We start from the raw sequence: 288,358 nt of genomic DNA, 5'->3' as shown, positions 1-288,358 counted from the left end.
TGTGGTAAGAATACTTCACCCTAGATCTATTCTCTTAACAGAGTTTTAAGTACACAATATGGTGTTGTTAACTATAGGCACGATGCGTGACAAATCTCTAGAACTCATTCATTTTGTACAACTGAAACTTTATGCCCACTGAAAAGCTACTTCCCATTTCCCCATCCCCTCCAGGGACATAACTTTTGGAGGGCACCTTTCAACCCACTACAGTACAGTTTAATCAATTTGTGGTGTTTGTCATGGAGTCATAATGATGGATTTTATGTAATTGTTGATACCCTCTTTTAAAATGAATGCCTTGGTTAGGACTGTGGTCATTGGCTGGGCAAATTTTGCTCTGTTTGAAATTAACTTAATTTCATGGAATCTATACCTTGATTGTATTAATTGACTATCCCATGAGACGAGTACTTTGGTAGGCAAGTTCTCTAGGAAAAAAATTACTCATACAGCCTAAGAGTGTTAATTTTGGCTCTCCCTCACCGGCAAGGTAACAAGTCAACATCTTTACAGTAACCAGAGTGTGGGACCATTCATAGAGTACACAGATTCTCATAGTGGGAGGGTGAAATTACATGTAGAGAAAAATACAAAAGTATAATTTTTCCACACTCTCATTTGCATTTGTAGCAAGGGAAGATGATTTTCCCCCATCCCTTACCCCCACCACACCACATCAACACACATACACAGACACACATACTTTGACTAAATATCCAAAGTGATTTCAAGCAACTTACAATGTATAGATTTAGTAAGCAACAATTATGAACAATGAAATTATTTCCTTCATTTCTTTTAGTACATTCCAGACTTTGTTTTTAATCTTTAATTATTGCTCCCTTAAGAAAAGTGACCCCACCTTTCCTTTACATAATGTGCCTTTCCTCAGTAAATATAAGGGAATCTTGCCATACAAGTCTATTGCTTTTCCCTTCATTGGTCTTTCTTAAACCAAGCAACATGAATTCTAATTATTTTATCCACTAAGAAATGAGAAATTTAAATCAATGGCTTTAAGCATAGGACTACATGAGGCTTTTAGATCATTAGATGAAACTAAATGCAATACTTCAATAACTGAGTTTACAGATACTGCCAGAATTTTACTGCTATTATTTCTATTAGCTTTTGCTGTGTTTAAAAAATAATGCTACCAGGGAGTTTGGTGAAGTATAGATGACCCTTAGTGTACCTCATTCAGTGTTAAATATCCAGTTTTCTCTGGAGCTTCTTGTGTGGTCACCTATAATTGCTATTCAAAGACCCACAGGACAAGCTTCCAGGTCCAAAATGTACTCATTCTACAATTTGACCCTTCAAGGTGCTATAAAAACATAAATACATTTCTTTAGAGAAACTCTCTGCTGCAGCACGGTCCCTTGAAACCGTCCAATTTGCTCTGTGATTCCTGCTGAGATATGCATTACATCATGGTCTATTTTCAGCTTGTTACATTAATCAAAACCTATCCCATTTATTAAACAGCTTCCTGCAGCTCAGGCATTTGCAATGCAGAGTGCCAGCAAGCAGCTGCCAGACACCGTGAAGGAAAGAGGTGGGCTAGGTTGGAGTAATGTACAAATTGAATTTCAAGTGACTGAGCAGCCTCTTTATCTCTTGGTGACACAACCAGGGGCTGTAGCAGTGTTCTTAAAGGAAATGAAACCCAGAGCCGTGGTTCCCTCATGGGGTGGTTACCATGGCCCTGCCCAGCAGTCTTTCCGGAACTGCTGATGAGTGTGACCTTTGCAAAAATGCACAAAGCCTTGATTTCTGCATGGTTAACCTTTACAAGCCAGAACCCCTCTGTGAAACCTACCCACACCAGAGGGAAGCTTCAGAATCAAAACAGACACATACACATTTTATGAAAGAGCAACTACAAATACGCACATGCACACACATATTCTCAGAGGATGAAGACATTGAACCCATATTCATTTATTCTCTCAACTGTGTTTTTTCAAGCATTTACATTTGTCTTTCTCTGGAGCAAGAAAGTGCCAGTACTCGGTTCAGTGTCAACCGTGTACTTAAACTCATTTGCTACACTTCAGAATGGCCTTGATCGGAATTGGTAGTGGGAATGGAAATTACATATTTTCAGGGTTTGCTAAGCGTCACGGAGACCATTTGCTCACCGTTAAATAATGACCAAGTGTGCATGGTGAGAAGAAGGACTAGGTATTAAATTAATAGCCTCGATTTCCACCACTAATCAAACCAGGAAAACCATTTTGATTTGATAGTGTATCTCAAACGTGCTCTTTATTCCAAATGTATTGAATAGTCCCTGTAAGGGCAGGAAGCTCAAGCATTATGAGGGTGACTATAGCAATATTCTTCACCTGTTATAATGACAAATTAAACTTTTTTCCTATGGCTTCTTCCTGTTTTTAATAGCATTCTGTTTTTAAGTAAATCTAATTTTTCTCATTATTAATATATTGATTCACATAGCATTCATTGTTTAAAAAGCTGTTTATACAAGTTAACCTAGTCCTTTTTTAATATCTAGTTCTAGTAATATAGTAGTATCTTTTATATACTACTCTCATATGCTTTGCCTAGCAAGTCTGTGATGTAATTAGAACAGGTTGTTATTCTTATTGATGAAAAAACTAAAGTCCAAAGAGATTAAAGAGCATGTCAAAGGTCAACACAGCAAATCACTAGTAACCCTGGAAGGCTAGCCTCTCTTTTCTGTGATTTCTATAAATAATGAGGGATATGGCAATAGGGATATGCGGAAACCAGTGACTTCAAAAGACATTTTGATTCACCTTTATAGAGTCTCAATCTACAGCTTCCTGTTTACCATACTCGCTTAAAAATCCTTGTCAAAGTGCAGGAAACCCCTGATCTGCAAATACCCAGCTTAGAAATGATCCAGCCATGCAGACACCTGCCTCCTGGCTGTCTTTTTACTGTCAACTGATCAACTGTGGGGAAATGATGTGGGCGGAGGGTGGTGGACAAACTTCAAGAGATACGGTTTAGAAACCAGCGGAGAAAAAAGTGGGAGAGGGGTTCACCGCAGAAGAATAAAGAAAGAGCAGCTAACCTCTAAATACATTCACTTTTTCATTCGTTCAGTCATCCACATGGGGTTAGGCGGTAAAATTGCCACAAGACAGTGAAATTTACAAACCCCTTTTTAGTTCTTGTGCTTGAGGCACTGCACTAAGTGCTGGGAATACAGATCCAAGGTCTGTCTACAAATAACTCTTAAGAGAAGACGGGTTATGAAGAATTGTATGAGGAAAGTACAAGGCAAATTAGAACACTGCGTTAGGAAGGTTTATTTCTGGTTGAGGCAACCAGGGAAGGTTTTGTGTTCAATGATGGGTCCATGATGGATGAGCTGGGTTCTGTCAAACTTCTGGTTTTCAGAAGTCAGGCTAATGTATTATGACCCACTTGATTCCAATTTTAGGCCCAGAAGGTTTTTGTGGGGCATTCTAGGATTCTAGTCACTTTTATAAAAGGTGGTAAATACACAAAGCAATGGACATAGTGAATAACAAATTTATACTAGTATTGAGAGGTGAAGCCAGCTGGGCTTCTGGGACAGGTGGGGACTTGGAGAACTTTTCTATCTAGCTAAAGGATTGTAAACATACCAATCAGCACTCTGTGTCTAGCTAAAGGTTTACAAACGCACCAATCAGCACTCTGTCAAAATGGACCAATCAGCACTCTGTAAAATGGATCAATCAGCAGGATGTGGGTGGAGCCGAATAAAGAAATAAAAGCAGGCCACCCAAGCCAGCAGCGGCAACCTGCTGGGGTAGCCTTCAAGGGTGTGGAAGGTTTGTTCTGTCACTGTTTGCAATAAATCTCGATGCTGCTGACTCTTTGGGTCCACACCGCCTTTATGAGCTGTAATACCACGAAGGTCTGCAGCTTTACTCCTGAAGCCAGCGAGACCACAAACCCACTGGGAGGAACGAACAACTCCTGACGCGCAGCCTTCAAGAGCTGTAACACTCACTGCGAAGGTCTGCGGCTTCACTCCTGAAGTCAGCGAGACCGAGAACCCACCAATTCCGGAAGCAGTATGTCTATAGCCCTGTGGTATACCAAGTTTATGTTGTCACTAATTTTTACAGAATAGATGTTATAGTATCATTTTATAGATGAGGAAACTGAAGTTCAGGAAGACTAAGTCACTAACCTTCACTAGTAAGTGGGAAACTGATGGAGTGATCTTCAAGCAAGCAAAGTGCCAAACAAATGATGCTCAGACAAATCATAATGTGCATAGATCACCCCACCCTGCTCGTTATTTATTTTATTTTATTTGAGACGGAGTCTCGCTCTGTCACCCAGGCTGGAGTGCAGTGGTACAATCTCGGCTCACTGCAACCTCCCCCGTGCTGCCCTGATTCGAGCAATTCTCCTGCCAGTAACCTCACGAGTAGCTGGGATTATAGGTATGCACCACCAAGCCTAGCTAGTTTTCGTATTTTTAGTAGAGAGGGGGTTTTGCCATGTTGGCCAGACTGGTCTCGAACTCGTGACCTCAAGTGATACGCCCGCCTCAGCCTCCCAAAGCGCCAGAATTACAGGCGTGAGCCATTTCCCCTGGCCAACCCTACTGGTTATTTAGGTAGGCACAGTGTGTAGAATCTTCCAGCAGAGGAATATTTTGAGAAGGCGAGTTACTGTCTGTATTTGACCCCTTTTAGAAGCTTTCCTATGTAATGCAAACCTTTACAAAATACATTTTCTTTTCGATAAGATGACATCCTTTTTATTTTGGCTAAGTGTGTTTATCCTTTTCTCTGTTTAATGGAAGCAGCTGTCCCAATTACAGGATTTAGCGTAAGTTAAAAATAAGAAGGAAAAGGGTTTACGTAAAAGTGAGGACTGATCCTCCCTGAATGAGAGGTAATTGTTCTAGGGAAAAGTAAGCGATTCTTACTCTTTTTGCTTTGCCTGCCAACTCTGGCCTGTGTCTTCAGAGGCACCTAAGTCTTCAGTGTATTAGTTGTTCAGACTTTTGACTCCAAAAGGAGATTGCTTTTTAAAGACTGACCCGTTGCTTTGGCTATGCTGCCTCAAATGTGGGTCTCTAAGAAATCAGTATGAGCAACTTTCTTTGCGCCTTCAAAGTAAAGTCAAATGCTTGCTCCTCAGCAGGAAAGTGACTTTAATTAATTCTGGACGACCTTTCCATTGAAAAGCAAAACACTGCCCCAAGGCTTTTTAGAAAGGTTAGGTTGTACCTTTTCCCTGTTATTGTTATGAGGCAGATATTAGTGTTCCTCACACATGTCTTTCCCTCCTGCGTTGTTGTGGATGAGTGCACTTCTTAATAAAGGAAAAACAAAACAAGCAAGTCAAAACCCCTGTTTGGAGTCAATTAACTTCTTGATTCTAACAAGAACTAAACTGGAGTATAAAATCTTCCATCACAATAAAATATGACTAAAGACCTCATCAATACTCATTTAGCAAATGCTTTGGACTGAACCATCTTTTTCTAATACTTAGGAATTCCATTATTTCTTATTTCAGTGAACATGTTAGAAAAAATTAAGTGAAATGGGATTAGGTTTGCCATTTGTCATTTACTCAGAGTAGAATTCCCGTCTGACATGTGGGCACTCATACCAGGGGCTTAATGCTTTTAGTAATTATAAGGATCATGTAGAGTATGTTGATTGGTGGGGAAAAAAATCTTTATTAACTGCTCAGAAATAGTTAATTCTTCATTAGTCAGAGTACTGCACTAGAGGCTGCTGCCTGTGAACCGTGGATTAGAGTTTATGATAGTAATAACCTCCTTGAAAAAACATTTGTTACTATACTTAATGACCAGATTTTAGTGCATTAACCTTCCTTGGGAGGTCAACTAACAAAATGGATGTTAACTGCTTGTAACAACCAATTCCTCTGAAATTAATATTTAGATGCCTTTGGTGTCAAAAAACCTTCCTTCCATACCAGGGCATTAAAAACACTTCTAAATTATTAATAGCAGGCAGAATTCAATGCCTGAAAGATTTCCATTCCAATGCTCTTTATCCTCAGCCTCTTCCCATTTTCTCCAACAAAGTTCTCTTATGCAGGAACAAGGAAGGCATTCAGGAAAATTAGGTCTCAAAAATGCATGTGGGTCAACAATGCACTGCAGTTTTGAAAAGGTCACTTTTTAAGTTCAACAGAAATAAACATAATAGGAGTGTGAAGGCAGCCCTGAGAGCACACTGAGAACCTGACAGGGACAAACTCCCTGCCAGGCCTCGGGCTGCACTGCCACAGCCCTATCACCACCTGTCAGGAACTCCTTAACGACATTTTTGCATCCCTTCTGCAACTGACCTCCTGGCTTGGCTCTCCAGCCCCTCCCCCTCCCTTTAAATTGGAAACAAACCACACTTATGTCAAAACGGCTTCTGAACTAGTTCCTTCCTGAGCAGTCCCAGAATATAAAACGTGTTCTGAAAAGCTGTACCATTCCCTGGAGAAACTTTATGATTTGGTTACTGCAGCAGGGCGCGTTGCTCCTTGGCCGCAGTAGCCTTGAGTCCATGCCAGACAATGAAGCAATGCTATTATTAGCCTTTCCATTCAATGGCGACAAAACAGTCCATGTTTCTATTTTCAGACTGTTCTCTTCTGGTGCAATAGATTTGCAGAAACCTAAGCCTCAGGGCTAGCGCTGGACAAATAGGGCAAAGTAGGCACCTGAAGCCAAAACACGCACAGTGGCACAAATGTGAAAATGTTTTAATGGTGGTATTTTTGGGCAGAGGCAAAATACAGAGAGCTGGCCAAAGTCCTGTCTGCTGAAACCTCTGCTGGTTTTTACAGAGAGTTACTGCTGGGATTGGGATAGAATACCTAGGATCTCTACCATGAAGCTGCCCAGTTTAATAATTTTCCCAAATTGCAACTGTGTAGTAACATTTGTGACTCAGTCATTTAAACTGGCCTGTTGGCCGGGCATGGTGGCTCATGCCTGTAAGCCCAGCACTTTGGGAGGCCTAGGCGGGCAGATCTCCGAGCTCAGGAGTTCGAGACCACCCTGAGCAACATGGTGAAACCCGTCTCTATCAAAAAATACAAAAATGGCCGGGCGCGGTGGCTCAAGCCTGTAATCCCAGCACTTTGGGAGGCCGAGACAGGCGGATCACGAGGTCAGGAGATCAAGACCATCCTGGCTAATACGGTGAAACCCCGTCTCTACTAAAAATTACGAAAAACTAGCCGGGCAAGGTGGCGGGCGCCTGTAGTCCCAGCTACTCGGGAGGCTGAGGCAGGAGAATGGCGTAAACCTGGGAGGCAGAGCTTGCAGTGAGCTGAGATCCGGCCACTGCACTCCAGCCTGGGCGACAGAGCGAGACTCCGTCTCAAAAAAAAAAAAAAAATACAAAAATTAGCCAGGCTTGGTGGCGGGCACATGTAGTCCCAGTTACTATGAAGGCTGAGGTGGGAGGATCTCTTGAGCCTGGGGAGGCTACAGTAAGATGTGAACACGCATTCTAGCCTAGGCAACAGAGGGAGACCCTGTCGTAAAAATAAATAAATTAATAAACTAGCTTGTGTGCTGGCACAGAAAGATAGACCAACATTGCACAGAGTTGTGACTTGGATGATAAAGGTGACAAAGTAAAATGCCTGTAAGAAAGGGTGATTACCTCATGACACGATCAGTTACAGGCCCACCAGGATGTTTCCAGAAGAGTCGGGCAACTTGTAGGCATTCTTGATTATTACTTTCTGATGGATTACTTTTGTAGTATTGGAAATTTCGTGTATGTAGAGGTCCATAACATTTTTGGCCTGTTTCTATTTGTAAATACGATTTGCAATCTGACCATTCAAGCTGTGCAAATTCTGTATGATAATGATTTTAATTTAATGCCCAGATTCTTCATTGCTTTGGGAATACTGTACTTGCTAATTGAAAGGTCATTACACCATTACATATATATTATTCCTCTTTCCTATTGTAGCTGATTTTCTCCTTGTTTGTATTGTCTTAGAAAAGAAACATTCGCAAGCAGGAAGTAAGCACTTACTTCTTTTAACTTATGACAGATTTTGTAGATTTAATTGTTAAAATTTCAGATAATGGTAAAGTTTGGTGTTTTATTTTTGCGTTTAAAAATAAAAAGACAATTAGGCTAAATTTATAAAAGGAAAAAATGTGATCATATCTTGGTTTCTCAAATCTCTTTTGCTAGAAATTATTTTTAACAGAGACATTAGGAGAAAGAGCTCTTCCCAAATATAAAACTAAAATATGAACTGTTGACATTTCCTCCACCTCCTCCACCCCCATTTTCTACGGAAATATCATTTATAGGCTGCTAGAAGCCAGCTTTTAGTCACAGTGTTTTCAATAGTAGGAGTGATTAAAATACACTTATTGCCTTGGTCTGCTTTATCTCTAAACTGATAAGATTTCTGAAAGCTATTTAACTGTCATGTGAATCATTAACTTCATTACGTTTACGGAGAATTTGTTATCTCCCCTGCGTCTTGGGGACATGGATCCTTCATCAGCAACCTGGATGGTGCTGAGTGTGATGCAGGTAATGTACCTGCACAATTTATTCGTGTCCGGTAGAGTTTTAAATCAGGATGTTGACTGTAGTGTTGTTCACTTAATGAACTTCCATGCACTGCTTCCTGAAAACCCTTTTATGGTTTCTGTTGGCTCCATATGGCATTCTGATGAGCTTACACTTCTCCTTAAGTGCTTCTGTATCAGAAAACAAGAGCAAAGCTGAAACAAAGTGAGTCATCTGGTTTTGTCTTTGCTTTCACTGCATGAGATAATGTGGAGGTGTTAATTACACGACTTCACTGAGTCTTGACTAATAACAGTGTGCAAACAAATGTATGTCAGGCTCAGCCACAGAAAAGCTTCTACTAATAAGGTAAAACTAGCAATTAGAGCTGACAATGAAGTAATACTTTCCGTTGAATATTCATTAATGACGTTCTTGTTTGGGAGAGGGGAGGCTTCTGATTGTTCAGATGGAAACCTAGAATAGGAGCTCTGGTCATTCCTTTTAAATGAATTAAATACCATGTGGTGAGCCAGCATACTGGATTAATTCCCTTTTGTACTAATGCACTGACCCTTTGCTTCAAAGGCAGTGCCTGGATGGCCGCTAAGATTCTTCAATCTGTGACCTTGGCTTAGTAGGGACAAACCGAATTCCCAGAAAGAGAAAAATGATAGTGACCATAGAACATCACTAACAACGTGCTGGAAATACTACATGTTTTATTGAAATTCTTCACTGCAGCTCCTAGGGTTGTAATAATAAAAAGTGGGTTCACCTCACCTAACCTAACTCATATCACTTAGTCTACTTTTCTCTTTCCACTCCCCTCCCTTTCCTTTCCTTCTCTTCCCTTTCCCCTTCCATTCCCTTCTCTTTTTTTTCTTTCAGGAAGCAGTTTGACATACATGGTATAATATGAAATACATTTGGTCTATGTCCCTGGTTTCTGTCTAGAGCTCCTAAACCCCCTGGCATTTCCTGAGTGATAGGAGTATCTTTCGTTGTTCATAATAAGTCCCTTTGATAATTCCTGAGTTTATGCTAATGATTACTTAGGGTAGGGCCCCTAGATAGCCTCAGGATGGGGCCAGATACCAGAAAGACCAGGTGATTAGAGGATTAGGGGTTTGGAACTTTCAGCCCCACTCATGTATCTGTGTATCTCTGGGAAGGAGAGGGCTTGAGGTCACGTTCTATAAAAACTCTTGAACAGCACGATTTGATGAACTTCCAGGTTGCTAAACATGTGGAGGTATTCGTGGAAGCTCCATGCCACTTCCCCCATACCTCGCCCTATGTATCTCTTCATCTGGCATTTCATCTGTACCCATTATGATAGTGTTTATAATAAGCCAGCAAATATAAGTGTTTCCCTGAGTTCTGTGAGCCATGCTAGCAAATTAATTGAACCCAAGCAAGGGGTTGTGGCTATAGCCAGTTGGTCAGAAGTATGAGTGGCCTGGACTGCTGATTGGCATCTGAAGTTGGGGGCAGTCTTGTGGGACTGATCCCTTAACCTGTGGGATGTGACATTGTCTCCAGTTAGATAGTGTCAGAATTGACTTGAATTATAGAACGTCCAGTTGGTGTCCAGTGGAGAACTGCTTGGTGTGGGGAAAAATCCTCACATATCCAGTCACAGAAGAGTTCTGTGTTGAGTGTGTTAAAGTGTGCCCCCAGCTGACAGACAAAATGGACTCCCTATGGCTAACTAAGGTGCTCAAAATTAAAACAGAATCAAGTGGCCATTGCTGGATGAGGGTCACATACTCTGTGTTCTTAGAAAGATGTTGTGAAAGTGCCATAGGACCTCCTTTTCTGCAATCAAAACAAACCAGTTACTGTTGTCCTGTATTCCATGCCAAGATAAACTGTGGCTGGAATTCTCCCCACCCCAACACCCCATAGCTAGAAATATCTGACAGAGACTTCTCATTTGGGGCTTGGAAACCACATCATCAGGGCTTGACTCTTTTGACCAATCAGACCTGAACAAGTTTGAATCCTTCATTTGCATAAATTGAGAACCAGGGTGAGAACTTTCGCTGTCTAAGCTGGACCTTCCCTTTGATCTTTGGAGAGCACAATCTCACTTGTACTGAAGGCTGTGCCTCCCCAGTCTGCAGGATATTGTTACAGAAGATACAGCTCTCTCTTTTCCTCCAAAGATCTCATGATCCTTTGTTAACAAGTGTGAGGTTAGAGTAGGGAAAAATGGTTTGTGTTTTTTCTTTTACAATGTTTCTTTGAGCACACGAGAGCCTCTGCTTTCACACCAAAAAGAAGCCTTCCAGAAACGGAAACGTTAGGTATCTGTGGCTCTTTCATATGTGACATTATTTCCGAAACGTGATGACAAACAAGTTATACTATCTGAATAATGTATATCATTTTAGCATGTCAGTGAAGATGCCAAATGAGAGATTCTCCTCATAAAAACATTTCATTTAGGTGGTCTTTAATCGTTCTGTATGTATGTGGCGAAATATAAAGGGAATGTATTTTTTGGATGGGACCAATACAAAATCTTCCATCAGAATAAATCCTTAAAATGTCCGAATTTTAGAATGGCTCATGACCTATGTGAAATAAAACAATCTTCCGTTTCACTCTCTTGACAGCCAAAATCCTGATGTGGTGGAAGTGGCCCTGTGCCCAGATTAAAAAGCCACAGTCTCAGACTTCTTTGTAGTTAGAGATGGGCACATAACACACATCTGGCCAATGGTATGTAAGAGGAAGTTACTTAGAGCTACTTGAAATAGAACAGAAGTAGCTCTAGGTGCACATTTTGCTCTTGTGTGTTCTCCTGTAGTCACTGGAACCAACTGGCAATGGATCATGAGAGAAAGGTGAAGAGAATCGTCAAGTTAGCAGTGACAGTCCTCTGGGCTGTCTTTATGTAAGCCGCCCACCCCCTACTCCAACACATACACACACACATTGCTCAAGCCACTAATTTTCAGGTCTCTGTTTTGCACAGCCAAATGTAATTTCTAACTGAAAAAGAATATGGTATCACAACTGATCAGAATTGCGGGAAGAGGTTTTCAAGTAATAGAATATAAAATGTCTCATTTCTGTAATGGAAGAGGTGGAATAGTGAAGGCAGTTATCGCAGGCAGGCAGGTAAAAGCAGGTGATTGTATTAAATGGGGCAAAACATGGTCGTAGACTCTAGGAAAACAGTGCACTGGCTCACACACAGAATGCTGGCATTTGCTGGACTTTCTTGTTGCTTTTAATAAGACCCTCAGACAGAGACTACCTTATTCAAGAGACACACAGAATACAAAACAGATATGGAATAAAATATACTACTGAGATAGGTACTTTTGCTCAAGTCCTGCAATCTAAGTTGTTTGAGAATTCCGAAAGTTGGAGCCTTTTATTTGCTGGGATATATGTTTGACCATTGGAAAAGAAACCCAAAATACCATGTGTAGGAAAATAGAAGCTTAGTTCTCTCTTAGTAATAGTCTAGTTATAAGCAGGTCAGGCCTGGTATATGGCTTCATGTTGGCTTTCTGTCTTACTGCTTCTCAGTCTCCAAAGTATTGTCCTTCTCTCAAAGATCCCAGATGGCTCTAAACCATAGGAAGGGAAAGAGGGAAAGAAAGGGCACATCTTTCCCTCTATAGGCATAATCTCAAAGTTGCACACATTATTTCTGCAGACATCTCTTTAGACAGAATTTAGTAATAGGATCATCCATCACTATAAAGTTTTTTATTGGGGCTCCTATATTCTCAGCTAAAAATCACAAATTCTATTTCTGTGAAAGATGGGAAGAACTGAAATTGCCTCCTTTGGTGTTGAAAAGCCAACAGTTCTTTACACCAAATGGAAACTGAAACAGGAAGAATTCCCTTGTCCCCCTCGCTTCCTCAGTGCCCCACTGCTCAAACCTGTACGGGAGCATAGAGATGGGCAAGGTGTGGGGCTCCAACCCCACGCCAGTGTCTAGGGCTGGATTTTTACAGCTCAAGCCCCATTGGGCGTGTGTTACACGGTGTTATTTTAGTTTAGCTGTCTGTAGGCGGCTGTGTTAGCTCAATTAGACCCCTGTCTTATAGTAAGGACAGAGGGCTTTCTGTATCCCGGGGTTCTTGCCTTGGTGTACCTGAAGAATCAGATCATGTGGGCTTGGAGAATGACTGCAAGGTTTTATTGAGTGGAAGTAGCTCTCAGCAGATGAGGGAACCAGAGGGAAATGGTTTTCCCCTGGAGTCGGCCACTCAGCAGCCTGGGCTCTCTGACTGTCCTGGCCAATCTCTGCGTCATTCTGCCAGTCAGTGGCCTGCCCACATGCCGTTGCCTGTTGGTGCATTTCTCTAGACATCCAGCCACCCGCGTGTTGCTCTGCTGATGTGCTCCTCTCGACATCCAACCACCTGTGTGTCTGCATTCTAGGGTCTTGGTGGTATTTACAGGCATTTCCAGGGAATTGCAACATTTGGGCAGGAAAACAAAAATGCCTGTCCTCATCTTGATCCGTGGGTACAGGCCTGGGGTTGGAGCCCTAGCCATGGACCATGCCCTCCTCTACCCAGCACTTCCCTTCCCCCATTCTGTATCATTTAAAGGGACCACACCCTTCCCTTCCCAGCACTTCCCTTCCGTATCAAAATCATAATAAGTTTAGGACTATATCATGCTTTCTTTTTCTGTTCTAAAACAAACAAACAAACAAACAAACAAACGGTCTTAAAAAGCTCTATGTACTGTTGTTGTTCCTTTTGGCTTTATATTCAAAAATTAAAATGAAACTTTAACAAGATCACAATACGTGATATTTGTATTTTGTGTTTCCGTTTGGGGGAAAAAAGTGATGGTGTTGGAATGTTCTTTGGCAATTCCAATGAAGAAAAACCTCACCTAAAACATCTTTCGAAGAAATCAAGAACAGTGGAAATGTCTCAAGGTTTAGATGTAATTAGCATCTAAAATTGTTGTTCCTTGAGCACAAACTGAGCTGAGACCTTGCTGTCTGAGACATTTCATTTTGTCTTGAATGAGGTGCATTAATAATTCTCTACTCAATGAGTGAAAATTACGTTTGTCAAACAGCATAATTGCTCTTAAATAAATATAATTCATAGGTAATTGTTAAAGAATAATTTACTCTTACTGGACTAGATGTTAATTATATTCCTTGACTTGTAGAAGCACCCTATTAAATAGTGGAAAAACCTTTCTAAAATCTACATTTTGAGGAAAATAGGTAATATCCATTTTAGAAACCACACATTGGACAAATCAGTTGATTCAAACATTATGTAAGCAAATATGTTTCTACAAGTATGTCCACTGAGGCATTATTTACAGTTCCAAAAACTTTCAAGCAACTTAAATATCCATCAAAAGAGGAATGGTTCAATCAATATTGTATAGTTATCTAAAAAAAGAAAAAAATGCAATGTAACCCTCAAAAGAAAACAGATCTACAGAGTAGAACTGAAGGAGATAGAAACACAAAAAACCCTTAAAAAAATCATTGAATCCAGGAGCTGGTTTTTTGAAAAGATTAACGAAATAGATAGACTGCAAGCCAGACTGATGAAGAAGAGAGAGAAGAATCAAATAGACAAAATAAAAAATGATAAAGGGGATATCGTCACTGAGCCCACAGAAATACAAACTACCGTCAGAGAATACTATAAACACCCCTACGCAAATAAACTAGAAAATTTAGAAGAAATGGATAAATTCCTGGACACATACACCCTCCCAAGCCTAAACCAGGAAGAAGTTGAATCCCTGAATAGGCGAGTAACAATTTATGAAATTGAAGCAGTAGTTAATAGCCAACCAACCAGAAAAAGCCCAGGACCAAACGGATTCACAGCCAAATTCTACCAGAGGTAAAAAGAGGAGCTGGTACTATTCCTTCTGAAACTATTCCAAACAATAGAAAAAGAGGGACGCCTCCCTAACTCATTTTATGAGGCCAGCATCATCCTGATATGAAAACCTGGCAGAGACACAACAAAACAAGAACATTTCAGGCCAATATCCCTGATGAACATCGATGCAAAAATCCTCAATGAAATACTGGCAAACCAAATGCAGCAGCACATCAAAAAACTTATCCACCACGATCAAGTCAGCTTCATCTCTGTGATGCAAGGCTGGTTCAACATACGCAAGTCAATAAACGTAATCCATCACGTAAACAGAACCAATGACAAAAACCACGATTGTCTCAATAGATGCAGAAAAGACTTTTGATAAAATTCAACATCCCTTCATGCTAAAAACTGTCAGTAAACTAGGTATTGATGGAACATATTTCAAAATAATAAGAGCTATTTATGGCAAACCAACAGCCAATATCATACTGAATGGGCAGAAGCTGGAAGCATTCCCTTTGAAAACTGGCACAAGACAGGGATGCCCTCTCCCATCACTCCTATTCAACATAGTATTGGAAGTTCTGGCCAGGGCAATCAGGCAAGAAAAAGAAATAAAGCGTGTTCAAATAGGAAGAGGGGCAACCACATTGTCCCTGTTTGCAGAGGACATGATTGTATGTTTAGAAAACCCCATTGTCTCAGCCCAAAATACCCTTAAACTGTTAAGCAACTTCAGCAAAGTCTCAGGATACAAAATCAGTGTACAAAAATCACAAGCATTCCTATATACCAATAATAGAGAGCCAAATCATGAGTGAACTCCCATTCACAATTGCTACAAAAACAATAAAATACCTAAGAATACAACTTACAAGGGATGTGAAGGACCTCTTCAAGAAGAACTACAAACCACTGCTCAAGGAAATAAGAGAGGACACAAACAAATGGAAAAACATTCCATGCTCATAGATAGGAAGAATCAATTTTGTGAAAATAGCCATACTGCCCAAAGTAATTTACAGATTCAGTGCTATTCCCATCACGCTACCATTGACTTTTTTCACAGAATTAGAAAAAAATACTTTAAATTTCATATGGAACCAAAAAAGAGCCAGTAGAGCCAAGACAATCCTAAGCAAAAAGATCAAAGCTGGAGGCATCATGCTACCTGACTTCAAGCTATACTACAAGGCTACAGTAAGCAAAATAGCTTTGTACTGGTACCAAAACAGACATAATAGACCAATAGAACAGAACAGAGACCTCAGAAATAACACCACACATCTATAACCATCTCATCTTTGACAAACCTGACAAAAACAAGCAATGGAGAAAGGATTCCCTATTTAACAAATGGTATTGGGAAAACTGGCTAGCCATATGCAGAAAACTGAAACTGACCCCTTGCTTACACCTTATACAAAAACTAACTCAAGATGGATTAAAGACTTAAACGTAAGACCCACAACTGTAAAAAACCCTAAATGAAAACCTAGGAAATACCATTCAGGACATAGGCATGGACAAGGACTTCATGACTAAAACACCAAAAGCAATGGCAACAAAAGCCAGAATTGACAAATGGGGTCTAATTAAACTAAAGAACTTCTGCACAGCAAAAGAAACTATCATCAGAGTGAACAGGCAACCTACAAAATGGGAAAATTTTTTTGCAATCTGTCCGTCTGACAAAGGGCTAATATGCAGAATCCACAAAGAACTTAAACAAATTTACAAGAAAAAAACAACCCCATCAAAAACTGGATGAAGGATATGAACAGACACTTCTCAAAAGAAGACATGCGGCCAACGAACATGAAAAAGTCTCATCATCACTGGTCATTAGAGAAATACAAATCAAAACCACAGTGAGATACCATCTCATGCCAGTTAGAATGGCGATCATTAAAAAGTCAGGAAACAGATGCTGGCGAGATGTGGAGAAATACGAATGCTTTTACACTGTTGGTGAGAGTGTAAATTAGTTCAACCATTGTAAAGGACAGTGTGATAATTTCTCAAGGATCTAGAACCAGAAATACCATTTGACCCAGTAATCCCATTACTGGGGTTTATACCCAAAGGATTATAAATCATTCTACTCTAAAGACACATGCACACATATGTTTATTGCAGCACTGTTCACAATAGGAGAGACTTGGAACCAACCCTAATGCCCACAAATGATAGACTGGATAAAGACAACGTGACAGATATACACCATGGAATACTATGCAGCCATAAAAAAGGATGAGTTCATGTCCTTTACAGGGACATGGATGAAGCTGGAAACCATCATTCTCAGCAAACTAACACAGGAACAGAAAGCAAAACACCACATGTTCTCACTCATAAGTGGGAGCTGAACAATGAGAATGCATGGACACAGGGAGGGGAATATCACACACTGGGGCCTGTTGGTGGGTAGGGGGCTAGAGGAGGGATAGCATTAGGTAAGAGAAATACCTAATGTAGATGACGGGTTGATGGGTGCAGCAAACCTTCATGGCACATGTATACCTATGTAACAAACCAGCACATTCTGCACATGTATCCCAGCACTTAAAGTATAATTAAAAAAAAAAGAAAACAGATCTATATGGAAAGATCTCCAAGATATAACTTTGTTTTAAAAAATTATAAAACAGTATGTATAGTTTAAGTTCCTTTGTGTAAAATAAAACAGAAATCATAGACATAATTGCATGCAATTAGATGTATATGATATATGGAAGTTTCTGGAAAGATAAAGCAATAGTCTCCAACTTACAATGGTTTGATAGCAATTGCCAGATGATTTTGCCCAATCATAGGCTAATGTAAGTGTTCTAAGCACATTTTGAGGTAGGTTAGGCTCAGCTATGATGTTTGATAGGTTTGGTGCATTAAATACATTTTTAGGTCAGACACGGTGGCTCATGCCTGTAATCTAGGCACTTTGGGAGGCCGAGGCAGGTGAATCATTTGAGGCCAGAAGTGACACCAGCCTGGCCAGTATGGCGAAACCCCGTCTGTACTAAAAAATACAAAGTTAGCCGGGCGTGGTGGTGCACACCTGTAATTCCCAGCTACTCAGGAGGCTGAGGCAGGAGAATCACTTGAACCTGGGAGGCGAATGTTGCAGAGAGCCAAGATCACACCGCTGCACTCTGGCCTGGGCCACAGAGTGAGACTCCATCTCAAAAAAAAAAAAAAAAAAAAGCATTATTGAGTATGATATTTTCAGTTTACGATGGGCTTATCAGGATGTACCCTTATCATGAGTCAAGGAGCATCTATATAAGAAACTATTAATAATGCTTACAAGTAGATAGTGGGATTGATTGTACTGGTATGAAGAATGAAAGACTCTTCTTACCTTTTACTTTATGACCTTATGTACTCATTAGACTTTTAATCTTTTTTTTTTTGAGACGGAGTCTCACCCTGTCACTCAGGCTGGGTGCAGTGGCGTGATCTTGGCTCACTGCAGCCTCTGCCTCCTGGGTTCAAACGATTCTCACACTTCAGCCTCCTGAGTAGCTGGGACTACAGGTGCCGGCCACCATGCTCGGCTAATTTTTGTATTTTTAGTAGAAATGGGGTTTCACCATGTTGGCCAGGCTGGTCTCAGACCCCTGACCTCAAGTGATCCGCCTGCCTCGCCCTCCCAAAGTGGTGGGATTACAACTGTGAGCCACCCACCATGCCCGACCTAGACTTTTAATCTTAAATTTGCTCTAGTTTTCAATAGAAAAAAATTAATGAAAATCTATAAATACTACTGTGTTCCAATGTATACTGTCTTTAAATACTGTTATTGTGCATGGAGTAAATAGCATAAGGAATTACTGAAGTAGGGGCTACTTTGAATACTGCTTCTTTTTGCTTTTTATTGACTAAGAGTCTGCTGTAGGACAAAACACTGTATTTGCATGTGTGCTTAGATAACATTATGACTTGAGACTGATTTGTTTAATTGATACTGTTGCCCTGGAAGCACAGCCATTGCAAAAGGGCACCATACTATCTCTTAGTGAAACACTTAACATCTCACTCATTATTTTCCTTTCTTCTAAATTTTACTTGCAGAAAGAATTTGGGCTTAGTGAAATGTGTCCCACTCAGCAGTTTTGGAACACACGGAGAAAAACAAGAAGTGCTCTTTCTCTTAAGCCAAATCTAACACTATTCCTTATAATGGTGCAGCCTTGGCCGGAACCTGCCAAAGAAGAAATCTTTGGTAATTCCCTTATCTGTAAGGTGAAGAGCATATTAAGGGACCTGATATTCATTTTGACAACCCGGAAACTTATTTTCAAAAAATTCTCATTTTATCAAAGGAGAAGTACCCAACAACCAGAGTTCAAATTTGAAATGAGTAGGTGGTAAATACCATTTCTGCTAATTTTATGAAAGGAAGTATATTCTTATGAGAGCATGTGGCTGGAATTTGAAGAAGCATGAATTTGAATCTGCTGTATAAAAATCGAGAAGGCCCAACTTAGCCTCTGTGTGCTTCAGAGCCTCATAGGACCCAAGAGAGAAGTGTTTATTTCACGAGAGGTTACATAATAGCCACACTTCTCATTCTAGTAAAAAAAACAAAAAACAAAAAACAGTTACTGGCATCTACCATGTTGTAGGCCTACGGGAAGAAGGGAAAAGACAGAAAATCTACTGTCTGACATTTTATAATCTAGCAGTGGGGGAGACAACACTTTTGCTGTGGAAATGATTCATAATGAAAAAGTTTTATGTCCATAGACTACCACATTATTCGTTAGAGTCCTTCAAAAATTGAGAGCTGGTTGTGTTATATAAAGACCCTCCATGCTAATGTGCTCAAATGTTTTTAAAAATCTAATCTGCAAACAGAAGAGCAAGAATTGCTGAATAATAATGGCATTTATCATAGATGAAAAACCCACTCTGAGTTTCTTACTTTACAGATATCTTCTCTAAACTTCATAGGGACCCTGCACAAATGGACATTATTATTTTCATTTTGCAGAGGAAGAAACTGAGGCTGTATAAAGTTAGTGACTGAGTCAGGAATCAAACCTGTGTCTGCCAGACCCCAAGCACAAGTCCTTTGAACCTCTAAGCTGTAAGGCTTTGTAATCCTGATGAAGGGAAATGGAAATGGGGAGGGGGTGAGGAAGATCTTCAAATTCTTTTTTTTTTTTTTCCTTTGCAACACTTTAAAAAGAGACAGGACAAAAGAAGAATGCATGTTCTATATGCACATTTCTTTGCAGCCCTCTGACGAAGTACCTCAAAAGCTAAGCTCCCATCAGTCCTGGAGAGATAGGATCGGCAGAGCATAGTGGCAGAATGAATGGTTTAAAAGGAACAGCAGCGACCAAAGAACTTTTTATGCAGAGAAACCCCAAATCTGGGGCAAATCCCTCCTGCTCATTTTATCTCACACAAGGTAGGTAGTGCTGCCTGTCAAGGTAATGCATTACTACACTATTTGGAAAAACTACAGCTCTAATTAGATGAGCAAATAAATGTTCATTTCAATTTATTAATATAGCTGTAGGCCTTGTTACAATTTATCTCCCAGTTTTGAGACCAATCCATCTCGAGCTGGGAATCATTGTGGTGAAGTAACGGGTTTTAATAATGGATACAGGCGGTGAATTATTCAGGCAGAAGGGAGCAAGCCTTGATGCCTTCACTCACTTCTTTAATTAACTGTGAGATGCTGACGAGTCTGGGCTTTCTCGAGGCTTTCTAAGTTTATCTGCTTCAGAACTGTGAATTTTTCTTGGGCCATGGATATGTTGTGCTTTCAGGTGTATGCATAGCCGAGAAGAAGTGACACCAGCTATCATATTCTCATTTTGTCTTATATTCTGAATTCTGTGTCTGCTTAAATATTATTGTCCTGCAGCTTCTTGAGCAACGAACATTTTTCTTGACAAAATCAGCATCTTTGCTCTACTGCACTTCTGGATAGGACTTCAACCATGAAAATCCAAAATATTTCAGTTCTCATGTAAGTTTGGGAACTACTCAATAAACCACAAAACCCAGTTCGAGTCACTTCAGTCCATTTAGCTTGGTTTAAAGCCATTTATTTTCATGGCTTAGAAATAAATGAGCTGCTAGAAAAGAATTTTTAGTCTCCATTTGGCATAGCATCAAACAAACAAAACTAAAACTCTTACCAAAGGCAGGTTCCATTATTCGTGGAGCTTTGCAGTTTGCCCAAGTGGTTTCTGTAAACACAACTTTTCAGGGCTTGTCACTAAACAAATGACAGAATATGACTGTGTCTGGTGAATTTTCTCCTTTGCCTAACACAGATCTTCTAAGTAGAAAGTGCATCTAGCTCACGGTCTTTGCTCCAGTGTTAATCAATGGTTTTTGCTCTGAACACATTAATAACATGCTTAGATAATTGATTCCCCTTAGATAATTGATTCCCCTTAATCTGGACAATCTACTTTGCTATTACCTGTGACCATGAAAGTTAAAAGAAAAGTGCACATAAGCTGTTCTGCAGCAATTTATTTATACTGTGACAAGAGAGTTCCTCTTTCAGCTTTGTCACATCAGACAGAAAGTAAGAATCTGGGGGAGGTCTGAGCTCACCACTTCTTGGTAGCAATTGAATCACTTTTTTCTATAAATCAAAACTCAAATCAAAAGTCATGTTAAAAGCTCTGTGAAGTAAACAATGATGTATATGAATTAGCAGCACAACCATAGTCAATACAAATCAAAGTGGCTTTATGAAGGTATTGATGTTTTCAGCTCTTCCTAAGGTTGAATACATTTAAGCACTTATTCCCCAGGGCACTGTTGATCCAAATGAATGTATTCACTTTGAAACCAGACCATAGTTGCAGCTAGAGACAAAACTGCATACACTGACCCAGCTGCGGCCGGAGTGCTCACAGTAAACTGAAATTACATGAATGACACCCAGGGAAAGACACTTGTATTATAGAGAGGCTATATGTCTATTTGGTTTTCTGATGTATTAATTTTTCAAAGTTTGGAATCTCTTCAAATACAATGTAAATTCATTTTCTAAGAATTTGGCCCAGTGGCACTCGTCTGGATGTGATAACCTGTTTTTTCTGTATCAGGATTTAACTTCCACTACTCTTGTAGGTGACTGATTCTGTATCTTCAAGTTGTATTCATACATCCTGTGACTGGATATTGATGAATTCAGTAGGTGCCACAGGCATATCTTGCTTGTCTGAAAGGAAAGTTAATGTTATACTAAGATGCCACCATTAAAAAAGATAATGAAAGCATTCTGTTAGGATTTACTAGATTAGCTAAAGCAAGCAAAACATCAGATTGTAACTAGATGACTACAGGGAAAAACATAGGATGTGTATTTCCATAAAATATCCCGTATCATTTGACATATTCAAAGTAAAGATAAGCCATGTATTTTGGCCTTTATGTCGTTCACAGAAGAGTTCTTTGCATACTGGATATACGTTGGAATTCATCTTCCTTTTCTTCTTAGTATGTTAGAATATCTGTGTCTTCAAAAGGGTCAGCCTCAAATGAGTCAGCCAAAAGCGCTTACATGCAGACCAGTACTTATTAGAAAGAACTGAGAAATGAAACATAAACTGATAAGTGGGTGCAAGTCATTCATCTTTTTAAAGCCCATAAAAAGAGAATTGTAAATTAAAATGTCTACAATAGGTTCAACACCTCTCTCTCAGCCCCTCCCTTCCCTTTGTCATGCTACAGCATTCGAGTGTGGGAATGTTTCTCTGAAACGTGTAAATCACACATTTAGTTATGCCATACCCAGGAGCACCATACCGGGAGGAACAGGGGGAGGAAGGCCAAGGAAATTAAATACGAGTCCAGCAGTTTGTTAATGAAACATTTACACAAGCAGTTTATATGGTTGTAATAAAAAAGGGGGGCCTCTTTCATCGCACCCTTTCATTACTTAGCACAGTCTTTAAGAGGATTAATGTGGAAGGGGGAAAAGAATGTGCTTATCAGTTGAGTCTCAGGATTGGTAATGCTGAGTTCTTAATAGATTGCCTCTGGATTTAGGATTACTGTGGTGCAAATTCTTCCAGGCTTTCAATAGAATAGAAAGCAGTTTGTTTTCCCCCCTTCAACGAGAAGGGCTATTGACTTGGTGATGAAATGACCTAGGACTCAGAGTTTATTCAAACCACTGCCTCCTGTTTCTGTCACTTCAGGGAGATTTATTTATTTGTTTGGGCTACTGGTAGCCAATGCATCAAAATATGCACTAATTCCACCACTAGTGTGATTAAGAAGCAGCTAACAATGCAAGTTTAACAGCAACCAACTGACTTTTATGATGCTCCTATTAAGGATCTAGTTTTCAAAAGGAAATAGCAGAGAAGACAGATCTATTTTTTGGATGCAGTGAATTCCCTGCACCTCATTTTCTGACAGGTTTCCTAACAGCTCAGATAAACTGCATATTTTGGAGGACACTGAAGTGAATAAGTGGCCCTTTTATTTTTCTGGGGAGTTAGAGGCAGCTTTTGTTGGCAATCTTGTGAAAGAGTGCAGTACTGATGGATCATGCTGCTTGAGGTCCTGTGACTTCACACTATTTTTAGCACAAGGAAGATGTTAGTTGTAACAGTGTACAATGGGCTAATCAGCCATAATAGAACTCACACTGTTTTTCACTTCACATTGCACTTATTATGTGCCTTGAATGTAAACAGCTCTTTGCTTCTGACAAAGATGGCAGTTTGCCATGGTGGGATTCAGCCTTCTCTAAAGCTCAGCAAACATTGAATAGAGCAAGCCAGAAGACTGAAAAAGCAATTGTTTGAATTTATGTCACTTGCAGCCTTAGACAAAATTATTTTTGTTACTTCCATCCTTTCCTTCCTACCTCCCTCAAATTAGCAAGCATTCACATATGTCAGTTATCAGCATATGAAAAATTATTTCCATTATTTCTCCACCCACATTTAGAGAATCAGTAAATCACATTTTGTATAAAGTCTTGAAAAATGACATCCCTGTACATTTTATACCCATTGTGAAATATTTGGAACTTAATGTAATAATATAAAGCTTGATCATATAAATAGATTGAAGTTGCTTTAAAGCATGATAAAAGATACTCTTTAAAATGACACCCAACACCCAAAAGAAGTTTATTGTTTTGTACCATCTGTATGTACCATTAGCAGATTCAATAGTTTGCTCTCAAAACAGATTTAGAGCAATTTACTATAAAGCAAATTGTTGTTGGCTAGGCTTCCTGCATTGTTATCCTATGATTTTTCCAGGCACAGGGGCTCATTTAAAAGTTTTTTGAAATTTTATCACAGTAATACATGCACATGATAAAAACAACCAAATAGTATAAGAAAGTACTTTATAAAGAAATATACCTCCCTCCACACTCAGGCCTATTACTAGCAGCAAAGACCTTTTTTATTTTTTAGTTTTTCTTCTGGAGATTATATCCTAACCCTAAATAATAGGCTTATAATAGTATTTCTTAAACATTTATAAAAACTATTATTATTTATTTTTCTTTTAGAGATGGGGTCTTGCTCTGTTGCCCAGGCTGGAGTACAGTGGCGGGATCATAGCTCACTGCAGACTCGAATTCCAGGGCTCAAGTGATTCTCCTGTCTCAGCTTCCCAGCCTCCTGAGTAGCTATGACTATAGGCATGTGCCACTGTGCCTAGCTAATTTTTATTGTTATTTTTGTAGAGTCAAGGTCTTGTTTTGTTGCCCAGGGTGGCTTTAAACCCCTAGCTTCAAACAATACTCTCACCTTGACCTTGCAAAGTGCTGAGATTACAAGTGTGAGCCACTGCACCTGGTCTTACAATAGTATCTCTTGATTGATTCATTCATTGATTCAACAGATATTCACTGAGTGACTACTATTTGCCACATACTGTTCTAAAACTGAGATACAGCAGTAAAGGAAACAGACAAAATCCCTGCCCTCTGAAGCTTAACATTCCACTGGAATGGAAATGAGGAGAGGCAGATAATAAAAATTAATGAATAATTTATATCACATATCAAAAAGTGAAAAGTGGTATAGAATAAAAGAAATGAGAAAGGTGGGCAAAGAGAGTACTGAAGATAGGGAGTGGTTTGAAGTTTGAAATACAGAGGTTAGGGATGGCCTAACTAAGAGTGTGATATTTCAGCAAAGACACAAAGAAGTAATAGAGTAACCCATGAGAACATCTCAAAAGAGAGAGGCCAGGGTGAAGTGCAAAGGCCCTGAGGCAGGAGCATGGCTGGTTGCCTTAAGGAAGAGTGAGGAGATCAACTTGGCTGATGTGGAATGAGCAAAGGAAAGTGCAGTATGAGATGGGACTTGTGAAGTGATGGGAGGAGGAGGTCCATGGGAATGTAGGAAGGATTTGAACAGAAAATTAATTCAATCCTATTTAAATTTTTACTTTCTTGAGGAAAGGATGTGTGAGTGGAAGAAGGAAATTATTTTGGAGTCTCTGTGGTGATCCAAGTGAGATGAGGAAACTCCCAACAGGCTGATGCCTCGGAGGAGGTTGGAAGTAGTCAGATTCTGGGTACACAGTGAGGCTTACTTGATTTTCTGATAGATTGCATTTATAGAATATGAGAGAAACAAGATTTAGCTTTAGCTGCTGTAAGAATGGAGTGGCCCTTAACGGAGATAAGATAGACTGCCAGTTGAATGGGATTTGGAAGGAAGATTTAGTTATGGATATGTTGAGTTTGAGATGCCTTTAGACATCAAAGTGGTGATAACAAATAGATAAGTGGCTATGAGGGACTGGAGTTCTGGGAAGAGATACAGACCTTGTATTTATATTTTTGGTCATTAGCATATACATGGTATTTAAGGTCACATGCTTAGGTAAGCTCACTAGGGAATGAAGCTAAAAGAAGTCCAAGGACTTATCCTTGGGACACTCTCACTTTAGAAGATTGGATAGGAAACTTGCAAAAGGAACTGAAAAGAAGTGAGGTCAGAGGCTACTGGAAGAAAGAGTTACAAAAGTAGGATAATAAATGCATATCAATTTTACATGACCCATGGTGATATTCTCATGTTAGAGAAAGAGTTATGAAGACAATGGTGATCCTGCAGCAAAGTAGAAGAGAGCACTTGAATTATAGAATAATGAAACATTAGAAGCATTTCCTTTAGAATTTAGAGTCGGTATGTTAGAAGTGTCTGGAATAAAGGAAAATATGTATTAAATAGCAGTGCTATATACTAGTAATAATCACTTTTTTTTTTTTTGACACCGAGTTTTTATGAAACCGAGTTTTTATGAAACTCGGTGTCAACAGAAACTTTATATACCAATGAATAGCTCTAACAAAAAACATGATGCATGTGTATGAATACTTACAATAGTATTCTGAGAGGTGTAAAAATGTAAAAGATTTCATGCAGATACATAGTTGTTCATGGACAGTTGGACTGGGTATTGCAAACATGTTTATTTTTTTCTTGAATATATGAGTTTATCATAGTTCAGAACAGAATTCTGATGGGCAAATTTTTGGTACATTAATGATCATAGCAGCACTATTTTTAACAGTCAACAATTAGAAACAATCAAATGTCCATAAATGAGTAAATAAATTGTATATTCATTCAATGAAATAATATACAGCAATGAGGATGATTGAACTACAACCACAGCATCAATATAGGTGTATCTCACAAACATAATAATGAACAAAGAAGGCAGACACTAAAGAGTATATACTTTGTGATTCCACTCATATAAAGTTCCAAAACAGATACAAATGATCTATGATGCCTGGAAGGGGTGCAAGGGAGTCTTTTGTTCTGGTAATGCTTCTTTTCTTTTCTTTTTTCTTTAGAAAGGGATTCTCGCTCTGTTGCCCAGGCTGGAGTGCCGTGGCGCAATCTCAGCTCACTGCAGTCTCTGCCTCCCAGGCTCAAGCGGTTCTCCTGCCTCAGCCTCCGAAGTAGCTGGGATTACAGGTGCCCATCACCACAGCCAGCAAATTTTTGTATTTTTAGTAGAGATGTGGTTTCACTTTCACCAGTTGGCCAGGCTGGTCTCGAACTCCTGACCTCAGGTGATCCGCCTGCCTTGGACTTATTTCTTGATTTGAGTGCTGGTTGTGTGTATTCATTTTCCAAAAATTCTTAGCAATTACATGTATGGGTCAGGCGTGGTGACTCACACCTATAATCCTAGCACTTTGTGAGGCTGAGGTGGGCAGATAATGAGCTCAGGAGATCGAGACCTTCCTGGCTAACACAGTGAAACCCCGTCTCTACAAAAAATACAAAAAATTAGCTGGGTGTGGTGGCATGATCCCGTAATCCCAGCTACTCGGGAGGCTGAGGCAGGAGAATCACTGAAACCCGAGAGGCAGAGGTTGCAGTGAGCCAGGGTCGCGCCTGGGTGACACTTCAGCCTGGGTGACATAGTGAGACTCCATCTCAAAAAAAAAAAAAAGAAAAGAAAAAAAAGAAATTACATGTATAATTTGTGCCCTTTTCTATATGAATGTTTTATAAAAATTTAGTTTAAAAAGATCAGTTGTTTTTTAAAAATGTGGGCATACTAATTTAACCATTCATCTGCAACCTAGACAGTAAAAAATTAGCTTAGAGACTATTCTAAAAGAAAAGTAATGAAAACTGGCTGTATCATATATAAAATACATAAGAAAGCAGGAATGAGTGAAGTGCCCTGGCAATAGCTGGGAATCAGTGGATAGAATATAACATATGATAGAGATGAAAGGATAACTCAGTGGGGGACAAGAATGAATGATCAATAAGTGATGTTGTATTTTCAAATTCTCCATGCAGCTAGGTACACCCATGTGATCATATTTTGGCTAATGAGATGTCAACAAAATTGATATATGCCACTTCCAAGTCTTGCTCAATTACACAATTAGGGTTGTGTACCTTCCAGCCTCACTCCACTGTCCTTTTAGTTTGGAGAAAATGAGATTTAGAACAATTGCCCAAGACCCAGAGATGGGAGCTGCTTGTCAAGGATGGCCGAACCACCTTGTCAGGCCCACACTGTTAAGAGAGGTGATCTTTTAGCCTAAACAAGCCCTCACTCAAGGAGAGGGGATTACATAGAGGCATGAAGGTCTGAAGGTAGAGATATTAGAGGTTGCCTACCACAGGGGAAAAATCAATTTAGATCCTCGCTTAACACTGCACCAAAATAATTTGCAGAATGAGGAAGGCATTAAAATGTAAAAACTCAAGTTACTCCTAAAAATAGATGAAAGTATATGTGTGTGGGTTTTTTGTTTTCGTTTTTGTTGTAAATCAGATTGGAAAGAATGTTCTAAGCTTAAAACAATGGAAGCTCTCTCTCACAGGCTGGGTTCTGCAGGAGGCAGACACTGCAGTTGTCCTAGAATGTGAAAGGCTTATTGGTGAGTCATGCCTGTGAAGGGAAAAAGGGAGGAAGCAGGAATGGGCAGGGAAAGGTGAACCTGAAAAAAGTTGAGTAGTCCCATGGGGAGCTCTAGAACAAAGATTTTCTGTTAGAGGAGTCCCAGGTTGGGCGGCATAGCTGAGCCTTGAACCAGTTTCTTGCTCCATGAGTGGCTAAGGGCTGCCCTGAGTATTAGAGCAGTGTCTGTTTGAAAGCTGAGGAGAACCCTGATGAACTCATAGCTGGAGGTTGTCTGCTATCCACACCTTTTACCTGGGCTCCAGGCCTATTTTTGAGGGTGTATCTGAGCAAAATGTTTCTGTCCCTGCCACAGTCTACCCCCTGCACTCTGTGAATCCACCTTTCTGTATACACATCGGGAGTAGCTCCTGTGGGGACTCTTATAGGCTCCCTCCCTGAGGAGAAACTGAGAAGTGAGAAGTCAGTGGGAAGAACTGCGCCCCCATCACTGCAGCTGCTCTTCAGGATGCAACCAGCGCTCATCCTCTCTCTCCTCCATTATCCATTCTAAAAGCCCTGCCCCTCACTTACCACCTCTGCTGGTCTTGGTGACTTATCTGAGGTGGGACTCTTAACTCTCGTCTGAAGGTTCGGAGCCCTGATAACTGAAGTCTTTAGGCTGGGCGTCAGTGATCAAGTGATCCTCTTGCCTCAGCCTTTCAAAGCACTGGGATTACAGCACCTGCCTATTCAGACAAGAAAGTATCAAGAGGCACCTCAGTGGGTTACCTGCATTCCATACATTGGGTAACAGCAGCTGGACCTCCTCCAGATGATGACAGATGACAAGTAGCTGACTCTCTTTTTGCCTGTTGTTTCCTGGACAAAAGGAGCCCTGAGTGACTTGATGGCAGTCATAGCTATTAGCTCAGTGGGATCTTGATTCTCCTGGTAAGAGTGTGCCTCATTTGGGATCAGGTCCTCTAACTGTCTGGAGCTCAGAGTTGTGGGGACAAGAAGTAAAGATTTTTACAGATGGTCGCTGGTGGTAATGGTAAGCAGAGCCATTCCTGCTTCCACCTCTTGGCTTCCCTAAGTATTCTTCTGGCGGTGGACACAGCATTATATACCTGTCTCTGATTCAATGCGTATACCCTGAAGGATGGCAGTTCATTCACACAGAGTGCGGCCTCGGATCTGGCACTTCAGTAGGCCACTCTGATGCTTGCAGGTTGGCACCTTCTGGGTGGTGATTCAACCTGTGGATGCTGTGGGCATGGGCTCACGCCTTCACCTCTTCTGTGGTAAGATGGGTTCCCTGGTTAGATGTTCTTTGTGTGGGATTTATTGTGGATTAAGCATTCCATAACCCTTGAATAGCAGTGCTGGCTGAGGCCGTGTGGTAGGAAATGGCAAATCCATATTCAGAATAGGTTTCTGTTCTTGTGAGAACACACTGCTGGTTGGCCCCTCTGGGATGGAATGGGTCTACTGTAGTCAGCTTGCCACCAGATCATCCATTCATCGGTTCAAGGAATAATGCCGTATTTTTAGGTTCAGCACTGGTTTCTGTTGTTGGCGAATTGAACATTCAGAGGTGGCAGTAGCTACAGAGGCCTTGATGAGTAGGAGTCCACGCTGATGGGAACATGCAGGGCCTCCCTCTCTGCCACCACTTCATTTATGTGCCCATTGTTCTATCCCTGGGGTGCCTGCACAAAAGATGGCTGTCATCAACTGGCTGAGTCATTTTTCTTTCTTTCTTTTAGAGACAGGGTCTCACTGTGTTGCCCAGGCTGCAGTAAAGTGACGTAATTATGGCTCACCGCAGCCTCCAACTCCTGGACTCAAGTAATCCTCCCACCTCAGCCTTCTGAGTAGTTGGGACTACAGGTGCTCACCACCATGCCCAGCAAATTTGTTAATTTTTTTTTTTTTTTTTAGATGAAGTATCGCTCTTGTCCCCCAGACTGGAGTGCAATGGTACGATCTCGGCTCACAGCAATCTCCGCCTTCTGAGTTCAAGTGATTCTCCTGCCTCGCCCCACCACTGCCCCCCGACTGCCCCAGTAGTTGGGATTACAGGTGTCTGCCACCACACCCGGCTACTTTTTGTTTTTTTAGTAGAGACGAGGTTTCACCATGTTGGCCAGGCTGGTCTAGAACTCCTGACCTCAGGTGATCCACCTGCCTCGGCCTCCCGAAGTGCTGGGATTACAGGTGTGAGCCACTGCGCTTGGCCTGTTAATGTTTTTATAGAGACAGGGTCTTGCTATGTTTCCCAGGCTGGTCTTGAACTCTTAGCCTCAAGAGATCCTCCTTCCTCAGCCTCCCAAAGAGCTGGGATTATAGGCATGAGCCACTATTCCTGGCTCTTGTTTTTCGTGGTTGGTTAGTGCCTCTTCTATAGTGGGTGCTCTCTGGTAGGCACTGATCTTGACACTCTGTATTCACATTGTGTGCATCTGCAGGCTCCTAGCCTAAATCTCCTTGTCCATGACCTTTCCATCTTTTTTCTTCTAGGTGTCTGACCAGCCAGCCATCCTATTCCTTCTTGTTTAATTTTTCTACCTTAAGCTCCTCGTGTGGGACCACCATATGGCCATAGGTGTGAATTGACAGAGGAGTGCTGGTACATTGGTCGAGGGTGTTGGGAATCTGGCTACTCACCCATACAGTTTGCTCGTGCCCTCATGACTTGCTCGTGCTTGGTCCTGGATGTATCATATCCATCTTATGATGGAATACTGTCATAATGTCAGTATTCCATCATAAGATGGATATGATACGTCCAGGACTTATTTATGACTTGGTGGGTCCAAGAGGGCCCAGCTCATTATGCGATACACGGTCACTTAGTGTTTTATGGTCAAGCATTTTTGTCTCTACCAGGACCCAGTAGCATGCTAGGAAGTGTTTTTTAATAAGTATTTTTTTTTCTTTTTTTTTTTTTAGCAGCAGATAACATGGGCTTGCTCCAGAACCCCAGGGACCTGAATTGTGATTCTACCATTGAGACTTGCTGTAAACTCTGCACTACATCATTTTCCATCACTGACACTGCCATTACCTAGGTCTGCCAGGTTGTAAGGCCCAAGTAACAGGGATACTGCATCACATCCTGGAACTGCTGTGTAGTCTTCTCTGACTTTGGGTCCCACTTAAAGCTAGAAGTCTTCTATGCTACTTAGCATATAGGTCAGAACAGTATTTCTAGGTGCTGTTGAAACCAATGATCAGTCAGACATCGTCAATGTAACGGATCAATCTGATGTTCTGTGGGATGTCCAAACCGTTCGTATCTCTTCAGGCTGTATTATGAGAGAGGGTAGAGGAGACAGTATAGTTCTGGGCAGTAATGTATAATGTTGTCCTTTCCATGAAAATGTAAACTGTTTTTAATCCTCTCTCTTCATTGGGATAGAAAGTAATGAATTCCTGGCTGGGTGTGGTGGCTCACGCCCGTAATCCCAGAACTTTGGGAGGCCAAGGCGGGCGGATCACCTGAGGCTGGAAGTTCGAGACCAGCCTGGCCAACATGGTGAAAGCCCGTCTCTATGAAAAATTAAAGAAAAAAATTAGCTGGGGGTGGTGGTGCACGTGTGTAATCCCAGCCACTTGGGAGGCTGAGGCATGAGAATCACTTGAACCCCGGGGCTGAATGTTGCAGTGAGCTGAGGTTGTGCCACTGCACTCCAGACTGGGTGACAGAGTGAAACTCTGTCTCAAAAAAAAAAAAAAAAAAAAAAAAAGAAAGTAATGCATTACTTATATCAATGACCATGTACGACACATGAGGCTATGTTAATATCCTTTAGTTGGCTGGGCGCGGTGACTCATACCTGTAATCCCAGCACTTTGAGAGGTCGAGGCGGGCAGATCATGAGGTCAGGAGATCGAGACCATCCTAGCTAACACGGTGAAACCCCATCTCTACTAAAAATACAAAAAATTAGCCAGGCGTGGTGGCGAGTGCCTGTAGTCCCAGCTACTTGGGAGGCTGAGGCAGGAGAATGGCATGAACCCAGGAGGCGGAGCTTGCAATGAGCCGAGATTGCGCCACTGCAATCTGCAATCCAGCTTGGGTGACAGAGCGAGGCTCTGTCTCAAGAAAAAAAAAAATCCTTTAGCAATGATACCACACATGGTAGTGACTGGACAACAGCTTGGTTGATCTTACTGAAGGTCTCAGTCATTCTCCAGAACCAATTTACTTTGTGCAGGAACTGGACTGGTGAATTAAATAGAGATGTGATAGGTACCACCATCTCTGGATCCTTTAGTCCTTTAAAAATGACACTAAGGGCTGGGCACAGTGGCTCACACCTGTAATCCCAGCAGTTTGGGAGGCTGAGGTGGGCAGATCACCTGAGGTCAGACGTTCAAGACCAGCCTGGTCAACATGGTGAACTCCCATCTCTACTAAAAATATAAAAATTAGTGGGCACCTGTAATTCCAGCTACTCGGGAGGCTGAGGCAGGAGAATTGCTTGAGCCTGCGAGGCAGCAGTTACAGTGAACCAAGATGGCGCAATGGCACTCCAGCCTGGGCAAAAAGAGTGAAACTCCATTGCAAAACAAAAAACAAAACAAAACTAAACTAAAACACTAGACTTTGGTACTCCTCATTTTCTTACTGGGGATGCAGTAATGTTTTTGATTTGCTGTCCTGACTGGACGGTGGTGGTGGATTATTTCATAGCCTCCAATTTGGCTTTCCACACTGTGATAACTGTTACTCCTATAAGCCAATGTCTCAATATACGTGGTTTTCTAATTGCCAAGTGTGTTAAATCTAATTATACATTCAGGGACTGGGGAATTGACCACCAGCTGGGTTTGTAAACCTAGAGGACATATTACTACTCTGTGCCTTGAAATTTCTTTATTCTTGTTTCTTTTTTTTTTAATAGGGTCTTTGTCACCCAGGCTGGAATGCAGTGGTGTGATCACTGCTTACTGCAGCCTCGACCTTTCCAACTCAAGCGATCCTCCCATCTCAGCCTCCCAAGTAGCTGGGACTACAGGTACATGGCACCATGCCCAGCTAATTTTTTTTTTCTTTTTTTTTTTTTTTAAGAAATGTGTTGCCCAGGCTGGTTTCAAACTTTTAGGCTCAAGCGATCTTTCAACTTCGGTTTCCCAAAGTGCTAGGGTTACAGGCATGAGTCACTGTGCCTGGCCTTATTATTTCCTGATTCCTATATGACCCCACTCTAAGAAGAGGGGCCATAATGACACTCCATGTCTCCGAGTTTCAGTGACCACTTGGACTCTTTAATACCCCTTAAACGGTCTGGTCATTCTTACCATATTGTATATTCACTTGAATAAATGGCCATAGATGCCTTTAGAGAAGAACTTGGAGTGTCAGTACTCTGTATGTTTGTCTCAGCGTTGGCAGGGATTTCCCCCTGGGGACCCAGCCACTTCTTTGGTTAATAGATTCCAGGTCTGGAATTGCTCAGGTTCAGGAACTGGGCAAATGATCATGACATTTTTATTGGAGCAATTGCATTCAAGCTCCAGTGCTGGGTAAAAAAAAATTAAAAATGCCCATTAGAGGGGTCCTGTGTTTGGTGTAGATGGGTAGGCCCTTAAACAACTGCCTGGCTCAGTCATTGGTTGAGGACCACCCCCAAAATAATGTGCCCTCAGCTCAAAAGCTAAGGCAAAACCTGAAGGAACTAATAACTAGAGGCCATCAGCTAAACACGCTCCTACTCACTAGACAGCAGTTCTTTCTGGAACGGCAATCTGAGCAGGTCACCTCAATGTCTGTCACACAGTCACAAACAAAAATATGCAAAAAAATTTTTTTCACAAAAAGTAAAATCCTCAAAACTCAACAATTTAAAACAAAAGCTATTAAAAATAATATGAAGGGTTAACTTCCTAACTAACTTCATAAAGGATTAACACCCTAACATCATAGCATCATTCTTTAGGAAAAATCTATAGTACATGAACTTTATATGATATATTTAACAAATAGTTAAAGCTGAACACTTAAGATTCCAATAAATACTTAGAACAATTACTAAAACAGAATAAATACGATTAACCAATGGACATGAAAAAATACCTAGTCTCACAAGTAGTCAAATGAATGCACATTAAAACAAATACATTTGAAGGACCTATCTAACTTCTAAGTTTTTTTTTTTTTTTTAAGACAGAGTCTCGCTCTGTTGCCGAGGCTGGAGTGCAGTGGCATGATCTCTGCTTACTGTAACCTCCGCCTCCTGGGTTCACGCCATTCTCCTGCCTCAGCCTGCCGAGTAGCTGGGACTACAGGCGCCCACCGCCATGCCCGGCTAATTTTTTATATTTTTAGTAGAGATGGGGTTTCACCATGTTAGGCAGGATGGTCTCGATCTCCTGACCTTGTGATCCGCCTGCCTTGGCCTCCCAAAGTGCTGGGATTACAGGCGTGAGCCACCGTGCCTGGCCCAAACTTCTAAATTTTTAAAGTTAACAATTAGTTTTGGCTGGCAAACGTTAAGTTAGAGGTATCTCACACATGCTTAGCAGGAATGTAAATTTATATTTCTATAAATAAATTTGGCACCAGGCTTCAGGGGGTGCACAAACAAATTTTTTTTTTCTGTTTTTTTTCTTTTTGAGGTGGAGTCTTGCTCCGTTGCCCAGGCTGGAATGCAGTGGCGCTATCTTGGCTCACTGCAACCTCCGCCTCCTGGGTTCGAGTGATTCTCCCACCTCAGCCTCCCAAGTAGCTGGGATTACAGGCTTGTGCCACCACGCCTGACTGATTTTTGTGTTTAGTAGAGACAAGATTTCACCATCTTGGCCAGGCTGGTCTCAAACCTCTGACCTCAATTGGTCCGCCCACCTTGGCCTCCCAACGTGCTGGGAGTACAGTCATTGAGCCACTGTGCATGGCACAAACAAATCTTTTAGTCAGTAACTCTACTTTGAGAGTCTATTCTAAGGAAATCATCAGAAATGTGGACAAAGATTTATGTGTAAAGATATTTATCCTGGCACTATTTACTGTATTGAAATCCAGAAGCAACCTTAATGCCCCAAATTAGAGAAAACAGTTATATAAATTACATTGGATGTATGTGATAGCGCAGCGTATAGCCAGTAAATGAAAATGTGCGATAAGCCTTTCATGCCAAGAGGTTATGCCTAGGAAATGTTCAATGAAAGTGAAAATATTCATACATCTAGTAGTACCTCGAATATGTAAAAATCCATAGAAATATGTGCAGAAGGATACGCCAGAAATATAAATATTGATTGGATGATCTTTGGTTGGGTGATTTATTTTCTTCTTTTAACTTTTGAATTTTACAAAGCAAACATTCTCGGAGTCAGCTCAAGTGACATTGCTGAAAGGTTTTGTTGACTTTAGGGAGGGTGCTGGGTTATAGGCTTCTCTCTGTGTGCTCTCTGCATTTTCTCAGTGCCGGCCTGTCTCATCGCATTTATTGCATGGTGCTCGACTTTTTCTGTGTATGTATCTGCAATGCCATTCTGACACTAACCACCTGGAGTTAGGTCAAATTGCGGAAGTTAAGGGCATAGTCCACCACGAGACTTCTCTCACTTCAGACACCAGCTACAGGCTCTGGGTTTTCCAGCCACCTGCACTTCTAACCAACTGGTGACAAATTTAGGGGTTTCTACTACTTCCTCAGGCTCTACAATTTCTAGAATAACTCGCAGAATTCCAGAAAGTGTTACATTTAGGATTACAATTTTATTATAAAGGATGTGAGTTGCCAGGCACAGTTGCTCACGCCTGTAATCCCATCACTTCGGGAGGCCGAGGCGGGTGGATCACTTGAGGCCAGGAGTTTGAGACCAGCCCGGGCAATGTGGTGAAACCTCACTGCTACTAAAAATTACAAAAATTAGCCAGGTGCGATGGCTCACACCTGTAATCCCAGCTACTAGGGAGGCTGAAACGAGAATCTCTTGAACCCAGGAAACAGAGGTTGCAGGGAGTTGACATGCGCCATTGCACTCCAGCCTGGGTGACAGAGTGAGACTCCGAATCAAAAATAATAATAATAATAATAATAATAATAATAATAATACTATAAGTCAAGACTAGCCAAATGAGAACATATGTTGAGATCTTACAGGGTCCCCCAACACAGAGCTTCCATGTCTTCAGGATGTATCACCCTCCTGGCACATCAATATGTGTCACTCACCTGGAAGCTCACTTGAGCTTTGGGTGTCCAGAGCTCTCATTGGAGTTTCATTCTATAGGCTTGATTGGTTGAATCACTGGCCACATGATTGAACTTAATCCCTAGGTCCCCCTTCCCTCCCCAGATGTTGGGAAGTCAGGTTGGGGCTTGAAGCCCCAACCCTCTAACCACATAATTTTTCTCTCCAGCGTGGAAAGCCCCCATACTGAAAATACCTAGAACTGTGAGTCACATCATTAGCATAAACTCCGGTGTGGTCGGAGAGGTCCACCATGAATAATAAAGACACTTCTATCACTTGGGAAATTCCAAGACTTTTTAGGCTCTGTCACAGGAACCAGGGACACAAGTCAGCCAAATCCTCTATTATACAACAGTATACGTTTCACCCATTGGCTGTGCCCCCATAATGGAGAAACCATGCCTGGTACCCCAGCAGATCTTTTCTTTCAGTTAATTTGGCAGCATAAAAAAGTTTGCCTAGGCCGGGCACAGTAGTTCATGCTTGTAATCTCAGCACTTTGGGAGGCTGAGGTGGGCAGATCACGAGGTCAGGAGATCGAGACCATCCTGGTAACAAGATGAAACCCCGTCTCTACTAAAAATACAAAAAATTAGCCGGGCATGGCGGTGGGCGCCTGTAATCCCAGCTACTCGGGAGGCTGAGGTAGGAGAATCGCTTGAACTCGCGACGTGGAGCTTGCAGTGAGCCGAGATCGCGCTGCTGCACCCTAGCCTGGGCGACAGAGCAAGACTCCGTCTTAAAAACAACAAAAAAAATTTGCCTAAAGTCTACCAGTGTGACTTTCACTGTGAGTCCTAATGTGGCACTTTTCAGCTTCATTGGCCTTAGAAGATCACGTTCTAGGTAGCAGTGCACCGACATTTTGGTCCTTTTAAAATGTAATCCATCACTGAGAAGAAAATAACACAACAGCAAAAACCAGAAAAACGTTTTTGCGTTTATCTTTCTTTTACCTTGATTATATCTATCAAAAGAAAACCATTAGCTAATTTTGAATTAATAAGGTAATTAATAGAAAAAATATTAGCTCTGTGCAAGGAAAGGCCACAAAGAGAAATACAGGGTTGGCAGTGGAATGGCTATGTTTATTAATGTCTAATTCTGTCAATAATTTGTTGTCAATCTCAGGATGGCCCAAGAATTAGTGTTTATATCATCAATATAGTATTTGGTGAATCTGACAAATTAGTTGATTATATTTATGCTTACTGTTTTATTCCAAAAGCTAATTGCGTCTAGAAGGTGATATGATTAATGTTTAGCATCGCCTATTTAACCTAGTCCTTTAAGTCTTTGGTAATTTGTATTTCATAATTTATTAGATTAAAACCAGGATGGCTGCCTCGAGATATTATTTTTCAACTTCATAGGACTGTGTATTAAAATTTTAGTCACTCAAAATTGAGTCAACTTTTTTTGAGACAAAATATTTTATAGACAGGCATACCTCATTTTATTGAGCTTTGCTTTATTTTGCTCCACAGATACTGTGTTTTTTTGACAAATTAAAGGTTTGTGGCAACCCTGTGTTGAACACCATTTTTCTAACACTGTGTGCTCACTTTATCAGCATTTTTAGCAATAAACCATTTTAAAATTAAAGTATGTACATTGTTTTTTAGACATAATGCTATTGCACACTTAATAGACTGCAGTGTAGTGTAAACATAACCTTAATACACACTGGCAACCAAGAAATTCATGTGGTTTGATTTATTTTTAATTAATTTTTTGAGACAGGGTCTCACTGTGTCACTCAGGGTGGAGTGCAGTGGAGCAATCACAGCTTACCGCAGCCTCGACCTCCTGAGGCTCAGGTGATTCTTCCACCTCGGTCTCCCAAGTAGCTAGCCTACAGACATGTGCCACCAGCTTGGCTAATTTTTCTGTTTAATAGGGACAGGGTTTTGCCATGTTGCCCAGGCTGGTCTTGAACTCCTGGGTTCATACGATCCGCACATCTCAGCCCCTCAAAGTGCTGGGATTGCAGGCATGAGCCACCATGCCTTGCCAACCTGATTTATTTTGATGCTTATTTTATTGCAGTGACCTGGAACTGAACCTGCAATCTCTCTGAGGTATGCCTGTATATATAGTGTCAAGTGCTGCGTAACAACATTTTGGTCAAAGACAGACTGCATATATGATGGTGGTCCCATAAAATTCTAATACCATATTTCTACTGTACATTTTGTCTATGTTTAGATATGTAAGACACCATTGTGTTGCAAAGGCCTGTAGTACTCAGTACAATAAATGCTGTACGGGTTTGTAACCTAGGAGCAACTGGCTATTTGATACAGCCTAGGTGTGAAGTAGGCTACACCATCTAGGTTTGTGTAAGAACACTCTGTGATAGTTGTACAACACCATATTTGCTTAATGACACATTTCTCAGAATGTACCCCTGTTATTAAGCAACATATATGATATATAATGATAATACAGAGTGCAATATATGTGGACCAATTTTACATGTTTGACCCAAGGACAACATCTGAAGTTCTCAAGCATCACTGATGCACTGGGTTTCACTGCCAGGCCCATGGAGATGCCATTCTGACTGTGCTAGAGCTATCTCTATGGGCTTGTTGCTACATTGTCTCTAGGTGTTGGAGACAGGTCTGATATGGAGACTGGTCTGAATCCTTACCTTTTCTCTTCCTTTCTGAGCAAGCTTGACCCTAAGCTTGTGGGAGAAGACAGGGTTTTCAATAATCAGGATGAATAGAATGCCTTCTGTGTGTATTTGCGTGGTCTCCTATCTTTCCTGAGGGTGAGGGTCTCCTGTGACTAGAGTCACAGTAATTCCTAGGCACCATTGAATGCCTAATACATATTTAAATTTTCCTTATAAAACCAAAGGTTAGGCTGGGCGTGGTGGCTCACACCTGTAATCCCAGCAGTTTGGGAGGTCGAGGCAGGTGGATTACAAGGTCAGGAGTTCAAGACCAGCCTGGCCAGCATGGCAAAACCCCATCTGTACTAAAAATACAAAAATTAGCCAGGCACCATGGCGGGTGCCTGTAGTCCCAGCTACTCGGGAGGCTGAGGCAGAAGAATTGCTTGAACCCGGAAAGTGGAGGTTGCAGTGAGACAAGATCATGCCACTGCACTCCAACCTGGGTGACAGAGCAAGACTCCGCCTCAAAAGAAAAAAAAAAAAGTGCTGTTTTGTATATAACAGGATGTATATACGTTTGTATATAACAGGATGATGCAGTTGAGAAGGAAAAGCTGATGATTCAGGACTAAGCAGAGACATTTACCAGAGTGATGTCCTTGAGCAGGGCCTTACACCTTGCACAGTATAAAGACAGTGTCCCAGGGAGCCATCACACGGTCTTCTGTATGAAAGCTGCCTCGTGAGTAATGCATTATGGGGGCCTGTCTGCACAGGCTGAAGGGGTTAGATTGAAGGAATTAGCTGCTCACCGAAGTGCTATGAAGATTATTTTAAACTGAGAACATCTGAACAGGCAGCAGCCACAGAAAGAGACATTATTTACACTTGAATAGAACCCTCCCAAAATACAGCTGCTGTTGACCCCCATCTGAGGGAGTTTACTGTTTGAAGAAAGGTTAACCCTTAGCACTGGAAAGTATGAATTTAGCTGCCATAACACCCATCACCTCCATGGGAAAATTTCCAGCCAGGAAAGAGATAGACTGCCTATTCCCATTACCAACAAAAAGCCCAATAGAACCCTTTATACCTTTGCAGTGAAACCCGCCCCTCCTTTTGTGAAATCGTTATATAAACCTCTGTCTCTGGCTATTCAGTGAGTTACTCGTGACTGAGCAACTCCTGCGTGCACCTGAAAATAAACTTTTACCTTTTCTCCAATTAATCTGCCTATGGCTGGATAATTTGCAGGTCCTGGGACTATTCAGACCTAAGTTGACAGAGGAGAATTTTTTTCTCACAACCGGATCCTGGGTACAAGTGAAAAGCTGGTTTTAGTAGGAGCAGAGACACTTCATCCATACTAACAGGATGGGAGGCAGAGGCATTTGCGTATATTCAACATCTCCCTCATTCTCAAACCTCCTGGAAGTGTTGTCTACTCTTAATGATTCATGTTCTCACTTTCCTTCGCTCTTCTACCTCACATAGTGGAAGGGGCAAACAGGCTCCCACAAGTCTCTTTCATAAGGGTGCTAATCCCATTCAAGAGGGTGGAGCCCTCATGAGCTAATGATACCCAAAGGCTCCACCCCTTAATACCATTGCATTGGGGTTAGGTTCAACGTAAGAATTTAGGAGTGACACAAACATTCAGACAATAGCAGGGAGCTGGAGAGTGTTGATGGCCTTGTGTCTGGAATTGGTTCCTTCTGGGGGGTTCTTGGTCTTGCTGACTTCAAGAATGAAGCCACGGACCCTCGTGGTGAGTGTTAAGTTCTTAAAGATACTGTGTCCGGAGTTTGTTCCTTCAGATGTTCAGATGTATCAGGAGTTTCTTCCTTCTGGTGGGTTCATGGTCTTGCTGACTTCAGCAGTGAAGCCGCAGACCTTCACAGGGAGTGTTAACAGCTCTTAAAGGTGGCAGTCCGGAGTTGTTCGTTCCTCCCGGTGGGTTCGTGGTCTCACTGGCTTCAGGAGTGAAGCTGCAGACCTTCGTGGTTAGTGTTACAGCTCATAAAGGTAGTGCGGACCCAAAGAGTGAGCAGCAGCAAGATTTAGTGTGAAGAGTGAAAGAAGAAAGCTTCTACAGCATGGAAGGGGACCCGAGTGGGTTGCTGCTATTGACTCGGGTGGCCTGCTTTTATTCCCTTGTTTGACCCTGTCCACGTCCTGCTTATTGGTCTATTTTACAGAGTGCTGATTGGTCCATTTTACAGAGTGCTGATTGGTCCATTTTACAGAGTGCTGATTGGTGTGTTTATAAACCTTTAGCTAGACACAGAGTGTTGATTGGTGCGTTTACAAACCTTTAGACACAGAACACTGATTGGTGCATTTGCAAACTTTTAGCTAGAAACAGAGCGCTGATTGGTGCATTTTTACAGTGTGCTGATTGGTGTATTTACAAACCTTTAGCTAGACACAGAGCGCTGATTGATGCATTTACAACCCTTTCGCTAGACAGAAAAGTTCTCCAAGTCCCCACCCAATCCAGAAGCCCAGCCAGCTTCACCTCTCAGCCTCACTAAGAAGGAGATAATTTGAACAAAGACATGAGGCGGTGGGGAAAAAAACCCTATGGATCTAGCAGAAAGTCTCTTCCAGAAAGAAGGAGCAGATAAGCAAGAGAGTGTACCTGATAGAGTCAAGGAAAACAAGGAGGTCACTGTGGACTAAGCAAGTGGGAAAGGCAGAGCAGCAGGTAAAACCAGCGAGGTCATATGTGGCCAGATTGTGTGGGAGCATGTTGTAACTACCAAATATTTCGACTTTACTCTGGGTGAGATGAGGACTCACTGGAGGAATCTGAACAGACAAATGATGTGTTGAAAATGGATTGGGAGAGCAAGGGTGGAAGTAGGGGAAGCAAGACCAGTGCTGATCCTGTCAAAAGGTAATGGGCGCTGCTTTGGAAAATAGTCTTGCGTTCCTCAAAAGGTTAAGTATTGAGTTACCATATGAAACCAGCAATTACACTCCTAAATACATACCCAAGAGGAATGAAAACATGTCTAAACAAAACATGGCATCGTTATTCTTAAAAGCTAAAAGGTGGAAACAGTACAAATAAATGTCCATCAACTGATGTATGGATACACAAATTGTGGTATATCCATATAATGGAATGTTGTTTAGTCATAAAAATGAAAGAAGTATGGATACGTGCTACAACATGGATACACCTTGAAAACATTATGCTACATGAATGAGGCCATTCACAAAAGACCACAAAGTGTATGATCCCATTTATATGCGAAGTCCAGAATAAGTTGTTCTTTTTTTTTTTTTTTTTTTTTTTTTTGAGACAGAGTCTCGCTCTGTCGCCCAGGCTGGAGTGCAGTGGCGTGATCTCAGCTCACTGCAAGCTCCGCCTCCCGGGTTCACGCCAAGAATAAGTTGTTCTATAGAAAAAGAAAGTAGTTTAGTGATTGTCAGGAGGTAGTAGGAGGAGGGATGAAGAGTAAATTCTCTTTGGGGTGATGAAAATGTTTTAAAATGAACTGTGGCAATGGTTGCACAACTCTGTGGTTTTTAGTAAAAAAACCATTGAGTTGCACATTTTAAATGGATAAATTATGTGGTATGTCAATTATATCTCAAGCTGTTAATAAAAATAAAAAGAGGTAATGAGGCTTGGCACAGTAAAGTTGGAGTGGAGATGGTGAGACATAATCAGAGGTGAGAATACTTTGAAGGCAGAACTAATAGAACTTGCCTGAAAACTGGGTGAGGGGCTATGAGAGAAAGCAAGGAGTCAAGAATAATGCCACTTTTTTTGACTGAGTGACTTAAAGGGTGGAGAGCTGACATTAAGCGAGGTGAGGAAGAATGCTGGAGGAACAAGTTTCAAGAACTCTTTGGAACATGTTAAGCTAGAGATGTCTAGTTGACATTCAATATGCAACTGAAGATATGGGTTTGGTGCTCAGGAAAGAACTGGACTAGAGTTTTACATTTGGGAGTTATCAGCATAGGAATGGTATTTACTGGCTAAGTAATCAATGAACTCCCGGTAGCCAAATCTTCATCTCACTTTACTTTTCAATAACATTGGACACTATTGATTACTGCCTTCATCTAAAACTGTCCCTTCTCTTACTTTCAGTAGAGAAGACTTGTTGTTTTCCTTCTTTCTTTCTGGTCTCTCCCAATCTGTATTGTTTGTAGGCTCATTCTCTTCCACTTAATCTTCTTTGTTCTTTTTATTATATTTTATTTTTTATGCAGGGACAGGGTCTTGCTGTTGCCCCGGCTGGCCTCAGCTGTTGCCCAGGCTGATCCTCCCACCTTGGACTCCCAAAGTGCTGAGATTACTGATGTGAGCCACTGTGCCCAGCCACCTAATCTTCAATTCATAAGTCTTAAGTTTTGTTCGTAAAGTTTTTTACTCATCTTACTCTACACTCTTTCTTTAAGAGATCTTATCCACATTCCTAATTTTAATTACTGCCTTACACAAAGACTCGCAGGTGATCTTCACATCTCTTAAATAAACACTATTGGATAAATCAAAAGCATCTCAAATTCAGCCTATACGACATTGAACTCATGACGTCTTCTTCCCTAAACCTGCTCCTCTTCCAACATCCTTTTAGTTCAGTAAATAAGTTATTAATACTTATTTTATTTATGCAAACCACAAACCATAACCCCTTCTTGGTATCTCTTTTTCCCAGGATATCTAACCTTCATCACCAAATTCTGAGAATTTTACCTCTTAAAATATCCTCTGTCTCTACTTCTCTCTTTTTACTGGTGAACAATGCAAATCTATTTCCATTGTATAATTTCTTTACACAACAATCCATGTTCACAGTCAATATTTCTACTACTCTTAAGTCTCAGAGGTAGACTAATACAGTGTTGTGGATTTTAAAAAGGGAGGCAATGGGTTCCCTACACAAGTTGAGGATTTTCATTCCAAAATGTTCTCTACAGTTTTTTCTTTTTTTTCCTACCTCTTGTCTATCTTAAGTCCAAATTACCCTACCAGTTGTCACCATACTAATTCTCTTAACATGCAGTTCTGTTCATTTTCCAGGTCAAAAATCTTCCCATTTTACCTGGGAATTCAAGAACAAACTCCGAATCTCAAAGCTCTAGGTTCATGATAACAAATTCCAAACCCTCTTTCCTGTGTTCCAGTGTTATGAGTAAAAAAGAGCTGTTAATAGAAGACAAATGATGCTGCTTGAAATTGTGACTTGAAAAGCAAGTAAGCCATGAATCATCCCAATGTATAAGCCTGTAATCAGAACAATGGAGAACTGATATATGAATAGTTGCCATTTACTCTGTTCTTAGCAAAACATTGACCAATTCATGGCTATGCATGTTAAATGTTGTAACATGAACATAATTCATGTTATCTGAAACAGGGAACGCTTCTGTGTCCAATTTGCCTTTTTAAAAAAACACATATTTTGAAAAACAGAGATACCCTAAATTAGCCTAAGGCTGTCAAAGTACATCATGCTTCTCCATAGAAAGCCACCACATTAACAGTAATTGTACTAAGTATGTATAGTATTGTATAGTACTTTAAGATGTACAAAATACATCTTAATATCTAACCTTCATCACCAAATTCAAATACATTCTCACTTCAAATAAAATATATAAAACATTCTTGTGAGTTAAATATTTTCATTATCCCACATTTATGAATGAGGAATTATCCTTGGTAAGATGAAATGATTTCCTTGTGGATATGTCCAGGTAGTATATGGCAAGGAGCCAGTACACACACCCAAGTCTTCACCTTCACACTTTATGCTCTGTATGGTCATAATTCAAACGTCAACTATAGCACAAGTAACTCAGTCTTCTCTATTTAACAATGATGCTGATGATGTAATAAAAAATAATAACAATAGTAAAATTAATTATGTATTTATCCCTATTAGAGTGTGAGCTTGATGAGGACAGATGTTTTGTTTTGCTCACTGCTGCTCTTAAGTACCTAGAACAGTGCCTGGCACACAATGGCCTCTCAATGAAGACTTCCTTATAAATCAAAGAATGATACGTTACATTTTCAAAGACATTTCACAACCATTATTTTATTGTCACAGCAATTTCCAGGTTTTCTGACTCAGACTCTAATATTCTTTTTATTACCCCATGTTGTATAAAGTAAGACTTAAAGGACTGCTTAAAATTGGTGCTGAGGCTGGGTGTGGTAGCACACACCTGTAATCCTAGCACTTTGGGAGGTGGATACCTGAGGTCAAGAGTTCAAGACCAGCCTGGCCCACATGGTGAAACCTCATCTCTACTAAAAATACAAAAATTAGCCAGGTGTTGTGGCAGGCGCCTGTAATCCCAGCTACTCAGGAGGTTGAGGCAGGAGAATCACTTGAATGAACCCAGGAGGCAGAGGTTGCAGTGGGCAAAGATTGCGCCATTGAACTCCAGCCTGGGTAACAGAGCAAAAACTCCATCTCAAAAAACAAACAAACAAACAAAAATTGGTACAGAGAGATAAAAATAAGATATATTCATTCCTTAAGACCAGGACTATAGTAGGAGCTCAGTAGACCTAATGGACACTAAGTATTAACTTGAATGTGTTGGCTTCTCCATGGATGGAAGGTATTGAAAGGCATGTAGAGAAATTCACCATTGAGAAGCCTACACATTTATCAAGATTAAAAAAGAAGTTAAACTTCCTCTATACAATTCTGGAATATGGGGGAAGTGGGAAGTTTGCCTTCTTTTCATGAGGAAAGACAGTATTGAAGATACATCCCCTATTAGAGATACGATAATCTCTTTATTTACTATTATCCTGTTTCTTGGTTTTTTTTTTTTGTTTTTTTTTTTTTTTGTTTTTTTGTTTTTTTCTTTGCCTTTATGGAGAATCAAAAAGTATTTGAGTTTGAAAAATTAGCAAGCATTTTGTTTTGGTGTTAGTGGGTAACAAGACCTGGGTTCTGTGGTCACTCTTTTGGTGGCCTATTTTGGGGAGAAGGAGATGATGAATAGGTGGGATGCATCTCTGCTTCAATTTTTCGCTGTGGAACAAATTTGAAAACTGCTTCTGGCTGAACACGGTGGCTCACGTCTGTAATCTCAGCACTTTGGGAGGCTGAGGTAGGTGAATAACGAGGTTAGGAGTTCTAGACCAGCCTGGTCAACAGAGTGAAACTCCATCTCTACTAAAAATACAAAAATTAGCCGTGTGTGGTGGCACACACTTGTAGTCCCAGCTACTCGGGAGGCTGAGGCAGGAGAATTGGTTGAACCCAGAAGGCAGAGGCCGCAGTGAGCCGAGACCATGCCATTGCACTCCAGCCTGGGTGACCGAGTGAGACTCCATCTCAAAAAAACAAACAAACAAAAACTACTTCTATTTAAAGTACAATGCCAAAACTTTACATAATTCAGGAAGGTCTTCTTCGTTTTTTACTCTCCGTTTTGAAGCTACGTTCCTTCAAAGGTACAGTAGAGTATTAGTAATGCAGAGGTTGCTTATCTTGCTATCTCAGCTAACTAGAACTCAATTAAGAAATGGGGAAGAGGGAAAAGAGGAGGACTCACAGTTGGCATAGGCCTCACAAATACCACAATAATACTATTCTCTTCACGATTAAGTTGTGTATTCACAGGTAAGTTCTCTGTTTTCATTAGGTCCAATTCACCCGTAGTTTACCCAGAACACTAATAGCCTCATCTCTCTGGGTTCTCAGGCCATAATAGCAGTATTGGGCTGCTATGGTTTGAATCTTTGTCCCCTCCAAAACTCATTTAATTTAAAATTTAGTTACCATTGTAGTAACAGTAGTAAGAGGTAGGACCACCTTCTTTTTTATTTTATTTTATTTTTTAAGAAACAGTGTCTTGCCGTCACTCAAACTGAAGTGCAGTGGTGCAGTCATGGCTCACTGCAGCCTTGAACTCCTAGGCTCAAGTACCTCTCCCACCTAAGCCTCCTGAGTAGCTAGGACTACAGGTACCTGCCACTATGCTTGGCTAATTTTTAAATTTTTGTGTAGAGACAGGGTCTTGCTATGTTGCCTTTGCTGGTCTAGAACTCCTGGCCTCAAGTGACCTTCCCAGCTTGGCCTCCCCAGAGCGTTAGGATTACAGGCATGAGGCACTATGCTCAATTAAGGTAGGACGTTTAAGAGGTGATTAGGCCATGAGGGCTCCATCCTCATGGGTGGGATTTGTATGTTATAAAAGGGTGAGTTTGGCCTCTTGTTCTCACTCTTTGCCTTTCTGTCATGTGGTGACACAGCAAGAAATCCAGATGCTGGCACCTTGATCTTGGACTTCGTGGCCTCCAGAATTCTGAACCAATAAACTTCTGTTCTTTTTTTTTTTTTCCCACCCAAGCTGGAGTGCAATGGCACAATCTCATTTCACTGCCACCTCTGCCTCCCAGGTTCAAGCAATTCTCCTGCCTCAGCCTCCTGAGTAGCTGGGATTACAGGTGCCCACCACCATGCCCGGCCAATTTTTGTATTTTTAGTAGAGATGTGGTTTCACCATATTGGCCAGGCTGGTCTTGAACTCCTGACCTCAAGTGATCCACCCGCCTTTAGTCACCTGTTGTATTAAAGAACTTTGTTATTATTAATATTATTTATGATCTTAATTCACCTAAAAATTTATCATCCCAATTTATCAGAGAAATAATTCATTCAGTGTGTTCAGTCACGAGTGAACAGAACTAATTTGGTATATATAGGCACACACACACACGCACGCACACATCCACCCCCTGTGACACCATCCAAAACCCACAGCAGCTAAGATGCCAGCCCAGAAGTATCAACAGCAATTGAGCAACACAATTAGAAACATGTTCTTTTGAAGGAGTATTTCTTTTGCTACTATCTTACCTCTTCCTTGTAAAAATCACCTCTTCCTTGTAAAAAATGAAATCAAAAGAGGTATCCTTGAAAAAAGCTTCAGTACACTCTGTATGCAGGAACTAAGTCAGAACACATGAAAAAGGCTAGATGTGCTATGATTTAATGCAATGGGAAAAAGAATGACTTTTTTCTCCACTTTTTGATGGAGAATTCTATGAAAGAGTGTGCTGGCAAGAACAAGTTCCTCTAAGTGACATTTCATTTCTTAGCAGCTAGATAGATTAATGCTTGCTTCTTGCAGCTCATGCATTACTAGCCCTAGTACTCCCAAAATGAAAAATTATGTACTCAATTCATTCTTTATTGCATAAATGTTATACAAAGAGAATGGAAATTTGCATTTGGGTGTTCACTCCTGTTAAAATATTGCAGTCTTGGTAACAGGTTGAGAAATACTATAGTGCCACTGCCCTATCATATTTAGTCTCTATAAAATAGCTTAATGGATTATACGTATAAGGTGAGGAGAAATGAAAGAGTAGAATTATGTTAAATTGTGTGGCTTCTAAATAGATTACAAAAACTTTATCCCCTTTTCAGGGCATGACTAAAGAGTCCCACCTGTAAATCTACGTAATAGCCAGATCACAGGGAACTAGAGAGGTCTTCAAATTATCGGCAGCAGAACTCAGCCAAGAGGCCATTGAGGTGCAAAATTCAAAAGAGAGGCAAAGTCTAAAGAAATATGTAGCGAAGAATTGAGAGATTATTGAACAGAATACTTGAAAGCAGATCTAAGAGTCACATCTGATCTCTTCTCGTCCAGACGAGAGAAAGAAATTTTCACCCAAGCAAGTCAAAGAAGCCATCTTGGATTTTCATTTGTGAAAGTGAACAATTTCTGTCTTTTTAAGTTTTCCTGACCCATGAGGTTTGGGCCTAACTTCTAGGCTTAGTACTTTGGTGAAGCTGAAGTTTCTGTTCTTCAGATATGTATTTTTTGCTTTAATTAGGACACGAGGGCTAGAGTTGGGCTGGTGTGGAAATGGGAGAGGACTGGGTTGGAGAGAAAGTGGGGAAAAGTTGTGAAGCTGTCACTGCCTTCCTACAGTTGTGGAAGTTACCTGCAAGAAATCTTAAATACTTTGTAGAAACATGGTTTGAAGAATTAAATGGAATGCTACTCTACATGAGACAGACCATAAAATTGTACGGTTTGGAATATATTTGGAGCGTGAAATAAGTTCTGGGAGAGTGTAGATATTTCCAACTTAATGGCTCCACACAGTAGTCTTGATTTATGAGTCATTTCTTTAATATATTTGATCTGATCGAGGTTTTATCCTGCGATAAATTTTTGACTAATAATTTCACATTCCTGCCCAGCCACACGAAACTTTGGAAAACAGAACCTCTGTGTCTCCCACAGTCTTCATCTGCAACCTCTTCTTTCTACAAACACTCTGGTCTCTGATGTGTCCCTCACATTGAGATGGACACTGGAGATTCAACGACAGCTGGATTGAACATATAAAACACGACAAAAGTTTTAATTTCTGCTGTCTGTGGCCTCATATGCTGCTCTGGAAGCTTGCTGAGTTAGACTAAATCTGCCACTCAGAGGAAGGAATTGTCTGTGGTGATAACAAAGAGAAAGGGAGAACTTGAGGGATTAATTGAAAGTAATTATGGCATTGGCCCACTGCCAATGGAAAATTTTCAGAAAGCACATCTTTTGCAAGGAAGTAAACTCCCAAATAGTTGCAAAAGGAAAACCTTTTTTGAAAAAAAAGCTCCAAACCAGGTAATTGTTTTTAGCAGTTTCCCTCCTATGGGTAACATCTTTGTATTTTCCAAAACTTTCCTGAAACACAATGTAGAACAATAATAAAATACAAGGAAATGTAATACAACTAAAAATTCAGTCTTTTTCCTAGAGAAGTCATAGCTATTTACATAGTTCCATGGGCCTCTGCCCTGAAGAAAATCATAGTAATGTGGCAGAAGCCTGAAGGAAATGAAACATCCTCTGTAACTCCATTCTGTTCTATTTCTGTTGGCTTTCCTGGGAATTCAGGTAGTCAGACAGAGAAACTGAATACCCTTCTTGTGGATGTCCGAGCGTTCAAGATCTCTGAGTCAGCATGGGAGCAGTAAAACAAAGTAAGGATGTGTGGACTTAATGTGTTGGTCAAAGGAACAAGGGGAAACCTAAAATGAGCTTGAAAACTATTTGTTAAAAAACATAAAAGCCTTTTGCCTGTCTGGGACATAAATTTGCTCAACGGCAAATTAATTTCTAATGACCATTCTGAAATACATTGTTTGAATTTGGATGTTTAGAGACCAATGGTTTAGGTCAGGTGGGCACAGTGGGCTTCTTGTTGTTATTATTTGTGATTGTTTTGCTGTTTTTTGTTTTTGCATACTTTCAGGTACATTATGTATTTTTCTGTTGGCCATAGGCCCAACTGCTCCCCGTCATTTTATACATAATCAAATTTAATATATTTATCTTTGCAAATCTTTAGTTAGCAATTTTAGAGGAAGCCTGTTGTCAGGTAATAACAAAAACCATTTTTTTTAAGTGCCTACAGTTTGTTAGGCACTTAATCACCATTAACCTTAACAGTAATCCCATAGGTAGATATTATTATCCCACTTAAAAAGATGTGGAACCCACTAAGTAGTAATGCTGGAATTTGAACCCAGGTAAGTCAAGCTCCAACACCTATCCTCTTTCTGTTACGCCTCAACTTCCTTTTGATTCAGGAATCAGAGAAATAACATTATATACCAACTTTGAAAATATGTCTCTAGAAACAATGTACAGGATAAATGACATCTCTACCTTGTTAAGTTCCAAGATAAAAAAGTGCAAGAACCTTGAACCTCAACTGAGATTCATAAAAGAAAGAATGAGGCATTTGTTCTGGAGAAGATTAACAACTAGAAAGAATAGATTTTTTTCTTTTTCTTTTGGTAATACTGCCTGAGGGTCCAAAGTGGTCAACCTTTGTCATAATTCATTTGGCAGGCCCGTAAATATAGCTCAGTCATTTAGTCTAACAAAATATTTTTTAACAGTCAGGTACATACTTGATTTGGATCCAGGGACAAATGGCTCTCCAAAGGCTTGCTGGCAGGTTGATGATGCGATGCATCAACTGGATGTATCAGGACTTAATAGTACTGAACCATGGAGCACATTTAAAAAGCTCACATACGTTCTCAAATATCATAGTATATAACAAATTTCATTGCCTTCAACTCAATGATATTTAGAATATGGGCTACATCAGTCTTTCTGCTCTGGGATTCAGTAATGGTCCAAGGTTGTTGTCTTCTTTTCAAATGTAAAAAGCTTAACTTGAAATATGAGTCATTTATCTTGGGCTTGATTTGAAATGGCATATATTCGATCATGTCATAATACATAATATCTTATAATTTAACCATGAAGGAAGTTACAGCCACACATCATTTTGTCCAGAGTCACTGAGAATGGAGATGCTCTACTTAAGCACATTTTTTTTGAATACTTTTCTTTTACTTTGAAACCCTCCAAAATTACAAAACTAACCTTTATTGATTCAGGCTTGATTTAAACAGAATCAGCTCCATAATTTAGCTTTCTAATGACTTAAAGTTTTTTTTTTTTTTTTTTTTTTGAGACGGAGTCTCGCTCTGTCGCCCAGGCTGGAGTGCAGTGGCCGGATCTCAGCTCACTGCAAGCTCCGCCTCCCGGGTTTACGCCATTCTCCTGCCTCAGCCTCCCGAGTAGCTGAGACTACAGGCGCCCGCCACCTCGCCCGGCTAGTTTTTTTGTATTTTTAGTAGAGACGGGGTTTCACCATGTTAGCCAGGATGGTCTCGATCTCCTGACCTTGTGATCCGCCCGTCTCGGCCTCCCAAAGTGCTGGGATTACAGGCTTGAGCCACCGCGCCCGGCCTGACTTAAAGTTTTTGTGTAATTAGCTTTTTTATTACTAAAAGGGGCGAAAGGAGCACTAAAGACAGTCTTGGGGATTTGTGTCTGGACCTGCCTTCAACCTTCAGCACTTCAGAGTCAGAAGGTGTTGCTTTTGCCCTGCCTTCTTGTCAGTGATTATGCTTTTGTCTTCTTTTTTGCGTACTTGAATTTTTATCTCAGAAAATAGATATTAAACTTCTAAATCTAAAATTCCCAAAACCAGAAACACCAATCCCATTTATGCTTTCTTCTTGAGTTATGCTCCCTTGTGGAGATGGTTGATTGGTGATCCTTCTTCTTTGCCCCCATTCTCAAAAGAGATGTCTGCCTCTCAAACTGCATGGCCTATGAATATTGCCTTGTTCGGAAAAACGGTCTTTGCAGATATAACTATGTTTCTTCAGAAGAGGAGCTTATCTTGGATTATTCAAGTAGCTCCCAAATGCAGTGACAGATCTTTATAAGAGATGCATAGAGGAGACAGATGTACAAGAGGAAACCATGTGAAGACAGAGGCAAAGATGAGTGATCCAGTCACAAGCCAAGGAAGGCTGACTGCCACCAGAAGCTGGAAGAGGTGAGGAACAGAATCTCCCCTAGAGCCTCTGCCTACACACTAATTTAGTTTTTTTGTTTTGTTTTTACCTGTTTTGTTCTTTTTCTGTTTAGAGATGGGGTCTCACTATGTTGCCCAGGCTAGTCTCAAACTCCTAGCCTCAAGTGATCCTCCTGCCTTGGCCTCCCAAAGTGCTGAGATTACAGGCATGAGCCACAGTGGCTGGCCCTGATTTTGGACTTATGGCCAAAAAAACTGAGAAAATACATTTCTTCCATTTTAAGCCACCAAGTTGGTGCTAATTTGTTACAGCAGCCACAGGAAACTAATACGGGAGGTTTCTGTCTAACTCTTTCAGACTGTAGAAGAGCTACATATTGTTGGCTTTGTTTTTTTTTTTAACAAGAAAATTTATATGTTTTGTTAAATTGTTCTTTACTCAAACTCTGTAAACTGTAGACAAATTAAATTTAACAGAGTTTAATTGAGAAAAGAACAATTTATGAATTGTGCAACACACGCCACACCCTCCCCTCACCACCAGAATAAGTTCAGAGTGATTCCCCTCCTGCCATGTGGTCAGAGAAGATTTGTGGACAGAAAAAGGAAAGTGAAGTAGAGAAAATGGAAGTGAGGTACAGAAACACCCAGATTGGTTACAGCTTGGGGTTTGCCTTACTTGAACACTGAAAAGTTGGCTTGTCGGTGGTTAAAGTATCACTTCTGTGATTGGCTGTGACTCAGCTACTTGTTACAAGAGTAGGTTGCAGTCCGTTTACACATCCAGCCAGGTTACAGCTCACTGCAGCATGGAGAAACCTCTAGACCAAACTTGAAATATGTAAGGAGGCAGCTTTGGGTTAAACTTTTTTTTTTTTTTTTTTTTTTTTTTTTTGAGACAGGGTTTTACTCTGTCACCTGGGCTGGAATGCAGTAGTGCGATCATGGCTTCCTGCAACCTCAGCTTTCTAGGCCCAGGTGATCCTCCCACCCCAGCCTCCTGAGTACCTGGGACTACAGGTGTGTGCCACCAAACTCGGCTAATTTTTGAATAATATTTTTTGTAGAGATGGGGTTTCTCCTGTTCAGGCTGGTCTCAAACTCATGAGCTCAAGCAATCCACCCGGCCTTGGCTTCTCAAAGTGTTGGGATTACTGGTGTGAGCCATTGCGCCGGGCCTGGGCTAAGCTTAACAGTTTTCAGTTTCACTTGTGCAGAGACACTTTTCAGTAGCAGTGTTCACTGGCGCCCACATATACTCTAAAGTGAACACGCTAACATAACACCTACTTAATACCCTTCAGCTATTTGCTTGTTTTATTTATTTTTTATTTTTTTAAGGATTAAGGTGAAATGGCTTTAAAGGAAAAAATTATTGCCAGAATTAGACAGCACTCAGGATAAAAGTGTCTCTCTGATAAAGTCCATCCTAAAAGTATGTCTTCAAACTCTCTATGGCAGCAAAACTGCTCATGCTTTAACTTGCTTTGTCTCCACTTTCTACATCAGTTTCTTTCTCTCTTCATGTAGTTTCTGAAATATTTTTGTGGTAGACTTTACAAATCTTAACCAATGTATGTAGTTCAAATGTCCAATGGAAGATGTGCCCCCTTAAAGGTAGGCATGGCTATGTATCCTGCTTTAGCCAATCATATATGAGCGTCACTTTGCACCAGAGTATTCACTTCCTAATGTTCAACCCTCAATTTCTCTCTTCCTCTGCCCTTTCAGTTATGGAGGCTTGTGTTGATGAAGGTGGAAGTGGCCTGAGATACTGACCTCACAGGTAGAGGATCGCACACCCAAGAAATGTCAGCAGGCTAGTAATAAACAAGAAGTACACCTTTGTTGTTTTAAGCCATTGGGGCTTTGCCGTAGTTTGCTATTGTTGCATAACCTAGACTGTTGTGAATGATACATTTTCTTAAGTTTAAGTTTGGTGATTAATTTTAAATTCTGGGATCTGCTCTACTGTTTTGCTTTTGGAATTATTTCAATCACATACATATTTTCTGAGATATATCACCTTGCAATGACATGACCTTAGGGACTTACACGAACTTAAAGTATAAAATGAGAACTCAGTATGGTGAATTCAGTAACCTTGGTCTGGCAAATAGACTAGCAAGTATTAAAATGCAAATTCTGGGCCGGGTACCGTGGCTCACGCCTGTAATCCCAGCACTTTGGGAGGCCGAGGCAGGTGGATCACTTGAGGTCAGAAGTTCGAGACCAGCCTGGCCAACATTATGAAACCCCATCTCTACTAAAAATACAAAAATTAGCTGGGTGTGGTGGTGCGTGCCTGTAATTCCAGCTACTCGGGAGGCAGAGACAGAAGAATTGCTTGAACCGGAAGGCAGAGGTTGCAGTGAGCTGAGATTACGCCACTGCGTTCCAGCCTGGGAGACAGAGTGAGACTCCTTCTCAAAAAGAAAAAAAAAAAAAAAAAAAAAAGATTTTGAGTTAAAAGTCTCCTCTGTTCCTTGTTGTTGTGAAAACTGTTTGCTTGTTAATTGAAAAACAGTTATAAGGTCCTATAAGGTATTTCACTTTAAAATTATATACAATAAAAATGTTTGCTAAATGAAGAATCATCATAAAACCAATTTGTTTTACAGCTAGGAGAGACTTTTGTGTTTATCAAACCTATTATTTTCACTTTCTTTGGCAAGCGGTTGATTCTTTTCTGGGGCAAAAAAAATGTACACGATGTACCAGGAACATCTTATCATATCAATAAATCAAGGTAGTTACTAAAGACTACTGGTTAGGTCTAAAGGGCCTGGGGGTGTAACTAAAGATGCTCTCCCTATCCAAGTTAGGATAATGTTAGCATCAAATTTTCAATCAATAGATTGAGAATATCAAATATGCTTAAAATCAGGAGTTTATAATAGTATATAACAAAAAAGTCTGGACGCAGTAGCTCATGCCTATAGTCTCACAACTTTGGGAGCCTGAAGTGGAAGGGTCACTTGAGGCCAGGAGTTTGACGTCAGACTGGGCAACAAAGCAAGACCCCGTCTCTAAATTTAAAAAAAAAAGAAAAAGAAAAAGAAAGTAACCTTATTGCTCCATTTTGAAGGATGCTAAGGAAGCAACTCACTATTTTGAAAATTCGTACAAATGCAGGCATATATCCTGTCTTTCCAAAATGACTTGTACCTCAGGGCAATCCAATAGTTAGCAAAGGGGCATTTTTCTTTCTTTCTTTTTTAAAGACAGGTCTCACTCTGTCACCCACAATGGGAGTGCAGTGGCTCAATCTTGGCTGCAACCTCTGTCCGCTGGGCTCAAGCAGTCCTCCCACCTCGGCCCCCCAAGTAGCTAGGACTACAGGTGTACGCCACCATGCCCAGCTAATTTTTTAATTTTTTTTTTTTAGAGAAAGTGTTTTGCTATGTTGCTTCAGCTGGTCTCAAACTCCTAAACTGTCTCTCCTCAGCCTCTCAGAGTGCTGAGAGCAATCCTCTCTCCTCATCCTCTCAAAGTGCTGGGATTGCAGGCACAAGCCACCGCACCTGGCCCAGGATGTTTTTCTTTTTAAACACATTTAGTTAAGAAGAGAAGAAGAAATGATAGAACTGGAGCACTACTATTTTGCAACTCATAATACAAATGTAGGCCTAGGCATTGATGATTAATGACTGTTAATTTTACAAAACAGAGAGAGCCAGATACTGTGGCCTCCTAATTCAAGTATATATCATCTAACAAGTGTTATTATAGAAAAGAAAGAAAAAATCCTGAATCTGATTGAACTCCAGATCTAACTACTAACTTTCTTGATTACATCATAAGAATTAGTGTTGCTGAGAGCTATATAATTAGACTAGGGATAGAGGGGCATGTTAAGCAACACTATGAATATGCAATTAGCAAAATCTAGATTGTGGAAATTCTACAGGTCTGAAGACTTACTTCGTTTAACAAATACCAGGAAAATTTGAATACCGTCTTGGATATTTGATGATATTAAGGAACTACTGTTAATTTATCTAGGTATGATAGTTTTATTTATTTTATTAAATTATAGTTATATTTAAAGAAAATGGTACTGATCTTTCAGATATACATCAAAATATCTTGAGATGAAATAATATGATACCTGAAATTTGCGTGAAATAATTCAGTGGGAAATGGTAGGGTGGTGAATGGAAAGTAGCTGTGGTTATAGATAAAACAAAATTTACTTGAGGTTTTAATTGCTGAAGCTAGGTGATGCATAGATAATAAGTAGTTCATTTTGCCGTTTTCTTTTGCATATATTCACAATTTTTAGTAAGGAAAATTAGAAATAAATTCTCATTTTGAATATGTAAAAACCACGTCTAAAGCAGGATTCCTTGGAAAAATGCAGATTTGGGGAACTGTACAAAGATTTTATCATTTCAGAAAAGAAGAAAGTTATTGAACACTTTGGGGTCATGTTGCAGGGACTAAGTAGCGTAATTGAAGAGGTTTCCACTAATGAAAATAATGGATCTAGACAATGATTATCAATGGCAGCTAACAACTCAAAAGGAGAAACAACTAGACATTAAATGCATCATAACAGAAGTACACAATACCCTCTAAGAAGCATTCTTACAAAAAATTAGTACCTGAAATGATCAAGCTTCTAGATCAAACTATAGAAAGTACAGGAGACAGAGGAACTTACTCAATATCAATTCAAGGAAGCAATTAGCAAAGTCCAGACTGAGAAACTCTATTGACAAATGACCTACGCTCTTCCCCTCAAATGAACTGAAGGAGAGAAGAGGGGAAGGAGGGAAGAAAGAATAAGAGAGAGTGACAGCAGAAGAGAAAGAGGGAATCTATAGTTTACAGGAGTCTTAAGAGACATTTTAACAAAATGTTATGGACATCTTTTGGATTTTATTCAAAACATATTTTGAAAATTTGACAGGGAAATTTCAACACTGGATATTTGAAAATAATAATTATTGTTAATTTTTTAGTATTTAATGTTATTTTGGCTGTTTAAAAGCAAAGTAGTCCTAATCTTTCAGTAATATACTCTGAAATATTTATGGATATAATGATATGAACTGTGACTTCTTTTATAATAACCCAGAAGTTGAGTTAGAGCATAAATAAATAAAAATTGACCACAAGTTGATAATTGTTGAAACTAGACAATAAGTAATTGAATGGACTATTCTAATCTTTCTATCTTTGTACATTTGAAAGTCATATTATAAAATGTTAATAACAACAAAACTCCAAAAGCCAAGGCCCAAAGACATTTAGTGACCTGCCCAATACTATATATGTAATTAGGAGCAATTCAGACCTGAAACTGGACTCTTGACTTCCAATCAAATACTCTTTCCTTTATAACAAGCTTTGTGTAGGGAAGCCAAACTTCTGGGATACCAGATAGCTGCCCAAAGCTTGACAAGTCAGTGGGTGAACTGGGAAATACACTATGGTGCTATCAGATACTCATACAAGCAGCTCATCAGCAAGCAGCCAAGTGGCAAATTGGGATTGACTGGGAGTGCAGAGCAGCTGTTGACTTTTGAAGTATTGCCCGGAGCTCTTGGCTTTTCCCTATTTGGTCTTTAAGAGAGCTATTTGAAAAACAGACCAGCCTTCAGAATGCCCAAACATAGTTGAAAGGCTGCTTAGTTTGTACCTAGACTTTTCTTGATTGCATCATAACAATGTTTTTGCTGAGATTTATACAGTAAGACCAACATGATGTCTCATGATGATAGCTAAGGTTATAGGGCCTGGACATCAGAGATTAGAGGATAGTCAGGTTGGAGTTTATTTACTTATTTATTTTTGAAACAGAGTTTCACTGTTGTCACCCAGGCTGGAGTGCAATAGTGTGATCTTGGCTCACTCTAACATCCACCTCCCAGGTTCAAACAATTCTCCTGCCTCAGCCTCCAGAGTAGCTGTGATTACAGGTGCCTGCCACCACGCCCGGCTAATTTTTGTATTTTTAGTACAGATGGGGTTTCACCATGTTGGCCGGGCTAGTCTCAAATTCCTGACCTCAGGTGATCTGCTTATTTCCACATATACTAAGTTGGCTGATTCACTGGACACTAAAGCTAAGTAACCTTTGATGGGGGTCTGGCATTTTTGAGACACGTGAGCTGGTGAGAAGGTCTGTGGGCAGATGAAGAACTAATGAAGATCATACTGAAATTCAGAAAGGTGACAAAATAGCAGTGGCAGCAGTACTCAACCAGAAAAAGGGCAGGCAAATCTTTCAAAGTCAGCAAATACTGAACCAATATTTAAATGCAGCTAGCTAGGCAGATGCTCACTGCCATTAGATAGCATCATCCCATACTTTCTTTGAAAAACAATCACTTCCCCATCATGTGCAGTGTTGGTAAAATTATTAATCAGATGGGCACCTGAGTCAAGTTTTGCCAATCTGACTCTTTCTAGAGGAAGTTTGGATATTGCAGTTATGATTTACTCCAGCGGCATCCTATAAGAGAGTGGCTATTGGATCATGCTCTCTAGAGCCCCAAAACTTAGCTACTCAGAAACTTATCTGTAATTTTGTTACTTGTTCCCTATGATCTTTAATATTCTCTTTTTGCTTAAGTCAGAATTGGTTTATGTTGCTTAAAACCAAATCTAAATGGCATACCATTCACAAATCATAGCCAGCTACTAAAGGAACAAATAAGAATATTTAATATTCCTCTAGTATAAGGTAAGGCACTCTTTTGAGCCATACCTAACTCAGGTTATTAGCATCCACTAGAATCAAATCTTTTATGCTCCTTCACTTATTTTTAGAGAAAAATCAATTGCAAAAGACAGGATTATCTTCTTCTTCTTTTTTTTTTTTTTAAGACGGAGTCTCGCTCTGTCGCCCAGGCTGGAGTGCAGTCGCCGGATCTTGGCTCACTGCAAACTCCGCCTCCTGGGTTCACGCCATTCCCCTGCCTCAGCCTCCCAAGTAGCTGGGACTACCGGTGCCCACCGCCATGCCCGGCTAATTTTTTCATTTTTAGTAGAGACGGGGTTTCACCATGTTAGCCAGGATGGTCTCGATCTCCTGACCTCGTAATCCGCCTGCCTCGGCCTCCCAAAATGCTAGGATTACAGGCGTGAGCCACCGTGCCCGGCCAAATACTTCTTTTGGTTAAAATACTCATTTGACTACAGAGTGAATCCAGACCATTTTTGGGGAACCCTGAGAGACAGGAATGGGCTTCTTACAAAATAAGAAATGCAATAAGCCTTTCTTATTTATAGGTCATGTGCAATCCCTTGAAGATGGATGATTATCTTTAGCCTTCGGGTAGGGACAAAGTAGAACTCTGGAGCAGTTTTCATTTCTTAGGTTCATTCATGAAGGCTCATTGTAGCTCCCTGTTATAAACTGAACTGTGTCTCCACCAAATTCATACGTTGAAGCTCTAACCACCAATGTGGAGACAGGACTTTTTTTTTGTTTGAGATGGAGTCTCTCACTGTCGCCTGGGCTGGAGTGCAATGGTACCCTCTCAGCTCACTGCAATCTCTGCCTCCTGGGTTCACGCAATTCTCCTGCCTCAGCTTCCAGAGTAGCTGGGATTACAGGCTCACACCACCAAACCTGGGATAATTTCTTGTATTTTTAGTAGAGATGGGGTTTCACTACGTTGGCCAGACAGGTTTTGGACTCCTGACCCCGTGATCCTCCCACCTTGGCCTCCCTAAGTGCTGGGATTACAGGTGTGAGCCACTGCCACCAGCCAGAGATAGGACTTTTAAGGAGGCATTTAAAATTAAATCAGGTCACCAAGGTGGGGCCCTAATCCAATAGGATGAGTGTTCATATAAGAAGCGGAAGGGACACCAGAGATTTCTCTGTCTCCATGCTCACATGGAGGAAAGGGCACGTGAGTACACAGTGAGAAGGCTGAGGGCATCTTGATTCTGAACTTCTAACCTCCAGAACTGTGAGAAAATAAATTTCTGTAGCTTTAAGCCATCCAGTTTGTGGTATTTTGTTATGGCAATACTAGAAGACTAATACATTCCTTGACGTGTTCTAACAACACATGGTATCTCCATATAAAAACTGCCCTTAGGCCCCAACACTGTGATTTGTAGGTAAAGTCAATTTAATGTTTTTATCAACAACTCCAACTTGACAGAATCTCCGTTCCTTCCCTTTCTCTATTACGTGCCATTCCCTGCACCCTGCAATTCCTGAGCTCAGTTGCTGCTCAGTGTGACCCAGTGATGCTTCTGGTACTGTGGCAGCAGATCACCACTGCTGTGTTCATGATGCTTAGCTCAGGAAGTTACCTGGCTTCACCCAGGAAATAATTCAAGGGTGAGCCAGTGGTATTAAACCACAACTTTTACTGAAGCAGCAGGGTGGCGGCAGCAGAGGTACTGCTCCTTGCAGAGCAGGGCTACCCGGTAGGCAGTATGCCCAGAGTAGCAGCCCAGGCATAGTTCCACACTCATATTTATACCCAATTTTAATTATATGCAAATTAAGGAGCAGTTTATGCAGAAATTTCTAGGATAAGGGTGGTATCTCCTGGGCTGTTGGGTTTTTGCCATGAAAAGGAGCTATAACTTCTGGGTGTTGCCATGGAAGTGGTGAACTGATAAGGCACGCTATAGATGTCTTATGAGAAGGTGCTTCCTCTCCCAGTTGTTTTAGCTGATCCTCAATTTGGTCGGGTCCCTGAACCCCACTCCTACTTCATTCTGGCCACATGAATGGTGGTGCTTACGTGCTCTTAACCTCCCAAACTTTAGGAGTTCTGATCTTGGTGTTTGACAGAGTTCCTTGATATTTTTTTCCCATAGTTTTGGGCTTATGGATCTTTGTTCTGTCAGTTAACCTTACTATTCTCATTTTCTTTTTTGAGACAAGAGTCTCACTCTATCCCCTAGGCTGGAGTGCAGTGGCACGATTTTGACTCACTTCAACCTCCACCTCCCAGGTTCAAGCAATTCTCATGCCTCAGCCTCCTGAGTAGCTGAGATTACAGGCGCCCACCACAACACCTGGCTAATTTTTGTATTTTTAGTAGAGATGGGGTTTCGCCATGTTGGCCAGGCTGGTCTTGAACTCCTAACCTCAGGTGATCTGCCCACCTCGGCCTCCCAAAGTGCTGGAATTACAGGGATGAGCCACCACACCCGGCCTTTCATTTTCTTATTTCACAACCACACGTGGCCTTTTTTTTTTTTTTTTTTTTTCCTCAGCTTACACAAACAATCTCTGAGGGTAGGTCAAAATGTATCCAACTCCAGACCTCTTTTTGCATCTGGTTCACTATGCAGAACTCCTTTCTCATCATGAATTTTCTTCTACGGGATTTTATTCTTCTGCAATCTAACCTCCACTGTCCTCACTTGCACCAATCAGTGTATGTCTAAACCCAGATCGTGAACAGGGTTCAAGATCTTGCCCTTGAGTTTGCTGTGACCTGTGCAAATCAGTGTATATATGCTATAAACTGAACGCCCCCCCTAAATTCATCACCAGTGTGATAGTGTTTGGAGCTGATGCCTTTGAAAGGTGCTTACGTCATGAGGTCAGAGCCCTCATGAATGAGATCAGTGCCCTTATAAAATAGATCCCAGGGAACTCCCTGGCCACTTCCTCCATGCTGGGTGAGGAGTCAGCAAGACAGCTGCGTAAGGAAGTGGACCCTTGACAGAGACACTGAAGCTGCTAGCACCTTAGTCTTGGACTTCGTAGCCTCCAGAAGTATGAGAAATAAATTCCTCTTGTTTATAAGCCACCTAGTCTATGGCATTCTCTTATAACAGCCCAAACCAAGGCAATACAATAGTCCCCCCTTATCCATAGGTGATATGTTCCAACACTCCCCAGGGGATGCCTGAAACTGTGGATGGCATTGAACCCCATATATACTCTGTTTTTTCCTATACATACATAACTATGATAAGGTTAATTTATAAATTAGGCACTGCAGGAGGTTCACAACAATACCTAATTATAAAATGGAAGAACTGTAACAATGTACTTTAATAACGGTTATATAAATGTGGTCTCACTCACACAATATCTTCTTGTACTGTATTCACCTATTTTTGGACTATAGTTGCATGGATAAATGAGACCACGGGAAACAAAACTGAGGAGAACAGGGGACTTCTGACTGTCTAGATAGAAACTGAAGGGTTGCCGAAGTTTTGAAGCTGTCACAGCCAAGCCTCATCTCCAGCCAAGTGGTTAGCGGACTCCCTTGTGGCAGTTTTACCAATTGGATTTTTAATGTTTCATTCCATTTTAGCTCAGCTTCTAGGACAGAATCTGTGATATAGAAGTGAATAATATATTCAAATGAATGAGGAAGACAGCACTGTCACAGTTCAGAGAGTCCCAGAAAGGGCCTACTGTCCTCGCATGCTTTTTATATTTTCCTGCCTGCCACCCATCCTGCAGCATCTTCCCTGACACAGCCTGTGCTTCTTTAGCACTCCCATCCAAATTTCCTTTTATTTCTGTGCCTTTGGCAATTGCTTTCCCTCTACTTGCCTCCAATATCAGGCAGAAATGTTAGTATGATCTCTTACTCGCCTCTCCAGTTCTCTTCGTTTCTCAGAACATTCTAGAGAGCGTCTAGTAATAGTGACAGCCTCTGTCTCTGTAATCCTTTCTTTCCTTCATCTGATTAAATAATACTGAGGAACAGAATCTTGGTCCCTCCTGAGTTTGTCCAAATACCATGTCCAGGCCAGGATGGCAGCTTCCACCCTGCCTTTGAGACTGTCAGGTGGGAGGGGTCCCTGGAGAAACTCCAACCAGCCTGCCCAGTGCGGTGGAGCCCGCACTTTGCAGCGGGAAGGAGCTTGGCCCTGCCTCTTCCTGTGGAACCTGGGATTCAAAGGGTGGGCCGGAAGTGCCCTAGCAGGGGACTGTAGCGTTAGGGAGGATCCCTGTTTCCTATTTTTTTTTTTTTAACCCTGTTCACCTAATAAAGCCCTCCTTTTCTTACCGTTTAAACCATCTGTGAACCTAAATTTTCATGGCCCTGGGACAGACAAGAACCCCATCTTTGCTAAACCAAGCAAAAGTCCTGCAACATTTTTGACACGCAGCGTGGGGGCTGGAGAGGCCCTGAGTGAAATGGGGATTCAAAATCTCTCACTGTTGCTCCTAGGCATTTTCATCCTCCGACTTCTGAGTGAGGGAGAAATATGCCCCCAAACCTTGTCGCTCCCAGGGGTCAAGGGAAAGGCTCTTTCCTTCCTTTTTGGGGACCGACAGGCGATGGAGAGGGGGGCTCCTCGCTCCGCTGTCCTCTCCCTGCCAGGCTGGGACGCATGGCCCAAGGGTCCTGTACAGCGGGCTGGCTGGTTGCCAGCCACAAGTTGCTGCAGCCTTCCCCTTCCCCAGCCAAGAGGTTTTACTCCATCCTACAGTAATTGAACTAACCTCCCTGGTGGAGGAAGCACTTGCATAAGAAGAGGTTCTTCCCCAGGCATTTTTGAACTTTTTTTTTTTTCTTTCTTTCTTTCTTCTCCACCTTGACAGCAGTTAACCTTTAATTTTTTTTTTTTTTTTTTTTTTTTTTTTTTTTTAGAAGATGTTTTTACTAGGCTGGCCGGGCCCCACAACTACCACTTTATATTTTCTGCAAAGGTTTGGTTGTGAAATCACGCCTCCATCTTGTTTTACATCCTGAGGACATGGCCATAACCACTTAGTAAGGCTTTGTTTAGCAATCCTGCCTTAGGGAATAAGTTTCTCTCTGGTTTGGTATCTGCATGTTCTCTTAGCCCTGTCTCATGAAGAACGCCATCCGGGGACTGGGTTTTCCCCTGCCTGTCCGTGTAGTTTTATGTGTGTGTGTATAAGATGTCTGTTGAAAGACCTCTAATTAATGTGGCCTAAAGAAAGACAAGTGCTTGGATCTAAATTTTTTTAATGGGAAATGAAAAGCTGTGGTACGTTTCAGTTCACGTGACTTTAATCTTTGAGAAATAAAAACAGCCCTGAAGACTATTGGCAAAATGCAGGTCAGATGCAAGGTTTGCTAAGTGTTTTGAGGTTACAAACTGCTTTTTGGGTTTTGAGAACTATCTGACTTGCCGGCTTCACAACTGGTAGGGCCTGGGGATATATGGAACTAACCAGACCGTTAATTAAGAAGGCAAACCTTGGTTGCAGTTAGCCCACAATTAAAGCAACCTACAAAGTTTTACCTTAAAGTTAAAAATTGCTAGGAGTTACCATTGTAACATATAATTGAGACTACTGAAAGAAGATGTACATGCAAGGTCTGTAAGAAAAGTAAAACGTGTTTTTTTAGTAAAAGGTTGTAAGAAGGCAGAGAAATGCAAACTTTTGCCTAAGGTTAAAGGATTGTTTTGATTTAAATTAGGAAAAAGCTGAAGGTTCAGTGAAGTGGTGGAAGAATTTTGGAAATTAATCTTGTAGAAGAGGTTCTCTGTGTGAACACATTACATTCCCAGGGATTGTAAAACATTTTTGCTGCTTTAAGTTTCTAAGTCATCATTTTGGCAAAATAAATAACTTACGGTAATCCGGAACTCTATTTCATAATATTGAGTGTTTTAAACCTTGAACATGTGAACAGCCTTCCCGAAATCAAACTTCATTTTCAAAATTGTCTTCCCTGGCACCTGGCCTTTTGAATACTTCAGATGGTTCCCAAAATATCCAGAAAAGAGAGGTAAACAGGATTATTTGACAGGTGTATGGGATTGCCAAAATGATGTTCAGTCTTCTTTAGGTTATATTTTTGGTAACTAGTGCTAATATATATTCCAAGATTGTATGGGATTTCTAGAATTCTAATGTCTGAGTATATGCCTCAGATACCTCAGTATATGCTGAGTATATGCTGAGTATACTCTAATGTCTGAGTATAAGGTTGTTATGTTAAGTTATTGTAAACCATAGAGATAACCAAAGTTCTTCGTCAATTGTGTTTCTAACTGTAACTACCTTGGACATTTGCTGTTCACTGACAATTGTTGTCTTGTTTTAATCCTTTTCAAAAGATGGTTTATATTATAGAACTTCAACAGGTGCTCTCAAATACAGGCTCTGATAACTTTAGAGATTGTAACATTGGAATAAAGGAAAATCTGCAGGACTCATAGAGTTGATATGCTCATGAATAGCAAGCAAGCAAAACAACAGTTCATTAAATATAGACTGAACTCAGAAAGCTAAAGCAACCTTTTTGACTTTTAGTTGAAATATTGTTGATTCATCTTTTGTTTTTCAGAGTCAAGGAAACTTAGTTTGAACTATTTACAGCCTTTAATAATTAAGGTATATACTCCTTTGATCAAAATTTGGAGCATGTTTGTTTCTCTCTGCCTGATTCCTCTAGAATTTGTAAACTATGAGTATTCTTAAGGCAATATAGTTGTTTGCATCACTGCAATAAGAATCCATTTTTCTTTTGCAAAAGGACACAATTGGAGAAAGTAGTTACTTTACTAAGGCTTTGACAGAAGGGTATGCTTCCCTTTAAAAGGCCCGTGGGGAAACTGGTCTCATACCCTTGTCTATGCAGTCCCTGTCCAGGGTTCCTGATTGGTGGTCAGTAAAGAATGTCACTTCCCAGCAGGTCCAGGAGCTCCAAGTTTATCTTGGGACCTTAAGGGGAGAGGATCGCCCAACGCACAGGTATTTGAAAATGCAAACGCATGGCTAGGTTGGGCTTTAAAAGGTCTTATCTGTGATTCCTTGTCGAACACACTTCCATCAAAGCCAATCCAAAAGGCCTATGTAGAAATAATTATTCTTGCTGCATTTTATGCAAATAATCAGGCCAAGTGTAAGACTAAAGTCTATTTAACTAACTCATCCTGTGATCATTTGTTTCTTAACAAAAAGGACTGGAGAGAGAGAAATTATGTTTCAAAACATATATTTGTCACTAAATTCTAAACTCACTACTTGTTTTTAAGTTTTTGCCTGCATTTTAGACTAACCCTGCTTGTTCCTGTGAAGCAAAACAACAGTTCATTAAATATAGACTGAACTCAGAAAGCTAAAGCAACCTTTTTGACTTTTAGTTGAAATATTGTTGATTTATCTTTTGTTTTTCAGAGTCAAGGAAACTTAGTTTGAACTATTTACAGCCTTTAATAATTAAGGTATATACTCCTTTGATCAAAATTTGGAGCATGTTTGTTTCTCTCTGCCTGATTCCTCTAGAATTTGTAAACTATGAGTATTCCAGTAATCTCTGGCTGCAGCTCAGAAAGAATGAAAGGGATGGGGTAATGTGGAGATCTGGATCACTATATTAGTTCCAAGCAGTTATTATGCAAATCCTGCCAGGTGTTGGAATAAATAGGGTGCCCATGATGTGAAGGTGTCCTTTTAGGGAGAGTAAGACCAAGGGAACTAACCAGTCAAGGGCCATGCACCCAAATCCCAGCAAGCTTAACTATAGCTGTCAGTTAGCTGGGTGTGTCACAAGACATCCTTTCCTCTCCCTTGTTGGAGGAGGAATCAGTTCCACAGCTTCACCTTAGCATTTGGCTTATGATAAGGAGTTCATGCAACACCCCCAGAGACACATTTTTGTTCCAGATCCAATTCCAAGCTTTGGGTCAAAGCTCTAGAAAGAAAACTGGGTTTAAGGGACCCAGAGGGAAATAGCAACAGAGGTTAAAAGGCACAGCGCAGGTGAGTGTGACTGATTCCTGCTGATTAAGCCAACCCCAAGCTTCCTGTTTCATGGATAAAGTCCACGTTAGTATCCATAGCATAGATGAGGATTAGGGAACTCCAATGCTACTGACAGTAGGAGGGATAGAGGCATAGGTGAGAGCAGATAATTCCTATTCTCCAGGCCCTCCCTGCTTCATGGGTGCAAGCTGCTTTGGCACTCATGGCGGTGCCTGCCAAGGTTGCCGGTACTCGGGGATGCAAGGACGGAAGAGGGAAAAATGACGCTCTTCCCTCTCTGCCTCATGTGTCTCAGGTGTCGGCTAGGAAGAGAAGGGAACCAGGGATGCCTGCTCCCCTCTTTCTAGATGTGTGGCCATTCATTCAGTCTGCCCCTTTCAAATGCATCCTGAACCACTGGGACTCCTTTGAGAAGTGCCTTCTTTTCCTTTTCTCCTCCTTTTTTCAGTTAGGTGATTTTGTTTCCATTTTACGGGACACTCCCTTCAGATGCATCCTCCAAACTGGAAAGAGTTAATTTCTCAAACCTTCAACTGGTTGGCTTAGAATTGGGCTCCGGGGAAGGGAACCCAGAAGCTCAACATGCTGGCAAGAGAGTAAAGTTTTTTTGCCAGTCGGTCTTTTGGCCTCACTCTCTCTGTGCAAACTGATAAAAGGCCTCAGAATTTTTGAGCTGTCCTTACCCCTCCCCTTGTTGCATTTTGATACATGTTTTCTAATAACCCCATTTTTCTGTTCTTCCTTCAGGCCATCAAATTCCAAACAGGCAACCAGAGCCTCTGAAGATGGCCCCTTCTGCTGGGGACCCTTAGATAGGCCTCGGAGGAAGCTCTGACTGCCTTTTCCCCCACAACAGCGCCCCTGTCAGCAGAAAGCGGTTAAGATCGGTCTTAGTCCTTATCCTTAATCTAACGGGAGTTAGATGTACGTCTTTAGAGGCGGGAATGTGACAGCCAGGTGGGAGGGGGTCCCTGGAGAAACTCCAACCAGCCTGCCCACTGAAGTGAAGCCTCGAAAGTTGGGCCCTTTGCAGTGGGGAGGAGCCTGGCCCCGCCTCTTCCTGTGTAGAACCTGGGATTTGAACCTCCAGCGGGAAGTGCACTAGCAGGGGACTGTGGACTTACGGAGGACCCCCGTTTCCCCCTTTTGCCCCCCGTTTCACCCAATAAAACCCTGCTTTACCCACCCTTTAAACCATCTGCGAGCCTAAATTTTCGTTGCCATAGTATGGATGAGAACGTCGTCTTTAGCTAAACTAAGGAAAAAACCTGTAACACCTTCTCACGGGGAACAGGTTTGTTTTCCAGATGGAAAACACTGTGCACAATTGCGTGCCTCACACAGGTGTGTTGTCTTCCTTTTATAGGTTAACACCTAAAGGAGATAATTACTTAAAAACCGTTCATTCCTGATGTTCCTTCTCATTTTATTATTTATTTATTGATATGGATTCTTGCTCTGTTGACCTGTGTGGAGTGCAGTGGCTCGATCCCAGCTCACTGCAACCTCTGCCTCCCAGGTTCAAGTGAGTCTTCTGCCTCAGTCTCCTGAGTAGCTGGGACTATAGCAGCTGGGACTACAGCCACGATGCCCAGCTAATTTTTGTACTTTTTTTTTTGTAGAGATGGAGTTTCATTATGTTGGCCAGACTGGTCTCAAACTCCTGACCTCAGGTGATCTGCCCGCCTCAGCCTCCCAAAGTGCTGGGATTACAGGTGTGAACCACCGCACGGCCACCTTCTCATTTTAGAGAACAGATACATCACTGAAAAATGTCGACAGTACAGGGAAGGGAAAAAGCCTTTCCCCCTACCTCCTAAGTGCGGCCCTGTAAATTTGACTAACAAAAGACAAATTCACATGAGAAATAAGTGTATTTAATGTAAGTTTTATGTGACACAGGGGTCTTTATAAGGAAATGAAGACTTGAAGAAACAGTTAAGCCTTCTCATTTTTATACTAGATTTGATGAGCAGAAAGTTATGGAAAAACATGACAGGACAAAAGCTTTTGGGCTAAGGGTAGTAACCTCGCAGAAACTTAGCAAGACCTGTTCATTACTTTCCTCGTGGCATCCCTTCATCTTCAGAGATAGGAGTGCTCCTTTTCTGTGAGTACAGGGAGGGCTCCTCTCACAGGAGGGTTTTGTGATCTGCTTCAGGGAGAAGAGGGAGGTCAGTCCTTTCAACACCTGCCATTTCTCAAATTCTGTTTAGAATATGCAGTATGTCAAGTTACCAAATTTGAGGGCATCGTGTTCTGAACCTCATCAACAGATAAAGCAGAGGTTACTTAAAGTGACTCTCCCAGCTTCCATTAGCTTTGTCTTTAGAATTAGATGCAAAGACATCGTCAACCAAAAAGCAAATATTCAATCAGTAAGTTCCAAAGAAGTTTAAAACAAGAAAAAAATAATGGTGAGGGTGTTCCCTAAATAAACAAGAGTTTCCCATTTGCCTAATTTGTTTCAGATTCTCTAAGGTGAGAATATGTTTCCCCCTCGCTACTTCATTATACCGGTTACTACAGGAAGTGCTGCGTCTTATTGTTAATTTGTTGATGTTAAATTAGCACTTACATGTCTCTTTCTTTGTAACTTTAACAGAAATAATTATCACGTGGAATTTTAGGTCATTGTTATTTGAACTGTTTGTTTAAATTTAGGAATATTTTACCTTACTCTGGTCCTACTAGTGGGCCTACTCTTGGTATCGTTTGGTTTTTGTGTATTGACCACGTAAGAAACTTGTATAAACTAAGTAAGTTTTATAGCTGAAAGAGTGTGTTCCAAAGACAATTACTCTAGATTTTTCCCTACTAATATTTATACGACTTGAAATTTTACTCTTCAAAAGTATAGATTCATAAAAGAATCCCAGGGTTTGTTCTGGGAGACATGGCATGTCAAAACCTGTCTCCTCAAGTTACCCACTTTACCCCCATATAATGCCCACAAAAATATGCCATGTGAAGCCATTAGGATTATTTTTACTTTAGGTCTTCAAGACAAATTTATATTTTGTGGCTACGAAGAAAGTTAATGTTCCATCCATCTGTACTTCCTGGCTAACCTGCTGTTCCTTCCCAAATACCTATGCCTGATGTTCAAGAGCCTTTACTACAAATGCTCAGTTTTTGTGGGGAAAATAGATTTTCAGAGAGTGGTAGAGCAAAAAAATAATGGATTAATCATTACAAAGTAGTTCTCCTTAACTTTGTCCAGGTTAACATCAGATTTGTCTTTTGAAAGAGCATCTCTTAACCTAGGAGAGTTGGTCCAAATTGACAATGGGGGTGAGCAAGAAAAAAGGACCATATTAGTGTTGGTTTTTTTAATTTGTTTGTTTTTGAGGCAGGGTCTCACTCTGTCACCCAGGCTGGAGTGTAGTAGCGTGATCATAGTTCACTGCAGCCTCGACCTTCCAGGCTTGAGTGATCCTTCCACCTCAGTCTCCCGAGTAGCCGGGACTACAGGCGTGCACCACAATGCCTGTCTAATTTCTGTATTTTTTTTTTTGAAAAGACAGGGTTTCGCCATATTGCCCAGACTGGTCTCAAACTCCTGGGCTCAAGTGATCCTCCTGCTTTGGCCTCCAAAAGTGCTGGGGCTACAGGCGTGAGCCACTGTACCTGATGTGTTGTTAATTGGAAGGCCATTAGGCTGAGTTGCCTTCTGTACCTTGGGTTCCTAGGTAAGCAAACCAAAACCCAATTCAGTGTCAACAGTAAATGAAACTTAAACCTAACCAATCAAAAACTGCCAACTAACCTCTAACTAGGATTCCAAATAAGGCAAATGCCTCCCTGTAGCCAATCAAGTAATTTGTTTACTCTGCCTCTGGGTTCAGCCTATAAAATGCTGCTGCTCATGTTGCTAAAGCGGAGCTCTCTGAACCTCTTTCAGGTTTGAGGGGTGTCTGATTCATAAATTCTTAATGCTCAAATAAGCTATGTTAAATGTATTTTGTCTGAATTTTTTTTTTTTTTTTTTAAACAGTGCTAAAGAAAAAAGGATTGTGACTCTTGTTAAAACAATAAGGGAGCCTTTAGTCAGGACCATTGCAATAGATGTAGGGACTTATTGCTATCGGGTTTTACAGTGGGGAAATGAGATTGGCTTCAACTCCAAATACAACAAAACTGAGTGGGAATTTACAGCCAAAGAGTAGAGGTGGGGGAGGAAGGGGTTCTGTATAGAAAATTATTATGAGGGTAGGGTAATTTTTGCTAAACTACTCTAACAGGATTCTTGCCGAAGTCAGGCCAGGGTGATCAGACACCATCTGGAAGATGATGGGGGATGAGGAATTTGGTCAGATTATAGAGGGTTATCAGATATCAAGGGTGAAAGATTCTGGCTGAACTGACTTGATAGAATTCTTGCTAAAACTGGGCTCCTGAGGGCATGCCCAACGACAGGGCCTAATTGAAAAATAGGGCTCAAAAGGAGCCACACTTGACCAAGGAGGTAGTCTTTGTCATTAGCACATTTGGAAATACCAATTTGCCTGTTATGTCAATGATAAATGTGGAGCCTTTCTCAGATACTGGAGCAATATAAAGAAACATAAGCAGGTGCAGTGGCTCATGCCTGTAATCTTAGCATTTGGGGAAGCTGAGGCAAGGTGATTTCTTGAGCCCAGGAGTTCGAGAGCAGCCAGGGCAACATACCAAGACCTTGTCTCTACAAAAAAATTAAAAATTAGCCAGGTGTGGTGTTGCACACCTATAGTCCCAGCTACTGAGGAGGCTGAGGCAGGAGGATCACTTGAGCCCAGGAGTTTGAGGCTGCAGTGAGCTGTAATGGAGTGCACTGCTGCACTCCATCCTGTGCAACAGAGCGAGATCCTGCCTCACAAAAAACAAAAAAGCAAAAACCAACAAAGAAATATGAGTGGCTCTTATCCCTTTTTAAAAATGAGTTTTGGAATTTTCTCATTTTAATGCAATGAACACACTCTCACAATAGCAAATGTTAGGAACAATCTTTTTTCTTCACAAATGGAAAGCTTATGTCAAATAACCATCTTTAAAAGCAAAATATGTTTAGGAACAACAGCAACAACTTCCCAAGAAAAGCTTTCAGTCTTCAATTCTACGTCTCATCCCATTTCTCTTACAATTTTTGAACATTGATAGGAATTTTTGAAAGGTGATAGGATGAGAAAGTGGATAAGAATATGAAATTTGGAAGATATGTATTTAGTTTTTTAAATAAATAAAATCGTATGGGATATAGGTGGGGCACGGTGGCCCATGCCTGTAATCTTAGCACTTTGGGAGGCCAAGGTGAGAGCATCACTTGAGCCCACAAGTTTGAGAAGAGCCTGGGCAACATGGCGGAAACCCCATGTCTCCAAAAAATACAAAAATTAGCCGGGCGTCATGGCATGAGCTTGTAGTCCCGGATACTTGAGGTGCGGAGGTGGGAGCATCCTCTGAGCCTGGGAAGCGAACGTTGCAGTGAGCCATGTTTGCCACATGCACTCCAGCGTGGGTGACAGAGTGAGATCCTGTCTCAAAGAAAAAAAGGAAAGAAAAAAGAAATAAAATAGTATGGAATAGAGCCTCAAGTGTTCACAGGGGCCATTTCTCTAACTGACGCGCAGAACAGGCTTAGCCATGCGAAATAGATGTGAGTTCAGATCCCAGACAAGACATCAAGGTCTGTTACAGGGAGAGTGTGGGGAGGAGGATTCAGGGAAGAACTCAGAGTGGCTAGAATGCTTGTTTAAAGAGGAGCAGAAATTATCTGATAAACTGGGTAAACTGCTTGTCAGTTTTACAATGTAAATGAAACCATTAGCAAGGTGAAAAGCTGACATCTGCTTGCAGGACAAATCAAGTCAAATAATTATTTTTTAGATTCACTTATGCTAGAAAGCAAATGTTTACTTCCTAGTCTCTAATACTGACCAAGTCACCATAGCCTCTTGGAATGTTTATTGGGGCTGAGTGAGTGGAAAGTGAGGGATGGGAAGAGGAAGGGGGATGGGAGCCTGACAGTCCCTCAGCATTGCCTTCAGGCTTTCCATTAGTATTACCAGACATTTGAAATGGGTGACACAATGAGGATTTACACAGAAGGAAGAACTGTTTGCTTCTCTCTAGGCTGCAGAAGCTTCTGTATCTCAAAATTATTATTCCAAAATGATTTTTCTTTCCATTTACCCACAAGGACCTGACCCAAAAAGTATTTAGTTTTTAAATGGGCATACAAATAATTCAAAACAAAACAAGCTCTTAACAGCAACAACAACAAAACCTTATTTAAAATCCCTGGAAGGCATCTAGTGAGAGCAGTGTGTGACTGACGTGGTAAATTAGGCCTGCTGGAGAAAAAATCAAGACAAAATATGGATTCGTTGTTTTTTGAAAGGCAGCCATCTTTCCAAGAGAATGTGTACACCATGTTTTATTAAGAAATTACATCTTTCCCTATGCTTTCCTTTTCCCTTTCCCATGCTGGCAATGGCAAGCAGGTTGAGCAGATGTGATAAAAGAATTAATACCAGTCTTGGGAACACGTAGATGAAATATTTCTTTTGAAATACCTACCTTTAAATTCCATCAGTTCAATCTGATACTGAAAGAGCCTGGATTAGGGAAATGATTTACACAGCACAGGTTGTTTGTCCAGACTTAGAGCCCTTTTGTAATATGAAAAACGTGAAGATGAATTTAGTATTTCTCCAATGAATTGGCACAGGGTTTAAAATCTTGCTTCGACTGAGATGATTCCGTTTGTTTTAGTGTTAATAAATTCACCTCGGTGAGAATTTTTCTTTTTTTTTCTTCTAGATTCATTCATAGCTGCTACACATTCATCTCTATATAAAACCTACTCTCCCCTCTGAAAATGCAGCATAACCAGTCAACGAACAAGTATATAGGATTAGCACATTATGAAGAATAAAGAGAAGCTTTCAGCTCTCTGTCATGGATGATATTTATCACATTTTCCACGACTGGCTCTAATAACAGTGCAGAGATAAAATAGGCTTGATGCATCTTCCCTGTACGGAGAATTTTACAACAGCAACTATAAGAAATTCAGGAGATGAAACACTTCGCCCCTCTTGCAGTTTTTATTAGTCTTAAAAATGGGAGGTGTGTGTGTGAGGGAGACTGTTTCTACAAAAGTGGGCTTGAATTTTCTGTCTGTTATGCTAATGTATTCATAGAAAAAGCTGGTGCTGAGGGCGGTTCTCCAATTAAGACAAATGAGGCACATTGAATTTCTCCCCCAGGGCACAGCAGGGGTGCTGGCAAAATCTACTTTATTCTTTTCTGTCAGGACTGAACTGGAAACAAAAGCATGAAAATTCAACACATCCACTTACAGAATAATAAAGGCTGTTGTTTAAAGCGTGAAGAGTTTTGGCACCCTTCTGGGGCCTTATGCAAATCTCTCTTCCTCTCAACTGCTACCACACCATCGGTCTTGGAAATTAAAGATGTACTTGGTCGGTTAACAGCTGAAAGGAGAAGAGCAGCCTGAAACTCAATTAGATTTGTATTAAGCAAATAAATCAGGACTGACTGATATTGGCTAAACTAAAATGCATTATAGGCTGACAGTAATTCTAATTTGATTGACAAATATATGTAGTATGTTATTAACCTAAATGAAAGATAAGAATCCTTTTTTTTTTCTTTTTAAAGGATTTCGTTCTAGTAAACAATCCGCTCTCCCTCTGAACTTACACAAAACAATAAACAGAGACTACTGGTATGGTGCTGTTTACAATCCATGCTCAAGAACACAGGAAATCTATTTTCTGTTACGTGGTTAAGAGTTTGAGACAAAATTATTGTGCTGAAAGACATTTGTTTTTATCGATTTATTTGGTGTAATGTAACATCTCAACACATTATTTATTTGGTGCACCAAGCACGCTATTTTTATTATGGTGAGTAACACAAAAGCATAGACATGGTGTATGTCTCATTATTTATTCGGAACCCTGTAGTACAGGAGGCTTTTCCACACCAGGGCACATACAAAGGGGCCTCAGATATGGTTCAAAGTCATGAGTGAAGATTTCAATAAAATCCTCCAAAGCTTTAAGGAAAACAAAAAACACTCAACAAATAGCATAAACGTGTTGGTGTGTGTGGTTAGATAAGACATTTCCTTTGAAAGAAGAGTTTTGGGAGTTTCAACTTATTTCTTTGTCTTTGCTGTTTACACCTTTAGAACTTACAGAAATGCCCAGGTGTGGTGGCTCACACCTGTAATCACAGCACTTTGAGAGGCTGAGGCAGGAGGATGGGTTGAATCCAGGAGTTTGAGACCAGCCTGGACAACATGGAGAAATCTTCATCTTTAAAACATATTTTTTAACAAACTTAGCCAGGCTTGGTGGCACATGCCTGTGGTCCCAGCCACTCAGGCTGAGGCAGAGGATTGCTTGAGCTCAGCAGTTCGAGGTTGCAGTCAACTGTGATCACACCACTGCACTCTAGCCTGGGCAACAGAATGAGAGCCTGTCTCAAAAAAACAACAACCAAAACCAAAAAAAAAAAAAAAACCTTACAGAGATTTAGGTCGTTGCATTTAACGTACTGCTAAATTAATAATTAAATAGTAACTTAATACTTTTGCTTTGGTTGTAACTATCTTCTATTTTCATCACCTTTTCCTTCTGGCTATCAGATTAAAGATTCATTGACTCACTGTTGTCTTTCAATTATCTTTCCTTCTACATTTCCTACCTGGCTCTTCTTGCCAAATCCTGCTGCATTTTGCTCTGCATAGGTGCCAGAAATTGTCTATTTCTCCCCTTCAAAACTTGTCCAAACCTTTGCCCCTGTGTGGGCAGCTTCCTGCCTCAGCTCTTGCCAGTACCTGTTCTCATATCTCCTTGTTGGGGCTTAGAAAGCAACACCCCAAAACATGGTGTTTTGGCATTGCTGAGCACTTTGAACTAGAGATCAGAAGGCCTTAGAAGCTGCTTCAGAAGCAAAATCTCTCTGACCTTCTCCTGTTCTCTCGTCCTCTCCCTCTCTTTCTCCTCCAAAACAAGTTATAGAGTCTAGAATTTCTCTTCCTCAAGGCAGGTTATAGAAACTAGAACTCCTCTCCCCAAAAGAAAGCCATAAAAAAGACCCTCATTCCAAAGGAGTCCTTCCCTGTAGCCAGGAGGAAGGAATGCCACATAGAGGCACCAAGGTGAATTGGAACAGACATGGATTGCTGGGGTTTCACCCCTACAGTCTGTTACCACTAGATCATCCCCTTTGTCCTGTCACATTTCTGCATGGCTGTCTATTCTTCATTGAATCTAAGCATAAAAACAGACAATTTTCCCTCAGTCTTTGAATCTTTGTCATGTAAAACTTGATTAAGTAACTTTGCTATGCCTTTTTCTTTTTCTTTTTTTTTTGAGACGGAGTCTCGCTCTGTCACCCAGGCTGGAGTGCAGTGGCGCAATCTCAGCTCACTGCAAGCCTCGCCTCCCGGTTCACACCATTCTCCTGCCTCACTTCTGAGTAGCTGGGACTACGGGCGCCCACCACCACACCTGGCTAAATTTTTTGTATTTTTAGTAGAGACGGGGTTTCACTGTGTTAACCAGGATGGTCTCGATCTCCTGACCTCGTGATCCGCCCGCCTTGGCCTCCCAAAGTGCTGGGATTACAGGTGTGAGCCATTGCGCCCGGCCTGTTATGCCTTTTTCTTGTTAACCTGCCCCCACTCCCCACCTTTTTTTTTGTTTCAGAGGGTATATGTACAGATTTGTTACATGGGTATATTGTGTGATGCTGAGATTTGAGGTACAGATGGTCTTGTCACCCAGGCAGTGAGCATAGTACCCGATAGGTAGTTTTTCAGCCCACACCCCCTTCCCTTCTCCTTCTAGTAGTCCTCAGTGTCTATTGTTCCCTTCTTTGTGTCCATGTGTACTCAATGTTTAGCTCCTACTTGTGAGAACATGCGGTATTTGGTTTTCTGTTCCTGTGTTAATTCATTAATTCACATAGGATAATGGTCTTCAGCTGGATCCATGAAAAAAAGACATGATTTTTTTCTTTCTTATGGCTGTGTAGTATTCCATGGTATATATGTACTGTCTTTTGTTATGGGAGTGTTGGCCGTGACCCTTATGATTCATGAGGAAAGGGATCATACCTTTCTGTCCCACATCCTCTACTGAACATATCAAAGATTTTTGGCCAAAACAATTTTCCCTGACACTCTATCTCAACTTTGCTTTCCCATTATGATTGATATTGATATGGACAGGAGGCAGGGAAATACTAGGTAGAAAAGGGTGGGGCTTCTGGCAAGGGTTCTACCCCGAAGCCTGGACCTGCGTCCCTAAATGAGAACTTCACGTCCCTGTTTTTCTGCCCAAATATTACCTTTTGGACTGCCACCCCTACATCCTGTGCCCTTAAAAACCCCACGCTCCACTGGCAGAGGAGCAGAGTGGTGTGGCAGAGAAGGAGAGAAGAGAAGAGACAGCTGGACGTTGGAGACTATAGTCAGAGAGGAGTTTGTCTGTCTCCAGCTGAACTCCAGGGTAAGACTATCTTCCCACTCCATTCCCTTTCCAGCTCCCCATCCTGCTAAGAGCCACTTCCACTGTTCAATAAAATCTCCACATTCATTATCCTTCAAGTCTGTGTGACCTGGTTCTTCCTGGATACTGGACAAGAACCCAGGTACCAAGAGGGTGGGGTGTAAAAGCCTATCACCCTGACCCTCCACTGACGCTGTTTTAACACTTAGCCATCTGTGGATGGCAAATGCTAAGATATCATTGTAAGACATGCCTTCTGGGGCTCTAGAGGTCACTAGCAACCCCTAGATGCTGCCATGGGCCAGTACCAGTTTTGTTCCTTGCTCCTGCACCTGCCAACCTGCATGCTCCCCCTCCCATAAGGGGTTTGAGCCCAGCAGCCGAGCAGAGGAGACACCCCTGTTGCAAGTCCCGTGAGGGGGTCAAGGGAACTCTCCCATCTCAATATTCCTCACTGATAATGAGAGCAAAGAACCCCATAGAATGAGACTTCATGAATCGCCATCAAGTTTTGCACACAGTTACTTTCATCCCAAATTAAAGTCTCTATTTTTAGCTTTTCCAACAGTTGTCATGTCAGACCACTCAGCTGCTGCTCTCGCTTCTGTCTTCTCCTTCCCCTGCAGAGCTGGCCATACTCCGTGCTTTTTCTTTTTTTTTTTTTGTCACTCTTTTTTTTGTTAACATTTTTGCTTTCTTGTCATCTCCTTTAAAATTCATCAACAAAATTAGTTTATTAAACTTTGATATCCATCCCAGTACTCATATATAATTTGATAGTGACAATCCTTCCACTTACTGTGAGTTTAGAATAACTTTGTTCTATAATATCGATTAGGTTCAGGGCACACTAACCCAAAATATGGCACTTTGGCATATTGAATAGTTTAAGCTGAAAGAATGTGAGAAATGCTCTATGCTGGAAGGACATTCTGACTTTCCCTGAAGCAGGTCATGTGAGAGGTGCCCTCCTTATACCTGGAGGAAAGGAGCATCCATATCTCCAAATACACAGGGATGCTGAGAGGAATCTGAATGGACAGGCCTTGTCGTTTCCCCTAGTTTATTATAATTAGTACATGCCCATTTTATGCTGTCATATTTCACCCTGACTGTGTACTCTTCATCAAACCTAGCATAAAACAACCCACTTTTAACCACTGCTTTGGGTCTTCATTTCCTATTGAAGGCTCCAGTGTCACGCAAAACATACACATTTCTATGGTTCTCTCTTTCTGTCTTTTGTTCCAGGGGCCCCAGCCAATGAACCTAAAATGGGTAAAAGACAAAGATGTTTTTCTCCTCCCCTACAATTTTTATTAATGCTTTTTCAGGTTTCAGACTTTTAGTTAACATTCTGTGTTGTGAGATTACTTTTAAAAATTGAGATTCAATCTGATTTCTTAAAAGAATTTTGTGTATACCTGTTTAATTGTTCATTTTGGTTTTTTATTCCATTAAGAACAATAATAGACTTTTGACATTCACTGGATGCCCATTCTATGGGCCTTCATACATCTCAATAATTTTTTTTCATTTTAAAAAATCATGATAAAACACATATGACACAAATTTTACCATTGTAAGTATACAATTCAGTGGCATTAAGAACATTCACAATGTTGTATGATGTGGTTCAGAACACACTGCCCCACAATATGGCACTTTGGCATATCGAGTATTTTAAACTGAAGGAATTTGAGAAATAGCAGGTGCTGGAAGGACTCTCTGACCTCCCACTTCTCCCTTGAAGCAGATCCCAAGACCCTCATGTAAGAGGTGCCCTTGTATACTCAGGGGAAAAGAGCCTCCCTACCTCTGTAGATGGAGGGATGTGGAGAGGAATCTGAATGAACAGGGCTTGTTGTTTTCCCCGGATTACTACCCTTAGCTCATAGCCTTTGTCCTATTTCCATGACTTTTTACTCTTCATCAAATCTGGTAGAAAAATGCACAGGCTTAACTGTCGCTTTGTCTTCATTTCCTTATGAAGGTTCCTTGGTCACATAAAACTTACATTAAATAAATTTTTATATATTTTTTCTTGTTAATCTGTCTTTCGTTAATCTAATTTACAGGATCCCAGTCAGAGAACCTAAAAGGATAGAGACAAAGGATATTTTTTTTCTCTCCTACATGTGCAACTATCACTGTTATTTCCAGAGCTTTTTTAAAATCTCAAATCATAACACTACCTATTAAACAATACCTCCCCGTTCTTTCCTCCCAGCCTCTGGTAATCACGATTCCACTTTTTGTCTCTGTTATCTGGACTATTCTAGATATATAAGTGGAATCGTACAATGTTGATTCTTTGTGACTGGCTTATTTACTTAGCATAACAATAATGTTTTCAGGCTGTGTCAGAATTTCATTCCTTTTTAAGGCTGAATAATATTCCATTATATGTATATACTGCATTTTGTTTATCCATTCATCTGTTGATGGACATTTGGTTTGCTCCCATCATTTGGCTATTATAATAGTGCTGCTAGGAACATGGGTGTACAAGTATCTGTTTGGGTTCTTGTTTTCAGTTCTTTTGGATACTGAGTCTCAAGATTTGATGACACAAATGCAGCATATGATTTTTCCCATGAAACTTATATTTTCCTTATTCTACCCTTCCTTGTCTTCTTTCCAGTCATAACCCTTACAGTTCATTTCCTCTGTGTGGCCATTTTCTGCCAAGAAATCCAGCTTTATATCCATTTGCGGGCAAAGGTAAGTCAAAACCAGCAAGGTGATAATTATTGTTCCCTTCCCACCACTGTGTACCTGTGCAACTAGTCTGCAAAGAGGAACATTGCCAAATCCTAGGTCTGCGATCAATTGCCCAATTTAAACCAAACTGTATCCTGCAGGACATAAATTTCATACCTCAGACTCATACTCAAAGTGTTTTTCTGCTTCTTATATTGCTAGGGAAGGGAGGGAAAGTGACACAGGAAGCCAGATGTGAGAGGACTAGATTGACACCTGGGTCATTAAAAGGCTTTTTTCCCTAAACCCCGGTTAAATAGTGTTGAACTATCACTCAGTACTAGCAGAAACAGTTTCCTTTTGCTTTTTTCTAAAACCAACTACTAAATAATGTTAGGGTATCTTTGAAGCAATAATGTGTAATCACTTACAGTTGTTTTGAAGGGAATGTATTTAAGATTAAAAAAAAAAAAAGAAAGCCCAAAGGCAGAGAGCTTTAAATAGTAGCCATTTGGTAATAAATACCATTACTTCCCTTCTCCAGCCTGCCCTACTCCCTCCCCCATAACCCTTAACACAAAGCTTCAGATTTAGTTTTGGAGAGAGTGAGTCTACATTCACTTGAAGAAAAGTCTTCTTGTTTTTCATTTGTTCTGTTGACTTCACTATATTTTAAAATATAAGTGTGTTGTGGAGAACATACTGAATTCTGAACTACTAAGTTGCATATCCATTTGCTGTAGAAGAGGATTTCAGTCCAACAGTAAAAGATTTCAGCTTGTCTCTATAGCAGGGGTTCTTGGACCCTAAGACAAGTAAAGATGAGATGAGAGGTAGAGAAGAAACACACACAGAGAGGCTTGTGATTCCTTGAGGGGCAATACTACTCACATCTCCTTTGTTTTTCTTGCAGACATAGAGAAGGGATGGTGATGGTGATGGAGGGTCTCCAGGGGATTCACACGAGTTGTAGTGGCACTCACTAGGCATTGGCAAGGGAAAACATCCCACACACATGCTTGGCAGGCCTGGGCGAAGCCAGCAAGGACAGTCTCTAAAGTACCCTCAGATGGAAGTGTCTATGGAGCAGTTGTGATATGGTTTGGATGTGTCCCCACCCAAATCTCATCTTGAATTGTAGTTCCCATAATCCCTGTGTGTCATGGGAGGGACTTGGTGGGAGGTGATTGGATCATGGGGGTGGTTACCCCCATGCTGTTCTCATGATAGTGAGTGAATTCTCACGAGATCTGATGGTCTTATGAGGAGCTTTTCCCCTTTTGCTCGCACTTCTGTCTCACCTGCCACTATGTCAAGAAGCATGTGCCTACTTTCCCTTCCACTATGATTGTAAGTTTCCTGAGGTCTCTCCAGTTATGTGAAACTGTGAGTCAATTAAATCTCTTTCCCTTATAAATTACCCAGTCTCAGGCTGCTCTTTATAGCAGCATGAGAACAGACTAATAGAAGTTGTCATCTAGACTAGTCTGCTCAAAGTTTTTCTTCAGTCGACTAGGTATAGCCCTGATTCCAGGTAGAAATAGCCAGGAGGTTGACTTAAGGGGCAAGGTATAGGGGCTATCTTTTCTGCCCAGGTGGGAGTTCTGCCTCTCTCTGGTACCTCATGGGGCAGCTCTCCCAGCTCCTCTGAACCCCAAGGCCCCCAAATTGGCAGATTGTTTTTTCTTAGTTCTCAGCATCACATTTCTTTATTTCATTTCCCAAGATATACTCCAAATATAGACATTTAGAAAAGCGAATGCTTCTCTGTGCATCTTAAGGGATTTTCAGAGGTGTGCTCATACCCTTACATCACTCACGCGCGTACACACACACACACGCACACACACAGAGTTCTATCTATCTCTCTCTCTCTCTCTCTCTCTATCTATCTATCTATCTATCTATCTATCTATCTATCTATCTACCTACCTACCTACCTACCTGCCTGCCTATTGATCTACCTACCATCTATCATCTCTCTATTGTCTACTTTTATATAGGGAGAACCCTGGCAGTGGTTAGTCAAAAATACTGCCAAGGTAGTAAAACGTGAAAAATGATATATATACATTACACATCCATCCATCAGTCTTTTTATGAAGGGATAAGAGCTATTCTACCTATTGAGAAATACAGCATAGTTTTTCTTGCACATACTTATAAATTAATGGTCTATAGTTTGCAGTTTTTGTTTCTTTCAAGTGAGGTGAGAGTGTATAGACAATGTGCAAGTAGAATCTTTCCAGATAAGTGATTCTCAAATGTTGGCATCTGGATTTCTTAGCTTTATTCCCGGAGTTTTAGGTTCAATAGATCTGGAATGGGACCTGAGAATTTGCATTTCTTGCAAGTTTTCAGGTGATGCTGATACTGCTGGCTCAGGGATCACTCTTTGAAAACCACCATGGTAGATTTTCATTATACTTTACAGAAAGCAAATATGTAGCATTTTATAGGGAGAAGAGAGAATGTTGATTAATAAGAGAGTTAGGAGAAAGTAGGTTGAGAATGAATATAACTCTATCTCTATTTTATACACTTAATATACAGCAATCTTTGTTCACATACATTTTTTCCAGAACACTCTTAAATCTCACATAGGATATTGGTAATGTGTTATAAATAGTTGAGTTTGCAGGGGGTAAAATGATCTTCCGGGAAATGAGAATATTCTTTAAAATTTTTTCTCTCCACAATGATGGAAGTTAACTTCTCGGTACTTCTTTACTTACCTGTAAATTGGCCTGAACACAATTACATCACAGAGCTCTCCAGAAGACAAAAGGAGATAATATATAGTAGTTTTTCTCAGATATTTTCACCATGATCTTTCATGATAGGTAGGCGAAGAATTGGGAGAAACCCAAAGAACACATTAGAGAACAATTTTATTGAGGTCTTCTCTTTTGTGTCTTAAAAATGAATCTATAGCAGCCAAAAAAAGGAGAATACATATTTTGCCTTTTTTATCCATCAAAGATCCATTTGTTTTCATATAAAATTATTTCACACAACTTGACGCTTAACCATGTTTATGTTTTGATTTCTGCTATGAAGAACAAGTACCTTAGTTTGAGAAACTTAGGAAAATGCTTTTTAAACAGTAATGCATTACATGAAGTTTTTCTATTATTAGATTTTGTTTTATTTTGGCAAACATGTGAGATACTCATAAGCAGATATACAGGCTTTGACATCTCATGAACAGATTCCTTATGCTGATGTTTGGATTTTAAATGATCAGACATATGATAAAGTCTTCTTCCCCCCAGATGTTGTCTACAGTCTTAAAAATTTGCTTCTAAATTGTATTTCAGAGCTACAACAAAATCAAAGCCATTTAAAGGGTGCAATTGGCCCATGGATTTATTTGTCTCTTAATAAAGTAATAGATGGTGGGGGCATGGGACTGTAAATTTGTGAAACAGGTAGCTAATGATTTCTGTGTTACATCATTATTATAATCACTAGCATATTCAAAAATTTTAAATGTATATCTTGTATTTACACATATGTACTGTTTTAATGCCATTTCTAACTAAAGCAAGCTGAAAAAATATATTCCCATTTATGGATGACCCATTTAACCATTATTTCTTGAACACTTATAGTATTAACATTTAGCGAGTTTCCGTAAGGGATGCGGAGATATCTAAGACCCAGTCCTCAATTTCTGTCCAATAATGGTGGCTCACGCCTGTAATCCCAGCCTTTTGGGAGGTCAAAGAGGGAGGATTGCTTGAGCCTAGGAGTTCCAGACCAGCTAGGGCAATAGAGCAAGACCTCCATCTCAAAAACAAAACAAAACAAAACAAATCCTCAATTTTGGGGAATTTCAGGAATTTTCCATTTTGTCAATTGACCAGAGAGGTGCTGCAGTTTTCCCACTTACAGGTAGTAGTCTACTTACAGTTAATAATCTTTGGCAGCATGGACAAAATAATTAGCTGGGCAGCTGTGGAGTCAGACAGTGAATCCCTGCTCAGCCACTCCTTAGGTAGATGATTTTGGGAAGATTATCTAATTCCTTCTGCTTGTCAGTGTTTCAATCATAAAACAGCATGGGGTCTTGTGAGAAGTGAAAATAATATATTTAAAGTATGAAACTCAGTGATCAACACTTAGGTCTTCCATCTCTGCTTCTTCCTACTTTCTTATCTACTAGCTTGAGTGCGTGTGCTGGTCTGATCCCAAGACTGCTGGGCATGTGAAGATGTCTGCCTTGGTTCAGGCCCGGATCACCATTCAGGGGGCTGTGACCATGAGGGCAGGGGTTGCATAAATTGTCAAGGAAGAATTGACCGTGGTGGTTCTTGTGAGAAGAGAGCAATGGACTTATCTCCCATTTATGGTGCCACACCCTGCCCTGCTCACCGGTGAAAACTGAAAAGGGAAGATGGTCCACTTGTAGTAGAACTGTAGGTTAACTTTATGATTTACCTAGGGACATACAATAGTTTTACACTAGAGTTGGAAATCCACAGTAAGACTTTTTCCCTTATGAAATTTCTACTTTGGATATTAGAAATGTTTCTCTATAAGAGAAAGCAAAGCATTAAACTAAATTTCTTTTAATTTTTGCAAGACTCCAAAAGGCAGATGGGTAATTGACATATGCTTAGGAAGAGTTTATATATACAATTGTTTTGGGAAAAAAATGTCAATCTGAAGTGCTAATACTACACTTAAAGACATATAAATTATGCATTAATCCATAAAGATTATATTCTCAATGGCAGCTCCTCAGAATTGCATGGCCAAACCAAAGGCTCATACATATTTCAACCTATATAAATTAGATAATGTTTACAAAAAGATTGGCACATACCATATACTTTGATTGTAGTCATATTTCTTTCGTACTCTTCAGAGACAAATGAGAAACATTAGGTTTGCCTGTGTATGTTTTTGTGTGATATGTACATATAGATATACATGCATAGATGCACACCAAATAGATACATGTATGGATCTAACAATATACATACTAATTCAATAATTTCTCTTTTGTATTATTGGTGCCCAAAATGCCAGGAAACATTTATAAATTTACTAACATCTAAAAGTAGAGTGAGTGTTTTGAAATACATTTTTTATGTATCATTTTTAGTTTATTTTCTTTACATTTGAAAACCAATATGAATAATAGCAATAGATTTTGACTTGCAGCTATTCACACCCAAAGCTCTTTGCCTAGAGCATCCCATTGCTAGGATTTGGATGTGATTCATCTCTGCCAAAACTCATGTTGAAATGTAATTGTCAGTGTAATGCTATTTAGGGGTGGTGGGGCCTTTAAGAGGTGTTTGGGTCATGGTGGATCTGCCCACATGAAGGGATTAATGCATTTCTTGCAGTATTGGGTTAATTCTTATGGGAATGTATTGGTTCCCACCAGAGTGGGTTGTTATGAAGTGAGTTTGCCTTTTGTGCTTTGCCCTCTCTTTGCACACACCTTCCCCTCTTCTGCTTTTCTGCTATGTTGTGATGCAGCATGAGGCCCTCACCAGAAGCTATGCAGATGCCAGTGCTGTGCTTTCTGGTCTTAGCCTTCAGAAGGCTATTAACCTATTTTCTTTATAAATTACCCAGTTTCAGATATTCTGTAATAGCAACACAAAATGGACTAAGACACCCATGTAATTATGGAACTGAAAGCAGGAAGGTCACAAATTACATTTCTCAGTTGGTTTCCCTCTTGTGTGGGGCATTATAATACTCTTCCTCCCTCTTCTCCCTTTTCTCTAGCTTCCTGGCCTAAATCTTGCTGGAATTTTGACTGATAGATTCAGATATAATTCCTGTTCTAATATCTCTTTTAAATAAAATATTAAGATTGGCTAGTCTATGAACCTGATTATATGGTACAGAATATAAACAAATTGTTTATCATTATTTAAACATAAAACTTTTGATCCTTTGTTTTTCTAAACAATTTGTCATTGATATCTTTTTAAAACATTTATTTTTTAAATTGACAAGTAAAAATTGTGTATATTTATGATGTACAACATGATTTGATACCCATTGTGGAATGGCTAAATGAAGCTATTTAACCTACGCATTACCTCACACACTTTTCATTTTATCATTTTTTTTGTGTGTGTGGTGAGAACACTTAAAATCTACTGTCTTAGCAATTTTCAAGTATATAATATATTGCTACTAACTATATTCACCATGAGGTACAGTAGATCTCTTGAACTTACTCTTTTGGTCTAACTGAAATTTTGTGTTCTTTGACTGACAGCTCCCCATTGCCCCCACCCCCTAGCCTCTGGCGATCCATTTTACTCTGTTTCTACAAGTTCAATTTTTTTCTTAGATTCAATATGTAAGTGAGATCATATGGTATTTGTCTTTCTGAGGCTGGCTTATTTCCCTTAACATAATGTTTTCTCCAGGTTCATCCGTGTGTTGTTGCGAAAGACAGGATTATCCTCTCTTTTTTTTTTTTTTTGAGACGGAGTCTCGCTCTGTTGCCCAGGCTGGAGTGCAGTGGTGCTATCTCGGCTCACTGCAAGCTCCGCCTCCCGGGTTCACGCCATTCTCCTGCGTCAGCGTCGCGAGTAGCTGGGACTACAGGCGCCCGCCACCTCGCCCAGGTAATTTTTTGTATATTTAGTAGAGACGGGGTTTCACCATGTTAACCAGGATGGTCTCGATCTCCTGACCTCGTGATGCGCCCGCCTCGGCCTCCCAAAGTGCTGGGATTACAGGCGTGAGCCACCGCGCCCGGCCTATCTTCTTTTTCTTTTAAGGCTGAATAGTATTCCATTATGTTTGTATAACACATTTGCTTTACTCATTCATCCATTGTTGGACGCTTAGGTTGATTCCCTATATTGGCTATTGTAACTAGTGCTGAGATAAACATGAGAGTGTAGATACTTCTTCAAAACACTGATTTCATACTTTCTGGATATATACCCAGCAGTGGGATTGCTGGATCATGTGGTAGTTTTGTTTTTAACATTTTGAGCAACCTTCATATTCTTTTTCATAATAGCTGTGCTAATTTACATTCTCAGCAAGTGTATAAGGGTTCCCTTTTCTCCACATCCTCACCAACACTTGCTATCTTTTTTCCTTTTTGGTGATAGTCATTTTAACAGGTATGAGGTCAAATTTATTGTTGTTTTAGTTTGCATTTGCTGAATGATTAGTGATGTCGAGCATTTTTTTCATATCCCTGTTGGTCATTTCTTTGTCCTCTTTTGAGAAGTGTCTATTCAGGTTCTTTGCCCATTTAAAAAAATATATATTTTTTAAAGAATAGAGGTCTCCCTGTGTTGCACAGTTTGAAGTGCAGTGGCTGTTCACAGGTAAGATGCCACTACTGATCAGTATGGAAGTTTTAATCTGCTCTGTTTCCAACTTGAGCCTATTCATCCCTCCTTAGGCAACCTGGTGGTCCCTTCCTCCCACAAGGTCAACATATTAATGCAGAACTTCATGTGAACACCCCACTGACATATTGCACTAAAGTCCAGAACTTCTATACTCAAGTGATTCTCCTGTCTCAACCTCCCAAGTAGCTAGGACTATAGATGCGTGCCATGGCACCTGACCCTTTGCCCTTTTTTTTTTTTTTTTTTTTTTTTGAGACAGAGTCTTACACTGTTGCCCAGGCTGGAGTGCAGTGGCATAATCTCGGCTCACTGCAACCTCCACCCCTCCCAGGTTCAAGCAATCCTCCCTCCTCAGCCTCCCAAGTAGCTGGGAGTATAGGCATACGCCACCATGCCTGGCTAATTTTTGTATTTTTAGTAGAAAGGGAGTTTTGCCATCATGGCCAGGCTGGTCTCGAACTCCTGACTCAGGTGATCTGCCTGCCTTGGCCTCCCAAAGTGCTGGGATTACAGGCTTGACCCACTGTGCCTGGCCTTGCCCCCCCCCCCCCCCCGCTTTTTTTTTTCCTGAGATGGAGTCTTGCTCTGTCACCCAGACTAGAGTGCAATGGCGCAATCTTGGCTCGCTGCAACCTCTGCCTCCCAGGTTCAAGTGATTCTCCTGCCCAAGTCTCCTGAGTAGCTGAGATTACAGGCGGGCACTACCATGCCTGGCTAATTTTTGTATTTTTAGTAGAGACAGCGTTTCACTATGTTGGCCAGGCTGGTCTTGAAGTGCTGACCTCAGGTGATCCACCTGCCTCAGCCTCCCAAAGTGCTGGGATTACAGGCGTGAGTCACTGCACCCAGCTTTGCCCATTTTTTAATTGGCTTGTTTTCTTGCTATTGAGTCCTCATATATTGGACAGTAACCCCTTATCATTTGTATGACTTGCAAATATTTTCTCCTATCCCATAGGTTGCCTTTAATCTGTTTTGAGTTGATTTTTGTATATGATGTGAGATAATTGTCTAATTTTATTTTATTTTTTGCAGTGGATATCCACTTTTCCCAGCACCATTTATTGAAGGAGCTGTCTTTTCTCCATTGTGTGTGCCTGACATCTTTATTGAAAAGCAATTGACCATAAACATGTGAATTTGTTTTTGGGCTCTGTACTCTGTTTCATTGATCTGTATGTTTGCTTTTATGCCAGAACCATGCTGTTTCGATTATTATGATTTTATAGTAGATTTTTAAATTAGATGCCTTTAGTTTGTTCTCTTTGTTCAAGATTGCTTTACCTATTTGGCATCTTTCATGGTTCTGTATGAATTTAGAGGGTTTTATTTTTTATTTTTGTGAAAAATGTCATTGGAATTTTCAGACATTGCACTGAATGTGTAGATTGCTTTGGGTGGTATGGACATTTTAACATTATTAATTCTTCCAATCCATGAATATGGGATATCTTTCCACTTACTTGTGTCTTCAATTTCTTTCATTCATGTTATATTTTCAGATAACCTGTCTTTGAGTTTACAGATTCTTTATCAGTTCTACTGCTGATGCTTTCTATGGCATTTTCCATTTCATTTAGCATATTTTTCAGCTCCAGAATTTCTGTCATATTCTTTATAATTGTAATCTCTCTGTTAAATTTTTCATTTTGGTCATTCATTGTTTCCCTAATTTCATTGACTGGATCTCTAAAGTTTCTAAAATTTCATTGATTGTTTCTCTAAAGTTTCTTAAAGTTCACTGAGCTTCCTTAAAACAATTATTTTGAATCTTTATCAGGTAGTTTCCATACCTGCATTTTGAGGGGTCAGCTATTGGGCAAAGATTATGTTCTTTTAAGTGGTTTTATGAATCCTCGGTTTTTCATGTTTCTTGTGCCTTACGTTGATGTGTGTGTATTTGTGGATTACTTATCTCTTCCAGATTTTATGGGCTAGTTTTGCTGTGGAAAAACTTTCCCCTATAAGTGGACAGCTACAAAGGGGCTTTCTGGGTAGGGTGCAGTGGTTCTGGCACCAGTGAGGGTACAGCTGTGTAGAGTCCCTGCAGCTTTGTCAGCTGAGTTGGTGTTAACAAAGATTGCAGCGATCCCCAGAGGCTAATGCTGTGGATGTCCACAGTGGTGACAAGAGTTGTTGCGTCTTTGGCAGCAATGACTGCAAAGGTTTTTTCAAGCTCTTTTCCTTCCACTAGAGAAGTTGTGGCTGAGGGGATCCCTCTTGGCATTGTGGGCCTACTTGCAGTCATGATGGCACCAATATTTGATGAATGGTGCCTGTGAAGCTGCCACAGAGCTGAGGCCTGAAGCTTGGGCACACATGGAGGTACTGTGGCTCTAGAGCCTAGGGTGGTAATAGCATTGGTGACCAGGCCATAGGCACCCCCACTGGTACATTGCTTGCTACAATATGCAGGACATATTTGCTGGTGAAGCAAAGAACAGGGTCACAGTGTAAGCAGAGTTAAAGTGGCTCTGGAATTGGAATGGAGCCTAGCTCTTTATGGTGTCTGAGCTGCTGCTGGAGTTGAGGCATGTGCAGTTAAGAGTGTGGCTCTGGGGCATGTACAAAGAACTTAAACAATTTTACAAGAAAAAATCAAACAACCCCATCAAAAACTGGGCAATGGACATGAACAGACACTTCTGAAAAGAAGACATTTATGCAGCCAACAGACACATGAAAAAATGCTCATCATCACTGGCCATCAGAGAAATGCAAATCAAAACCACAATGAGATACCATCTCACACCAGTTAGAATGGTGATCATTAAAAAGTCAGGAAACAACAGGTGCTGGAGAAGATGTGTAGACATAGGAACACTTTTACACTGTTGGTGGGACTGTAAACTAGTTCAACCATTGTGGAAGACAGTGTGGTGATTCCTCAAGGATCTAGAACTAGAAATACCATTTGACCCAGCCATCCCATTACTGGGTATATGCCCAAAGGATTATAAATCATGCTGCTATAAAGACACATGCACATGTATGTTCATTGTGGCACTATTCACAATAGCAAAGACCTGGAACCAACTCCAATGTCCGTCAATGATAGACTGGATTAAGAAAATGTTGCACATATACACCGTGGAATACTATGCAGCCATAAAAAAGAATGAGTTCGTGTCCTTTTTAGGAACATGGATGAAGCTGGAAACCATCATTCTGAGCAAACTATCACAAGGACAGAAAACCAAACACTGCATGTTCTCATAGGTGGGAATTGAACAATGAGAACACTTAGACACAGGGTAGGGAACATCACACACCCAGGCCTGTTGTGTGGTGGAGGGAGGAGGGAGGGATAGCATTAAGAGCTATACCTAATGTAAATGATGAGTTAATGGGTGCAGCACACCAACATGGCACATGTATACATATGTAACAAACCTGCACGTTGTGCACATGCATCTTAGAACTTTAGTAATAAAAAAAAGTGTGGCTCTGGGGCCTTCAGTGTGAACCAGCTTGCTATGGCAATGGCTTTGGTGCTTGAGACATGGGTGGGCACAGTACAGGCACAGAGCCTGGGTGTAGAGCATGGACACTTGAAGGATGGCTGTGGCTTCAGGGTCAGGGCATTTGTGGGGTTGAGAGAGGCGACAGCTCTGTTCCTGAAGTGGCTCAACAGTGGCTGCTTCTTGGGAGAGAGAAGAATATGCATCCGGTTCTCCCTCCCTGAGGTTCCCCAGCAGGAATGGTTGGTTGATACCTCAGTGGCAAAAGATGCTGGTGTCCTCTCTGGAGCGGGCTGCTGGGGACCAGAGCAGTTCCTGTTCCATACTGGAATCTATAGCCTCCACCTCTTTGTTCCTAGCTGACTCCTGGTGTCTCAAGTATGGTAATATCACCAGCAATCATTTCTTTTTTTTTTTTTTTTTGAGACGGATTCTCGCACTGTCACCCAGGCTGGAGTGCAGTGGCGTGATCTCCGCTCACTGCAAGCTCCGCCTCCTGGGTTCAGGCCATTTTCCCGCCTCAGACTCCCAAGTAGCTGGGACTACAGGCGCCTGCCACCATGCCTGGCTAATTTTTTGTATTTTTAGTAGAGACGGGGTTTCACCGTGTTAACCAAGATGGTCTTGATCTCCTGACCTTGTGGTGCGCCCGCCTCGGCCTCCCAAAGTGCTGGGATAACAGGCGTGAGCAACCGCGCCTGGCCTACTGGCAATCATTTCTATGTGAATATTCTCTTTTTTTTTCACTCTACTGTGTTGCTGCAGATTCTTTAGTAGGCCCTTGAGCCCTCTCAGTGCTATTTAGGCTTGTGGATGGCTATCTGCATTTGTGTTTTTGTGGGAGGATGAAGGCTGGTATCTCCTCCTTTACCATCCTGGTGGCATCTCCTGTCATCAAGGTCTTGATGGGAATATAACATTACATTATCTCTATGGGAAAATCAGATTTGATTTTAGATTTTTTTCCTTTATGGACATAATATACCAATCTGCCTTTAGTTAAGAATTGTTTTGTTGGCTGATAATCAAGGGATTTGTGTTATCCACCAACAATTAGTCTTCAGATATAGACCTAAAAACATCTAAATATTCTTTTCACGATAATCTGAAATCTGGTAGGCAATGTACTAAAGCTAATTATTTACAAATAAGGTGAAGTTACTTGCCAAATTTACTATGTATGAAATTTATATATATGCCAAAACGGTTTTCCGTATTGATTCTGGCATAAAAGTTGCTGGCACAGCATTGGAATGCATGCATGAATATAGGAAAAAATTGATCATTAAAATCTAAGTTAAAAACAAAAATCTTGTGCACTCATTCTATTAAAGAACTTTCTTCTTTTTTTTTTTTTTTTGGCAAGAAAAGTGTTTCTGAGAAGCTTTCTAAAAGCAGTAAGTTACTCTCATTAGATAAAACAAGGTGCTGTGGTCTGGGGTAGTAATTTTGAATTTTTATCAAATGCAAGACTTATTTAATCCTTCCACAAAATGAACCACCAGGATAGTTGGTTTAAAAGGTGATTCTTTTGCCTTTCTTATGCAGACAAAAAAAATAGAATGAACACTCAAAACAAAAATAAATACTTGGCTGGGTGTGGTGGCTCACGCCCAATATTTTGAAGGCCGAGGTGGGAGGATCACTTGAGTCCTGGAGTTTGAGACCAGACTGGGCAACAAAACAAGACCCTGTCTCTACCAAAAAAAATTAGCTGTGCTCAGTGGCATGTGCCTGTAGTCCCAGCTACTGGGGAGGCTGAGGCAGGAGGATCCTTTAAGCCTAAAAGTTCCAGATTGCTGTGAGTTACAACTGGGACAATGCATTTCAGCCTGGGTGACAGAGCGAGACCCTGTCTCAAAACAAAAACAAAACCAAAAAAATGCTTGCCATGGATTTTATGAGAAGGAAAGACTGAATCCCAGAAGCTATTTGTAAGGTTTTGAGTATGTAGAACCCCCGCAAATAATAGTGGTCAAATTTGTCAAGTAGAATATGTATTCTTAATTATTGTGTCGGCTTAGATTCAGTTTAAATTGTTCCCACATCATTAGAAAATGCCATGTTTACACAACAATGGAAGTTTATTTTTTTCCACATTGAACTGAAATTATTCACAGGTCACAGTTAGGAGAAAGAAAGAAGCATCCAGACGGACTATCCTTTATTTTCTCAGCTGGACATTGTGTATGTCTATGGAATGTATCTGTGCAAATAGCATACTTCTACATTCAGGAAGTGATATTTCAGAATAAGCTTTTGTAAAACAGTACTTTAGTTTTTGTAGTTTGGGGTGAAGCCTAGGCAAAATTTAAATTTCTTCTATTTCACAGATGAACTCTATAATAAACAAAATGAAGTCTATAAAGTCGATTTACAATATGGTTATTGTATGAGATTTGACATCACTGTAAAATATTACATTGGACAAAAATAATGCTGCTGAAAATAGTTGCTGCCAGCAGCTCTTACAATTATAAGAAAAGGCAATTGGTAATGAATTCTTTCAACTTGGAATTCAAATCTTGGTACTGAATGTTGCCCATTATTTGAGTTCAAAGGCAACTATCTCTAGAATTGTTCTTTTAATGCTTGTTGGATGGTTTTAGTTGTTCTTTTCTTGTAGGCACACAATTGTTGTCTTGATCTTTGTGATAAAAAGCGTTCTCTGGGTCTTTGTAGTGAACCCAGTTGGCTTGGTAACATGCCTGTAGTCAGAATTCCAAAGTGGGGAAACAAAGGCTTAGAAATTATTGGCTGAGAACTGTTTGTTCAGAACTGTGGGAATCTTACCCTGGCCTGTGGAACCAATGGTCTCTCTTCATTAGATCCACATTCATCCAGAAACTCCCCAGTTCCTTGCCCTTTTGTCTTTTCCCAAACTAGAGCTTTAACCACAATAAAAACAAATGTGGCAACTTCTTTTGTAAATCAGTTCCTACCAAAATTCCCAGTGTGCTGTAATTCTTCCCCTTCGTGTCGTAATTCCAAAAGCATGGCATTAGCTTATTCAATGTTACATTTATTTCCATAATAAGGATGTGTCAAGGGGCAAGACATTTAAAGGCAAAGCAAAAAAAAAAAAAAAAAAAAAAAAAAAAAGCTTGCCTTTAGGCCTAATTGAATGGTGATAAGTTTGCTTCCCCTTGTCCATTGGCATTCATTTTCCAGGGTTAATTAAACAAACAAATATAGTCCAGCATGACTATTTTAGACTACGTAGTTTAAAACATTACAAGTTGAAGTATAAACCAGTAAAGTAAATTTCACCAACAAACGCCATATAATTGAAAGAGAAAACATACCAATTTTACAAGTTTTTTTTTTTTCTTGAATGTAAAGGTATTAAACCAGCTGACACTATGTCATCTGATTACACAATTGTGACTTGGAAATGCCAAGAATTTTCCTTTGTGTGTCTACATAATGCAAGTTGAATTCCGCAGTGTTCATATAAATACTTTAATTACGCTGAAGCTTTATCAGCAGGGAGCCATGGGAAGTATGTAGAGCCCTGGATAAACATTTTTAAAAGCAAGAACTATTCAAGTTACACAAAAGACAGGACAGTCATAACAACAGCAGCAACGACAACCACAACAAACTGGGGAAGCTGTACTTTTTAGGAGAGGAGGATTGAATGGTTTTTCTTTTCTTTTTATTTCCCACTGTTGTTTTGGGGAAAATACCTAAAAAAATGGGAAAGATGAAGCCTGAGCAACCGAAGGTACTGAAGAATTCTAAGTAGTGTCTTAGGAGAAAGTTGAAAAGAAACCTGATTAATAGTGGTTCAGAGACATTGAAACTCAGTATATTCAGGCTTGGCTATTAGATCTAAAAACTAGAACAAGGGTAAGCATAATTCCCTTTAGGACAACTGTAATCATCTTTGTTCAACTGTAATGGAATGCCTTACCAATGTGATAGTACATACTCACAGCCATATGTCATTTTGTTTTCTCCATAATCCTAGTTACCGTCTACATTTCCTCCTGAAATTTGCAGGTCCTGAGTAATATGGAATAAAAGTTTAATGTGGTTTGGCTCCAGGATTACAGGTCATAGCTATTAATTATTGACTGAGTAGTACATGGCTTACTACAAGAAGGAAAATAATGAGAAAGAAATCATGCCACATACTTTCACTGAAGCTTATAGTCTGGTTGTCTCTTTTTGCTCTGTTGAGGGCTTAACACCATTTTCAACTTCATCGCTGCAAAGTTGATGAATTCTCATTGCCATATTTACCTTCCCTTTTCTTTGGCCTTTCTTTCTTTCTTTCTTTCTTTCTTTCTTTCTTTCTTTCTTTCTTTCTTTCTTTCTTTCTTTCTTTCTTTCTTTCTTTCTTTCTTTCTTCCTTTCTTTCCTTTCTTTCCTTTCTTTCTTTCTTTCTTTCTTTCTTTCTTTCTTTCTTTCTTTCTTTCTTTCTTTCTTTCTTTCTTTCTTTCTGTCTCTCTCTCTCCCTCCCTCCCTCCCTCCCTCCCTCCCCCCCTCTCTCTCTTTCTTTCTTTCTTTCTTTCTTTCTTTCTTTCTTTCTTTCTTTCTTTCTTTCTTTCTTTCTTTCTCTTTCTTTCCCTTTCTTTCTTTCTCTTTCTTTTTTCTCTTTCTTTCTTTCATGTGTATTTGCTGTATATGTATATGTATTTGTTGTATATGTATCTGTAGATGCTGTTTTGATTACATTTTGAAAATAGGTAGAAATTGGATAAACAGAAATACACATCAACATAGTAAGGAAAACACATTACATGTGGAAAATATTTAAACACGTTCTTCAAGTAATGTCCAGATGGAATACAGGCAGTATGGTGAGGAAAGTGTAGGAGAATTGGGCTTTCTGGGGATAATGGGCACTTTCTGGGCCTTGGTTGTTTCATCTGTTTATTTTCTTTTTGACCAGATAATCTTTGAGCACTAACATTCTATCATTCAATAAAATGAGTAGCACTGTGTATTCCAAATAAGCAAACAAAACTTCATTTTCAGATTCTGTCTTTGAGTAGGTGAATTCTGAAAATTTTTCAGGTGCAGATTGTGGCTTAACTTACAGGTCCCCGTAGTGGATGATCATCAAAATCCTTACAAAATTGTAAAGTACAGATGTCCAGATATCAACCCAAATGTGTTGAATGAAAACATCTTGCAGTGGGGTCTGGAAATTTATGTTTTCAACAAAAATTTTAGCAAAAATCCTCCAGAGAATTATGATGAATTTCCAAAACTATGCTCCATCCAGCTAGATTCCTTTGGTTTGGGGTTTTATTGTCATTGCAACAAGGAAATGTTCTTTTGGCAAACACTAAACTCTAAGTTGGTGACACAGAGCTTCCATTTTCTTTTCTTTTCTTCCTTCTTTTCTTTTTTTTTTTTGTAGTTTTAAGGAGCAGGGAGTTTAATAGGCAAGAAAGAAGGGGGAAGAAAGATAGAAGAAGCTTTTGTGTACAGAGACAGAGGGAGATGGCACCAAAGCCAAGAGACAGAACCCCCAGAGCTTCCATTTTATATAACTGCATACTGAATACTGATCTCAGTTACTTGATAAAATTGTGTGACTTCTGTGATAAGCATAATTCTTACTTGGTACACAACTGCTTAAGCAAACTTTTTTTTTTTTTTTTTTTTTTTTTTTTTTGAGATTGGATCTTGCTCTGTCACCACCCAGGCTGGATGGCAGTGGCACAGTCATATCTTACTGCAGCCTCGACTTCCTGGGCTCAAGTGATCTTCCCACCTCAGCTTCCCAAGTAGCTGGGACTACAGGTGCATGCCACTACACCCGGCTAATTTTGTTTTTATTTTTATTTTTTGAGATGGAGTGTTGCTCTTGTCACCCAGGCTGGAGTGCAATGGTCTGATCTTGGCTCGCTGCAACCAGTGCCTCTCTGGTTCAAGCAATTCTCCTGCCTCAGCCTCCCGAGTAGCTGGGATTACACGTGCCTGCCACCAAGCCTGGCTAATTTTTGTGTTTTTAGTAGAGGTGGGATTTCACCTTGTTGGTCAGGCTGTTCTCAAACTCCTGACCTCAGGTGATCCACCCGCCTTGGCCTCCCAAAGTGCTGGGGTTACAAGCATGAGCCACTGCACCTAGCCTGTTTTTGTTTTTCATAGAAATGAGTTCTCCTGGCTATGTTGCTCAGGCTGGTCTTGAACTCCTGGGCTCAAGTCATGCTCCCACCTTGGCCTCCTAAAGTGCTAGGATTGGAGGCCTGAGCCACCGCACCCAGCTCACAAGCATACATTTTATTTTTGTATCTTATATTCATTCATTTAATTCATTTAATTAATTAAATTGATTTTCATTTTAAGATTTTTATTCTTTTATATAAAACACTTATTTTCATATTCATCTCTGAAAGTTATCAGGGTTTGCCACCCCAAAATATGCTACATTGGTATAAGAATTGTTTTTGAGCCAAAGGCATTTGAGTTTCTGAAATAAATATCTCATCTATCTAAATGCAGAGCGTCCCAAAAGGAACTCAAAAGAATGAAATTGTCAGAAATCCCCTTAGTGGGAGCATCTCTAATCTTTTCTTCCTGGAGAGGAGAAGTCAGCACTACACCCAAACGGGACATTGTCACAAGACCATGATGATATCTCCCATCTAGTCACCTGTGGCTTCTTTGGCTTTTCAAAATGTCATTTGCTTTTCTGTAAGTGCTCTTTCTCTCTTCCCTTTTAAGTAAGTTAGGTGTATAGACCTCAAATTCTAACTAACTCTTTGACACATATGAGAGGTGAACTTGTCAATACAATTCTGTTTTCGATTATTAGTTTGTCATTTGTCAGTACAATTTGTAGGGCTCCAGGGAGAGACCCAAGAAGGGCAGAGGAAAAAATATTTTCTTCTTCTACCTCTCCCATGGAAAAATCTAGGAAACGTATTTTCCTACCAATTTAAAAAGCTTGATCCCATTTTCCCTAGATTCCATAACTGAATTATATTCTTTCAATCACCCTGCTTTTTTATGTGTAACACAAAATAAGGCTCTCTGGTTTGCAAATGAGCACCTGTGTTACGGACTTAGTAAAAACAAAACAAAACAAAACAAAAAAGGCACAGACAGGTTAATTTTCTACACGCTTCATGAGAGATGATAAAAATAATCTTCTGGGCCTGGGTGCAGTGGCTCATGCCTATAATCCTAGCACTTTGGCAGGCTGAGGTGGGCGGATCACCTGGGGTCAGCAGTTCTAGACCAGCCTGGCTAACATGGCATACCCCATCTCTACTAAAAATACAAAAATTAGCCTGGCATGGTGGTGGGCGCCTGTAATCCCAGCTACTTGGGAGGCTGAGGCAGGAGAATCTCTTGAACCCAGGAGGCAGAGGTAGCAGTGAGCCACGATCGAGCCATTGCACTCCAGCCTGGGCAACAAGAGCGAGGCTCCGTCTCAAGAAAAAAAAAAAAATCGTCTGGGAATATTTTGCCATTTCAAAAATTTTGTTTCTTTGAAGTAGGAAATAATTTTGAAGAGTGAAAAATGGGCTCTGTGTGTGTGTGTGTGTGTGTGTGTATGTGTGTGTGTGTGTTGCAAAGTTATTTCCTATTCTTGCTGGTTGGAGCGGAAATTTCTCTGCTGGCCTCACCTTTAAAATATTCAGCTAAACGTCTGGGCCCAGTGACTCATGCCTGTAATCCCAGCACTTGGGGAGGCTGAAGCAGACAGATCACCTGAGCCCAAGACTTGGGACCAGTCTGGCCAACATGGTGAAACCCTGTCTCTACAAAAACAGAAGACAAAAAACAACAACAAACAAAACAAAACAAAAAAATTAGCCAGGCATGCACCTGTAGTCCCAGCTATGGGGAGGCTGAGGTAGGAGGCTCACTTGAACCCAGAAGGTTGAGGCTGCAGTGAGCTGTGATCACACCACTGCACTCCAGCCTGGGCAACAGAGCAGTACTTTAACTCAAACAAACAAACCTAAACACACACAAACACACACACACACAAAATAGCTAAAAAGAGAGCACTTCTCATATTTCCACAGCTACATTCTACTCCAAGCCACTGTAATCTCTCAGAAGATTGTGAGAGCCTTCCTAACTGATCTTCAATAAATCTTGGCCCCATTTCCCACAGCAGCCAGTAAAAAGCATCATCCCTTCTCCTCCCCTCTCCTGCCCTCCCCTCCTCTCCGCTATCCCCACTCTAAGGACCCAAACCTTCCATTTGCCTCCCATAACACTTAGAAACACTGAGTCTTTATCATGGCCTGCAAGGACTTCCATCATTCTATCTCTGCCTGCTACTCTTGCCCTGTCCCTTCTGACCACAGTCTCACTCTGCCCCATCATGCCGGCCTCCTTGCTGGCCCTACATACTGGAGTCTGCTACTGTCTCAGGCTTGGCACTTGCTCTTCTCTCTGCCTAGAAAGCTCGTATTCCAGCAGTTTGTACAACTCTGACCCTCACTTCCTTCATGTCTCTGCTCAAATAGCTCCACACCAGTGTAATTTTCCTAAACATCTTCTTTAAAACAGTACCTTTCCCTATCTTATTCACTTGTTTTGCTTTATCTACCTAGTTTTGCTTTATTTTCCTCCATAGCAATAAGACCATTTAATATATATTTATAAGTTATTTATTTACTCATGTTCTATTTTTCCCCATTAGAATATAAAACAAAAATATTTCTGTTTTATTAACTGTACTATCTCCCCTACCCAGAACATGGACTGGTATAGTAGGTAAGAAACAATATGTGTTGAATGAATGAATAATTAATCCTAAATACAATAATCAAGGGTGTTTATTCATTCATTTGTTGAATCAAAGAGAATCAAACAAATCTTGTTTCTGTCTCCAACAAATGCTGGAACCTTCAGGATTACTTGGTCCTGTATAGGAAATGTGTCATTTTACAGCTGTGTAAAGTAGAAAGTAATTTGTAGAAAACTGGTAGTAATGCAAATGATGTTTTTCTTCAACATGCAAATCAATTCTATCTTGTGAAGCTTCAACTTGTCTTCCCCATTGTCGAAGAAACCAGTTTTTTTATACATTTGTGAATTTATTTCACTATTCTTCATCTATATATGTGTCTGTTCTGTGGATTTTCCTTTGAACTAGCATTCGCTTATCAGTTCTCTCAATTAATGAGCTAAATACAATCTTTGACATGTTTTTATTTTATATTTGTATGAGAGTCATGATTTTATCTTTTTGGAAATTTACTCTTTAACAAATTTGTAAATATACCTTATGCTTGAATGTGACCTATTTTATCAAAGTGTATCTTTGGTGAAGTCATTTTAAAGCTAGGTACTTGATGTTTTTGAGTTGGTTTGCTCATCTGTGATGACTGAGTGAACTAATACCTGGCAAGTATAAAGGCATGTTGGTAAAGGAGACGTAGAAGAAATAGATTAGAAGGCCAGGATGAGTAAAAATGTGGGAGGATACTGGATGTTAAACTCGAAAAAACTGGGAGGAGATGTTGCCTTTGAAGAGGTATGTATTTGTTGATTAGAAATCAGTTACTTCTTTAAGATCCTTTCAGGTTTCACAAGCAGAGGCCAGTTAGGTCTGATGCTGAATCAAGACTCTCAGAGCATGAAAATCTTTAGATTTAGGGCACTTTTTATGATTGTAAGAGCTGATTTAAACATTGGAATTAAAGAAAGATAAAAATCATATCTAAAGAAAATGAAATATAAAGTGGGCAAGAAAAATAAAATATAAAAAGTGGACAAGAAAAAATATTTAGAGGCCGGGCGCGGTGGCTCAAGCCTGTAATCCCAGCACTTTGGGAGGCCGAGACGGGCGGATCACGAGGTCAGGAGATCGAGACCATCCTGGCTAACACGGTGAAACCCCATCTCTACTAAAAAATACAAAAAACTAGCCGGGCGAGGTGGCGGGCGCCTGTAGTCCCAGCTACTCGGGAGACTGAGGCAGGAGAATGGCGTGAACCCGGGAGGCGGAGCTTGCAGTGAGCTGAGATCCGGCCACTGCACTCCAGCCTGGGCGACAGAGCGAGACTCCGTCTCAAAAAAAAAAAAAAAAAAAAAAAAAAAAAGAAAAAATATTTAGAAGGGCAAACAATTTTCGAAGATCCAGAGAGTGATGAGAAGCAGATACATAATGTTTATGCTGTATGCATTAAAGCTAATGGGAGGGAGTGTGGGTATGCCTATTCATAAGAATAATGTAGAAATAGTCCAATGAAACTTCTGCTTTCTCTGATACCACAGATCTGAGATCTGAGATCTGATACCACAAATGCCTTAATGTGGCTGGCATTCATGAGAAGGTATGCAACTATTGAGGAAATACTAAGAACTCAGAATGTCAAGAGAGAAGAGGGTAAGTAGAAAATCTGAGTCATCAACCAAATTTCTTGACACTGACTGCCGCAGCCATTGGTGCTAAATAGATTTGAACCACTACCACCAGCCATAAAGGACAGATACAACAAGTAGTTCCTAGCAAAGAACACAACCTTAAGGACCAGTGGCCACAGCAGGGAATTATACTCACAATAGATCCATAATAGCGCTTTGCTCTCTTATTCATTGCCTCTGTAGATATTTTTTGTTCCTCTCTGGTAAGAAGGAATTGGCTAATATGAGACTCTGGGGTGGGAATAGATTCTTTCCGTGTTGCTTTGAAAAAGTGCTGCTCATGCAGCTGTTATTTCTATGAAGACATCCAGTTGATAAAAGAATCAAGGGGCCAAACATAATAATTTAACTATAATTGGCAACCAGATTGTCATAGCCTAAAAAAAGGAAAAATGTTTTGTTAATGAGGGTATAGATCAAAGTCTTTTGTAGGAACATATGCTACATTTCCTTAGTATGTTTCTTGACAGAGCCCATTAGTCTGTCAATTTCTGAAGCCCAAATTGCAAATTTGAAATTGATATAGACCCAAGTTTGGCATCAAAAATATTCTAGTTGAGTAACAAATCAGTTTTCACATTACTGTTATGTTTTATTTGCTTGATAGAGGCCATATAAGCAATAGGACTGGGATATGTGTGCATTTGAAGTGCCTGGAGTGGAGAAGATGGGGAAGAGAAGGGATACAGATGGAGTTCGAATGGATCTGGGTATATTAGTTTATAGCATATAATTGCTGTATATCTGGAAATCTAGAAATACATATTCAGGAACAAACCCTATATATAATTGTGTACATTCACATCAGTTTGTATTTGGCATTTACTTACATTACACACACACATGCACATGCACACACACACAAACACACACTGCATAGTTTATTTATTACATAATTCATTGGACAGACTTTATTAAATCACACCAGGGCTTAGCCTTGTATGGTCTATTGATTTCTAGTTTAGTCCTAGATTATAACTTGACCTACTCTTCTGCTAGATGGTTTACAAAAACTGGGAACAAAATTTCACAATGCTAAAGACATAAAAAGCAAATAAAAATCCACCATGCTAAATGCTCTCAAGAAGGTCACCTTTCTAATCCAGCTACTGTTACCAGAGAATACCTACATCAAAGACAAGTTTGTTTATGACTATGGTCTGCTGCTTCTTATCTGTACAATTTATTGGGCACATAAAATATTTTGTAATTTCGTACTACAGTGGGTTTGATAGAAATGTCCACATATCTTACATAATACTTTGCCTGGTTCTGTCTATTTAAATTTAAATCTAAATATATTATTTGTAAAGTTTCTAGGTTGAGTGTACACATTGCACTGTATGCATAAATGGTTAAACCTAACCTAAATGTAACCATCACTTTCTAAGAAATGTATTTTTCTTTCTATATTTTCTTTGAGTGAGCAGGAAAAAAACCCATCAGTACTTATATTTAGGCGCATATCAAGCTCCATTGTTTACTTTAAGAATTAGAGTATAAATGAACTTCTTTCTTTTATATAAATGCACATATTTTTACACTGAAATCTCTCAACTAACTCATGACACTTGACATTAATCACATACATAGATCAACAAAGGCTTTGCTTTCATATAGAAAGTAATTTCAAACATATTTCTAAATTATGACTTGTTATTGCAGTCAATTTAATTATCTAACTAATGACAATATCTGTTCATAATCAAAGTAGTCAAAAATACCAAGTTTAGTAATTAGACCATATAATTCCTTAACAACTCAATTTATAATGGAAAAGTACAATGCTTTTAGTCAATGTTCTTCAAATACTCCTCTATATTCAGAATTAGGAATTCCACAGTGTATTCTTTTGACATTTAAAGCTTGAGATGGAGTGTTTAGGTTAGAAGCGTAGCTCCCTCCTGTATTCTACCTGAAATTGCTTGTAAGTCACATTACATTCTAAATCCATTTCCCCTCAAACCATGCTGAGGGTATAACATTTACTCTCTGTCATTAATGTTCTTTTCTGTAAGACATACCAATATGAATTGTAACACAGTGAAACAATTAATCTTTGTTGGGCAATTTTAATGATTCTATAATTATAGAAAACTATAGAAAATCATGTTTTCCCTTTTATCAACTCAGATACTCAGTGACATTTCAATGCCAAAGACAAAAAAAAAAAAAAAAAAAAGGGAAGGGGAGAATCTCCTGTATTTTCATTTTAAGAATATCATACTAATGGAAATCTATAAACCAAACATAGATAGTGTCACAAATGCAAACTGACACATGGCATAACCGGTGGCTGTGCAAAAATCCGCCAGAAAAGTACTAAAATAGGCTAATTTCATTTCTCCCAGCTGCCTGCCTTTCCATTCTTTATCTCAGCTATTAGGTTTGAATAAATTTCATCTCCCACACTACAAGTAATGAGCAGGCAATGACTTATGAAGCACCGAGACCAAGTTAAGACAGAATTAGAATACAATTTTAATGAGACGGAGCTGAGAAAGTGGAAGTGTTACTCCTTTGACAGACTTGGCAAAATACCCAATATTATTTCAAATGCTCTTTCCTTTTTACAAAGAAACTGTCAAATATTAAAATAAAAATTACAAAAAATAAAACTCTGAAGAATTCTTTAGGGGCAGATTGTTAATGTAATTATAAGCTAAAAAATAGTTATTAGGAAGTCATTTAAGGAATAGAGCAAATGTGACTTACAATGTAAACATGTTAAACATAAATACTCCTATGAAAACAAACAACATGCTTTGGTTTCTCTAGAAAAAAAAAAGCAATTAACATTCAGGTAACATCCATCTCTTTGAAATGAGGTCCAGAAATTGTTGAGGGAATGGAGAGTAGACAAATATTTTCTTTGTTAGCACTTAGTTGGAAGTCTATAAAATAATGTTATTATATGGCTTTGAAATACACTGAAAATAAACTGGTGTAAAAACAAGAGAAACTCAAACATGATTTTTTTTTAACATCCAACGTTCAGTACACCAGGTGGTGGGGGCAGTCCCCTGGAAGTGTAAAGGGAAGTGGTCTTTGGCTAATAAGAAAGGTTTGCACCACAATAAAAGCATTTATTTTCACACTTAAAAAAAAAAAAATCATGGGGAAGGTGTTCAGTGGAAAAACCCAAATGCCATAAATTAACAAGAACAACTAAAATTGTTAAGGACTTCAAACTACCAAAAATAATGAAAGGGATTCTCCAGCCCGATGCCCTCACTCATATTAGGTAACAACGTCCCATCCTCCTTAGATGCCCTGTGCCTTCTCAGCTAAGCTGAGCTGAGGTCTGGGCCAAACTAAGCAGCACAGCAAGGCTACTTATACTCTATACTTTAAATTCATTCCTCCAAACATCCCCGAAACAGTTACTGGAGACTTTTTTTTCTCCCCTACGCCCCACATACCCCTTACTGTTTCTTTCTTTCGTTTAGTGATTACTTCCTGTCGGTTTTTCTAGTGCCTAAAACATCTGTGATTTGCTGCAGGCAGTCAGTATTTATAAGGAGAGCCTCACAGCAGGTGCCACTTACAAAAAAAGGCCCCTGTGAGCATGAGTGCACAAGTGCTATCCCATGACCCAAGGCTCACGCTGCTGTTCCTGCACAATGTTTAGCAAAGGAAGGTTCCTTCCATCAACAACTGATGGACAGTGTTCATCTGATCGGCCAGATTTTTTATGAAATGATAAAGCGAATGAATATATCTATGTGTCTTTAAAAAGATACATGCATGCTTTCGAAATTATATGTAACTCTTCTGACTCTGCAGTGAACAAATGACCAGAAAAAAAAATCTAGTAATTGTTTAATGTTGATGGGTAATTTCGCTTGGTGCCCCCAGGCTTCCATGCCCCAAATTCACTTCCTTCACTTTGAAGTCTGGGTCCCTTAAAGCTGTGAAATATCCTGGATAACAAACAATGCTAAGAAAACTTGGTTTTCAGAAAATAAATTTGATAGCCATGGCACCTGTAAATGTAGTTTGCTTTTAATATCCAATAACAGTGACCAAAAAGGGGTGTGCTACATTTTCCCATAAATGTTTCCATTCTTTAAACAACATGTTAGAAATTCAGCTAAAGGGATTTAATGGTGCTAATTATAGTTGGTGAACCTGTCCAGCCTTCTCCTTCTTTTTCCCCCTGAGAGTTGTTCGGCATCACACACTGCAATGCGAGCTTTCCTTAGCCTGGATCTGTCCAGGGATGCTCCCTGTTCCACGGGCCCCTATTAGCTTATCTATTGTAACTTATTGTGAAAATCAGACCCAAGAAATCCAAAGAAAGCCCAAGGCAGTATGGGGAGTTTTAAAACTGTTTTCCCAAGTATGATCAACAAATCACATTTTGGTGTGTTTAAGGTAATCCTTTTGGGAGGCCTAATTAAGTTGGTAGGAAAATTATGTGATATATATTTTATATTATAATCTATAAAATATAGGTTATATATTATAAGGTTATATATTATGTAGGTTATCTATTACAACATTCGTCATGTTTTATATATGAAACAAGATATAAAATTGCAAGATTATTTCCAATTCATGAAAGAATAATGAAAGAAGACAAAAGAATGAAACTTCAGTTGTCTATCATGTTATACATTTACAGTATGCATAGGGGAAAGGTCACACTGTCAGTTTATATCCAATAAAGGTTACTTAAGAAATTTGGATTTTCACATATAATAGAGTCTTATGCTCCCATCTCCCTCTTACCACCACCACCTCCCCACCCCGATTTCTAAGTAAGAACCCTATTTAGTCCTCAGTAATAGAATAAGAAATATTCTTGGTCTGTCGTTTGGTCAGTTTCAGATACTAATAAGGCAAAAATTAAAATGCTAAGTACTGCTTAATTTCCCTAAAATTTTAGGAATCTTGCTCACGAAAGTGAGAGGTGGACCTCGGATAAGGCCTTGGACTCAGAAGATGGAGAACACACTTGTAATTCTCATGGCCCCTGGTTGTAGCTACTATGTCCCATCTATTCCTTCTCCTTTAACTCCTTCCTCCATTTTGGTGTTTTAATTTTTCCCACATGGAACCTTGGGTATACTCCCATTGTGACGGGTACCTTTGTATACAGGCAGCTTTCTCACTAGACTGTTAGATTCTTTTCTGTGCCTAAGAATTAGGATATTGATGATCGGTTGCTGAAAGGATGGACTATAAGATAATGACTAATGCAGTTCAGTGATGGGTCACTCAAGAAGGCTGGCTTAGAGTCCTGGGGACCGGGGTTCATAGAGAGTCATCATAGAGTATGAGAACCATCACAGAGTATGAGAGCTGGCAGGAGAAACTAGTTATACTTCTCTCCTTCAATTTCACTTTTGACTTTCCAGAATGGTGTAACAAATTAAGATTAGACTGAAAATTAAGATTGAACTGAATCAGACTCTTTAAATTGGTGTTCCATTTCTAATGATGTCAATTTTCTCTTGGTGAAATAGGACAAGTTTCTTAACCTCCCAGATCCAATTTCCCCTTTTGGAAATATGGGAATTAATAGTACCTACCTCACAAGAGTAAATTAAATATCACGTGTAAAGCACTCAGTGCAAGCTCAACAAGTCATCTTTCCCTTTCTTCTGCTTTCATCCGAGCAGTCCTTGTTGCATATCTGACATTTAGAAACTTGGCCTTGTCAATGTTTAAGCAATGATGGTGTTGAGAATCAATAAGCCTTGTTAGAGAGCAGTGTTTTTCATAGATTCTCCAGCCATATTTTTCATAAAAGGTTTTTCTGAGAGGTGATTTCTGACATTCTGCACAAATCAAAATTATTCAAGGAGACAAAGGCATTGATCATCTTCTTGTTGCTTCTTGTGTTCCTTGACCCCTCTGGCAATGTTACCAGCATTTTCTATAAGTGCCCCATGTAACTTAAAACTGGCTTTTGCAAGTAGATAATTCACCCCACCTAGCCCATTTTCCTAGTTCCAGAGGAGTTTGCCCCTTGATAGTATTTTTTAAATATTGAAAAAATTTTAATTATGGTAAAAAACGTATAACATGAAACTTAACATCTTAACCATTTAAGAAATACAGTTCAGTAGTTCTGTTATACAACAGATCTCCAGAACTTTTTTATCTTGCAAAGCTGAAATGCTATCCCCATTATACAACTACTTCCCATTTTTCCCTCCCCCAGCACCTCTGGTGATATTTTTAATTATTGATTTTGGTCAAGTTTCAGATGTGGTGATGTAAGAACATATATCTGGTAATTATTAGAGTAACTTCACAAAATAGCTATTTTTTTCATTGAAAAACACCTGTGTTCACAACTGCGGTATTTAAAATGCTCATTTTCTGCTACACATAACGTTAATAATAAGAGTAATTACCCAAGAAGTATGGGACTTTAAAACTCATTCTCACCCTGAAGACACCGAGAGATTATGTTTTCAACCTTGGACTCTGATTTGGTTGTGAATGGAAGATGGTATAATGTGTAAAGATGGTTTTCCTGGAAGATGGTGATTATGTTGAAGACAACTAGATTACATGCTCTTTAGCCATGCAAAGTGATTCTTGAAATACTACCTGGATAATTGAGGTCAAAGCAATTTTTTGGCGTCTAATCTACTACTTCTCTGCCTCATTTGGCGTATTTAGAGTCAGCCCGTACCAGTATTTGAGGGAGGCTTAATTTCTTTGAATATGTTACAACTTAGAACATTCATTGCTAAACAAATACTATAGTAAAGCCACAAAATGTGAAAAAAAACCGTTAACAGCAAAGGAAGGATATTTTTACTTCAAATCCTTAATTCTTATTATATGTGATTGTATTTCAATTCAGTTTTCTGACTTGCCTACTAACTTTCAACGCTGATTTCAGATAATAATATAAATCCTGAAATCACACGTTTTTGGCATTGCTAGGCTTTTCTTCCTAACTGGTCACTAAATATTTTTCTTTCATCCTCATCCCCCATGTATAAATAAAACACTTTTTAAGCATTGAGAATATTATCTTAAACAGATTCCCTGAAAATGATTTAAAACAAATTCCACATTGTACATTGGGGAAGGATATCAATTCCATTATATGAGCATATTTCTTTTATAAAACCTCCACTCATTCATATCGGCACATTTAGTCATGATAACCATAATTAAAATGTCCTTAAATGTATTACTATGCCAGATTTTAAAATCACAATAGAAAACAGGATTCACTGTTGCGTTTCTTAAAGTCAAATCATCTTGACAAGCTAAGGTCACTTCAGTTCAAACCCCAAAATGTTCCTGTCCCTTAGGAGGCTGGGACATTATTAATATTTTTGTCAAGAAGGACTTGTGAAGGATGCAGTCTTTCTCAGGGATGAAATGAAAGGCGTATTCCACTGTGTGCCGTGAAAGAGATTATATATCTTCCGCAGAGTTGGTTGGGGATCAACTGCCAGCTTCTTCACGGTGTGAACTCCTGATTGAAGCACCAGCTGTGATCTAGGGTTTGAAAGAGACCTTGAAAATGGCAAAGCAAGACCCTGTGTTCAGAACTGACAAAACCAAGCTGACGAGAGAAGCAAGCGCTATTCTTTTGGAATGCTCATCTCAGGGAATGTCATTGACAAAAAGAAAAGAGTGGGAGAGAGAGGGGGAAAGGAGGCTTTTGTGTGATATGACCCGACAGACCTGAAATCAAATGATAATGCTGCAAAAATGGCGATGTTCTTGTTTATCCATTACATTGTAGATAAATAATGTCATTATAGGCAAAATACGTAGTCAGAAGAATGCTTCTTTCTAAAGTTGCTTTATCAATGTAATTGGATTTTACTTGGCTTATAATATTAATTAGAAATATCTGTGCAGCATTTCTTGGCCTGATAGGAGTAAGGAGATTCCAGAGAGTTCTAAATTATACACAACTGGCATCTCATGTAGCTCCAGAGAGTCCTAAATTATACACAGACTGTCACCTCATGTAACTCCAAGTTAGAATTAAAATGCCTTTGTTAACTACCCAGGAGTGGAAGGCAGTCATTTCTTCCCTGGGAGAGTGGCTTCTTTGTTATTTTTAGCTTCTGAACACTTAAACATATCTCGCTTTTACTAACCCCAGCCATTAAGAAAAAATGTGTATAAGATAGTTTTTTGTTTTGTTTTGTTTTGCAGCACAACTGTTGGTATGCCCATTATGTCCAGTGGAAACTTTCACTCTCAGATGTGGAGGCCATCTTCATGACCACACGGTTCTGAGTTGACCTCCTTGATGGTGCCTGAGTTGATCCTTGGAAATCAGCTACATCCTAATAGCTGACCACAAGGCAGCAGTCTGCCTAGGAAGCACTAGACCAGCGTTATAAGTATTGTGCCACACAGTGTCCAGCCATGAACAGAATAGCAATGCTCCATCTTTGCTAGAGGACCACTTGGAGAGAAGCATATTATCCTTAGCCATTAAGTACAGACACAAAGAGGCGGGCCCCAGTGGGCTCCAGGACAAGTTGGAAAAGCCTTTGCTGCAGACAGAACCAGCTGCATTTGAAAACCTGTCTTGCTAAATTGAGAGCACTTTGGACCTTCCTTTTAACTTCAGAGTTACCTCTCTAGATGCTGGTCAGTCCGACAAGGTTTATTTAGTGACACGAGGCTGAGAAGATGAATATCCTCACGCTCAGTTATTTACATAAAGCTAAGTAGCAAAGCCTGTGATGTTATAATCAGGTACCTATCTACAGGACAGTTTTGAATGACACAGGGTATGAAAAATGTTTACTCTAGTTTACACTATTTTTGAATATTGATTAGTCTCTACAGTGAAAATATTAATACTTTTTAATGACCTATATGATAAAACATGTATTTGATTGGCTTCTTATGGCATTACTCTTACAAAAAGCTGGGATGTCATCATGTGCATTCTCTGCCTTTGAGCCTCTGATGATTCCAGTCATTTCAGAAAGATAGGGCTCTGCCCTCTTGCTTCTGATTTGCTGGCAATAGACCTTCAGCTAATAGTATATCTGCTCAGCTGAAGATGGAGTGCTAATCTAGGGGGACTCGAAATGGCTCTGTCATTTTCTAGATGACAGCTCCTATTTTCCACTGGCTTCTGGCACATGCGCTATCATCCATCTATGTCAAGAAGACACTTGCTTATCTGGTTGCTAGAAATGCTTTTGTTAAAAACACGTAACTGCAGTTCATCAGTCTTGTGAGGAAGTTGTTGATTTTGCTAAACTAAGTTTAAACTCCTCTGTGGTTTTCTGATATGACATCTATTTTTATTAGATATTGTCATGATTATTTATAGCGTCTTAGAAGCATACTAGAATTTTTTTTTTTTAATAGCAAGTTAATCAGCTGATTGGTGCAAAACAAAAGTTTCAGGACCAGGTATGCCCATATCAAATTTCATTCTTCATTTTTAGGCAACCCTTAATTAAGAAATTACTGGCTATAAGAAGAGATAGAAGTTGAATTAGGACCATAAAAAATCAAAATTCAATGCAAATAATGTATGCCTCACAACAAACGATGGCAAGTATTTAAAAAAATAAAACCAGTCATCTGGTTATAACTTATGAAATACTATGAAACACCAAAGAATATCATCTGTGAATATTCTTGATCAATTTGTAGAAGTAAAATTTCTAATGGCCGGGCGCGGTGGCTCAAGCCTGTAATCCCAGCACTTTGGGAGGCCGAGACGGGCGGATCACGAGGTCAGGAGATCGAGACCATCCTGGCTAACACAGTGAAACCCCGTCTCTACTAAAAATACAAAAAACTTAGCCGGGCGAGGTGGCAGGCGCCTGTAGTCCCAGCTACTCGGGAGGCTGAGGCAGGAGAATGGCGTAAACCCGGGAGGCGGAGCTTGCGGTGAGCTGAGATCCGGCCACTGCACTCCAGCCTGGGTGACAGAGCCAGACTCCGTCTCAAAAAAAAAAAAAAAAAAAAAAAAAAAAAAGAAGTAAAATTTCTATTTACACTGGAAAAGATTTCTTTTTCTGGTATTCTTTTTGTTTTGACCAGTCTGCTCTCATTCTTTCTGGTTTGATTAAGACTTGATCAGTCCAAACTTGTGCAAACTCTGACTGATCCCAACTAGCCGTAAGTATTCAGGAAGCGGCTGAAGAGTTCCCATTCAGGACAACCAGCTAATATTGGCTCAAATCCTTTTGTCAAATATTAACTCACAGCCTATAAGGTCATTAACAGTGCCCAAGGCAAGGATGCGCCTCCTAATCTTTGAAGAGTAGTACCCAAATGCCAAAACCAAGTGCTGTTTCCAGCTGTCCTTTCTCATCCTTGCCCGTCTGAAATACACCTTCGTGTTCTTTTCTCTTTCCTTCTTTTCTTCATCCAAATACAAACTCACAACTCTTTCTATAGCTGCTGGGTCTACCATGTGGCCTTTTCATGACATGGATTGGGGAGTACCAGATAGGGCACATTTTGTGGCAGCCATCTACTTTCTTTCAGCCTTTTAAAAACAGTGGCCATGACTATTACCAGAGAGATGGTTGGAAAGAGCTGTTTTGAGATTTGCTGCACCTCAGAAGCCTGTGTCTGATGGAGGAGAAATGAAGCCAGGAGCTGAAGCTAGTACCATAAAGCTTTCCTGAGAGATTTGAATTGTGGATGGGAAGTTATGGCTTCTGGGCATGGAAACAGCCCCAGAGCTCTGTTCTTGGGTCCGTTTTCTGTACCTTTCACTTAAGCTGATGAAATGGACGTGATGAAGGATAAGTGCCTGAACGTTTTTAACATCTAAAATATGTGCATAACATTGGATGTGTAAATGAAATTTAAAAAGTGAGCATAGCAATTAAAGTGAAGAAACAATGAGGCATCTCTCATAAACAGAAGCTCTGTATTTCTTGAAAGAAAAAACACATCGAAAAATAAAGACAGAGAAAACAGAAAACTGGAATTTATCTACTTTTTAGCACAAGATCAAGTTGGAAGAGATTTGTCTAAAATGGGTAATGACATCAATTTTATGATAAAGAATTATATTTCTAATAACAAAAAGTGCTTCTAATTAGTTATATTGATATTCAAGTAGTTGTAAATTGAGGGAAAATATTTGATATTAAGTTATTTACTTTTTAAAAATACTTGCAGTTAAGATGCTCATTTTTAAAAAACCAAATTTCTTTTTTTTTTTTTTTTTTTTGAGACGGAGTCTTGCTCTGTAGCCCGGGCTGGAGTGCAGTGGCCGGATCTCAGCTCACTGCAAGCTCCGCCTCCCAGGTTTAGGCCATTCTCCTGCCTCAGCCTCCGGAGTAGCTGGGACTACAGGCGCCCGCCACCTCGCCCGGCTAGTTTTTTGTATTTTTAGTAGAGATGGGGTTTCACGGTGTTAGCCAGGATGGTCTCGATCTCCTGACCTCGTGATCCGCCCGTCTCGGCCTCCCAAAGTGCTGGGATTACAGGCTTGAGCCACCGCGCCCGGCAAAAAACCAAATTTCATGTTGATTATTTTGCAACTTTATGAGTACATACACACCTAAATATTTTTAAAAACATAGCAAGTGCTTCGTTTTCTCCTCGCATCTCTGTCTGACTCTTTTAAAAATAGATGAATCCATTGCTATAAAGCAGAACAAAACCAAATAAAATGCATATGAACTTCAGCCCCACAAATTTGAGCAAAACTTTCAAACAATGGATACTTTGAATGTTTTGTACTAATCCTATTTTTACATATAATAAAAAATTAACTATTTTTTATGTCACTTCTTCAACTATATGTATCAGTAAGAAATTAACTGCCTATAAAAATTTGACAGTTATATCCTAGATTTTCAGAGTGGTATAGGTCAATATTTTCAATATAAAAATTTATCTTACAATATATGCTTTTATAAGGGAGTGATAACAATGGTTTACTTATGCAGCTGTGACATACTGGACGAAGAAAGAGCTTTGCTATCAGGAGATGAGGGCTAATACCTAGCATATGTCAAACGTGCTAGCAGTGGTGTTCCTATTGTATTCTGACAACAGAATCAGAAGAAATAGTGTTAAGCTGAGGAAAAAAGATTTGGGGCAAGGAACAGTTTTCCAGATGAGGGGTTAAGAAACATTGCTTACTTAATAAGACATTTTAAAATTCTTTTTTAAGCACCAGCATGGGGTGACCTCCAGAGACCAGCTTTTACAGAGAGGCTTGACACTCAGTTGCATTTTTCCCTGTAAGTAAAGAAGTGAATTAGGCTACCTGTCCATCCAGGGTGCATGGAGAAAAAGACAGAGCTAGAAGAGAGAGTGCTGAGCTAGTGTTTCAGTCTATAGAGAAGGAAATCCACGCCTCTCTAGCATTTATCATTAGCCAGTTGACAAGTTCAATGCAATGCTGCACTGATGCTAGGTTTCTTAGCTCTTAGTAGACCTACTGTTATTTAGAAAAACTCTTTTTTTAAAAAAAAATAAAAGAACTTATAAAGTAAAATAGTAGACTCTACAACATCTAATAGTTCATACTTAGAGTATGCAGGATTATTTGAAAAACTGAGAAATACCAAATAACAAAAAAAAGAGGAAAATATTTTGATAATGCCCTTTATGTAAGCTACAAGTTAGAGCATCCTACCTAGAAATGTAAAGACCCAGGGAAATTGAATAAACAAAACCCACATAACTATGGGATGAGAGGGGGGAATAAATCCTATGCATTTTTATTATTTTAAGTTCTGTGCCAAATAAAATTCAGTACATACAGTAAACTAACAAAGTACCATCAAATGCCAGTGGTCGAAGTACAATCGAATATCAATGGTCACTTCCTAGCAATGTGTCTTTGGGCAAGTAACAAGTGCTCTAAACTCCAGCTTTCCTCTCTGTACAACTTGAGTCATGTTTACCTCCTTGGGCTATTGTGATGATGCCACACCAGGTGACCTAGTGCACCTGCAGCCAGCACCCCCACACCTCCCCAGTGCTTTGTGGCCATACCCCCATGTACTCCAGAAGGGCCATGCAGCCAGCATCCAGGAAAATAAATTACAAGGCATTTCTCACTTTAGGAAAATCCCTTGTTTATTTTATTATATTGTTGCAGAAATCAGCAAGACTGGGAATAAGTTTAATTTTAAAAAGCTGCATCAAAGGCTGGGCACAGTGGCTCATGGCTATAATCCCAGCACTTTGGAAGGCTAAGGTGGGAGGATGACTTGAGGCCAGAAGTTTGAGACTAGCCTGGGCAATATGGCGAAAATACAAAAAATTAGCAGGGTGTGGTGGTGCATGCTTGTAATCTCAACTACTTGGGAGGCTGAGGCATGAGAATCCCTTGAACCTTGGATGCAGAGGTTGCAGTGAGCTGAGATCACACTACTGCACTCTAGCCTGGGGGACAGAGTGAGACTCTGTTTCCAGTGGGGGAAAAACTGCATCAAAATATACACTTTGAGCTCTCTTGCTGTGAGTTTTTGTTTGCTTGAGCTCCTATTCCTTTCTCCTCAGACAGGAGGTGTGTTAGTTGGAATGTGTTGTCATTCATTTCATGTTGTATTGCCTGTTTTTTCCATATTTGGTAGGCAGCACATGCCTATCAGGGAGTTAAAAATTTACTGCCATCCTCCCAAGTAATATAAGTAGGGGACTGTTGAAAGTCACAGGAGAGGAACATGTACTCACCTGGGATTGTCTTGTGAGGCTAAGCACCACAGATTTTAAAGTTTCGAGGTTTTAAGAATATATTGTTTAGGGTAAGCCTAAGTTGATATTTTTCTTAGCCTACACTAGATACTTAGGAGTCTTTTGGTGAAAAGTAGCTAGTATTTTAATTATTATTACTTTTTTTCTAGCCAGGCTTTTTTTTTTTTTTTTTTTTTTTTTTTTTTTTTTTTTTCTCCTACTTGATTTAAGCTTGCCTAGGGAAGCTGGCCCTGACATGTCTTCCAAGGAAAATTTGGATCTGGCTAACTTAGCAAGATACTGCCAGTGTTCTGTTCCCTCCACACACACACATACAAGATTCTGCCCCTACTGGACCTGTGCCTGCCACAGTGGACCACCCATTCTTCCCTGTGTAATTCTCTGCATATAACCTCCTTTGTATAGATTTTTGTCATTTGCATATGCTGAAAATGTGTGTTCCTGGGTATGGAAAGGTTTCTCAGGCACATATTGAGCTCATATTCTCATGCAGGCTGAGCATAAAGCATCCCTCCCAAGCAGTTTGGTTATAATTCAGTCCTCTGAATCAACATCAGGCCTGATGTGAGTTGTGTACTTCATCGTTATACTCAGTTAAATGTCATCAAACGCCCAATTTGGCAAATTTGCCAAACTCACTAATTTACTAAAAGTTACTTTTATATCTATTTACAAAAGTTTAGGCAATTATTATGGGAAAAAAATGGTTTTAACAATTTTTGAAGATTTCTGTGAAATTATATTTGGTTATTAAGAAGTTTTAGTGTAGTTTAATTTGATTTTGGTGGCAAACATTTTACTGCGGTCAGGCAAAGTTTATTAATGTCTGGATTTTTCTGTGCTTTCTGTCTCAGGCTCTTGGAAATGCCTATTTGTAGTGTGTTTTGAATTATAAGTATCATGCATATCTTAATGTCAAGGATTTTATACACAATTGAGTGGATTTTGTTAAAACGTATACAATATTCTGTTGCCTTTTTACCACTTAGAATTCACAGATTTTTTTTTTTGGTCTGGCTCAGTTCAAGGGATGGTTTTCATGTATTTCAAAAATTTGAGAAGTGCTTAATGTCTAAAATGTGAACCATGCACAAAGTTGACATCCGACTTTGAGAGACTAACAAATTTATTGTTTAATTAACTGGATAAAATGGCTACAAGTGAAAGAAAAAACTTATATTAAATCTAAAACTAAGGACAAGCTAAAATAAACTGAAAATTCAAAACAAAGCCTTAAAGATTGTTGAAATTTGCCAAACAACTTTGCTATAAGCTTTAAGTAGATAACAAGTATTTGAGAAATCTGTAATTTGGCTAGTTTTTTCTTTTAGTTAATAGCCTTTCAGCAAAAAGGCCTTGGATGAATTGATTTTTGGTGAACTGGTTTCTGAAAAATAAGCTTTTGGTGAATGAGTGAATTTGAAAAATTTGACAAGTTGGTCATTTAGTCAGTTGGCTTTTAAAAAATTGATTTTCAAGGAATTAGTTTCTTCCACAATTCCCCGGAAAAGATAAATGGAACAAAAATAAGATGGTATATGGGAATATCAATGAGGGGTACAATAAGACATCAAGTATATATTTTTTCTGGGGTATAAGTGTTGTATATTGACTAAAGTTGAGGACAAAAGCCTTAATTTCCACAACTTACAAAGAACTACAAGCTATTGAGCTTATTAGAGAGCATAACAAAATCAAAACTAGTCCTACCAAAAACTCCTTTCTTACCCCCCCATATGCCAAGAGTAATAGGACGCAGTCTGGGTGCTGTTTGGAGTTCAGGGTTCTTGGAGAAAGGCTGCTCCCTTCCCAAAGCCAAGGGGAGGGGACTACAAGATAATCACTCTTAAATATTGACGCTATACACTAGAAAGGAAGACTGGCATTTGCTTCCCCTTAGAAAGTCTTTTAGGTCTTTTTGGCCTTTGACCTTGCTGACTCAATCCTGTGCCATTTGGCTGAAGGAAAAAGAATTAAAGAGAGACAGTGTGAAGGACAGACATTGGAATGGGCTTAGCAGGTTCCCTGTTCCCAAAGTAAGAATGATAGCACTTGCACATGCCAGCAGGTCCTAGAGTTGGCTGTGTTGTGAAGATGAGATCAGAGGCTATCATGCTGATGGGCTCACTGGCATGCAGGGAGCAAAGATGTAGACACATTGGAGAAATGTAGTAAGTACAGCACCTGCTTGGAGTCCAGTGGAGAGGCTGGCTGAATCTCACAAAAGATCATTACTGTTTAGTGTTGGGCTCTCCATCCATTCTTATTGAACCCATAGATACCAGCACTTGCCACCAACTAAGGAGAGGACTGTACTCTTGCCCAGCTTAATAAAGAGATGTTTGTGTTTTCCCTTGTTCTCCTCCTGACCCTAGCACACTTAAAAAGCTCGTCGTTAAAGGGAAGAATGAGAGTGAGAAGTAGATGCCTCCGTATCTCCCACCCCTTCTCCAACCTTCTGGAACTACCTATTCCATGCGTCAATGATGGTGAACAGGTGATGAGCCCTGCCTGGAGTTGGAGATTTTAAAAATGAACAAAAGTGAACGTTACATAGAAAATAACATTATTTTTGTAATGAATAATGAAGAAAGTCATGGAAGTCTTATATAAAAATGGGTTTTCAATGCGGGGACGGTTATTAAAAGAAACCAAAACCTTTTAGGTTTAAACTCCAGTAAATTGAACTCTCCAATAATCAGATTATGGAAGTCCATGGAATCAGTCAACTCAGAATCGATAGGACCAGAATTAAAGTGTCTCAAAGGGGATGGAGAAAAGGGACTGGGCTCAAAAGAAACTTAGGGGTTAAGATTTGCAAGATTTGGCAACAGAGTGGATATGGAAAGTGAGAGAGTAGGATGACTTGTAGGTTTCTCATTTGGGTGCCTAGTGTTGAAGTTAACTGAGAGATGGGGAATACAGGTGGAGTAGAAGAGGATAAGAGACATTTAGGATTGGAGTTTGAAGTGCTTGTGGAGAATCCTGGAGGAGATGGTCAGAAGGGAGAGTGAATGGATGTTTTTTCTCCCCAGTCACGAAGGTATAGTTAGGAAAATCACACATATATGCAGGCATATAAATGTATAGTATTATATACATATATACATACACATGCATGTATACATATATACACATGCATGTATACATGTGTATACATATACAAAAATAAATGTATAATGCACATTTGTTATATTTATATATATAATACATATACATCATTTATATGTGTGTATATGTATTATATATGTATATACAAATGTGTATATAAAACAACATGAAGATATAAGAAGTATATAAGTGCTTGTAAGTCATAAGGTACAAATGGATGTGTAGGTGTTTAAAGAAGTAGTAGAGGCCAGGCGTGGTGGCTCCGCCTGTAATCACAGCACTTTGGGAGGCCAAGGTGTGTGGATCACTTGAGATCAGGAGTTTGAGACCAGCTTGGCCAACATGGTGAAACCCTGTCTCTACCAAAAATACAAAAATTAGCCAGGCGTGGTGGCGGGCGCCCATAATCCCAGCTACTCAGGAGGCTGAGGCACAAGAATCTCTTGAACCCAGGAGGTGGAAGTTGCAGTGAGCCGAGATAGCACCACTGCACTCCAGCCTGGATGACAGAGCAAGGCTCAGTCTCAAAAAAACAAAACAAAAAAGAAAGAATTAGTAGAAAGTACTGTTAAGAGTGGGATGTTCCTAATCAGGGAAGATATTGTAAAAGATATATCCGTTTTGAATATCGTTTTCTACTTTGTTGAAAGTCCCTCTTTTACTATCACTTTCCACTTCAATTTAAAGATAAAGAATTTATATTGTTTTATCTTTAAAAATGTTAAATTTTTCCATTTAGAAGACTAATACCTACTCATAGTAGAAAATTTGGAAAAATATAGGCAAGAATGATGATGTTACTTTGCATTAGAGAGACATATTATTGTGTCTGCTTGAGTAAAAATGTCACTTTTTATTCAGATTATAAGATTCAAAACTGGTTGTAATGAGCTAGGGAAATTGCTGATTTTTGCACAACATTCCAAGTATAGAGTAATATCAATTTGTGAGTATGCAGTGTGCATGTCCGTGTGCTGAAGGTGGTGTTGGCAGCAGTTACATCAAGTTAATAATGACAATTTTTGTGTTGCTAACATGAAAATAGAAAGTGTGAGTATGTCCCAGATACAGGACAGCATATTATTTTTGTTCAATGGAAACAGATGTTATGAAGAAATTGAATCAGAAGTAATTTTGATGGAAATATTTTTATTATGTTATATACTGCATAAAGATGCAAATTCTTTTTCTTTTTAGCTGTAACCTCAACTCCTCTGGGAAATACAAATGAAATATATATTTTTTAAAACAATAAATAATCTAAAAACAGGAAAATAAAATTTTGAGATGAAAATCTGGCATCCATCTACATAACTGTAGTCAACTGATCTTTGACAGAGAAAAAAAGGCAATACAATGAGGCAAAGAAAGTCTTTTCATAAAAATGATATTGGAACAATTGGATATTTGAATGCAAAAAAGAATGTAGAAATAGACCTTATACCATTCACAAAAATTAACTCAAAATGGATTATAGACCTGAATGTAAAATGCAAAATTATAAAAATCCTGGAGTAGAAAACAGGAAAAAACCTAAATAGCTTTGGGTACGGCAATGACTTTTTAGATATAACACCATTAGTGTGATATATTAAATAAAGGATTGATAAGCTGGACTTCATTAAAATGGAAACTTCTGTTCTATAAAAGAAAAAATGTCAAGAGAATGAAAAGCCAAGCTACAGAGAGAAAATATTTGCCAAAGACATATCTGATAAAGGGCTGTTATCCAAAATACACAAAGATCTCTTAAAACTAAACAACAATTTAGCAATAACCCAATTGAAAATGAGCTAATGACCTTAACAGACACCTTCTGAAGAAAGATATGCAGATAGCAAATAAAAATATGAAAGATGCTCTACATCATATGTCATCAGGGAAATGCAAATTAAAACAACAATAAAATGCTACCACATGACTGTTAGAATGGCCAAAATGCAGAACACTGGCAAAGCCAAATGACGGCAAGGATGAGGAACATCAGGAGCTCTCATTCACTGATGGTGGAAATGCAAAATAGTAGAGCCACTTTGGAAAATAGTTTGGTAGTTTCTTACAAAAATAAATATGTGTATGTAAAACCATATGATTTGACAATCTCACTCCTTGGTATTTACCCAGAGGAGTTGGAAACTTTATGCTTATACAAAAACCTGCACATAGATGGATACAGCTGCTTTATTTGTAAAACCATTGAGGTAATTAAGATGTCCTGCAGTAGGTGAAGGGATAAACTGTGTTACTTCCAGACTATTGAAAATTATTTGACACTCAGAAGAAATGAGCTATCAAGCTATGAAAATACATGGAGGGTAATACTAAGTGAAAGAAGCCAATCTGAAAAGGATAGGTGTTGTATGATTCCAACTATATAACATTCTGGAAAAGGCAAAACTATGGAGACAGTAAAAGGATTAGTGGTTGCTAGAGGTTAGGGGTGGGAGGGAATGAATAGGTGGGGCACAAAGGGTTTTTAGGGCAGTGAAAAATACTCTGAATGATAACACAATGATAGATACATGTCATTCTATATTTGTCCAAACGCATAGACTGTAGGGCAAACTATACATTTTGGGTGCTAGTGATGTGTCAATATAGATTCATAAATTAACAAATGTACCCTCTGGTGGAGGATATTGATAATGGGGGAGGCTATGCATGTGTAGAGGGAGGGGCATATGGGAAATCTCTCTACCTTCTCAATTTTGCTGTGAATGTAAAACTTCTAGAAAAAACTAAGTCTTAAAAAAAATCTAGCATTCTGGGTGCTTTCCACATAAGCCATTTTATTCCATTTAAGTTGTTTCCTTCCTCACTCAATGTCTGGAGCACAAAAATGAAGGTAGAACCAGCCAAGAGTGAACTAAAGCGACAGTAGAATCTTAGGTGATTGCGAAACTTGCTGTGCTTTTTTCTTCCTTCTAATATCGTCTGTAAAATTTCCAGGAAGACTTGCTGTTTCCACTTTTCTCATTTTGGGATATTTAGACAAATACAGACTCTACCTATAATATTTCCTTACTCATTATTTAATCATTACTTTTTCAAAGTTTTCAAGTCTTAAGCCCTCATGCTTGGCAATTCAATGTAGTTGAAATCAATTCAATAATATATCATTCATGGCTCAGTCAGAAAAGCAGAATCACTTTGATGAATGTTATATACTATATATGAATCTCTATCTATTATCTATCGATCATCAATCTATTGATCTATTTATCTGATGTTTTAGTTTTTTTGGTTTAAATCTTAAACTCATTCACAGTTCATTTTGGTCTTGGGAGTGGAGAAGGTAGGAATCCAGCTTTAAAATACTAAGTTTTTAAACATTAAGATTTCAGTTCCCCCTTCCACTTATTATAAGATTCAATAGTTTACAGGGTATTCTGAAAATTATGTTCTAAATGAGAACTTTGTGGCTTTACATTAATCTGTGATAATCTCTCTCAGTTGCACCTTCAACTTCTATTTCTTTTTATACAAAAAGGTACATGTTATTCATCTCTTAATGTCTTTTCACTTTTACCTGTCTTAGATAAGCTTCCTGGAAGTAGACTCTGAGTGGAGAATTGCCTGCAGAAAGTTTATTGGGTTCTTTTATGAAATACACCTATAATGAAGTGAGTAAGCAAACATAGAGAAAGTAGTTGCAATTGAGGTCTCAGACGTTTCTTTGGGGACCCCTGGAATTGAGATATCCTTTCAGTATCATCCAGATTGAGGCAAGAAGCTTGGCCCTTTATTGGGCACATCAGCCAGTCAATGTTCCTTGAGGGGAGGTGTAATCTTGAGTAAAGCAGCTCCCTGGGGTGAGACACAATTTCCAGTAAGGGTCTCAGCTGTGGTCCATCAGCAAATGATATTCCCAGCAGCTGAGGGATTTATGGTTGTCTCTGAAAGGTGCTCTAGGTGGGACACCACAGTATCCACTACACTGCCAGATAGAAAGCAGTCGTTCATTAATTTTATTGTCATTCTTACTCTTTGTCCTGATGTAGTCCCACTTTAGAACTCCCATTCTTGTTGGATTTTAATATTGCAATAGGAATTTATGCAACCAATGGTTATTTTTGGCTATGTTAAGGTTAGCTGTCAGTTTCAATGTTTTTTCTTCGTCTCTCTTTGTCCATGTATGAAGAAAGCAAAAATAAATTTGAATATTTTCTTTTCTCTCTATATAGATAAGTATATCTCAAATAAATTATTCTGGAATGAAGAATAAGAGGCCAAATGAAGGTCAGTTTCTGGAAATTTGTCAGATTTCCCTGTAAGATAATTTATGCATATATTGAGTATCTTCCTTGGAGCAGTCAGGTGCTTGATGAGGTGGTATAAGGCAAGGACACTCTCCCCAAGGAGCCTGAAATTGTATTAGAATGTAAAGCAGAACTTGCTCAGCTGTATGTGACAGAAAACTAAGTGAAATTGGCTAGGCAAAATATCTATTAACTAATTTAACCAAAAAGTCTATGGCTGTCTGGATTTGGGGATTCAAATAATATCACCTGGATCTAGTATCGCTTCATCTCCCTACTTGGCTTTTACCTATGTCAGCTCTAAACCTCAGACAAGCCCTCCCATGATGACTGAGGTTTCTTCCAGGTTTGCTTCCTCAGCCGTGAAAAATTCAAGATTCAGGGATCCTTTTCATGAACAATTTCAAAACAACATCTGGATCTGACTCTCATTGACTAAAGAATAGAACACGATGATTAATTGCCTTAAGACTCATGCTCAACCGTGAAGCATGTGATGCATGTGCATGGCCTGAGAGTCAGAAAAGAGTGATTTTATTAATGGAAACTGGGACATGATTGCCAAAAGAGAAGAAATGGATGCCAGGTAACAAAAAGAACAAATCGCTTTTAAAAAGATCCAGGCTATCTATTTACATTTTCTTTTGATTGGTATTTATTGAATATCTGTTATATCCCGGGAAGTGTGTTAGATACTGCAACACTGAGGTGAACAAGGTAAAGCGCCTGTTCTCATAGAGCTTGTATTCTGGTGTGCTAGAAACAGAAAACAGATAAAAAAAGTGTTGCTCCAGCTATCAATTTATTGTTTCTTTGAATCCTTATTTCTTTGTCCTGCTTTAAATACCGGAGCTGGATCCTGTGAACATTTATCCTTTGTCCACTGGCAGAATGTTAAGTTTCAAAAGGAGTCATAAGGCCAAGCAATAGTGACAGGAAGATACCTCCTTTCAAAAATCTGATCTGCTGCGCTTCCTCACTAAATATTAAAGGGAGGACCAGATCCTTGAAAGGAAGTGTCCACAGGTTACATTTATTTTTTTCTATTTCTCCTTAATCCAGCTTGAGTAGGACTTTCACTTATAGTATAATAAAATTTAATAAATGCTTGTGAGTAAAGTAGAAACTCTGCTAGGCATGAGAGATGTAGAAGAGAAGACCTACGGTCTCAGTTTATATAATCTTCTAATGGGGAAGGCAGATAATAAATGCATGATTAATGTAATTTCAGATAGTAATAAATGCTTTGAAAAAATTTAGAAAGGTTATTGGAGAAGAAATATGTATGTGTGCATGTGTAAGTGTGTAGAGACAACTTTATTTAGAATGTCAAAGAAAGTCTCTAAGGAATTGACATTGAGATGAGATCTGGGTTGTCAGGGAGCCAGCCATGTGAAAATCTGGGGCATGAGTTTCCCAGTAGGAGAAAATACATTTACAAATTCTCTGAAATCCAAATGAGCTTGTGTTCAAGTCTGTGAAGAAGGTCACAGTGAACAAAATTGGTGGGCTTAGCATGGTCCATTCATGTAGGATCTCTTAGAACTTGCTAAGGAGTTTCAATTTTATTATAATGGTATTAGGAAACCATTGGTGGCTTTATAGCACAAATATAAAAGTTATTTGAGTTATATTCCAAAGCAATACTTTTATATTGACTGTTATAGCAAGAATGGACTGCTGTGGGATAAGAGGAGAAGCGGTAGGGAAACCAGGTAAAAGTGTATTAATCCACGTGAGATGCTCCTGCTTGGACTAAAGTGGTTATGATGAAGATAGGGGAAGTGGTTGGAAGCAGGATATAGTCTCAGGCAGAGCAAGCAGGACCCCCTGATGGATTGGAAATTTGAGTGGAGGGTGGGAGAGATGAAGAGTGAGTATAAACAACTGGATGAATAGTAGTGCCACTAAAAGAGATGGAGAAGATCTGTCAAAGAAAAGGTTGGCAGTATGGAGGAAGGGATGAGTGGACAGATGTCTCAATTTTCATATTGGATATGCTAAGTTTGAACTGTCTCTTATTTATAAAAGAGCAGATTTTGAGTAGACATTGGGCTTGCTAATACAGAGCTTGGAAAAGTGATCTGGACTGGAGATGTGAATGTATATTCTATTTGAAGCCATGAAATATGATGGAATCTCCCAAGGGGCAGGGATAGATATAGAATGGGGATAAGGACAGAGCCCTTCAATATGCCAACATTTAGAATCAGGCATGAAAAGAGGAATCACAGGAAGGGTAGAAGTCATCATTATTCAGGTGATATAAAATCTAGGCAATTGTGATATTAAGGGAGTTAAGAAAATAAAGTATTTCACAAGGAAATAATGTGCTCAGCCATGTCCACGGAGGACTAGCTACTGAGAGTCTAGCAAGATGAGGACTGAATTAAATACTGGTTTTCTAAGCTGACTTTAAAAGAGCAGTTACAATGGAGTGGTGGTAGAAACAGGAGCTTACTAGTGGTGGGCTGAAGAGAGGTGGAGAAATCAGAACTTAGAGATAGGGTATGGACAATTCTTTCAAAGGAGCAGAGAAAACAGGGCAGTCATTAGAAGGGAATACGGAGTCAAGGAAAGGTCACTTGCCATCAAGAGTCCTGAGCAATACTGCATCGTTACCTTCATTATACAGATGAGGGACTTGGGTATCAGAGAATATAACCTGCTCAATGATAGACTGGTAACATGTGGCAGTAAGTTTTGCAATTCAAAGTCAAGGCTTTGTTGCTGAATTCCACACTCTTTCCTACTATATAGTAGGCTCTGCATACAGTATCTAGCACAAATGGTCGATATTATCATAAATAATATTTGTAGACACAATGGGCCATTATATTATTATTGTTGTTACTATTCTGATTTTCCAGAAGTCGTGCACAATTTTGCTACAGTGACCATTATAATTGCTGTCCATATAAAGTAGAAAAATGGCAGCAAATGACATGTCTCTTCTTAGACTAGAATCTGGAGCACAATGAAGTTAATGATTTAGCTGATGATAGAAATTTTTAAAACTTAGAATTCTCTATTTTTATTATCTTTTCAAGGCACAAAGTTCAAAAGTAATCTCTGGGTTCCAGATGTATAAAGCAAGTTAATTTTTTTTCTAAGAGTCATAAAAGCTGTGTTTTTATCTACTTTCTAGAATTTTATAGTTTTTAATTGTCAACATTATTTGCTATAACTGGTATAGATATACACCAAAATAAGAATTCATGGGATAGTCCTCTTATAATTCATTGCATAGTCACTTGTCATTTGCATTTATATTTTGAATTTGCTCATTAATGACTAACCTTTAAATTCAATGCCCTCTGCGCCTGTTTTCTGAGATACATTTTCTTCCTTGATACCATTAATTTGAATATTTATGACTCTTTCTTTATACCTTTCCTTCATATTATTTGGTTGCATGTAGGTGACCTTGAATTTGTCAGGGATCCTTAACTCTTGTGCAGAATGTTGACTGAATTACTGTGGTCGAACTGCTTTTTGGTCTAAGCATAGCAGTAAGCATGAATAAAGTAGAATCTGAATGCTGTCTTGCCACTGATTTCTTTTGTGACACTAGAGAAATTGCTGGCTTGCTCAACTCCCTTCCCCTCTCATGACTGAGCTGGTAATCAACAATTTTCTCTTCCCAGACTATTAGGTTCTGGGCTTTTTATGATGTGTCAAATGTTGCAATGGTTTATGCTGTTTTTATTTCAGGGGAGGAGTAGCACTTACTAATCTTACAAAAGTGTTGTGAAAATTAATTAGTTAATGTTCACAAATACTTTGAAGATTAAACACCCAGTATAAATGCTTATTATTGTTTTATGCACACCAAGAGCCTAGCTAGGCAGGCGAATATGTTTCCCAGAGATGAAAGGATTATGCAACATAGAAAATTGTGGTTTAGTGCTTTAAGGTTGGCAGACAGGTTACTCACGATTGCATATGTGGGAATTGCTCTTACCAGAGCACAAAGGTCCCAACAAGGCCTGGAATAAAGCCATCTGTTATAACTAGTGTTGACTTCCAAAGTATTCAAGCCAAGATGAATTTATTGTATGATATTGAGTGTGATGATAAGGTTGATGAGTTTCTCAGGTACAGATGAAAGCAAAAGGAAGGGTAGTTCCAGGACTCTGAGAAGCTAATGCTATTGAAAAACCCTCACAACCCTATTCAGTGATAAGATGGAGTGCTAATTGACTGGAACCAGGCGTGGTCAATCTCAACATGTTCAGCATGACCTCAGCTGAGGTCAGAGCCATTAAATAGAGTCTGCAAATCTGGAAATGCTATCTTAATCTTGAGTACGGCTGGCTAGTGAAGTTTAAATAGGTACAGCTTTTTTGGAGAAGTTGATAACAATGTACCTACAGCATTAAAAGGGTACAAACATTTAAGTCAGCAACTTCTCTCTTAGGAATTCATTATCATTAGGGATATTTACTTGTTTACTTTTAAACAAGTGAAAAACAGGAGCTTACTAGTGGTGGGTTGAAGAGAGGTGGAGAAATCAGGACTTAGAGACAGAGTGTGGACAATTGTTAAAAATTGTAAAAATTTTTAACAATATAAATGTCCAATAATGAAGGATTGATGAAATAAATTATGGTTCCAGCATAAAGTGAAATACTGTAAAGCCATTAGAGATGAGATTCTAGACAGTTATTAACAAGAAGAGATACCCAAAGTACATTGTTTAAAAAACATCCAGATAAGAAAAAAATATATCATGATGAAGAGATTTTGAAGAATTTGAAGTGTATTTTAAATTTAAATTTAAATTTTTATTTGTGAGAGAGGGTCTCACTCTGTCTCCCAGGCCGGATTGCAGTGGGTCGATTTTGGCTCACTGCAACATCTGCCTCCCAGGTTCAAGCAATTCTCATGCCTCAGCCTCTCGAATAGCTGGGATTACAGGTGTGTGCCAACACGCCCTGCTAATTTTTGTATTTTTAGTAGAGACAGGGTTTCGCCATATTGGCCAGGCTTGTCTTGAACTCTTGGCCTCAAGTGATCCACCCACCGTAGCCTCCCAAAGTGCTAGGATGATAGGCATGAGCCCCGTCTGAAGTATCTTTTTCTTTTTTTTAAAGGAATACCCAGAATTGCCCAGGCTGGACTTGAATTCCTGGATGCAGGCAGCCCTCCCACCTCAGCCTCCTGAGTATCTGGGACTACAGGTGTGTGCCACCATACCCAGCTCTGAAGTATTTTTGTTGTCTTATCTGTTTATCCCTATTTTCTAATTTCTCTACACTGAATGTTTATTGCTATTATAATAAAAACAAAGTTATTTATGAAAAAAAAGATATACATTCTCATCAGCATTCATGGAGAATGGAATATACAAAATAATAAGACCGTAAGATTTCTACAAAACCTTTGGAAAAAAACCCAGAACAAATATATGGGAGAGAAATGAATGATAAAGTAGTTCAGTTGTCTGATAATTCATCTGGCTTCTTGGCCTTAATGTTTCGTGAAACCTTGGCCCCTGGTTTTGCCCCTGCTGGCCTTCATGACCAACTCTTCCTGGGCTCAGGGTCACAACCCAGTAGGGCCTCTTCTTAGGCCAGTATCTACTCTTGTCTCCCATGCAAGTTGAGACTTCAGATACTGGGGATCTACTCTGCACCCACCAGAAGCACAAATTAGCAGTACAGGGGAGTTAGTGCCCTGTGGGAAGAACCTTTGAAGACAGGGTCAATGGATGTAGTCTCCTTCTTTCCTCTCCTGGCCTCACTGTCCTGAAATGCAGTAGCTCGTATGTCTCTCTGAAGACTCTACTGCAAGAATGAGCAGTTGGTACCATTCCACACAAGGAGGCAGCCAGCTCTCCTAAGGCACTTGGGCTCTTCCCTTCTCTGCACCCTTTCCCTTTTATTTCACTTCTTCTTCCCTGCATTGCACTCTCCAGTAAAGTGGTAGGGCCCAAGATTTACCTCAAGCTCTGCTTTCTGGGGAGCACCAAGCTTAGGCACATTTTGTGAGACACAGGCAAAAAAGCACTGGATTTCATAGGTACCATTCATTCAATCGAATATCAAATAAAAACTAGCATTTACTGAATGGTTTCTATGTGCCAGATGGTAGATATTATATCATTAAATCTTCATAACAATATTTACATTTATAATTGAAGAAACTTTGGACTAGAGAGATTAACAAACCTACCCAAGGTCCCAGAGCGTGGGGTTTGAACTTAGGTGTGTCTAATACCAAATTTGATGTCCCTCATAGCACAGGGTGTATATGGTTTAAAAACATGATCTAAAGAAGAATCTTGAGAGATTTCCTGCTTCAAAAATTATATTGTTAGGGTAAGCAGCTACAACTAGGACACATAAAACATCAAGAAAGAATGAAAGAAGGTATTTAACTAAATGTTAAATTGCATGACACAGACTACAGTTGCTATCAAATTTAGAAATACGAGAGAAAGTCACAAGGCTGAAGGAATGCTTATTGTTAACGCATATAAGCATATGTATAAGAGACCACCTGAGGAGGCTTAGTGTGAGCAACAGGCTGTTTATTCACTTGGGTGCAGGTGGGCTGAGTCCGAGAAAGTAGTCGGCAAAGAGTGGTGGGATTATCATTGGTTCTTATAGGTTTGGGATAGGGGGTGGAGTCAGGAGCATTTTTTGCAGGCAGGGCATGGATGTTACAAAGTACAAAGCACATTCTCAAGGGCGGAAAGAATGTAACAAAGTACATTCGGCGGAAAGAATGTAACAAAGTACATTCACAAAGGCGGGAAGGGGTGTATTGTCACAAGGGTGGGGAGGAATGTTACAAAGTACATTCACAAGGATGGGGAATATCACAAAGTACATTATCTCAAGGGCAGGGGAATGTCACGATGGTTCGACCACCGTGCGGCCAGCTCGGAGGACCTTACACTTATCAGGAAGGATGCTGTACTAAAGCTGAATCTTAAAAGATAGAGGAGATAATCTTTTTTTAAAAGATTGAGAAGACAGAGGGAAAAGTGAGTAAAGCCAGAGGTTCATCATTGAGACTACAGAGGAGAAGGTTAGCATGACATGTTTGTGAACTAGAGAAGTCAGAATAAAAGAAACATTACCTGTGTGGGACTTAGTAGGCTCAGTTCCTGGGGAGTTGGATTATCATGGTTCTTGAACACAAGCAGAAGCATTTATGTGTGTTTTGTGGGAAGAAGGAGACATTCAAACCTTCTGAGCAGGAGAAAGATATGATAAATCAGTGGATAGAATGATTATTTAGGGAGGAAGGATGTGAAGACAGGGAGATTTTGTGTTGAAGTCATGAAATACTATAATATTTTGCCTGGTAGATGTTGTGAGGCTATTGTGTTTATAAAGTAAACACATACACAATTCTGATGCAGCAATTATAGAATGGTGTATGACGATTCTTCATTTTATGAAATTATGAGTTAGAAGTCTCTAGAGTCATCTATTCCAAAGATGTAAACTCCTGTAACAGTAACATCATATTTAATATTTCTTATGTGCTGGTCACTGTGCTAAGTTCTTAACATGTCATTGTTCTTTCAAATCCCTTTATTATCTCCTATTTACACTTGAGGAAACTCATGTTGAAAGAAGTTCAGTAAGTCGTTCAAGTTTTGTGGATAATGAACAGTAAGAGTCTGAATTCCAATCTTGATCTGTCTGACTCTGGCTAGAGTTCTCTGTCTCCTGACTCTTTTGGAAGGCATCCTCCCAAAGTCCTTCCCCTAGGAAGGTGCAAGAGTGCCACTTGTTCTTTACACGCATCTACACCAATTACTTAAAATTTAAGAACTTCTCAGGTTATGAGGATCTTAAAACCCTTTGCATCACTGTAGCCGGCTGACAAATTCTCCAGTTAAGTTGATTTGGCATTGAGGGAATTTAATTCAGAGCAGTTTCCTATCACTCATAGACTACAGCAAAATTAAATACATACATTTGCCAGCATAGTTATGCTGACATACCTGTTCATGATTAAAAAAATAAAAAGCCAAAAATCCCCATGGGAAAAAAATTCTACCAATTTGAGATAGGAAGTAGTGACATCTTTTAAGAAAACCAATATGAGTTTTTTCCACAGGGAGAGCTCGTTGGACTGACAAAAATAAGTACAAGCAAAACAAGTAAAAATTGGAAATTTTTGAAAAATAGTAAGAACTATTAAGTCGTCCAGTGAGTGCATTTCAGTAGGGTAGGTTTTGTGTTCAAGTAAGCTGGGTGGCAGCCTCCGTGCTGCAATCTGAGGGGTTCTGGAAGATATTTCTCAATCTAATAGACTTGCACATTTATAATTACAGGTGCTTGCAATTTCAGCAATTAGGTATTCCTTTCTGTCTTCAAATAAAGGCTTTGGGGCTGTTCTGAGTTACTTATTAAAATGCAAATACTCCTGGGAAGCATAACACCTTGGATTCTTTTCTGGTAATGTGTGGAAGAAGATTTAATTTAATTCAGTTCATTTCAGTTCACTTGACGTCGATTTAATTCATTTGAGCTCCTACTAAGTGCAAAGCTCTTTGCTGGATCTTCACTGTGGGAGGAAAGGAGAAATTTCAATCTTTCATCAACTTCTTAAAGGGACAGATAGTAAATATGTTTGGCTTTGTGGGCTATATGATCTCTTTTGTAATACTCAACTCTATCATTATAACCAGAAAGCAACACGTACATCAATGATCGTGGCTATGTTCCAGTAGAAACTTATTTACCAGACAGGCTGTGAGCTGGATGCTGACCCCTGCTCTAGAAGCTTATAATCAGGAAGGGATTTACTTAAGCTTATTCTCTGATGAAATAAAACCCCAAGAGGAATTTGTAGGACATTTGACTTAACTGGAAAATCACTGGAATCACTTGGAAAACCTTCTAAAATAGGCACATAATGGGTCACCCGCTCAGGCCCAGAGATTCTCATGGAATTGGTCTGCCGGTAAGACCTGGGCACGGGGATTTTCAAAGCTCTCCAGTATTAGGGTTGCTAATACTCAATAAGGTTTGAAAAGCATGGTTGAGGGCAGTATCTGGAAATATTGTCAGATGCAATGAGGCTCCAGCAGGCAGTATAGGGCTGGGGAATGGGGATTACAAAGGCTTGCCGTGTGTTTCACTCTTTTGGGAAAAGAACAATTAGGATAGAAATTTTCCCATCACACTGAGGAACTCAAAAGAAGTTTAAGAAAGTTTATTTGCAGAGTTCAGCAACTTGTGATATGTGGTTTTAAAAAATCAGAACAGAGGCCAGGCACAGTGGCTCACGCCTGTAATCCCAGCACTTTGGGAGGCCGAGGCAGGCAGATCACGAGGTCAGGAGATCGAGACCATCCTGGCTAACACGGTGAAACCCCATCTCTACTAAAAATACAAAAAAATTAGCTGGGCGTGGTGGTGGGCGCCTGTAGTCCCAGGTACTCGGGAGGCTGAGGCAGGAGAAAGGCGTGAGCCTGGGAGGCGGAGCTTGCAGTGAGCCGAGATCGCGTCACTGCACTCTAGCCCCGGCGACAGAGCAACGGACTGTCCCACACCAAAAAAAAAAAAAAAAAAAAAAAAAAAAAAATCAGAACAGACTGAACATGGGAAATACGGCAGCCCCAATCCCTTCCGTTGGCCCAGCTCTGGAACACCTGTTTTCAGATGCTCCCTGTGTTAGTTTCCAAGTGCTGCTGTAACAAAGTCCCACGAACTGTAGGACTTAAAACAATATAACTTTGCTATCTTATGGTTCTGGGGGACAGCAGCCTAAAGTCAGGGTGTCAGCAGGGCCATGATCTCTCAGGTATGGAGGGGAGGATCTCTTCCATCCCTTTCTCCTAGCTTTGGTGGTTACTGGCAGTCAATCCTTAGTGTTCCTTGCCATCTAGATGCAGCGCTCTAATCTCTGCCTCCATCGTCACGTGCTGTTCTCCTCTATGTGTGTCTGTCTCTGTGTCTTCTCTCCTCTTATAAAGACACCAGTCACCTTGGGTTAAGGGCTCACCCTACTCCACAATGACCTCATTTTAACTTACGTTGAATTAGATCTGCAAAGACTCTACTTCCAAATCAGGTCACATTCACTAGTACTAGGTGTTAGGACTTCAACATACCTTCCTGGAGGACAAAATTCAACCCCAAACACTACTTCATGAGAATTTTCTTTATCCTTGTTTTTGAAGAACAGAAATAACATGTAAAAGGGAAGGAGCTTGAATCCGGAGGCAGAATTTGTGGCTTCATCTGTAAAATGGGACTAAGAATCAGGAAAATGATATTCAGGAGACATGTGAAGATGCTTTTCAAAAGAAAAAGCTCTATAAAACTTAAAGTATGAAATATAAGGGGTACCTAAGTAGATCAATTAAAAATGTGTATGTTATGTTATTAGGCAGCCTGGGTTGAATTAAGAAGGAAGCTCAAGGCCACATTCATGGTCTCTGCAGTGGTAGTGAAGTCTTGGTGTACACGGCTAGTTTTAACCACAAACCACTAGAGCTCAGGGTGTACCCTAATCACTCCTGGAGAAGAATTGTGCTTTGGAAAGATGTTGTCCCTTTAACTTCTAGGAAGCAATAAACGTAGCTTGTTTGTTCTCATTTTGCCAGTTTGTCACAAAGAGGGGTGGCTCCTCTGGATAAATCACCTACCTCCTTATTTTCTCAATGGAAAGAACACCTCCAACCTGCCACTTCAAGCACTGAGTAGACTGAGCGCCAAGTGTGGCATCGTAGAAAATTCAGAGAACTCGTGCCTTAAGTTGGGTGAGACATTGTGCCTCAGTGTCGTCTGCTGTAAAATGAAGAAAGGAGACCAATACCAGATATGTGCTGTAAGAGTTCACTGAAACAAGAGGCAAGCTTCATGGCAAGTGGTTGGTGGTCAATGCGTTAATAAGGCATAGGGACAGAAGATTGGCATTTTAATTCTTTGCAATTCAAAGCCAGCATTAGGATAAGACTGTATTAGCAGAGTGGAAGGAACAAATGATGCCCTGTAGAATGCTAAAATGGCTACTCAAGAAGATCAGTAGTGCTCGGGATGGACAAAAAAAAGTTTTGCCAAGACAGATGAAGTGTCTCTTCGAAGCCCGTGTCCTCACGTGTGCAGGGTTGAGGGACGGCCACGGCCCCAGCAGGCAGCCTGAGCTGGATGGCCACAGTCCAGATGGCACTGTGTCTGCCCAGGTGAATACTCACCCAGAGGACTGCCAATAAACAGCAGCAGGCGCCAGCCACAGCCAAAGGCCAGCTTCTAGGGAAACAGGGCGGGTGGATAGAAAGCACTGCTCCATTCTCCCGCTCCTCCCATGACCTGGAGCTTAATTTTCATTTGCAGGGAGTTTCCATTTGGCATACTGACCTTCCTTTAGTGGGAAATACCAATAAAGCTGGGGCCAGCTGGGGCCTTGAGTCTTCCTCTATGGAGAATTTAAAATTACTCCAGGGATTGAGGTGGGCATCCATAGGGCAAAGAAAAGCCTGTTTATTTTTCCCCCCTTTCCTCCTTCTCCCAACTTCTTCAGAACTTTTGCCCTCTTTGTCACTTTGTCAGATTGCCAATTGACCTTCCTTTCTCCTCCCACTTGGAGATGGGCTTCCTATCTCACTTCCTATCAGGCAGTGAGGTTGAGGGAGAATGGGTCAGAGGCACAGATTTTGAATGGAAGTGAGAAATGATGATTCTGTTCAAGGCGATGATGTCTCATTTATTAGCATTTGTGTGTGCGTGTGTGTGTTTGTGTTGGGGATGGTGGTGACAGTGTTTTCAGGCCTCTTATTAGAATGAATCAAGATTAGAGACTTCCACCCAGGGACAAAAAAAGAGGGCTATCTGGACTATAAATTACCATTAAGCCAGTCTCTCTCCTCAGCCTCCTCCCATCCCACTCTTCCATGTGGGTTAAACCAGGAGCATATTAATTGTGGGGTAATTAAAATGCTGTGGGTGAAAGGGTGAGATTAAAGGTTGGAAAGTTGAATTAGCAGGTGCCTGTTTTAAAATGCAGGTGAGCTGTCAGCCCTGAAGCAATCAAGAAAAGAAAACCAAACTACTACCAACTAATGATGCATGTCAATTCTCATCTCCTTGTTTTTTCCTCACATTTGGATGCAAACCCAGCCTAGTTTATAGCAGGACACAGCATGGCAAAAGGGGGCTATTTTGGTTTTCTTTTGTTTTGGAATCCTGAATGCGCAACTTTGGATTTGGTAGCCTAAGCCTGAAAAGCGAGTAGTTGTCAGTGAGAAGTAAAGTAAAGGTGCCCAGAGTTGATTCAGATCTAAAAATGATTAGGGGTGTTTGCTCTCGGCACAATTCATGACTTGGGAAGATCAGAATATATCTACCTGACTTGCTGGGTGAATCTCTCGTTAAAAGCATTACACAACCATTGTAACAATTAAAAATCACGTTTTGATTTTTCAAATTTTCATTTAACATCCTAACACAAAATTTTATTCTAAATCAAACCATGAGAAAGGTACTTGGAAAGGCACCGAGGAAAGAAGGGCCGCAGCAATACAAGAATACCAGAATAACGTGAGAAACAAGACAGATGAGCAGCATCAGAAGGGGAGGGGCATGAGCAAGATGGTCCTACATTTCAGAGGTGGTGAGAATGCTGTTCACTGGAGATCGGGGAAGTCTTCTCAAGAAAGAGGCATTGGGGGTTGGGTGTCAAAGAGGAGAAGTGGAGACTGAGGGGAGCACAGTGGCTTTAAATGAGGAACAGAGATATGAAAAGAACATGGACGGACTCTGTTGTAATAGTCCCATAGTCCGTTTTGGACACAACACAGGCAAAGACAGATTTTCTGTGTCAGTGTTTCTCAGCCCTGGTTGTGCATTATAGAAACACTAGGGAGCTTCTAAAAACCCTAATGCCCAGGCCACATCCTAGATCGACTGAATCAGAAAACCAAGGAGCGGGATCTAGGCACTGGCATTTTGTAATGGTCCCCAGGTGATTCCAGTGTGCTGGCAAGGTGAGCGACAGCCTGGCTCCAGCTGATCATTACAAATGAGTTCTTGATCTTATTCTTAATTAATGTAGCCTGGAGAGAAAAGGTACATTAAAAAACAACAACAACAACAACAACAACAACAACAAAAAACCAGAAAAAAAAAAAACCAGCCCATTGATCTATTTTCACTAAATTATCTAGAGAACCATTATTAAATAGCTTCCTTATTCACCTAGAAATGAATATGGGAATAGCACTAGAGGAAGATGGGACTAGAAAAAGAGAGTGTGGCTAAGTCATGGACGATCTTAATACCAGGCCAAGAGTTTTATTCGTTAGGTAATTCAGTTCATTAGGAAATAGGCAACAGGCAACACTGACAGTTTTAAGTTATGGAGTCGTCAAAAGTCACAGCTGTGGTTAGGGATATTTCTATGTTGGGTATTAGTAGGATGGAAGTGATGAAGGGAGAGAGGCCAATTAGGCCATGATTGCTTTGAGAATTGAAAGTACGTGAATGTGAAATCCCGGGGCAATAGAACGGACAGAACGTAGTGTGGCAAAGCTTCTCTCCATAACGTTCCTCTAGCCAAGTGACAAACATGAAGATTAGAAGTGCGGTACAGCCTTCTAAAGAAGCCAGGGTGAGTTGGGGCAAATGCCACTTTAGCCTGGGTTGGAGATATGCTACAAGGGGCAGGAACAGAGATGTGGGGATGAGAGGATACAGATTCCAAATAGAGACCAGAAGGATTGGTCTTCTGAAGGGTTTCCATTTTGGGGATGTGTGGTTGTGTTTGATTTCAGATTCACTGAGGGAAAGGGGAAAGAGTTACAGTTTGGGGTCACCCACCTCCCTCAGTCCCTAACCATGGGATTGCTCTCATAATCCCCTTTTCTGACACAAAAGGGAAGAAATAGTTTCATGGTATAGCATGGTATAAAAATCATGAAAGGTATAAAATTCAGAAAGGATGTGGTCACAGCATTAAAGGCTACGAAGAGGTCACAGTGGGTGAAGACCCTGAATAGTCCTGAATGACAGCAGATTTTCACGAGTGTGCAGAGATAAGTTAACATGGCAGGCCTGAGACAGCTCTCTTAGAAAGGCCTGCTTGTAAGATTGGCACCAGGCTGGCATCTGAAATCTTAAATTTCAGGAAGGTTTCCACAGTCGCCTAAGTGAGGAGTGGCTCACTGTGCCTGAACTGTGCGACTGGCTTATGCCAAACACCTGCTTTTCTTCTTGGAGTACGGCATTTTGGCAAGTGCTAGGCAGAGAGTGCCTAAGTGACCAGCCTCCAGCAAAAGCCTTGGACACTGAGTCTCTAATAAGCTTCCCTCGTAGACAACATTTCACATGTGTTGTTGCAACTCATTGCTGAAGGAATTTAGTGTGTTCTGTGAGAATCCATTGAGAGCGGACCCTTAGAAGCTTATGCCTGGTTTCCTCTGGGCCTCACCCAATGCTCCTTTTTCCCTTGTTAATTTTGCCTTGCCTCGTTTTGCGGTAATAAATTGTAGCTGTGACTATATGCTGAGTCCCGTGAACCCTAGTGAATCACTGAACACGAGAGTGGTGTTGGGAACCCTTGACAATCAGAATAAGGAAAATTTAAGAGCATCAGTTTGGTCAGAAAAACTGGGAGATCTTGAATGCATAAATTTTTAATAGCTGAATTAAGTGAGCCTATGTGCTTTGGAAAGTAATAAGGGAGAAAAATTTGGCTTTCTTTTTTTTTTTTTTTTTTTTGATGGAGTCTCGCTCCGTCACCCAGGCTGGAGTGCAATGGCGCCATCTCAGCTCACTACAATCTCTGCCTCCCAGGTTCAAGCAATTCTCCTGCCTCAGCCGGGATTACAGGCTCCTGCCACCATGCCTGGCTAATTTTTGCATTTTTAGTAGAGATGGGGTTTCACAAGTTAGCCAGGCTGATGTCGATCTCCTGACCTCAGGTGATCCACCTGCCTCGGCCTCCCAAAGTGCTGGGATTATGGGCATGAACCACCGTGCCCGACCTGGATTTACATGGTTTATCTAAGCTTTCTGCTTATGATTAAAGCTGAAAGCTGGTGTTTTCTCCTTTAAAGATGTAAAACGTGAACACAGTGAAAAGAGCATGTTATGAAAACAAACTTTAAGAGGAACAATTCCTGAATCTTTATAGCTGTATTGTGAAATTAAAAAATTCTTAAACTTCCTATTTGGTTTCCTGCTGCCTCTTGTTTAGCTGTGAGCACCTTCTCCAGGTGTCCAGGCACACTGATGTGATAAGGCTGGTCCGTCTCACAAGTTTCCCGTCACTGCCCTCCCTCAACCATGACTTAGTAACATTCAAATGCACCAGTGAAATCCCTTTTCTTGTCTACTCCACCCTGACCGCCAGTGAAGGCACCTGACCACAGGTCCTCACTCTCTCTCGGCTCTCCCCAGTGCTTGGCGGAGCCCACTTCTTTGGCACTCCTCCCATATAGCCCCCTCTCAGCATGCAGTAACTGGCTCTCCAGGACCTGCAAGTATCACACATCTTGTTTCCTGGAGCTTCTCCTGTGTCTTCTCTTGTGGCTGCACCTGACCGACCTTGGCCTAAAGGAACACAGAACAACAATACCACTCAGTGACATGTATTTTCCCATGTCGAATTTCAACATAATAAAAAAAGTACCTGATAAATGCTTAGCAAAGTAGCGAGAAAGGCTAATGAGGTAAATGTGCATGTTTTACCTGCATTAGTCAACTTGGGCTGCCATAGCAAAATACCATAGACTGGGTAGCTTTTTTTTTTTTTTTTTTCCACAGTTCTGGAGGCTGAGGCTGGAAGTCCAAGATCAAAGTGTCAGGATGGTCCCATTCTAGTGGGAACCCTCTTCCTGGCTTGTAGATGGCCACCTTCTTGCTATGTCCTCACATGGCCTTTCCTCTGTGTACGTGACAGAGAGAAATCTCTAGTTTCTCTTTTCTTATAAGGCCACAGGTCTGTTGGATTAGGGCTCCATTCTTATACCTCATTTCACTTTAATCACCTCCTTAAAGTCGCTTTCTCCAATGCAAGCACATGGAGGAGGTTTAGGGCTTCAACACATTAATTTAGAGGGAACGCAATGCAGTCCATAGCATTACACATCTTGCCAAACCTTCACTTGACCTCCAACCACCATCTTTTTTCGTAACCGTCTTCCTCAAATGAGAGGGTATAGCTATGTACATTTCTTCACCAGACATCATGCTTTGAACGCTTCATAATCTGTTTTACTCTTAAAACTCCACTGAAATTTCTTTTCTTTTCTTGGTTTTCACACCCCTTAACTTCTCTGTTGTATCCATGGTGTTTTCTGTCCCTGTGTCATGTCTCACAATTCCTTGCTCTTGTGGCTTTTCAAACAGTGTATTCATCTGGTTTGTAATTTATTTGCCCTCTTTTTTTCTTCCAACTGCTTTTGGAAAACTTTTAATTTGAAAAAATACAAAATTGGAGAGAATAGTGTACTAAGCTCTCAGTGTATCCACCTCATCATACTATGACAAGTCTATTTTTATTGATATCCCCCTCCCCAGGATTATTTTGAAACAAATCCTAGATAACATATTATTCATACGAAAATATTTCAGAAAGTATTTCTTATGTATTTTACAAAATTACAACCAGAATACTATCACATCTAAAAAAATTAACAGTAATTCTTTAATATCATCAAATATCCTGAAAGTGTTCAAAGATTCCTGATTGTCTCATAAATATTTTTTCATAGTTAATTTGCTCAAATTAGAATCCAAACAAAACTCAAACACTGGCCAGGTGCGGTGGCTCACGCCTCTAATCCCAGCACTTTGGGAGGCCAAGGCAGGTGGATCACCTGAGGTCAGGAATTTGAGACCAGGCTGGCCAACATGGTGAAATCTTGTCTCTACTAAAAATACAAAAAAAAAAAAAAAAAAAAAAATTAGCAGGGAATGGTGGCATGCACCTGTAATCCCAGCTATTTGGGATACCGAGGCAGGAGAACCACTTGAGCCTGGGAGGCGGTGGTTATGGTGAGCCGAGATTGCGCCACTGCACTCCAGCTTGGGTGACAGAGTGAGACTGTCTCAAAAAAAAACAAAAAACAAAAAAAAAAAAACCAAAAAACAAAAAAACCTCAAACACCACCAGGTTGATGTGCCTCTTCAGTATCTTAATCTACAGATAACACCTCCCTTTATGCTTTGTTTTGTTTTTTTAATTCATTTTTTGAAGGCAGCAGGTTATGCATTCTCTAGAGTTTCTCAAGTTGAGATTTTGTTGATTGCATTCCACGGTGTCATCCCTGTAAATGGTGGTAAGATCTAGCAAGGCTTGATCAGATTCAAATTCAGTTTTTTCCCCAAGAATATTTTAATTTTAGGCTGTGATACCAAGGGCTGTTTCTCATCCTTGGTCTTCAGGATGGGCTCTTGCTGAGCTTCAGTCTTCAGATCTCAGTTCTTCTCGTGTTCTTTAGGAGCAGTAATATGTTCCCAAGTTTTAGCTATGACTTCTAAAAAGTGATAGAATGTTGGCCCAACATGATATAGAATTTAGCTCTGAAAGAAAAGTTAGACAGCAGTCAACACAAGTCTCCCAGAATGGTGTTTTCTAATCTACTTTGTGAATAATGAGCTCATAGGCAAATAATTTTGGGAAAACCCCGAGTGGGTAAACTAACACAATTTTCTTTACAATATAAAGGTACATGGCAAATCTAAAGAGGGAAATATGGTAATTAGTGTTTCCTAAACTTATTTCACCATACAACTACCCTTCATATGATATTTATTGAAGTTCTCTTATAAACGGTGTTTTACACTGAGAATGCTGAATAATTTGGTCACAGTGAAGGTCTAGGACCCTCAACCCTGTTTACAATCTAGTAAGCAGATGTTTTATCTGAACTGCTTTGTAAAGAATAAGACTTAATTTACATTAAAAAAAAATGAATCTCCTGCCTTCACCTAAGTTTGAGCGCTTTTTCCCCTCCCCCCTGGCCAGCAAGCGTGCCTTTCCCCTTGGGAAGATGCTGTCACCAAAACACAGCAATGAAATCAACATCATCACTCTTAATACCTCTTCTTCCTTTCTTCTGCAGTGAGATAATACCTGCTTTTTAACAATGGACTTCCAGACTAAAGGTTATATTTTCTAGCATAGTAGCTCTTGTTTCTCAGTGTATAGTATGATTGAGGGCAGAACAATTCAAATTGATTCTTAGGAATATGAAGGGATGCCTTATTAGCAGAATAAAAAGTATTAACACTTGATAATTCCCAGAAACATAATGGGTTCATGTTTGACTGCATTTTGAATCCCCACGGCTCTCACATCTCTTTAATTTTTTCTACTATTGTTTCCTACATTCACTGAGTTAGCATTTATCGAATATGCTTTGGGGTCTGTGTTTACTATGACAGATATGCCATGCTTCTTGTTGGGGGCTGGACATGGTGGATGACATCAGTCACACAAACTGTTCATTATAGCGAGTAGTACGTGCAGTGATGCTTTATGCAGGGTACTATGGGAGCATCGTGGCACTTTCGTTCTCATTAACCTTGTCACTAGGAAGTCATTTTAAATTCTCAAGACTTAGGACAGTGTTTCCTACTTTTGTTTCCTCCACACAGCTTGGAACAGAACAGTTCTGGGAACACAGTCAGCACTGATAAAACTCTTACTGATGAATTTACCTATACCTGTGTTTAAGCCTTGTGATCTGGTGAGTATTCAGCGAATTCTCTCGTCTTCTTTTCCTCCCTTTGTTAGGCAAAAATTATACAAATGTAAACCAGGTGAGTTTTACAGTGTGGTTTGATGGCAGCAAGTTTGAGAGGGACAAAATACCACTGTGACCACCTGCCAAAGTTTCCATTTGCTACCTTGAAAACCAGACCCTGGCATGCAAGGCCTCTTGGACATCTGGAATGAATTCCTTTTGTTATGTGTATGTGGGTGTTTTCCAAGCAAGGGGCGTTCCAGATTTAAGAAAGGAGTGAGAAACTTTTATCAGGAAACTTTATTCACAATTAAGAGGTACTTTGCTCTAGCTGTGGGTCACAGGAAAAGTTTACAAATGGCCAGTGAATCTGCTTCTTGACTTCTCTGAGTTCTGCAGTCATAATGAATTGTGTTCTTCCTTAGCTCTTGACAGAAGTCACCCTCTAAAGTTGGATCTGAGCAAAAAGTCTTAACTGGCTGATAGATCCCAGGTGATTTTTGGTTCACATATGGACAGCAGTTTTGTTATGTCAAATCCCAGCAGTTTAGCTTTGGGTCTAACTCTGGGTAAAAATGTTGATGTTAAACTGGTAGCAAGTAAAAGCAATTCTAATTTTGTGTTACATAAACTAAAGCTCCTTCTTTTGACAAAAACTAAAGGATTTAAAATTTCTTCTTGTTAATGTCGCTATAAAACTATAAACCTTCTAGAGGCTCCAATATATAGAATTATATATACATGTACATTCACACCTACAGAAGTCACCTATCTCCCCAAATGAATTTATGTTTGTGTAACTACTTACATACTTGTGCCCAAAGGCTTGTATTCATGACTGGAAATGGACCCTAGCTGATGGTATTGAGCAGGAAAATTTTATGTGAGAGTTTGGGTCTTTGCTGCTGAGATAGGAATCTTGCTGAATTTTAAAGGTGACTTAGTTAAAAGAAAGAAAACATAGTTCACCCTTTCAGTTGGAAGAGAACAGAGTGTTTAGCAATAGGTTTCCTCTTTGAACTGGTGTTCCATGGGAAGAATGGCTGATAATAAATGGAAATGGTGGCTCGAAGAATGTTGTAAGTTTACTTCCTGACACAAGTCATTTAAAATCTATCATTTCTGAGGCAGACATAATTTCACTGACCCTTTTGTCTCATTCTTTATATCCTGCAGATTTGGCACTAGTTACTATTTCCTTGTATTGAGCCTGGTCAGATGAGCTTGAGCTACCTTATTGTTTCTTGTTTTTCTCTTCTTTTTCCGATGACTCACATTTTCACTAGATTAACAATAATACTAACCTTTTTTGGTGTAAAGCATAACACTGTGACATGTAATATCTCCTTGTAACTGAGCTTCACAATACACTTGCAAGGAAAGTAGAGGTGGTAGCAATATCTCTGTTTGGCCTATGAGGAAACTGAGACTTAGACAGCCTAAGAGAATTTTCTAAGCGTTCGCTGCCAGGGCCAAAAAGAGCTCCGGCTTGATTCTCAGTCTCAGATTTCAGATGCTTTTTCCAACATACTTCATTGATTTTACTGGGCAACTGGCATTCAGACATGTGGTGTGCACAGTTGGTATGTGTGGGACATTCAAGTGAACTTACCTAAAGGCAACAGAATAATCACTCGGAAGGACTGACCCAAATAGACACAGCTCTCTAACCCGTGTGAGCAGCAGGTTAGAATGTGGGCAGGCAGCCCAGAATGTGTCTCCTCCCGGGCAGACAGACAGGAATCTCTCTGGAGACTGGCCAGGAGGCCAGAAGGTCTCCCAGAGACTCAAGAGGGCTGCCAGGAGGAATCTATAATGATTCCATTTTAGGTTTAAAGGACATTATAGTCACAGCAGGCATATCTGGTACTATACATGATGCTGACACAAATGCACATATATTGGCTTCTGATGTAGATAGATGATATCTTGCTGTGAAGGGTGAATGAACAGGCAGTTTTCTAGTTTTAACTTTCAGTCAAACCAATCAACATAAACCAGCCAGCAGCGTATGTGGGATGACAGATACTTCCAGATCTTTGCTGATTGCACTAGCCGGATAATTAATTTGGGCATAAGTCATGGTTGGACTCCTCTGCCACTGCATGTTCAGATTTTTCCCACGACTGATTGTGGCAGAGGCTGCTAATTCCCTACCCAACATCCACTTTGTTCTCCTTTTTCAGTAATAGGACTCTGTTTTTGTAGAGGACAGCCAGAGTATAGTTAAAAGATCATTTTCTATGTTTCCACTTTGCAGCCATGAGTGACTGTGTGGGTATGTTTTAGTCAGTAAAAGGTTAGCAGAAATATACAGGACTTTTAGGAGATTTCCTTAAGGAGAAGGGGACTGACCTCCCTTCTTGCTGCCTGGAATATGGGTGTGGTAGCTCGTGCTCTAGAAGCTATCTTGTAAGTGTGGTTACCAGGTTGCCATTCTTAGGAATCTAAGAGTAGAGGACAGGTAGGAGCTTGAGTCATCCAAAACTCCATGAAGCTGCTGTGACAGTCCTGGCCTGCTGACCTCCAGACTTATTCTGTGTGTTGGGAAAAATGCTTCTCACTTGCTTAATGCACTATGGTTGTTTGTTATATTGCAGTGGGGAACTTACACCAAGTGATGCATAGATGGGCACGTGGTGCTAGAAGAGATCTAAAATGCGATAAAAATAGAGGTGAAAAAGATTTTAAAATATAAAGGAAGAAATAATTTGAGGTCTAATAACAAAAGAAAAGAAGCAAGTGATGTCGCTGGATGATATTTAACGCTGCTGTTTTCCATTTCTTTCTGCTCCTGCCCTTTGCCCCACTGTTTAAGCACCACTGCCCTGATGGCAGGAATGATACAGAGAGCAAGGTGTCAAATTACTGACTTCCAAAGGTTTGTGTATAGGCTCTTAATAGTCTATAGAAAAGATTATAATGTTTTTGACTTATGTGACTTTATTATGGAGAATTTACAACTCACTTGAGAGTAGGTGGAGTTGTATAGAAATCCTGTATAGTGGCCATCCAGTTTCAACAACCATTGGTCCTTGGTTAATCCTGTTCCATCCACTTCTCCTTTCTCATTGCTTTTAAAATAAATTTTATGTTTTGGAATAGTTTTAGATTTATGGAAAAGTTGCAAAGATAGGACAATTTTCACATACTCTTTACCTGTGTCTCCCTGTCTTACAATACCGTGGTCGTTTGTCAGAATGAACACATTGGTATTGATATGAAACTACTAATTAAATCTAGACTTTATTCCTATTGCACCAGTTTTACCCCTAAAATTCTTTCTCTTTTCTAGAATTCAATCCAAGATATTACATTGCATTTAGACCCTTATTATTTTGAAGCATATCCCAGATATCAAGTAGTTTTACCTTTTAAATATGGTCGGCCCTCCATATCCATCAGTTCCACATCTGTGGATTCAACCAAACACAGATTCATGTTTTTTGTTAAAGATGGTTGCATTTATACTGAACGTGTGCAGATTTTTTTGTCATTCCCTAAACAATACAACTATTTACAGAGCATTTACATTGTATTAGATATAAATAATCGAGAGATGACTCAATGTATGCAGGAGGATGTGAGTAAGTTATATGCAAATACTACACTATTTTATATCAGGAATTTGAGCATTTGTAGATTTTGGTATCTGTGGGTGTCTTGGAACGAATTCTCCAGGGACAACTGTATTTTAGTATACATCTCTAAAAGACAAGGACTCTTTCTCTTTAATGCAAATACAAAGTAATCATCATCACATCCCCAGTATAGCAACAACAAAAACATCAACATCAGATCAAATATTTTCTTGTAAATGTCATGTCCTTTTTACACCTTTTTTTTTTTTTTTCCCCAAATCCTGGATCCAAACATGACCTGAACAATAAGATTAGCAGGTATATCTTTTAAATATCTTTTATTCTATAGATGTCCCCTCCATTTCTCTTTTTTCTTTGCAATTTATTTGTTGAAGAAACAAGTTCGTTTGTCCTGTAGTTTTCCCATCCAGGTTTTTCTGATCATATCCTTGAAGAGTAGGTACATGTATTACGCTATGCTTTGCATTTTCATAAATTGACTGTAGAGATTGATCGGATTCATTCATTTACTCTTTCAGTTAGTTCTGACAATAATATAGGAAGTGGTGGGTTTTTCCAACAATAGGCACATACCATACTGTCTGGTTTTCTCTCTTTTTGGTGTTTGTGGCTATTCATGTCCTTTGTTATGGAGGTTGCAAACCACTATAGAAATTGTAATTCTAACGTTTCTTCTTCATGTATAAGCTGGAATGTTTTTTATAACAATCATGTTTTCTCCATCCATTTATCATTTGGTTATTGTGGTTCACACCATAGAGGAAGGCAAGATCAATGCTGATTCTTTATATACCTTATTTGTCACTTCTAAAAATAATGAGTTGGTTCACTATTAGCACCCTCCAATGTTGATCAGATAATTTAGAGCTCATAGTCAGGAAAATAAAGTGTTTCGTATGTGAAAGAGCAGGTGCTTGAGACAGAGTGTTTAGGATTCCCAAACTTTGTAGCTTGAGAGAGCAGACACCAAATCCCGGAGAGCTGTGAGCATGGAGAGAGAGAAGTAGAGACAGAGACAGAGAGAGAGAAGGAAACACCTAGATACATTTGGTAGAACTTGAGAGCTGCAGACTTGGTGCCTCAGCTCTGAGCTATCCTCAAGGCCAATCTGGTACTGGAACAGCCGGTATTATGACAGTAGCAATGACTAAGGCAGGCACTTAGGGAGTCCCAAGGACAGTCTCACTGTGAACCCAGAGCAGTGCAGAGAAGGTGGGTGCAAGCTGCTGAGTCCCAGTGGAGGCTTAAAAGTGCTGAGAGGACCAACAGGCTGGAGGAGGCCTGTGGTTGTATGCGAACAACAGAGTTTAATGAATACCAGGTTGAGAGAATTTCACATCTATGTCCAAGTCGGCAACCTACACCTGCACAGAAGCTGATGGGACACAGAATGGCATGCAAACTAGACAATGGAAATTAGAGGCCCAGAGGAGAAAGGAAGATGGGCCTGGGGATAGGTCAGCCCTGAATTTGATCCGCTATTGCCCAGAAGAGATTATTTTCATTTTTTCAGAATTGAAAAAACTTAGCTCAAGGTTTCCATTTCCACACATTAACAGAAAACTGTCTTTCCAATTCAAAGTTACATTCTAGTAAACTGATTTCACTTACATAGACATAAAGGGAGTAACATGACTGCCCATCTAGGGCTATAAATTTAGAACTCTGGATAAATATATAAGTTCTTCAATGTTTGAAAGAAAGGGAGTCAGCCAGGGTGCTTGAACTAGTCACTCTGCCCTCAGGGAAGTAGGCAGAGAATGGGCAGGTTCCAGGGTTTTGAAGTGGGGTGAGGATGGAGGGTGGAATAGTAGGGGCATCCATTTAGGGTTCTGGCTGCTTTTCTCTTCAATGGTTTGCTTCAAACACACTGAAATGTCACGAGGACTTAACTTTGTAAAGTAGTGCTCACCTAAGAAACCTCTGGAGAAAGTTCTTCACTGGCATTGTTAGACCTCACCTCAAATCATACCTCCCTAAATCCTGTATGTATGTGTTGGGAGGAGCGTCAGTTCACCCTACAATGTGTGTAGGGGGCAATTGGATTTATTACTGTTATTTGCAAGATTCAGGTGTGTAGATTACCTTATATTTCTCTCGGCTCTATCTCCCTATCTGTAGAATGAAGGGAATTTGGCTTAAGAACTGGACAGGGTGCACCATGAGTCCATAAGTCTCAGGTAGCTGCCCCATCTACAGCTGCCATATTAAGTAACATAGCCCAGGGGTGCTCTTTCTTGCACAGATACTACAGCTACTGCCTCATTGTATTTAGTGAAATTAAACTTTCCCCCCAGGGCAGTAGAGAACTATTGCCTTACCTGCTTAGCATTTACTCTTTGTTTGAAGGAGTTCTTTTTGCCCCTCTCTCCAGCCGTGGAAGTCTCACTGGACTGGATACTCTCAGTTCTTGGTAACATGATCCTGCCAAATGAATAAGAATTTTTTCTTGAGGCTTTTTTGTTTATTTTGTTGTCTTATTTACAACAGTGGGGAGAGAATACTTTCTCTGTTGACAGAACTGGGAAAATGTAAGATATTGGTAGGAGAGGGTACGGCCTTGAGGAAGAATTTCTCATACAGAGAACCATAGTAAAGAGAAACCTAGAAAAAGCTGTTTCATCGGAGCCCGGTTCCTGTTAACTCCAGGCCTTTACCACCACCTTTACTGAGATTGGGAGATGCCAGACAATGAAGACCTCTTTTGGTATGAACTAGATGTAACTTACTTTCATTTGTAATCAAAACAGCATTAAACAAACTAGTTAATGGGATCCAAACCAAAGCCAGTCACACATGGAGTAGAAGTGGGAGGCCTGTGGAGTGGCTTAGTGTGAATTCCTGGCTCATCGCAGTGCTGCTTACTGAATGGCAGAATACGGCCCTACATTCACTTGGGAAAAAAGAATTCCAGATAAACAAAAGAAGTGGGCCAATTGAGTTCAGATTCCTTCCACAAACATTTTGAGCTATGTTCTGTTTTTTCACCAAGTACACTGTGTATCCTCGTCCTCAAAGCTCTACGACTAAGATTGCAATAGATAGAATTCCTTTTATATTATTTTATTATACACACACACACACACACACACACACACACACACACACACACACACACACACACACACACACACAAGATCTCTCTCTGTTGCCCAGGCTGGGATTCAGTGGCTCGATCAGGGCTCACTGCTGGCTCAACCTGCCAGGCTCAGATGATCCTCCCAGCCTCCTGAGTAGCTGGGACTATAGGCTCATACCACTATGCCCAGCTATTTTTTTTGTAGAGATGGGATTTTGCCATGTTGCTCAGGCTGGTCTCAAACTCCTGGGCTCAAGAGATCCACCTGCCTTGGCCTCCCAAATTGCTGGAATTACAGGCATAAGCCGCCACGCCAATTCTGTATATTCTTTTAATAATCCTCAAAGGAGGTAATTTTTCGCATATGTCCTCTGGGCAACTACAAACCAACCAACAAATATAACCACGATCAACGATTCTCAGTGGGTACCATGGAGTCATTGTAAACCTTTGAAAAGAGAGAATTTTGATGTAAGTGGGTTTGAAAACTCCACAGGTGATGTACAAAATACATCCCGATTAAGAGTCCCCTTCCTCGATTTTCCTTCAAATTCCATGATTGTGGAAAAATTGCTTAGATGGACATTAGGTATTGGTGGGTGGACAGTGAGCTGTATTAAGATATAACTGTTAAAATCCCAGAAAAATGATCAGGCTATAAACAGCTATCTACATCTCCAGCTTCACCAGGTGAAAAGAGCTACTGTCAACTTGGCTTCCTTCTAGAAATACAGTCATACTTTGAATTTAATGTAGTTTTAGTAATTATGAGACTTAAACATGACATTTCTTTCTATTTTCCTCTCCGCCTGCTTCTCTCACACTCTGTCATATTCTTCTGGTTGTAATTTCAGCAGCGCTACATTCCCAGCATCAAATGGAGGTTAAGTACTGTGTTATTTAAACAAGATGAATGTATTTGATAATGACTGAGTAAGGCAAGTGGAGGAGGAATAATGTGGGGAGGAACGACAACTCCCAGCAGCAGGGCGTGAGGAGAAATGTGTCAGCAACACCACATTCATGGGTCTGCTCAGTAAAATACTGCTGACATAACATTGTAATTCATCTCCCTAAATTTTTATGTTTCCCACTTTGGAAAACAACTATGTCTGGTGTATAATTTCACCCTTGTATTATGACATTTGAGAAAGTAGCCAGGACTGGTTAAGTTTAATTACCCCCATGTAGTTATTTTAGATGTCAGTTTCTACAAGTCATTCACAAAGGGACAGATTAGCAGAAACGTGTTATTCCAGAATGGTCAGGATTGGGGAGAGCCAGAGAAAAACACTGACTTTATTCTTTGATGTTTGTGGTGGTGTGAATATATGTCTATATTTGCTTTGGTGATCTCACTGTATGATTTTAGAAGAACTATCAGCCGATCTGTTTTCTATTTCTTTGAATAATCTTAAAAATGTGACCCAACTGAGTGTTTTCAGTCAGAGAGAATACAATAATGGATGTTACTGTTTTGAAATAATCACTTACTGTTCTTACTTTCTTTATGGTGTTCTTGAACTTAGGTTTGAAATAATTTATTCTGATTCCATGATCTCATCTGAATGTGGCAGACGGAGAAATGGAATTTGTACTCTGAAAATCTGTGTTCTGCAGTGTTCTTAGCTTAGGTAAGGATATGTCCTTGGACTATGGATATGTTCAAAATGTGCCACATTTTGACATCTCTGGTCACTAGCATCAACCTTTAGTTATTGCTTAAATATAGATAAGTGTTTTTATTTTTTAAAAAGACATATTGTGTGTAAATAATAAAATCAGTATATATATTGAATGGCCTGAGAGCAAAACAAAACACTGGAAAACTTATAAAAGTAGAAAAATGAGTATTCTTATGACTATATTAAATTATATTTCATAAGATGAAATACTTTGACTACATATTGGGAATAGTATACACTGCTTGGGTGATGGGTGCACCTAAATCTCAGAAATCACCACTAAAGAACTTATCCATGTAACCAAAAACCACTTCTTGCCCCAAAACCATTGAAATAAAATAAAATGGGATATATAAATAAATACTTTGGTTTATTTAGTTTATGGGTAATATACTAAATAAGGTGTGAAAGTTCTGAGAATTTTACCCTCTTTGCAAGCTAACAAGTTATCCTGCCACAGTGTCATGGATATTGGCAGAAAATATGAGACTCTTGGGTCAGAGACAAAGAACCGTTTATTAGTCACAGCAATAGCAGTAGCCAGAGTATCAGTGATTGTCCCAGCTGCCTAAGCCCTGATTCCTACAGGGCTATACAACTGATGCCTGAACTCACAGTGGGTTGTGTTACAGGAGAGAAACCTTGAGTTCAGGGAACCTGAACCTATTATAATAGGTAGCCTGCCTGGGTTTGCCCTGAAGAGAGATGTTACCTTCATTTTACTGGACAAAACCAAACATGCCCTGTTTTCTTTGGAGGGAAACACTATCTCTATCTATCTTCCAGGGCCTTTTACTGTATAGAAATCCTTGAAAATATAGTCTGGACAAAAGGCAGGCAGTGGCTCTACTCCCAAGATGTGTATAAACAGGGGGAAGCCAAGAAGAATTGTCTCCCAATTGATGCATTATATAGAAATGTAAGGTTGTTTCTCTGTAATTAAACTGAACTTAGCTTTGAAATCTGTCTTTTATTTTTTAATGGTGAAAAAGTTATGCTCGTCAAGGCAAATTCAGTAACCTTAAGCTTGAAATGTATTTTCATTTGTTGTAAATTTAAATTAATTTGGGATTCTCATATTGTTTTTTTTTTTTTTTTTTTGCATTCCTCTTAGGAGTAACAATATAGTAGAAAACACTTAAAATAGTACTTGTAACTACCATGTAATATTCTAAACCCTTTGTATCAGTTATTCAATCTTATATGTAGACTATATTTTTATCTCTACTTTGTATATAAAGAAATTGAGGCATAGAGAGGTCACTTTGCCCCAAATTACCAAAGCAGCAGAACTGAGATTCTAACCGAGGAGCCTCTAGAGTAGGTGCTCCTTGCCTAACTGCAACTTCTCTGCTTTCTAAGTGCTCTGGGGTCTGGGGTCTCTGTGATCTTGGGGACTTCTATATAATCTTTTTTGTTTGTTTGTTTGGGTTTTCTTTTTTTCTTTTTTTTTTTTGAGACGGAGTCTCGCTCTGTCGCCCAGGCTGGAGTACAGTAGCATGATCTCTGCTCACTGCAACCTCCGCCTCCTGGGTTCAAGCGATTCTCCTGCCTCAGCCTCCTGAGTGGCTAGGACTACAGGCGCCTGCCACCACGCCTGGGTAATTTTTTTGTATTTTTAGTAGAGACAGGGTTTCGCCGTGTTAGCCGGGATGGTCTCGATCTCCTGACCTCGTGTTCCACCTGCTTTGGCCTCCCAAAGTGCTGGGATTATAGGTGTGAGCCACGGCGCCCAGCCTCTATATGCATCAAATCCAGATTTAGTCTAGTTCTCTCTTGCTTCCACTGTGGTATCTTGTCCCATAGCATAGCCTCTGTCAGTTCAACTGCTTGGCTCTTGTGAGACTGCCTACTCCCATCTACTTAAAAGCTTCTCGCCGGGCGCGGTGGCTCAAGCTTGTAATCCCAGCACTTTGGGAGGCCGAGACGGGCGGATCACGAGGTCAGAGGATCGAGACCATCCTGGCTAACACGGTGAAACCCCGTCTCTACTAAAAAATACAAAAAAAAAACTAGCCGGGCGCGGTGGCGGGCGCCTGTAGTCCCAGCTCCTTGGGAGGCTGAGGCAAGAGAATGGCGTAAACCCGGGAGGCGGAGCTTGCAGTGAGCCGAGATTGCACCACTGCACTCCAGCCTGGGCGACAGAGTGAGACTCCGTCTCAAAAAAAAAATAAAATAAATAAAAGCTTCTCTCCAGCGATTCAGAACTCCACACTGGCATGGGGGAGACAGCTCTGTGAGGTCTCCCTTGAGCCCTTCCACCAACCCCACCCCTCAGTGATAGCTTTTCCATTTACTTAGGGGCCCTGCCAAAAACATGGTTTGAATCTCAGCTCTGCCGCTTGCTAACCTGACATCTCTCTAGCAATTTCTACACCTCTGGAGTAGAGACAATAATACTGTATTGCTCAGAGGATTGATGTAAAGGTTAAATGAGTTAATTTATACTTGTGAAGTAAAAGTGCTATGTTAAGTGTCTGTTAATACATTATTACAACTGAGGGAAATGGGAGGAAAAGAGTTTGAGTGCAGAACTGACAGAAATGTATAACAACTAAAACATGTTTTAGGTTAGATGTGGCTGAGTTTACCTTGACAAGTTTAACTTTTCCACCATAAAAATGGAGGCTCCAAAGTTTGAATCAATTTAGTTACAGAGAAATAAAGGAAGTTTCGCTTCTGCACACAGAGGTCTGTGAGCTGTTGTTACTGTGAAGTTTGTTTGGTGGTGTAAAGTCTCTCAATTCAGGAAAAGGGTATATTATAAAACAATCTCTTTGCTTCCGGTGTTCTAGTGCAACCTTAGTATATCTACTCTTGTGCAAGGCTTTGATCCATTAAGGGGTCAGGCACAAGACCCTTTCTCATGTACTTGTTGATGTCTGCACTTTAATCACATTTCCTAAAATTCCTCTTTTTACCCTCTACTAGTTAAATTCTTATTTAATTTCAGGTGGGAAAATGTTAAGTCCTTATGGCATCCTACATTCTCCCCATTGTGTCGGTTAAGGTATAAACACTATGAAGTGTTTAAGGTTTTGGTTCTTAATCTTATTTTAAAAACTTTGAGGAAATCTCTCCCCTCTCATCACTTGGCTCTTGGAATTGAATGCTATAGCTTTTCAGACTTTCTCTGCTACATATTTACACAATATATCCAGCTACTTAATTCACTTCTTTCTTCTGGGCATATACCCTCTCCGTGAGGCAATGAATATTACAGACTAAACAGGTGGAGTGCTACCAGCAACAAGTAAGAGGTAGGAAAGAGAAATCTCTAGATATCATCTCAAAATACAGTCACACGTCACTTGCTTGATGGGGGATACATTCTGAGAAATGCATCATTAGGTAATTTCATGGTGTGTACCCAGAGCGTACTTACACAAACCTAGATGGTATACCATACTACACACTTAGGCTATACGGTATAGTCTCTTGCTCCTAGCCTACAAACCTATACAGCATGTTTCTGTGCTGAACACTCTAGGCAATTGTAATGGAATGACATTTGTGTATCTAAACACATGTAAACATAAACAAGGTAAAGTAAAAATATGGTCTAAAAGATAAAAAATTGTTCAGCTGTATAGAGTACTTATGAACAGATATTGCCAGAAGTTGATCTGGATGAGTCAGTGAGTGAGTAATGAGTGAGTGTGAAGGCCTAGTACAGGGGTCCACAGTCCCTGGGTCCATGACTTGTTAGGAACCAGGCTGTACAGCAGGAAATGATGGGCCAGTGAGTGAGTGAAGCTTCATCTGTGTTTCTAGCCGCTCCCCATTGCTTACATTACTGCCTGAGCCCCGCCTTCTGTCAGGTCAGTGGCAGTGTTAGATTCTCCTAGAAGCGCAAACCCTATTGTGAACTGCGCATGCAAGAGATCCAGGCTGTGCGCTCCTTATGAGAATCGAATGCCTGATGATCTGTCAGTGTCTCCCATCACCGCCAGGTGGGACCCTCTAGTTGTAGGAAAACAAGCTCAGGGCTCCCACTGATTCTACATTATAATGAGTTATATAATTATTTCATTATAAATTGCAATGTAATAATAATAGCAATAAAGTACACAGTATATGTAATGCTCTTGAATCATCCTGAAACCACCCCTCCACCACAACCTCTACCCCATTCTGTGGAAAAATTGGAAATTGGTCCCTGGTGCCAAAAATGTTGGGAACTGCTGGCCTAGGACATGACCGTACGCTAGTGTGGATTTTATAAACACAGTACAATTAGGCTACACTAAATTTATAAAAAATTTTTTTCAAGAATACATTCACCTTAGCTTACTGTGATTTTTTAACTTTATGGACGCTTAAATTTTTAAAAACTTGTTGAACTTTTTGTAATAATGCTTAGCTCAAAACACACATTGTACAGCTGTACAAAAGTATTTTCTTTATATTCTTCTGTAAGCTTTTTCTACTTTTGAATTTTTTTGTTTTTTACTTTTTATTTTTTAAACTCTTTTGTTAAAAATGGGGACACCAATGCACGTATCATTGATGAGTCGGGATCATCAATATGACTGTGCTCCACGTCCACATCTTGTCCCACAGGTCTCCACGTGCAGTAACACTCGTGGAGTTATTTGTGTTATCACGAATAACTATGCTAACAAGGCCTTCTTTTGGAATACCTCCTGAAGAACTAGCCTGAGGCTGTTTTCTGGTTGACTTTATTTTTTATAAATAGTATGAAAAAAACAATACAAAGTATAGTGTAGTAAATACATAAAGCAGTGACAGTAAACCATGCACTGTGCATAATTGTATGTGCTATACTTTTATACAACTGGCAGCACAATGGGTTTGTTTATACCAGCATCATCACAAACATGTGAGTAATGTATTGCACTACAGTGTTAAAATGGCTACCACATCACTAGGCCATAGGAATTTTTCAGCTTTGTTATAATCCTAAGGGGCACCATCATCTTATATGCAGTCCTCCTTGTTGACTGAAACATTATGTACCCATGACTGTAAGTCACCTAATTGACATAAGATATTCCAGTTTTTAAGAACTTTGGCATGTGTTTTAGAAAACAAGTGTTGGTGATTCCAACAATTAAAAACTAGTCTTCAGTTTTTATATCCATTTGAACTTGCTAAGTTTAAGAAAATCATGTGATGTTAGTGCTTCCATTTTCTGTTTTATTTTTCCTTGACAGCAGGGCAGAGACTAGGTTGAAGGAAGAGAAGCTGGTTAGGCATTTGCCTTGGGTGCAAAATTTAGAGGGTGTCGAAAATTCAGTGATCAAGGTAAATCATATTTTAATGCAAGATTTAAGAAAACCCAAAAGCAATGCAAAAAACCCATAATGAACAGAATGTCAAAATTTTAAATAAAATCACATCAGTATTCCTGATTTTTCCTTTTGCCTCAGGCTCCAATGTGGCTGGTCTTAGTGTTATTACTGACCTTGGGACTCTTTTTTTTTTTTTTTTTTTTTTCTCCTTTTGTCAGGCCACTGAGAGAGTTCTTAATGCATGTGGTGGCAGCAAGAGCAGTGAGAAGCCTCCTAATGTTGATACTTGAGTGAATCTAATCCTTTTCCTTCTAGGTATTTCTATGGCTTGATTAGTTAATATTCTTTGTAACTACTTGAGAAACAAATGTTTTCATGGTGTTTTTTCTTTTGCTAAAATTGTGTATCTGCTTTGTTCATTCTCTTTGTCTTATGAACATTAAGCAGTTAAAGATGTTTTCTTATAAGCATTTCTCTCTTCTCACTATTACATAATATGTGTTGGTTTTTGTTTTCTCCTTCTCTCTGGTAACAGAAAAAAAAAAAAAAAAAGGCCTACCTTTGAAGAGAGAGTAACGTTTTCATGATTTTCTTGCCATGCTAGAAAAAACAAAACGAACAATTCATTACATTTTAATATTGAGAGCCAGTGGTGTAGATAACATATTGGGGACAATCATGTTGACATTACACTATTACTTCAAAACTGAAACTAACCTCAGTGTAAGCTGTAAAAATGGTTTTAAAACTTGAAAATGGTTTACCATTTCTTTCCTGAGCTTAGATTACCCAAGAGTATTGAGGATGATGTTTGGGGTTGGGTCAGATTAAGACCAATGATGCCAGAAATCTTGAGACCAGAAGAAAGACAAGACTGTCATGATCAACAGGAAATGACATTTCCCCTTCTGTGGCTTTGACTCCAAGGGCCAAGCCTGAGAGCATCTGAAGTTGGATTGGGGGAAGGAAGGGTAGAGAAAGAGAACCTCTTCACTGGGAGTCACGTTCTTGGTGCGACCCTATTAATGGAAAGGATCTCTAACGCCCAGTCTGACAGACAGCTGGGAGCAAAGAGGCTCCTCCCACCTCACAGTTGTCATTACAGCCTTTTTCTTCCAGCATCATCAGAGACTGCTTTTAACAGCATTTTGATAGATGGCATTTTCTGCAGTGTTACTAGTGGGAGGAGGGGGAGGAGAATCTATTTGCTTCACAGGCAGTTTTTGTGATTTTTAACAAGACTCCTCCACCCCCTTCAAACCTGTACAACACAGTACACACACTGGCTTGTTACCACTCGCCTTCCCTGGCCTCTGGGATTCCTTTCTCTTTGGCTGCATTTCTCTATCCCTTGCATCTCTCCAAGGCAGAAGTAGCAAAATCAGTGGGCAAATGGCAAAGGAATACAAGCCTGTGCTGTTTCTGGAACACAGTAAGCTGGTGTCTGCTCTTTGGAAGTAGAAATTCCACCTTAAGAAAAATATTTCACTACAGGGCTCTTTGTCTGTTTTCCAAAGCATACAGAAATGGATTAACTTACAATGTAGGCACCCAAATGCCTGACATGTAGATGACCCTGACAAAAATGACTACCCGCAGAGTCAGAATATAGAGATGGTCCTCATGATGCCAAGAACAGTGGTTTTTCCACCGCCTCCACTAAGACATACAAAACACATGATTATATTCCCTATGTTTATATAAAAATTTCTTCATCTTCTAGGTATAACTCCTCCCTCTTTTCTCCCACTCATCAAAGCATTTCAGAGTGTAAATAATAGAGATTGGTACTTTTTATGAGTATATACTTGATCTGGTCAAATTTGTTTTAAAAAAGTAAATCAGTTGCAAAGTTCAGTATTTTCACTATTTGCACACACAAATCTCTTTAGCACATGTCACAGCTAATTAACTTTATTATGTTGAGATATCTTGTCTTAGATCTTCCAGAAATAGGAATACCTATCTAATAAAGACGGAGGGATGGGTGGTGCATAACAGTTGCTGAGAATGAATGAAGCTTTCTATTGGGCTACTTGGAATTCTTTTGATTTGCAGATGGAACCAAGTGAGTTTTATTCAAGCTACTAGTGGATTTTCTCTAAGATGCAAAGCACAACGAACGATTACAAATTATCCAAATGAAAATTTGTATGGCCCTTAGCAAATGTATTACAAAGGATTTCCAAGAAAATTACAGGAAATTCACTGAGAATGACTAGCCTAATCATGTGATCATCATCTGCTCAGTATTTTTTTTTTTTTTCCAGGAAGAGATTGATATTCGTAGTATGATGCTTGCTAGAGCAATAGGTTGGAAAGGAAATTGTTTCCCTTCCTATATTTTAAGAATGTTCTCTTTTGGCAGTACATATCTTAAAAATGATCTTGCTTTCAGATAGCTACAAATATATCATTTAGTGCTTTTTGTATGAATGTGGGGCTGATAGATTTAGATACCGGGGATGGATTGCAGGTTTTTCATTACCATAAATCCCATGTCACATCAGCAGCATGATGGAAGCATTTTGATAGATAATATAAACTCATTAATCACCAAACTTAAACTAAGTACCATACCATAGAATTTTAAATGTTCCACATTCCAACATTTGTGAATACCTTCCCTTTTAAAAATGTCATCCTTTATTAGTTCATGCTGTTTAAGATAGCTTGAGTTAACTCCATGAAAAGAGACTGTGTATTAAGGAAAGAAAGGACTGGAAAGGGGGAGGAGGGGAAGGAAAGGAGGCAAGAAGATTAAATTCTGTCTTAAATCCAAACACGGCTAGATTGCATGCTAGCATTAATGTCCTCGTCCTCTTCCCAGATAATGTTGGCAGACTTCCAGTTTATTAAAACAACAATCCAACGCTGATCTTGTCTCTGCATACACGATCCAAGGATGGATCATTTACTCAAACAGAGCTGTTCACTGGGGTAGAAAAGCAAAAATGCATTTTAGGAGAGGTTGTTTATGACTATCATGTAAAGCACTGTAGTATGTGTTTTATACAAGTAGTCCTGATCATTATTAAGTGAAAAGAGAAAGCCAGATTGTTATCCTAAAAGCAGTGAGCACAAGTTTTGTCTAGGTATTTAATAATGCTGCTTAGACTTGTAAAACTATGCTTGTGTGTTCCTCTTAAAAAATATTCTTACCTCCCAAACAATGCATTCTGGAATAAATATTGTCTTACAAAATGTTTTTTCCTCTGAAACAAAATAATGCATCACAGGATTTATTTCACTGATGTATTTTCCTTCTGCATTTAACACTTAGAGTATCTATGAATATTCAACTTTCTTGGCACATATTTAATGATTAAAATGAAGTTTATCTGTTCACACATTAATTGCCAATATATGGATGTTTGTAGAAGAAAAGTCTAGACTTACATCTTAGAGTAAGAATGCTGTTACATTTCTTAAGGCACATAAAATTAAATAATTCAACCAGCAATTTTCAGGGTTAAAAGTTCTGCTGAGTATCCAAAGGTCAGTGACAAATGTCAGACAAACAGACTTCACACTAGAAGACTCGTCTCAGGCGGCAGAGCCAGCCTTGGGGAGAACAGCCTGTTAAATGTGCTTTGTTTCCAGGTAGCATTTTGTAAATCCAAATCTTTGATAATGACACAGTATATTGAATGGTGACTGTGACTGAATGGTTGTTGAACTTTGAAGATATGATTCAGCACACCACTGTGAGAACAGAGCACAATAACATTAAACACCAGATGGTATTTCAAAGCCTATCAGATACACAGATTCCTTTTTCTTCTTAACAAAGGATTGGCAAGGCTTCATGTTAAAAAAGAGAAAGAAAGAAAGAAAAGAGAAAAGAAAAAGAAAGAAAGAGAAAAAAAAAGCCCATTAAGATAAATGGGGTGATTTGGTTTTGTCTTGCTTGACTATAATAGGGAAGCCATCTGAATGGGTCAAATTACAAACTAGACTCCAGATCAAAGGATAATGACTGCAGTGGTGGGTCAAACTGATCTGAACTGTGTCGACCAGATCAGCATGAAATCCTAAACTGTGAGCCAAGAAAACATGTCTCTCTCAAACTGAGACTTGACCACACCAATTAACCAAAGCATTTGCCTCTTTGCTTCAGAGGAGATCTGAGAGTTTCATTGGTCAGGCCAATGTGGACACAAGAGAGAATGGGATTCCTGTAGCATAGACAGTTGAGTTCACAAGTAAAATTTAACTGTCCACCAAAAAAATCACCCAAAAGCTGCTGCTCCACTAGTAGCTTCTGGGTAAATAAAGAGGTGAATGAAACATAGTTTGTGCACATGTGATGCTAAAGAATACCAATTTCACATAAGGGAAATCAGAGTTCCAGTGACTCTGAATGTGGATATGTGGATGATGGTATAGAAGGGCAGTGTGATAGTTAATTTTATATGTCAAACCGGCTGCACCGTGGTGCTCAGATATTTGGTCAAATATTATTCTAGATGTTTCTGTGAAGGCATTTTTTTGGATGAGATTAAAATTTTAGTCTATGTACTTTGAATGAAAAAGATACCCTAAATAATGTGGGTGGATCTCATCCAATCAACTGAAGGCTTTAAATGAAGACTGACCTGAGCAAGAAGGAATTCTGCCAGCAGATTGTTTATGGACTTGAACTGCAATTTTTCCCTGAGTCTCCAGCCTGCCTGCCACTTACTCTATTTTGGACCCACCAAGCCTCTGTAATTATGTGAGCCAATTCCTTAAATCTCTCTCTCTCTCTGTCTCCCCATATATATATATATGTGTGTGTGTGTGTATATATATGTGTGTGTGTGTATATATATACATACATACATATATGCACATATTGTTCTATTTCTCTAGAGAACCCTAATACTGAGAGGTACCCAAAAAACATAAGTGTTCACAACACTTTTGCATTTGAGAAATGAACCAGTTGGGCCTCGTGGTCTCAGTGGTCTGCTCTAGCGTTAGGGTTCTGGAATAGTTGTTTGATTGGAGTAGTGTGGTGTAGTGATTAAGGGTTCAAGCTCTGAAAGGACACAGATCTGGGTTGGAATTTTGGCTCTGCTACTTACTAGCTAAAGCACTTTGCACAAGTTCCTTAAGACTTTTAGGTCTCAGTTTCTTTAGTTGTAACATGGAGCTGTAATACCCTCTGGAGTTTCTAAAAGGAGGTAGATGAAAAAAAGAACAAAGTTTTTAAAAATTATAAAAATTGCCAAAAATGTGCAATCATAAATGTTACCCCAAAATTTATTTGTGAGAGGAGGGTTTTTATAAATCTTAGGTCATCCAAACCCAATAGAGGTTATCCTAAATTGATAATCATCTGAGAGATACAAAGTCCTTTCAATGCAATGGCCCCTCTGGACCTGTCTTACTGTAAACTCCCACCACCAAAACTAGGGATGTTGTGAGAATCTCTACAAAGTAACTGGGGATTTCTTAGAGGACCCAGGCTTAGAAGGGAAGAAAGTGTCGTGGCTTAAGGACACTGATCCAAGAAACACAGAGAAAACTAGTCTACTCATGAAGAGTCCTTTTGTTCTGAAGAATACATTACTGACATTCCATAAATTGGCCATTAATTTGGGTTGCCAAATCTGGCATTTTTGCAATGGTGATATCTCTTTTAAGCTTAAGGACTTTGGAATTCACTTATCTGAGGGCTCTGAGGAATTGGAACTTTTGACTGGGAGATATGGTATCTTCAGAGGATAGAGCACTTTGCAGGACTGGAGAGTTGGCTTTGAGTGGAAAATGGAAAAGGAGGGTGGGTTCTGAGGGGAGAACAGAAAAGGAGGGAGCCTGTGATAGCTCCAGGGTGTGGTAGGCATAAAGGTGCAAGGAGAAAAGGGCCCTGGATGTCAGGAAAGGTGTATGGAAAAGGATATGGGGAATGCCAAAGATGCGCTTTATTTGAAAATTCTGCCCAGGGCCAGCCTTATACTCTCTTCTTCCTCCTGGCTTCAGATGCTCCCTGTTCCTGAGATCCAGGATGAGGATGATGCCTATAGTTCTATGTCTCAGTCTATCACAGGTTATGGAGGCTTTGTGGGCCCATGTGGGACTCTAACTGCTACATTTAGATAATGTCAATGGAAACATATTCTGAGTTAAAAACACAACTTGGAAAAAACATAGCCTGATGTAAACTCTACATGAAAATTAAGATTTACTTAACAGAAAACCCGGAAGGTTAATTACAAAAGGGTACTTCTATGCAGGATTGGATTAATCATAAAATCCTTTTAAAAAGCAAATTTCTTATAGATTTAAAAAGTAAATGATTTTCATGGAAGTTTCCATGTGGCCATCTTTATTGTGTAGAAAAGAGCAAAAATTGTTTTGTAGAGTGGCTCCTAGGGGGTCTCAAGTTTTATGTTAATTTGATCCTCACAACAATTATGATATTGGCATTGTTAGTTCCATTTAACAGACAAGAAAGTTGAGGTTGAGAGGGTAAGTCACTTATTTAATGTCACATTACCAGAAAGTAAGGAGCACCCTGCTCTGTCTCCAAAGCCTACACTTTCCTCATTTTGCCATCAAATTTATATCAGAGCTGTCTTCTATTACAGGAAACTTGATATTCCTCATCACCACAGGTTCTGATTACTTTTTGGTTTTATTCCTCAGGGCAGGTAGATGTGGTTATCCATAGCCACTCAGCCACCTAAAATCTGATGACACACCACTCAACAACAAAAGACAAACAACCTAATTTAAAATGGGGACAAATAACTTTAGTACATATATATATATATCTCCAGATGACATATGCAAATGGTCAACAAACATATGAGAAGATGCTCAGCATCATTACTCATTAGGGAAATGCAAATCAAATCCATAATGAGGTACCACTTCATACCCACTAAGATCACTATAAAAAAAAAGGAATGAGAAATAACAAGTATTGGTGAGGATGTGGAGAAATCAAAACTCTTGTACATTGCTAATGGGAATATAAAATGGTTCAACTGCTATGGAAAACATTGCTATATGACCCAGCAATTTCTCTCCTAGGTATATACCCCAAATAATTGAAAACAGGTACTCAAACAAGTGCATGCATATGCATATTCATAGTGATACGGCCTTGTTGTCTGGTGACACCTGAGGTTTGTTATTTCATGGCCACGAAAATCAAGGATGTGGACACGAAGAGTGAGGTTAAGAGTGGAGCTTTAATAGGTGAAAGAAAGAGAATAGCTCTCTACTACAGAGAGGGGTCCTGGAAAAATGGGTTGCCGATCCACTGGTGAGATGCAGGGGATTTTATCGATGAGCTTATGGGGGAGGTGGTGTCTGATTTACATAGGGCACAAAAAATTGATTAGGACCAGGTGAACCATCTGCATAGGGTGCAAGTCTCTGGCAGCCCTCATCCCAATCTTTTATTATGCAGCTGGATCCTCTGCCAAGCTTTTCCATGTTGCCCAGTTCTTTCTTACTGTACATGTGCTAACAAAAAAGGAAGGCTTCCATGGTGGACATGCCTGCTCCCCAGGTAGCCCTTTTCTATTGGTGCAGCTCCTGGCATTCCCCTGTGCAAGCTTCCGGCTTTTTAAATCTATATTTGTAGTTTGATCTTTCAGGCTTTCAGTCATTTCTTAGAAAAAAAAAAGTGGTTTCTAGGGCTGTTTTTTGTTAGAAGAGAAATTCTGCTGAGGACTCTCTTGCTCTTGCTATCCGCCTAAATAATTTCTTTCTAGCTCCTGTATCAATAGCAGCACTATTCACAATAGCCAAAAAGTGGAAACAACCCAAATACCAATTAATGGATGAATTGATAGACAACTTGTATCTATCCATATAATGGGATATTATTCAGCTGTAAAAAGGAATGATGTAGTGATACATGCTACAACATGGATGAAACTTGAAAACATGCTAAGTGAAAGAAGCCAGACATATGATTCCATTTATATGAAATACTCAGAATAGGTAAATCCATAGAGACAGAATGCAGACTGGTGGTTACCAGAGCTTGGAGGGAGGGGGAATGAAGAGTAACTGCTTAACGGGTATGGAAGTTTTTGAGGTGGTGAAAATATTTTCGTGCTAGGTAGTAGTGGCAGTTATACAACATTTCTGAATATAGTAAATGCCATTGAATTGTTCACTTTAAAATCATTCATTTTATGTTACATGAATTTGACTTCAATTAAAAAAAACTATTGAATGTCCTGGTTATACCAGGCACCGAATTTGGAAAAGATATACTCAATCATGTGTCCAGACAGATGACCATGGATGTGAGCCACAGCAAATCTGATAAATTCCCCAGTCATGTGAACAAAAGAGTGTCTCCATCTACCCCACCAGAAACCCTGTTCCCACATGATTCATTGTGGATACTCCTAAGTAACACCCTGGGATAACGCAGCTATGAATCATGAAGTCCCCACCTAACAACGGCCGCTGCATGTTTCTCCCCAGCACAGCTTATCATGCGAAAACTGGACCAGCCTTCTTTGCTGACCACTCCCTTCATTCATTAACATTCTCTCATCACTAAGCTGCTTAATTTGGTTACACTGAGAGCCTGGGTAGAATGCAAGACATGCCTGCTTTTATGTTTGATTTCAGCAGGGCTTGCAGGCACTGAAGGTTTTCTGTGGGAGCCAATGGCCTAGTTTGAGGTGAATAATCAGCTTTTTACTTAATGCTGTATCTCTTTTCAGCTGCAAACACTCTCTGTCCTTTTTGCTTCCCAGGGATTGGCACAGTGAAATGCTACTTTCAGAAAGATGAGTATGTCAAAACCCCTGGTGATTTCTAACGCTTATGGAACACATCACACAGGAGCAATTTAGATGACAAAAAAGAGCACTCTTCAGTCTGGATTTACACTGTGTTCCTATTCACCGACACATCAGCAAACATTATAAATGCCTTGCCTGAGTAATGAATGGTTTCTGAGTGAGTTCCTGGGCTGGCAGCAGGTTTGAAATTCTATAGAGTCAGGCAAGGGAGAAGGTGACTAGGGTAGAATTACGGGAAAGGATTAATGAAGGGGTGCTGACTGCACATACTGCTCCACTGTTTTCTCAGTCACTAGACTGAGAAGTCACTGATTTTTACCTCTAGGACTGGACTTTTATAACTTAAAACAAGCCTCTTTAAACAAATCTGCATCAGGCAATGTGTCAACACTTCATTGGTTTCAACAGAATTAGTTTTCTAAATGCTCTTTTCTGAAGCAATTTTTGTACTTGAAAATGCATTACAAGGAACATTTACTATAACTACAGTACAACGATATAGAATATGACAAGTAGGGTTTTAATCAGTGCAAGCTGCAACACTGAACACAGTCTACATTGATTCTTCCCCTTCTCCTTCAGCATCAATGTTAATAAACCAAGGAACTTAAGGTTAATTTTATTAGTATTTGCTGTAAATAATAGCCAAGACTTTAATTGTATTTGCCCAGAATGAACCAGGCTAACAGTCTTTCAAAGATGCCTAGACAAGTTTTGATTTAATAGCCTTACATAACTCAGGCCCTTTATGTACCATGCCAAATAAACCATAAGATCATTCTGCCAGCTGAGAGATAACACCAAAGCATGAACAAAGTGGAAGAAACCACATGTCAGCACTCTGTATTAGACTTGCCTGGGTCAAACTCAAAGCACAGCTAGAAGCAGCCAAGAGTGGCTGAAAATTCATCGTCTCTAATTCTGACATGTTCTGCAGGACATCCTCTCTGGTAAGATGTATCATAAATACAAGCAGTGTGAGGGTTTGCTAAATGGAAAAATATTTTCTTTATACATTCTTCTTATTAACTTCAGTGTGTGCTTTGCTTGCTGTTTTGGGAGGCTTTAAAAAAGTTTTTCTAAAAGGGAAATAAAGAATAGAGTCATTCAAGTGCTCTAAAATGAAGAGAACGTGTGTCCTTTTATAAGAAGCCATTTAACCTCATTCTACTTCAATTTCACCTCTTTCTAAATGTGTCTGGAATAGGGGTGAAAGGGTAATGGCCCCTGTGCTTGTGATGCGTTAAAGTTTGGAAAGGGAGAGAGAACTGCGGTGGTAGATGAATCCTATATTAACGTGTGTTAGAATGTCCCAAGTATGTTCTCTTAGTCTTTCTGAAAGCAGCAGGTAGAAGCAAATGGCCTACCTCCTCCTTTTGGCACTTCTCACATATTTTTCTTTAAGAGATTCAGAGTGTGTAATGCAAAGTAGCAGCATGGTTTTGGGTCGCACATGCCCTGGGTGGGATTCTAGCCCTTCAGTTTGTTGGTTATATGCAGTTAGCCAAATGACACAATTCCTCTCAACTTCAGTTTTCTTATTGGTAAAATGTACAAAGGACCTAACTTTTCCAGTTGCTGCAAGGATTACAGGAAGTGATGCCAGTTGCCTAGAATAGTAGGTGCTGAACAAATACTAACTGATGTTATTGTTCTTGTGATGAGTTCAAATGGGAAACATACTATGAAATCAATATTTATTAAGGAACAAGTAGTTGGGAGGGGGGGTGTTGTGCAAAGGCCAAGATCTGATTCCTGTCTAAAAGGATCTTACAGGCTGGGCATGGTGGATCATGCCTGTAATCCCAGCATTTTGGGATGCCAAGGCGGGTGGATCTCCTGAGGTCAGGAGTTCAAGACCAGCCTGGCCAACATGGTGAAACCCCGTCTCTACTAAAAATACAAAAATTAGCCAGGTGTGGTGGTGATCACCTGTAGTCCCAGCTACTCTGGAGGCTGAGGCAGGAGAATCGCTTGAACCCGGGAGGCAGAGGTTGCAGGGAGCCGAGATCATGCCACTGCACTCCAGCCTGGGGGACAGAGCAAGACTCCATCTGCAAAATAAATAAAATAAAATAAAATAAAATAAAATAGAAGGATCTCACAGCCTTGTTGGGAAAGTAGGCAAGTGTGCATGTGATTTCTGTCCAAAATGATGAGTGCCATAATCAAGATATATACACACCATATCCTAGTGGAGTCAGGGAATCTGCCCATGTTCAACATCAAAGACGCCTACAATGGAAAACAGGTGTTTCAACTTGAGGTAGGTAAACTTGCAGGGCTTCTTCAAATCAATAGTCTTAAAAAGGACCTTTCTCCCAAAGTAGATTTCAGCAAACTCAGGGCATTGAGTGGATCTTTTCTCCTACCGTTTTATTTTTATAGTAGCTTTCTGGTCAAATAATTTATTGTACAAGTATATAACATGATATGCTTTGTCACATTTCTGGTAATATACGAGAGAAAAACCCTGTCTCAACCACATAATACAACATCTGACATGCCTGGATCAATTTTTGATTATTTTATCAAATGTTTCAGATCACTGCATGTTTGATCCACTAGATTTCTATAAAATTATTTTTGCAAAAATAAAAAAGTCAATTTTGGTGGGGAGGTATTATGATCAAAGACTGAAGAGAGAAGTCACAAGCCTTTAATATCTTCTTCCCTTTGTCATTCCATGACACCATGGACAGAATGTGGTCAGTGAAGCCAGACTTCATTTTATGTTGCTTGTTGTTTTCTATGTTTGAAGCCTGATCCCAGCTGTGTTTGAAACAGAGAGATCTCAAAGTGTTTCTAATCACATATTTTGGGAGATCATTTGCATATTTGGGAGATCATTTCCTTTAAGAGGAAAACAAAAATACATAAATGCTCCTGTGCCAAGAACAAACAAGCTCAGCATGAGCAAGCAATTTCTCCTTTTTCTCTAACATTCACTATTCAAACCAGATTTAAAAGAAAAGTTTTAGATCACTATTTCCTTCCTAATTATAGAAGTAATAGATATTTGTTGCAAATATATAAAAATTATAAAATAAAAATCACTGTATTTAAAAATCACTAACCAGACATAACTACTGTTGGCATTTTCATTTTAGTGGAATAAAAATGTACTTTCCAGAAGTATCGGCCTAAATTGTGGGTACTCTTCATGACTAAAGTGTGAAAAGTTACACTAAAAAGAAACCTGGAGGGTATGCATATGTGGGGGCAGCGGGTATATGGGACATTTCTGTTACTTCTCTTCAATTTTGCTGTGAACCTAAAACTGTTCTAAAAAATAGTCTATTAGAAAGAATCCAATGACTTTGGCTTTTTTTTTTTTTTTTTTAATACCCACATACATAGCTTTTTTTCCATGACATTGTGTGAAAGAAAGTATATGTGCATGTGTGTCTCTGTGTATGTGTAAAAAATGTATTTTTATGTTTACTTATCTGAAAATTGAGCTGTTAGTGTGCCTGGTAAGAAGGCAAAGAGGCTAGTTGCTATGGAGAAAGCACTAGTAATGAAAGACAGAAGATCTTCACAGAAGTACATGTGGTTACCAAAACACTGAAGCTTCTACTCTCTCATACAAAAATCTCACTTGATTTGATACCCCAAGTACCAAAGGGCCTAAGAGGGGTCAGCTGTCTCTTGGACAGTTTTGTCTCCTGTACAGTTTTGTGATCTGATTTTGATTACCCACTTAAGAACCCTTGCTCGTTAAACATCCCTGACCCTTGTTGAAAAGACATCTTTAAATTGGATCCAAATAATTAAGGTAGATATTTAGAAGCCAGAAATGTGAAGTTGAATGATCTAATTGGATACCCTATCCTCCTTCACTCTGTGGTCTCTTTCTCACTGAAGCCTTCCTTGACCCCTCTAATAAAAATTGCAGTCCCCTTCCACTGTCTTTCCTGCTATATTTTTTTTCTGTAGCATCTTACATATTTATCTTACATATTCTCTTTTTTCACAATTTCAACTTTTATTTTAGATTCAGGGGGTGTGTGTGTAGATTTGTTATATGGGTATCTTTTATGATGCTGAGGTTTGAGGTATGGTTGATCCCATCACCCAGACAGTGAGCATAGTACCAAAAAGTTAGTTTTTCAATCCTTGCCCTTCCTTCTCTCTTCCTCCTTTGTTACTCCCTAGTGTCTAATGTCATTTCTATGTCCATGAGTATGCAATGTTTATCTCCCACTTACAAGTGGGACCATGCGGTATTTGGTTTGCTGTTCCTGCGTTAATTTGCTTTGGATAAAGGCCTCTAGCTGCATCCCTGTTGCTGCAAAGAACAGGATTTTATTCTTTTTAACGGCTGCATAGTATTCCAATATTTTACATATCTTCTATTTCTCTCACTGGAATGCAAGCGCTATGAGAGTAAACACTTTTGTCTGTTCTTTTCTGCTGAATCTCTAGCTCCTGGAACAGGAGCACTTGGGCACATTGAACACTTGAGTGTCAAGGTTTGTTGGGTGTCTGAGTAAATTAGAGATTTATGTTATGTTTATAAAAGACAAGTCTCAAAGAATGGTCCTGAATGGGGAGGTTGAAATAAATTGCTCTGCACATTTAAGCAATGGAGATTTTTTAGTTTTCCTTTGGCAGTTCAAGAGGGTAAGAGAAGAATGAAGAGACTGGATTCATGGAAGAGCAATATGGGAAAAACAGTCTGTAAGGTCTGTCTTTACCTCCAGTCTCTTGCTAACCTGAGAAAATGTGGGGGTTCCCTATCCTTAGTGTTCCTGTCCTATAGCATGTGACCCCATCATGCAGTCTCTGTCCTTTCTTATTAGACCCACCTGACCTGGGACAGTTAGAGATTTCCTGGGGTGGCAAATAGCCAGCGAAGACTATTTTCAGTTTGAAGTTGGTTTTCAATTTGAAGTTGTATCTTGTGCTGTGATGTAATTAGCTTGTTATCTTTATACCTCATTAAATCTAGTGACACAGTATAGCACATTAAAGTTTGAGAAAATTAAAAACTGTACACTTAGAGATAATAGAATATAAATTTGAAGGAAAAGAATAAACGGCAAAATTAAAATAAACAGAAAATATGAAAGAAAAGTTGAGACCTAGAAAATAAACTCAGAAGCTTCAATAGTTGGTTATTAGATAATATGAAAAAGGGCAAGAGAGAATTGTCATATAATGATGAAAGAAAATTTGTTATTGTTGAGAAAATACAAGTTTTTATTTTAGATAAAGTGTGACCAAACAGTCTAGACATTGACTTACAAAATATCAATAAAGCAAAGGTAGTAAGACTCTGATAGCTCTCAGAGAGAAAAAAAAGTTAGGTAAAGTTGAATAGCAAACAGATTGATATAAGATTTCTCTATGGCAACAATGGGTATATAACACAATACCTTCAAAATTCTGAGGGAAATTTTTTTTGAAGCTAGAATTATATATCTAACAACCATTTTAGTCCAGTATGAAGGTATAAATGAAGAGATTTTAGGGAAGGTCACATAATGTTTCCCTTTTACACAGCCAATCTGAAGAAAATATTTGACAACATGGCTTACAGAAATGTAATGTAAAGCAAAAAACAAGTAATAGGAAGGCAAGAAATAAAAGAAATGATGGAATTAACCCAAAGATATGAAGACTGGAATACCAGAATGCTAGCTTGGTAGTATGGAAAACAAGTCAAAACTAGCAGAAAATGTAAAGTACTCCAAGAATGACATCAGAAAGAGTGGAATGGATTAACTCAATTGCTACGAAAAGCCAGAGGATGTTATTGGCAAAATGAAGAAGACATGCAAATACTGACAAAGGGAAAAAATGTCTGTAAGGAAAGATTTGGCCAAGTATGAAGGAAACTGGGATATGGCATAATTTTGAGATATTAATGGACTCTAAGAAAACATATGTTCCTTCAGTTGCCCGAGGATTCATCATATTGGATTGATATATGTGGAAATATAGTCTTACCATACAATGTGGCTTTTCCTAAGGAAATAGTTTTCTGACCTTGTCACAATGTTTTTTATGCTTTCAAATATCGGAATCGGCCTATAAATAAAGCACCAATGAATTATGTACAATTATGAAACAGAGCATAAGTGTAATCAGATAATATTGTCTTAAAAGGGCAGGGGAAAATACCTGTAGCTGACAGAAGAAAGCAGGTTGTCATGAGGTAAGAATGTGGAGAGTAGGATGGAGTAAACATAATTTTCATATTACATATTGAGATTAAGACATGCAATAAAAGTTTATGGAAAGAGATATCGAGGTTTTGGTATGTAATTTAAACTCTTTAGTAAGTAGGTAGAATCTCTCTCAAATGAAGGAATAATCACAAGTTGTGAAAATGAGAAGGGGCAGATTGCAAATGGGGTATGTGAAAGTGAGTGAATTCTCATTTTTCATAGCAAAGCATATATAATGTTCAAGATTAATAAGACATATAAATATTTATTTACAACTTAACAAATCACTCCAAAGCTTTGTATTTTATTGTATCGTATTTATTATTTTTGAGATGGAGTTTCACTCTTGTTGCCCAGGCTGGAGTGTAATGGCGCGATCTCGGCTCACCGCAACCTCTGCCTCCCGGGTTGAGGCAATCCTTCTGCTTCAGTCTCTCGAGTAGCTGGGATTACAGGCATGAGCCACCACGCCTGGCTAATTTTGTATTTTTGGTGGAGACAGGGTTTCTCCATGTTGGTCAGCCTGGTCTTGAACTCCTGACCTCAGGTGATCCGCCCACCTCGACCTCCCAAAGTAAGCTTTGTATTTTAAAACAACAATAAACAAGGAGTTTGCTGTGGCTTGGTTGGGGAATTCTGGCTCAGTTTCTCAAGAAATTGCAGTCTTCTAAAGGCTTGACTAGGATTATAAAATTTACTACCAAGATTGCTCACCATCCAACTTGATAACAGAAGACCTCAGCTGCTTTCTCCCAAGTGAGTAATCTAAGAATCCTGTTATTACCTAGCCCCAGAAGCCATACACTGTCACTTCTTTAATATTCTATTGCTCACACAGGTCAACTCTCTTCATTCTAGAAAGCAGACTTCACAAGGGTGTGAATAACAGGAAGTGGGAATCATAGGGGGTCATCTTAGGATCTTGGTGCCATAAGAGGTATGCCTCTATTGTTTAGAGTTATGGAGTAATATTAGAGGTCTGAAAAACAAAAATATAAATGCCAAGAAGAAGATTTTTTGGTACAATTTGATTTTTTTCTGTAGGCACCTATTAGTTTGATTAAACGTAATCATTTTAAAGAAGCTCAGTGAGCTATAGGAGAACACAGACAACAAAATGCAATCAGGGAAATAATACACAAATCAAAGGAGATGTTTAGCACAGAAATAGAAACCATATAAAAGAACCAAAAAGGAAATTCTAAAGCTAAAATGCACAATAACTGAACTAAAAAGGTAAATCCACAGCTACCACAGAAGACTTTATCAAGCAGAAGAAAGAATTAATGAGCTCAAAGACAGGGCATTTGAGTTATTTCAAGTTAGAGGAATAACAACAAAAAAGAATGAAAAAAGTGAAAAAAGTCTTTAAAATTTATAGGACACTATCATTAAGCCAATATATACCTTATAGAAATCTCAGAAAAAACATATAAAGAGAAAGAGGCCAAAAGCTTATTTAAGGAAATAATGATAGAAAGTTTTCCAACTCTGGAGAGGGAAATGAACACCCAGATACATGAAGTCCAAAGAACCCCAAATAGATTAAATGTAAAGAGATCTTTGCCAAGACACATTATACTCAGTTTCTCAAAACTCAAGACAGAATTGTAAAAGCAAGAGAAAAGAAACTCATCACATACAAGAGATTCCTTATAAGACTGTCAGTAGGTTTTTCAGCAGAAACCTTCCAGGCTGAAAGACAGATAATTATATACAAAGTGCTAGAACGAACCCCTGTCAACCAAGAATATCTGACAAGACTGTGCTCCAGAAATAAAAGAGGGATAAGGACTTTCAAAGACAAACAAAAGCAATGGAAGCTCGTCACCACTAGGCTTGTCTTATAGGAAATGCTAAAGGAAGTTCTCCAAGTTGAAATAAAGGAACACTAACAGAGTGAAAACAGAATAAAACTACAAAACTCACTGTAAGAATAAGAATATATTCAAATTCACAGTATTCTAATACAGTAATGGTAGATTTTAAGTCACTTCTAACTTTATAAAAGTTAAATGACTAAACTATTAAAAATAACCAGCTACAATAATTTGTTAATGAATATATGATCCATAAAAGATGAAAATTGTGACATCAATAACATAAAATGTGGGAAGAGAAGTGAAAATGTAGAGTTTTTGTATGCAGCTAAAGTTAAGTTATCAGCCTAAAATAGACTGTTATATGACCTTTTATGTAAGCCTCATGGTAACCACAAAGAAAAATCCCGGGTTAAAACCACAAGAAATAAAGAGAAAGGAATCAAAGCATCCAGTGACAAAAATCATCAAATCGTGAAGAAAGACAACACGAGAAGAATGAAAGAAAGAGACTACAGGCAGTCAGAAAATGATCAGCAAAAAACACAGTAATTACTTTCCTATCAATAATTTATGTATACGTGGATTAAATTCTCTAATCAAAAGACATAGACTGGGTGAGTGTATTAAAAGAAATCTAATAATGTGCTACCTACAAGAGACTCATTTTAGCTTTAAGGACAAACCTAGGCTGAAAGTAAAGAGATGGAAGAGTCCATGTAAAAGAGAGTGGGGTGGTTATACTTAACATCAGACAAAATGATTTTAAGTCAAAAACTTCCATAAGAGACAAAGAAGGTCATTATATAATGATAAAAGGGTTGTCGGCCGGGCGCGGTGGCTCACGCCTGTAATCCCAGCACTTTGGGAGGCCGAGGCGGGTGGATCACAAGGTCAGGAGATCGAGACCACGGTGAAACCCCGTCTCTACTAAAAATACAAAAAGTTAGCCGGGCGCGGTTGTGGGCGCCTGTAGTCCCAGCTACTCGGGAGGCTGAGGCAGGAGAATGGCGTGAACCCGGGAGGCGGAGCTTGCAGTGAGCCGAGATCGCGCCACTGCACTCCAGCCTGGGCTGGGCGACAGAGCGAGACTCCGTCTCAAAAAAAAAAAAAAAAAAAAAAAAGGGTTGTCAATTGTTACAAATTGATACTGTTACAAATATTGTTATGTCATACGTTATAAACGTTGTAACAAAAATTATTATAAATCAATTATCTTTTAGGTCACAAAAAGTCTTGACAAATTCAAGAAAATTGAAATCATACCAAGTTTTGTTTTGTTTTTTTTTTTTCTGAAAACAACAGTATGAAACTAGAAATCAATAACAAGAGGAAATGTTTGAAAATTCAAAAACATATGGAAGTTAAATAACATATTCCTGAATAACCAGCAGGTCAAAGAGGAAATCAAAAGAAAACTTATAAAACATTTTGAAGCAAGTTACAATGGAAACAAAACACACCAAAACTTCTGGGATATAGCAAAAGCTGTCCTAAGAGAACTTTATAGGAATAAATGCCTACATTAAGAAAGAAGAGATGCCTGTAATGGCTGCTTCCTGGAAGGTAGTGTCATGTGGAACCTCTTAATCTCAGCATCTGGAGCTCCAGGAACGGAAAATTTCAAGTCAGATAGAATTCTATATATGCCATTTCTTTGGAACCTTCAGCCCTCAAGATTCCAACATCATTACCTCAGTTTCAACACGGTTGTCCTTAGTCCTCATATCACTGCTTTTGGCGCTGCCTGTTGTCAAAGCAGAAGCAGTGATGCAATTGTCCTCTTGTTAGGTGTGGTTCTCAGCATTACAGGCATTTGTAGCCTGCTTGGGGGTATACGCACAAAGAAGGAAATGGACAGATGTGACTTTGAAAGGCCAACTGAATCAAACCTCACCCTGAAATCCTTTGTGCTATAGAGGCTAAACCTGAGCTTTGGTGTCTGAAAGTTTCCAAGAATCAGTAAATAAGGGAGTTCTACATTTTTCATTGTTTCCATGAAATGGTAACAAACATGTATAAATAAATTGAAAAAAAAGTTTTCTTTACAACAAATAATGCACAGAAAAATACAACCTGTAATTTGTATTTGCTAGTTAGAAAGCAGGTCAAAGAAGTAAGATGGCTGAAATTTACCTAAGTAATATTTCATAGTTTTAGAATTCTCAAAGCATGTGAAATAAGAAGGAAGTACTTGCCCAGAATCTTAGGAAATCACCAATGTTCAGTTATAATCACTGCCTCCTGAATCGTTGAGGAGTCTTTTCTCCATCTTTTTATTAGGTTTTTATTTTGTTGTCTCCCAAGTTAATATTGTATTTAGATATCAGAGAATCAGCCAAAAAGGGAAACTTTTATCTCTGGGGAAAAAACGTTTAGAAAAATGTATTCAATGTATCTGATACTGAAATGCAGAAAATAATGTTAAAAAGAAACTATAGACATTGTCATGGAAAAGAGATTTAATGTTAAGAAACTTTATATTAACTGAGTAACATCTTCCTAATGAGAAGTACTATATTAAATATAAACCCATTATGTTGTTTTTAAAAAAAAAACAAAAAACAAAACTCAAGTAGAAACCTGACTTTATACCCCAAGGAACTAGAAAATAAAGAACAAATTAAGGGCAATGTCAGCAGAAGGAAGGAGATAATAAAATCAGAGCGGAAATAAATGAAATAGACTAGAAAAACAATAGAAAAGAATAATGAAACTAAATTGGTTTTTCAAAAAGAACAGATTTATCAATATTTGGCTAGATTAATTAAGGAAAAAAGAGAGAAGACAAATAAGAGACATTACAACTGATGCTCCAGAAATCCAAAGGATCATAAAAGACTATGAACAATTATACACTGACAATCTAGAAGTAATGAATGAATTCCTAGAAACATACAACCACCGTGATGGAATCATGAATAAAGAGAAAATGTGAACAGACTAATAACAAGTAAGGATATTAAAAGAGTGTTCACAAACTCCTGTCAAAGAAGACCCCAAGACCTCATGGCTTCACTGGTAACATCTAATAAACATTTAAAGAAAAATTAATGCTAATCCTTTTCAAACTCTACCTAAAAATTGAAGAAGAGGAAGCACTATCAGGTTCATTTTATAAGGCAAATGTTACTCTGATACCAAAGCCAAACAAGGGCACTGTAAAAAAGAAAATTACAGTCCAGTATCCTTGATGATTATAGATGCAAAAGTCCTCAGCAAAATACTAGCAAGCCAAATTAAATAGCACATACAAGGATCACACACTCTAAGAAATAGGCTTTATCCTTGGGTGCAAGAGTGGTGTGACAGATGCAAATCAATAAATATGATACATCATGTTAACAGAATGAAGAAAAAAGCCACATGATCATCTCAATAGATGCAGAAAAAGCAACTGACAAAATTCAACATATTTTCATGATAAATAATCTCAACAAATTAAGGGTAGAAGAAATTTATCACAACATAATAAATACCATATATGACAAGTCCACAGCAAACATTATACTCAGTGTTGAACAGCAGAAAGCTTTTCCTTTAAAACCAGGAACAAGGCAAAAATGCCCACTCTACTTCTATTCAGTATAGTACTGGAGTCCTAGCCAGGTCAAGTAAGCAAGAAAAAGAAATGAAAGATATTCACATCAGAAAGGAAGAAGTAAAATTGCCTTTGTTTACAAATGACATGAGTTTATACACACCAGCAAGGAGCTATTCAAGAAACGAAGAAAACAATCCCATTTACAGGAGCATTAAAAAAAAACTTAGAAATAAATTTAACCAAAAAGTGAAATATATATACTCTGAAAATGATAAAATATTGATGAAAGAAATGAAAGACAAATAAATGAGAAGATATTCTGTGTTCATGGATGGAAACAATTAATATTATTAAAATGCCCATACTATCCAAAATAATCCACAGACTGAATGCAATCCCTATCAAAATTCCAGTGACATTTTTCACAAACATAGAAATCCTGAAATACATATAGAACCAAAGAAAATCCCGAGTAGCCAAACCAATTTTGAGAAAAAGGGACAAAGTTGGAGGCATCACACTATCCGATTTCAAAATATACTACAAACCTATACAAATCAAAACAACATGGTACTGGCGTGAAAACAGACACATAGACCATTGGAACAGGATAGAGAGCCCCAAAATAAATCCATACATTTACAGTTCATTGACCTTCAACAAAGATGGCAAGGACACAAAATGGAGAAAGAACAGAGCCTTCAGTTAAGTGTATGGGAAAAACTGAATATCCATGTTGAAATGAATGAAATTGAACTCTTATCTCGCACCTTATAAAAAAATAAACTCAAAATGGATTAAAGAGTTAAACATAAGACCTAACCCTCTGAAACTGAGTCTGTAAGACTACCAGAAGAAAACAGGAAAAAAAGCTTCTTGGTATTGATCTGAGCAATGATTTTTTGGCCTCTAAAAGCACAGAAAATAAAAGCAAAAATAGAGAAATGGGATTGCCTTAAAATAGAAAACCTTAATGCAGCAAAGGAAACAGTTAACAGAGTGAAGGGACAACCTACTGAATGGGAGGAAATATTTTCAAACTACGCATCTCATAACAGATTAGTATCCAAAGTAGGCACACAATAAAAGAAATAAGATATTAAAAACGGGCAAAGGGTCTGAGTAGACATTTTTTAAAAAACATACAAATGGCCAACAGGCATATAGAAAAAATGCTCAACATCACTAGTCAGCAAGAAATGTATCTGGGACTGTGGGCACGGACCACCACACCTGGTTAATTTTTGTAATTTTTTTTCTTTCTTTCTTTTTTTTTTTTTTTTTTTTTGTAGAGATGGGGTTTTGTTATGTTGCTCAGCCTGGTCTCAACCTTCTGGGCTCAAGTGATCTGCCTGCCTTGGCCTCCCAAAGTGCTATGTTTATAGTCCTGAGCCACTGTGACTGGCCTCATAGTCTTAGTCCATATATACATACACACACATATATACACACACATATACATATATACACACATATATATATACACATACATATATGCATACATATATATACATACATATATATAGTCATGTACTTCATAATGGCATTTCAGTGAACAAGGGATAGTGATCCCATAAAATTATAGTACCATATTTTTACTGTAACTTTTCTATGTTTATATATATTTAAACATACAAATACCATTTTGTTATAATTGCATAGCAAGTATAGCTTTATTGCAGAGCAATTATAACAAAATAATTGGTATCTTGATTGTCAAAATAATTGACAATCTTGACATAAGGGACAAGAATATGTTTTAAGAATTGTTCCATACAGCAATTGGCTATACCATATATTTTACGTGTGTAGTGGGGTATACCATCTAGGTGTATGATTGTACAAAAACAAAATTGCTAATGATGCTTTTCTCAGAACATATCCCCATGATGCATGACTAACTTGTTTAAAAGATGGGGGCATCCTGGAAAACCTGATTGTAATTGTTGCATTTTATTCCATTATAAAGGCATATTATCATTTACCTGTCCTTCTGTTATGGGACATTGTTTTCAATTGTTATCACAACAAGTCCTTAGAGAAATCATTAGCACATCCCTTGTTTTTTTGTAGGTAAATTCTTAAAGGTGGAAACACCGGGGCAAAATTTATGAGTCTTTTCAAGACCCTTGAAAAAACAGAGGAAACTTTCCTCCTGAAAGCTAGAACTGACATCTGTATGGCAGCATATGAGAATACTTGTCTTTCTGAGCTTTTGCTGTCCTGCATGCTGCTATCAGTGTGTATTGATTGGGAAAATTGATAATTCTCTAGGGAGGACTTGGACCAAAAGAAAGGAATTAGTTTCCAGCTCTGAGGTTTAGTTTAAAGAGGAAAAAACCAAGCAAACTAATAAAGAACAAAACTCTTATTCTCTTAGGTCAACCAAAGGAATTGACCAGAAGTGCATACATCTGGGCATTATTTGAAGTTTTCTGTGTCATTATTTCAGAAATCCTGTTTTGCACAGTGGATGTTTTTCTTTTTCCCTAGTCCCATGCTCACAAACTCTTAAATTTTGTTTTCCTTTACTGGGTTATAAAGGTCATATTTAATTTACCTAATAGAACCAGTTGATGGAAAGCTATACAGTAGAAGAGATATTAGGCTTGAGAAGCTAAGAACATTTTGTTCCTGCTTCTGTGCTGCTCGCAGCATGTTTTAAATACAACCCAACATTTGTTAACAGATACCACATGTCACCATCTTTAAATGACCTTATCCATCTTATCACCACAATTCCAAACTAAGAAAGAAAGAAAGAAAAAAATAAAACCCACCACCAATTGATTCTGAATGAAGCTGCCTGTTATGTCCATATGATCTTGAAGTTGCCTGTTAACTGTCAGCAACCTTGACAGTAATTCTCAGCAATATTTTATCATTTACCAGACTATATGGAAAATTAAAATTCTTGAAAAACATCTCTTTAAAATTTTGTCTTTTTGGCTGTCTAATGATAGTGAAAGGAAAGAAACTATTTGGTTAATTTGATCCTTCTAGATAAGCAAACCCAGTAATTCAAGTCTAGGAATGAATCAAGAGGGCTGCATTCACCCCCCCAGCCCTACCATTCATGCCTTTGCCACTCCAGAGGGACTCACAGCTCCTCCTTCCTGCTCTCAATTCAGTCCTTTATCAAACGGGGCAGATATCATCTTTCTTAGGTAGTTTTTGGAGTTTCTTTAAGGATAAAATATATTTTAAAAATCTCAATAAGTGCTGTGTCAGTGTTCGGAGTCAGAACCACAATTTAGGCTTTATAGTGTTTTTAAATTTTCTATATATTTTTTTAAAAAGCTTGGATTAGCTCAATTGCCTTTAATTATGAGTAACAGGTCAATAGGATTAGTCAACTGGTTTATAATAATTGAGCTTTGTAGTTTGATATGTTTTCTTTTTCTATTTTAATAATTTTTATACCAATTTGACTAAGTGCTAAAATGCTTAAATTTATAGTATTTTATGAATGCTAATTTTTTTTTTTCAGTTTCATAAATGGTTGTCTCACAGCCTTTCTCCATAGTGTATTTTATCTACATTTGAACAACTAAGAACTTTTTAATCAGTGTGACAAGGTGACATTAACAATTCTTTTTGTCTCTAATAATTGGTGTTTATTATATCTCAGCACTACATCCAGAAGAGGTAATTTTTCCAGCTAACTTACAGAGCAATACTAATGAAACCCCAGATTATATACCAATATTAGCATTGTTCGTAAACAATACTATAATGTGACCTCCTAGAATTTTGTCATTCCCTTTCTTTCAAGGATAAATTCCACCAATCTAAGCATATGGTTGTCAGAAGAAAATATCACTGATTTCATTGTGTGACAACACTGATACTGTCTTCAGCACCTCTTTGAATGTCATTAAGAAAGCCAAAAGGCTCCAAAAAACATTGGTTACCTGCGTGTAATTTATTGGAGATTCTGTAGGGTAGATCCAATGAAGTAAAATCATGTGCCCTGCAGGTAACAAAACCAGCCTCCTTAATGGATAATTTTGGCTATCTTCTGTTTCTAGAGGTGACCTTTGTTGGTCTTACCTGCCTTTTCAGGGGCCTTATATTCTTCCTTCCAAAACCATACGGTGCTTTCTCTGAAAAGGGTCCTTCTTTTAGGTTTATTTAGCACCTGAGTAGTGGGGAAAGTGAGGTCATGCTAGTTCTTGTGTGTCAAGGACATTCCAGAGCTTCTAATTTTAAGGCCTTCCCCCTCTGTGTCTTTCTGACCCAGCTTTGACATCAAAACTGAGCAGTGACTCTTTCTCTTTACAGTTCTGCCATAGTTATCTGAATCCTCTCCCTGGTTATAAATGCTTCTTTTCAATAAGTAATTACACTAGATAGAAAAAAGAAGAGACAAGAATATATTTTAAGAACTATTATCAAGTCGGATATAGTGGCTCATGCCTGTAATCCTAGCACTTTGGGAGGCCGAGGCATGTGGATTGCTTGAGCCCAGGAGTTTGATACCAGCCTGGGCAACATAGCAAAACCGTCCCTACTAAAAATTAAAAAAATTAGCTGGGTATTGCGGCATACTCCTGTAGTTCCAGCTACTCTGAGTAGTAGTTCCAGCTAGGCTGAGGTGGGAGGATCACCCGAGATTGGGAAGTCAAGGCTGCAGTGAGCTGAGATCACACCAGTGCACTCCAGCCTGGCAACAAGAAAGAATATGAGAGTGAGACCTTGAATTAAAAAAAAAAAAAAAAAAAAAAAAAGAGCCATTATCATCATGCCAAGATTTGAATATGAGTACTTTCATTTTCGAAGTGGTTAAGGTGCTTATCCAGACATATGAGAAATAAGGATCAGGCCACATTTCAAGATTTGTCTTTCAGCTTTAGGCATTGGTGCTCAGTTCCATCTGTGATCTGAATTTCATGGCGGACAGACATTGAGTCTTCTTGAGCACAGTTTACGAAGATTAGTTTTGCCAACCAGGAGGATTTATTGGCAAAGCGGTATGAATTGGAACGTGGGGAGCAGATAGAGTGGTTAGGAAAAGCTTGCGGCGGTCTGGGATACAGGCAGCGTGCAGTCAGCATGCAGTCAGCAAGGAGAGAGGTAATACTCTGTGAAAAGGGAGCCAGCAACAATATAGGGATAGAAATTAACAGGCTTCAACAAATGACTAGATGTAGGATAGGGGCTTAAAAAGGAAGAAAGAGTCAATAATACTGTGAAAAGGGAGCCAGAAACAATATAGGGATAGAAATTAACAGGCTTCAACAAATGACTAGATGTAGGAAAGGGGCTTAAAAAGGAAGAAAGAGTCAAAAATGATTCCTAAGTTTTGAACCTGGCTACTGGTGAGAGCAGCAATGAAGACTGGCAAATCACATGGAACAGGATTGTGGGAAAGATAATGTTTTGAGTTCAGGCAAATTGAGTTTGATGTGTCAGTAGGTCCTCAAATATCTGTAGACTATAGATCAAAACCACATAATTAGTATTTAGATCTAACTTTTTGCATTAAGATATTCCACCATTGCATGCTAGGGATATTCTGATTTTTTATTTCCTCTTGTGTTTTTTCCTGTGCTTATTAGGTTTTCTTGCCAAAATGAGGCATCTGTAGCTTAAGGATACAAGTTACTCATCCAAAATAATGTCAGACTTAGGAATGTATGATTTCCAGAACTGGAGTACTAACATTGCCCAGATGTTTTTAAGCTGTGGTGGTAAATCCACCCAGATGTCTCTGATTGCATCTAGTTTGTCTTGAGTTCTTTGCTCATCTTGTGTGGTTCTCTTCATTTAATCTGCGATAAATCAGTATAGCTTTGAATTTTTTTTATAGGCAGTTTGTGGAGCTCCAATGATATGAACATGGAGAAATCAGGCTTTATAAAGCTATTCTTAGATCTCATAATAAATCAGTGAATATTAGAGAATACAGAACTTTGGGACTGAGCGGATACTTAAGGATAATTTAGTTCAGTTCTTTCATTTTATATTTTTGAGGATTTGGGAGACTTTATGAAGACACAGAACAAGATAGTGGCAGAGCTAGGATTAGACACCAGCAATATTTGGTTTAATATTACATAAGAGGATTTTGAAAGGCATGCTGCTTTTTTGGCATTTTAATGAAAACAAAATGTATGGCAAATAGAGTAATTCTTTATCTCTCTTCATTTTTCTGCATTATCCATTTTTTCCCCTTGTATGGGGACATTTCCATCAACTTACAAACACTCTTATTTCCTCCATTAAAAAGTAAAATAAAACCCCCTCACTTGACCCCACATCCCTCTAGCTTACTTTTTGTTTTCCCTTACACTAAATCTCTTATAAGGAGCCTGTCTGTACTCACTCTTTCCTGCTTCTCTCCATTCATTCTCTTTCTTATTTTTATTGAAGTGAAATTCACTTAATATAAATTAACTATTTTAAAGTGAACAATTTTGTAGCATTTACTGCATTCAGAATATTATGCAACCACCACCTCGATCTAGTTCCAAAAACATTTTTATCAGCCCCAAAGAAAATTCTAAGTCCTTAATGAAGTGGCTCCCCATTTCCCTCTTTTTCCTAGACCCTGGAAACCACCAATCTGTATTCTCTCTTTATTTATTTACCAATTCTGTATATTTCATATAAATGGAGCCGTATAGTATGTGACGTTTTTGTGTCTGATATCTTTCACTTAGCATAATATTTTCAATTTTCAGCTGTGTTATAGCATGCATTAATATTTCATTTCTTTTTTAATGGCTAAATAATAATGAATTGTTTAATCATTCTCTTAAACCTATTCCAATTTTTTTTTTTTTTTAGACAGAGTCTCACTCTGTTGCCCAGGCTGGAGTGCAGTGGCATGATCTTGGCTTACTGCAACCTCCGCCTCTTGGGTTCAAGCAATTCTCCTGCCTCAGCCTCCCAAGTAGCTGGGACTACAGGTGTATGCCACCATGCCAGGCTAATTTTGTGGTATTTTTTAGTAGAGATGTGGTTTCACCACATTGGCCAGGCTGGTCTCGAACTCCTGACTTCAAGTGATCTGCCTGCCTCGGCTTCCCAAAGTGCTGGGATTACAGGTGTGAGCCACTGCACCCAGCCCAAATGTTCCTTACCTCCACATTTTCAAAAGTGTTCTTGTCATGATCACCAGTGACCATTAAGTTGCCAAATCCAGTGAGGATGTTTCACTCTTCATTTAACTAGATTTATCAGCAGCATTCAACATAGCTGATCATTCATTTCTATGAACTACATTCTTTGCTTGGGTTCCAGCTATGCACATTCTCTTGGTTTTCTTCCTGGGTCATTAGGCATTCCTATGACTTCTTTGCTGATTGCTTCTTATCTCTTAAATCTTAATTTGGGGTGCTGAAGGGTCATTCCTTGGACCATCTCTCTTCTTGATTTACTCTGTTGGTTATCTCATTTAATACTACTGTTAATGTTTAATTTTCAAAAAGTCATGAGTTTATGCAAATGTATAATGAATACAGCTTCAATATTTATCACTTTTATTAATGAGGGAACCAGTAAGATGTTAAAGCTAGTTCAATAAACATTTGAAGAGCTATATATTTTAGCAATTTCGTACAGGAATGTGTTGCATAATAAAGAATTCATCTGAAATTTTCCCCGGTTCCTGAGAGAGCTTATAATCCCTGGAATCTCCTGAATAACAAGAGAGTCTTTGTTATTCACAGTGAGCCTCTAGGACCACACCTGAATTTATGCAAATGAAGTGACTCATGGTGGACCCCTAGACATTTTTGGGACAGGGACTGGTCATTCTATACAGACACACCACAAAATTAGAAGGTTGGGGCTTTGAGCCAGATGAATCAACCTGACCTCTGAAGAGTGGAAGGAAGCTAGAGACTGAGTTCATGGTTAATGATTCAATCAACCATGCCTTTGTAATGAAATCCCAATAAAAACTCTGAACAGCAAAACTTGGGTGGGCTTCTCGGATTGATGATACATGGTTATGTGCCAGGAGGGTGGTATATCCTGAGGACAAAGAAGTTTTGTGTTGGTGTTTGCCTATGTGTCTCTTTATTTAGATGGTCCTGACCTGTATCCATTATAGTGAACTGTAATTGTAAATCTAGTGCTTTTCTGAGTTTTGTGAGTCATTGTGGCAGTGATCAAATCTGATGAGATAGTGGGAACCTCCACACTTGTAGCCAGCTGGTCATAAGTGAGGGTGGCCTGGCAACCTTGGAGAATGCAGCAAGTGTCTGAAGTAAAAAGAGTCTAATGGAGGACTGTACCCTCAACCTGTGAAGTCTACACTAGCTCCAGATTTAGCATCAGATTTGCATTGCAGAATAAGTTTCAGGGTTAGAAACAAAACAGGTTAATATTTTGCAGGCTAATAGACCATGGTTTTCTATTGAACAGAAATTGTTTATATCACTATTAGACTAAATTCTGTAAGTTAGTTGATAACCTCATTAAGTCTGAGACATAAAATCAAAATCTTAATATTTTATAGAACCATGGCTCCCAAAATTTTTAGCTTGTAGCTCAGTCCTGATTTTTAGACTAGTACTACTTGATTGTCTACGAAGCATGAAAACTTAATGTATCCAGAATTTAAAGCCCAATCTTCTTGCCCCAGATATGCTTGACGTGGACTCTTTCTCATCTGTAAATGGATAATTGATCCTTTCCAGCCACTCGGCCTTCTTGCTGCCCAAAATGTAACACATGTCCACTCTTACTGATCTCTTTCTAAAACACTCTTCATGGTTTTTATTCCTCATCTCTTTTATCTCTTTGTTCAGATGTCACTGTGATGAGACATCCTCTATTTAGACCTTCGTCACCTGTCTGCACTCCTCCAACCTTGCTCCTTGCTCTGAATCGTTTTTCTCCATAACACTTGTCAACATGCAACATGATACATGATTTGATTATTTTGTTTTTTGTTGTCATTCATGAAAATGTAAGCTCCATGAGGGCAAGCATTTTTTGTTTGTTTGTTTGCTTGTTTTATTCATCAAAGTCTCCCTAGTGCCTGGAATAGTTTCTGGCACATAGGAATTCAACAAACATTTGTTGAATAATGAATAAAATGTGACCTTATGCAACTATTGAAAAGAAAAGGAACACAAGCATATCACCTGCAATTTTATATGCAAATAAAAGCTATTGATTGTAGTAGTTTTAGGTAGCTATATAATTAATTCCATGGTTCGAAATTGATTTAAGAGGCAGCTTGCAAGCCATTATTAATGTCAATTTAATTACTTTAGAGTTACAGCTCATTTTGGACCGCAAACAGAATTACCCATCTTGAACACCACTTTACTCATCAGACTTGACTCTGTTAATGACGCGGTGAAAACTGCCATTAGTTATTTTCAATAATCTTTTCCCTTAGTCAATAATTTTTCATTTGCAAGTAACAGATATATACTTAAACTATCAAAGTTATATAGTTTGTTGATAGTAATTCACATTGCTTTCTTTCTGTTTTTCCCTTGCCAATCCTGAAAATAGTTGCATTTTGCCTTCCTTGCCTTAGTGCGGTTGAGTTGCAGGGTCAAAGCAGAAACAGCCTGAGGTCAATTCTCTTCCTTGTTGTTTTTTTTTTTTTTTTTTTTTTTTTTTTCAGTTTAGAAAGCTTAAGCACTTGAGAGTTTCATGGTAGGGTGACCTAGCATGGGAAGAGAGAAGTTGGTATTATTGAGGAGACAGTGACGACAGAAGAAATGAGAAAGGGAAAAAATATTTTTTTCTGGAGACTAAGAAATGACCACACTTGAAATTCCCTGAGCACATAATTATGGCTGCTGTGTTGTCTTCCAAGAACGTGACAGAGCTTGGAAGAAAATGGCTGTATGTTGCTTCTAGGGCTGGTCTTTACAGAAGAAGGGTACTACAAGGTGTCTCATTGAATCCAGTGGAAGTAAACAAAGTTGAGCCTCATGGGGGACTAAGATTGGAAAGCATAAAATCTGTCAGGAGCCAAGGAAAATGGCAATACCATCTCTCTTAGTTCATTTTATGCTGCTACAACAGAATCCGGTAGCACCTCCTTATTCATGGTTTCAGTTATCCATGATAAACCACAGTCTGGAAATATTAAATTGACAATTCCAGAAATAAACAATTCATAAACTTTAAGTTGCATGCCATTCTGAGTAGCGTGATGAAATCTCACGCCATTTTGTTTCATCCCACTCTGAAAGTGAAGCATCCCTTTCTGCAGCACATCCACGCTGTCTATGCTGCCTGCCTGTTAGTTACTTAGTAGCCATCTTCTTATCAGATCACCTGTCACAGTATCCCAATGCTTGTGTTTAAGTAATACTTATTTTACTTAATAATGGCCCCAAAGTGCAAAAGTAGTAATGCTGGAAATTTGTCTAAAGAGAAGCCATTTAAAACTTCCTTTAAGTGAAAAGATGAAAGTTCTTAATATGCTGAGCTTGCTAAGGTCTACGGTAAGACTGAATCTTCTACTGGTGAAATTATATTCCTATAATTTTTCTACTTTTTTATTGTTGTTAATCTCTTACTGTGCCTAATTTATGAATTAAACTTTAACATACGTATGTAATGAGAGGAAAAAACATAGTATATAAAGTTCAGTACTATTTGTTGTTTCAAGCATCCACTGGGGGTCTTGGAATGTATCTCCAGTGGATAAGGAAGGAACTACTGTACTATTGAGTGGGTAATTTATAAAGAGCAGACATTTATTTCTCACAGTTCTGGGGCCTGAAAATCCAAGACCAAGGCACTACCGTTTGGTGTCTGGTGAAAGCTGCATCCTCTGGAGGAGAGGAATGCTGTATCCTCACATGGCAGAAATGGGGAAGAGCAAAGTAGGTGAACACTGTGCTGCATGAAGCCTCTTTTAAAAGAAACTTAATTCCATTAATGAAGGAGCAGCCCTCATGGCCAGATTACTTCTTAAAGGCCAGATTTCTTGATACTACCACATTGGCAACACCAGAATTTTAGAGGGATTAAGTTTCAACATGAATTTTTGAGTGAACAAACCATTTAATCCATAGCACCATCTCTCTCTGAGCTGAGTCTTCTTTCCCCCTTTGAAGGCTAGCTTTGCCTGCTTCAAAAATGGCTTCCCCCAGACTGGATTTATCTCACTTTTGATTCCAAGAAGGACGCTGGAAGAGTCAGTCAGGTTTTGTCTAGCATCAGGGCATTGGAAGTTGCTGTTACCAATTCTCCAGGAGCATTGTGAGTGGGAGCTGAGAAGAAAGATGGGAAAGTTAGTGAATTTATTAGTCACTATACTTTGAAAGTCTAGTACCCAGAACGTTGTTATGGCTATTTCTGGTTTCTGGGACAGAAGCAGTTTGGTATTCAAGATAAAACTCCTGTCCAAGAAAGCCTGTTTGGATGGGAGAGCAAAAAAAGCTTCTGGACTGAATTGAAAGATGGGGTTGGTTCTTCTTCACCAAGAGAAAAATATAATCATCTACTGATGAGATACTTAAAAAAAAAAAAAAAGAGTCAATTCACTTGTAGATCATGAATGGATAGATGTGGGGCCAATTTACTGTTATGTGTGAAAGGCTAAATGGAGCAGTCGGGGCAATAGCAACCTCAGCATTAGATCTTTATGTAGTTAAAACCAAGCTACTGTTCCAGGACCCTAAATACTCTTATAGGTTGGTAAGAAAAGAAAGGGAAGAATAGACTGCTTCTTTTCTCCTTATTTCTAAAAACCTGGCTCTCAGTTATATTAAAATGTTAATCTGTCTCCATGGCCATAGTAAATACTTTGATTCCATAAAAATGAATTGCAAATGAGCAAAGAGCATATGCTAGAACTATGAGAAATGAGTAGTACATATTTTCAAATAATGTAGTAGGTTGGAATTTTATAGATGACTGGTAAATTGTTAAATACAATGAATAAATAAAACAATGTGTACAGTTTTATATTCTGATTGCAGGAAATAGTAAACGTACAGAAATTTACTCTGAAAGTTCATACTTGAGTATGAACTCTAGAACACCTTATGTAACAGAAGATAAAATACTTACCTTAGGAATCTAAAGCCAAAAACACTTAAGAATAGAATGTAAGAAAGTTTATCACAGATCGTTAAGAAAATAAAGAGCTGCAGTGAACATATGCATGCATATATCTTTATAATAGAATGATTTATAATCCTTTGGGTATGTACCCGGTAATGGAATTGCTAGGTCAAATGGTATTTCTGCCTCTAGGTCTTTGGGGAATACCACACTGTCTTCCACAAGGGTTAAACTAATTTACACTCCCACCAACAGTATAAAGCATTCCTTTTTCTCCTTATCCTCACCAGAATCTGTTGTTTTCCGACTTTTTAATGATTACTGTTCTGCCTGGAGTGAGATGGTACCTAATTATGGTTTTTATTTGCATTTCTCTAATGATCAGTGATGTTGAGCTTTTTTTCATGTGTTTTTTGGCCACATGAATATCTTCTTTTGAGAAATGTCTGTTCATATCCTTTGCCTACTTTTTAATGGGGTTGTTTTTATGTGTGTGTAAATTTGTTTAAGTTTCTCGTAGACTCTGAATATTAGATCTTTGTCAGATGGATAGATTGCAGAAATTTTCTCCCGTTCTGTAGGATGTCTGTTCACTCTGATGATAGTTTCTTTTGCTGAGCAGAAGCTCTTTAGTTTAATAACAAACACTTGGAATCAACTAACCCAATTGTTCATCAAGATAGACTGAATAAAGAAATGTGGTACATATATACCATGGAATACTATGCTGCCACAAAAAGGAATGAGATCATGTCCTTTGCAGGGATGTGGATGGAGCTGGAAGCTGTTTTCCTTAGCAAACTAACCCAGGAACAGAAAACCAAACCCAATATGTCCCCACTTCTAAGTGGGAGCTGAATGATGAGAACACCTAGACACACCGGGGGAAACAAAACACACTGGGGCCTGTCAGTGGGGGGTGGGGGAGGGAGAGCGAATGGATGCTGGGCTTAATTCGTGGGTGATGGGTTGATCTGTGTAGCAAACTACCATGACACACATTTACCTATGTAACCAACCTGCATATCATGTACATGTACCCTGTAATTTAAAGTAAAAGTTGAGGAAAAAAAATAAAGAGCTCAAGGGAGGCAAACATACCAATTGTTCAGGCAATACTTAATGGGGAAACATAGTAATGTTTTCTAAAATCTTCAGACTCTTAAAATTAATGTTTATTTTATTAATAGCCTGGCATCTTTTATGTGTATGTGAATGAAAAAAATAATAAATTGAACGATACTCTCTAGTTTGCAGATCAGGCTTTTGTTCTATTGTTGTTTAGACCTGTTATTCATTTATAAAACTCTCATTTTGGAAGTATGGAGTTATGTTCATATGGAAGTAAGTTGTTTTTAAATGATATGATTTTTTTTTTTTCTTCCATTAGCATTTCGATGTCCGGAAGCGGGAAACCTGATTTAGCTATCTGTTGCCATCTTGGTCTTTATTTTATTTGAGAAGACTAAAGGGCTGCATGTTAACCTCTCCTTGAACTCAGGGATTAATCTAGTTGGTTATTTTAAGTTTAATAAGTAGTATCCATGAGCACAATGATTCCTTTAAGTGACTTTATTAATTAAACAGCTTAAGACAATTGCTTGAGACATGGCTATGGCGAGAAGCCTTGGGAGTACTGAGGTACTTCTGAGAAAAGGAGTAGGGCACTCTGTCAAAGGCTCTGGAAGGTTCAATTGTGTCTTTTGTTTTATACTTGAAATGCTGGACCCGCTCAATGAATTAGCAGGAAGTGACACATATTGAGTCGTGGACACGCATTCACATGCCAGAAGACATTGTTAATGCCTCAGGAATGGTGGAACATTGTTTCTTCTACTTATTTTTATAAATTATTATTTCTCCCTCCATTGTACCTAGAGCTAGAGGGAATTGTCATAATAATGTTAGAAGAGGATGATTTCGTATGACATTTGTGAATCCACATTATGCCTATTTGAGATTAAGTGCCCTCAGTGTTCATGGTACTCAATGCACTGTGGAAGTGAAATAATACCTGCTTGCTCTTCCAGAGTTTGCAGTTTAGCACAGAAAAGAGGGAGACAACGATTGAAAACCAGAAGTAGCTGAAAAATGAGAAAAATATCTCTAAACACTAGGCCGGGAGGTTTACCATAGCAGAAAGCTCATGTACACCTGAGAAAATGTTCACCTAAGCTTGGCAATGATTTTGAAGAAGCACAAGTTATGGTACATTTTAAAGGAAGAGTAGTACCAATCTTAATGTCTTAACTAGACTAAGATCTGTGACCCTTAATTGACAAAAACCATCTACAACTGAATTACAAAATATTTCTGAAAGTCAATGAATGAATCTGTATTAGTCAAAAAATATGTTAACCGGTGGATAACGTGATTACAGTAGTATCCATTCGAAAGGAAACAACGTTTATCAGTTGACTTACTTATTTTGCAGTTTCATCTATTTCCCAAAATTATATTAGTGATTTAGAACAAAGTAAGCATCCTAAGAATGTAGTACATGGGCTTTGCATAAATACAGCCACATGTACTATAAAATAGATTTTAAACATCAAACTCACTCTCCCTCCAATCATATGGCTTAAATAGCCAAAGATGTACTATATACTTGTGTAATATTTTCTCTCTTTCTTTCTTTTATCCTTAAAAATGCATTAATTATCATGCTGTATAAATGAAAAAAGATGTGTGATTCCATTTAAAAAATAAATACCAGATTAGGAGGAGCCAGATTGTAAAAGTTTGGATCTATGACTGCTATTTGCTTTGCCACCTGAATGACACAAAGAACATTGTTTGTGCAGTGTTGTTTGTGCCTCTTTATAGAAATTGCATATTTTCTAATTTGTATACATACATACTTTGTTTCATTGTGCTTTATTGCACTTCTCAGATTTTTACAAATTGAAGGTTTGTAGCAACCCTGCATTCCAACATTCCAACAACATTTTTTCATTTTATGTTACATATTGATAATTGTTGCAGTATTTCAAACTTTTTCATCATTATTATATCTATTATGATGATTCATAATCAATAATCTTTGATATTACTATTGGAATTGTTATGGGGGCCACAAACCACACCCATATGAGATGGCAAACTTAATAAATGTGGATGTTCTGACTGCTCCACTCACCAGCTGGTCCTCATCTCTCTCCTACTTTGGCCTCCCTATTCCCTGAGACACAATAATATTGAAATTAGGTCAGTGAATAACCTGAAAATGACCTCTAAGTGTCCAAGTGAAAGGAAGAGTTGCATGTCTCCCACTTTAAATCAAAAGTTAAAAATAATAAAGCTTAGTGACCAAGGCATGTCAAAAGCTGAGATAGGCTAAGATCATTGATGAAGGTGGATACACTAGTCAGATTTTCAATGTAGATGAAACAGCCTACTATTGGAAGAAGATGCCGTCTGGGACTTTCACAGCTAGAGAAAAGACATATGCCTGCCTTCAAAGCCTCAAAGGACAGGTGACTCTCTTGTCAGGGGTTACACAGCTGCTGACTTTAAGTTGAAGTCGATACTCATTTACCATTCTGAAAATCCTAAGGCCCTTAAGAATTATGCTAAATCTACTCTACCTGTGCTCTATAAATGAAGCCAGAGAGCCTAGATGACATCATATCTTTTTATACATGGTTTACTGAATATTTCAAGCTCACTGTTGAGACCTACTACTTAGACAAAAATATTTCTTTCAAAATATTGCTGCTCGTTGACAACATACCTCATTTCCCAAGAGTCCTGATGGAGTTGTATAAGGAGATTAACAATTAATGTTGTTTTCATGCCTACTAACACAACAAGGAGTGCTTGGATCAAGGAGTGCTTTCAACTTTCAAGACTTATTTAAGAAATACATTTTTTAAAGGCTATAGCTGCTATAGACAGTGATTCCTCTGATGGATCTGGGCAAAGTAAATGCGAAACTTCTGGAAAGTATTCACTATTCTAAATGTCATTAAGAACATTTGTGATTCATGAGGGGAGGTGAAAATATCAGCATTAATGGGGGTTTGGAAGATGTTGATTCCAATTCACATGTATGACTTTGAGGGATTCAAGGCTTCAGTAGAGGAAGTAACTGCAGATGTGGTGGAAATAGCAAGAGGTCAGAAAGAAGTGGAACCTGAAGATGTGACTGAATTACTGAAATCTCATAATCAAACCTGAAAGATGAAAAATTTGCTCCTAATGAATGGGTAAAGAAAGTGGTGTTCTGAGTTGGAGTCTACTCCGGGTGAAGATGCTATGAACATCATTAATATGACAACAAAGGATTTAGAATATCGTATAAACTTAATTGATAAAACAGCTGCAGGATTTGAAACTTATGACTACCATCTTGAAAGAAGTTCTATGGGTAAAATGCTAGAAACAACATTGCATGCTACAGAGAAATCTTTTGGGAAAGAGTCAATTGATGTGGCCAACTTCATTGCCATCTTATTTTAAGAAATTGCCACAGCTAATCCACCTTTCAGCAACCACCACCTTGATCAGGTAGCAGCCATCAACATGGAGGCAAGACCCTCTACCAGCAAAAAGTTTGTCTTGCAGAAGACTCAGATGATCATTGTTTTTTTTTTTTTTAGCAATATATTATTTTTAAATTAAGGTATGCATATATATTTTAAGACATAATGCACAGTGCACTTGTATAAACATAACTTTCGTATACATTGGGAACCCAAAACAATTTGGGTGACTCACTTTATCGCTATATTCATTTTATTGTCATTGTCTGGAACCAAACCTGCAGTATCTCTGAGGTATACTTGTATATGCCAAGGTTTTTTTTTTTTTTTTTCTCCCCAGACTTTAAATTTCCTAATAATAGTCTCTGTCTTTTGTTCACTTTTGAATTTCTTGAAAACACAGCCACACAAATGTGGTCATAAAGGGAATTAAATTAAGAGCAAATATCCATGGTACATGATAAAAGGAACAAGACCCTTCTTGTTCAGAAAGTTTTTTTTCTTAATCTGAAGATATTGAAATAAAGGTATAGCAGGCTTTTGAAGTAAAGTTCCTAGTTTTTGCTTTGAACTTAGACAAGCTTTCCACTAAAAGCTGTCAAAGAGTGCTTCAGGCTCTCAAGTAATGCATGTAAGGAGGTGGGCAGTATTAGAGCCCTCGGAACGGACAAATGTGGAAGGGGGGGAGGAGATGAGAGTGCTACCCTGCACAGTGAAATATTAAAGTCAGGCTTAATATCCTTCCATCCTTGCTCAAAACTGGATCTGTTTTAGTGAAACAATGAGATATTTAATTTATTGGATAGTTTCACATTTTGTGGCTGATTCTATTTTCTACTCTCTTACTCACCTTCCCTCTGAGTAATCCCACCTATTGCCATAAATTTCTTTAAAAATTTTTTAGTCACTTAACTTCAGTTTTTGTCAGCTCATTTCTAGTATTTTTAGGGTCAAACCTAAGGTTTACAGCTAACAAAGCCATTTTCTTTAACAGTATCAAAATAGATCTTTTCAAATGTGTAAGAAATGTCACCTGAAAGGCACTTGAAAAAATTTTAACTGTCCAAAAGAAATATTAGACGTTAATAATATTTTATGTCCTAATTAAGATGTACATGTGACTTTGTAGTGAAAAATTCTGGCCAAAGGTTAATTAGAAATGATAAAGATAGCTGTCATATTCTCTTTTTAAAAATTCATCATTCTTAACCATTCCTTGTCCAGCAATTCTGATTCCTAAAGAATAAAACATATAGTTATTCCACTAAGAATGATCCAAGCAACTCCTAATGCCACATGTCACCATTCTATGTGCTTGAAATAAATAAATAAAATATGGTCTTTGCTTTGAGAAATGAAAGCAAAAAGCTTTGGGAAGCTTAACTGCTTATCCCCTTCAATTCAGCTGAGTTACATGTCTTCTGAAAAAATCTTGTTTGAAATAGAAAAAGGCATTTGACTGGGTTAAATGATGTTATTTGGGAATTTTGTAAGTGCTGCAGGGTGAGAACACATATTGTTGATTTTAAATGAAAAGAGCCTTTTCCAAACCACAACCTAGTTCTGGCCCCTACCCCCGCCCCTTTCTGCGTCAATCAATTGCCCCCAGGCTTCTTATAGTAAAAATCATGTGTTAACAGTAGGTGAATTTCAATGGCTCTCACAATTACGTTTATGTTTCTTCAAAATATCTGATGGACTGAAACTTTACCCTCCCTCTGCAAAGAGATTATGTATTTGCATGCTCCATCTTAACACCATTTGAGTGCACGGTCATCATCAATACATAGCTTAGCTTATTTGAGGGAAACAATGCCATCCCTCAGGCTTTTGTTCTCCTGTGTGCTTGGATCTATAAGAAATAAAATGGTGCAGCAGTCAGGAGGAGGAACCCCTTATTAGACGGCTGTTGCTCTGCTCAGGAGAACCCATTGGAAACTCGACTGGGTGATCTCACAGGAAGCTCTCTGTGTGCCAGGGCTTCTCAGCTACATTTTCTCTAACAGCTTTGTGGAATATTAGAATTCTTTTCATTTTTGGTAAGAGAAAACTGGCTCAGAATATACACTATTGGGCCACATGTATACAACCTGATCTAAAGTCTTAAAACCAATACTAAAAAATGAGGGTAGAATAAAACATTTTGCACTTATTTTAGGTAAATGAGACTCAAGACATTTTTCTCCCCAGGCATATATTTGCTGTATATCCAGGTATAAAAATCTAAGGTTATTTTTAATATTTAAACTTTGCTTCAGAAGATATAAGAAAATATACCTATATTTAAAAACAAACCAATCACTACATCTATGCATTTTAACCGTTTTTATTGAGAAAGTTTTCTGTGCATAATAGCTTATCATGATGTTGGTGCTTTGCTGAGGCTTCAGAAATTGTTAGTGCCAGTTCCAATTTGCTTAGTTCATTTACTTTGCACCTAAGTTGTAAATTAATCATTGCTGGTAACATCAATTTAGTTGTAATTAATCATAGAGGGAGGAGTAAAGCAGTCGGATTGGTGCCAGCCATATTAACTGCTTTATCTGATTGCTCTTGTGTAATTTTCCAGCACTTTGATGAATATACAGGCAAGAAATACTTTGGGAGCTTGCAAGAATATTCATATTATATTTGGAAATATACTTGAAAGCACTATAAATAGTTGATTGCTGCTTTACCTGAAGATTTTTTTTGTGGCTATTAGATAAATAACTTTTACACATCGTGTGCGCGTGCACACACACACACACACACACACACACACACACACACTCTGTATACCCTTGCTTTGGATAAATGATATGTTGATGCTTTCAGAGCTGGTGAAGCTAAAAATGGAGATTTATTTGAAGTCTTGGCTGGACGTTCAAGGTTAGAGAAGAGCGGATACCAACAAATACAAGTATTGATGTTTCCTATGCAGTTTCCTCTTGTCAAATAAATATTTAGGGAGAAATACCATTCTCATTTGCAAATATGTAATACTTTCTATTCATTGACCAAATACATTGATTTTTACACTATTATAATAAGAGTATACACGTAACTTTATTGATAACTAATAGAATTTTAGGTGATTTACAACAGACAAATGACACACTGATATAAAAGGAATAATATACTAAAAATAACATATTTTACAGTTTCCGTGAATTATGTCTTATAACTGCCCATCCATTGTATGAAGCCATTCATTGCTTTAAATTGAGGACAAATTCCACCTACAACATAGATGTCATTGCTTAGCATGGAGTTTCAAGCTTTATTTTTCAGGCCACAGCAAAACGATAGTTCTGAAAGCTGGCCTTTGCATGCATTCTTGTGAAAGCAGGGGGAAGTCTATGAAATTCTGCCTTCTGGCTCCTCATTGGTCTCCATGGCAGGGTGGCTGAAATGGTCTCATGCTGGGTGTTCTGGGCTCGTGCTCCCTGCAGGTGAGTAGTCCTGCTGGGTCCCTTTGGGCATAGCACTGGCATATACTTCTGAAGTTCAAGGTTCCCGTCTTGACTCTGGTCATAAGATCCCTGTACTTTATAGCCTCCTTAGCACTACCTCAGTCTTTTCCAGGTCCACAAGTTTTCTCTGTACTTTTCTGTCCTCCTATTGGAACATGTAGGAATATCTGGATCCCCAGCATACAATAAACAGGCTGGAAGATATGATGCTATCTTAAGTCCACTGCTGAGACAGATTCCTGTTGTTGTGGCACTATGATGAACGTGGGAATTCTCTTAGAGATGTAAATGTTCTCAGGCTACGCCCAAAGAAACGAACCAAGCGAGAACATCTGCCCTGGAATTTCCTTTGAGTTTTGACCTCCCAGAGCCAGAGAGGAAACTCACCTCTAAAATCTCACTCTTCTCTTTATTTTCTTTCTTCCCTTGGCTCTTCCCAGTCCCAGGCTCTTCCCAGATAGTGTCCTTCTCCTTTGACTTCCTGTTTTATAGGAATTTCCCCTTGGTCACATTCTCCCATTGTCTCTAGGCTGTGGATGGTAGTAAAACTTTATGGTCCGAGTTTCCCCAGTTTGGCATTTACTATGTAGACCAATATTTTAGTATTTAGAAAAGCTTTCTGTCTCTTACTTCTCTGCATCCAGTCAATAACTGGAGGAGTAGGAGTGGGAGGGAGTACCCTTGAATAGGAGCAAAATCCCTTCTAGGAATACTTCCCTAGGGAAAGGATACACTTCAAAATATGACAAAGGTATGTAGTAAAAGACAAGCCTTTATCTACCCGTGTCTCTCAGGCAGTCAGCTACTCTTGACAGAAATAATTCCTTCTTGTGTCTTATATCTTCACTTCCCAGAGGTGCTCTATGCCTTTACATGTTCATATATGTACTTTTTATTTTTAAGACAGTTTGTAACATACTGTGCACACTCTTCTGTATCTTCCATTTTTTTACTTAATATTTATTTATCAATATGTATCACTATCCATAGAGCATTCTCATCCTTTGTAATGGCTGCATAGTATTCAAATATAATGAAGTAAGATGATTTATCTAACCAGACCCCAACTGGTTTTTTCTAGTTTTTTTTTTTTTTTCTTACAAACAATGCTGTAATGAATATCCTTCAATATATATTATTTTGAATATGTTCAGGTTAATCTGTAGAATAAACTTTTAGAAGTAAAATTGCTGGGTCAAATATATTTTTTATTTTGATAGATATGGCCAAATTCTTTGCAACAGAATTGTTCTGACTTACAGTCTTATCAACATAAACAGGAATGTCTGTTTCCCTTTGCCTTTACTAAGAGATTGTAACTTTATTTTTGAGAGTGAGAGGTAAAAATTGGTGTCTCACAGCTTTCATTTGCATCTCTCTTGTTATGAGTGAAGTTGAATGTTGTATAAGTTTTTAAGAGCCTTTTGAATTTTCATTTGTTCTTATTCTCTTTTTATCTGTTGATTTAGTAATATTTTCTTTTTTTTCTCGAGACAGTGTCTTGCTCTATCACTCAGGTTAGAATGCAGTAGCAAGATCTCGGCTCACTGCAACCTCCACCTCCCAGGTTCAAGCGATTCTCATGCCTCAGCCTCCAGAGTAACTGGAACTACAGGCATCCACCACCATGCCCTGCTAATTTTTGTATTTTTGATAGAGTCAAGGTTGGGCAGGATGATCTCGAACTCCTGACCTCAAGTGATCTGCCCACCTCGGCCTCCCAAAGTGCTGGGATTACAGGCCTGAGCCACTGTGTCCGGATGATTTAGTAATTTTTTAGGAACTCTTTATGAATTAATAATATTGGCTCTTAATTTTGGGTATGCCATTTTACTTTTAAAAATTAGTTTGTCATTTGTCTTTTAGCTTGTTTATAATGTATTTTTATATGCAGAAAATTTTTGTTATGTAGTCTGATTAATCAGTTATCTATTCTTTCTTAGTTTTGTGGCATATTAGAAAAGACTGTACAACTCTGAGACTATAAAAATAATTCTCCCAAGCTATTCACACTTCTATAGTATCATTTTTTATGTTTAAATATTTAATTCATCTGGGATTTACTTTGGTGGAAGGGGCAAGATAGGGATTGAATTTTTTTCTAGATGGTTACTGAGTTGTATCACACCATTCATTGAATAATCCATCCAATCCATTTACCTTATTTGAAATATAAATTTTATTATAGTATATATACTATGATATAACATAGTAACATGTCATGTATTATATGGTATAATAATATATAGTGTTTATTTTTGATTTTCTAGTCATTTTTCGATCAGTCTCTATAGTCGTTTACCAGTATGACATAACTTTAAATATTCGTGTAATTTGTTGAAGAAAGTATAAAACTGTTGTTTTTTTTTTTTTTTTTTTGGTTTATGATATTGCGTTCTGAACTTAAGTGATTAAAACAAGTAACTAGAGGAAGTCATACTTCACCTGGAAAGAAATTACAAATGACAATAATATTCTCAAAGAAGAAAATTATAACACAGAACCAACTTAGAAATTAGTCTCATACGTACATATCATTGCTACACAGTGAGCACATGGCTCATGTCAGAAGTTGTCAGAGAGGTCTGACAAATATCAGTGTCTACTGTGGCATTTAAGAGAACAGCAACTTGGCAACTGAAATGCTGTTTTAACAGGTACAATCTTTCCTCTTGGAAGTGTACTCCTGATGTTGATTTTCTTACCTGAGTAATGTGACTTACACTAGTGACTCTTAATTAGATCGAGTCAGAGACTAAGTAGCCAGAAGAATTTAGCACAGACATTAATCCTCTCTGGAGAATATTAGCCTGAGGCTGACAGATTTAGAAACAAGGTCAAATTCAGTGAAACATATTAGTAATACAAAGGTAAAACAGAGAGATTTCGCTTTCTGGAGAAAACAGTATTACCACTGTATACCATACTATAATCAGCTCTTTTTTGAAATCAATCAAAGTTTTTATATCACATTTAGGTACAAAATAGTATACACCTACAAATGTGCACAGTACAACTCTGTGTTTGAAGTGAAATGTGAAGTCCTCCCTTCCAGAGAGGGCACCCAGAAAGAGCACCGTGAGCACATTTTCTTGACCACTGTTTCAGAATTCATCTATGAGAGATTTTTTATTTTTTGTTTCATTCGTTTTGTTTCGCATCTTGATTATATTACTTAGTTTGTGGTGGATTTCTTCCCATGTCAACACATGGCTTTTTCATTTGTGTTAAATTTTGCATCAACAATTTTCTCTTTATAAAATTCATTATCAGTATTATAATTCTAAATTATAGAAATAAATTCTTATCACTAATTCAGCAAAACAAAGCTACAGTTAATGAAATAGAAAATAACTCTGAAAATTTTATTTTCATTCATCAAATGTGCAAAAATATGGAGAAATGGACATACGAATACATTTCTGCATTTCTTTTTGGGTAGTAATATAGTTATACCTTTTATAAAATAGAGAGCTCCCTGTTATTTGGCTGAGCCATCCCATTTTTGAGCATTAGTACTACATAGATTAAAGCCCCAGAATTCAAGGGCATATGTTGCAAGGCTTTGTATAGCAAAACTCTTCAGTGTAGAAAAAAACTGGAAATGATCTGAGGGTCCATCCATTATGTAATGATTGAATATATCACAGTCAACAACGATACAAAATAGTAAACTGAGATTTGAAAAGATAGGTTTGTGCTATAACTATTGAACTAGGTAGATTTTTAGGGTGGACTTTTGAGAATAGTAACAAAAAATGTAGTATGGTATGAAATTATTTTTCATTTCCTGTGAAAAAATCAAGAAACACACACACACACATGCACAAATGATGTATTAGCCTAGTAAAATTGCCTATATCAATAGTGATATGACTATTATTAGTGATATGATTTGGTGATGTGATTACATTTTCCTTTACAATAATTTGCATACCATGATAAACAATTATGTATTACTGTTGTTATTTTTAAAAGTGAACAAAGTCTGTAATGCCAGCACTTTGGGAGGCTGAGGCGGGTGGATCACAAGATCAGCAGTTCAAGACCAGCCTGGCCAAGATGGTGAAACCCTGTCTGTACTAAAAATACAAAAATTAGCTGGGCGTGGTGGTGGCTGCCTGTAATCCTAGCTACTCGGGAGGCTGAGGCAGAGAATTGCTTGAACCTGGGAGGCAGAGGTTGCAGTGAGCTGAGATCACGCCACTGCACGCCAGCCTGGGCAACAGAGTGAGACTCCATCTCAAAAAAAAAAAAAAAAAAGTGAACAAAGAACACTTAGTATGGAAAAATATATGATTGGGATAACCAAGTTTTATAGAAAATACCTTTCTCTCTATTGTCATTTAAAGTTTAATAATTTTTGGCTGGGCACTGAGATCCGGCCACTGCACTCCAGCCTGGGAGACAGAGCAAGACTCTGTCTCACAAAAACTAAAAATAAAAAAAAAAAGTTTAATAATTTTTAAAAGGAGAAATTTTGAATGTTGGTAATCATATTCTGAGTATCAGAAATAATAATGGGGTACTATATAATGCTCACTAATATATTGCTTTTTGTTTGTTTAGGGATCTGGAATCTTACATTGGTTTCTTTTTTTAAATTATTTTTTATTTCTATTTTGTTTATTTTTTTATTATTATACTTTAAGTTCTAGGTTACATGTGCACAACGTGTAGGTTTGTTACATATGTATACATGTGCCATGTTGGTGTGCTGCAACCATTAGGAGATATACCTAATGTAAATGATGAGTTAATCGGTGCAGCACATTGCTTTATCACTTCTTTCCATAAAATCCCTGAAAGAGAGAGGACTTCAAAGAAGGCTAAGGAAAATAGCACCAGAGTTCACCTTACCACCCAGAGCCTTCCTTTTGCCTGATCCGATGGAAGTCTAGAGAGCAGAGCCAAAGCAGCCTTAACACAGGCCATTATAACTTTTCTTTTTTTTTCTTTTTAATTTCTTTTTGAGAGATAGGATCTCATTTTGTCACCCAGGCTGCAGTGCAGTGGCAATCATAGCTCATTGTAACCTTGAATTCCTGGGCTTAAGGGATTCTCCTGCCTTAGCCTCCTGAGGAGCTGGGATTACAGGCATACACCACCATGCTCAGCTAATTAATACTTTTTTTTTGTAAGAGATGGGGTCTCACTATGTTGCCCAGGCTGACCTTCAATGCCTGGGCTGAAGCAGTGCTCCCATCTCGACCTTCCAAAGTGTTGGGATTACAGGCATGAGCCACCTATTATGACATTTCTAAGTCTATAGGAGAGCATCAAGACTTAGCACTGTAATAGTACAAAAATGTGTCTTTGCCAGAATAAAGGAAACAGGACTAGAGGAGGGCACCATATAGGTTTATTTATACTTCTAGTGTTTCATCCACTGGAAAGCATGGCTGAACAGTGTCTCGATATTTATTTTATCAGATTAGTACTCTCACCTTTTGGAAGATGAGTTTCTTGCCCTTGATGCCCACCCATGCTCGAGCAAGAAAGAGGAAAAGAAAGATAGGACTTCTATTGCTTAGATGATTCAGGTTAAAAACTAAACATAAAAGGGTATCATCTATTAAAAATTGAAAGCAATAATTGATAAGAGATGGAAATTAATCTTCAACTACTTTTTGAAACTTTGGGAGTTCATGAAAATAAGAGCCATATTTTTTTCCAGGCACTTTTTGGTTTCTCAAACCATCTGTGCTTCAAGGAGAATTTAGTTCATATGTCTTTAATTAATTTACACTTAACTCATCAAAATGTTGACTTGTTATTCCAGCTATTTGATGTCTCAGAAATCATACACACATTTTAATATATGTTCAAAAGTCTTTCCCTCTTTTGGATAAGGCAGTCATCATTAGCTAGCAGTAAACAGAACCTGGAAGAGCTTAAGTCTGATTCCAAATGAAAAACTAAGGAAATTTCAAGGGGTTTGAAACTTGGCAAACTACTTTTTACACACATGGTTACAAAATCATTAAAGTGATAAACACGAGAAATGACCAAAAGACATCAAAATCACCACAAGCATAAACAGAGTCTCTAGAAAGCAAAGACATTACTCAGGAGATTGAAATACATATCATATTAAGTCTATGTGCCTTAAAGGAAAGAACGCCAAGGTCAGCACAAACAGCCCCACAACAGCCAACCTGTATTAAATATTGTGCAGAAACCAGTAGGCTAATGTTTCCATGAAAAAGGGCAAATGATATTCTGCAGAAGTTTTGATGACCTCATGACCTTCTTTCCTTTTAGGTAAAACATACTAAACACACATATCCCTTAAAAAGCTCCTACATGTTTATATACATAGGCTGGAGGTAACGTTTCTTTTCCCCTGGATTGGATATGTTTTTAGACCAGAATATTTGAATAAAATCTATCATGGATTAATGTTTGATTGTCTAGTTTTACACCTAGCTTAGAGCTTAAAGCATGAATTAAATCTGAACCAATTCTCATGATACATAAGCACAGACTTTTATAGCCGTTTGATCCAGGAACCAGGTGTTTCCTTATTGAAGACAGGAAGGAGTTCAGAAACTGCCAACTACATAAGGTGTTCTGGGGTCAAATCCCATGCTAGGACCAAAGGAACCAATTCATGTCCAAGAATGGAGTGTAGAGCAAAGCAGAGGATTCAAGATTCAGATAAATGGATCAATAAAAACACTGAATAGAAATGAGTCAACAGGCACATGAAATAGAAGTGGATCAATGGGAACATGAAGCTGGAGGAATTGGAGCAAGCAAGAGTTAGGAAAATGGTCTGTGGTCCTGTGGGGAGTGGAGAGGGCCAGAGACCTAACTAGAGGTAGAAGAAAGGCCACTTTGGGGTAATTCTCACGATTGCAAAACTCCTTGAATAGTTTGATTTGCTTTAAGTTCAGGGATAAACCCAGAAAGTAACAGAATTATCAGGGACAGAAGGAAACATAGTAGTCATCTCAAATCTCAACCATGTTTGTAAATTCTGATCCTTCTCATTTTTATGAATATGAATGTTTGTGTACCCACCTGGATGGGTAAATTTTTTTTTTCTTTTTTTTTTTCTTTTTTTTTCTGAGACGGGGTCTCGCTCTGCCGCCCAGGCTGGAGTGCAGTGGCCGGATCTCAGCTCACTGCAAGCTCTGCCTCCCGGATTCACGCCATTCTCCTGCCTCAGCCTCCCAAGTAGCTGAGACTACAGGCGTCCGCCACCTCGCCCGGCTAGTTTTTTGTATTTTTTAGTAGAGACGAGGTTTCACCGTGTTAGCCAGAATGGTCTCGATCTCCCGATCTCGTGATCCGCCCGTCTCGGCCTCCCAAAGCGCTGGGATTACAGGCTTGAGCCACCGCGCCCGGCGATGGGTAACATTTTTACCTAGCTAAACCCTAGCTAGTGTCTGAGCTAGGATGAGCAGCCAGAGGGTCTCTCCTTATTTCTGGTCCACCATTCTTTTTACTTTACCATATCCCAAGCTAGCTAATCATTTCCTTTTGCTTTTCTTTCTGTTCCTACCCCTCCTCCTTCTATTTTCTTTTCTCTTCCTTTTTTTTTTTTTTTTCTTTTGGCTTTCATTGCCTCATTCACTCCCACTCTAACTCAAGATTGAAGAGTAGAAGTGACAAAATATCATGCTCAAAGATCAACTGGAATTATTTGCAGAGGGGTCACAGCGAAGCATGTTTGTTTTGTGAAGTTCAAGCTTATTTTCAGCATATGGGTTCAAAGCTGTAAACCAACCTTGAACCTTGGGAGCTGTGAGTTGACAAGATGGGACAGTATGTCAAAGAAAATAGGTTCAGAAGACTTGCAGAATGTCAGTTCTCTTTTAAAAAGAACATTTTGGTGAATTAAGTGTAAATGAGTCAGGAAACACACGGATTTTATTTCCCTTGCCATATGCCTGGGTTGAAAAATTAATGGAAAAATGTTCTTGGCACAACATGTTTTGAATTTTATTTGCCTTTTTTCTCTTATAATCTCTGGAAGATGGAAGCTGAGGAATGACGAAGACAACGGAATCAACGGCAATTGTGAGTTTTACATGTTTATATAACACATGACACTTAGACTGAGCGGTAAGAACATCCAGTCTGAGAGCTTCCATTCTGAAAGCATTATATTTTTAGTGTTTGACCTCATTACATTACTGAAAGAAATATCCTAACAGGTATTTATCTGAATTAGTTGTGTGGAAATCAGGGGCTGGGCTGTGAGGAATCTTTTACTGTAGGGAGTGTGATGCTTGACTAAAGGTATGTAATTGGGCAATTAGAATAAAAGAGATAGTGAACTGCTTTAAATTTTTAAAGCTTTCAAAAAAATAAAATGAAACAACCCACCGGGTGATCTTTCATATATAACATTTTATCTGTCTCAGACATATTACCTTGCAAAGTGTAACTAGGATCTTTGTAGCATATTGATTATTTCTATCAAGAAAAACAAACAAACAAAAAAGTCAGGATTCTCTAAGTCTTTTTAATTTTTTTCTTTTTGGCCAACTCGATGGGGGGGGACATTTGACAATTATTCCATTGGCATTTTGGAGTACTTAGTCAAATTATCCTGTTTGTTGTAGAAATACTTGTAATTAGCTAAATAAATCTCAAATGTTTTCTATAGGCAGTTTCTAAAACATCCTTCTTCAAACTTGTATTTGTTCCCTGATTTGCCCAGGAACTTCCAAAAGAATATACAAGTTTAAGTAAACTGTCTCTGCTTAGTTTGTGGTTTGGCTTTTAAAAACCCTAAAATGATTTAAATCAAACCATTTCAGACACTAGAATTGGAAGAAATCACAACAAAGCTATGCTTGTAATTTTATTAAAATGGTAGGTTGGTCAGGACAAAAATACTCAACTCTATTGAGTGCCAAGTTGGAGTGTACTTAGAATAGCCTGCCTATTGATGGGGCCAGGCCATGTCACACAGCAAGAGCGCTTTACATGGCATCAGCATAGCTGTCCTTCAATATGTGACTTTTTTTGCATGTTGTTCCATGTATTCTAAGTAGAAGGAAAACTGGGCTACATTTCAAAATTTAAATATGGTACATGAAAGACTTTGTTCACATTTAATTAAATTACTGTTTATGTGCCATATGTTTAATCAGACACTGCTTCTATCCTAGATGGAGGTAATAGGTAGGAATGAGGCATAAAGTTTTTTTTCCCCCTCTCCTTAAAGTAAAAGGTACAAATTGAGATGATTTTCTAAGAAATGCCATCACAATGACAAACTCATATGGCCACTGCTGTGACACAAGCCCTTAAATGATCACTTCATGGCTCATTAACTCTCAGAACTGTAAAGATAGGTAGAACCCTCAGCTCCAGAAGACAATACTTCAGTTATTTTCAAGTGCAATTTTCCTCGGGTATACTGCCACACTGCCTGGCCAACACTGTTTTGTTTAGAATTTCAGATCAGGTTTATCTTTAAAGTTATTAATAAAAAAATAAAGAGACACTCACTCTTAATTTAAACATGCAAACTTAAATCATGAAAATGTAGATTTGATAATGTTTAATGCAACTTGAACTACAGACAAGTAGACACCTTTTAGGATCTCTCTGTTCAGGGGAAATAAAATTCACTTTGCGCATATGCCAAGTGTATGTGCGTTTGGAAGAGGAAGGAAGAACCATTTTTACCATATGAAGTGAGCATGTGTTTTTCTTCCTTTTGCTGCTCTGCTGTTTTTGCCATATTTTCTGAGTTCAAGTCTCTAATCAGTTGGTGGAAGTGTAGATTTAAAGACATTTATTTTGGAAAACATGTTCTGCTAAAAGTTTGTAGTAATGTAAGCCATTTAATTCGAAAATTGGCAGCTGAAACTAACACTACGCTCACATAAGCAACTACTCAAGTGTTTTAGTCTAAAGCATTTTGGAACACCAAAGGCCAGGACATTATTTTTGGGTCTGCACACGTCTGAAAGTGAAAGCATCACAGTCAGGGGCTTATCTCCAGTGCCACAAAATTGGAGCCTGAGGAAAACTCTTATGTGCCTCTCCTATTTGCAGTATATCCCACGTATACGAAGAGAGAGCTCCTCTCCTTTCACTTGGAAGGAAAATAAGAGGAAATATAAGAGTGCAATTCTTGGCCTCAGCAGTTGTCTTGGTGTGGCACTTGTGTGTGGGGAGGCGGGGTCAGGGGCTGATGTATTTTGTAGTGGGGACAGGCCAACCAGTAGGGGAGGGAGGTAGAGAGGCCTCCTTTGAATGGGATACACATAGTGGGCTCAGATTAGGATGGGATCCCCCTTCAATTCTCCCCAAAGGGTGGGGCAAAGGAGTCACATGTAGTATCCTGGTTTGCTCAGTGAAAAGATGTCAGGATAGTGGTTAAAAAAAGCCTCTGAAACTATAGGGAATTAGCCATTTTTTAAAAAACATCTACCATAAACTAGGTACTGTTCCAGGTCTTTTAGATAGATTTCTCATTTCACAAAATTCCTCAAGTAGATATTTTGTTGGGTGAATAATATAATGGATGAAAAAGCATGACGAGAATTTGGCCAACTTGTCAGTCATGCAACAAGGTGGTAGCACCTGGATTTGTGCAGCAGAGTCTGACCCCATTCACCATCTCTCTCTCTCTCATGATCCAGATAAAATGATGACATAAATTGTGGAGAAGCAAATCTGAGAGAGGAGAGAGGTAGGCCACGGGAAGGGAGAATAGATGAACAAAGTTATACTCTAGTTGAGTGGTGAATATTGCCATACTACTAATTAGATTATATTTCTCCTAAATCCTTGACATATGGTAGAGTAATGAATGCACACCATTTTAAAAACAATATTGTCATATTTCACAATGGCTGAAAATCTACCCTCCCCCAACAGGCATAGGCACATATTCATAGTCTTTTCTGCCACCTAAGTACGACAGTTGTCCAGATCAGACAATTTTGAGTCATGCTCAGTGTCACCCTTTCCTTGACTTGTTGTGGCTCATTTTGCCACGATCCTTTCCTGTTTCCCCCCATTTCAGTGTGGGGTTCCGCAACCATTCTGTGCACAAGCCAGGAACCTAGAATTTATCAGATTCTTCCTTTCCTTTTATGCTCAATCCTTTACCCATTTCTGTCCATTTTCTCTCCAGAATATCTCTTGAATCTGTCTGCTTTTTGCCATCTTTACCATACCACCATTATCTGGATTTCTATGATAACTCTGTACCTCTGACTTCTAATCCATTTTCCTCAAAGCGGGCATAAAATTCTGTTAGTAATGCAAATCTTATCTCATCAGTTTCTGCTTGAAATCCTTCAGAGACAGTTAGGATCAAGACAAAAATCCTTATTCACACTGCCTGGGAGGCTCTGCATAGGCTGGCCTCATTTCTCTTTCCATTCTAATTTCATAGGACTTTCTCTTCCTCTCTTTGGTTCAGCCATCTTGACCTTGGAGTCACTCAGACAAGCCGTGCTCTTTTCTTGCCTCATGGCCTTTGGAAATGCTTTCCAGGCTGGTTTAAATGGTCTCTTCCAAATCCATCTCTTCTCCCATGTCACTTTGAGCTTACCCTTTAGCTAGCTCAGCTGCCTCTTCCCAATCAATGAGCTATCTTTCCATATATCCTCCTATAGAACCTGTTCTTCCCCTTTAACACATCTAACAATGTGATGAAATTCTTGCTTTATCCCTTAAGGTAAGTAAACTCTATGAGAGCAAAGGCCAAATCTGCCTTGTTTAGTACTCTATATACAGCACATAGCAAAAGTGCCTTTAATTTATTAGGTAGCTAATACATTCTGTTGAATGACAGAATGAATGAATACCTCCTCTATTACCTTCAATTAAAGCGGAGCATGGGTCATCTTAGAACTCTGACAGTGGGTTCATTGAAGGCAGCCACTATGTCCTTTTTCTTATTATCCTTAGTGGCTAGCATGATTTCTGGTAGATTCTCAACAGTAAGCTTACTGAATACACAAACTACATATATGCTGGGGAGGCAGAATGTTGTTTCACCATGTGAGAACTAACTGTTTTATCTTCTAGGCAAATTAGGAAGCTCCATGACATAGCTTTAGATTAAGCAGATTCCTCTTGTATGAGTCAGGGTTCTTAAGAGAAACAGAATCAATAGAAGATGTGTGTGTGTGTGTGTGTGTGTGTGTGTGTGTGTGTATCCTAAGGAATTGGCTCACGTGGTTATAGAGGCTAAGTCCCATGATATGCCATCTGCAAGCTGAAGATTCAGGGAAGCTTGTGGTGTACTTCAAAGGCCTGAGAGCTAAAGAGTCAATGATATAGATTTCACTCTGAATCTGAAGGCCTGAGAACCAAGAGTGTCAAGAGCAGAATAACGATATCTCAGTTCAAGCAGTCAGGCAGAGAGTAAATTCAACCTTCCTCTGCCTTTAGGTCCTTCACAGATTGAAGGATGTCCAGCCACACTGGGGAGTGTGACCTCGTTTACTCAGTTTAACAATTCAAATGCTAACCTCTTCTGGAAACATCCTCAGAGACACATCCAAAAGTAATGTTTAACCAGATATCTGGGCATCCTGTGGCTCAGTCAAGTTGGCACATAAAATTATTCATTGTATCTCTGTAGCCAAATATGCATCTCATAGTATTGAATCTGAATATTTGACTTTCACTGTATCTCAGAAACCTTTCAGGATTCTAGCAATTGAGATTCTTGTCTGCTCCAAATCTTATAGATCATTTGTGATCTTAGAGTTGTGGGAAAGCTCATGGAGACAGTTCAGTGACTCCAATAAATATTACCCATAAATTCTCCATGACATAGTTCACATTGTCCAACTTAAAATTACTCCAGAGATGCTTAGAGGCATATAAAACCCAAAGATGCATAGATAGAAAGATATGGCAGGCTTTGTAAAATGTAATGACATAACCCAAAGACTTTAAAAAAAAACACTTATGGTTAAATTTAATAAGCTTGATATATTTCTTTTTACCTAGCTATGAACTATTTATATATTTATGTAATTATTTTTTGCCTTGAACTTTGAAAGTGAAAGCTGTGCTCAATTAGTTTAGTTATGTGTACATTCTAATTCTTCAATATCACATCCAAAGCCAGTGTGTATTTCAGAGATAGCAAATACACTTAGCAATTAGCTTGATCAATGGAAGTACTCCAGTTAAAAATGTTCCATAATAAAAGACAAATTACACACAAAGATAAATGATTGGTATGAAGTGAGAGTTACATCTTAAAGTCATGTGCCTGTTCTGTAAATTACTTGCCAAGTTGTTGGTGTTTAGAAAGTTAAAGCATGGTACTAGATTCTGGTGGTTTGCTATGTCATCCCAAAGTTTTAGCATGTTCCTAAATAAGATACACTGAGTCACTTTGTTAAGTGTCCTTAAGTTTCTGTACCTCAGTTTGCTCTTTTATGTGGTACTGATTAAAAAACTCTTTGTACATATTTCATTGACCAGGTATGCCCAGCATTCTATCACATACTGTAGTCTAGCACGATGACTATTCAAGAGAAATAGTGCAATACAAAAAATATGAGTATCTCCTCATGTAGCATTATGCATACAATCTTATTACTATTATTTAAAGTGGGAGTAAGAAAAAAGAAAATAGACACTTCAACTTTATCAAATCTATTAGTTAATTACAGTGGAAAAAAAGGAAGGAATCAGTGCAAGAAAGAAAGACATTATTTCAGTGGAGTCAATGTAATGAATTGAAGGTACTAGCTACATTTAAAATGCCATAGAGCCAGTCCTGAAATAAAAGCCAAAAAATTTGCTTAACAGAATTAAAACTATTGAATAACAGTGCTTCCATTTTTGTTCTTGAATGACAGAGTATTGTTTGAGACCTACATAAGTTGCCATTGACACTCATCATTTGTACAGTTTAAAAATCTGAGGGCTCTAGCAGCAGATACCATGGTAAACAATAAAATTTTCTTTTTTTCATGATATATTTTTATATTCAAAACAATTTCTATGTTATCTGTTTTGTTTTATCAAGAGTTATATTTCTTTATTCAGCCTTCAAATTTAATTATTAACTACTTACTGGATTATAAAGATTCTAAGGTTAAAAAGCTAGCAAACTTTACAGATTCTATATATCGTACTTCTTGTTTGTAAAACTCAGGACACTGGTTGACCTGACTTACTGCAATTTGGCATCAATTCATCTTTGTGCCATTACTTGAGTTGTGGTTTTGAATGATTGCTTAACTGTTGTTGTTGTTTTTTTTTTTTTTTTTGGAGATTGTGGGAGTCTCACTCTGTCATCAGGGCTGGAATGGTGTAATCTCGGCTCACTGCAACCCCCACCTCCTGGGTTCAAGTGATTCTCCTGCCTCAGCCTCCTGAGTAGCTTGGATTACAGGCACCTGCTACCACACCCGGCTAATTTTTGTATTTTTAGTAGAGACGGGGTTTTACCATGTTGACCAGGCTGATCTTGAACTCCTGACCTCAGGTGATTCGTCTGCCTGGTCTCCCAAAGTGCTGGGATTACAGGCATGAGCCACCATGCCCGACCATTAATGGTTAACTTTCTATGTATATCTTGTATCCCCAGAAAAATCAAGCTCTAAAGTTTCTAGCATGTGAAAAACACAGAAAAATTTGAAGGAATTTATTTAGTGAGTTCTATTACTGCCATTATATCCTTTGAGATTTTTGATTCTGATCTTTTTTATCTGAAAAATAAGTATATAAAAAATCATCATCATTGCTTTAGACAGGTCTTGCATATTTGCTGCTAATATAAACTCTCTGTGCACATTTTATGGGCTGGTGATGCCCAGTGCTCTACCATTTATTCTAGTACAATGACAATTCAAGAGACATGACCCAATATGAATAAATATTTGTAAGTTCTACGTGAGTTCAAAGATTGAGAAGTATTTTCTCCTGAGTCAAGTTCAAGGGCAATCACTTTGTTTGCATTCTTAAGATCAGGACCAGGTTTTGCAGCTGACTCTTCAGTCAGAGTATCATTAAACAAAAGATTCCTCATGGTGGAACTTTGCAGTTCAAATATATGACTGGTTTCATGCGTTCGTGTTCCAGAGGTGAACCTTGTTCATGGCAGATGCAGACTGGCTTCCATGTGCCTGTTTCCCTCAGCCGCTGTTTTCTGATCTGTGGCTGTGCTTCTCTTCTGTCATCATTTTCCTGGCTCTGACAAAATGACAACCACTCTTTTGGATTCCTCCACATGCTCAACCACCGTGTCCAAATTCTGCTGCTTCAACACCGCTGCCTGATATGCCGTGTCCGGAACTGCGTGCAGGCTAATGTCATTTTGTATTTGGAGTCTTTGGGAAATTTCAAAGTCACTGATCTCTTCTGCAAACATGTCTCTAATTATTTCTTTGTGGCTTGCTCTAAAATTACATTTCACAGCCAGTGGATGATCATGATTCAGAAAAGTTTCCATTGTCTCTTCCCAGCCTGGCTTCGTTGAAGAAATCTGGCCTTTTTGAATGCCTTTGGCAATGAAATGTTTTTTAGATTTCCCATAGTCATCAGGTTCCTTTTCTCTTCTGAAGGTGAAAGAATTTATGCTGGCCCTAGGCTTGTTAACATAAAGTAGATACAGCATGATCTTTCAGAGGTCTTTGTGATTGTTCTGCATGAAATTCTTGCACCACTGGACACCAGTGGAAACTGGGAGAAGTGCAGATGGGCAAGGGGATAGGAGGGAATTATTAGCCCATGAAGAAATGTTCAGGAGACATGGGCTCTTTCCCTGTCTTCTCACAACAAGGTACGCTCTGTCCTTTATCTGTCTTTTCTCCCCCTTTTCTTCCCTCCTTTCCTCAAAGTTTATTTTTCTTTTGATTTTTTTTTCTTTTCACAAATCTGGGTATGGACATCTTCCTCTGATGAAAGAGGGCTCCTCTCACGAGACTGAGTTGCGGTCACCCAGGTTGAGGTCTCCACAAGAATTAGAAATGGCATCCTCACAAGAAGATATAATTTTCCTTGAATTAGGACAGGTGGATTGATCCTGAGTTTCAAAGTTAAAATGGTATGTGACAACAAACTTTTTTTAGACACACAATGTGGTTTTCATAAGACAAATAGGGGCTTTTTTAGTTAGCAAACTGTTTTATTAAAAAGAACTAAACCCCCAAACTCTGGTAATTCACCAAACATGGGTTAAAGACGTTGTATCCAAACTTTTCCTTTTTCCTGGGAAAAATATCTTGTTTTGTGTAATTAAAATCCAAGTCATATACCTTGTTTCCATTTTTAGATGAATGCCCACTTATGCTACATGTCCATGTGTGTAGAGTCACCACATTTTAAAAGATTACAAATAGAACTCAGGTCTAAAAGTAATTACAGCAATAAACATAGCAGGAATTCAAGATTCCCTGTTCACCAAAATAATTCTTATAATCTCAAATTTGTGTTTCTGTATGTGTACCAGTTCCTGCTGGCAATCTCTTATATAGTTGTTTGCTTCTGGCTTTTGTACCTGAAGATCTCAAATCATATTCACAACTAAACCTTATTTGACTTCCTATTATATTCTGAAAAAATAATTATATATCAACTTCTATACATTTTTGTAAAATATTTCTATGCTATTAAAAAAATAAAAATATATTTACCTGCATTTGCTTAATGAAGTAATTATATCCAGAAAAAATTAGCGGTGAAGATATTCATATATTTCATAAGACATGTTCATAACTCTTTTACAGAATTAAATGGTCATATTTATGGAGTAAACATATTGTGATTGACAGATACATATATAGTCTAATATGTGTATAGCTCAGTAAATGCTATATATATAAGTGCTATAATACATGTATAGTTCAGTTGCTACAAATGTAGTTTATTACATTTTCTCCAATACTTTTCCACATTTAAATATTAGGCAATCTGTCAAGAGAGATCAGTAATACTGTCTGGTATATAAAATTTGCCATCAGTATCTTATTTCAACCAGAAAAATTCATCCACTATTACTGACTCATCACAATTACTTAGAGGGTGGTCTTTTATCAAAAGATTAAATGCATATTTCCTTAAGTACTTAGCATAGCGCCTTGTACTTAGTACATTCTCTATTTGTGTCAGTTTTTACTATTTTTGTTTAAGTCAGTTGGTCTCTATTGACAGTAAATGACAAATGAAATCAAACTCGCTTAAGGATTACAAGGCTTTTATTGGCTTATGAAAAGTTGTGGGCACTGGCTTCAGGCACAGCCAAATTCAGGTAGTCAATAATGGCAGTCTGTCTTTTTCCATGTCTCTACCCTTCTTTCCTCTGGGCTGACATGTTTCTGAGGCAGGCTTTCTCTGCTAAGATGTCTGCCAGTGCTTCCAGGTAAATATCCAATGATCTTCAAGAACAGTAGGTAGAGAGTTTATTTTTTCTTATAGTTCTGGTAAGGGCTTCAAATGTGAGTCTCATTAGTACTACTTGGACCGGTTTATACCACTTAATCATCCATGAGTGCTGAGTGATCATGGATGACCAGGGCAGCCAGAATTCCAGTTAGCCAGGCCTGGGCCACATTTCCCAGCAGCACCAGAACCATAAGGAGAGAGAGCATGGGAATCAGAAGGCGGATGCATGCCAGCCTGGCAAAAAGAAAACAACAGATGTCCCCAGTCTTACTTCACGCATCCCCCAAACATTTCCTGAGTCTCTGCTGCATTCCCTGTGCTGACTGTGGATGAGCAAGAGAGGTTGTGTGTGACTGGGAGGGGGGAACAGGCACAGCAGGATGGGAGAGATCCAAAAGTAAAAGACCTCATTTCTCTCCTCAATGGAGAGACATCTATAGACTCTAAAAACAATCAGCAAAAAGGACTCTGTGATGAACTTATTGATATAGGTGGTCAAAATTCAGAGCAGGAGGAAACACTATGATTGGAGAACTAAGAGAAAGTGCTTCAAGCAGGGGTCTTGGTTGATGACCAAATGTAAATGGATGGAGGAGAGGGCAGGGTCCTCCAAGAAGTTGGTGGAATGTTTGCAAAGACTCATGGCTTTGATGGATGGAGTGTGTTGGTGAAGCAGAAGAGAGCTAGTCTAGTAGCCTGGATATGTTGTGCTGGGGAGGAAAGGCAGGTCATGGTGGATGAGAGAAGGAAGCAGTTCATGAGGTGCCTGAGTGGCAGATGGAGCAGTGCAGGCAGGAACCAGTAAAGAGAGGCAAAATTGTGACAGTAGATTTCACATATATTAGGAAGCTGAATCTGGTAACAAGTTGCAGGATGTCTTAGAAGGAAGGAAGACAGCAGCTCACTAGAGTGGTGTGGAGGATACTGCAGAAAGTGTGCAATAAAGTGACAAACTGAGAGGGGCATGAGGCTGTGGGGAAAGAGAAGAAATGATACTGTTGAGAGAAATTTCAAAGGGAGCATCAGGAGGCATTTAAAGAGCTAGGGGGAAATAGAGGAGACAAGAGAAAATGACTCTAAATTGTCAAGCCCAGGCTCCAGGAAGTGGAGGAGTCATTACAATGTAGTGATAAGAGCAATCATTTCATAGTATTTATGGTGCTTTTCTCAGTGGCATTCCCCATCACTGTACTATAGCTGTTTACATGCATGACTTTCTTTAAGAATGATGTCTAATTCATCTTTGTCTCTTTAACCACATGAAGTTTAGTGTTTTACACATGAGTGAGTCAATGCATATCTAAAAAAGGAGAAACTGATTCCTTAGGAGGTAAAAACTTGTTCATCAAGTAACTTAGTGGTAGCACAGCAACGAGGGTCATCTTGTCAATAACGGTCCGGTATTCCGTTCTCTGTAATCATATACTGCTGTGGTTCCTCTTCTTTGGGGAGAAGCGTATTTCTCCAATATGAACAGCCTGGCAAAAAGTTGAAGCAGGCATCCATGTTCTGTCAAACATAAGCTTACTGTGTATTTCCAGATTACACAGTTTTGCCCAGGATCTCTTTCAAAGTTAGAACATCAGAAGCAAGTCTCCTTTCTTACCCCCTGACATTTTTTTTTTTTTTTTTTTTTTTTTTTGAGACGGAGTCTTGCTCTGTCACCCAGGCTGGAGTGCAGTGGCCGGATCTCAGCTCACTGCAAGCTCCGCCTCCCGGGTTTATGCCATTCTCCTGCCTCAGCCTCCCGAGTAGCTGGGACTACAGGCGCCCGCCACCTCGCCCGGCTAGTTTTTTTGTATTTTTTAGTAGAGACGGGGTTTCACCGTGTTAGCCGGGATGGTCTCTCGATCTCCTGACCTCGTGATCCGCCCGTCTCGGCCTCCCAAAGTGCTGGGATTACAGGCTTGAGCCACCGCGCCCGGCCAACCCCCTTGACATTTTTTATGTTTTCTGCTGAGTTCAGTAATTTTTTAAAATTTCTGAGACCGTGAAATTTTTCAAACCAAACAAAACCTAACAGGTGGCCTAGGGTAGTGCTACGACAGATGGCAAGGAAGTAAATGGTGAAACTTTTCCTGCAGTGTTTCTCAAGGTGTGGTGCTGAGACCAGCAGCATCAGTATCACTTGGGAGCTTAGTGATGCAAATTCTTGGGTCATATCCCAGATCTCCTGACTTAGAAATGTGAAGATGGGGCCCAGCAATCAGCATCTTAATAAGTCCTCCAGGTGATTCTGATGCATTGAAGTTTGAGAATCGTTGGTCTATGGCAGCATCCCCTCAATGATGTCTTCGAACCTTTGATTTTTATACTCGACCTCGTATCAGAATCACTGGGAGGGTTTGTTAAAGCACTGATTGCTGGGCTTACTTTTCAACCTTCTGATTCAGGAGGTCTGAGAATTTGCATTTTTAACAAGTTCCCAAGTGATGTTTATGCCGCTCACCTGGGAATCATGCTTTGGGAACCACTGTATTGGTGTCAGACCACAATAGGAAACCTCTTGTGAAGCTCATGTTTTTTAAACAAAGACGCCTCCTAAATGCCCTTGAAATTGGCTTTTAAAAGAGTTGTAAATTTCTGGTTGAATATATGTATATGTAGAACACAATGACTCCACCTGATCAAATGCGTAGTGCTGTGAAATATCAAAGCCGTTTGCTGGGTAGTGCCAGTGAAATTAACGGAGAAGGCACAACGTTGAAGATTCATACTTCTTCCCTATAAGCACTGATGTGTGGTAAGTTGCAAAATTAAGGTTGAAGCATTACTGAAAAAACCCAGGGCTGAAAACTCCCTTCTGATTTCAGATTCAGTTTAATAAAATGCTGCCTCTGCACAAACAGATAATCTGTTTCCGAACACCCATTTGTGTATAGCAGGAGATCACATCAGTGAAGAAGCACCGCGACTCCTTATCAGGAGAGACTAATTGAAAGCTCCAATTAGCTAGGTAGTAAATGCCAGAAATTCTGAATCACAATCACAAGGTAGCTTGCATTTGGCACCCTAATGTATGGGGGCAGTGATGGTCACTGAGGGAAAGAGATGAGATTCTCTGCCTGCAGGAATTGAGGCTCTTGAAAGTAAATGGGTAAGTGCTGCAGATTTTCTTTTCCTGTACTCACACACCCCCATACTCAAATTTAAATCCAAGATTGCTGAGATGGAAGATGGGGAAGGAAAATTGGCAATATAGGAATGACCAGGATGTTTGATGAGTGTGAAACTCTGGATTCGGTTTTGCTTCTTTAATCATTGGGATGCAGGCTCAGTGTATGATTAGTACATCTCCAGAGTAATTTGAATTTCCTAGAATGATTTTGTTAACCAGTGTCCTCTCCTGACCTCCAATCCTAAACTGCCTTTGAAAGCTTTATTTCTTTGGGGAAAGGCATTAGCTCTTCAGGAATTTTATGAATATTCTCATACATGACTTTTTTACATCATTAGAATGCTATTCACTTGTGTATTCGTTTGTTTATTCATTTGCCCACTCATTTATTCAGTAAATATTTATGAAGCATTCATTACATTTCTGGCATCATTCTGGGAATATAAGGAATGGTTTCCACCTCTGGGCCTCACTATCTCATCACCATATATGGCTTTAAAAAAAAACTACTTTCTTCATTGTGTATTCCTGGTCAACAATCTATAATATTAAACATATTAATATAATATACCTGAAGAGATGAAATTTTACCTTTAAAAGTTGGAGAGAAATCGTTTGAAAATTGCTACTAGTTTTCTGCTTCTAAAGATGAAAACATGTACTTCCTTTTTTAATAGGTTGTCTTTTTTTTTTTTTTAGCAAAAGTATTCCAGAATCTGATTTTTTTTCATTCATTGATTAAAAAAAAAAAATATTTATTGAGCAACTACTCTCTTGAGCATTGTTTTAGATCCTTGGGATTTATTAGTGAACGAAACAGACAAGATCTCTGCCCTTGTGGAGGTCACATTTAGATGGGGGAGAGAGACAATGCTGTAATAAATAAGTTATGTGATGTCTTAGACAGTGATATGTGCCCAGGGAAGGATGTTCAGGTAAGGGAGGGGCCAGGGTGTACGGTAGATGTGAATACATAGCATATATGCCCACACTGTTCTTGAACAAAATATGTATTTATTCTCATTTTAGGTTTGGGGGTACATGAGAAGGTTTGTTATAGGTAAACTTGTTTCTTGGGGATTTGTTGTACAGATTATTTCATCACCCAGGTATTAAGCCCAGTACCCAATAGTTATATTTTCTGCTTCTCTCCCTCCTCCCAACCTCTACCCTCAAGTAGACCCCAGTGTCTGTTGTCCCCTCTTTCTGTTGAACAAAATCTTTAAAGTCATCACCACCCGAAAGCAGCTAGTTACCTCGAAATGTTATTTGTAGTATTGCAAAGTGGATGTTTCTTTAAATTTAGAGACCATTTTCTTTTAAAATATGTATTTAGACTGGACTCACCTTAAACTTATTTGTTTTGGGGAGATGTGTGTGAGGCCTCAGCACTCCAGCAGGAAATGTAACTGTATTATTTCATTAATAGACAAGATTGTGAGAAGGATCCAAGGTGGACTTGATAGAGAGTCCTGTCTGGATGGGGCACCAGGCCTGGTGAAATTCAGCATGGACGATTCTAGAGCTTGGGAATGTGGTACTGTGGAGACCTATCTCATCCTTTTGATATAAGTAGGGATGAGTTTTCCCTCTGAAAACTGAAAATTCTTACCTTGGTCAGGAAATGGGAGGGCCTTTTCTGGAGAGGTAGGAAGAACCACTTTTCTTCCGGGGCAGCACGTATCAGGGGCCTGCATTGTGAGGTTCAAGGATACCTTGTTTTACATGGTGGTGATGTCCAAGCACAAATGTAGGTGATAGAATGGTAGAATTTTTCTTTTACATGAGAATCTATTTCTAACCAATAGTCATTATGATATCTAAATATTAAACACTTGAGGCATTTCCTCAAACTGGAGTAAAATAAGGCTGTTCATTTTTGTCAGTATTCCTTGTTACAATTCTAGAAGTTTTGACCTACACAATAAGACATGAAACAAAGATAAAAAGTATAACTAATACAAAAGAGGATTATTACCTAGAAATGTCAAAAATAATTAGCTGAAACACCTTTGTGATTTGTAAGGCTCAGCTAAGTGCCTAAATACAAGGTAAATATCTAAATACCTAGAGAATTCTATTACACAAATATTATGCAGTTAGAAAATATAGTGAGAAAAAAGAAATTTCATTGATAATAAAATGAAAACCACAAATCTGGGAATTGCATTTCTAAGAAATATGTGAAACTTCTATCCAGAAAGTCATTAAAAAAAGAAACGATTCTAAGTAATACAAAATAACTGAATAGATAGAAAGCCAAACAGTAGTTCAGGATTAGGGGAAGCAGAGTTGCTAAATGATTCAGATTCGTTAGTTTATCTCACATTAATGTATAGGTTTAATGCATTATATTCAAGAGATTGCAGTAGAAACCTTTTGTTATTTCTATAGCACCCAGAACAGTGCAGGATGCAGTATAATAACTTAATTCAACACAAATTAATTATATTTTCATGAGGCAGGAAATAGACAATGAAGTTAATGCATAGTCTATATTTCTACACTTGTGCCTCTGCTCCCATTTTTCCTCCATTTGGAATGTCATCCACCATCCACCTTGGCCATCTCAAACTCGCTTCCACTAAAGGCCCAGCACAACACATATTCCTTGAACTACTAAGCCTATAACACTTTGGAGCTTCTTAGTACAATGGTACTGAACTAAGTGGTACTGTGAGTACCATACTTTTGATACCTCTAAAAATTGGGTGCCCTGTCTTGTATTACTTATTATCATGGTATTTGTAAAAGCATCATGTAGTATATAAGAAATATTAAAGCTATTAAAGCATGCATGATGATGGTATAACCAGCTTCAGGATAGTGTTTACAAATGGGGAGGGAGAAAAGCGATTTGAATTAACTATGGCAAGACACCAATCTGGATGTGGGCACATGGATGAGTGTAAATATTAAATACATAGCTGCTGATTATTAAACTATCATTGGAAAGAGCAGTGTTATACATCATTTGTAGGTGGACAATCATTAGCTTTAAATATGAAAAACTCTCTTCAAATATAACCAAAGCAAAAACAGAATTGATCATCAAATGGTTTTAAAAATCTATTGAAAATAAAGGCTGGCATAAAATACGTGTTAAGAAGCACTCATAGCCAATAGATTAATCTCTTTCAAATGTCGGCTAATATTGAGAGGACTGAAAAAAACATTCAAAATTTTCTGGATAAATCAGACTTTGATGTGGCAAGTATATTATATGGGTTAAATAATTTTTTCTTCAGGAGGGTATTATTTTCTCTCCATCTGACAGTACATATGGAAAGTAAGATTCTTTACTTTTGTTGCAGAAGATGAAAAACTTGTAGGCAATTTAACATTCAAATTTGATCTTCTGAGTACTACAAGGCATGAGCTTCCAGCAGGGAAGACATTAGAAAACTTCCATTTATTCAGGAGACAATGATAATAATCTAGTAAGGTGTAAAGCCATTAAACAGAAAAGAGACCACTTGTTACAGTGAAATGGAATCCTAAAGTTAATGTGTCATCCATTCAAAACAGCAGTGACTGACATTTACTGGGCACTTTCTGTATACTGGGTCCTGGTTAGGCCCTTTCTTCATATTAGCACATATGCCTTTAATAAGAACTCTGTGAGATATTAGAATCCCCATTTGGCAGAAAAGGAGACTGTGGTCTAGAGAAGTTGAGTACAGCCGGTTGGGTATGTGTGGCTCACACCTGTAGTTCCAGCACTTTGGGAGGCCAAGGCGGGCATATCACTTGAGGTCAGGAGTTTGAGACCAGCCTGGCCAACATGGTGATACTCCATCTCTACTAAAAATACAAAAATTAGCCGGGCTTGGTGGTGCATGCCTGTAATTCCAGCTACTCAGGAGGCTGAGGCACAATAACCGCTTGAACCCAGGAGGCAGAGGTTGCAGTTGTTATTGTACCACTGCACTCCAGCCTGGGCAACAGAGGCAGACCCTGTCTCAAAAACAAGAGAAAAAAAGAAGTTGAGTACACTTTTAAACTCAGAGAGACCCACCAGATTTCAGAAGTGTTTATAAGGGTTCTTTTTCTTTTTTTCTCACAGTAGGGGCAAGTATATCTTTAATCGTGTAGATTTATTACCTATTTCAGAGTGAACGCAACAGTTTTCTGAATGAGAGCTTTCCTTGATCCTGGAAGAATTCCATGCCAATTGAACACTGGTTGCATTCCATAAAATGATAGGAGCAAGTCAGGAGGAAAGACAGCTGTAATATTCAATTGTCTGTAACCAATGTGTTAGGAGTCACCGTCTTTCATCTAGACGGTACAGTTGCATTTTTAAAATGACATCTATTACCACATTAGAGGGAACCCATAACAATCCCTTATAGAATGTTTGTCTCGATTTTGGTTATTTAATGTCATTATACCCAATTTCAAAGAGCTTTTATGATAAACAGGCATAGTGAAATACCAGATGAATAAGAGCTCATTTTCCGATTCTCAGAAGTCACTACTTCATTTTCTATTTTTAAAATTTATTTTTTAAAGTCTCCAATTTCCTGGTCTTATGAGTTAGTTTCCTCTTTAAAGGAAAGGCTTTCTTAAATTATATTATTAGTGTAGTTTTAAATGTCAAACAACTTCACAGCAGATTCTCCAAAATTTTTTGACATTGCTCTGAAACAATGAAGTTGTCATGCACATATATATTGTTGGTGAACTTATTGTAAAGAGGAAAAAATATATAAGTATGACGGTCACAAACATGTAAAGTCATGCTGTGTTTCTCAGGTTAAAACTCTGTGTCAGATTCTCGCTCAGGGCAAATTTAAGCAGCTGAGTTATAAACCCATGAATAAAGAGGTCAGACTGGGGATGCTGACAGGCTCTCAATTCCAGCAGTACCAGCAGGCGCAACTCTCAAAGTGGAGCAAACCACAGGAGGCGGCAACATGGGTCCTGGACCAGGTCCTAAGGAGTTAGGAAGAGCTGGGGATTATTTTATTCCAAACTGTGGTTACATTTGTGGCTTCTAACTATTAGCTCCTTTTCTGTAGGCACAAGGCACAGTTACATACAAACAAAATACAAAATAATTGGCAATATCTTTTATTGCCCTAATTTAACATTATTAAAACAACACAATACTGCTTTGGAAGAAAGTGGTAGAAGGCAAATGCTCTTAAACAGAAATTAAGTCCCAATATGCTGGCATATTATCTACACAACATGGCTAGATTACTTTGTTTTCCTGCCACGAGTAAGCCATGTACAAGGAGATAAAGGAATCCAGAAAGATGTTTGACATTCCCAGAACGAGTTTGACACTTTTAAGAACCGAAGGCAGAAGAATTTCAAGCACATCGAGCTTTTCACAAAGGAGGCATTCAACGTTTGTTGCAAGTGGTTCAAAGTAGGTGAACAAATAAAAAACACTAAAGTGCTTTCTTAAAAGACACATTCAGAAAAACAACTAATTCTAAATATTGACACATATTGACTCTACTTTTAGCCTCAAAAACATGTCACCAACTTCTACAAAAAGAAAAAAGGATAGATACAATAAGTGCAGCAAAATCTTGAATAATTGTTGGATCTGGGTGCTGGGACCATGGAGGTTTATTGTATTATTATTTCTATATGTGTATTTTTGAAATTTTTAATAGATGTTTATTTTAAAAAGTCACCTAAAGAATGCATTATTTGATGATCTGTTCACTTCCTGTTTGTTTGGTGGTATGTATTATACCCAGTTCAAATAGAGTTACAAATACTTTCAACAAAATGTCCAAAATTTTTCATTGCACTTGAGTTTTACTGCATGAAATATTGTTTGAAGTGAGTGCTTTTGGGATTCTTTTTATAACTGTAGTATTTGTGTAGTACTGGGATTTGCCAAGTTTTGATTATGGCTTATGCAAGGAAAACTACTTTCTAGAATTGCCATCCATAAATGACCAACTGGGTCCTTTCTGAGAGTGGCAAACCCTTAAAGCTGTCAACACACTTTGAGAGCAGTCTTGGAGTACTGCAAACATTGAGTTACCTCAGATGTGACCTAAGCGGAATAGTTAACACAATGGACAGATATAAAGAAACTGGGGGAGAGATGAAGTTTTGAAGATGTCTTTGTAAAAGCTGTTGAGCCCGCAATTCTACCTGGCATGACCTCGTTTCTAATCTTCTTAACTCAAGAAATTGTCTTCAAAGTCTGTAGTCATCTTTTTTTTTTTTTTTTTTTCCTGTGCTTGGCAGACCCTATCTGATCCAAGTCTAGCTCATAGAAATCAAATTTAAGGGCTTAGCGAGTTTCTTTGCTCCACACCTAGACCAGGGAGAAGGCAGTTGACCCTATACCCAGAGCGCTTTTTCTTCAGTTGTTCTTCTGCCCCTCTGCACTTGACAGAGGCTGCCTCCTGCCTCTTCTAGATGCCGGTTTCTCTCATTTCTATTCCTTACATGCTCTGTCTCACTGGATCTCTCCAGTAGCCACCTGATTTCCTGGCACTAGCAGCCCACTTTGTTCTGGTCAAACCCTGCCCTGGATGTTCTTTTTCTATTGGAATAGATTACCTGGAATAACCATGCACCTCCCCATCTCCACTCTGTGTATCTGAAACCACAATCTAGTTTTGCTCCTCTAGATTGGAACCCCCCTTTTATCCTCCCAAACAGGCCTGGTCCTCGGCGGGTTTTGCCACACTTATGACACCACTTTCTCCTCCCTGGGTTTGGTCCTTTTTCATTCCCAGCCTGCCCTTAGGGGTAATTTAACATTCTGCCAGTGAGTGAGCTCAAATAGAAGCCATCTAGCTATAGTGTGTCCTAAATGGAAAAAGCCAGTTTAAAAAATGGGAGTTATGATGTCTATAAATCACTAAAGAGTTGTAAGTGCTTTCACTCTTCTCAGAACCAATGTACACCAGGAACTTAGCTAATTAGCATAATGAAAGTTAGAAATTGGTTATCAATGATAAAAATTAGTGGATTGTTACTAGGTTGCGGCAAAAGTAATTAAAGATTTGCCATTACTTTTAATGGCAAAAACTGCAATTATTTTTGCACCAACCTAATAATTAGCAAACTAGGTATCTGAAATGATTTCTCATTGGTGAATTTAGCAGTATTCAAGATAATGTAGAAACACTTATCCTCATTACGCCCACCCTTGCCCCAGGCATAATTTTGTCATGCAAATCAATTGGTCACCTTGATTTTCAAATAATCCTGTGTCCCACCAGTGATTTGGAGGGTTTTTGGTCTCCTAACTCTAATAGATGATCATTTGTATCCTGCAGCTGTAAAATTATCACATTTCCTTCAGGTGAAGTCTTCAGAATATTTCTCTTTTTATTGAGTGCCAAAATGACATAGACGTTGGATTTTATCAAGGTTGCATGTGCCTACTAGCTAATAAATCTAACTGTGCCAGAATTTAGTAAGAGATTTGCTTTTGTTATAGTCTTAATTGAGAGCAGTGGGGTAAACGTCACCGCATGCCCCCCACCCCATAACCATATGCAGCTACTCACATCCATCAGGGTGGCTCAGGTCACAAGGTGTAATAAATACATCTTGTATATTTACATAATTATATGTCTACCTACCTATCTGTTGAACCAAGGTTTTTGGTTTCTAAAGTCTTCTTGCTCAGGAGTTGGCAAACCATGACCCATAGGCCAAATCTGGAACACTAATTTTGTAAATGAAATTTTATTGGAACAAAGTCATGTCTCTTTACTGACATATTGTCTGTGGCTGCTTTCATGCTACAGACAGAACTGTATGGCCTGCAAAGATAAAAATATACTTATTGTCTGGCCCTTTGCAGAAAAAGTTTTTTGATCCCTATTGTAGCCTATCAGGGTTTCTCACCCTTCTGGATGAATATTTAAATGCAATTAAGAAAAAATTCTTGCCAATTTTATCCAGAACAAAAGTTCTCAACACATTAGGAAGTGATTAACGGAGATGGCATGATCATGTGTTAAAGACTTGCCCAATGGGAATGGAAGGTAGAGGCAGGGTCCTTAAGTAGATGTCTGTTTACCCAGACATACAGATGAGAATGAAGAAAATAAAGGTCTCACGCCTTTGAAACTGAGAACTGTCATGGGTCTCTCTCATTCGTTTGACTCTATTTTGATTTAGTTTTCAAGTCAGGCCTCTAAAGACACTCTTGGCTTTGCTTTGTGAAGGTTCAGAAAAAGTTAAGACAGTTTTTGCTGGTCAGTGACAAAGCGGGGACAGAAAGGATCCAAACTCTTGAAGTTGGAGTTGAAACTGAAGGCAGAACTGCTTTGATCCCCTTCAGGAGGCCACCAGTTGTTGGTCAAAGAGTATACCTATGGAAGGTTCCTTCCTCTGAGCTTGTGATATATAGACCATCCTCCCCCTGCACATTACTCTGATATATTAAGTAACATTTTTAATATATTTGCTGCATTTTCACCAATAAACTTATCAGAAGAAATAAGCAACCCTATGTTCATATTAAAGTTTCAGAATATAAAGTATTTGGTGGATTTGATAGCTTTTAAATATTGAATTAAAAGTGATTATGGCTAGGCTTTTCTTTCACTGTTAATAATATTTTGATTTATTTTTATATGTATTTGCTACATTAACTGAACATTCACAAATTTCGGAAACTTTTCACGAACTCACTTGCCATTTTCTAGAAATCATTATACAATCTTCCATATCTAATAACTGGTGTTGGCATAAAAACAAATTGGTAGTAATGTGTCTTACTTCATTGGTGCTTCTGTAACAAAATATGCTAAGCTGGGCAATTTATAAACAACAGAAATTAATATTCTCATGGATTTGAAGGCAGGGAAGCCCAGGATCAAGGTGCTAGCAGTTTCAGTGTCTGGTGAGGGCCCTGTCTCTCTGCTTCATCCAACAAGTTGGCGCTTCATTGCTGCATTTTCTAGAGGAGAGAAAGGCTGTGTCCTCACATGGTGGAACATGGAAGGGCAAGAGAGGCCCTAAACTAGCCCTTTTAAGGCAGTAATCCATTCATGAGGGTGGAACCCTTATGACTCAATCCCTTCCTCAAAGGGCCCACCTCTTTCTACTACCACAATGGGGATTAAATTTCAACATGAATTCTGGAAGGGACACATTCAGACTCTAGCACAATATTAACTTTTATTCATTCAGTCCTAAAATAGTGTTAAATGGTTCCTGTGTGCCAAGCTCTGTGCTGGGACAGATCTGGAGAATTTAGCGTGTGAAGCATATAATAAACCAACAATGACTGGAATGAGTCTCATCAGGGAGAAACCAAGGAGAACAAGGAAATTCCATTCATAGTAATGGGGATGGCTGATAGAATCTGAGATTGAATTCCTGACACAGGGAGTAATCAATATACAATGATGTGAAGTGGAATGTGCATCAAGCAAGAAAGAATGGGTGAAGTGTCTCAAATAAAAAATTCAATGTGTGACTTGTTTGCATGAAATAGGAAAAAATATTTAAGCCAACAAGGTTAAACAGATCCCCTGTGCCCTACCTTCAGGCAGGTACTTTATTTTTAGAATTAAGAAAAATCTTGGTACATTTTGTAGCATTGCTTAGGCAATTTGCTACTGAAGGAAACTGTACAATTCTGTGAAAAGAGGATTTTCAGAAAAAGAAAATCATGACTGTCATACAGATACAAAAATAAACATGTCAATTAATTGAGGCAAATATAATTAACTCAACAGAGAAACTTTATATATATTTATATATATACTTATATATACTTATTTATGTATACTTATATATTTAGAAATACTTATATATTTATATATTTTATGTATATATATACACTTATATATAAAATATATATAATTATATGTATAAATATATATAAATATATAAGTAATATATATTAATAAATATAATATAAGTAATAAAAATATATAAGTAATAAATATATAAGTAATATATATTTATATATATAGAGAGAGAGATGGAGAGGGAAGTCATTTATCTCCAGTACGACAGAATTTGCATGTCTATCGATTAGATTTTTTTTTTTTTTTTTGCTCTAGGTTTCTTACAATTTATAGAGTTGTAAAATCATGTCCATGGAATCTCGATCAGATAGCCCTATCGCGTATCCTTTAGGGTCTAGACAATGTAGTTTTTCACTGAATCACAAATTCCTTTCTACAATTCTAAATATGGAAGCAGAACATTATTTTTTTCTTTACCACATTTAAGGATCATTAAAAACAAAGTGAATGGTTCATTCTTGTAGTGAAAAAATATTACAGAGATTTAAGATAATATTGTGTACTAGATATTTAGAGTGAATGAGTGATATCCATTTAGAGTATGTAGTACAGAATGAGGAATGTAATAGGTACCTGAAAAATGTTTGTTGAATATGTATTTCCATAGAAATACTGTCATTAGATAAACCATCAGTTAAAAATAGTAGGTACAACAATGGAATTCTATGCCATAATAGAAAGAAATCATCTGCAACCTCACACAGCAACTAGATAAACTCACAAACAAAATATCGAGCAAAAAAAAAAAGTGAGGTATGTAAGAATACACAGTGCATGATTCCAAGTGCACAAAAGTCTGAAACACACAACGGAAATTCATGATGTTACATATTTGGTTGAGGACTACTCTTGGGGGAGGGTAGTAATGGAGAGTAGGCCTGCCAGGGCTTCATGGATACTGGCAGTGTTCTGTTTCTTGAAATATACGTGGGTATGTTTACTTCGAAAATTGTACACTTTTTTTGTATGTATGTCAATATTCAATAAAAAGTTCACAAAAAAGGCATTGATAAACCTCTAAAACCAGCATCTATGTAAGATTCTGTTTCCATTAAAGATGTATATGTATCGGTGTTAATATAAAAACAACATGTTAATAAATGTCACCTCCAGACACTGGGATTGTGGGTTTTTATTTTCTGCTTTTTGTGCTGAGAAAAAAAAGTACTTTTTTTGTATTAGGAAAAATGAATGCATTAATTAAAATGAAAATCAACTACTTATTAGTTAACTATGAAGTTAAAAGTTAGAACAATAAGACAGTAAGTAGCCCTTATTATAAGAAACTGGCTCACATAACTATGGAGACTGAAAAGTTCCAAAATCTGCTGTCTGCAAGATGTGGACCCAGGAAAACCTGGGAACCAGGAGTGCTGATGGTGTAAACCCTCTGCAAATCCAAAGGTCTGAGAACCAGGAGTGCTGATGGTATAAGCTCTGTCCAAATCTGAAGGCCTGGGAACCAGGAGTGCTGATGGTGTAAACCGTGTCCAAATCCGAAGGCCTGGGAACCAGGAGTGCTGATGGTGTAAACTGTGTCCAAATCCGAAGGCCCAGGAACCAGGAGTGCTGATGGTGTAAACCGTGTCCAAATGTGAAGGCCTGGGAACAAGGAGTGCTGATGGTGTAAACCGTGTCCAAATCCGAAGACCTGGGAACCAGGAGTGCTGATGGTATAAACCCAGTCCAAGGGCAGGAAAAGACTGATGTCCCAGCTCAAACAGTCAGGTAGTGAAAACAAATTGTGTCTTTCTCGGTCTTTTTGTTCTATTCATTCCCACCAGCATTAGGGAGAGCAGTCTGCTGTACTCACTGACTCAAATGCTAATCTCATCTAGAAACACACTCACAAACAGACCCAGAAATAATGTTTAACCAAATATCTGTGTGCCCCATGGCTGGTCAAGTTGACCCAGAAATTAACCATCACACCAATCTTGTTGAATTTATTTGATTCATTCTGATGAGTTCCAGTGAATGTCTAGAGAAGTTTTTAAAGAACTGAAGCTTAAATATCACAGTTAATTTCATGGCATTCTTTATTTTAAGTAAAGGTGGTTAATGTTCATCATTGTCCTGTGATATACTTCACAAAATCATTTCAGCCTAAAACGAATCCTTGGCACATTGGTTGAGAACCCACAGTTACCACGGTTAAGTATTTATAATACCCCTCATGTAATCCTGAGAAAATAAAACAACCTGGTTTTGTTTTTAAAATGTCCTGCCCTTAAATGCACAGTGTAAAACTCCTGAGTGATTGAAAAAGTACAAACTCTTGGAGCCAGCATTTTGGCTGTGACCACGGAGCTTTTCAAACCCTCCCACCTCATTCATTGCCAAGGCGACATTTTAGACTAAATGAGTTTGCCAATCTCAGGGGAGAGAAGTAATTAGGGATGTAAAGTAGAACCTACAGTCTCAGCCTAATTCTAAACAACCAGCTGTCTAGGTCTAGGCACACAAGGCATATCTAGAGGTAGCCAGTATGCTGGTTAAAAATGCACTTGTCAATGCCATCTTTGGAGTGTTTTCCATTTCAGGTCTTCATAAAATAAAACATGTTGCAAAATGCTACAATTTAAAAAAGCAGGCTGGGCGTGGTGGCTCACTCCTGTAATCCCAGCATTTTCGGAGGCTGAGATGGGCAGATCACGAGGTCAGGAGATCAAGACCATCCTGGCCAACATGGTGAAACCCCATCTCTACTAAAATAAAAAAAAAATTAGCTGGGCGTGGTGGTGCACAACTGTAGTCCCAGCTACTTGGGAGGCTGAGGCAGGGGAATCACTTGAACCTGGGAGGCAGAGGTTGCAGTGAGCCAAGATCATGCTACTGCACTCCAGCCTGGCGACAGAGCGAGATTCTATCTCAAAAAAAAAAAAAAAAAAAAAAAAAAAAGCAATTAATATACCTTGCTTAGAAAACATTTGGCAAGCTGGGCATGGTGGCGCGTGCCTGTAATCCCAGCGCTTCGGGAGACTGAGGCAGGCAGATCATCTGAGGTCAAGAGTCTTGCCAACATGGTGAAAACCCATGTCTACTTAAAATAGAATATTAGCTGGGTGTGGTGGCCCATGCCTGTAATCCCAGCTACGGGAGAATCTCTTGAGCCTGGGAGGCGGAGGTTGCAGAGAGCTGAGATCGTGCAATTGCACTCCAGCCTGGGCGACAAGAGTGAAACTCTGTCTCAGAAAAAAAAAAAAGGGAAACATTTGGCAAAAAAGTATCTAGATCTACAACTATAAAGAAAATCTGTGATTCTACATTTAAGACATAAAGGAGTATTCTAGTACAGTTCCTCAAAAGCAAGTAATTTCAGATAAGTTAATTGTTCACATTTTTTAACATTATATACTCATTCCTGAGTATATGGTAATTAATATACAACTTTTGCTCTGACACTTAACATTTTTGTTAAAAGTCAAAGACTTTTCTAAAAATTTTATAAAAGTGACAAAACTTCTCAGAGAATATTTGTCCAAAAACTTTTTAAAATGCATGCCAACTGTATATTTTTCAAATTATTTTTACCATGACAATGAGCAATGAGAAAATAACAAAAACCATAATACACACACATCGGTTACTGTCTATGAGTCAGTTACTGGGTTAAGTGGGGGCTTAGAGGCATTTTGTAGTTTACTCAGTCACGTGTGAATGTGGAGCTACCATGTCCAGAGTGTTGCTAATCTCACTGAATAGACATCAGTTTGGTTTTGAGATAAGTAGATCATGTGCAATTAAATAAAACCTAAATGATTGCTTATGTATACACCTGAACTCTCAATTTGCTGTTGTTCTATGTAATATTAAGTATCAAAAATAGAGTGTTCACTTCTCATAATTTCAGTGTGAAAATGGAAAGGATGAAAAAGAGAAGAGTGCAACTTTAGCCAAAATAATTATATAGCTCACAGAGGAGACATCTGCAAAGTATAAAGAAAATAGACTGCAGGGTCCTGATTACATGAAATGGGACCCAAACTCTGTCCTTTCTTAGTTTATGATGTCATGCAATCCCTTGACTCATTTCTCCGGAATTCAGTTACCCATCATTTGTAGAGTAGTCACATAATTTCCCTCAAGCTATCCAGAGGAGCTACAGAAAATAAAACAATGACTTTATGTCGTTGCTTTCCTAATGCCCTGGGAGCTATTCAGCCCACCCACATTCTATCAAGATGCCATTATGGGAAGAATAAGCTCTTTGTAACACAAGGCAATATAATTTCAAGAATGTGGTGTTGTGTGTGCCTGTAATCATTATAAAAATATCTGTTCAAGTAACCCACAGCTGTCTCATGATTGATTACTTTCATCTAATTCTGCATCAGATCATTTGAATATAAAATTATCAAAAGAAGTTCTTCCTTAAATTGAAGGGTCTAGTTTGCTTAAGAATTCTACCCTCCACACTTCTCAACTGGACATTCTAAAGTAAGGCCAGAGCAATCAGGTCATAGGGTGGCCAAGGTGGTTACTACTGTTTACCCCTTTCTTGATAATTAACATGGATCATGTTTATGATGGCAACAGAAAGGATCAATAATGAAATATGGATACAGAATATGGTACTGTTCTACTTTAGTCTGATTTTCTACCCAGTCCATTATTTTTCTTTTTTATGATGGAGAGAAATATAATACATTCTCTCATAATTTGTTGTGTTTAGGCATCTCTGTGTTTACTGGGAGGCAGTTTAGCAAACTGATTAAATGAACAGGCTGTGGAAATGAGACAACCTGTATTCAAATCCAATTGCTATTTGTTTGGGGCAGTGGTTCTTCAACTTGTTAGTGTATTAGAATCACCTGGAAGGCTTGCTGAAGCATGGATAAGAAGTCCCCATTCTCAAAGATTGTGACTAAGTGGGTCTGAGATAGAGCCCCAAATTTGCATTTTTAATGTTTCCAGATGGTGTTAATACTGTTGATCCAGAGACCATACTTTGAGAATCACAAATGTCAATTTATCTGAGCCTAAATTTTCTCATCTGTGAAGCAGAGTGTTAATAGTTTCTAATTAATAAGGTTGTTAATTACCAAGGGATATTTTAGGGGAAAAATTCCCAAAGTTTGTTATTTAGACATAGATTGTAACCAACTGAATAAATTGTGCTTTTTCAGTTGTGCTATTTAAATAAATCTTATATATGATGATCTGGGTTTTCATGAAGGACACATGATTAATGAAATAGTTCTTTGCTTTATCAAGGATTTTCAGTTTGATCATAGGAATACTCATCTTCTCTGTACTGTTGAGAGCCAAGTTTGATTTACACCCAGGAACATGTTCCAGTTGTGACAGACACTACTGGTTGCTTTCCAATTATTTCTTTTTCTTTCCCTTTCATCCTTGACTCAATTCCTGCAGGTATCCACATTTCTAAGAGTGGCCACATACTTTAGGGGAAGCTGGATATATTTCTCTCTCTAATGTCCTGATTAATCTAAGCCCCTTATGGGTGTCCTGTTCCATGAGCACTGGATGTAGCTCTGGTCAACAAGAAACTCAGGTGAGTCTTTTGGATGTACTTCCAGGAAATGGCCTTTGTTCTCATAAAGCAACACTTAGACTTGCCTTATTTTTGTGCTAGCTCTTGAGGTTCCTGTACGTACTGCTGCAGTTGTCTCATGACCATAAGGGGAGTCAGCCTAAGGACAGCCTGAGGATGAGAGAACAGAAAGATGGAAAGAAATCCAGGCCTTTGATGATGTGATTGAACCGTAGAGTTAACTAACCCTGGAATTATTATACCTTCATGTTCCCTGTTATTCAAGATAATACATTTTCCTTATCGTTTAACCATTTTCAATTGTATTTTTAGTTATTTGCTGCTTAAAGTGTCTTAACTGATATACGAATTTATGAAGCATATTAACCTTGAAGTTAATTAAAGTTATCAGAGTAGTGCTATTCCAGGGGTCTCATTTTAGCTGCAGGATTAATGGAGACAACGTGACTATGTAGATTATTTAACTACTCTTGGCTTCAGCTCAATCATTTGTATAAGGATATTGTTGAGCTGGATCTTTTCTAGAGTTGTTCCAACTTTTAAATGCTGGGACTATTTGATTCCATGCATCTGAAACATATTGATGCTATATATATTACACAATGGTATTACACATGTATAACCTAGTAACTACATAATGCAAGGACAGATCTGTAATAAGATAACCACATATATACTTTTATAATAATTTAGTATCACACTGATCATATGCTCTGATTTACCCAGCATGAGTATCCAGTCACTACTATGGTAGAGTTGGAAATTATAGCTTTTTAAATGGTACGGTAGCAAGAAATAATAGATTCTTCATAATATTTCTAATTTGGAGGAGGAATAAAAAGAATACTTTTCAAATGTTTTCACATGGCATGTTTGAATATGTAAATATGGACATGGGTGATCATTTTAAGTTAAAAGTTTTCTGTTAAAATGGTTAGAAATGAGAGCACCATTTTTTTCTCTTGAAATATACACACGGTATATCCTTTATCTTTATGTATCTGCAAGAGTGTAACCACATGGGGTGGAAACACATAAATTCCACCTGTGTCCAACCAAAGTATTGCTATTATGGTAGGGACATATTTCATAAATTGTGTGACTCAGTCATGTAAAAATATGGTAGAAAAGTTTCTCTATAGATGCACTGAAGTTGGCTTTTGGCCCCATACCCTCTCATGGCCAAAAAAAAAAAAAAGTTAGATGAAGCATGTCACTTTCTGTTTTTTGTTAGTTCCTTTTGGGAAAATATTTATTCAAGATACCCTCATGGATGCCTTCTGCCTCCCTTCACTTTGGTTCCAGGATGGTTATATGACACTAGGGAAGGGACGTGTGGTTCTGGTCATTGGCATCCAATCCCAATGGTTTCTACTGATACACAAACATTTCTTTGCTCTTAGATCATGTATCCCTGTTATATCTACAGCTGATCTGTCCATGGTTACCATTCTTCCTTAGTCACTGGACCATGACATTCCTTTCATGTACTACTTGTCTTGACTATGAATGTGTTTATGTCAGGTCCACCAACTGCTCAGCTAATTCCTTGTTCTTCCTGGAGACAGAGGAAAACAATAGACGCTCTCTTACTGCCCACTAGGTGGGTGAGCAATTCAGGGTGAGTGGCTGCTTTAGGCCCTCTCTTTTTTTTTCCTTTCGATTCAAATATCTCTATATCTTTGTATGTGTATATGTGTCTAAATACGCTGTCTGCTCTATAACTGTCATATCTTTGTGTTGTTGGAAGTATTTATGAGCTATGCCTAATTAGGTTCCCACTTTGTCTCCTCTCTGAAGACCAGCACGATGTTGAAATGGGGGCTTTTGAGTGGGTGTCACCACCATCTTAAATCTCACCCAAGAAGCAAGATACAAGTTTCTTCTCTGGTAGCCACCCCCAAGCCTGTTTTGGTTCTTTATGGAACCCTCTGTTCTGGGGCTCAACTTTGTGGGGGAAGCAGCAGAGATCTAGGCTCCCCAGCTTCTGATCCCCAGGCGTGCCCTCTGAGTATTCTCTTCACAGTTGGCTGAATGTTTACATCTCTTCAGGTTAGAACACCGTACTCATGTCATCTTACATTCTCTCAAGTCATTTATGGCCTGAATCTTGCTCTGTGAATCCCTTAGGTGCCTGATCTTGATGTGCAAAGGCACATGTTTGGACAAAATGATATCTTAATAAGCTTGATCTTTGATACTCAAGGCACTGCCTCTGCTGTGAGTTCAGAAAGCAAAAAACCAGAAAGGAAACGAATGCCTGAAGGAAACGCTGTTGAAATTACTTCAGAATTTCATCTTACCACACTCCAAAAACCAAGCAACAAGATTTTCCCTTTTTCTTGAAATTATGTATGTGTGCATGCCTATTATTATTATTATTATTATTATTATTATTAATATTATTTGAGATGGAGTCTAGCCGCTCTGTCGCCCAGGCTGGAGTGCAGTGGCGCGATCTTGGCTCACTACAAGCTCACTGTAACAGCGTTACACCATCCATGAGGACAGAAGCCTCATGGCCTAATCACTGCTAAAGCCTCCCAGGTTCACGCCATTCTCCTGCCTCAGCGTCCCAAGTAGCTGGGACTACAGGCGCCCGCCACCACTCCCGGCTAAATTTTTTTTTTTTTTTTTTGTATTTTTAGTAGAGACAGGGTTTCACCTTGTTAGCCAGGATGGTCTCAATCTCCTGACCTCGTGATCCACCTGCCTTGGCCTCGCCTATTTGCTTTTAAAATATATCTGCAATGAACCATCTTCTCTGGCTCTCCTTTTCTCTCTCTCCAGTCTCTGTAACTTCCGGCCTTCATCATGTCTGCCATGACCACAGCTTGCTTCTCTTCTCACTGCCATCCCATCATTTATTGCAGGCTTTTATTGCTTTTCTCTTTCATTACTGCAAAAATCTACTGATTAGTTTCTATGTTTCCCTTATTATAACCCCACCCCACATGGAGATTGTCCATTCAATCATTCATTCATTCAAAAAATATTTACTCAGTGTCAAAAGGTACCTGGTCCTGGGCTAGATGCTTTCAATTTAACATTGAGAGAGGGAACAGACAATCTCTCCTTGAAAGTCTTGGAATCTTTTAAGAGTGAGACTGAAAACTAAAGGATTAAAGAAGTATGGCAAGAGTTACGACGGCAGAAGTACAGGGAGCAATGGATGAACATAGCAGGGTCACCTCATCTTATCGGGGAGGACAGGGAACACTTGCTCCAGGTGGTGATTTTTAAATATAAGCACTAAAGGATGAAGAGGATTTAGGCAGAAAGAATATTCTTGGCAGGAAAATTTTTTTGTGAAAAGGATCAGAAATGAGAGAGCATGTGTAAGAGAAATTCCAGTTGGCCAGAGCCTAGAGCTTGAGTGTCTGGGAGTGGGACAGGGCAGAATAGGTCTGGAGAGAGATCAAAGAAGAGATTATCAAGGGCCATGCTAAAGAAATCTGGTTGTCATCCTGAGGGCAATGGAAAGTGATTGGTGGGCTTTCAATAGGAAAATAATTGAATCATTTTGGGGGTGTAGACATATTTAGGTAGGTAGTAGATTAGAAAAAGCCGAATGCAAGAAAAAGCTGAGGTCATCAAAATGAGAAATAATAACTAACTGGATTAGAGTATGGCAGTGGAAGGGAGAGATGTGGAAAGATTTGAGGCACTACTAGGTGAATAGGCAAGGGGAGTTGCCTTATAATCTCACCATAATAGATTATAAACTTTTTGAGGACTGTTGATTTGTTTGACTTGTATTTATTTATTCATCCAGCAATTATTATTCATGACACTGTTAGATGGGGAGCTTATAAGGCATTGATCTCCTAGTAGTGGGGACAGAAAAGGATCTAGGAAAGTGTGAAGCAGAGTAAGAGTTCTTATAGGGAGGTAAAGCAGAATCTGATGAGCTCCAGAGACAGCCTGAGTCCAGTGGTAATGAGAACTTTACAGAACAAAACCAGTGTTTTTCAGAAATTATGGTACATATTTACTAAATTGTTCTACTTTTACAGTTCAGAACTCTCGTTCTTTTCTCAGATATTAGAAAACTTCATAAAAGAAAAAAAATGTTTTTTCTTTTATTCTTAAAACCCATATTCTTGGTTTTTCCCCTTATTTTTTCTCACTGCTGGCAGATTAAGAGTTTGTATATATTGGGCAAGATGAGGTGCTGAAGAAAGTATGTGGTTTAACTACGAAGGACTGAGTGATTTCCGTAAATTACATAACAAAAATGGCAGCTTGCTGCAGTGTCCTCACATGACTGAAGGGCAAGGGAAAGTGAAGGGCATCAAACCTTCTATTTCATAATAAACACGTTCCCATGATAACAGCATTACACCATCCATGAGGACAGAGGCCTCATGGCCTAATCACCACTGAAAGATCTCACCTCTTAATTCTGTTACAATCGCAATTAAATTTCAACATGAATTTTGGAATGCACAAGCATTTAGACCATAGCACCAGCATAACCCTGGATTAAATTCATTCAGTCCACATGTCTAGGAAAAGTAGATTATTGCTGCAAAAACCGGAGAGAAAAAACGTTGCTGGGGAAAGTATCTGCCAGTGTTCACCATGTTCTGGAAGAATGTTGCACTTTTAAAGTGTTTTATTCAATTATCTTATATAGTGCTCTGAAAATCAATTTAGAGATTTATAATCAAAACCAAAGTAAGATTTTAGAGAATTGGCTTTCTCCATTGTGCACCCTTCCTTTTGAACCTCTCCTAAGCTTGAGCGAATTGAGTGAACTTTGAAACCGATTTGTATTGACACAATAATCCCCCGTGAGGTAATTGGCTTTCCAGACCCTGCAAGTTGGAGTCAGAGATGCTGCTTAGGAACTTCTGGGCACTGACTCTGCATTTTTTCCACAGGAAATGATGCTATCGTATGACCATGTCACTGTTGAATGGGCTTAATATTTGTAAACATCTCCTTAAGTGGAAGCATTCATTGCAGAAGATGCATAAAAGCCTTCTGAATAGTAATGCTGGCTCCATTTAGAAAAGTTTCTCAAATCTCTTATGACCCTACCTAGTTTAGCCAACATTACTGGCAGATGCACACACTCCATAAAGATTTTAAGGAACCAAGGAGCACTGCATGGACATACGTTGCATTTACTTCTTTTTGTAGTGGTTGCTTTTCCCCAAGTTTCTGTATTCATAACTCTGTCTCTGATGGAGTCTAGATTCAGCTATACAGAAGGCCCTGTTGTGTGGAATCCCTTGATAGATTTGGATATGCAGCTCTGTGGATACAAGCTGGGGCACTGAATTGCTTTGCATAATGGAGGAAAAAGTATGTGGACCAGGGGATCCAACAGGAAGGGAGTGGAGCCTGGGTAATGGTAAACCATGTTCTCCATAATGTTTTTCTCTTAGTGGCCCACCAATATTCAGCAACATTGATTAAAACTCATGAAATTACTGGTGAGAGTGGATTGCTTTTGGAACCCAGAAGATAGGTTGCATTTCCCCTCTAGTTTTGCCCAGTACAGTAGAGAAAAAAGCATCCAATGAATAAAATGCTTAGAAAGCAGAGCTGTGGAATTTGCAGCAAATCTCGGGAATGAACTTGTTGAACTTGGACAGACCTAGGAGTCCCGAGGACTGTACAAATGGTGCCAGGCTATCTAGGGGGGCAGTGGTCTCACCCAGGCTGTATATGTATATAAATGAAGTTCAAGTATTTCCATTTATTTTTGTAAGAAGGTGAAGCATTTTCTCCACAATGTTGTAGAGACTATGAATTTATTTAACAAACCATTTATACAAAGGTGAACTCCACTAATTCTGGAGTTAAACCTGATCAAAACACTGGAAACACTGTGATAAGTTTAACCTCAGAGAAGTTTTTTGGGGACTTCAGTAGATGTTAGCTAATCACTCTGAGAGTTTAAGTTTCAAAGCTGCCCTAATACAACCACTACAGAAAATTGGTTGCAAAGCAAAATATATACATATTCTACAATTTAACAATTTCACTCTTGGGTGCATACTCAACAGAAATGTTTGTATACATTTACCAAAAGACATGTTAAAATGTTATTCTATAATTATTCTAGAAGATCATTCTATAGATCATAATTATTCTAGAATGATCTTCTTGAATATTCTAGAATGATCTTTTAGAATAATATAATTATTCTGGAAATATTATTTATAGAAGCATTGTTCTTAATTGCCAAAACTAGAAACAATACTAATGTGCATTTTCAGTAGATGGACAAATGAATTGTGGTATTGTTATACAATGAAGTGCCACATAGCAATGACAAAGAATGATCTATATCTACATGAATCACAATGATGAATGTCTCACAATGTGATCTCACAATGACTTCATTTATATAAATTTCTGAAACTGGCAAAACTAATAGTTATCCTGGAAGTGGTAACTGTGATAAGAAGAGGCATATGGGGACTTCAGGGCTGCTGCTAATTTCTTGATTTAGGGGATGGCTATTTCACTTTAGGAAAATGCACTGAACTGTGTACTTACGATACATACAATGTAGTGAATTGAATGTTGGCCCCTATAAATATATATGTCCATGTCATATCTTGGAATCTGTGAACATTACCCGATTTGGAAAAAGAATCTTTGCAGATGTAATCATATATACATATTCTACAATTCAACAATTTGTAGAAGCGATCATTTTGTATTATTTGGGTGGGCCCTAAATTCAATGATAATTGTCCTTATAAAAGACACAAAGAGGAGAGACACACAGATAGAATAGGAGGCAGAGTGGAGGGTCCACAGGCTAAATACCCAGAGAAGTCAGCAATGTGAAGATAGAGGCAGAGATTGGAGTGATGTGCCCATAAAGGAAGGAATGCTTGGAACCAACAGAAGCCAGGAGAGAGGCGTGACATGAATTCTCACTGGGAAAGCATCTTGAGGGAGTGTGGATGCCAGGTCCTTGATTTAGAACTTCTGGCCTCCAGCAGTGTGAGGGAATACATTTCTGTTGCTTTAAGTCACCAAGTTTGTGGTAACTTGTTTCGGCAGCCCTAGGAAACTAAGACATACATATTTCTTTATATGTTCTATATTTCAGTAGAGTTTACGTGAGAGGGCTTCCCTGCCTTTAGCAAGTGGTTGACAATGATGTAAAGATCATTTTAACTTGATCTATTCTAGATATTTTACTTACTTACAATAAAGAAGCATATGAGCTTAAACTTGTGTACATGCATAGGCATTTTCTGTCCTTTTGGGAAGAAGAATCCAGTCTTAGAGCCTACCGAAGGCCTGTTGGCAAGTGCCACACTGGAATCTGCCTTCCATGGGGAACCGGCTTGCCCTAGCCTCTCTTGGTCTCCACTTATTATGTGTAATATTCTTAACAAAACTACATATAACTTTTTGTATGCCACCTACAGTCTCTTTCATTATTCATTCCTGTATTAAGGGCAAGTTTAATTTTTAGGAACTTCTGAAAAAAGCTTAGGACACTAGGAGACCCAGCTTTTGCATGGTATTGCACATAAAGATGCAGAGATCAGCATCCCCAAATGACTAAACATACCTGCAATCTTGACTTAAATTTGTTGGAGAACATTTAAAGATATCAAATTTGTAACTCACTGCAATCGCTTTTTAAAAATCTTTCCTCTTTTTCTCTCTAACTTATCTTTCACACTTCTTAGGCACCCAGAAGCCTCTCTCTAGGCAATATTCCCCGTCAAATCTCTACCCAACACTCTTTCCGAAATTTAGCTCAAAAGAGTTACTTTCCTACCTCTTTGCTTTTGCCTATGATTTCTCTATTCTCCCCTGAACGAACCTTGATTTTTTCCTTTGTAAATTTCCTTCTTTGCTTCTCCAGGTCTTGTTTTCTCTCTTGTCTTCACCATCAAGCTTCAAGACTTGAATTCACAAATTCAGCTTCTGTCTTGGGAGGCAAAAATGAGGGCAAGTGGAAAAAGGAAGCTTTTATTTAGGTGGTGAGGGTGGGGAGACAGTTGGGGAGAAGTAAGGAAAGAGATTGCAAAGACTTAAAATCTTCTAACAATTCATATCATATTACTATCACTTAAGATGACAAAGACTTGTGGTGGCTAAGGCTTAAACTGGCCCAGGACAATTCTTTCATTGATTTTTAGCATCTTTTTTTTTTCCTCTAGAGTACATGCAAAATGAACCTCAGCTTCTATCTTGATAGAAGTGAACAGGCACATAAATACTATTTTTCAAGAACGAGGCACTGCCATGGATATTTTACCTATTTAATATTCACAGCAACCTGGTGGTTATGAAATTCTTAATTTCAGTTTTACAAATAAGGATCCAAAGTAACAGAAAATTCAAGGTCACATGGCTAAAATTTATCAGGCCAAGACTCACACACAAGATTGTCTGCCGTCGAAGCCCAAGGCTGCTCAGGGGTTTAATCATGATTCAGTAATATCTTTGAGCACCCACTGGGTCATCAGGCACAGTGTTGGATGTAGAAACATAGAGATAGAAGATATAGTTTCTGGCTTGAAGGAACTGCAGTGCTCATATTTCCACTACAGCTCCCAGATTCTGTTACATGTTTCTACTTCTGTTTCAAAGGATCACATTTGGAATTGTAGCTTATGGTTTTGCATGTTTCCTTTCATGACTTGTAATAAACCACAGGAATAGAAATTTCTTCTATAGGTGCTCTGTTTAACACACAGCATTTAAAAATCAATTGGATATTTCATAGACAATAATTTTGAAGAACTTGTTATTGGCTCATCACTGAGCTAGATGTTGTGCCATGGTTAATCCAGGGGAGAATGAGACACACTCTGACCCTCAAGCCGTTTGCTGTCTAGGGAGGAAGATAGCTGTGACCGCGTTCTGATAGCTAAAAGTAGTTGGAAGCTTAGAGCAGATGTAAACATCTTGCTCCAAGGAACCGGGTGTGATGAACAGGGAAACTATTGAATAATTTCATATTTGTTCTGTTGGTAGCATTTATAGACAGTATGTAGCTTATATTGTAGTTATATAGACTAATTTGGAGAGAAAACAGAGTATTCATTGAGATTTGGGTGCTAAGTATCTGTTTCTCATGTTGGAAAAAACCATGAATTTTGATCTATTTTTATTTGCAATTTTCACCTGGAAAAGTGAGTTTGCCTTAAATGTGGAAACTGGCCTTTCATGAAGCCATCCTTTCATATCCAATTTTCCAGTTGAACTGATGGTTTATGTTTCAGACCTTTTACATGAGTTTGGGGGGAAGCAATGATCGTAAAAAGGATACCAAGACAGAAACCATAAGAAGGTCATGCTAAAAACTAAAAGCAGACAGCAGAGATAGATGGGTTTATTTCTCCTCATTTTTTCAAACACCTGGTCCACTATTGCTTAGAGTTTCAGGCAAACAAGGCTTGATTTTCTGAGAATGTGATTGCAACAAGGGTGATATTGTGTGTTCTTATGAAATGGTTTTGTGCACTAGGTACTTGATCGAGAATAGTTCAATGAATAGAAAACATTCTCTATTTTTTTACACAAGTAATACATGAATAAGTTCTTGATGAAAAAGTTTGTAATTTTCTTTTTAACAACGTCTTCTCTACCTGTATATTCTCTTCCCTGTATTCATATAAATATAAAGATAGTCATTCTTCTGAACTTTTTAATATAGATCTATTTATTTATAGATACATACCTACATAGTGTATAGTTTTAAATTATTTTTGTAAACATAGGATTAAGCTGTTTTCTACTTGCTTTTTTTTCTGTTAACAGTATGACCTGGAAAAGTTTTCATGACTCTGTTTATATAGATTTTCCATGCTCCTTTAAAATACTGGGCAATATTCTCCACTATGCATATAACGTAATTATTTTTAACCATGCCTTTATGGATGAACAACTGAGTTTCTAATTTTTTGATATTATACACTGTTTGATAATGGGTTTTCTCATATGTGCCTCTTTAGGAACAAGTGGAAGTATGTCTGTAACATAACACTTCATTGCAGAATTGTAATAAATACCAGCAAATTTCCTTCTTGAATGCTGAACTAATTTCACACCTCTTAATAGTGTATTAGTGTCTCTATTACCTAGATCTTTTCCAACACTGTGTATTATTATTTAAAATTTTGCCAAGGTGATAAGTGAAAAATATTCTCTTATGTTTTAATTTGAATTTCTCTGCTTACTAGAAAGTTTGAGGGAAATTCTCATGTGTATATTAGCCATTTTGCCTTTTATTCAGGAATTACCAGTGTCTGGCTTGGGGGAAAGCCCTGCTCAGATTTCTATATAAAATTCTTGAGAAGACTATATCCAAATTGTGAGAAGACTGAATGCTAATGTGATTAAATTTCAGCTTTACTTGGTAATTTCCAAATTTTGAAATAAGTTATTTGTTAATAGCTAAAGCTGTTTATCAGAATCACCACTTTTTCTTTGACTTTGCTTCTTTGGGGACCATTCTCACATATCCACATTCACATTTGAACCTTTTTTTTGTGTGTGTGCCTAGCATCTGATTCATTTGCAGTAGAAGACACTCATCGATAACTACCAGCTGTCCTAGTTTGTAACCCGTGTCTGTCACAGGCTGTCCTTGATACAAATTTAAGATTGATCCTCTCCTTTATTCCCTAGACATCTAGGGTGACAAGGAGCTAGGCCAAACTGCTTCCCTGCTTCTCCCTGCTTCTTCCTGCCACCTGGCTCCTCATCTCACCTCTGAGAGGCTCCACCTGGGATCTCTACCGTTTCCTGGGTGTCCAGCAGTCAGAACTCCAGGCCCAGCAGGGCATGGTGGTGTGTGCCCGTAGCCCCAGCTACTCGGCTGGCTAAGCTGGAAGATTGCTTGAGCCTAGGAGTTGAAGGCTGCAGTGAGCTCAGGCACTGCACTCTAGCCTGGGAGACAGAGTGAGATTCTGTTTCTAAAACATAAAAAAAAAAATTTTAAAGGAAAAAAAAAGAACTCCAGGCCTAAGTTCTCCCAATGGGATGATGTTGCCAACACAAAAGTGGTTTCCTGGAGGCATATTAAAGGGAATTATCAACCTAAAACTGGACCTTGAATAAGACTTTGAAGGTTCTAAGGGGAAAAAGAAAGAAAATTTAAACTTTTCATCCAAAGATACCTAAGTTCCTAGTATTTCCTCTCTCGTGCTCCTCCCGTCCTCCCTGGCCACAGGGAAAAGGCATCTCTCCAGCCATGAAGTGGCGTCGTGGAGTGGTGAAGAACAGGAACTGTGGAGTCAGATGTCTGGGGTGGCATAGAGCCTCTGTCACTTTTTAGCTGTGGGCGTAGCAGCTCCAACATAGCACCCACTGATCCTCCAGCCCCAGTTAAGTGTTCCAGTGGGTACAGCTCTAGGTGATATCTGACATCTTATGAAAGATTCTGACTCAGGATCCCCTAGCCACGCTGCGCTTGAATACCTAACCCACAGAAACCATGAAATATATAAATAAATTATTATTATTGATTTAAGCCACTATGTTTTGAGGGATTTGTTATGTAACATTCAGTAATCACTACCAGCTGTGTGACCTTGGGCAGTATTCACATGGGCAAGATGATGATAATAGCACTTTCTTTATAGGATTGTTGAGAGGATTAAATAAGTCATATATGTCATGTGCATATGTTAGTATTGACACATAGAAAGGCTATGTATTTGCTAACTATTAACTCTTTTTTGGCATGTCAGTCTGCACCATATCTGACCTTTTTAAGGAAATCTAATTCCCAGGTCGGGCCCAGGAACCCAATCCTTCCATCTCCCTTGACCAGGACACTATAGACCACAGCAGCTCATTCTCTGGAGTTTGAGTCAAGTGGACTAGAAAAGGACCATGCTTATTTGTCTGAAAAAAATATATATAATGTATCCCTAAAGATATTATAGTGTAAATCCCCATTTTCCAAAAGACAGTTTATCTGCAGTGAATTCTAATACTTCACAGCACTCGATAGGTCCTCATTTCTCATCTGTTTACTTTGTTCAAGTGCTTTCCCAAACAGAAGAGCTTCCTATTCCTGATCCTCACCTGCGAAATGTGCATCCTGAGCTTTCAAGGTTTAGATGTGGAAAAAAGAAGATGACAAGCTCTAAATTGGCAGGAGAATGTTACGGAGAGGTGGTTGGTTCTTTTTTGTTCTCAATATCCATTTATCTCACTTTTAGAGATATCGGGCCCCTACCTGTTTGACAGTGGATGAGATTGTAAAGGTCATTTAGCCCAACTTCTTATTTTGGAGTTGCAGCTCTCAAGTTGTCTGTCCTCTGTAGTAGTTACTGAATATCAAGTCTGAAAAAGTCCCTTGGGCCTGAGTTCCTTTCAGCACACACTAAACCTTTCCTTTTGTACTGTGCAGTGAGTGGACAAGAAGAGTTTCCATTGATAATTTTACCTTGGATATCTTCTCCATCCATTGCACAACAGCTTTCTTGTCCATTCCACCATAGACTGAGGAAAGAGTTAGGAAAAAGGCTGGCGTCTCCATCTCTCCTATTTCCTAGAAGTATTGTTGACTCATAGGATGCTTTCCAATTTTATGTCCAGTGTATTTTGAAATACTTCAAAGAGGCCTTTGTTGCTAACTTATTTCTGGAATAGCCTTTCGTGGTTATGGAATGTTCCTTGGACTTGAAATATTGCCTTCCCCAGAGACTTTTTTTCTTCCATCTGTAAACACTGGTGGGAAAGGTGATTTGTCACATAACCCTACAATTTCCAGGTGTTTTGTTTTCCAATTTATGGGTAGGCTCTCAAAGTGGCTAATTAGTGGATCCTCCATCCTGTGGCTCTGCTTGCTGTGTAAACACATAAGTCATAGTTACTAGGCTCCAAATGGGATTTCCACAATTATTAGGGGGACTGTAAGGAAACATCTCTCTGAGAAAACTAGCAGAAGCTAGTCTTTCCTGGAAACAATAGTCTTCATCTGGCCCCAAAGTTTTCAGCCAAAGAAAAAAGATGGGAGTTTGATATGCTGGGGTGGAAGGGGAGAAGCATTTAGACAGTCCATTAACAATCATGAGCCACAGTACAAACACGGGAGGTTTGCCTGAGTGTAGGAAAGCAGCAAATGTAAGAAGCAACGAAACAAATTAGCAACAGAAGCACCAGCTCTGCCTCTCCTTTGTGGCATTATTATTTAAAGTTCAAATGTCTTTGATACGATTAAATTAATCTTTTTTTAGGATCCTGCCACATTTGAAGAACCACAAAAGGAGGCTGAGTGAGCCGAAAGAAATACACAAGTGGATCAGCAACATGACAGCTGCTGCAGTGAAATCTGGATTGTAATATGTCAGTTTCCAACCCATCACATATAATCCAGACAGAGACATAGCTTTTCGTCTGCCTCGTTATGATTTCCCTGTCTGGTGCGCTTTGGGTCACATCTGTTGGCTGCATTCTCATCTTCATGAGATCTGCATTGACTGATAGCTTAAACCCTGTGTTTATCTATGTCTGTGGCTCTTATTTCTCTCCCAGGGAAGTCTCCAGAGAAGCCCAGTATCCCCTGATGTGAGAGTCTTGCTTGGTTTTGTTAATCAACAGCCAGTGCCCACATTCAGGCATTCTGTATGTTTCATGCTAGGATATTGGGTGTGTTTATTACATATATCTTTTAACATTTATTATATAAGAAAAAAAATTGATAAAACAAAAACGTAAACCTACTTCCTGAATATATCAAACTGATTTAAAACAGAACTTCACACAATGAACAACCCAAGCTCACAGTTTCTTTGACTTTTGCATATTTTCTACTCATGCATTATTCTGTCATTTCGTGATAAAATGATTGAAAAACACTGCTTTAAGGCTCCAAACTTGGCTAAGGGCTATATAAGGATTTAAACTTTAGCACGCCTGTCTATGCTCAAGCCTTGGAAATCCTTTTGTATTTCATCCATTGCTAATGTTTCATATCTGCACGTTGAATCTAACCCTTGATTTCTTTTGTAGACATGTAATCTGAAGGCATGCAACATTCTGCAAATGTTGGCCCATAGTTTTATTTCATAAGGTCTTATTTGGTCTGTCGACCAAGTTTTGATTACTTCCATATTGCTCTTAATTGCCTTAATATCCCCAAAGACTTTCTTATTCTGTGCATCCCTTTATCTTTGCTTCTTTTATCTCTTGCTGTGAGAGTACAAAATTGCTGACATATTCAATGTATTTAAATCCTGAGTGTTTTTGCAGAAGAGTTTTCAAATCTGTTTTAATTTTCTGATACTCAGCTGAGGACCATTACACATTCTGTTCAGTTAATCTGTTTTTAATCATATCTGTAAATGCTAAAGTTGTACATGAGAGAAATGATGCATAAAGTAAAACCAGACCAAGTGTACTTTCGCATATGTAAAATTAAATTCTTACTTTGTTCCACTTACAAGTTTTATTTTCCTATAGTTGTGTAGTCCTGACTTACACCAGAAGTAATCCGCAAAGAGTTTATGGTACTCTAGTGAAAAAACTCCAATTTTTTCATGTTTAAAATATTTATCGATTATTACTTATCCCCTTGCTATCATAATAAAAATTGATGAATGTAAATGTACTTTTAATTCTATTTCATAATGTATCAGCTAAGATATATTCAGTCGTAAATAACTAATAATTGCATTAATAGTGGTATTGGCCATAAAGACAGTTGCTAACTTAACATAAATTCCAGAAGATCCAGGCTCCTTCCATTCATTTGCTCTTCCATCCTTGGGTAGTAGTCTATGACATCTTTTTTACAGTCATACCTATAGGCTTCCCAACTCGGTATGAATCTCACCTTTTTTGGGGAGAATCTTGGAAAACCTCACAGTCTTCTGTCTTATCTAGGCTGGAGTTGGACCACAGGATCACCCTTAGACTAATTATTGGCAAAAAGGCAAGAACTCATCATGACTGGCTTATGTGAACCACAATTATCCTGGCTTTCTGCTTAATAGTGTGTGTACAAAGAGTTTTGTTAGGAATAATGAGGCTGGATGGGGGATGGGAGTGTCGGAGAAAGGGATAGCTGTTTGCCACACTTAATAACTGTTCAAAGCTTAAGTCATGTTTACAGAGGTCATTACTGCTGTGTTTAGACCTATGAAGTCAGCTGAAATGTTCTCAAGTGTTTATACATTATTCCTTGTATTTTAAAATAGCACATTTTGTTGCAATATTTTCTTCCTGAGTACAGTGAGCACTATGAAATATACTGTGCTACACATGCAAAAGGGAAAACAGCAAAAGCTTAGCAGCAAGGAGAAGAAATTAAAAAGAGGGAAGGAAAAGGACAAAGACCAAATTGTAATGCATTTCACTTGCAAAATCTCTTTTCTTGTATAACAAATGCACTGCTTTGTGTTTTGACCTACTGACGGTGAATTATTTCCTCAGAATAAAACTCCGGAGCTCAGTGGGTGAAGGGTTACAGTCAGCAGAGTATAATTCTGAAGAATCTAGCCAGTTATCTAAATGAGTAAATATAGGAATGTGGAAAGCCAGTGTCTTTAGCCATTAATCTTCTCACTCCTCTTACTCTTTGTGTGAGTTTGATCCTCTATTTGTTCTGAGGTAGAACAAAAGTAAGCAGAAAAAGGTAATATAGAGAAGTAACACTTTTATTCCTAGGGCAGCCTCTGAGTTGACAATTAACTCTTAGCTCCCAGTTGAAGACTGGAGAAAATAATTACCCAAGACACTTCCTAGTTTACTTTGAAATGTAAAGGAAACATAACTACCTGTTTTACGGTTCTCTTGGGTACGAGTGACAGAAATTCATTTCAAACTGATTTAAGCAAAACAGGATTTGTGGGAGGGGAAGAATATTGGAGCAACACAGAGACTCACAGGGAGAACTCAGTAACCCAGACTTGACCTGAGCCAGGGACTGTGAGTGGCCTTGTAAATCTAAAATCTACTCATGTTTCTGCCTCTTTATGAGTTTTCACTTCTTCTTCTTTTTTTTTTTTTTTTTTTTTTTTTTTTTTTTTTGAGACGGAGTCTCCCTGTGTTGCCCAGGCTGGAGTGCAGTGGTGCAATCTCAGCTCACTGCGACCTCTGCCTCCCGGGTACAAGCCATTCTCCTGCATCAGCTTCCCGAGTAGCTGAGACTACAGGCATACGCCACCATGCCTGGCTAATTTTTGTATTTTTAATAGAGATGGGATTTCACCATATTGGCCCGTTTGGTCTCAACCTCCCGACCGCAAGGTACCTGCCTGCCTCGGCCTCCCAAAGTGCTGGGATTACAGGCGTAAGCCGCTGTGCCTGGCCTCTTAACTCAGTGTTCTTTACATGGTGGGAGCCAGGGCCATGGGCAGCCTCTGAATCACATCCTTATTGCAATGTGATCAGAGAGGAAAGCACTATTTTCTCCAGGAAACACTTGAAACGTTCTGAGAAAGGACTCTGATTTTTCTGGCTTGGGTCATATTAGCATGTGTAGAGCAGCTACCATCACCCTCTGGAAGGATTTAGAGGGGTGACAAGACAGTAGGGTGAGGCGTCCTGGGGTTAGTCCATCTCGGATTATGTTCTGCCATCATGGTTAGGAGTACCAGGATGGCACACACACTCCCCTACCCACCCCCGCCAGGACTGTGGCTGTGAAGAAATATTTCCGGGAGAAGGGAGTTGTGAGTGGTAAATGTCCACAGTGACACAGGCGTCCCTCTCAGCATTCCTGAGGTAATTGTGTGGTTCTGACACGGAAAATGAGTGAACAATGCTCTCCTATTTTGTAATGAGCTGATGTGGACTCCACACGGTAAGAAAAAAAAACTCCATGGTGTGCATGATGCAAGCCAGCTTTGAGAACCAGTTTAGGATCTCTCTTAGGCCCTGTACTGAAAGTGTTCTCCTAGAAGTTACTAGGTCCTCCTAAATGCCACTGCTCCTCTGTAGCCACACTCCCCCAGCTCATTCTGTTTAGACTCGCTGCAGCACTCTTATTTTCATTTATTCTGTCATTCAACAATATTATTTGATGCATCCTCGTGATTTGTTCAAAAGACAAGGTCCCTCTTCTCAGCAATACTTTCTAAGAGAAACAGGAAATGAAGTAAAGCAGAGATGGATCACTTAATTGCCACTTACAATAAGTACTATGAAGGAAATAAACAGGATACCATGACAGAGAGTCAGTGTTTATGAAAGTTCTGCCTACGTAGGATTTATTTGTTCATAATTCTTCTTAAGGAAAAGAAAGAAAAAAAACAACAATAACAAAAAACAAACTCTCCTCAAGAATGGCTTTGGTAGCAGTCTCTCTCCTGGTCTGCCTTCAAGTTCTTTGATCTGTCTTTCTCTGGACTGACTTTCTCCTGTCTCTTTCTTTGTGACATAGGCAAACCCTGAGACCAAATAACGAATGAAGTGACTTCAATTCTCTCAGTCCTTCTTTCTTACTCTGGGGGCCTTTCCTCATTTATCTTCTACTTCCTGTTATTTCTCTTACTATGCGTGAAAAGTAAATTACTAATCTTCTTTAAACCTCCTCTTCTAAGAGAAATGCCTAAGAGAAAGCAAAGATTCTTGTTGGAAGAAACTGGTTAGGGAGAGGGAGGATCGTTTGGGGAGAGGTCTTTCCTACACTTTTCATGTTGCCAAAGCAATACCTTAGTCCAACTTTTCTGAGTAGACATGCAACATATCAGGGTGAGACAGTCTTTATTTTTCCAGTTGTATCTACTTTTACATTTTTCCATCTGTAATAGTTTTTCTTGGTTCTGAACATACTGATATAAACGAATATTGTCATTACATTTCATCAATATATAACAGCAGGTAAGTAATGGTGTTAAAGAAATCTCAGTGCTGTTTGGACTTGAGACGCTTTTCTCCATCATTGGACGTTATAAATATCCTTTCTAACTTTCCTCAGCTTTCCGTGCAGCTGAATGCCAGGTTACATATGCTCACCAGGCAACCAAAGTCCAGGATAAGGGCCAAGCTCGTCATGTCTCAGCTGTCATGTTTTCTCTCGGGATGAGTTGGTCTTCACCTCATTTTCAGGCTGGCCCCATTGTTTTGTAGTGATGGAAATCTGTCACCAAAATCTTGGTGGGGCTTCCCAGAATCCAGGCTGTGCTGATGTAAGTTATGGGGCCAAAAGGAGTTGTGGCTTGGCAAAGTGACATTTTATTTAAAATATTCTGGTAATGTTTATAAGGCACATTAAGCACTTTTATAATATTTTAAAAATCAAGGAAAGTTACTTGGTATTATCATCACATGTCTTCCAAGGAAACTGTTTTGAAAGTTGTGGTCTAACATTCCTAAAAACAAATAATTAGATTCCTAGCCTTATAGCGACGGTGTGATCAGTCTCTCAGAGAGTGAACCTTTATTGGTCCCTCCCTCCCCTTTCTTACTCAGGCTACTCTCTAATCATACTTTGTTTTCTTTTCTAGTCTTCTCTCTGTTGCCACAATATTTTTTTTTTTTTCTTTGCTAGCAGGCTCAGTTTTTCCAGCTGTTAGCTACTGGAGCTTTTTTATTATGATACATTTTTCTGAAATCCCTAGACTCCTTTATTTCTTAGGTCTGTCTTATAAGATAGTCAGCTCATGAAACAGACAATGGAGAGAATTTATTGAATGCTCACTGTGTGAACAGGAAAGGCTAAGGTAAGATGCAGAAATACTTATGGTCCAGTTGGGAGACACAATATAAATGCATGAAAATGACAGAAAAGCTGAGATGAAGCAAACAGTGCCGGTAAGTAGCTCCAGATGGATAATTGAGGCATATCCAGTTGGATCAGGTTCATTAGGAGAGACATTCTGGAAGAGAAAAATTGAGAGTAGAGGACAAAAGGAAGGACTGGAGCAAGACTACTGGGAAGAGGAGAGAGTGCTCTTGTTATTGCTCCACAGAGAGTTATATGGCAATTCACCTGTGGAGGTTTGCTTCTAACAGTCACCTTAACAATAGCCTGTATAGCACTTGGACTCCTGAGAGCTGGACTGGTTTCCTAGCTCTGTGGGTGTATTAGTCTGTTCTTACACTGCTAATGAAGACATACCCGAGACTGGGTAATTATAAAGGAAAGAGGTTTAATTGACTTACAGTTCCACGTGGCTGGGGAGGCCTCACAATCATGGTGGAAGGCAAGGAGGAGCAAGTCACATCTTACATGGCAGCAGGCAGGAGAAGAATGAGAGTGAAGCGAAAAGGGAAACCCCTTATAGAACCATCAGACCTCGTGAGACTTATTCACTACCATGAGAACAGTATGGGTGAAACTGTCCCCATGATTCAATTATCTCTCACCAGACCCCCCCCATAAACGTGGGAATTATGGGAGCTGCAATTCAAGATATTTGGGTGGGGACACAGGCAAAGCCTACCAATGGGTGAGTGAGAACCAGTGTTGTTAACTGGTTATTCCCACAACTGTTAAGTCCTTTCAACTGGACATTTCTAAGGAAACTACGAGGTTAAGAGGTGGGTGTATATATTCATTTGCCTAGGGAGTTTGGTGAAATGGTAACTTTGAAAATGTTTTCTTTGCTAAAAAGATTTTGTTCCTGAAACCTGTTCTTTGTGAAAAATATATCTCCCCATTTGGAAAATCACATTGAATACAGAAAGCGGCAGCTTGTGAAAACACACACTCAACGTGTTTCTTACTTTCTCAAGACGATAAACTGTAGCTGATGAACTGCAAACCTCTCTGAATTATAGAACTTCTCTGTTAACCCAGGGGGGATTTTAACAGATTTTTAAACTTCTGTCTCTTAATTTTGTTTTTCTTCCCCCTGGTAAGTGAATAAGTAGAGTTAACCTTACAGTCAGATCAAACACTTCATTCTGATCCCACGAAGCTTGGGCCCTTACCACCTGGATTTTTAGCAGTTTATAGAATGTGCCAGGGGTTTACGTGCATTCTTGCTTTTGCCTATGCTGCAAACTTGGCCTTGAATTTTGTTATCCTCTCTGCATTATCTCATGGGCAAACATCTCCTGCTTATACTCCAAAAGTCACCTAATCTCTCACAGCAGTCTCTTTCTTCTTTTAGGATTAAGCACTCTTTCCATTGTATTCTGGAAAACACATTGATCAGATCTCCTCTGTGGCCTTGGGGAACCATATTATCATGTGATGAGGGGCATGCCTTTACATCTCACCCAATTTGAAATCCTCAGAGATAGGAGTGTGTTTTATTATTTTAATATTTCCTATCGTTTGCATCAGAAAAGGCAGATAGTGTTATGTCACGCTTACTAAACGTGAACCAATAACCTGCTTTTTGTGAATCCTATGTTTCTTTAAGACGCCATTTCACCTTTTGTAGATTCTTGACAATAAGGGAGATTTCACCTAAATGTGTGTAGCAATGCATAGAATTTCAAAATTTCCAATGAACTTGAGGTTATTGTTGCTGTCAGATTCTCTGGACACTTCTTTACCAAATTTGCCTTGGCTTTTAAAGGCAATGTTAACAGACAAAAGTCTGTGTTAACATTGCCTCAATGCTCAAATCAGACTTTATTATTTCTTTTGCGTGTTCATCAAAATCTCTAAAAATATGGGGGTTTTGGTAGATATTTAAAATACAAAAATAGTGAATGAGTTTGATATTGCAAAGTAATATATGGGAAAGTTATTTTGTGTAGTGCTTTCTAGTAAAAATCTATTTTACTGTTTTACTTTCTCAAGGATACATACAATCAGTATTATGCATTCTTTATTTTCACTTCTCTTGGGTATTTTATTTGCATTTTATATTTATTTCCTAAAAGTCATAAGTATCAGCATTCTTGCAGATTGTTGATGAACCAATGGGAAGGATTGAAATGTAGATAATGTTTGTGCACATGTGTATATTTATGTACCTATTTAGCATTTATATAGAATCAAATTCATTGTAATTAAAAGGTTTTAGAGCTAAATACTTTGAGCTCTGCTTTCAAAGGTTTAGTAATCTAGTGGTGAAAATAAGAATTGTTCAGAGAAAAAAATGATGTGGGAGTTCAGAGGGTGATATTTCTCTCACTCTGGGAAACAGTGGGACATTGAGAGACTTGACTTCCTTCCTTGTACTTGAAGAAGAAAGGGACAGGATATTTTAAGTGCAGGAGAGAGTGCAAAGGCAAGGAGATGACTAATCTTGGGAACTGTCAGTCATTCAGCTTAGCTGGGGCTCAGAGTACACTGGATTTTTCTCTAGCCAGGATGTTACCTGCTCAGCCATTTTAATTCATAAAACTGAATCTAAATTAAATTGAGAAAAGTAGTCAGCTATTCTCCATTTTAAAGTGTTGACTTTGGTTGTTCACTGCTTGCTTTTGAAAAACAAACACCACATATGAATCAATACATAGAGCATATACCAAATGCAAACCTGGCTTTAGTACAACTATAGAGGCACATCCCCTCCTTATTAATAACACATTCCTAAGGTAGCCAGTTTATAGGGATGCAATCCACAGCAAGGAAACATAGGCTGTAGAAGGGCTGATTTCAGTGTTTATCCTAAAACAGTCAGGTATACACTCAGAACATTGAAATAGGGCAAGTTCTCCCTGGTTCTGCACCTTTGAATAATCAGAGTTGGCAGGGATGGGGGTAAGGAAGTCATTATACAGCAATGAATGTTGAGTAGCAATGGGAATTGAGGCGCTGCCCTCATGTGCTTATAGCAGTATAGGTCTGAGGATTGGGTTGTGGTAGGAAGCACAAAAAACTAGATCAGAGAAAGAAGGGACACAAAAAATGGTAGCAGCAGGGTTAGCTCCAGGACAGACCACAGAGTTGGCAAAGTCAAGCTTTGATAACCTTACCTTTCTTCCCCTCTCCCATATCACAATGGGTCAATGCTAAAGTCTCTTTCTGCAGGTTCTTATTTAAAGTTGGCTATTTAATAAGACCCAGGAGACAGCTGGGAACCCAAGAATGAGCACTAGAATGAAAGACCTGTTTATTCCTCACTTTGCCACCAGCTGGTCTTATGATCAGAACTTTATTGTTAATTTTACCTTCATCCTAAATGGCCCTCCTCTGTGCTCCCACAGCAGGCTCACGAGCATACTTCTTTCATTATATCCCAAAGACTATACTGACTATGCCATAGAGTCCTTCCAGAAGCACTTTTACTGTAAGATAAGTTTTTCTTTTTAAGGGTGAAAAAGCCCTTGAGGTCACACGGGATTCGTTGATAAAGGTGTATTGATAGATGGTGTGAATGATGTTTTAGCATCTTACCTTGTGACACAACAAACTAATATTTGTGGGTAATTGCCTTCTTCACTCATGTACCCTCGACCAGTCCGTCCATCCGTCCGTCCGTCCTTCCTTCCTTCCTTCCTTCCTTCCTTCCTTCCTTCCTTCCTTCCTTCCTTCCTTCCTTCCTTTTCTTTAATTCTTGTCAGAAAAATAGTTGCAATGTGAATCTAAGAAAATAAAGATGTGGAGTACACACAGCTTTGCCTCAGATTCTCTGGACTAAAGACTAACACTCATCTAGATGCCCAAGATCCCATCAATCACCACATTTTTTAGACTTCTAACTGCTAAGAAATATTTTGGATCTTCAGAATAGGTGTCCTTTGGGGGAAAGAAAGGGATAGATACTTTTTTGTTGACCTGTGCTACTTAAGTCTAGAAAGTATGAAAGGGAAAAATTTGAAAACTGTTACTATAGTAGGACAGTATGTCTATTCCTTTCGTCTTCTGTTCTGTACATCTTCCCTCTGTTAAAATAAGATTTGGCATAACAAATAATCAAAGTCATGCTCTTAGAGACAGTTAGTAATGTTAAGAAAAATATTTCTGGCCGGGCGTGGTGGCTCACACCTGTAATTCCAGCACTTTGGGAGGCAGAGGCAGGCAGATCACCTGAGGTCGGGAGTTCAAGACCAGCTTGGCCAACATGGTGAAACCCCGTCTCTACTAAAAATACAGCCAAGTATGGTGATGGGCACCTATAATACCAGCTACTAGGGAAGCTGAAGCAGGAGAATTGCTTGACTCTGGGATGTGGAGGTTGCAGTGAGACAAGATCATGCCATTGCACTCTAACCTGGGCAATAAAAGTGAAGTTCCATCTCAAAAAGAGAAAAAACAAAACAAAACAAAAAACAAGAAAAATGTTGCTGTCTTTTAGAAGCTCTACTCTCAATACCAAGTACACTTGCAGAAAAGAGGCCTGGAGAAATCTGAGTTCATCATCCCAGGACCCTGGAAATAGTGTAGGGTTAGGGTAAGTGCAGAGTTGTAGGAGAAATCTTAACAAAGATATGGAACAAGAAGAGGAAAGAGAGTAAGAGAGCAAAGAAAACCATCATTGTTTCTCACAGGATGGCTGTGTTTGGATTACAGACTGCTGGGCTGGACAAAGCCAGTAAACGTACTACAGTGTTTTCTAGTCTACATGTATGTTTGTGAATGGCTAATAGCAAGATGACTATTATTAGACTGTTCCTATATACTCTTGCAAACTTTGTGGTGCACAATGGACAATGTATAATAAGAAATAATCCATTAAGTGAGAAGAATGGAAAATGTATTTGTAGCCATTTAACCTAATGAAAGGATAGAATATTAAAATCCATTAATTATCATTGGAAAAAAGCATAGCATGGGCTAAAATCAATGAATTTAAAAACAGAAAGTCGATAGAGAAAATCAACAAAACCAAAAGCTGGTTTTTTGAAAAGACCAATGAAATCAATAAATCTCTAGTGTGGCCAAGAAAAAAGAGGGAAGACCCAAATTACTAATATCAGAAATAAAAGAGGAGACACCACTCCAGATCCTGTGGACATTAGAGGAATTATAAAGGAATACCATAAATAACCATGTCTATAAACTTCATCACCTAAGTGAAATGTACAAATTCCTTGAAAGATACAATCTGCCAAAACTCACACAAGAAAGAATAGGCAGTCTGAGTAGGCCTGTGCCTATTAAAGAAATTGAATCAATAATTAATAACCTTTCAAAGAAAGCACCAGGTCCAGATGGATTTAGTGGTATATTCTATGAAACCTTTAAGGAAGAAATTATCCTAATTATCTATAATGTCTTCCAGAAGATACAAGAAGAGGGACTATATCCTAACTCTTTCTAAGATCCAGATTAATACCAAAACCAGACACAGACACTGTAAGAAAATAACCCAGGGGAAGGGCCAAGATGGTTGAATAGAGACAGCTCCGGTCTACAGCTCCCAGCAAGACCAATGCAGAAGGTGGGTGATTTCTGCATTTCCAACTGAGGTACCCAGTTCATCTCAATGCAACTGGTTAGGCAGCGTGTGCAACCCACAGAGAGTGAACAGAAGCAGGGTGGGGCATTGTTTCACCTGGGAAGTGCACAGAGCTGGGGGACTTCCCCTTCCCCAAGCCTAGGGAAGCAGTGAGGGACTGTGCTACCTGCCCTGGGGTACTACGCTTTTTCCATGGATTTTTGCAATCCGTGGCTCAGGAAATTCCCTCATGAGCCTATACCACCAGGCCCCTGGGTTTCAAGTGTAAAACTGAGTGGCTGTTAGGCAGGCACTGAGCTGTAGGGTTTTTTTTTTTTTCCATACTCGAGTAGCACCCAGAACTCCAGTGAGACAGGAGAATCATCCACTCCCTTGGAAAGGGGGCTGAAGCCAGGGAGCCAAGAGGTCTTACTCAACATGTCTCACTCCCATGGAGTCTAACAAGCTAAGAACCACTGGTTTGAAATGCTCATTGCCAGCATAGCAGTCTGGAGTTGGCCTGAGTTTGGTGTGGGAAGGGGGGTGACCACCATTACTGTGGCTTTAGTAGGTGGTTTTCCCCTGACAGTGCTAAGGAGACTGGGAGGTTGGGACTGGGTGGAGCTCAGCACAGTGCAGCAAAGTAGCTGTGCCAGACTGCCTCTCTAGATTCCTCCTCACTGGGCAGGGCATCTCTGAAGGAAACCCAGCAGCTCCAGTCAGGGGCTTACAGACAACACTCTCATCTCCCTGGGACAGAGCACCTAGCGGCAGGGGCATCTGTGGTCACAGCTTCAGTCAGATTTAATCTTTCCTGCCTGCTGGCTCTGAAGAGAGTGGCTTATCCTGACAAGGGAGATTCTCTCTGCACTGCACACCAGCTCTACTAAGGGACAGACTGCTTCCTCAAGCGGGTTCCTGACACCCCCATGCCTCCTGACTGGGAGAGACGCCCCAACAGGTATTGACAGACACCTCACACAGGAGAACTCTGGCTGGCATCAGGCCAGTGCCCCTCTGGGATGAAGCCTTAAAGATAAAAAGTAGATAAATCCATGAAGATGAGGAAAAAAACAGCACAAAAAAGCTGAAAATTCCAAAAGCCAGAATGCCTTTTCTCCTCCAAATGATCAGAACTCCTCTCCAGCAAGGGCATGAAACTGGAGGGAGAGTAAGATTGATGAATTGATAGAAGTAGGTTTCAGGAGGTGGGTAATAACTCCTCTGAGCTAAAGGAGCATGTTCTAACCCAATGCAAAGAAGGTAAAAACGTTGATAAAAGGCTACAGGAGTTGTTAACCAGAATAACCAGTTTAGAAAGGAACATAAATGACCCGATAGAGCTGGAAAACACGGTACAAAAACTTCGTGAAGCATACACAAATATCGATAGCCAAATCGATCAAGCAGTAGAAAGGACATCAGAGTTTGAAGACCATCCTGCTGAAATAAGGCATGCAGACAAGATTAGAGGAAAAAAGAATGAAAAGGAAGAAACAAAGCCTCCAAGAAATATGGTACTATGTGAAAAGACTGAACCTACGATTGATTGGAGTACCTGAAAAAGATGAGAATGGAACCAAACTGGAAAACACACTTCAGGATATTATCCAGGAGAACTTCCCAACCTAGCAAGACAGGCCAAATTCAAATTCAGGAAATACAGAGAACACCACTAAGATACTCCACGAGAAGATCAACCCCAAGACACGTAATCAGATTCTCCATGGTCAAAATGAAGGAAAAAATGCTAAGGGCAGCCAGAGAGTAAGGCCAGGTCACCTACAAAGGGAAGCCCATCAGACTAACAGTGGATCTCTCAGCAGAAAACCTACAAGCCAGAAGAGAGAGGGGGCCAATATTCGACATTGTTAAAGCAGAGAATTTTCAACCCAGAATTTCATATCCAGCCAAATTAGGCTTCATGAGCAAAGCAGAAATACAATCATTTCTATATAAGCAAATGCTGAGGGATTTCATCACCACCAGGGCTGCCTTGCAAGAGCTCCTGAGGGAAATACTAAATATGGAAAGGAAAAATAGGTACCAGACACTGTAAAAACACACCAAAATATAAAGACCAGTGACACTATGAAGGAACTGCATCAACTAGTGTGCAAAATAACCAGATAGCATCATTATGACAGGATCAAATTCACACATAACAATATTAACCTTAAATGTAAATGGGCTAAATGCCCAAATTAAGAGACTGGGAAATTGGATAAAGAGCCAAGACCCATTGGTATGCTGTATTCAGGAGTCCTATCTCACATGCAAAGCCATACATAGGCTCAAAATAAAAGGATGGAGAAAATTTACCAAGCAAATGGAAGCAAAAAAAGTAGGGTTTGCAATCCTAGTCTCTGATAAAACAGACTTTAAGCCAACACAGATTTAAAAAGGGACAAAGAAGGACATTACATAACAGTAAAGGAATCAATGAAACAAGAAGAGCTAACTCTGCTAAATATATATGCACCCAATAGAGGAGCACCCAGATTCATAAAACAAGTTCTTAGAGACCCATTAAGAGACTTAGACTCCCACACAATAATAGTGGAAGACTCTAGCACCACTGTAAATATTAGACAGATCAACGAGACAGAAAATTAACAAGGATATTCAGGACTTAAACTCAACTCTTGATCAAGTGTACCTAATAGACATCTACAGAACTCTCCAACCCAAATCAACAGAATATACATTCTTCTCAGTGTTACATGGCACTTAGTCTAAAATCAACCACACAATTGGAAGTAAAACACTCCTCAGCAAATGCAAAAGAACAGAATCATAATAAACAGTCTCTCAGACCACAGTGCAATCAAATTAGAACTCAAGGTTAAGAAACTCACTTAAAACCACACAACTACATGGAAATTGAACAACCTGCTCATGAATGAATCCTGGGTAAATAAAGAAATTAAGGCAGAAATCAAGATACTCTTTGAAACTAATGAGAATAAAGAAAAAATGTACCAGAATCTCTAGGACACAGCTAAAGCAGTGTTAAGAGGGAAATTTGTAGCACTGAATGCCCACATCAGAAAGCTGGAAAGATTTCAAATTGACACCATAACATCACAATTAAAAGAACCAGAGAAGCAAGAGCATACTAACCTAAAAGCTACCAGAAGACAAGAAGTAACTAAACTCAGAGCAGAACTGAAGGAGATAGAGACACCAAAAACCCTTCAAAAAAATCAGTGAATCCAGGAGCTGGTTTTTCAAAGAAATTAACAAAATAGATAGACTGCTAGCTAGACTAATAAGAAAGGAGAGAAGAATCAAATAGATAATAAAAATGATAAAGGAGATATCACCACTGACCCCACAGAAATACAAACTACCAAAGCAGAATACTATAAACACCCTTACAAAAATAAACTAGAAAATCTAGAAGAAATGGGTAAATTCCTGGACACATACATCCTCCCAAGACTAAACCAGGAAAACGTTGAATCCCTGAATTGACAAATAACAAGTTCTAAAATTAAGGCAGTAATTAATAGCCTACCAACCAAAAGAAACCTCAGGACCAGATGGATTCATAGCTGAATTCTACCAGAGATACAAAGAGGAGCTGGTACCTTCCTTCTGAAACTATTACCAATAATTGAAAAGGAGGGACTCCTCCCTAACTCATTTTATGAGGCCTGCATAATTCTGATACCAAAACCTGTTAGAGACACAACAAAAAAAGAAAACTTCAGGCCAATATCCTCGATGAACACTGATGCAAAAATCCTCAATAAAATACTGCCAAACCAAATCCAGCACCACATCAAAAAGGTTATCCAACACGATCAAGTTGGCTTCATCCCTGGGATGCAAGGCTGGTTCAGCATACACAAATCAATAAACATAACCCAACACATAACATCAGTCATAACAGTACTGATGATAAAAACCATATGATTATCTCCACAGATGCAGAAAAAGCCTTTAATAAAATTCAACATCTCTTTATGTTAAATACTCTTAATAAATTAGGTATTGATGGAACATATCTCAACATAGTAGGAGCTATTTACGACGAACCCATAGCCAATATCATACTGAATGAGCAAAAGCTGGAAGCATTCCCTTTGAAAACCAGCTCAAGACATGCCCTCCCTCACCACTCGTATTCAACATAGTATTGAAAGTTCTCACCAGGGCAATCAGGCAAGAGAAAGAAAGAAAGTCAGTGTATTCAAATAGGAATAGAAGAAGTCAAATTGCCTCTGTTTGCAGATGACATGATTGTATATATAGATATCCCCATCACGTCACTGCCAAAACTCCTTAAGCTGATAAGCAACTTCAGCATAGTCTCAGGATACAAAATCAATGTGCAAAAATCACAAGCATTCCTGTACACCAGTAAGACAAGCAGACAGCCAAATCATGAATGAACTCCCATTCACAATTGTTACAAAGAGGATAAAATACCCAGGCATACAGCTGACAAGAGATGTGAAGGACCACTTCAAGGAGAACTATAAACCACTGCTCAAGGAAATAAGAGAGGACACAAACAAATGGGAAAACATTCCATCCTCTTGGACAGGAAGAATCAATATCATGAAAATGGCCATACTGCCCGAAGTAATTTACAGATACAATGCTATTTCCATCAAGCTACCACTGACATTCTTCACAGAATTAGAAAAAACTACTTTAAATTTCATATGGAACCAAAAAAAGAGCCCATATAGCCAAGACAATGCTAAGCAAAATGAACAAAGCTGGAAGCATCACGCTACCTAACTTCAAACTATATTACAAGGCTACAGTAACCAAAACTGCATGGTACTGGTACCAAAACTGACATAATAGACCAATGGAACAGAACAGGCACCTCCAAAATACCACCACACATCTACAACCATCTGATATTCAACAAACCCGACAAAAACAAGCAATGGGGAAAGGATTCCCTATTTAATAATTGGTGCTGGGAAAAGTGGCTAGCCATATGCAGAAATCTGAAACTGGACCCCTTCCTTACGCTTTATACCAAAATGCCTCAAGATGGATTAAAGACTTAAATGTAAAACCCAAAACCATAAAAACCCTGGGAGAAAACCTAGGCAATACCATTCAGGACATAGGCATGGGCAAAGACTTCATGACTAAAACACCAAAAGCAATTGCAACAAAAGCCAAAATTGACAAATGGGTTCTAATTAAACTAAAGAGCTTCTGCACAGTAAAAGAAACTATCATCAGAGTGAACAGGCAACCTACAGAATGGGAGAAAAGTTTTGCAATCTACTCATCTGACAAAGGTCTAATATCCAGAATTTACAGGGAGCTTAAACAAATTTACAAGAAAACAACCATCAAAAAGTGGGCAAAGGATATGAACAAAAGAAGACATTTATGTGGCCAACAAACATATGGAAAAAAGCTCATCATCACTGGTCATTAGAGAAATGCAAATCAAAACCACTATGAGACACCATCTCATGCCAGTCAGAATGACGATTATTAAAAAGTTAAGAAACAATAGATGCTGGTGAGGCTGTGGAGAAATAGGAATGCTTTTACACTGTTGGTGAGAATGTAAATTAGTTCAACCATTGTGGAAGACAGCGTGGTGACTCCTCAAGGATCTCGAACCAGAAATACCTTGACCAAGCAATCCCATTACTGAGTGTATACCCAAAGAAATATAGATCATTCTAAGGACACATGCACATGTATGTTTATTGCAGCACTATTTACAATAGCAAAGATATGGAACCAAACCAAATGCCCATTAATGATAGAGGGATAAAGAAAATGTGGTACATATATATCTTATGATACTATACAGCCATAAAAAAGGATGAGTTCATGTCCTTTGCAGGGACATGGATGAAGCTGGAAGCCATCATGCTCAGCATACTAACGCAGGAACAGAAAACCAAACACTGCATGTTCTCACTCATAATTGGGAGTTGAACGATAAGAACACATGGACTCAGGGAGGGGAACAACACATACTAGGTCCTGTCGGGGAGTTGGAGGGAAGTGTGGGAGAGCATTAGAACAAATACCCAATGCATGCAGGGCTTAAAACCTAGATGATGGTTTGGTAGGTGCAGCAAACCACCATGGCACATGTATACCTATGTAACAAACCTGCATGTTCTGCACATGTATCCCAGAATGTAAAGTAAAATAAAAATAAAAATAAAAACAAACTTTTAATTAAAAAAAAGAGAAAATAACCCTACAGACCAATATCTTTCGTGTACATAGATGCAAAATTCTCAACAAAATATTAGCAAATTGAACCCACCAAGGTGAAAAAATAATAATAATTATACATCCCAATCAAGTGCGATTTATTCCAAGTATGCAAGGCTGATTCAACATTCAAAAATCAATTAACATAGATTAATCACATCAAGAGGTCAAAGAAGAAACATATGAACATATCAACAGATGCAGAAAAATTATTTGACAAAGTTCAATAACCTTCATGATATAATCTCTTACCAAATTAGGAATAGAGAGAATTTCCTCAACTGAATAACACCTACAAAAAACCACCTACAGCTAACATGCTTAATGGTGAGAAACTCAATGCTTTCCCTCTAATATCACGAACAAGTTGAGAAGGCCGCCTCTCACCACTGCTTTTCAACATTGTACTGAAAATTCCTAGCTAATGCAATAAGACAAGAAAGTAAAATAAAGACATATAGATTGGAATGGAATAAGTAAATCTGTCTTTGTTTACAGATAACATTTGTCTATGGAGATAATCCAAAAGATACGACAACGACAACCCCCAAATTCAAAACAAAAACAAAAATCTCTTCTAGAATGAATAAGTAATTCTAACAAGATTGCAGGATATAGGGTTAATATACAAGAGACAATTGCTTTTCTATATACCATCAATAAACTAAAGGAAATTCATAATTAAAAATACATTACCATTTACAACACCCCCCCAAAATAACATACTTTGGTATAACCCAATATGTACAAATTCTATTTGAAGGAAACAATAAAACTCTCTGAAAGTTATCAAGGAACTAACTAAATGGAGAGCTATTTCATGTTCATGGAGAGAAAGATTTAATATTGTCAGGATGCCAGTCTTCCCAACTTGATCTACAGATTCAGTGTTATCACAATAAAAATCACAACGAATTATTTTTTAGAAATAATCAAACTCATTCTAAACTTTATATGGAGAGGCAAAAGACCCAAAATAACCAAATCGATAATGAAGGAGAGGAACAAAGTCAGAGGACTAACACTAATTGACTTCTAGTCTTACTAGAAAGCTACAATAATCAAGTTGGTGTTGTGTTGCCAAAAGAATAGATACTGGAGGAATTGAGATACCAGTGGAAATAAAGAAATTGAGATATCACTGGAATTTTTTTTTGAAAAAACATTTTTATATGGGTTTGACTTTTGAATCACATAAGTGTGAAGTATTCAAATATTAAATTTATGAAAAATGGTGAAAAACGTAAACTCTTCGATTACAATTACTAAGAAATGGACCTAATTGTATATCAAGCTTTTCTGTAAACATACAGGGAAAATGATGCATTTAAGTTACTTTTCCTATAATATTACATAAATCCTTAGTGAAGTATGACCATAGGACAAGAACCACACAATCAAATCTTGCATCTTACTTTGTAGTTTAGCCATTATTAATGGTGTTTATATTGCACTGGTGCAATGTGTAAATACATTAATGTTGCTGGAAACCAGAGTGTCTACTGTGGAAGCAGAGAGAAACAAATATAAAACAGGGAACGTGAAGCAGAATCTGTGGTGGTAGACTTGAATTAGAGGCATCTATATAAGTACTTATAAACTTCTGATTTAAACATTTTATAGTAATTTTAAAGTTTTATGCCATTTGCTTCTTTGCTTGAAATTTAGGAACATATTCCCCTACCTCCTAGCTTCCCACCCTGATGCAGTTCTGTCTACTAAAATACCTGGAGTCAGTTACACCCAGGTAGCCATGAGCACACTTAGAACCCAGATCTTTGGCCAGGAGCAGTGGCTCATGCCTGTAATCCCAGCACTTTGGGAGGCCAAGGTGGGCGGGTGGCCTGAACTCAGGAGTTTGCGACCAGCCTGGGCAACTCGGTGAAACCCCGTCTTTACTAAAATACAAAAAATTAGCCGGGTGTGGCAGTGCGTGCCTGTAGTCCCAGCTGCTTGGGAGGCTGAGGCAGGAGAATTGCTTGAACCCAGGAGGCGGAGGTTGCAGTGAGCCAAGATCGTGCCACTGCATTCCAGCCTGGGCAACAGAGCAAGACTCCATCTCAAAACAAAACAAAACAACAAAACCCCCAGATCTTCATTACTGAATAGCACTGTCTACTAAAGGAACCAGGATTTTTGGGGAAAGGCGGATTCTTCCAGGGGCAGGGAATGTACATAGTAAGCTTCAGACACCATGTGCAAGAAATCAAGGAAGTGATCAAATCCAAATGGGGCTGAGTCAAAAGAATAAAAAAGCTAGCTTGAAGGCTTCCACTAGGAAAATGATATACAATTTGGCATTTAAATAATAATATTAACAACAATGGATTAAAATCCCAAGAAATCATAGTGAAAGAGAGAGAGAGAGAAGGGAAAAGATGTTTCTATACAGATGCATGCCAGAAAATAAATCTAAAATAAATGATAGAATTAGAAAGTCACCATTTTACATGACCCCAGGGTAATAAGTAATTCAGGCAAAGACTATCAATAGATAATAATACTATTGGATGAATATTACTAAGGAATAAGATAGTCATGCAATCTCAAGTATCATTTGTCAATTACTTATTAACTACAAAGAGAAAATTTTACCTTGTTATAGAGACATCTGGCAGTCACCAGCTGAACAAAATGGTCAAACTTTGCACTACCATCATGGGACAGCCTGACATATGTGCCTCTTGAGATAATGTAATAGAAAGAACACAATCTAATTCTGTAATGATCCAGGCAAAAATTTTTAACCTGAGTCTCATCATGAGGAATACATGAAACTAATCCAAAGTGTGTGATATATTCTTTATGATAACTACCTGGAATCTTCAAAAACTGTTCTAAAATCACAGAAGGTAAAGGCAATGTTGTAGATCAAAAGTCAGTAAACCTTTTCTGTAAAGGGCAGATAGCAAGTGTTTCATGCTTTGTGGGTCACACAGAAGTCTCTCTTGTATATTCTCCTTTCTTCCTTTCTTTTCTTTCTTTTCTTTCTTCTTTGTTTTTGTCCTTGTAGTTTGGCTTTACAACTCTTAAGAAATGTAAAGATCCTTCTTAGCTTGAGATATAAGAACAGGCCATGCAGGATTGGTCTGTGGGCCACAGTTTACTTACTAACTGTTGTCCTAAAGTAAAAGAAAATGACAAGACATAACAACCAAATGTAATTTGTGAACCTTGATTGGGTCCTAGATTAAAAAACAAAACACCTATGAAAGTCATTTTTGAACTAGCAGGAGAAATTCAAATGTGTTCTGTATATTAGAAGGTATTTTTGAATTATTGCTTCCTTTTTCTATGATCATAGTGTTGTGATTATACTGGAAGATGTCCTTCTTAAGCAATGCCTGCCAAAATATTCTGAAGGGAAGCATCATAATGGCCACAATTTACTTTGAAATGTTTCAGGGAAGAAAATAGAAATAAAAGATACTAGGAGTCAGTAAGTGTTCTTAAATGATTGAATGGATGTACATCCAATTTACCCATTCTTTTGCAAATATACTTGGAGAGCTAAAAGATCATAAAAAATCAATTGCCAGATTCTATGTAGAAATGGATGAAATCAAACCTTTGGAATTGAGTTTAGATTTGATTTATTAGTATGTGAAGATTTGGGTCATACTTGAATGGTCAGAGAGGAAGAAAAAATTGATTAGCTTTAGAGTAAAAAGGAGGTATTAAGAGAAATCATAATGACAAATTATTTTTTGAGTTTCAAATCAGAATGCTGGATCTATAAATTCCACAGAGACTATTACTCAAACGTGTTCATTCTGCAGATAAGGAAATCACTGCCTAGACAGCGTTTGTTGTGTGTCAAAATTTATCAAACAGTTAGTGTAAGAACAGGGACTATAATGTACAGTATATCTGTCTTTTCCCTATACTATAGCTACTTAATATAGCTCAAAGTTATATATGTGATAAAGCCCTCATTCACTTTAATTTATAAGATTAGCTTTCCTAGCAGTCCCTTCAAATACAGCAAAATGTTCAATTGGTTATTGTTGTTGTTTTTTCTATTTGTGACTATCACTAGATAAAGACAGAATAAATAAGTTGAATAATTTACTAATTTGCTGGAAATTATCCAGTAAATTCAGGCTATGTGTGCAAACGTTAGGGCAAAAGTGTTATTAAATATACAGCCTTCTGCCTCTTAAGTAAACAAAACAAAGCAAACTCAGAGGGCACTCAACATTGTGAGGTTAGAGAAAAGAACTCTGGTATTGTTTGTGATTTACATTGTAAAGCACAGAAGTACTTAGAGAGGAGATCTATTTGCAAAAATCTGGTTATCTTATAGAGGCTCCTCCCTAGGTCAGAACAGCTTTTCCTTGCTGTCACAATGAAAGTGGAACTTGATGGCATCTGATGAACGATTTAAAGATATCACATTCAAAGCTAAGGGGAATAAGAGGTAGGATCCTGGGAGAGGGAGGAATTAGAGGGATGTGAGGTACAGAAAATCCATAGTAGAAAGAAACTCAGCAGAGAAGATGTGAAGTGGAGGAGTTTTCCTCCCTTCCAGAGACAAGAGGGATGATTTTATGATTTGCTTTGAGAGATAGAGTGAAGAATCCAGGTGCTTTGAAGATTCACTTCATTTGATGGATGTGAATTACCTCCAGTTTTATATTCAAAATTACGTCTTAATTTTTTTAAAAAAGTAATTGTGGGGATTTGTGTGTTGATAGTACCCTTAAATCTCTAGTAGTTAGAATTAGTAAAGTTCTAATTATCTTATATTGGAGTTTTACATCCAAGGACATCTCTATTAAAAGGAGGTTTCTGTGTGGTCTGTTGTGGAGATGGTTTTGATGTCTTTACCAAAAGGTGTCTTTTTACTGTAAAAAGAATGGAGCAGTGGCTGCCCGTGGCTGCCTTCAGTGTGAGAATGTGCTGGAATATTTTATTGTTGGGTTGGCATTGAAGTTCTGCTGTGAAATGATTTTTATGAATGCTATTCCCTGGGAGGCTCACAGAACTGAGAATTTCATGTCATGAGGCCATGATCCCAGGGAGCAGAAATCAAATAAATAAAGGTCTTGGGGAATTATGGTCTATGGGATATATTTTCTTCTCAAAATGAGTCCATAGTTCACTTTGATGGTAAGTTTAAATGGATCATACGAGAGCAGAAAAATACATCTATCTTTAAGTGGTAACAAACTTCCATTTAAGAATTTCCCCCATAAAAATAATGTCTGAGGTCTAAAATTCAAGAAAAAACATAAGACAAGAAAAGAGAATAGTTATTATCATAGAGGAAGAGGGTTTAGTATACAGCTTTAAAGCTTTTGATTTAATGATATTTATATTTACAAAATGGAAAGTGGCAATTTGGAGCATCGTGTTCTATAAGGTTATATACTTGAGGGTTCTTTTCTAACAGCCATATTAAAAGCGTTTCTCCTTAAGGAGAAGTAGGTTAATTTCAAGAAAGAAGAGCCAAAAATAGGTTGCCTACAGCTGAAGACCAAGGAACCAACTTTAACTTGAAGCAGAATGGAGAGAACTGCTGGTTATGTTCTGGATCAATGCAATCATCTGTATAGCAGAATAATTTGAAAAGATTTTTTAAAATATGAATTATTACATCCTGACCCCACAAAAAAATCTGAGCAAATGTTTAGTAGGTCCAGCTCAAGGAAACCGTATCATTATCTTCTAGGAAGTGTTAGGGAGGATGTTTTAGAACACCATGGGAGAACAATAATTAACAGAAGCTTCATATTCAAATATGAGACACAGACCTCCTTCAAACATTCCTATTTTGAAAGACTATTAGGCTGACTTATCCATTGATAATAAAAATGATTTGGACACCTTTTGTAATATGGACTAAAACTCTAAGAAATTGAGACCATTTATAGTCATTAGCAGAACCCAAGTCACTGAAATATAAGAGTAATACATACCAGATTTTTCAATCTGTAGTAAAAGGAAAAGAAAGTTTTGGAGTAAGTTTTTCCTGCCAGAGTGTTATGAGAGTCAAATGATGTATTTGGTAGGAGAACACTGAAAAACTCTATTCTATATACATATTAGAAAAAAATAATGCCAAGCACTAGTGAATGCCCAATGTATGTGTTTTTAATGGATTTTAAGCATTTAAAATTGTCTGCTTGTATTTTTTCCATCCTATTGTATAGATAGTCTACAAATCCACCATTAAAATGAGGTAAATAATAGCAAACACAAACACTGCGGGTCATGATGTTGAATGCCATTATTCAAGTGAATCAGGAATATTATGATAGAGCTAATAAACTAGGATAATGATAAAATATACGCGTTGATACAATTCTATATGTCTCTTTTAAGAAATGACTCTTTATAATACATTTTAAATTCAGATTGCAGGTTCCTATCTAGCATGTAAGGGCATAATTTTGGAGCCTTCAGTATCAAAAATAGGAAGACCAGAACAATGACTACCCTAAGAATAATAATGACTATATGAAGTCAATACAAAATGGTTTACCTGCTTTAGCTCCTTTCTTTTCCACAGTTTTGTGGGTAAATTTTTTTTTTTCGTTAAAAGCAAGGCTAAGTAACTTGCCCAAGGTCATGCAGATAATAGCTAACAGAGTTAATGCTAATTCCACTCAGTAATCTTAATCAGCACTCTAGCATTGTAGCTCAAATTAGAGAAAACACTCTCCTCTTTTCTATGTCGCCGTGGGGTAGTCACTAAATTTGACATGTCAACTACCTCTGGTTCAGTGCTGCTTTGAGGGGACAGTGAGTCTTTGGGGTCCCTTTGCATTCTGTTGACTGTGAGAGCAGGGACTAGGATTTCAGGGGACTTTGGTTTTACCACCCTCTTCCAGTAGGTAAATATTGGAGGTGGATAGGGAAAAGGAAAAGTTCAGATCCTTGCACAAGACAGATACGTAGGTACGTCAGTCAGTTTGGCAACATGGGCTTCCAGAAAGACCTTCAAAGTGGCTGCAGTGATTGGCTCCCTGTTCTATGTCCAACTTGCTGAATTATGTGAATCCAGAGAATACATATGTGGACAAAAGAAATTGATTTCCTGATTCGAAGGAAGATGAACAAGACAGATGCTAAGGAATGTTCTCCCCATTTTTTCTGTAATTGAATATTTTAGTAAACTATCCAGAAGTATTTTTAAAAGTCTTCAGAATCAAAGACCCCACAAAAATATTTAAAGGAGTTCCAAGTAATTATATCAGTAATCTTCCTGTCCCTCACTGCTTACATATCTTGAATTTATGTCTTAAATTGTTGCCCCACTTATTTTTCCAAAATCACATATCTAATCATTATAGTTTCCTAGTTACAACACTTTAATGTACTCCCATGATCTAGAGGATAGTCTTAACTTTTAAGCAAGGTATTTAGGCTTCTTTACACTCTGTCAGTCTATAGACCTCATCTTCTGTGGCCCTCTTCAACTACTTGTCCCCAAAAGCCTACTCCTTAGATAGCAGCTGTGTTGGGCTGTGCATCTTTCTTGAAATTGGTGACTCTCAAAGTTAAGGGTGCATCAGAATGATGAAGAGAGCTGCTAAAACACATCCCCAGAACATCTGATTCAAGTGGCCTGAAATGGCCTGAGTCTGCATCTCTAACAAGTTTCCGTGCAGTGCTGAAGATGTTGGCCGGGGTACCACATTTTATGAATCACTTCTCTAAAGCAAGCCAGATTTTCTCTCAGGTGACACCATTTGATTCAGCTCAAAAATCAGAGCTGAGTGTGGTGGCACAGCCTATAAAATCCCAGTACTTTGGGAGGCCGAGGCTGGTGAATCTTTTAAGCTCAAGAGTTTGAGACCAGCCTGGACAGTGTGGGGAAACTCCTCCTTTTGTACTTTTGGCACAAAAGTACAAAAAAAATTAGCCAGGTGTGGTGGCACGTACCTGTGGTCCCAGCTACTCAGGAGGCTGAGGTAGGAGGATCACTTGAGCTTGGGAGGTGGAGGTTGCAGTGAGCTGAGATCTCTCCACTGTACGCCACCTCGGGTGACAGAGTGAGACCCCGTCTCTCACACACACACACAATGGTTGTTGTTGTTTTGTTTTTTTTTTTTGGTGGATCCTGTCTTGACCACTCCCTAAGTGAACATAGACCTTATTCTTAAATCTTCAAGTATTATTTATAATACACAAAGTTATGGTTTGTTAATCTGGCTGTCTTCTTCCTCTGAACTCCTTAAGGATAGAGAGTGTATTATATTCATTTTAATATCCCCAGACTTAGCACAGTAGAGAGGAAGTAAATTTCCTTTGCTGAATGAATGAATATTGGCAGTATTATATCTGCATTCCTGACTGGGCCATTTTCCAGATGTAGAATTGGCCATGCTGTCTGTTAATTTTGAAAGCTACTGGTACATGTACTTCAGTGACCTTTTGATAACATTTCACATCGCATAACAATTCACCAAAGGGAATTTCAAAGTAATTCTAATCTTACATTCTAATGAACAAAGGAAACATACATGACAGGTAGTCAGAAATCAGTCTGATTCAATACAACATGAAACAAAAGACTTTAAAATTATGCTGGAAGTTTTATGGGCCCCTGTCTAACATCATTTATTTGCTAAAGGTGTGGCTACCCGATGAAAACATAACTGGGATATTGTGTCAGTTAAGTGAAAAGCATCAGGTGAATGAAAAAGCAGTCAGAACAGTGGCTTGGCAATGTGTTGACTGTAGCTGATTTATTGTTTCACCTTCCACTGGTTTTTCTTTCATTGTGTCAACACAGTTTACAGGGCACATATGGATTTATATGATCCACAGAGATAAGGAAAGAATTCTTAGGGAAGGCTGAACTCTTTTCTTGCTTTTAACTCACAAAAGTCACTGATTAGGCAACTGAGTGCCAAGTAAGGAGTCGGGGCCAAAAATCTTCTATTTGATTGTGTATGTAATAACTGGAACTCTTGCTCACATTTTCAGAATAACATTTCACAACACACACAGCACAACCCCGAGGTATGAAAGAGTGGGACAGTTCCTGGAATGCTGACTGGAATGGACTAGGGGTGGGAGATGGAACTGGGTAGGAAAGCTGGTTCCAAATTGTGAGTGGCCTTGCGTGTCATGCCAAGGAGTCTGAATTTGATTCTGCAGGCATTTGGGAGCCACTGACTTAATTCCAGTTTGAGAATTAGAGAAGCTAGGAGCAGAAAGACTAATTATAAGGCTATTGCAAAAGATTGGGACTTGAGCCAATGCAGGGAATTGAGGATGGTCAGAGAAAGAATTTGTAAAACTTAATGAACAAATAGAATGCGTGTGTGTGTGTGTGCGCGCGCGCATGTGGTTGTGCGTGTGCGCATGCATGTGAATTGGTTTACTTGATTATGGAGGATGGCAAGTCCAAAATTAGCAGGGTAGGCTAACAAACTGGACACCCAGGGAAGAGTTGCTGTTGCAATTCAAACCTGAACTCAGTCAGCTGGCAGAATTTCTACTTTCCCCTCGGGAGTTCAGTCTGTTGTTCTATTAAGTCTTTTAACTGATTAAATGGGGCCCACCCATATTAGAAAAAGTAATCTGCTTTACTAAAAGCCCACCAATTTAAATGTCAGTCTCATCCAAAAAACACCCTCATAGAAACATCCAGAATAGTATTTGACCAAATATCTAGGGACTGTGACCCATCCCAACTGACACATAAAATTAAGCATCACAGTGACCAACTGGATGAAGGGGCTTAAGAGTGAGGAAAAAAAATAATAGATGACTCTGCAGTTTTTAGCCTGGATAAATCGAGTGAATGGTGATGCTTTTAACTAAGACAGGATTCCTGGGAAGAGGGCCAAATTTTGGTTAGAGAAGACTTTTTCTTATTCAAGAAGCATTTATTGATCATCAACCTTGCACCAAGCACTAAGTTAAATATTTCTTCTTTTGGTGTATGAGAAGAAATAAATACATAGAAAATACTGTATGAAGAGAAGCCATTGCATAATGATTCAGCTGTGCTTTAGAGGCAGAGACACTAAAGCTCTGTAACTTGGACCAGCTGCTTAACCTGTCCTAGTTTCATCTACATATATAGTACCTGGCACATAGCAGTTTATCAAGAAATATCTCCAGAATGCTTAACTGTGTTTTTACTGTATTGGTAGTTGAAATTAATGTAGAATGCTAAACAAATATGAGACAGATTTTTCCCTGGTGCCATGACAGTCTCAGGGGACGTGATTGCTGGGAGGGTACTAAGTGACTCTGTCTTCTGTTATAGTATGCTTTAGCTCCAGAGTGGCTTGAAGCAGATAACTCCCAAAGGAACTCTGTTAGTCCCAGAGAATAACTCAGGCACTGGTCTTATTAGGGTTTATTATTCACTTGTGTAAACAACATTTAAAATACCTAGTAGTGGATATATAATATTTTATTAAAGTTCATAAAAGTAATAAATGAATTTAAAATCTAGAAAACAAATTCAGCCTTCTTTAAAATTATTTAATTATAACTGCTAAAATTACATACTGATATCCACATTTTTATATATATATATGAACTCAGTTAATTAGTATGAAAGTAGATTTTACCAGTTGGTGTAATAATTTAGTAGACTCTGACTACTCCTTATATGAACAGACACTATAGACTGGATAGATGATGGATGTTTCAAAATCAGAGGTAATGCTCTAAAATAAGGGTCAGAAAACTGTGGCCATGAGCCAAATAAGTTTTACTGCCTGTTTTTATCAATAAAGTTTTATTGGAAAACTGCCACACTCATTTGTTTAGTCTTGTTATCTGTGGTTGTATTTGCTCTACAATGGTAGAATTGAGTAGTAAACACCACATGGACTGCAAGGCTTTACAGAAAATGTTGCTGACCCCTGCTCTGAAAGATTTTGGAAACTTGGCTTTACACTAGAGTTCAAAAAGTACAGGTGCTATAAAGGCCAAGCATAAGGAGCAACTGTACACGTTTTATGCTGGTAAGATGGAAAGGAGGATTGGAGGAGTGGTGAGACCAGGCAATATAGTTTGGATGTTTGTCCCTTTGAAATCTCATGTTGAAATATGATTTCCAATGTTGGAGGTGGGGCCTGGTGGGAGATAATTAGATCGTGGAGGTTGATCTCTCAGGAATGATTTTGCACCATCCCCTTGGTGATAAGTGAGTTCAGTTCATGCAAGATCCAGTTATTTAAAAGGGTCTTGGACCTCCTACTTCATTCTCTTTGCTTCCTGTCTCATCATGTGATGTGCTGCCTTCCCCTTTGCCTTCCACCATGATTGTAAGCTTCCTGAGGCCTCACCAGAAGCACATGCCAGCACCCTACTTCCTGTACAGCTTGCAGAAGTGTGAGTCAATTAAACCTCTTTTCTTTATAAATTACCCAGCCCCAGGTATTTCTTTATAGCAATGCAAGAATAGCCTAATACACTGAGGAAAACTAGAATGTATGAATGGCATCAAAGGACTGTAACTGATAATCCATTCTTGCTTGTTTATGCCAAAGAGAAAAACAAAGGGAAATACAAGCCCCAGTGTACCACTTCTTCCAAATTGAGAAAGGAAGCCAGGTTTCCATTGCTTTAATAAAACTTTCAGGTTCTGAGTCATTTTCGGAATAAACCAAAGGGTCTGGCCGTCACCATTTTGCCACCTTTGGCTGTGGATCACCTGAGGTCAGGAGTTCGAGACCAACCTGGCCAACATGGTGAAACCCCGTCTCTACTAAAAGTACAAAAAATAGCCAGGCATGGTGACAGGCACCTGTAATCCCAGCTACTCTGGAGGCTGAGGCCGGAGAATCACTTGAACCCAGGAGGCGGAGGTTGCACTGATCAGAGAGCGCACCATTGCACTCCAACCTGGGCTATGAGAATGAAACTCCATCTCCAAAAAGAAAAAAAAAAAAAAAAAAAAAGAAACTTGGGGAAATAGTATTGTGAAACAATAGATAGTAGGTGGAATGGGGAAAAAAAAAGATACAGCTGATTCTGATCTTACAGATTTTTTCTTCTTTATGCACAGGCCTCAGTGGCCAGATTGAAACTAGGCAATGTAAAGAATGACAGACAGCGTGGAAGGAAAAAAGCACCAGGCACATCCATCAGTTTAAACATAAACCCTATCACTTCCAAGGAGATGATGTCTGAAAAGAGCGAAGACAGACATGGCAATGCCTGCAGGAGGCTGAGCAACTGAAAGAAGTAGAAAAAGTACATTTACCTGAGCTGCCAAATCACAGCAGATGGTGAGATCTGAAGGGAGATAAACATTAAGGCCTGGAAAGCAAGCAATTCATCCTGTCAGCTTTCAAGGGCTGGTACAGCTGAAAGATCAGCCCAAGAACTAGATGGAAACTGTACAACAGTGATGTTTGACAACAGTGAAACCTGTCTATCAGATGGATGATGGAGAGGTAACCTGCTGAGGGGAGTGGAATCCCTTAAGCAATGGGAAGCACCCCTAAAACTGCTTGGGGTTAAAGAGCAGAAATTAACCAGGTGTGAGAAATTGAAAGAAAATAGGGCATGCTGTATAGCAAAAAGAAATTGGCAGACAAATGAAGTGATAACTCTCTTCAGGTAGAGTACAGAGGAGTGAGATAGCCTTGGGCTAAGAGAGAACCTGTAGGTTCTGGTTTGGTTTTTCTGGTTTCTAGCTCCCAAGGTGACATGGAAGATCTTTAGTTGCTGCCTGAAGCGGCAGGATGATGGAGCTGGGATGGCTGCTTCTGCAGTATAATTTTTGAGAGGCTGCCTCAGTTCTGTCCTATATGCATTTCCCAGTCATTCATTTATTTATTGGTGTGATGCTTCTTGCATTTGTTTCATAAATATCTACTTAGATGAGTGCCTTATTGTGTGTCAGACACTGTCCTTGGTGCTGGAGATAACACACTGAACAAGAAGAAGTTCCTTCCTCCTGGAGCATATATTCTATTAGGGAAGACACCACTTAATAGCTACATGTTCATTTCTTCATTTTTCTCTTTTATAAAAAGGACATCATATTTATACTTACTTATAGGGGACTGTGAGAATTATTGAGAAATTTCTATAAGGCATAGCAGAGAGTCTGTCTGAATTACTATAATTAACATTTTTATATCTGTTTCCCAGACTCTGTTGATATTATCTTACTAATAAACACATTTGATGATGCCACTCCCTTCTTTGAAGTCTTTTTATTATCTAGAGCAGGAGTCAGCAAACATTTTCTGTAAAGGTTTAGATAGTAAATATGTCAGGTTTTGTGGGCCAGGCAGTCTCTGTCACAGGTCTTTAACTCTGCCACTGTAGTGCAAAAGCAGCTATAGTCATATGTAAATGAATGTCAGTGGCTGCATTCTAATAAAGCTTAATTACAAAAACAGGTGGTGGGCCAGGATCAGCCCACTGCTGTAGTCGGTCATCCTGATCTAGCCCAGAGCATGAGATTCCAAGTCTTTAGGACTGTGTAGCATAAAATCTGATTCCCAATTATAATTCCATCTCATGATCCTCTATCCCTGTGATTAAAATAAATAGCTTGATATTTTCTGATTTCATAACATACTTTCTTATCTTTTAATAGTTAATAATGTGCTTATCATGCATTACTTAAATAATGCAGAGGTACTTAAAACTGAATGAGAGCCTCCTATGCATACTATTGTGTCACTCTAATTTTTCATTCATAAAGATGTCATCTAATACATCATTTCTATCTCATTCTTTTAAACGGTTGCTTATTAACCCCTGTACAGATGAATCAGAATTTATTTCACCAGTCACTCTGCCCTTCAAGCTTCCTCACCCTGCACATGTTGCATCTTCTGCCTTAAGAAACTTAATTTGCTTATTTGGCAATCTTCTTGGGCTCAAGAACGAGGTTAAATGTAAGTTTCTCTGTGAAATCTGCCCTTCACTCTCTGGGTAAAATTTACTCTGCTCTCATTTACTTTATAACTCCACTGTGGCCCTTTAAGAGTTTGGGGTAGAGGGCCATGTGCTAGCTAATTGTAACACATAAAATGTAAATAGTGTTTACTAGATGCCAGGTGCTTTTTTTTCAGTTGGGGGTCTCACTGTGTCACCCAGGCTGGAGTGCAGTAGTGCCATCAAAGCTCACTGCAGCCTCAAACTTCTGGGCTCAAGAGATCCTCCTTCCTCAGCCTCTTAAGGAGCTGGGACTATAGTCATGTGGTATCACATCTGGCTAAGTTTTAAATCTTTTTGTAGAGATGAGATCTCACTCTCTTGCCCAGGCTGGTCTTGAACTGCTGGGCTCATGGAATCCTCTTACCTCAGCCTCCCAGAGTATGGGGATTACTGGTGTGAATCATCATGCTTAGCTGCCGGGTACTGTTAAAAGCACTTTATTTGCCTTAACTACTCCTAAGGAATCTGGTTGCTTGATGCCATGATTGAAGTACCGGTTATGATGTGTTTTACTTCAGTATTCTAAATTTTAAAGAAAGTAAGCTTTTTTTTTTTTTTCCTGTTACTTGAAAGCAAAGGAATCCTACCTTACACAGTATTCAGGATCACCCAGCACTGTGCATTGACCCTGGCAGGTGCAATGTAAAAGCTGCCTTGTCGCTCCTTCAGAGAACGAAGCTTCCTGACTGTGGTTATCAGGCCTTAATACTTTTGTATCACCAGGGGCCAGGATAATAATTTGCTCAGGGTGGAATCTCAGTAACTATCTTCCTTGTGAATTAATGACTTAGCTATATAGATGAGATAATTTACCGAATGGAGAGGGAGTTGGACAACTCAATACCTTTTCTGAGTTCAGTTTCTTCATCTTTTAAGGGTTTGTTGTTTTAACTGCTTTGTTGATGTAAAAGATTAGGGGTAAAGGACATGATGACATTATAGACTTGAGCACTAATAATTCAAGTTCTAGTCTAAGTTGCAATTTTTCAGAACGCAAGTGCTTAGGAGAGCCTTAATTTAGAATGCAATTATATTCTACATTATATGAAATTTTAAAAATCTACGGCAATTTTTAAAGATTTTTTTTAAAAAGACACCTGGATTAGGATCTATCCAAGATATTCATAGCTGATAAAGCTCTGTAGAGACCTGGTTTCTTGGCAGCTCATCAGTGCCTATTGGCATCCTCCTTTGAACTCCATTATTCAGATGAACAAAGGTGGTGTCCACCACCAAAGAAGTGAAGTCAAATTGAGTATCCCACAACACCACACATTTCCATGTTGGCGAGAGTGCAGAGTAGTCATTGACTTCTGATTTATTGATAGCTATAACAGTGGATCTCAGGACAGGCAGTAAGTTAAGGGCAATCCTGCACTCACAACATTGTATTTTATGGCCTCCTTGGTATGACAGGATATGCTGATAATAACAACTATTATTCATAGAGCCAGGTACTATGCAAAATGCATTACAAATTTTATCATTTAATCCTGATAACAACACTAGGATATAGGTATTTTTATCCCCATGTTACAGATGAGTAAACTGAGACCTAGGTTAAGTCTCTTAATTTACTAACAGTCATACTAATAGTGATAGAGTTGCATTTGAGTTTCTCTGACTCCAGGCCCATGATGTTTCACTGAAGCCATCATGACATGGGAATTCAAATAGAAAAGTTGGTTATGACTCTTTCTGTTTTCTTAAGAGAATATGGATTCAGTTTCAACTTATATGTCATTTAGGAAGGGAATCAAAAAGTCCAAGTTGTTATTCTTCAACCCTGTAACCCAAAGCATTTGATTAGTAGAACTAGTGAACATTTTGAGCTATTTATAATAGCTCTCTCTTCAAGAGCCTGAGGATATGGGAGATTATTGACTCATTAAGAAATTCCAGGAATGGGAGCAAATAGAGGAAAAGGCAGAAAAAGGAGAACTGCTGAGATTTATATGCATTGTCCTCAATACGAAGGCAATTCACATAATGACTCAGTTATATAACTGATTCTGCTTTTGTATGACTTGAGATCAAATGAATGGTATCCCTAACAATTACCTGTGTCCCTAGAGCCAAGAGGATGCTCCCAGATGCCCGGATCTACATGTCTCAAGAGCATAGTGGAACTTGAATGGACACATTATGTTTACTGGCTGCCACCCTGGAGTTGCCCCAGTGGGTGGAAGAGAGCACGACTTATACTGTCAGTAGCCTGTTAGTATAAGGCTTTCAGGAGACAATTCTCCATAGGTGTCTCATGCTTCGGCATACCTTGCCAGCAGAGGCACTATCTTTTCAGGGACACTTGCATAACAAACAGCCTTGGAAGACAGAGATGGCATCTCCCTTGAGCTGATGACTGGTTTGCTTATTGTCCAGTATAATATAATGTTTCCCTTGGGGGCAAGGTGCACACAGGTTTGCTTGTAGCACATCATAAATAATATATGAGTTCCCTACACTTACTGTCCCTCAGCTGGGATGCAAACCACCTGTATTCTTATCATCCCCCCTGAAGCAATGTGTCACCTCATGGGTCTTGGAGGGCAAGGGAAATGGCTATGAACAAGAAACTCATGTGGTTTGCTGTGCTGTGAGTAATGAAATCCTTTGTTTCTGCCCCAGGAGTCTCATGTCTTCTGCCAGGTTAACTTGTTAGCTTTCAAGAAGGGTAAACTCTCAGGTCCTTCACAGTTCTCAACAAAAGCCAACCAATCTAAAACTCCATAGAGTTCAAGACTGCCTTAGTATTATATTTAGATAAACATAGCCCAATAAAGCGACTTCTTATTTATTATATATCTTGAACAAACTTTAAAAAAATGGTGGTAGTAGGGGTACATAGCTCATAGCAACTTTTATTAAAACTCTCCTACCTTTTGAAGTTCCTGAAGCTTCTCATTTTCCTGGCCTCAAACAAAATCTTTCTTATTCATGTGCCATGTGAGAAGGTAGAGCAAGATGGCAGAATAGGAAGCCCATGGATGTCTGCCCTCTACCGCCGACCTGCAAGGACACCAAGTTAACAACTAGCTACACAGAAGAAACACATGTATAAGAATGAAAAATCAGTACTCCTAGTACCTAGCTTTAACTTCATATCATTGAAAGGGGCACTGACGAGATTAAAAAAACAGTTCTGAATCACTGATGCCATCCCTCTCCCATCCTGGCACCCCCTGCGTGGTGCAGAGAGCACCCTGTGTGTCTAAGTAAACTTGAAAGGCAGTCTAGGCCATAAGGACTGCAACCCTTAGGTGAGTCTTAGGGCTGAATTAGGCCCAATGACAGTGGACTAGGGTGGCACACAGCATACTGAGACACCAACTGAAGCAGCCAAGGCTGGCATCGCCCCTCTCCTAACCCCGGGCTGTACAGCTCAAGGCTCCAAAAGAGACTCCTTCCTTCTGCTTGAGGGAAAGAGCAGGAAAAGTGGGGAGGACTTTGTCTTGCATGTTGAATACTAGCTCAGCCACAGCAGGATAGGGCACTGGTCAGAGCTGGGAGTCCCATGTTCCAGGCCCTAACTCCCAGACGAGATTTCTAGACACATCCTGAGCCAGAAGGAAATCTGCTGCCTTGAAGGAGAGGACCCAGTCCTGGCAGCATTCATCAACTGCCAACTGAAGAGCCCTGGGTCTGGAATAACCAGCAGCGATATGTCAGGGTACTATGTCAAGGGCCTTGGGTGAACCTCTGAGAGATGCTGGTTTCAGGTGAGACTTAGCATATTACCAGCTGTGGTGTCTATGGGGCAAAACCTCTTCCGCTTGAGAAAAGCAGAGTGAAAAGTAAAGGAGACTTTGTGTTGTACCTTACATGCCTGCACAGCCACAGGGGAGTAGGGCACCAAGCAAGTGGGCTCTTGGGTCCATAATTCCAGGACTTGACTCTTGGATGGCATTTCTAGACCTGCCCTGGACAGAGGGGAACCCACTCCCTGGTGGACTCACCCTAGGGTGAGTCCTAGGCCAGGCAGCATTCATGACAAGCTGACTTAAGAGCCCTCGGACTTTGAGGGAACATTGGCAGTCTGGCAGTACTCCTCGTGGCCTGGGGTGGTGGTGGCTATGGGGTGAGGCTCTTCTAGCTTTGGAAAGGAGAGGGAAGAATGGCATGGACTGAATCGTGTAGTTTGAGTGCCAGCTCAGCTGCAGTACAATAAAACACCAGATAAACTTCTAAGGTTTTTGACTCTAGTCCCTGACTCCTGGATGGCACTCTGAACCCATTAGGGGCCTGTGGGACCTTGCTGCCCTGAAGGGAAGGACACAGTCCTGAGTGGCTTTGCTATCTGCTGATTGCAGAGCCCCAGGACCTTGAGTGAATATAGGCAGTAGTCAGGGATTGGTTACAGCAGGCCTTGGGTGAGACAGAGCACTGTGCTGGCTTCTGGCCTGACCCAGTGCACTCATAATGGTGGTGGCCACAAGAATGCTTGTATCACTCCACCCCTGATGTTAGGTGGCTCAGAACAGAGAGAGAGAGGGAGACTCTGTATGTTTAGGAGAATGTAAGGGAAGGGAACAAGAGTCTTTATCCAATAATCCAGAGAATTCTCCTAGATGTTATCCAAGGCCATCAAAGTGGTACCCCTGCAACTCTGCAAGAACCACAGTGTAACTGGGCTTGGGGTGCCCCTTAAGGCACATACAGCCTAGATCACAGCACCTAAGTCCTTCCAAATACCTGAAAAGCCTTCCCAAGAAGGATGGCTACAAATAAGCCCAGTGAAGACAACAATAAATACCTAACCCTTCAGTCCCCAGGCAATGAAGAACATCTACTAGCATCAACACCATCCAGGAAAACGTGACTTCATCAAGCAAACTAAATAAGGTACCAGGAACCAACCCTGGAGAAAGAGATATGTGACCTTTCAGATAGAGAATTCAAAATAGCTGCTTTGAGGAACTCAAAAAAATTCAAGTTAACACAGAAAAGGAATTCAAAATTCTATCAGATGAATTTAACAAAGAGAATAAAATAATGAAAAAGAATAATGTGTCATGTTACATACATCCTTTCAGGCATTTGACCCTAATTGTCTATCCTGCATGACACCTACCATTTCATCATATTCCCAGAACAACCCTCCCCACTCTTGCCCCATCCCATACACATCTCAAGTAGTCCCTTAGAGATTGTAGTCTTTCTTGTGTTGCACTGGTTTTTCCCTAGAGAATGTGCCTTTGGATTTTGAGTACTTTCTCTCTTGGATTGTGAGAACTTTCTCTCTTCTGAGATGCTAAGTTAGCTATTACCAAAAGCTTTGTTGTAAACGGAAGAAATGGCCTTGAACCCTTTACAGGTGATTAATTTTTCTTATGTCATACCAGCCTGGTATGCAACTCTGCTAACTCTCTAACATCTTGTAACTGATGATGTTATCACCTGATGGTTAAGGGCAACTGTTCTGTGTTTTGATTCTATATTTGGGTTTGTTCCCTAGTTCCACTGGATAGAATTTCTTTCTAATAGCTCATATTCCCATGGAGTTTCTACAAGCTTTCTCAGCTGGTTCGGCAGGACAGTTAATTAGCACAGCCACCTCAGCTGTGCTGACATTGGTCGATGATACCAGTGTAAAACCAGAAATGTTTTGGAATGATAGGCTGTACGAATGGATGCCAAAAAAGCCCTGCTGCCTTTTTCTCTTCTGTTCAAAATATGTTTAATTGTAGCTCTTCTTCCAAAGTACAGATAACACTAGTGATTAAAAAGAAAAAAAACAAAACTGGTATTATAGCAAGGCAGATAGGAGATAATCACTGGTCATTAAACAAAATTTATTTCCAAAGAGACAATATAAAGTTGTATGGGTTTGAAAGCACAAAATAATGTTATTTTTATCTTGCATCCAGTTCCGCATATGGCAATCCTGCTGAGCACTGTGACCAGGCAAAGTTGAGGGACTTGTTACAGTGAGTTTATTAGCTGCAATGGGAACTTGTTTTATTTAATCTGTGCCAGGAGGCTATTATATGCAAATCACTAACATGGTGCAGAGTTGGTTACAAAGAAAATATCAGGACAGAATGGGGAGATGTCCCCATATTCTACTAGAAGTATCTCAGTGGTATCATTTCACCCTATTAATTTTTGAAGACATGTTAAAAATTAGCTTTCATAATCTCTCACTAAAATTTTTTTTGATGGTTTAGATGAAATTGAAGTCATAATGTTTAACTTCCTGGGGAATGTATGCAAGATGTCATTCTGAGGGGTCTCAACATGGGGCCTTATCCTTAACTAAGCAGTGGGTGGTCCCTTGCCCTCAGTCTGGTTTGTTTTGCATTCCTTGGCTTCAGTATATTGGAAAAGAGATTGGCACCTTTCCTAAGGGCACCTGACATATGGGCTTGGGCATAGCACAAGGACAGTAATCAATAGGGGTACTTTTTGGTGAAAGATGACTGGCCAAATCAGGCACATGTTCTCTTTGGACTTTTGAATGTAATACATCTTGAAAGAATCAGCAGATAGCAGAGTAATCTAGAAGATGAGTGACACACAGAAAAAAAAGATAAAGCAGTAAAAGCTTTAAATGAAAGAAAAAGTCATGTGTGAGAGAAGAAAGTAGAGGGAACTTGACTGATGGTATTAGCAACAGTGGGTGCCTAATTGTAGACACCTGTCTTCCCATGATGATGAAGCTCTGGACTAGTAAGCTGTGCACTGACTGGACTGAGAGATTATCAGGAGACCCGGTCACTGTCAGTGTACTTTACTCAGGGGTTTACTTTTGTGACTTTTAGTCCCTACCTATTTCATGAGGCTTCCTGAGATGTTTTGCCCTGTTCCTTTCTTTCTCTCAGTGTTCACAGACTAAACTCCTATGAACTCTGGGTGGCTGAGAATGTCTTTTCTTAGTAACTCAAGAATGCCTGATGAACACAGACCCAGGTCTTTGAAACCACTAATTTGAATCTTAGATCTACCTTAACTAACAATTATTTTTTGGGTAATTTAGGTAATCACAGAAGCAAGGCAGTCAGCTAAAAATGGATTAGTTTCTACATCTGAGACTGAAGATCAGGCAGAGCGCTATGTGCAATTAAATAGTTAAAATAGGACCTATATTTCTCTTGACTTCCAGTGTCAGTTTGGAATTCATGATCGTATTTACATGTTTCTAGACAGACGTGTCATGGAATAATTGAAATATTCCTAAGAGACATTACTAAACTTTAGTTAGGAAGACCATGCCTTCAACCTGACATGTGCAAGTACAAATAGTCCATTCAAAGTTGTCATTACAGGGTCTTGCTCTGCTGGTCACATTCAGGTACCACCCATGTCTTGGAGGAAACATGGCTCATTTGTTCTGGGGGAAAATGTTATTGCCATTCTCATCAAATTCTCTGTATTGCAAAAAGAAATGAAAGCAGTGTTCTGAGTTGAGAAAGCTTTAATGATTTATGATTTAAAGAGATCAACTAAGAAGACACGTGTGTGTGGAGGTGGGGGAAGTAAAGGAGGTGGGATGAGGCCTGGTAAAGATGTGTGTATATAAGGTCAAGTCACATTTTCCAGGCCAAGTAGAAATTTTGCAAAACCAGTGAGCTTTGAAAACTGTGAAGATATTTTTTAACAGTTCCCCACGTTCTGCAAACTTTTAAATATCTCAATTACTCAGTCAACTCCAACTGAGTACACAGAATCCAAATTTTTAATAATTTATCTCCCAAAGTGTGACATTCATTTTCACCTCATTGATTAATGCCCAATAAATTACCTAAAATTAGAAACCAAACAATATGTAGACATGGCCTGAAAATTGTACTCCTGCCTTGCTTTTACAAAATTGTCCAGAAAGTACCCATTAAATGCCTACTGTATACCAGGTACTGTGCTCCATGCCTTGTCAAGCAAAGCTATAGGAGAAAATCAGGTACCTGCACAAGTACAGCAAAGTTTTATTTTATCTGCATATTCGTTGTTAATTGTTTGATGAAGAAAGAATCTTTCCAAGTCACTGTGACACACTACTTTCTGTAACAGCATGGTAGGAGGTCCAGTGGAAAATGACTCAGACACAATCTCTGACCTCATGGATCTTTTATTCTATTTTCCCTATAACAATAATAACACAACACTGGTGATATTGATGATTCAGAGCTTGCCAAAAAATGGCCTTATTGACTGAGCAGATGAGGAAAATAATGCAACACAGAATGTAGAAGAGTTCTTTGATATGTCTCCCTTTGTTTGGCAAAGGGAGCTATGGAAACTCTGCTTCTGTTCCTGGCATCTACATGTCATTGTGAGTGAGGGTTTTAAAGACCTCTTGCTTCAAAACAACATGCTGACGGCTCAAAGATGGCATGCATATTACCATGTCAAAGACCATTTCATGTTTTCAGTGTCTGCTTAAAGACAAACTTTGGCTGCCTTCTTATTGAAGTTTACTTTTGATCAAAACTTAGATGGATACAATTTTGCATATTTTGGACTGATTTAAATTAACTTTAGAAAGTTGCCATAAATATTTACATGCAAAAAGCCCAGCAACATACACATTTTTAGAAATATTGTTTTCCTATTTTGACATGGTGAAGGAAAAGTCAGTACTAATGTACAATTAGTCTTATGTTCATTTATCATGGAAGAGGATACATATTTTAAAAAAAATCACTTTCCCAGAGGAATCCATGTCTCAATGAAAGGTTAAGCTCTACTGTATGAAACTGGCGACTTTGGAAGACTATTTTGTTTAAAGAAACATGTATTCTCCTATAGTTTTCTATGAGAACTGGCTGTTCCACAAATGTTGACTGAGTGAAAACCCTCTCAGAGTAATTACCTAAGGCTTTGCACTTAGAGAATGCATTTCCTGTCATGGACCCAAACTGTTCTACAATGTGACAGGTAATTTGGCTTCGAAACAAAGTGGCAGACCTGTATAAGGCTAGAATGAGGAGAGAGGACTAACTAGTTTATTACAAAACCAGTAAATAAAACTCACTCCATCTGCGAACATTGTAGACATGTGTCTCCTAGTATTGCAAAGTCCTGCTTCAAGAGTATTTATTTATGTGTTGCTTGTTTATTTACTTACCTTTTATGAGATGAGGCATAGCATGCAAGGATGATACTGTTGTGTAAAACTGCCACTTGTGAAAGGATGCAAGGCATACATTTGAGGAAGGTGGGGGATACAGCTCCCCTTACTGGTTTATGCCCTCCTGGGTCTCCTGTTGTTGTCTCAGCCACTCTCTCTTCCATTCTCTTTCTTTCCTTGTGTCCACTGTCTGTTCCTCCTGCATCTCCCTCCCTCCCTGACTGAGCCCTGTCTTTCTATTTTTCATGTGTTACCACTCTGCCTTCACCTCAGATTACAAGAAAGCCATAGCTCTGGAAATGGCCTGAGGGAGGCACAGGGCTCACATTTCATTCTCCTGGAAATTTAGAATTACAAATTAATCTACAGGAAACAATTGCTTGAGCAATTGAAAACTGATGTGGGCAAGAGTCCACGCTGTCCCCTTCCAGCAGAGTGATGGAAGGGCTGAGGACTGCAGTGTGCTTCGTGCACGACCTCGCGGAGAACATTCTCCAGTTAGCTTTTCAAACGGGTTAAGGGAGGTAATTGAAAATGTTTACAGCATTATGCTTCTAATATAGCTACATTCATTTTGGATTTGATGAAATTATCAGCTATTTAACAGCCTTTGGGTTGTTTTGACTGCAACATTTTCATTTATACCTTAATGCAAAAATGCCAACTATAGAATTCCTTTTTGCTAGTGAGGGTGGGGTGGTAAAAAGAAGCTTAGACAACATAATTTATACAAGGCCTGCTCTCGTAAGACACATGCTACTTCTGAGGCTTTAGAAATTACTACTGCATTTAAATTAATTTCTTCCTCCCTCCTCTCACTCCGCTTCCTCTTTCTCTTTCTTCCTTTCATGTCTGCTAAAAATATTTGGTCACTTAAAAAAAAATCTCAAATCCTATGTATCTTACATCAAAAGAAATAGTCGTCAATGCAGGCTAATGAGCATTTTTACACCCTTTTGGTTTATTCTGTTTTATTATGTATGCCATATCAGCAATATTTCAAAAAGTGATGTAAAACTAGTAATTTTATACCAAAAATAGTTTTCCTCATTTTGAGAACATTGAAACTAGGAGTCACAGTTTTCTCTCATAGTATCCTCAGTGTCCCATTGGAGGGTAGGGCCAGCTCTAGATATGGTGAATTCTAAATTTTGTGTCATTAGACTTGATTATGCATTTCATATTTTAGGTAACTTTCATATTAATTTTTTAGTAGCAGCATGTTATTGCTGTTATTACTCTGGGTGATAATTAGCTTCATTTTAACTCTTAATTCAATGCATGGTTAAAAACTGTCTACCATGCTATAGAAGGTGCTGTGCTAGATATTAGAGTTGTTGGTGGATGAAGAAGACCCAGTCCTGGCCTTGGGAGGGTCATTAGACATAATGTCGAATGTGTACAATATTCACTCATCCATTTGTGCAATCAAAATTTACCGAGGGTCCGTATGTGAATGACACTGCGCTCCACGCCATATACGGAGCACAGACGGTTGAGAAACAACGCTTGCCTTTACAGAGAAAGTGTAAAAGAAAAAAGAAAAGCAAATGATTAAATATTTAAAAGAGTAAACAGACTCTTGTAAATCGAGTCTGAGTGAAATGGAGCACTGAGGGAGGAGAGATTGTTTACAACAGAAAGATCGGGGATGTTTCTGTCGTCACCCTGGGAGCGGGGCAACCAGCAGGAGACCAGTGGGTATGGAAGACCACTCTGCTCTCCCTTTAGCATCATGGTGCCATGAGCATGGCCAAACTTGTGTGGAATCCAGTTTCAATATTCTGAGACCTGAAGATGCTCTTGTTTGGCTAGAAGTGAGACAATGTAACTTAGCCCAAGTTCATTATCACCAAACAACTATTTTATTTTTTATTTTTTGCATAGTTCAGTAGCTCTGTGGTTCTAATCTTCTCATTCTCCCTGATAATTCTGACCCCCCTCATCCCCCCCACCCCCAGTTTAAGGAGCACTGATCTGAACAGATGCAACACTGACTCTTTCTAGTAACCTATATTATTACATGCTTATGATAGGACATTAATAGCTCTAATCTTATTTTCTAATGAAACTGACAGCTTATGGGACTCATTAGTTAACAAGCCCCTTTAATGACTGAAAACTTACCAAAGAGTACAGGAATTTTAGTTTTAAGTTCAAAGTTGTGTTTCAAAACAGCAGGAAGATGTTTGCTGAATTGGCTAGCTTATCTTCAGCCATCTGTAAATCTCTAATTCAAAAATATTCTTGCTTTCCTTTCATTGTTATTTGTCCACTGATGAATTCCCTGCTACACACTTTCCTTCCATGGGCAACTAACCAATATACTTAGTCTCTTCTTCCTGGAAAGAACATAAAACATAACATGACTTTTATACAGAATTTTTATTTATAAAATTGACCTTTTGCTTGAATGGACAGTTTTCCTCTTTATATTTGATGCATACACCTGAGAATACAATCAGAAGATTCCTATTGATTGTTCTGAAGCAATTTAGTTCTGGTCATGGTTGTACTGGATTTGCAATTATACTGAGGAGAGGTATTATTGACTGGGCCTGGTAATTACCACGCTGACATCAGATTCAGCTGGAGGTGAAACCTACCTACATCTCCATGTTGGTGTTCCCGTTATAAAAGATTTGCACTGATCCTTCCAATCTAGGGATGAACAACACATGACGTTATGTTTTAGTTACAACAATTTATTTCACTATGCAGTTCATTTTTTTTTGAGTATAAGCAGCTTAAGGTACTGACTAAGGAAAGGTATACATTGAGGAAGTTAATTATCGACCCATGCCACGTATACTTTTGTCTAGCAAAACAAATAGGTCATCTTTTGTATTAAAACAATGGCTTTTGGACAGGTCTTATAAGTAGATGGATTACTCGTGCATGTGTTTAATCAGATCAAAGGTAGCCTTATAAACAGTGAATCTACTTTTAATATAAATTTGAATTTCTTAGATTATATGAAATAAATATTTATGTATAGTCTCAAAGCAACAGCAGTATACTTATCCTTAGAGAATAGAACTCTTTTATGAATGCCAAACTCAGTTTACTCCCTTGGGTAAATTCAATGGAACACATATGTAAATAAAGGTTATATAGAACTAGCATTGTCTAATACGTAATACCAAGCCTGAATATACAGAAAAAGTGTGCTAGTGTAAACAACCCATCGGGTCATGTACAGAGAAGCTTGGCTTAACCTATAGACAGCAATGTATGCTCTTAAATGTTAGGAAATGAAAAATATATTGATTATACTTGGTATACGATGAAAAAAACTACAAGTAATTTGTTCAAAGTAATTTTCAAATGTGTGTATTGCTTTTGCATTTTTCATAATATACTTTAAATTTCTAATTGATACATAATAAAAAATTCTTATGAGTATAAGAATTTTTAAAATGGGACTCTTCATGTGGGAGAGTGGTTAATTCTCTATTAACCATTGATGCAATAGGCATTCAGGCTCTATTTGTGTAAAAAAGCCAATCATTATGATTATAATGTGAAAGTTCAATAAGAAAGTATCATTCGCTACTTCTGCCTATAGAAAACAAATGTCATTTAATTTGCAAAATCCAAACTTTTAATTTACAAAATCCATTTTTTTTTTTGGTGAAACTCACTTTTGGCTAACATATTTAGACCAAAATTCAAACTTTTAATATATAATATCCACTTTTTTTTGGTTCAGCTCACTTTTGGCTAACATATATTTAGACCCATTGTACTTGCATCAGAAAATTATTTATTTCAACAAAGATTCAGTTTATATTATGAAAGACTGTAGCTTTTTATTGTTTTATGAAGTACAGTAATTCTAGGATCAATAAAATACCCTTAAAGGGGTTTTATTCATATTTTTCTGGACTGACTGTTATTTATTGCAGAGTTTAGATAGGATATTTCTACAATGGGAGATCCACCCAACAACTGACAAATTCCTTATGGAACTGGCAGATCTTGATCATGTGACATTTCTGATTTCCTCTAGACCACTAGAGAGGCACAAGTTTAGGAATAGGCCTGTTATAGAAGATGTAGCCTGTGTCCAATCCCTCACACTCTCAGTTGAACTAGACTATTGAGAAGGGTGCATTTGCTACCATCTGACAATATAGTATTTTAGAATATTAGCTTTGAGGAGATGGATGAATTAGTCAGAGGTAAAGCTGATTACTATGATTTCAGTGTGGTCCTATTAACACAGGGAAGAGAAATATTCAAGTTTGTGGTCATAGAATGCACACAGATCTCTCCATGGTCATCTTACCAAGCTGCCTCAGTCTCCCAGGGTACGTTATAACAGAGTACAGATGTTTTAGTACAAATCCATCACCACCACTCAGAAAAACCGTGTTAATCAGAAGAAACATCAAAAGCATCAGCTTGGAATCCCGAAGGAGAGGTGGCAGGTGCGGGCAGTGTCACTGCCTCTGACGTGCTGGGGCTGCATTCAGAAGGGCTGCTGTCTCTACTGGCAGGCAGAAAGCACTGAGGACCTGAATCACTTGAGTGAGCAAAAGTTTTATCTAAAATATTCGGATAACTTGGGCAAAAACAAATATTTGGTTTAAATAGAGTAGATAAGAGACTTAATTTTTCATTTTGTTTTTGTAGATAGGGCTGGGTTGATCAGCTCAGGAAGAAAGGGAACAAGTATATCCTATTTAAGACTCTAAAATATTTGCTGAGATTTACTACTATTTCCAAAGAGTCACATAAAGACA

General features: G+C 39.0%; 1 long non-coding RNA gene across 1 annotated transcript; it reads left to right on the top strand.

Annotated features, from left to right (window-relative positions):
• Nucleotides 1-135,410: 135,410 nt before the first annotated feature.
• LOC105463155 (uncharacterized) lies at nt 135,411-242,309 on the top strand. The gene is made up of 4 exons (XR_011624225.1): nt 135,411-135,579; nt 140,574-140,665; nt 202,509-202,552; nt 242,248-242,309. It is a non-coding gene; the product is annotated as an uncharacterized lncRNA (long non-coding RNA).
• The last annotated feature ends 46,049 nt before the right edge of the window (nt 242,310-288,358 follow it).

The sequence above is a fragment of the Macaca nemestrina genome, chromosome 6, assembly GCF_043159975.1.
Source record: "Macaca nemestrina isolate mMacNem1 chromosome 6, mMacNem.hap1, whole genome shotgun sequence".
NCBI classification, from domain to species: Eukaryota; Metazoa; Chordata; class Mammalia; order Primates; family Cercopithecidae; genus Macaca; species Macaca nemestrina.
This window is presented reverse-complemented; position numbering and strand designations above follow the sequence as displayed.